Source organism: Notamacropus eugenii, chromosome 2, assembly GCF_028372415.1.
Source record: "Notamacropus eugenii isolate mMacEug1 chromosome 2, mMacEug1.pri_v2, whole genome shotgun sequence".
NCBI classification, from domain to species: Eukaryota; Metazoa; Chordata; class Mammalia; order Diprotodontia; family Macropodidae; genus Notamacropus; species Notamacropus eugenii.
In genome coordinates, this window is record NC_092873.1 from 498908751 (window position 1) to 499165305 (window position 256555).

At 38.2% G+C, this 256555-nt stretch overlaps 2 protein-coding genes and 1 pseudogene across 6 annotated transcripts; 1 reads left to right on the forward strand and 2 right to left on the reverse strand.

Moving 5' to 3' along the window:
• The first annotated feature begins 8027 nt into the window (after positions 1 to 8027).
• Positions 8028 to 174115, forward strand: PKN2 (protein kinase N2). Of its 4 annotated transcripts, none has more exons than XM_072648979.1 (23): positions 8028 to 8142; positions 82866 to 82922; positions 84840 to 85140; positions 97581 to 97735; positions 104310 to 104427; positions 104995 to 105140; positions 105232 to 105445; positions 116574 to 116759; positions 122453 to 122562; positions 133837 to 133980; positions 134305 to 134380; positions 134688 to 134862; positions 135109 to 135235; positions 136550 to 136680; positions 136780 to 136855; positions 137004 to 137095; positions 149906 to 150082; positions 151881 to 151943; positions 152905 to 152981; positions 158016 to 158158; positions 170572 to 170679; positions 171339 to 171419; positions 171512 to 174115. In XM_072648979.1, exons 4-23 carry the CDS (start codon positions 97646 to 97648, stop codon positions 171713 to 171715), a joined length of 2538 nt encoding a protein of 845 aa, XP_072505080.1. In that variant the 5' UTR covers positions 8028 to 8142; positions 82866 to 82922; positions 84840 to 85140; positions 97581 to 97645; the 3' UTR covers positions 171716 to 174115. The 4 variants fall into 4 exon arrangements, with proteins under 4 accessions (XP_072505080.1, XP_072505079.1, XP_072505081.1 ...); XM_072648978.1 differs by lacking the exon at positions 82866 to 82922 and adding an exon at positions 75096 to 75145 and having other exon boundaries at positions 8049 to 8142; XM_072648980.1 differs by lacking the exons at positions 8028 to 8142; positions 82866 to 82922 and adding an exon at positions 70046 to 70070.
• Positions 174116 to 183862: 9747 nt separating this feature from the next.
• LOC140529934 (large ribosomal subunit protein uL6-like) lies at positions 183863 to 200178 on the reverse strand (annotated as a pseudogene).
• Positions 200179 to 200274: 96 nt separating this feature from the next.
• On the reverse strand, positions 200275 to 235218 carry GTF2B (general transcription factor IIB). Of its 2 annotated transcripts, none has more exons than XM_072648986.1 (7): positions 234054 to 235218; positions 229998 to 230104; positions 208625 to 208758; positions 204487 to 204633; positions 204221 to 204350; positions 203056 to 203337; positions 200275 to 200792 (listed from the first exon to the last, which is right to left on the reverse strand). In XM_072648986.1, the coding sequence occupies exons 1-7, from the start codon at positions 234068 to 234070 to the stop codon at positions 200659 to 200661; spliced, it is 951 nt and encodes a 316-aa protein (XP_072505087.1). In that variant the 5' UTR covers positions 234071 to 235218; the 3' UTR covers positions 200275 to 200658. The 2 variants fall into 2 exon arrangements, with proteins under 2 accessions (XP_072505087.1, XP_072505088.1); XM_072648987.1 differs by lacking the exon at positions 234054 to 235218 and adding an exon at positions 230819 to 230997.
• Between the last annotated feature and the right edge of the window lie 21337 nt (positions 235219 to 256555).

Here is a 256555-nt window from a genome sequence, read left to right on the forward strand (position 1 = left end):
TTGTGTTGCTGGCCTTTCTCCCTATCCTTGCTGCCTTACCCGGATCTCATTGTTCCTATCTCAAGGCTGATGACTAGGCCTGGATTATGGATTATTTCCTTTGCTTGATGATTTTGTTTGGCGTTTTGAACCTTCCACTGAATGCAGGTTCTGACTAATTCTACCCTAGCAGCCCAGCAGGAAAAACCTGAGTCCTTTCTCCTGACAGCTGGCATGCAAATGATGTTGCTATTCATGAAAGTTATTATTACTGTCAATAATAATTTTTGATCATAATTATATTATGATGGCCAAACTTTGACCTCTTATTAAGCATTGAAAAAAATTTGACCTTTCATTAAGCTAAACCTTTCCTTTTGCACTTTTGTTTATGTTATTAATTTACTTAGCATTTTTTTCATCAAGAAATATTGCCAAAGCACGGCCCAAAGACTTATTATCATATATTCAATTAGTGGAGAGAAACATCACAAACATGGATAAGCACATAGAATACATATGAATAATAAAGACAGAGTAGTTTCTAGGAAGAAGATATCTTCCTGAGAATTTTAAAGTAGAAATGTCCCTGTTGCTTCATAGGTACAGTATATGTGATTTCATCAAAACTTCCTCACACTAGAGAAAAAAATGCCCTGAGCACTACATTTTCAATTATCTGAATGTGGATTAGTGTGGATTACCTACACAAATATTAATTGGAGGTGGTTTTCACCCTGCCCCCTAGGCAGCTCCTGGCTCACCTTCTCATGGAGTTGGGGGGAATACGTGGGTCTTGAATTTGCCAGCTCACTCTAATATTAATCTGCTGTCAAAAATTATGTTATGCATGTCAAAGACAAAAAGTGGTATTTGTACTATTTGCTTGTCTGGTCTCCTTCGTTATTTAAATAATTAAGAATGCAACTCCAAGTTAAGTTCTATTAATATTTACTTCCTGAAACTTTTAGTATTAGCAAGGGAAATAAAAATAAAAGCCTTTACTCATTACTGATTATAATCCAAGTAATTGCTCTAGTATTCATCTTTCCTGCCTCCTAAGAGTTTCCCCAATAATCAGGAAAACAAGCTGATGACTGAAACCTAAATTTTTGAAGGATAAATCAGTCAATAAAAATTTATTAATTATCTAATACACGGCAGGCACTGTGCTGAACACTAGAGATTCAAAAAAGGGCAAAAGACAGTCCCTGTCCTCAAACAACTAAAATTCTTTAACTTTTTGATGGCTCCTAGAAGAAACCTTTCTCTTACTTATAAATAGAAAAACTTGAAATGAACTTGGTTGTGGATTCATCAAAGAAGCTAGTCTAGGTGAACAGGATGTGGGTTTTCTTAGAAAGTTCTAAGGTGCCTTGGACTGATAAGCATGCCTCATGTCCTCCCTCTACTAATCCTGTTTTTCCCCTTAAACAGAGATGAGGAGGAGGGTGGTGGCTTTCACCTAAACCCAATGGATTGTATGTTCAACATACTCTGTTTTTACAATTACCGTGTAAGCCTCTATTTTACTTGGATGTTAATATGGCTTTTGGATAGTGCTTCCTTACTCAGCATAATTAGAATGATTTATCCATGATTATGTTTATAATTATAAAACCTGAAAAGTTCTTTACCATTTTTATATTCATGTATGATTTACATTCATATGTGATGGCATATAAGATAAAAATTATTACAAAGTTTGGTAGGATTTTGCGCTAGAAAGGACTACAGAGATAATGTAGCCTAGTCATTTAATTTTACAGAAGAAAAAACAGGCCCAGAAAGGCTAAATAACCTTTCCATGATATCATAGGAATTAGTGGCAAAGGTCAATTTCAAACTCAGGTCCTGTGAGTTCAAATCCAATAGCCTTCTGTATCTGCTATGTAGCCTTGTTCTATGGGAGGCAAAAATATATGGAGGGGCTATTGTGTTTGAAATGCAAATTAAATATGAATTGTTTTATAAATTAATATGAGGCAGTAGGGGAAAGTGAAGAGGGAATGCATCTTGGCACTCTCAATAATTAGCTGTGTCCTTGACCTCGGTTTAACCCCTCTGGTGACATTTTCCTCCTCTAAAATGAAAGGCTTGGACTGGATGATTTTTGTTTCCTTTCAATGGTGAAATTTCTGGCTATTCCCTCAGTCTGGAACTCTCTCCTCATTTCCATCTTCTGACTTCCCTGGCTTCCTTCAAGTTGCAGATAAAATCTTGGCTTCTGCAAGAAGCCTTTCCTAATCCCCCTTAATGGTAGTGCCTTCCCTTTGTTGATAATCTCTCATCACATATATATGTAGATAGATAGACAGATAGATAGATAGATAGAGAGAGAGAGAGAGAGAAAGAGAGAGAGAGAGAGAGAGAGAGAGAGAGAGAGAGAGAGAGAGAGAGAGAATGTGTGTATGTATATATATCTTGTTTGTCCATAGTTGTTTGCATATTATCTCTTCCCCCTTTCCACACCCCAAGCTATGAACTCCTTGAGAGCAGGAACTGTCTTTTGCTTCTTTTTGTATCCCCACAGCACAATGTCTGGTACAAAGTAAGTGCTTAATAAATGTTTATTGATTGACTAGCACATAGAAGGCACTTAAATGCTAATTGATTACAATTCTAGAATCTATATATTTCGCATTTTAAAATCTATTTTTAAAAGATATCATCTCACCAAATACCTTCCTTATGTAATGGACTGGGCCCAAAGAAGGCCTAGTGTTTGGAGAATACTTGGATTTCATGTTTTTGGTAGGTTTTACAGAGTATGCCCAGATCTTCCCTGATTTCAATCCACTGGAATTTTGGGAGCCAGTTCCCAGGCATAAGTGTCTGAGGGATTGGAATGGTGTGATGATGAAAAGTCTTTGGACAATTCCATCTCTGGAAATTCTTCTCTTTTCTGGTGATGAGATAAGAACTTTTGTGCACTGATGGGATGGGCTAAGGGCAGCTGACCTTGTTAACTTAGAAAGGTCCTGTGGGGAACCTGATTCTGTGGCAGAGCCCAATACTGGCTGAAATAGGAAAGCATCTGCAGACAGACTTTCAGCTGTCATTGTGACTTCTGATTTCTTAGATGGAATTCCAGGGTCTCCTAAACTTACAAGTTTGCTGCCTCATTTCAGGATGATCAGTCTCTTAAGATCAGGAATGAGTAAACAAAAGAGTAAACAAAATGTGCACTCAGGCACAAAGTGGATGGGTAGGAGATGGAGTAACCACCCTTTCCACCATCATTCAGTACACACCAGTTCTTGACGTACTCCAGGACAGGAAAAAGAAAAGACTAAGAGATCAACAGGTCATCCCTTTTGTAGGAGAACTCAATTCTAGTTAAGCACCAAATGAGTCAATAAGAAGACTTCCTTATCACACCCCAGAAACTCATCAATCAGTCATGGCTGGAAACCAGCTCTCAAAGTTCCACTTGTCAGATTTGATCCAGGCAGGGAATATCAAAGCATGCTCTGTATAACCTGTATAGCAAATTCATATGTACTCTATAGACTAGGCCCTCATTTGCCAGTTCCCCTTTGAACAAGAACACATTTGCATTTGTACCACATTAAAGTACTTTCACATAAATTATCTCATTTGATCACCATAAACCTTGTAATAAAGGCAGAATAAACTTTATTGTCCCTATTTCACTGATGAGAAAACTAAGACAGTTAAATAACTTGCCGAGGGTCACAGTTATTAACAATGCTTATAAATGACATTTATATAGCGTTGTAAGATTTGCAAAGTACTTTACATTTATAATCTAATTTGATAAGTAGCAAAGCCAGAACCTGAGTCTTCTACTTGCCAAGGCTAAACTCTTAAACTTCTTAGTTATCATGGCAAGTAAATTAGGTGTTGCATTTTTCTCAGTGAATCTCTACTCAAATAGCATTTACTACCACTGTGACAAGTACCTTAACAAATCAGATCCTAACACTGTGCTGAAACCTAATCATAAATGCCTGTATTTATCCTACAGTGAACTTGCTAGCTATGTGTTCCTGGGCAAGTCACTTAAATGCTTTGCCTTAATCCTCCAGAGAAGGAAATGGCAAACCACTCCAAAATCTTTGCCAAGAAAACCCCATGAGCAAGTATTGGCATGCTGTGGCTCACCAGGTCAGGAATAGTTAGACACAACTGAATAACAACAAAAGTTAACCACTGCCCAGCACCAACTTTCCATATAAACAGCCTAGTGTAGTAAAGAAAGACTTGTATTCAAATGTTGCCTCTAACATATACCTAATCAAGATGAATTTCTCAGTGTCCCAGGAAACTCTCTAGCATTGTAAATTACAGAGAAGTTGCTCTTTGTAGAGAGTATTTTTAAATTTGTTTTTATGATTTTTATTGCTTTTTTTCCTGTATCACTTTCCTTTTCCAATAAACACATTTTGTTCTGTAACCCAGACAGCCATCCCTTATAACAAAGAAGTTTAAAGAGAAGAGGAAGTGGGGGTGGAGAGGAAAGAGGAACAGTTTTTACAAAAAATAACGTTCCCATCCACAGTGCCCAACCTCTGCAAAGAAGGCAGGAATCACTATCCTTCTACCCCTTCTTTGGGACCAGGCTTCTTCATTACAATTACACATTGGTTCTGTTATCTTTCCCTTTATATTGTTGTATTCAATGAGTATAGTATTTCTGGTTCTGTTTATTTCATTTTGTATCAGTTCGTATCTTCCTATACTTTTCTATGTTCTTGTTTTAAACTAAATCCATTAAAAGCATATATACCATAGTTTCACCATTTCGTAATTGATGAATATCTTTGTTTCCAGTTCTTTGCTACTACAAGAATATTTCTACTTATAAAATAATTTACATCAGTGTATGTGTGTGTGTATAATCTTTGACCTCCTTAGGGGTATGTGACTAACAATAGAATTTCTAGGTCAAAGGGTATGCACATTTGTCACTTTCTTAGCATAATTCCAAATTCCTTCCTAGGGTGGTTGAACTAGCTCTCAGATCCATCAAAAACTCTTTTCTAGTGAAACAATAGGTTCTGACTGAGGGAGAAAAAGAGAAGGCAAGCACTTTGTGAGCAGTGACTATTTCTCTTTAGTCCATTCTTGGTGCTTAGCAAAGGGCTGGCCCATAGTAGAGACTTATTAAATTAATTTACATGCATATTGAACACACAAAATATAACTGAAACACAAGAACTAAAGACTGATCAACAATGTGTAGTGGATATAGCATCAAAGGATCTGGATTCCAATCCCTGTTTTGCCTGTTATTTCCTGGGGAATCAGGGGAAAGTTACTTTTCCTCTGTGGGCCTTAGTTTCCTTATATATGAAATGTTCTAGTAAATCAGGGGTCAGCAAACTGTCCAAGGGCCAAATAGGACCTGCCCTATTTGAGAAAAGAATGGTTTCTACATTTTAAAATAAATGTAAACTGACCCCTGTATTGAATGACCTCTAAGATCACCAAACTGAACATGGAACCAAAGTACCTGAGTTTGAATCCTGGGGGATTTGGGATTTATTCTCAATGTATTTTTGGGTAAGTCAGTTCATGCTTCTAAGATTTCAGTTTTCTCATCTGTAAAATGAAGGGACTTTGACTAGATAGCCTTAGTTGGAAATCTATGATCCTACGAAAGCAAATTATCACTTTTGAATGTAAGAACTCATCACATTTAATTTGCTTTTTAAAAAAAGTTCCCAAATAGAAAACTGTTTATAATACAAAGAAAAGGTGTTTCTCTGCTATTTGCCGTTTCTGACATCTTTTTCTTCTCATAATTCAAAAACCAAAGACAAGCAATTATTAAGGATTATATGCCAGCAAAGACAAAAATGAAAACATCCCTGCCCTCAAGGAGCTTACCTTCTATGATGGGGAGACACAACAAAAATAGCCATCATTTCTAGAGCATTTTAAGGTTTGCAAAGCATTCTACATGTTTATCTCATTTGAGCTTTCATCAACCCTGTGAGGCAGGTGCTATTATTCTCTCTACCTTAGAGAGGAGGCCAAGAGTGCTTATGGAACTTGCTCAGAATTTGAACTTAAGCCTTCCCAACTCCAAGTCCAGCACTGTGCAACTGACTGCCAAATACACACACACACACACACACACACACACACACACACACACACCATAGAGGTGTCTCCAAAGTGTTAATAGTTTTAAACTGCGTTAAGACTTTTGGAATACTATGTGTGTGTACCACATGTACTATGTTTACCAAATACATACACAAAATGAACACAAATACCACATATATGGATTCATGCATGTGTATATTAAATATATTTATAAAAATAATATAAAGGCCACATATATACATGCAGATATGTATATGCCATAGATATACAAAATAGACACAAATACCCTACATATGTGTATCAAATATGTATATGTAATAACAAATACAAACAACCTACATTATCACAATAGTGAACAAATATCCTATATAAACCACATATGTAAAATATATATGAGTACAAATACCTTGTTATAGGTGCCATATTTTATATAAAGTGTTATATATGTATATACATGTATAAAACACAAAATGAATAGACATTATATACACGTTGAACAAATATCCCATATTTACCATTTATATTCACCAAATACATAATGAATACAAATACCCTGTCATATATGCTGTTTTATATAAATACAATATCATGTATGCATATACATACATGTATATAGCTATGTATAAAAACACAAAATGAACACAAAGCAACGTAGTACCACATACATACTCAAACCAGTGTCAACAATACCCTGTATACCATATATAATGACTATAAATACCCTGCCATGTCATGTTCCACACACTTGTATGCAAGATAGACACATAATATATACATATATGTATGCATACATATACATAATGAATGCAAATACCCTGTCATATACAATGTTTCATATTTGTTAAGTCGTGTCTGACTCTTCAAGTTCCTATTTGGAGGTTTTCTTGGCAAAAATACTGGAGTGTTTTGCTGTTTCCCTTTATAGTTTATTTTACAGATGAGGAAACTGAGGCAAACAGGGTAATGTGACTTGCCCAGGCACACAACTGGGAAGTGTCTGAGTCTTCCAGACTCTCTCCCTGAGCTCTATCCTAAACACAATGTTACCTAGGTATGTAAGTTACCTACATGCTACTCATGTAACTATGTATACAAGCAAGAATGGATACAAAGTAACTTCCTGGGGGCAGTAGCAGCGTGGGGGAGGGGGAGGGGTGATTAGGTCAGGGCCTCTAGTAGGCGGTAGCCGTTGTCTTCTTTAGAACCAGGGCATCCAGAGGTGGAGGAGCTCCAGGGTCTGGGCGCGCTCACGGGGCCACGCCGGGCTGGTGGCAGGATTTCATCTGTAAAATGGGCCCAAGCGCAGGCCGTTCTAGAGAGGGCGACGTGGGAGAAGCCAGCGGCCGCCGCCGCGGGGTCTCCCGAAGGAGGCCGGGCCGGCCCCGCCCTCGACCCTCCAGCTCCCAGGCTCGCCACGCTACAGGCCGTTAGAGGCGGAGACGAGGGGGGCGTGTCGTCCCCCAGCCGTCTCTTCCTCCCCCCCCTCCGGAAGCCCCGCCTGTTCTGTCCCGCCTCACTCCGGGTACCACCCCAGCCGACCGGGAGGCGTCGGCCCCGGGGCCCCGTCACGTGCTTCGGCAGCCGCCAAGCGAGGGCGCTTTTGCGACGCGCTGACAGCCAAATGGTGCGACAGGAGGAGCGGCAGCCGCGGCCGCAGCGCCCCGCACCGAGGGACTTGAGGCGCCTCCTGCCTTGGCTCTGAGGAGGAGGAGGAGAAGGAGAAGGAGGAGGAGCGGCGGCAGCGGCAGCAGGAGCGGCGGCGGCGGCGGCGGCGGGGCCGAGCCGAGCCCAGCTTCGGCGGCGGCCGCCACCCCGACTGACCCCCCCCCCCCTCCAACCTTCGCAGCCGCAGTCGCCGCCGGGCCCTTCGCGGCCGGCCGGGGCTGCCCCTCCGATGCGGCGGGCGGAGTAAGTGCCTCGAGTCGGGGCCGTCTCTCCATGAAGCCTTCCTCGCCTTAGCCCGCCGGCCGCCTCTCCTCGCCCTCCTCCCTCCGCGAGCGGCGGCGGCGGCGGCGTCCGGGCCCCGAGCCGAGCGCCATGGCGTCCAACACGGAGCGGGGGGAGATCCTGCTCACCGAGCTGCAGGTAAGCGAGGCCGCGCCCGCCCGGGCCTCCGCTCGGCCCCGCTCCCCGCCCCCCCGCCGGGCACAAAGGGCGCCCCCAGCTCTCGCGGGGCCGGGGTGGGGGGGACCCGCTCGTCTCTGGCGCCAGGCCCTTAGAGGACGGCGATCCCAGCCCGCTGCCTACTCGGCCAGGAGACGTCTCCCGAGCTGGAGGACGAGGAGGAGCAGGAACGTCCCCCCCGGCCCGGTCCTGTCCTGTCCGATCCGGAAGCTCGGGTGCTGGTGCTGCCCCCACTTTCATTTTTCCTTGCGTTTGTCCGACCCCGGGAAGGGAGCTGGGCACGCAGGGGTTGTTTACTAATCGGGGAGGGGGAGCCACCTCTCGCTGCAAAGGGTGCGAGCAAAGCTGGAGCCTGACTCAGGAAGCCATGCCTGGATCCCCCAGTTTGTTCTCTCCATCGCTTGCCTGTTTGCTGGCTCGCACTGGGGACAGGGGGCTCCTCGAGGGCCGCAACTTTCTTTAGCCTTTCTTTGTGTGCCCTTCGCTTAGCACCTAGTAGGCGCTCCATAAATGCTTATGGACTGAAAAAAAGAGGTCCACAGACTGAAGTCCGTCCAACGCCTACCAAGTCGGTCAGTCAGCTAGCATGGATTAAGCACCCTGTGTGTCAGTCAACTGGCATTTATTAAGCACCTATTTTGTGTGTTAAGTGTGCTGGGAAAGCATGCCTGAGTAAGCCCCAGTGCTGTTGTTTCTCATTCGCCACAAACTAGTGGGTGATGTAGGTGACTTTTGTTTTTAGACCTTATTAACGGTTTTTAGGATCCAGGCCTTTTTAGTGTCCTGGGCCCCTTTAGCAATTTGGTGAAGCCAATGGGACTCCTTCTTTGGAAAATGAAATTAATTCATTTGTTTTAAATTGAGTTCCAGATTTTCTCAGTCTCTACGGTTCCTCCCCCACCCGTTGAGAAGAAGCAATATGATAGAATAATATTTTTAAATGCATATAATAAAGTACAGAAGATTATAAAGGAAACTAAACTCTCTGGCAGTCCGATAAAGCCAGTGGAACTCTTTCTCAAAATAATCTCTTTGAATTTGATTATTTATTTTTAATGTTCATTTTAAAAAAAATTAAGTCCCAAATTCTGTGCCCTACCAATTGACAAAGTAAGCAGTAACTTTTTAAATGCATAAAATAAAATGCAGAGGATTATAAAAGAAAGTAGACCCTTTGGCAGTCTAGTGAAGCCAATGGGACCTCCTCTTAGGGAAAAACCCACCACTTACTTACTTGCTTATTTATTTATTGCATTTTTTTTTTGCATTTTGAGTTCCAAATTCTCTCCCTCCCAGTCCCTCCCCCACCCATTGAGAAAGCAAGCAGTATGCTAGGATAACATTTTAAATTGCATAAAATAAAATACAAAGGACTATAAAAGAAACTGAAGGTTAATGAAAGTAAAGATACATTTTTTTTTCTCCATCCAGTTCATGAGCCTTTGATATTTCTCTCTGATGGTATACAGACCAAATTTCTAAGTTTATTTATACATCATTCCAGTGTCCTTAACTTGTTTGCATCTGGATTGAAAGTATGTTGCATTTTTGTTGTAAGGTGACTATTCATTTGAACCTCTCAGATTACTCAGAGGATTGGGGGTGGGAAGGTGGAGGAGAGAAGTTATGTACAACCTGTGTGTAACGTTAAATTTTTATGCCTAATCAGTCCTTGACTTAGGAAGAAAATAAGATATTAACTATCTTGATGCTATTAGGATCTTATGTTTTTAAAATTAAGAACTACAGAAGTGGGTATAAATTCTGACTAAGCTTAAACAAATGTAACATTTCCCATATAGTATGTACCAGGATGAAAACTTAAAAGACATTGATTTGCTACTTGGATTCTCCATTTTTTTTCGCTATAAGAGGAAATGCAACAAAATACTTTTAAGCAATATTGCTGTAGTTTAGATTTTGTAACATTGATAATGTTTCTGAGTGGTAAATATCGAGTTTTTAAAAGCCATCTCTAGCATACCTTGAGCTCATTTTGGATACACTAAACTGATAGACATTCTTCCATATAAAATTCAAGAAATGGCAATATGTAGTGAAATTTTGAAGGCAAAAATGGGTTAAAGAATAATAAACAGTGAGGAGCATAGGGAATAAATGAATTAATTTAGCATTAATGTTTAAAGTTTTGAAACTTTAAGAAAAGTTACACTTTTCAGTCCTGAGTGAGAAAGATATGAAAATATTACAAGAATATATAATTTATAAATAAGAGGACTAAAGTGTTCCTATCTTATTATTAGGAAAATGTAATGAATTTACATTCATATCCTACTGCTAATTAGAAAGTCTTTATAAATATAAAAACTTGAAAAGTGAAACCAGAGGGAAAATCCAGTACTTGAAGTTTATGTGTGTGAGTGTGAGTGTGTGTGTATGTGTAGACACACCCATTTCTCTTAACGTAATACTCTTCTTTCAAATTAAATGTTGTCTCCAAGAGACAATGGCATCATTATTTTTTCTTGGTTGTGTCGTGTTTCAGGTATGCTTTTTATTGAATGTTGTGCTTTAAAATGCAGTTAGTATACTACTCTTTATTAGAGTTAGAACGTGGGAACACTGATTTGGTGTTGTGTCTAAATTTAGTAGTAGTAGGAGGTCTTTTATTATTAGTAGCATTTATTCACAAATTGTGTTATAACCCAAAAGTTACTGGATTTTGTTCTATGTCAAATTATTTTAATTTATTGGATTCATTTTAATTGGAATTGGAAAAATTTTTATTTTTAAGGACCCTAGATACAAAATACTGAAGGAGAGTGATGTGGTAGGTACCATTGTGGTAATGTTAAGTTACGCTGAAAAGGAGATGGGATTGCACCTGTGGTTTCATTGCTGTAAGGAACTCTTAGATCAAGAAACTCACTTTAGAATGGCAAGTTAGCATCTTTTCTGCACCTCAGACTGGTAGATTGCTGCCTGGAGCACTGAGAAGTTCACACAGCCTGGGGAGGCAGATGCTGCACTTGAACTCAGCACTTCCTGGCTCCAAGGTCAGCTCCACTCTCCACTGTGCCATGATGCTTCTCATCATAGCAATAGTTAATGGTTATAATCGCACCTTAAAGTTTGAGAAATGTTTTACGCACATTCTTGGATTTGATACTCAAAGCAACTGTGATTTATGATACTACATTTTTAGTATTACTATCATTATTACGTTATTATTATTAGCCCCATTTTACTGATATGGAAACTAAGGCACATAGAGGTTGCAACTTCTCTACAGTCTGTAAATGTTAAAAGTCAAGATTAAATTCAGGTCCATCATTTTTTCTAATATGAGATGCTGCTATTGCTATTATTTCTTTGCCATTTGGTAGGTAAATGTTTAAATACTTAAGTTATATGTCCACTTTAAAAACACTTTGTAAAGACAAGTTTTTTGTTATATTAGGAAGTTTTATTTACTGTTTGACATATCCCATCTCAAGTATACTTGGATTCCTTTGTATGAAATATGAAGAAACAAATGTTACTGTTAACTCATTTCAAAGTTAACATGTTTTATATTTATATTTAGAAATGTTGCAAGTTTTTGTGGTTAATAGCCTTCAAGATCAGAATATAAGTTTTTAGCTATAGGAACCTAGTCATTCTTTAGTTTCTTAGTATGAATTGGTTTTGTTGGAAAACAGAAGAACATCTTGGCATTGGTTATGGAAAGAAAGACTTGAGAAAATCTGTGATGGTAGTATTTCCTGCATTACCAGTTGCACTCATAGACAGTATAAACCTATACATCTAACTTTGCTTGTAATACTGGATACCTACTCAGCTGACCAGGAAGCAGGAATAAAGAAAATTCATTGGTTAATGATTCAGACTTTTAGGCTTTGCTTCAGTATAAGGATCATAATCAACAATTTTAGTTTATAAGATTAATTTCTAATTCACTTTATATTGCTCTTGTTTATTTAAAGTATAGTCATGACACTTGTTTGTGAGATCAGTGACCCTAAGGGTCATTTCTAGGTACACTGGATTAGTAAAAGTTGATGAATCATTAAATCAAAGTATATGCTGTTCGTAGTTTTGTAGGCAAAGATAACTAAATATTGAGCAGCTTGCTAACAAAGTTGTAGGTTTTAGTCACTGTAACTTTATGTTTTCCATCCACATGCCTAGTAAAGCCTTTGCCTTGTTGTTTAGTCATTTACTTGTGTTTTGTTCTACATGACCCCATGGACTTTGTCCATGAGGTTTTCTTGGCAAAGAGATTGGAGTAGTTTGTCATTTCCTTCTTCACTGGGTCTCTATTTTATAGATGAACAACTAAGGCAAATGGGGGCTAAGTGGCTTGCTTAGCCCAGGGTCACACAGCTAGACACACAGTCTGAGGTTGGATTTGAACTCAGGTACTGCTAACTCCAAACTGGGTGAACTATCCACTGCACCTCCTAACTGCCTGCCCCCTTTACTCTATAAGTCCCAGTTTTAGTTTCCAGTCCAGTGTACTTTGGGCAAGACCTCATGCAAAATCAGAGGCTGAGACTGAGGTAATTACCTTGACAGTTCAGCAATTTGTTTCTTTTTTGAATTACAGAGATGATTCTTTAAGCTTCCCAAAATATGTGAACTGATAAATGGTTTTTCACTATAGCCTCAGTGTTTTGTAAAATTTGTAAGTATCTGTTAAAAAATTTAACCTTGAATCAAATATTAATATACATATTAAAACATATGTAATTCCTTGACAGAAATAAGTTTACAGAAGATTCTTGTCACAAGAAATATTTCTAATTCTAGATTGGTAGCAGTGTTAACAGTGATTTGTTGCTCTCATTATAGTGAACTTTTCTTAAGGAAATAGTCTAGTACATCTAATACAATCTAATTTTTCTTCAGTCTTGGTCCATATTGGAGTTATTCCCAAAAATGAAGGATGAAGAGTACCAGTTCTGACAGCACTGGCTAAATCATTTAGAACCACGACGTTTCTTTAACACAGTTTTGTAGACTAGTCTCCATTCAAAATAGAAAAATACTTATTAACACTCTTAAAGATATCTTGGGCTTGCTCAGTACTGAAGAGCTGCAATATTCTGTACTGTGTCTTTTCAGAAAATAGACTTATTATATCCTTCACATTGCAGGTTTGCTTGATATCTGGGGCATAATAACCACTTTTACTTTATTTTAAGCTTGTTTTAGGGTTGTAATTAAAATATGACAAATACCTTACGTTATTTTCCTTAGTCTACTTTATCTTTACTAGTTTTTCCCCTACACTCCCAAATCCCCAAAGTGTCTTTTTTTCATACTTCTCCAGAGTTTGCAATCATAAAATAATTAATTTAGGGTTTTGATCATTTGACTGGAAGTTGTTGGGGCGGCAAGTGGGAGTTGTGTAAAAAGGGTTTTTTGGAATGTGATGGTAGGAAAGGAGTTAGTTTTGGCAGTTTAGAATTATGTAAAGCTAGTCTCTCTCTCTCTCTCTCTCTCTCTCTCCCCCCCTTTCTTTCTCTCTCTCTCTCTCTCTCCACCCCCCTTCTCACCTCTCTCCCTTTTTCCCCACTACCTTTCCCTATCCATACGGTGATGATACTGGATCTTCAGGTAGTATTAGGTGAGTGGTCTCAAACTCAAGATAAAAAGTGATCCCTTTGGCCACTGTAGATTGACTTAAAAAAACACACGTTTATATCGTATATGCTGTATTATGTTATGTTTTTTGGTAAGCATTTCCCAGTTACTGGCTGCACTTGGGAGTTTTGCTGTGAGTTGCCACAGTGGTAGTGGATTAGTAATTTGACATCTCTATAATATTTGACTTTTCTGTATGGGATTTGTTTGTTTTTTTCTTTTTATTTCTTTGGTTTTGGAATGGTGGTCAGATGATCAGAAACAAAATGAGACTACAGTATATAAAATTGTTAACTCAGCAAGCTGTTTTCTGGCAGATAAGGCTTTTCTCAACCTGCCTTCTCCTTCCTTATCCATCCTTTCTCATTTTACGGCTCTCTGTAATTTACACCTCAGCCAAACTGGACAACTCTTTGCTCTCACATCTCCACGCCCATGATTGTTGTTGTGGTTGTTGTTCAGTTGTGTCTGACTCTTTGTAACCCCATGGACCATAACCCTTTTGTCCTTGATTAGGACGTTCTTTATTTCTTAAACTTTCTCCTTCCTCTTCTCTTTCAATAAATTCAATTCAGACCTTAAAAGTCTATCTTAAGTGCAATGTGCTGTCTTGGACATTGTGAATGCAAAGATAAAAGCAAAGCTTTCTACTTACTAGGAGCTTAAAATTCAATACTTGTTGCTCCAGAAGTGTTTCCCTGGTTCTGCCTGGTTGGGAAAGTCTCCTCCTTCTCCTCCTGAACTTTGTCTTTTAGTTTTCTAATACACAACATTACATGATATTTGTTTTGTTACCTTATCCTTATCATAACGTAAATGCTTTTGATGGCAGATCATCTTTTGTACCTTCTCTAGTACCTAAGAGTCCTCTGTGTGCAGTAGGCATTTAATATATGTTTGTGGATTGATTGATAGTGTTGCCAGTAGTGAGTCTTTGCTGTCCTTTTAACTTTGAGTATTTGATAGTGTTATTCTAAAATATGGTTGATTATTAAGATGGCTTATAAAATACATTTTGTAAAACAAAAGCACATCAATAATACCAAATATTTGAGTGTCTATTATGTATGCTTTAACCTAGGGGTTCTTAACCTTTTTTTGTATGGTGGATCCTTTTGACAGTCTAGTAATGTTTGTAGACCCCTTATCAGAATAATGTCTTTAAATGAATAAAATATATGAGTATAAAGGAAGCCAAAGGTTCATGGAAATAAAAATATAAATTTTCCCCCCATTCAAGGGTATAGACCCCCTGAAATCTATCCCTGGCCGTAGGTTCTGTAACTTAACTTTCCAAAAAGTTAAATAGAAAAGGGAGTAACTTTTTTTTTCTTGTAACACTTCAAATGTAAAACTATTTCTCATTTTTCTACCTTTCAATCATGGTAGCACAAGTCCAAGGAGTAGGGCAAGTAGGAACTCCTGAGAGGCTGCTTCAAGTCTTGGCATATGATGCCTCAAAGACCTGCCCTGCCCTCTTTTGTAATTTTCTTGTGATAATTTTTATGCAGTGAATGGTAGAAATTACTTAGGCGCAAAGATCATTGTAAAAATCAGTGTCACATATAGTACATTATTGCTGTAAGCATAAATGGCATTTGTTCATAGAAAATTAATGTTGCACAACTTCCTAGTAAAATGTACTCTCAAACAGTTGTTATATGTCTGGTCTTTTGCAAAAACATCTTTAATTCAACTACTGTATAACAGAACCATATGACACTTAATATAATTAACGTTCATTACACAACCAATTCCAAACCTGGCAGCAAAATTAGAAGGCAGTAAATACTAGTCAAGTCTGTTCTTTTAAAAAACAAAACAAAACTTAAAAGCTTTTTCAATTGAGAAAAGGTTATGCTTTTAAGAAAATCATGCTAATGTTTTGAAAGCAGAAATATGTATGTATCTTCATCTCACTGAAGTTGCAAACTAATGAAACAGTATTTGAAGTTAACTCAATTATTATATTGTTTTTATAGACCTCATAAAAATAAATTTGTACAGGAGTATACATTAAGCATTTCATAGGTTAGTATCCTTAAAGAGAGTAATAAACAAAGACTCGTGAGAATGTATTTGTTGAATATACATTTGAAATTAAATGTTGCTTTCTTTTCATTTTAACAATAAGAGTTACTGAATGGGAAATACTTAATAGACTCCCTGTTTGTAGTTTTAATAAAATAGCTTTAAATTTATCTGTCTAAAAAGCTCAGGATTTGGTCTCTTCAAAATCTTGTTTATTTCTAAAACAACTTAATGGACTCAAAAAGTATTTTCTTCAGATTTTGGCAACATCCTCTTGAGGGATACAGGATATCACTTGAATGGTACTTTCTTCAGGAGGCTTTTTGTGGTCTTTCTGACTGCTAGCTCTTTCCCTCTAAGGTTCTCTTCCTTTAAGTTTCTTGAGGGTGGGAACTATTTTTTCTTTTTCTTTGTATTCCCAGCACAGTGTCTGGTACATAATAGGTCCTTGTAAATGTTTGATAAAAAATTTTTTTTATCACCTTGTACATATTGCAGCCACTCTGCAATTTGAATAGTATTTTATTTTTTCCCCAACTATATATCCAGAAATTTTTTAGCATTCATTTTTACAAGATTTTGAGTTCTAAATTTTTCTCCCTCCTTCTTCTGAAAATGGTAGGCACTTTGATGTAGTTTAGAATGTGCTATCATGTAAAACTGCATATTTGTCACAGTTGTGAAAGAAGAAACAGTGCAAAAGGAAAAAAAAACATAAGAAAGAATATAGTGAATAAAAAAATATGCTTCTGTGTGCATTCAGAGGTCATTAGTTCTTTATCTGGATATGGATAGCATTTTCCTTCCTGAGTCCTTTGTGCTTGTCTTGGATCATTGTGTTGCTGAGAAGAGCTGAGTCATTCATAGCCACAGTGTGACTGATACTATGTACAGGGTTTTCGTGGTTCTGCTCTTTTCACTTTGCATCAGTTCATACAAGTCTTTCCAGGTAAATCTACCTTTCATTTCTCATTGAGCAGTGGTATTCCATTACTTTAATACACCACAGCTTGTTCAGCCGTTCCCCAATTACTGAACATCCCCTCAGTTTCCAATATTTTGCCACCACAAATAGGGCTGCTATATATATTTTTGTACATAGGTCTTTTTCCCTTTCTTATGATCTCTTTGGGGTAAAGACCTAGTAGTGGTATTGCTGGATCAGAGGATATGTGCAGTTTGGTTGCCCTTTGGGCATAGTTGCAAATTGCTCTCTAGAATGGTTGGATTATTTCACAACTCTACCAACAGTTCATTAGTATCCCAATTTTCCCATATCCTTTCCAACTTTTATCATTTTCCTTTTTTGTCATGTTCACCATTCTGGTTGGTGTGAAGTGGTATTTCAGCGTTGTTTTAATTTGCATTTCTCTAATGAAACCATTCTGCAATTTGAAAACAAAGTAAATCACATTCTTAAAATGTCACTCATTGGCCAGTTACCTGTGGAAAGAGGAAATTTCCTTCAGAGGTCACTTCTACAGTGGTCTAAACATTGATGATCCAGTTTCTTTATTAGTGTTTTTCTGGACCTATTGCAATATATGACACTACTTACTTACCTTTTAATTAGGATCATTGATTTAGAATTGGAAAGGAACATATAACAAATGGAAAAACAGATTTGAACCCAGCCCTTTAGCTCTAGTCTTTTTTTGCCCTTGACTTCTGTGGCACTGTACTAGGTTGAATTTCCAGAATAGTCTCCATTTGTTCTTTTTCAGTTTATTGCCTAAGAATAAACATCACTCAGACTTTTCCCCCCATAAACCTTTCTCTATATGTTCATAGTGTGACATTGATCTTATCTACTTTCACAGTTTCTGCTATTGTTTCTTTGTATATCACTCTCAAAATCCTTATTTCCAGTTCTAAATTTTATCGAGGTCCAGTCATATATTTTCAGATATCTAATAGATTTCTACACTTGAACATCTTGCTGTTACCGCTTTAAACTATTTCTGAAATCAAGTTTATTATGTTTACTTCCCAAAGGAAAGAAGATTCATTTTTTGCTGCTGAGTGGCCTATTTCAAGCAAAAATATCACATTGTCTTAGATACTCAGCCTCAAAATATCTCTTCCCCTCCCGTCCCCACCTCCAAACACAAGTATAATCAGTTGCCAGATTTTGTTGATTCTGCTACTACTTTTACTTCTCTGCCCCCTCTTTCTATTTAATACTACCTTAGTTTAGGTCCTCACTATCTCTTTTTTAAATTTTTTTTTGTTTTGTTAAAAAAATTTTTTTTGATGTCTTTATGTCAATTTTTATTACACACACACTGATCTAAATTCATTTATGATAAAGAAAAAGAATTAAAAACATCCAATACAGAAACTTGGACTGTGTATTTATATTATTAATCATATGACATACCATGTCATATTCTATCCTGGCAAACCTCTATCTCTCTGCTGGGAAAGAGTCCTGTTTCATTGTCATTTGTCCAGAATGTTTATTCATTAATTTTTCCATTAGAGTTCAACTTCATTAGTTATCTTTTTATTTATGTTGTTTTAAGAATTCCTTATGTTCTCTTGGCTTCTTATTTCTGCATACAGTTCATATAAACCCTCCTATGTTTCCTCATTTTTATTTCTTATTCAATATTTTATTATTTCCAATTCAGCAACAACATTCTGTTGTATTTATGTTTCATAGTTTTTTCGGCCATTCTTCATCAGTGGGTGTTGCTCCACAAAAAATACTGCTGTGAAAATTCGACTTTTGTTTCTGTATGTTAACTCCATTAAGTATGTGCCTAGTAGCTGGATTGCAAGATCAGTGGGTAGGTTTTTTTTAAAATTTTTCATAATTCCAAATTGAAATTCAGCAATTAGACTACTAATTACTACTAATAATTGCTGAATTACAATTAGACTACCTTGCATCTCCACCAACAGTACACCAGTATGCCTGTCTTCCCATATCTCTGCTCGTACTGATTGTTCTCATTTATTTTTCATCTTTGCCATTTTGCATGGAATGAGGTGAAAGCTGAATGAGGTTGGAGTTGTTTTAGTTTGCGGATTTGGAGCAGATAGTTATTCATAGTTAACATCTCATTTTAAAAGTGACTCTCTGCTTTGACCACTTAGCCATGAGAATGGCTTCTTGTTATATACTTTGTGCCAACTCCCTGTATGGTTTTGTGATGCTGTGCTGCAAATATTTTCCCCCATTTTACCATTTCTCCTTTAATTCCATTTTTGTTGATTTTATTCATGCAAAAGCTTTTTAATTTTATGTGTTTAAAATGTCTACTTTATCTTTGATAATTTCCTCTTTCCTTTGTAAGAATTCTCCCCTTAGCCATAATTATGAAAGATTCCTGATCTTGTTATCTCCTAATTTTTTAATGATGTTATTTGACTCACCCATTTTGATTCTCTTGTGGTGTTTGGTATATGAAATTGGTGTATCCTAATTTCTGCCAAAATTCTCAGCATTTTTCCTAGCAATTCTTGTCAGAAAAGGGAGTCTTTCCCCACTAATTTCTGTTTGTGGGTTTATCAGACAGTGGACTGTTGCTTCTTGTTTCTCTATTTTGTTCCACTGGTCTACTTTAATTTTTTTAATGCCTACTGCTTTATAATCTACTTTGAGGTCTGATAAAGCTTTCCATCCTTAATCATAGTTTTATCTCATTATTTTCTTTGACATTCTAGATATTTTGTTCTTGCAAATTGATTTTGTTACCTTGTCATTCTTTTAAAAAAAAATCCCTTAAGTAATTTGGTGTAGGTCTAATTCCATAGATTAAAATAGGTAGTAACATCATATTTATTATAATAGTATAGGCCATGAACAGTGGAGTATACAAATAGGAATATATGTGTGTATATATGTAAGTATTATTTAAGTATGTCTTTATTTCTATCAGGAGTGTTTTGTAGTCATATTTATATAAACCATGTCTGTATCTTACTTGGTTAACACATAGTTTTTGATGTTTTGAATGGATTTTAATAGATTTTTCCTCATTTATGTTTGTCTTATATGGAAATGCTGATAATTTTTTGTGGATTGGTTTTGAATCATGCAACCTTGTTATTTTAATGAGTTTTTCGCTGATTCTCTGTGATTTTCTTGTTCATCATTATGTTCTAAATGTGCTTCCCATGTAGATAAAGAGTTTTTTGTCTCTACTAATGTTTATACTTTTGATTTTTTTTTCTCATCTTTGGGCTACAGCTAACATTTCTAGAACTGTACTAAATAATAGAAGTGGTGCATTCTTGATTTACTTGTTTGTGCTAGGGTACAAAACTTCTAATCTTTCTGCATTACAAACAGTACTAGTTATTGATTTTAAATATGCCTTTGATTATATCTTAAAGGGGCTTTACATTCTCTGTAGTATCTTTAATTCTTCACAGTACTACAAAGGTACCTAACACATCACTCTCCTTCAGTATTTTGTATCTGGGGCCCTTAAAAATAAATTTTTTTTCCAATTTCAACTGAAATAAATCCAATAAATTAAAATAATTTGACATAGAACAAAATCCAGTAAATTTCTAGTTATAATACAATTTGTGAACAAATAATAATAAAATGTGAAAAGAGGAACATGGTAAAAATTAAGACATCCTTATGCTACTAAATTTAGACACAACACCAAATCAGTGTTCCCACATTCTAACTCTAATAAAGAGTAGTAAACTAATTCCATAAAAAAGCAAAATATTCAATAAATAGGATTCTAGCAGCTGGGGGTTGGAGAATCAAGGGAAATCCTCCTGTAGAAAATGGGACTTGAGCTCAAAGCCTTGAAAGAAGCCATGAAAACCAAAGATGAATTGTGGTTCCATATATGAAATCTTGATATGATATCTTAGATTCTTGCCTCCCACCTCTCAGCCAATTGGTTATCAAGTCCAGTTGGTTCCATCTTTGTAATATCTCACATAGAACTTCTCTGTTCTCTCCTTAGTATGGAACCTCACAGGCATCTACCTGACTACTCTACAAGCTTTCTAATAGCTGCTTCTTTTTCTGCTGTTTCCCTCTAGTCTGTCTTCACACCACTGTAAGAGTCATCTTATGTAGATGTCTTCCACTTCAGTAGCTACTTACTGCCTGATGCATAAAGATCAGTCACTTCTACCTGACATCCTGGGGACTCCACCATCTAACACCATGCACAAGCAGCAGCATTGTGTGGTATAATAAAAATATTTCTTGATTTGGACTAGGAAGATTTTGGTTTGGTTCCCGATTGAGATTTGTGATCTGTGTGATCTTGGACAATTCACTTGACTTCAGTCTCTGTTCTACCTCTATAAAATGGAAATGATGATTCATTTTGTGAGGAAAGTACTTAAAGAGTTTGTATGGTTGATAAGGAATAATGAGTAAAATCACTCAGGTTCACAGCCTTTTCTCTCTCACATCATGCCTTTACCTATTGTGAGTTCATTCTTTTTCTCTAATCACCAACCACCACCTGAGTTTAGTACTTCATCACTCTTCACCTAGCCACAGATTTCTGCTTGGCTTCTCTACTTCCATTCTAGTCTCTCCTACTCCGTGTAACCCCCACTCCTACCTCATCCAACTAGCTGCCAAATTGATATTTGTAAATGACAAATCTAATCATGTCATCTTCCTGCTCAAGAATTTTCATTATACATTAATAACACTAATGGCTTGTCCACTCATCTTTTTTCATTGTAGTTTTAAAAAATTCATAGTGTAGAGATTGCTCTTCTATTTCCTCTACTTTGTCTTTCCATATTTATATTTATTTACCATTTTTAATAGGGCAGCCTAGGTGGCACAGTAGATAGAGCAACTGAGCCTGGAGTTAGGAAGATGTGAGTTCAACCTGACCTCAGACACTTACTCGCTGTATGACCCTGGGCAGATCACTTAATCCTCTTTGCCTCAGTTTCCTTATCTGTAAAATGAGGTGGAGAAGGAAAAGGAAAATCACTTTAGCATCTTTGCCAAGAAAACTCCAAATGGGGTCATGAAGAGTTGGAAAAGACTGAACAACAAAAGTCTGTTTTTAATGATAAAGTTCTATTTATTATATTGATATCACAGTTGAACGTTTCATCAGCTGTTGGTTATATGATTTGTTTGTTGATATTACAATATGCTAGGGGAGAGAGACGGAGAGAGAGCTTGACTGAATTTAAGGAAAAATATCCTAGCTGCTTTCTAGAAGTAGAATGGGAAGATATTTAAGGAATTATAGCTGTCACTTGAGGTCATCAAGTAGGGACTTTTTTGTTATGATTGAAGAGATTTTTGTTCAGGTATGTTTTGGGCTAGTTGAGATTCTGTGAACTAAAGCATCTATGAATGGATTTTTCAAGTCTCTTCCAATCATTTCTGATTCTGATTTTTATATTTTTAATAACAGGTTACTTGGGTCAAAGAGTACGATTAATTTTCACTAATCATTCTTATTGCCAGATTACACATCAAAATGTTTTTTTCTAGTTTAAAGCTTCTTTAGGCTAGGGAATATGATTTTTTAAATCTTTATCCCCAGTGCCTACAACAGTCATTTCTGGTCTTTAAATTGAATTGCTTTTACTCTTCTGTCAGCCATGTAGTGGCATCCCTTTTTTCTGAAACTCTACCACTGCTGAGTTTTGTCACCATTTTTATTTTTGAGTGTGTTTGTTGTGCTGTGTTATTACTCCAGTCCTATAATTTGCATATCTGGTGGTTAGAAAAGATAAACAGTTTTTCAGTTAACTACAATTTGTGCTTATATATATATTTTTTACCATATATCCTCCTGAGAATGGGTTTTATTTTTATCAGTTGCTTATATTCTAGATGCCAGATTTACTATTTTCACCAGTCTTTTTTCCTTTTAAATTGTTTAATAAATTTTTGGTTTTCATTATACATTTTTTAATTGAATTGATTTTTCAGTAACTTCATTTGTTTGATAAATATTTATCCTTCCACCTTCACTTCAGTAAGTTCATACAAATTTGATCTCATCAGATGTCACCTCATCTGATCTTATTCTGTGACTTTTCTATAAAGGATCTACCCAGCATGTTTGAGGCCTTAACATGTTTCTTTTTAATACTGAGATAATTTGCTTTCACCATTGAGATAACTATATGTTTAACTTGTGTTTTCTTGTACTGTTTAATTCAGTGACTTTCCAGTTGACTTTCCATCTTCATGTGCTTTACTGGTACGCTTACAGTGTCAGAAAAAATCAAGAAGGCCCCCCACTCTGTTGGGGCAAACCCCTTTGGTGAACTTACAGAAGGATAGGAGCAGGCATGGATGGACTACAGTCTGTCTTTAGAGAGAACATTCACATCAGTCAGTCAGTAAAGATGTAGTAAGTGCTTACAATGTGCCAGGCAAGGCACTGTGGTAAGCTAACATCACTGAAATCACTGCCTTTGATGGTTCTGTACAATTTTTACCCATTTTATGATTGTATCAAGTTCTATGAAATGACCACAACTCTTAAATTGATGTATAGAAGTATTGGTGTTTATACTGTATTGGCTCATCCTAGTCATATGTAGGATCTATAGTCCTCCAGCTATTACATTCCTTCTTTGTTTTTGTATAATCTTTATAAAAGTTCTTGTGTGTGTTAGGATATGTTAATGATGGGTGACATTTCCATGACGTTCATAATTAAGAAGTGCAAATTTCACCTGTATAAATTTTTTAAAAGACATATTAGAGTTGTGAGGGTTTTCGTGTTGTGCTACCTGCAAAGTGTATATAATATAATAAAAATATGTGTATCATAATGGGGTTTTGATTTTTAATCACTGTCAGTGTTCAGTTTCATGTCACTTTTCACTTTCGCCTGAAGAACTTTGGGCTCCTTACTAAATGGGGTTAATGAATATGACTTGAAAAGACAAAATGAACAATGCATTTCTGTACTAGAGAAACAAATTTGTGGGAATGCACCTCTTGAGAATTAATAAGCTAGCACATTTATTAAGCACTTAATATATACCAGGCCCTATACTAAGTGTAGGGAATGCAGAAACAAAAATAAGATGGTCCCTATTCTGAAGGAACCTTATATTCTGATGGGTGAAGATAACTCAATACAGGTGCTGGGGTGGAGAAAGTAACGTAGGAAGTATCCAAACAAGTGATCTGCAGAGGTAGGTGGGTGATTAAAACATCACTGGCAAATTAGTTTACTCCTTTTTGATATAATAAGAATTACCTATTTTGTTGTGTTGGTAACTTTTTCTGTGAATTCTCCCAAAATCAGGACAAATAATCATTTTACTATTATATTGTATGTTACTTTGTATTTTGAATGTAGACTATTATTTTGTTGAAACTGTAGAAGTAGTTTTTATCTGTGCTTTATAAAAGTAAACTTGTACCTTGTAAATCTGCACCTAATAGAGTTGTGTGTATGTGTGTGTATATACACACAAAAGATAAGTTCAGTGATAAATTTTTCACTTTCCCAGAATGCCCTTAACTACTATGTTCTACATATAGTACAATATGTTGAATTATAACATGCCCCTAATCTGAGGTCTCTTTGAAAGGAAAAAAAAATAAGCCCTGATAAACCACATTCAAATTTATTCCAGCCAGGTTAAGGTAGGGCAGGAGGTGCAGTTTACTTTCTCTTTGGACTAATGTTACACACAATTTTTATCTATTTCTTTTATAGAGTGGCATATATCTGTACTTGCCACTTAACTCCATATAACAACATACCCTTAATGGAATTTAGACATTACACTAGAAAACTTCACCATCGAATGACTCCAACACTTCACAGAATGGTAGATAGCCTCTGTCACTACACCCTTCAGTAGGAATTTTGTGCATCATCATTGGCTGTGGAGTGATAGATAGGAGGTCTGCTTTTTGTTTTATATCTCAAGGGAAAATGCTAATGAAAAATGATAAATACAATGAAGTCTCATTTACCTATTTATGGATTATTACATTATTAAACGCCATTCTTGCTTGTCCCAGGATCTATCTGCTGCCATTAAAGAGGGAGCAACATTCCACCCATTTGTTCATAGGATTCGACAGAATTAACATCAGGGATAAGATTGACCTCAAGCACATCTGGTTCAGATATTAGTGTTTCTCTCCTGTAGTAGACGACAGAGATAATAGGATTTTATGTGTGTGCATATTTTGTCCCTTTCAGTAGAATATAAACTTCTTGAAGGCTGAAACTGATTGCTAGGTTCTTAGCTTTAAAGCTGGAAGGAACTTCAAAGGTCCTTATCCATCCAGCCTAACACTCATCATTTTACAGGTGAGTTTACAAGAAGTCCAGAGAGGTTAATTCACTGCCTAAGTGTCTATCACATAGGTAGCAAGAAGAACCAAAATGTCAACTCAGGTCCCTTCACTCTAAATCGAGCATCCATGATGTCTCCGTTTCATTTTTGTCTTTGTGACCTCAGCACATAGCAGATAGTAGGTTCTTAATGTTTATTGAATTGATTTATATGTGGAAGGGAATTTCAGGTAGAGCACTCCCCTCAGTCAATCAGCAAAGATTTATTGAATGCCTACTATCTGCTAATCTTGTGGTGCTAAGTGCTGAGAATGCGAAGAAAAAGCCAAGAGAAAAATCCCTATCCTCTAGGAGCTTATGTTCTGATTGTGACACCCTTAGACTTTGTTACTACTGGTCCAAAGTAATCCAAATACTAAGGAATTGACCTGGGATTTGAAATCAGTCAACAAGCATTCAACCACAACCACCTCTCCTTATATACAATTATATACTTACATACATAACAAATATTCAGAGGGGTGGAAGGATTAAAGGATGACAGAGATAGCTGTAGGGAGCTAACATTTTCCTAAAGTATTTTGTCTGGCTTTCCCCTTTACTCCTATTACACTTTACTTTGTATCGTTAGGATAGATGGTTAAAGAATTAAGCACATGTGTGCCAGTCTCTGTGCTAAGCCAAGGAAGCACACTTATCCTTTCTCTCAAGGAATTTGTAGCCTAACGGGTAAAGAAAACACTTGGGGAAGGGGACTTGGGACAAGTGCCTGGGCAGAGAGCATGGTGAGGAGATGGGAAATGGTTTGGAAGCCTAGGTCCAAGCAAAATAGGACAAAAGCTCAACTGTCTGAGCCAGAGGACCTAGGGTTGAAGTACACAGTCCCAGTCCACTGGGAAAGAGATGGGGGGAAGATGGCAAGAGATAACTATGTCAGGGCCAGGAGACAGACCTGAAGTGGCATGGAGGTCACCTAGGTAATAAGTGGCAGAACCAGGATGAAAAAACACATAGATCCCTATAATTTTTTCATTCTACCAAGAAACTCCATTTTTAAAGTCTACAGTATGAAGCATGTCATTGAATTTTAGAGCTGTAAGGAACTTTAAAAATCTGGCCTAGCTTCCTGATAAAGAATTAAAAGCCTGGAAAGAGGGGTTTGTGCAAGGTCACAAAACTAGTTAGTTTCAGAACGGAACTACTGTAATAGTCAGGTCTTTGCTGTTTTACCTCATTAGGGTAAATACAGTTTTCATTTTCTGGTGGAAAAATATTTTCTTGCATATCTGCATATTATGACTACTTGTAACTTTGGCATAAATATCACGCCTTATGAAAATACCACTATGAAACAGCTGTCAAAAGTTTGAAACTTTGGAGACATTTTACTTTCCTCCTTTTCCCTCAGTATCCATATCAAATCAGTTGCCAAGTTTTGTTGATTCTTCCTCCACAATATCCCAAATTCTTTGTCTTCTCTTTACTCATATATATTCTTCCTAGTTCAGGCCCTCATTGCCTTTTGTCTGGATTATGGCAGTAGCCACCTGCTAATAGTGACTCTCTGTATCCAGTCTTTTCTCTCTTCAATACATTCTTCACATAGCTGTCAAATTGATATTCCTGAAACATAGGCCTCACCAAAGAAGTAGCTCTCTTACTCACATCCCTTCAGTGGTTCCTGGTTGCCCCAGGATGAAACACAAATTCCTAAATGTGATGTTAAAACCCTCCACAATTTGCCTCCCACCTGTTTTTATAGTATTACTTTGTCTTACTCCCCTGTAGCCATGCATTCACCATTTGGGTGGGTTACACTGGCCTGCTAGCCATTCCCTGTACATGAAATTCTACTCCCTCCCTCCCACCTGTGAGAGTGCCATCTCTCACTTTGGTTCACTGCTGTTTAAAATTCACTCCTTCCTTATCTCCACAATGTTGAAGCTGGGCACAGCTCAAGTGCTACTTCCGGTGTGGAGGTCTTATCATTCCCTCATTTTCCCCAGTTAATAGCATTTTCTTCTTGAAATCCCTTGTGTTTATACAGTTGGTATTTGTGCTCACAATATATTTCTCTTCTAGTTGCTTCTACCCTCAATAGAATTTAAAATGTTGAGAGCAGGACATAGTAGGCCTTTATTCTTTGAATTGATGTTCAAATCAATTCAAAAATTCAGAAATTGATGTTGTTGAATTGAATTGTTGAAGTTGATGCTCAGATGTTCTTAATGGAATTCTCTTTGGAATGATGACTTTTCTTTGAAAGTAATTGATCCAGATTCAAGTCAAGAATTAGCTACATTTTTTTTATTTACTCAGTATATTCACTTGATGTCTCTTATGACTGCCCACACTTATAGGGTGTTTTGTTTTGAATTTCTGAAGATACGTAAAATTTATGAACTGTTTTATTGGTAATTAAGTTGTTGATTTAAGGTGATGCGTTTGAAGGAAAAAGTTAAGATGAACTCTAAGTAGAAAGCTTATCTTTTTCAGAGTGTAATCGTCATTGCTCAGTGAATGTTTAAAGAACATAGAGCTGTGTTATATAGAAAAATGCATTTTGTGTTATCTATGTGTGTGCATATAAATATGTATATATATGCCATATATACATAATGCATTTGACAGCAGTATATCATTGTACTTGGAATATTTCTTCCCTAATTCTCAGAATGCTTCAAGTTTGACCTAGAAAACATATTTTTGTGTTTTTCTAATAAGAAGTACCAAAAGAATGCTGAACTGGACCAAGTCTATGTAAAAGAAATCAGGAGGATGGCAAAACACATGTTGAAAGCATTGTAGGGTTTATTCTTTTTTTTTCTTTTTCTGAACTTAGTGAACAACAAATAAATGAATACAAAATGAAATGAATATTTAAATATACATTGTGAATCATAAGGAGAGGATTATATATAAATCTAATGAAACTACAAATCTAATGTAGAGTTTATTTGTCAAGTAAAATTCAAACAAAATTTTCAAAGCTGTCTTGCTTATTTGTGATTTCCATGTGGCCTTCTTTTCTCATGTTTTTGGGGAAGGGGGAAACCTTGTCCCTAACCCTCCCTTCTCCTGTTTCCATCTCCCATTAAGAAAAAAAAGGGAACCTTTGTAGCAATGCAGTTAAGCAAAACAAATTCCCATACTGACCATGTCCAAAACATGTGTGTCTCATTCTGTACCTTGATTCAATTGCTTCTGGAATCATGGTGGATCATTTCATCAATCAGAGTTGAAGAACTGATTCTTGAGATGTCCAAAAGAAGGTTAAGATAGTACCTGACTGTAAAAATCAGAATTTAACTGCTTCCTCTCTCCCCTCTGCCCCCAAGGAAATTGAGCCTATATCAATTAACTGTCAACCTATGTGCCTACTTTTTCATCTCAATAAAATCCTTATTAGAATGAACTTATTAGAATGAGCTTTATGATAACAATGAAAATCTGAGAAAAGTACATTTGTGAATTACTTTCTACAGTAGTGTGTATCTCATTTGCAAGGTTAATTGAAAGGTGTGTTTTCATCCTTTGCTGCTGAAGAAGACCATGCCATCAGAGAAATAATGACATGACTTGCACTTGACTTTGTTTTTTTGAGTGAGAGAGGGCTGTGCAGGTCACCAGCCTCACTTCTCCTCCAGAGCCATCTGAATCCAGTGACCAGATACTCATCAGGATGACTAGAGATGACCCAGGATGAGGCAGTTGAGGTTAGGTGACTTGCCCAATGTCACACAGCTAGTGAGTGTCAAGTGTCTGAGGTGAGATTTGATCTCAGGTCCTCCTGACTCCTGCACTGGTGCTGTATCCACTGCACCACTTAGCTGCCCCTCTCTCACTCAAAACAAAGTCAAGTGCAAGTCATGTCAATTGAAAGGTTAAAGGGCACAACATCCAACAGTTTTATTGTTGTAAATTTTTTTTAAGTGGGCATTTTCTATGTCTGTGGCAAACACTGTTAAATGAAGTGATTTCTTGTTGCTTTTATCAGTGGAAACTCGTGTTTTTAACAGATGTGTGTTGCTGGAGAACTGTTGTCTGCTGAAGTAAAACTGTTTTGATATTTGAAATAATATCCCTGGGCACCCATGGAAATTTATGGGGAAAATGTGGGTGAAGGGTTATGTGGGGTTGAATGTGGATGGGTTTCATTGTCTATTGGTAGATGAAGCAGCCTACACATTGATGAAATTGTGGACTGATTTCATTCTGGTTTGCTTTAGCAGAAAATGAATAGAGAGGCACATCTAATGTTGCATGAGTATTTTCTTTCAGTTTAGGGATATGGGAAAGATTTTTTTAAAGAAACTTGTAATTTGAATGATTTGCTTTTTAAAAAATATATAATAAATTTAACTTTGAAGGTTATCTTCCTTGTCTTGATTCCCTAACCGCTAACTCATTAAAATCTATCCTATCTTCGGATTTTCTTCCTCCTACTTTACTGTAATAATATGATTCCTTTATCATCTTTGTAACGGGGAAAGGTTTGATGATTATAGTAAAGTATGATAGTCTAAAGTTGGTTGATGCTTTGTAGACCTTGGACACATTCTTGCTTGCAGATCCATTATTATGAAAGACATTAGTACTATAGAAAAAGGAATTTAATCTTCAACCTCTTCTACTCTTAATTTCCAAATCCTCCAATTCCATAAACTGTCTCTGAAGTGGAGGATGTTTCAGAGGTCATTTATTTCAACCTAACCCTAACCCACGTGGTATCTCTTTAAAATATCAAATATCCCCTGCTTAAAGAACTGCAGTGGTAGAGAATCCACTACTTCTTGAGGCAGCACATTACACTTTTAGAAAATTTCAGCAAATATTTCAGGAACTTTTTCTTAAATTAAGCCTAATCTGCCCTCCTTTCCCCTCTTAAAACTTGGACAAATTACTCTGAATTTTGTCCTCCGGAGCCAAGTAGAACAAATCTAATATTATTTTCATAGACAATGTTGCAGCCACCATGCATCATTCTGTAGAATGGTTTCTCTCACATGGCTTCGTCTGTTTTATCCATCAAGGAGTAGTTGTTGGAATATGAAGCAGCTGTGATGGCAGTCGGTTTCACATTGAAGGACCTGGGGTTTTAATTTTAACTCCACTACCAATTAATTGTAAAAAAGTTGAAAATTCACCAAACCTTTAAGTCTTTGTCCTAGTCTAGAAAGAGAAGTGATACATATGCTGTCTATTTTGCAATGTTGTTGTGAGGATCATATGAAAAAGTATTTTGGGATACTTCTTACTGTTGTCTGTAAAAATGCAAGTTATTGCCATTCTGGATGAATAATCTCATTTGTTATGGAGCATGCTATTAGGATTTTCCAGTGCTTTTGGTAAAAGATGGCATGTTAAAAATATCACACTAATAAAGTTATTTCTGTAGGTAGTATTTCCTAATTTCACATCAAGTTTATAATGGCTTAAAATTAATATAATGTTTGAAATTGAAAAGTGAATGTCAATAGCTGATATTTCTGATGTTGGAGATGTTATAGTCCATTTAAGAATTTACATCCAATCGTTATATACCATACAAAAGTTGATTCTTATAGAAACTGTTTTACAATATTGTAGAATAGAAAACATCAAGGTCAACTTTCTAGGTTCTTCAGTTTGAAAAGGCTACAAGCCAAGATGAAAGTTGAGTGAGTATTGGTGCTTGATTTTCTGTTTGCAGATGATTGTGCACTCAATGCCACCTCTGAAGCTGAGATGCAGCAAAGTATGGATCAGATCTCTGCTATCTGTATTAATTTTGGCCTAATAATTAACACCAAGAAAACACATATGCTCCACCAGCCACCACCACACCATCCATATGTGGAACCATCGATTACAACAAATGGAGAAGTTTTGAATGCTATGGATAAGTTCACTTAACTTGGTAGTGTCCTTTACAGAGATGTACACATTGACAATGAGGTTGATGTACACATTGTCAGAGCTAGCTCAATGTTTGGGAGGCTCTGAAGACTGACTACCAAACATAAGGTCTACAGAGCCATTGTGCGGACCTCATTTTTGTATGCCTGTGAAACATGGACAGTCCACCAGCACCAGGCCAGGAAACTGAATCACTTCCATTTGAATTGTATTAGGAAGATTCTGAGGATCACCTGGCAGGATAAGGTACCAGATGCTGAAGTCCTTGCTTGAGCTTGAACTGCCAACCATTCAAACTATGTTTCAGAGAGCTCAACTCCAATGGGCTGTCCACGTTGTTCGAATGCAAAATATACGCTTGCCAAAAAGACTATTTTATGGAGAACTCACATGGGGCGGGCAGTCATGTGGTCAGAAAAAGCGATATAAGGACACTCTCAAGGTCTCTCTCAAGAACTTTGGATTTGACTATGCAACATGGGAGACACTGGCACAGGACCGCTCAGCATGGCGTGCCCACATTATAAAGGGTGCTGTGCTCTGTGAGCAAAGCTGAATTGAGACAGCACAAAGTAAATGTAGGATGCGCAAATTTGGAGTATCCACCCCAAATATTCATATGAACTATCTGTGCCCAACCTGTGGTAGAGCATTCTGAGCTCGTATTGGTCTGATCAGTTACAGTCACACACACTGAAACTTATCATGGTGATGTCACTTTGGTCCTCTTTGAAAATGAAGGACAACAACCAACCAAGAATAGAAAACATTGCTCTTGTAATAAATGTAAAAATATCATTCTAAACCTAGCTTTTTTTGTTTGTTTCCAATTTTCTCATTACCATAATGCTAGCTACCAGCTTAGATAAAGATATTTAACTGAGATGTGGAAGTGTTGTGATCTGTATCTGTTCAAAGGAGTTACCCCATGTCAGTTAATTGATTGGATCTTTTGAATTATTAAATTATTTTGACTGTTTGGGGGAGGGATAAATAACTTCTTTGCTTAATGATAATTTTATCCTTCCAAAAGTGGAGGAGACAAGGGAAAATTTTATTTTGAATATAATTCTGAGTAACAGGGAAGTACTGTAGGAAAGTGATGACCTTTTTCCTAGTATTTGTGATAATGAAGGAGAAGAGATCTAAACAGTATAACATGTACCCTAAATTTTGGGTAAATAGATATGAAAGGAGTGATAGGAAAGATCCCTTGGAGTAAGTTAGGGAGATGCTCAAAAGTGAAATTTTGAAGAAACAATTGGAGTGGGAAGGAAAAAATGGAATTGTCTCAGATGAAAGTGGATTCACAGCCAACTTAGATTTTTAAAAGATGTGTAGAAGATGAAGCAAGGGCAGGTAACAGAATGAACAGACTAGTATGGCATGATCCTGTGAAAATAGTGTAAGAAATGCTAAAACTCAGCATAAACTTGAGTCTAGCAAAGGAAAAGAAGGACAATAAACAGAACTCTATTAGTTTTATTGGTAGAAAAAGGAAGATCAAAGAAGAAATAGTACTTTTGCCTACATGGGACAATAATAACTGACAGCAGAGAGAAGTCAGAGCTGTTAAGTTCCCCCCCCCCCCTTTTTTTTTTCTGGAAAGGAAAGCAGCCTTTACACTGGAAGTGACAGAAGAAATAGTACTAATAAGGAGTTTGATATCCAAGATGTTTAAAGAAATAATAAGAAAACCTGGAGCTACCTCTGAATTCAAATCACCTGGATGAAAGACATGGCATCTTGTAGACTTGAAAGAAGCAGCAGATGGGATTGCTGTCAGAGATATTTGAGAGATCATGGAAAACAGAGAAGGTACCACAAAAATGAAAAAAGTGGAAATCTCCTGATTTTCAAACAAGGGCAGAGAACAGTTGCTTAACTCTAGACCAGTGAACCTGACTTTAATGAACTGTTATAGAATTTTCCCAGGAATTATATTGTTGCTAAATGTTTTGCTTGCCAAACTTAACCTCATTTATTTTTTGAGAGAATTAATTACTAAGCTAGTAGGTGAATGGAATGTTATGGATATAGTTTGTCTAGATTTTAGCAACTCTTTTGATAAAGTATCTCATGTTATTCTCGTGAAGACAATGGAGATAGATGGATCAGATTGTGTGCGTTCGTCCTTTGTTGCCGAAGAAGACCATGCCATCAGAGAAATAATGATATGACTTGCCTTTGACTTTGTTTTGAATGAGGGAGGGCTGTGCAGGTCACCAGCCTCTCTTCTCCTCCAGAGCCATCTGAATCCAGTGACCAGATATTCATAAGGATGACTGGAGATGACCCAGGATGAGGCAGTTGGGGTTAAGTGACTTGCCCAAGGTCACACAGCTAGTGAGTGTCAAGTGTCTGGGGTGAGATTTGAACTCAGGTCCTCCTGATTCCTGCACTGGTGCTCTATCCACTGCACCACCTGTCTGGCCCAGGTGGATCAGATTAGAATTTAGTCAGACAACTTCAGAATTCGTTGAATGGTGGCCTTAAAGCTATTTGCAGGAGGTTTCCAGTCTGACTGAATTCAGAAGTGCAGGAGAGGTAATAGTGACCACTGGGAATGGAAAGATAGATTGGGGCCAGGTTGTGAAAGGGCTTTAGAAGCTAAACAAAGAACTTTCCTGAGGAGCAAACTACAATGGTTTTTGTTTCTGGGTCCTTATCATGTGATAATCAGTTGAAGGAACTGGAGAGTTAGCTTGGAGACAAGAAGACATAACTGTCTTTAGTTATTTAAAGGCTCAGCAAATGGAGGAAGGATTAGATTGTTCTTTTCAGCTGCAGAGGACAGATCTGCGAAGTATGACTAGAAGTTGTAAAAAGGTTTTGTGTCAGGAGAAAATTCCAAATAATTAGAGCTGTTCAGAAGTGGAATGGGCTGACCCAAGAGATTGTGAGGTGGTTCTCTTTCTTTGGAAGTCTGTAAACAAAGGGTAGATTACTACTTTTCAGGGATGTTATAGTTGAAGAATTCTTTGTGTCTGAGTTGCACTATATGAATTCTGAGCTTCCTTCCAGTTCTGTGATAATAAAGTGATAGAACTTTAACCAAAATAGCATAATAAAATATATTTTAAATATTTTCCAACTCTAAAATTCAGTTTTTTCCAAGAAATGTTTACATTCCCAGAGAACATAACTGGAATGATGGCTTACCCTTTTATGTTTTTAAGTGTTGTCAATACATGCTGAATCTATAGTATTTTAACCTTTTTTAAAACAGTTCTGTATGTTAAAAAATCTAACGCTTTTCAAAGCAGTGTTTTGCTGAACTGTTATTGAGTATATTAAAGCTTTATGTATCTTATTTCAGATTTGTGAGGAAGAATCATTCTTTTGCATTACATCTGCAGACACTGTCTTTTTTATTGCAGGCATTGGTTTTAGTGTTCTTGTGCGCTCCTCCTTTTTGCATTGTTCCATAATTTAGCCACCTAAGAGCCACACTTTGATTCCATCCTCCCAGTAAACTGAACAGTTAGTTACCCTTTCCTTTTTCTTGTAACTAAATGCATTTGCTTCTTGTTTCACATTTCTCAATATGTAATATACTCAAGGCCAGCTGTGTTGCCATTTCCTTATGCAAGCTAGTTACCACAGTTTAGTGTTGTGGCTTTTAGGAAATTTGTAGTAATGTATATCTTCTTTTCTTAATATTGTGACATTTAGTAACAAAATTTCTATCACGCTGTAACAATATAGTAAAATTTGCCTTATTAAGAGATGCTTAAAATTACTTTTCTGGAAAATAATTATATTATTAAGAGCATTTAGTCTTTTGCTGTGATGCAATTTTATTGAAGATTGGATGTAATAATAATACTAATAGCAGCAGTCATATAGCCCTTAAAATTTTGCAAAATGCTTTACATATTTGCCTCATTTGATCCTCACAACAACCCTGTGAAATAGGTACTGTTATTATCCATATTTTACAAATGGGGAAACTGAGACCCAGAGAGGTTAAATGGTGAACACAGAATAATTATATGAGACAGGATTCAAATTCAGGTATTCCTGAATCTGAGGCCAGCACTGTAACCAAGGAGTCACCAAGTTGCCTCAGTAATCTAACATTCGGGTGAATAGTTATTTTTCTAGCTCAGTTTTCCCTCCCATGTTAGAAGTAGTTATTTAATCATGTAAGGATTTTCCCCTCTCCCTGTAAATTACCTGGGCAGCTAGTGGACAGAATGCCACTTTGGCCTCAAACACTAGCTGTGTGACCCTGGGCGAGTCACTTAACTCACTTTGTTTCAGTTTCGTCATCTGTAGAATAAACTGGAGAAGGGGGATGGCAAACTACTCCAGTATCTTTGCCAAGAAAACCCCAAAACCTGATGTAGAGTCAGACACTACTGAAAAAAGGATTGAACAATGTAAATTACTTGGTAGCTCCATGTGGGAATGCTGTGACCAGTTAAGAATATTAGAAGAATTGTGTGTCTTCCTGAAATCGAATATAGGCCTTTTAAAAATTATTGTAGCTTAGAAGAAGACTGGATCAAAGGATCTTTCTAGTCAGTCACTTATTTGGATTGTAAACCAGTTACACTGTAGTACTAAGTGATTTATTTAAGGAATGTACTTGGCAATTAGCACTGAGAATTTTGTTCCAACTTTCCTAACGCAATTGTTAATACCTATTTGTATTTTGAAACTTTTGATATTCAGATAGCTCAGGATAGATGTGATAGGTATTTAGTGGGAGTTTAATTTAGTAAAAGTATTACAGGCATACCTGGCTTTATTGTGCTTTACAGAGACTGCATTTTTTTTTAAACAAATTGAATGTTTGTGGCAACCCTACATATCAGCACCATGTTTCCAATAGCATCTGCTCCCATTGTGTCTCTGTGTCATATTTTGGTGATTCTCAACAATATTTCAAAATTTTTCATTATTCTTATGTGTATTATGATCTGTGATCAGTGATCTTTAATGTTATTAGTGTGGTTTTTTTTGGGGGGGATGCTACCAACTGAAGGCAAACTTAATTGATTAACGTATGTGTTCTAAATCTCCACCACATTCTCCCATCTCTTGACCTCTCTTCAGGGCTCCCTTTTCTCTGAGACCCAACAGTATTGAAATGAGCCCAATTAATCACCCTACAATAGCTTCTAAGTGTTCAAGTGAAAGGAAGAGTCAACTGATGGGGCAAACTTCATTCTTGTTTTATTTTAAGAGATAGCCACGACCACCCCAACCTTTAGCAACCACCACCCTAACCAGCATTGAGGCAAGACCTTTCCACCAACAAAAAGATTACAACTTGCTGAAGGTTCAGGTGATGGTTAACATTTCTTACAATAAAATATTTCTTAATTAAAACATGTACACTTTTTTTAGACATAATGTTCTGTACTAATAGACTACAGTATAGCATAAACATAACTTTTATGTGTACTGGAAAACCAAAATATTCATGTGACTCACTTTATTATTTACTTTATTGTGGCAGTCTGGACCAGAAACCACAGTATCTCCAAGGTAAACTTGTATATTCCCTACCTTAACCAGTTCTTATATCTCTTTCTCCTCTGTGTACTCTGTGACTTGGTAACACTGGCCTCCGAGGTGTTTCTCACATAGGACATTCCATCTCCTGACTCTGTGCTTTTTCACTGGCTTTTCCCCATTTGTGGAATGCTGTCCCTCCTCATCTTTGCCTCCTGGTTTCTCTGGCTTCTTTCAGGATTCAGATCAAATCCTGTCTTCTGCAAGAGACCTTTCCCAGTTCACTGGTAATACCTTCTTTCTGAGGTGTATGTAGTTGTATATAAGCATGTTGCCACCCTCATTAGAATATGAGCTCTTTGAGTACAGGGACAGTGTTCTTATCTTTCTTTGTATCCCCAGTGCTTTAGCCTGGCACCTAGTATTTAATAGATACTTGGTGGTGATCTGGATGAGGCACCTAAAGATTAAGTTCTTTGTCCAGATTCATACAACTGTTAAGTGTCAGATGAGATTTGAATCTGCCTTCCTAACACTACTCCCAGCACTCTTTGCATTATCAGTCTACCTCTTATCTATATAGTTCATGTCACTGAGATATTCAGGTGTACCAATCATCCCTAATTCAGTTTACTGGGAAAAGAAGGCAAGTGATTTTACTAGTCTCCCCTGATCCTTGTTTGCCTAAATCTATTAATGGATACATTATCTTAAGTATTTTAAGACATCTTAATAGCACCATTATCATCTCTAGATACTTTTTCAATTAGCAAAAATCTTCCCTCTTTTTTGCCTACTCCTCCTCTCAAATTGAGAAAGAAAAAAGGAGACAAACCTGCTGTTAAAAACACATAGTCAAACAAAAAAAATTTTCTGTACCCCCACCCCCCAAAAAAAACCCTTTTTACTTTGAGTCTTTCACCTTTCTGTCAGGAGGTGGGCAGCATATTTCATCATTAGTCTATTATCATAGTTGATAATTATGTGGGTTGGAGCTCGTAAGTCTTTCAAAGTTGTTTGTACAATTATTGCCTTTGTATAAATAGTTCTACTGGTTCTTCTCACTTCTTTCTGCTTCAGTTCATATAAGTTTTCAGGGTTTCTCTGAAACCACCACCTTCATCATTTCTTACAGCACAATAATATGCTATCACAGTTTTGTACCATTAACTTGTTCAGCCATTGCCTAGCTGATGGGCATCAGCTTGGTTTCAAATTTCCTGTTACCACAGAAACTATAAGTATTTTTGTACATTAGTTTGTTTTGTTTAGTGCTGATCCCTCCCTTAAAATGACCTCCATCTCAGTCAATCAGTAAACATTTATTAGATGCCTACTGTGTGTCACAGGCTGTGGACACAAAGGCTAAAAGATAATCCTTGCTCCCAAAGAGCTCGGAGTTTTATGAGGAGTCAACATGCAAACAACTATGTACAAATATAAACTGGGAGTCATCAGCAGAGAGAAGGCATTACAATTAAGAGTGATTATGAAAAGGTTCCTGCACATGGCAGAGTTTCAGGGGAGACTTGAAGAATTTCGTCAGAGAAACCAGAAGGTAGAGATGAGGAGGAAGAGTATTTCATGCCTGTGTGACAGCCAGTGCAAATACCTGCATTTGGGAGATGGGAGTGTCTTGTTTGAGGAATAGCAAGGAAATGAATGTTCCTGAATTGAAGAGTACGTGAGGGGTGAAAAGACTAGAAAGTGGAGGGAGGGAGGTTAGGTTACAAAGGGATTTGAAGCCAAATGAGGGAATTTTCTTTCTGGAGGTAATAGGAAGCCTCTGGAGTTCAAGTGTATGTGTGGGGAATAGGTGAGTAGCACACATGCACTTCAGAAAGATCAGTTTTGACAGCTGAGGATGTACTGGATTAGGGAGAAACTTGGCAGGGAGAGCAGTCACCAAGCCATTGGCATAATCCAGGTGTGAGGTAGGAGGATTTGTACCAGGGTCAGAGGGGAGAAGGGGCATGTGCTCCTGTAACATGTCAGGCACTATCTTAAGCATTGGAGATACAAATAAAAAAATTGTCTTTGCCCTCTTGGAGATGTTATGAAGGCAGAATCAGCAGTAGTTGGCTGTACTTCTTTGCTCTCCACTGTCTAAGCCTCTGCCTCTATTTCCACATACTCTTCTACCACTCTCATTGAGCCCTCCCAGAAAAACAGTATAGTAGGTCTGTCTTAGGAGGTATTTTATAATGACAGTGTTTTCTAGATTTTTATAATTTATTAAACATTTATCCTTATTCCTAAGAATTACTATGGATGCATCTTATTTTTTATTTATGAGGTTCTATGAATTCTTCCAGAACGTTTTTGTGTGATAGTTTTGTTATTGTTGTTAGTGTATATATTTCATTGCCTTTTACTAGATTGAGGTCCATTAGGGCAGGGACTAAAATTTCTGTTTCCTATATAGTACATGTATAAGTGCTTTATGAATGTTTGAGCAATTGTGGCAGGATTCTTTACTACAAGCTATGTAATTTATAGTTTAAGATGTATAGATTTATTTTATGTTTTTTCCCCTGGGGAAGAGGGCAGTGTACTTTCATCTATGCTTCTACTTGGACACTTGAATGGCCCTGTGATCTCATCATCTCCACTTTACTTTGCAGTCTTTTTCCACCATATATTTCATATTCATGAGATTATAGGGATGGGACCTTAGAACTCATCTAGTGCGGTCTCCTCATTTTAGAGATGAGATAACTGAGGCCCAGAGAAGTAACGAGACTAAACCTCAGCACAGGACCTCTCAATCAAAATGCAGTGTTTTTTGCACATTAGTATGCTGCCTCTCCAGCCTCCTTATTTTCCTGTTCAAGAACCTGAGACCCCATGGAAGAGAAGCAGCCTACCGAAGGTTATAGAGCAAATTAATCACAAAGTGGAGGCTAAATTGAGGCTTTGTCTCTTTATTACACCTGCTATTAGACATAGGAGGAGGAGGAGGTACAAAACAGAAAGGGTGATACGTATGTACGTACATAGGGAGAAGACCTTAGAGAGTTCACTGGAGTCCTTCCTTTGTACTCTTTAATATCTTAGAAATGCTACTTTACCGTTCCAGCCTTAAATCTATCTCTTGTTCTCATTTGGGAAGAATCTTAGTGAGTGCATTTTAATGTATTTAAATAAACACCTACCACACACAGGCATAATACATAACAATAAGGAAACTCTGGAGGGATGTAAGGAAACAGAGAATGTTAAACATAGGAAGTGGGCTTTGAGGGAAACTAAAGGAGAGACAAATCCCAGGTTGTTTCCTCTCACTTTATTTCCATTTCTCTACTTTCTTCTGTTTCTAAGGAGAATAGATTTAGACCTGGAAGAGGACTTTATAAACCATCTAGTCCAGCCAACTCCTCTGTTTGTAAGGAAGCGGAGTCTCAGAGAAGTTACTCTCCTTTGGCCACACAGTAGGCCAGGTAGTACTTAGGTTCTCTGACTCCAAATCTAACACTTTCTGTTGTAGCATATTGCATCTCAAAGGACAACTCTTCATCCATTCTTCACTTGTATATCCCTTGCCACAGACTGTTATGTTCAATGATACTGACTTTGAGGATCCTCTATGGACAAGCTGGGGAAAATATGACCTTTATTCAGATCATTACCATTCAGAAAGAGACTAAAGTTGAAGGTGAAGTTCTTCCAAGTATATGTTGATCCTAAAAAATTCCATAATGCTGAACAAATAATCTCATAAAAGTGACTAAGGAGGAAATTGTTCTGATAATTGCTTGATTAATGTAAATAACACAGTAAACAACACATTTAGTTTAAGGAAAGGTTACCAAACCAAAATTTTAGGGTTCATTTGTTGGTATCATCTGTGAGAACAAAATTTTTCTTTTCTGTGTAGCAGTGCAGTCAAACCTTAAAACATAGAGAACTTATCCAAAAGTCAGTGAACACTCATTTATTAAGCACCTAATATGCGTCAGACCCAAACCAGACTCTGAAGCTTGCCAAACTCAGACCAGGAGGGTGGCAATCAGGCTTTACCCTAAATCATACCATTTGGTCACATGCTACAGGTTTGCAGGTACTTGTCCTGAGGCATCAACTGAACCCAGATAGTGCAGATCAGGACCAAACAAGATTGATCCTTCCTCCAGAGGCTATAGAGCCTGTCATCAGCACAAAGTCCTAATTCAGGTTGCATTACTGGAAGAATGTATGAACAGACAAAAGACTTCATAAAGATTATAGAATCAGGAATACACAAGACACAAATCCACAAGTAGGGGAAACTCTTTCAGACATCTGTAAGAAAAGTCTCAAAGAAAAAGACTTTGACCGCAAATTCAACTAGAACTGGGGCGGGGGTGGGGTGGGGGGAGAAGGAACGGGGAATTAAGCAAGAATTTTTTAAAGGATATTTTTGAGAGCTAGGCATGGAGGTGTAAACCTGTGAGCCTTGCTAATTGAAAGGCTGAAATACAGAGACTCACAGAGTGGAAATAAGGCCTGAAACCACAGCTGAAAAAAGAGAGTAATAGTGTCCGACAGTGGAATGGCAGAAATGGACTGCACTTTGTTAGAGGGTAACAGACGCTGTCAGAGTTAACGTTAATCCACCAAATGGCACAGCGTTTAAACACTGAAAAGGAAAAGTTAAACAGATTGCAGAAGTACCTTAAAGTTGAGAACCTCAGCGAACCCTTTTAAACGCAGACAAATATAATGGAAAAAAAAGAACTAGAAAGGAGTTAAAGATTTGAATAAAATTTTTAATAAGTTATATGCAAGAGTAATATGGTGATTACTGTAAGTAATCTGGTGATTACAGGATGTTAATAAAAGAATTTCTAGCAACTGTATGGCACTTACAAAAAAATGACTAAAGCAGAAAATTAAATACATCCCTTTATTGATGATGATAATATAGTCTAAATTATATTCAGTAAAGAGTCATTAAAGAAAGGATAAAAAATTAACAGAAGTTGCTTAAGTAATCAATCAGTTTATCAGTCAATAAACATTAAGCTTCTACTCTGTGCCAAGCATTATTCTAAGCACTGGGGACAGGAAAAGGGACAAAAGAAGGTCCTCAGTGGAGCTTACAGTCTAAGGGGGATAGCATGCAAATATATGTATTTATATATATAAAGCAAGATGTATACAAAGTAAGTAGGAAGTAATTAACAGAGGGAAGGTACTAGAATTAAGAGGGATTGAAGATGTTGTGTTCATCCTTTGTTGCTGAAGAAGACCATGCCATCAGAGAAATGATGACATGACTTGCACTTGACTTCGTTTTGAGTGAGGGAGGGCTGTGCAGGTCACCAGCCTCACTTCTCCTCCAGAGCCATCTGAATCCAGTGACCAGATATTCATCAGGATGACTGGAGATGACCTAGGATGCAATGGAAAACCTTGGCCCCTTTAGGCCAAAATCTATTCAGGATTTCACTTAGGGTGAGGTAATGCCCATTCAGTGACTAGGCCTCTTTAAGAAGTAGCCAGGGGATGGCCCCTTTAATGAGGCATAGAAGAAAAAAAAAAAGACATCAGGCTGGAAGGGAAACAGTTACTATTGATAATCACTCTTAAGACAGGAGGGTCCAGAAGAGAGCCTTTATGGAAAATTTCCAATAAAAGAAGAGAGTTTAGTTGGGATTTAGAGGAAGCTAGGGAGTTCAGTAGTCAGAGAAGAGAAGGGAGAGAGTTCCAGGCATGGGAGACTCCAGAGAAAATGGAGTGGAGAGATAAGAATATCTTATTCATGGTACAACCAGGAGGCCAGTGTCACTGGATCAAAGAGAAGGTATCTGGGAGTAAGGTGTAAGAAGACTGGAAAACTAGGAGAGGGCTAGGTTATAAGGGGCTTTTAACGTCAAGAACATTTTGTATTTGCTCCTGGAGGCAATAAGTAGCTACTGGAGTTTATTGAGTGACCTATGCTTTAGGAAAATCACTTCAGTGGCTGGAGGATAGATTGGAGTAGGGAAAAGACTTGAAACAGGCAGGTCCACCAGCAGATAATGAGGGCCTTCACTATAGTTATGGCAGTGTCAGCATAGAGGAGGAAAAGTGTTCAAGAGAACTTGCAAAGAATTATCTCAGTGGAAATAATGGGGGGGGAAGTGCGAAGGAGGGGAGAGGGGGCTAACACTACTAGATATCAAACTGTACAACAAAGATATAGACAGAATGACTTGGTACTAGTTAAGAGGTTGGTGAATTAAACAGATTAAGTACACAGTGTACAATAGCACTTAAACCTATTAACGTAGTATTCAGCAATCCAGACCCTGCCTATGAGGTAAGGGTACAGAGACAGGGGCATAGAACAGATTGCTTTCCAGATCTGTGGATAGGGAAAGAGTTCATGACCAAATAATATAAAACGAATCACAGAAGATAAAATGGGCAATTTTGATTACATAAAATGAAAAAGGATTTTGGATGAACAAAATCAGTGTAACTAAGATTAGAATGGAAAGAGTTAACTGGGGAATATATTTGCAGCTTATTTCTCTGACAAGAGGTCTCATATTTAAGATATATAAAAAACTAATCCATATGTATGAGACCAAAAGCCATTTCTCTCCAATCAAATGGTCCAGGGACATAAACAGGCCCTTCTCAAAGGAAGAAATCCAAACTCTCCACAACCTTGTTAAAAAAAAAAGTTCCAAATTACTAATAGAGAAATGTAATTATTAAAGCAGTTCTGAGATTCTACCTCACACCCATCATATTTTGCTAAGTTGACAAAAAAAATGAAAAGAAGACATGAATTGGACCAAGGATTCTGGAAAGCAATTTGAACTATGCTCAGAATGTTATTAGACTATGCATTCCCATTGATGTAGCAATATTACTTCTAGGTCTGTACCCCAAAGACATTAATGAAAGAGGAAAAAGAGCCATATCAATCAATTAGTAAATATTTATTCAGCACCTATTATGTGCCAGGCACTGTGCCAAGTCATGAGGATGCAAAGATAGGCATGACATTCACTGGCCTCGAGAAATGACCCATCATCATTCTAGAGTACTGAAGATAAGGCATCCTACCTTTTACTCACACCCCACACCCCCACCCCAACAAAGAAATGGCAGACCTTTGATACAGAATGAAGCAGCCATTTTTGAACGTGGCTACGTGTCCAACATGTAGTTGGACAACATGGAGTTGTTGGGGTTTTTGTTGTTTGTTTTTTCTCCTTGACAGTGTATATTTGTTACAATTTTTTTTAAAATCATGGTTGATTATGAGGGGAGGGAAAATGGAACAAAAACAAGAGAGTAGAAGGTAGGCCAGAAGGACTCATAGGCAGGATAGCTTCTAAAATTATTTGTTAAAGTTACTATATACTTAACAATACAAGCAAGCTCTACATAAGAGAAATTTGGTTTCGTGTGTAATCCTCTCCTATTCTCTAGTGTATATAAAGTACTAATTTTGTTTGGTCTTTATTTCAAAATAAAAAAATACAATTAAAAAATAAAGTGGAGGGAAGAGGGGCCATGCCACATGTCTTCGAAATGGTGTTTGGGAAGTGATATGTAGAGACCTAGTTCCAGGAAATATCACCTGTCAGGGCTGTTCTAGGGTCAGTCCAAAATTCTGGTGGGGGTAGAGATGAAGATAATAGCCAGAGTATAGGTGGCATGATTTTAAAATGGTGGCTAGAAAGCTGATAATAAGATCTCATCATAGATCTCAAAGGTGCATGCAACAAGAGATGTCCTTAATACAGTAGTGCAGTTTTTGCTAAATGAACTGTATAATGAAGTAATAAAAGGTTTTTTTGGGCCGGACCTGTTGTTTATATCTGTGTACTGAACTCTGGGAGTGGGAACTCTCTTTTGATACAGCTGAGCAGCTCATCGGTGACTTACTATATAAGGCCCTGAGAGAAACTCAGAGTGTGATGTTTACGTTATCTCATCTGCTGCTTATCTTTTCCTACTAAGTTGATGATTTCTGTGCATTGCTGCATTTTCATAATTCTTAAGTCCTTCAAATCCAGAATTGTGATTGGTAATAGAGGGATAGATTTAAGTAGTGATGATTGTCCTAGTAGCTTGAGGCATGGGTAATACAAGGAGAGAATTGGCTGTTTAGCTTAGACTGAGGTAATTCTATTTTTCCCTTGAACTAGAGTAATGATTTCATCTGCAAGGAGCTCCACATGAGGAACTTAACTTCCTTCTACCATTACAGATCAGTAACTTCTCTTCAGTTGAGAATCTCAAAATCTTAGGACTCTTAGAAGCCAAGTGACTTGTCTGAGGTCACCCAGCCAGGATGCGGCTGAATCAAGACGGGAAACCAGGGCTTCCTGATGCTGTGGCTGCTCTTTCTGTCAGTCCTCTAAAACACATTGCTGTCTTCCTACTTATTGGAGTAAGGAAGACCTAGCTTCACATTCTACCTCTGGCTCTTGTTAGCACTGGGACCTAGGGCAACTCCCTAGGATTTAAATTAAGTTATAAAAGATTGAAATATAATACAGGCCCCCTAGTAGGCATTTCTCATGCTAATGACACAACTTTTTAACTATTCTATTAATTTCTCTGATTAGAATCGCTAATCAAAACATATCAGAAAAAGTATACATTTAAATGTACAATGTGGATTCCAGAGGAGCTTACAGTGACCGTATGACTGCTTAACACTGGCTAAATCAAAGAGGGGGGAGCTTTAATAACACCATAACAAACAAGTAATTCAGATTTTGTACAGTTAAGTTCACTTTTTGTTAGGTAACATTTTACTTTCTCTTCAGTTGGATTTTACCTATTTAAGGAAGTATATCTAGTCTGTCTTAGGCTTAGACAGACCTTAGTTTGTCTGATGTGGTAAGATTTTTAAAGTGTCTTCTGTACTGATAATTCTACTATGGTTTTCCAGTGAAAATGCCAATAATAGAGTCTCAAAACTCTTAGAACTGTTTTAAACTAATATTTAAGGTTTTGTGTATTATTATGAAGGTTGCTTTGGAGTATTTTATTCTTGCCCTCCCTGGTGCCCTGAATATAGTACATATTCCTGCTGAATGATAGAATCTCTTAGGTATTATGTAAAGAAACATGGTTGTTGATTGTTTTGCTTGCTTCAGTTTATTAAAGGTTTCTTTCTGAAACATTTTGTAGAGAGACCGGAAATGGTGTATGGAGGGCCTTACCCTTCTGGTTGTGGTTGTTTGTCCTTCACTCCTGAAGAGGGCCGTGACGTCAGGAAGGTGACGCCATGGCCATTCTCACGAACAGACATCAGAAACAGAGTGGGCAGGGGCAGACGATTTACTTACACGTCCTGGGACATGGGTGCTGCTCGCAAAGAACATGCATATCATACAGAAGCAAGAACAGGCCTAGACACTCTCAGGGTGGTCACCTCCTTTCAGAGGCAGGATTGGTCCAGACTCCTCGGGGTCACAGTCTTTCTGACTCTCCCATTATGTGCATGTTTCCTCTCCTAGATCATGGGACCCAGGTTCCGAAAATGGAGGGATAATCTTATGCAGCGTGTGTCAGTTAATATGCATGAAGGTTATTAGGCGTGCACATATGCAAAGGTTTTGAGAGGTTGTCACATCCCAGCCTCTAGCTCCTGTTTCAGACAGGATGTACCATATCCATAAATGGAGTAAGGGAAAGCCCAAGGCCCTGGTGTTTCCTCCCCATAGTGTTGTGGAAGCAGAACAATGAAATTCCTTTATCACAGATTTAAGTGAGGCAGGGCTGTACAGTCACCAGCCTCACTTTTTCCTCCAGAGCCATCTGGGTCCAGTGGTAATATATAGATCAGTGTGACTGGAGATGACCCCTAAGTTTCTGGTAAAGTTTTAGAGCATGGCATATTCTGTAGAGCAGTGGTGTCAAACTCAAATAGGAACAGGGCCACTAAAGCCATGCATAAGGATTCCTGAGGCCACATATTGACGTGGAAAACTGCATACTAATATTGTCTATATTCTGTTGTATTTTTATTTATTTTGTTAAATGTTTCCCAATTACATGTTATTCTGGTCAATTGTGTCCTGCATATTTGACACCTTTGCAGTTGAGAATATCGTATTGGTCACAGAATCTAATAGCCGTAAGGAAACTCAGAAGATGTCTCACCCCACAAATAACTGAAGTAGTGTACTTTGCACAACATCCCCAACAAGTTGGGCTAGAGTTGTCCAGTGTCTGGTTGAAGACCTGGGGATTGAGAGGAAATGGGGAAGAATTAAAAAGGTAGCCTAGCCTACATTTGTGTAACTATTGTTGGGAAGTTTTTCTTCACATTGACCCTAAGTCTGTCTTTCTTCATTCTACTCACTGTTTCTACATCTGGATTTATGGTGCCAAAGTAAATTTGATGATCCTCCAAGCTTTATTCTCAGTGGGCTCTCTTTTCTCTTAACTTTCCTCTTCTTGTGATCTTATCAACTCTCATGGACTTACTTATTTCTAAGCAAATGTCATCTGTCCCACATCATCAACTGCCTGCTGTTACAACTTTACCTGTGTAGGCATATATCTTAGGCATCTCAAAATCAGCATGTCTGAAAACAGAATTCAGTATCTTTACCATAATACTCACCCTTATTGCTAACTTATCTGTCAAAGGCACAAACAACTTTCTAGGAACCTAGGTGTACAACCAGAAGATCATCTTCTACTTTTTATCCTTCTTTAGCTGTCCCTTAGTTCCACCTACCCTCTCCAGTTAGTTACTAAGATTTTGTCCATTTTTTCTCCACAACACCTCTCCTATTTCTATTTTTCTCACCACACACTCTCTCCCCTAACTCAGGTCTTCATTGACTGTCTCCTGAATTTTTTGCAGTGGCAGCCTAATTTGTCAAGTCTCTCCTCTCTTCACTTTGTTCTCCACATGCACCCTTGATCAAGAAACTTCATTGATGCTCACAAACAATAATAAATGCTTGTTGTTGTTCCATATAAGAGCCTTTCACATACCTGAAAGCACCTATCACATAAGCCTTTCTCCCTCCCCTTTTCCAAGTCTTCCCTTCTCTAAATGAAGCATCTTTATATCCTTGTATCACATAGGCTCAGGAATTCTCACTTTCCTGGGTACTTTCATATCAACGTCTTCCAGCTTGTCCATATCTTTTCTGTGTTCAGAACTGAATACAGATGTAAAAATTACATGGTCTGCCTTGTCCTTGGTGGCATGGCCCAACTGAGAAAATTAAGCTGGTTATGGGCATTGAAGGATGAGAAGGTAATTTAATATCATTTAATATTTCCCGATAGCATTGCTTGGTTGGATAAGGAGCAGTTCCTTTCATAGTTTTGTATATAAACTGAGGAGACAGAAGATGAAGGCGACCTTTGTTAGATGATCCCTTTAAAAGCCTCTTTGAGCATCAGAAACGCAATCATCATGAAACATTATTTACTCAATATTCAGCACATACGTTCATTGAATATTAGAGCTGGTAGGAAGTGACATTTAAGGTCAATGTAGCTTAATGGTCAATGAAGTGACTGAATACTTGTGCTTATAATAAGGAAGATTTTAAGCAATTTAAACTGACATTATTTCAAACATCTCTAGACGTCTTTCTGTTATATTTCTTTGTTTTAAAGGGTTCTAGGCCACCCTGTTGTGGTGGACTAGTATATACAACAAATTGGTATACACTGATAATAGACTTTGGCTACAATTATATAAATGTTGACTCATTTCTTCAAGTTTTTCCTCATCTATAACCTAAATTTACCTCTGAAACTTGTGTTTTTTCCCCCCTAATTCTGCCTCTTAAGATCCAAGGAAAATGAATATTCCCTCTTCTCCAAGAAAATTTTCAAATGCTTAAAGACAGTTATTAATCCTAAAGATACTTATTAAAGACAATTATTAATCCTAAAGACACTTATTCTGTCTTTCTCCAGGTTAAAGGTTCCTAGTTCCTTCAGCCACATCCTCTTATAAATGTTAAGGCCTTTTACCACCCAAGTTCCCTTCCTCTGGACAATTTCAAGCTTATCGGAACTTTACTAAGATTTAACTGTTAGAACTGCTCATTAGATTTATGATATGGTGATGGGGATTGTCTCAGTCACCTAATTCTGTAAGACTAGAAGTTATACTGGGTTATTCCTTCACCAGTATTATCCTAATAATCTAATCAGTTGCCAAGTGCTCTTCAGCTCCACATCTTTGATCCATTCTTTTTCTGTCTTTGTCAGATTTAGGGTTATCTCTCATCACGTCCCCAAAATGCTCTAATAATAATTTGTTTGAATCTCCCTGCCTGTTCTTTCTTTAATCCATCCTCCATAGGTGCCTGAGTAATCCTTACAACAGAAATCAACCATATAGGGCATCTAGTTGGAGATCCTTGTTTTACTGATGAACAAACTGAGTCCCAGAGAGGTTAAGAAAGCTAGGATTCAAACTCAAAATTTGCACAAAAATCCACTTGTTTCTAATTGACACACTGCATCTAAGGGGGGCGGGGGTCAGAGGGAGCAACTCCTTAGCTTGACATTCAAGGTCTTCTGTAATCTGGTATTTAGCTACATTTCTAAATTTGTTTTGCATTATTTGTCTTTGTACATATACTGCCAGTAGTGGATTACATTTCCTGAAATTTTCATTCCGAATTGTCCCAGTGCATTCGCACATACTTATACCCTTGGCCTGTAATATACTTCTTCATCTTTATTTCTCATAATCTTTTATTTTACTCAAGTGTTCAGCTCTGGTGCCCCTTACAAAGACTTCCCAGATTCTAATGTTCCCTGCCTCCTCAGATTACTTCCTGTTAGTCTTGCTATATATGGACTGTATTCTCCAGTAGAATGTAAGCTATTTGAGGGCAAGAGACTTTCTTTTTCTTTTTAAACCTTTTTAGTCCTGTCTTTTGTTATGTTATTAACTGAGATATTTGTAAAATACTTAGTACAGTGCCTGGTACATTGTAGGCTCTTAATAAATGCTTGTTTCCTTCCTGTCTAGTGCCATGTATGTACATACCATAGGTGCTAACTCATTTGTTTTTCTTTTGTCTTTATTGGAATTGGAGAGTTTGAAGAGTGGGAAAAACTTTTATTGTTCACCTTGGTTATCTTCAGGCACTACTAAAAGCTATTCCATGAATTACTTAACCACTAGAGTTCTGCTGTAATTATTATTCTTGGCCTCTTTTATTTAACCCTGTAGGAGAGAAGGACAAACATTGTTTAATTCATCAGTTTCTTAGCATGTGAGGAAAGAGTTTGCTGTTTGGTTTTTTTTTTTACAGCAACACTTTACTTTTTAGGTCTTATTGATAATCTTTTGTTTTCTACCATTTGCTTCCTGATATAATCCTCTTTTCCCCACATAGAAGTCTTACTTGGAACCCACTATTTGCCTGAATGTGCAATATTCCATCCACTGAGTTGTCAATTTTGACTTAATAGCATGACTAATATTCCCCCCCCCCCCCCGAGAACTGCAGATAGCATTAAATTAAATTTTTTTTTTTATGAATTACCTCTCTCATAAAAGGTATCTCAGTGATACTTTATTGAACAGCTGCAAGACTCATGTTATCCTCTAACTAGTTTAATTGAACCAGAAGAACCAGTAGTTCCTGTTATGTAAATAGAACGAAGGTACCTAGTTATGGGCATTAACTGATTCTTTGTGGGATTTTCTTCTAACCCAGCCCTTCTTTTAGATATTTCATTTTATAAACTTCATTTTGCTTAGACTGTTTTATCTTATGTTTTTGAATGCATTATTAGTATTACTTCAGGATTTTTTTTTTACATTGGTTGAAGTTGGTTTATATAAACTGATAGGTTTCAGTAAAAAATGACCTTTTCTTAAATCCATATGCAAAGTTGGGGGTTTTTTACTTACTTTTTTTTAACATTGAATAGTTAGTGGTATTATAATATTTAATTCTTGGGGTAGAAGATGTTCCCCTTGTCCATGAATTATCCAAATAACTGATGGCTAGTCTACCCTTTTAATTACTAACAAAAAAAAAAAAAACCTTTTAAAAATTGAAGCCTATATATATATATATATATATATACATACATGTGTGTATATATGTATATGTATATATGTATATCTGTTTCACTGCTTACGTAATTCAACTTTTTTCCCTTGATGTATCAACATTATATTTAGATGTTTCAGTCTCTTTGTTCCTACACCAAATGACCCAGAGTAATACCAATAATAATAGCTCACACATAGTGCTTTAAGGTTTGCAAAGCACTTTACACATATATTCATTTGATCTGTTGTCCTTTATGGATATTATTATGTAATATGCTCAGTAGTTTATGCTTCTGACTTAACCTCTGATATGGTTCCTTCATTATTTAAAAATAGTGCTATTTGCTTATTTTAGAAATATAAATACTGGGATTTGTTGTACCGGTTTCTGAATGACTGAATTTTATATTCCACTAGCCCAGCCTAACTCCCAAAAGAACAATTAGATAGTATTGATCAAATGGAATGTAATCTGTCTTTTCCTTGACACAGGGATGTATTTGCATTTTCATACTTTTCTTTAATCAGTCATACATTTTGAGTACATTTTCAACTTATAGAAAAATAGTTTGTATATGTGAGTCTTTCATGCGAGTGAGGAGCTAGGATATGTGTAAATACTTACATGTAGAGAAATGAAGGTTGTTTGTTGTTTAAGTGCCTTTGAAGAAATCATTTCCTCCCTGGCTGCTTTCCTGGACTCCCTCTCCAGAAGCTGATCATTCTGCAAGATGATGTCAGCTCAGAAAACTCAGACTTCTCACGTCATCTTCCACTTGTGCCACATGACTTCATCATTCTCATTCCCCTAACATGGGTAAACTCCTTCACTCCACTCCCCTTGCTTTTTAGCTTCTTTTTATGTATTGTGTTATGAGCTTCTTGAGGGCAGGGAATATCTTATCCCCTTCTTTGCATGCAGTGCCTGGAACATAGATGCTTATGTTTAATAAATATATAATTAATAAATGTTTATTAACTCTGATTCTGACCCTCTTTGAAACTATCTTATTGCTAAAGTGGGCACCCCCATCTTTCTAGCCACCTAAGTTTACAACCTTGGTGCATCCTTGACTCTTTCTTCTTGGCCCATATGTCCAATCAATCCATTGTCAAAATTTTGTCATTTCTACCTCTACAGAATTGATTGCATTCTGAGGTGATTTGGAGAGAGGAGACTTGAGACAGAATGATCACTGAGTAGCTGTTGCACTAGTCTTCAGAGATGAGGTCCTAAACTGGGGTAGTGTCCTTCCTCTGTGGAATTGGAATCAAGAAGAGAGCAGCTCTGTTACCTAAACTTCATACTAGATACCCAGTGATCTATTTACAGGCACTTAATAAATGTATTGAATTTGCTTAGATTGTTGAATTTTTACCAGGGAATTTTTAAAGGTAATAGCAGATATCAAGATTATGTTAATATCACTGTGAAATTTTTATTTTATTATGATAATTTCAGTTCCTTTTTTGTTCATGGAATATTTTTAGTAAAATGTGATTTTATAAGATATTTACAAACATAGGTAGAATATTATGCTAGCTTATAATAAAAAAAGATGTAAAATTTGGAAGTTTTGATGAAGTGGAAAACAAGTTTGCAGGGGAAATTTTTTCATTTCTTTGCAAATTTGTAATACTTTTATGCCCCTTATAAGTTTACTCATAATTTTTGGTTTAGTTAAATACATATTTCAAGAAAACACTTTTTTGCCTCTTCCTACTACTACCTCCTTTTTTTCCCCTTTGGAAAACCAAAAAGTTCTTACATCCGCCTTCACATATGGTCTCTTCAAAAACCTAACAATACTGTTTTATGTTCCCTAGGCCTTCTAACATCTAGTGATTTGACTTTGTGCAGTAGCTTTTCAGTTTGAAATAATCAAAATTACCTATTTTATCTTTTGTAATTCCGTCTATCTTTTGTTTGGTTAAGAATACATCTACCCAGAGCTGTGAAACATATGTGACTTAACTTTTCTTCTGTTTTTTTTTTTTATAGTGTAATCTTTAATATTAAGGTTATATATCCATTTCAGTATATTGTAGAATGTTGTGTAAAGTTTAGTGTAGGCCTTATTTTTACCACATTACTTTCTAGTTTTCCCACTAGTTTTTATGAAATAAGTGGTGTTTTCTGCTTTATCAGACATTGGATTAAGTTCCATGGTTTCTGATTTCTGATTCTCCCTTGTCTAGTTTGTGCCATTGACCTATTTTTAAACCAGTTTTTGTCAGATTATTGCAGCCTGTCCTACAGTTAGATATATAATGTTTTCACTGTCCTTCAGCCTAAAGGTAGAGAGTAGGACTTTCTTATTCTTGAAATAGAGGTATATTTGCATTTTCATACTTTTCTTTAATCTATCATATTTTGAGGACATTTTCAAGTTATAGAAAAATAGTTTGTATATATGAGTGAGGAGCCAGGATATGTGTAAATACTTAATGTAGAGAAATGAAGGTTGTTTGTTCGTTAAGTATCTTCAGTCAACTATGCATCCTTGCTGTCTAGGGAATTGTTCTTCCCTGAATTAGTTGAGTTATACTTGTAGCAATGAAGAATATCTGCTTGCTGTATTTGGCATAATCTGTTGTGAGAAATGAGGCCGAACAGCAAGCCCCCAGCTGTGAGAAACAGACTCCCCTTAAACAAAGCACAGTACTTGTTGTGAAATCAGGAAAGCTTTGACTAATTTCTACGTTCATCCATGAACGGGTAAGCTCCCAAGTAAGGCTATAGGAAGACTAGAATTTGTTCAATCCAATGCAAGCCCTTTATACTGCTGAACTTCCCCGCCACACCATCCATTGGCCACGTGACTCACATTCTCCTCTCTGATAGGCTTCCCCTCAAACAACTCAAACCTGTGCACAAGTTTCTGATCTTTTATCTGACTACCATAGGTCACAATTCTGATTAACTGCTATCCGTTAAACCTGTGGAAACAGAACTCCTTCTTTTGTTTCCTACGTCTGCCATGTCAGTAGTATTAACTACAGTTTCTCTAGTGTTTTAGGGTTTATAAAGGACTTTTCTTCAATAGCTTTGTTAGGTAAGTAGTACAAGAGTTGCTAGTCCCATTTTATAGATGAAGAATGACCACACACAGCTACCACATATCAGAACTGGGACTTGCACAGTTTTTTTTATTTCTACTCCAGCCTTCTTTCCTCTTTCAGAATGCTTTTCCTATAGAGTATTAGACCATAGCACTTAGAAGACTGGAACAGAAAAGGATTCCAGAACTCATTTTAGTCTAACCTCCTTCCCTTGCCCCCTCATTTGACAGAAAAAAAGCTACTACTCACTGGAGTATTGCATCATAGTGTCCAGTAAAATCTTAAATTCTTTGCTGAAACATTCCCCAGCCATGTGGTGCCTCTCCATGACACATGAGTGTTCTGCTGATAAAAAAGCCCCTTGCTAATCAGCTTTTAATAAAGGTATTCGTAAGAACACTCACAAATGAGAAAACCAAGGCAGAGATGAAGTAATTACTTTGCCTTTTGCTACATAGCTCATATGTGTCAGAGGTGGAACTTGTTCTACAGAATCACAGAAATTTGAGTGTTGGAAGGGACTTGAGCAGCCCTAGAATTCAACCCTGAATAAAAGCGGCCATGACACTCAATAAGTGGTCACACAACATTCTTTGAAGACCCATTCCACTTTTGGACAGCTCCTTTTAGGAAGGTTTTTCCTGACATCAAGGCTGTCTTGGATTCTTTGCAACTTATACCCCCTACTTCTTTTTTGGCCCTCTGGGGCCAAACGGAACAAGTCTCATCTCTCCTTCATGTGACATTCCTTCACATACTTGATCATGGCTATCAAGTCCTCCTTCAGCCTTCTCTTCTCCAAGCTGAATCATGTTCCAGTTCTTTAGCTGATCCTCATAGTTCATAAACTCAAGTCCCTTCACCAGTCTGGTTCCATTCCTTTGGACACCCTTGTTTGTTAACGTACTTAAACCATGGTACTGAGAACTGAGCATAATATTCCAAATGAGACCTGACAAGGTCAGAATCCAGTGGGATTATCGCTTTTGCTCCTGGGAGCTATGCCTCCCCTAATACTGCCAAGATGGCATTAGTTCTTTTTGCTGCTACAGCACACATATTGCTGACTAGTATTGAGGATGCATTCCACTCAGACCCAAAAATGCTGTTCAGAACTGATGTCCATTCATGCTTCTTCCCTCTTATATTTAGGAGTTGATTTTTTATACCTAAGTGCAAGATTTTATATTTATCCTTATTTAATTTCATCCTATTAGATTCAACTTAATGCTCTAGCCTATCGAGAAACTTTTGTATTCTGACCATCACCCAATATGTTAACTTTCCCTCCCAACTTTGTGTCACCTGAAAATTTGATTAACAGTCATCCATGCCTATTATCCAAATCGTTAATAAAAATGTTACATAGCACAGGCCACTTAGCACCAAATCATTAGCCTCAGCTGGACCCAGACATTTCTGAACATGTCTGATTGTATTATCTGTATCAATTAGTTTTAGTATGAGATACTTGATTAAAAAATTTTTAAAATTGTTTTTTGCAGAAATTGAGGTAAATTAAATGCAGAGTATCCCCCTTATCTTTGTTTAGTAATCCTAGAAGTCACAACGAACTTGAGTTCAAGTTCAGCTTTAGCCACTTACTTCCTGTGTGACCTTGGGCAAATCACTTAACCTTTGTTTTCTTTAGGTTCTTCTTTTGTAAAATGGGGATGATAATAACACCTACCTTTTAGGGTTGTTGTGAGGATCAAATAAGATAATTTTAAAATACTTAGCACAGTAACTGGCACATAGTAAGGGCTATATAACTGTTGGCCGTAAAATGTAAACGAGGTTTGTCTGGCACGACCTGTGCTGGATGAAGCCGTGCTGGCTTTTGTGAATCGCTCCTTCCCTTTCTAGAAATTCTCTTTTATTGATCCTTTCAGGAATTTTCCCATGAAGCTGAATCGAGCTCACTGCCCAGTACTTTAAATAGACATTTCCCCTTCCCTAATCTTGTAGTACTTCTCACATTTAACTGGACCTTTTAAACGTCCATGTCTATTGTTCTGTAATCACCTGTGCAAATCTTTTTTTCTAGACTGGAGGATATAATTCATCTGAGCCTGACTTAAATTCTTTAAGGGTAACTAAGTATTCTCTTTCTACCTTAAGTCTCCTGTCTCCACATCTAGTTCTCTGCTATATCAGGCTGCCTCTTAAAAATTGTGGCTTTCTTGTGTTTCAACCATTTTACTGCTTTTGTCTCTCAGAAATGAAAACAGTGTAACTTGGGTGACGTAGGATTCAGTTTTGTTGGTTAAATAGTTACTCTACTGCAATAAAAGATTTAAGTTAACTTTATCCTCCTTGGCATTTATAGGATCTAGGGCAGAGATGTCAAATTTGGGGGCTGTAATACTCCCTAGTGCTGCCCATGCCAGATTAAAAAGTAATTTGAGAAATGTTTAACAGAATAAATAAAAATACAGTACACGATAGATAATGTTGATTTGAGTGTTTCTAAGTAGGTGGCCAGCAGAATTTGTTTTCTATTCAAGTTTGACATCACTGATTGATGGAATATTATGATAAATTCAGAGGGAGAAAACATTTAAGAATATATGTGGTTAAATCCCACTTTAGAGATAGGATTATAAATGAAGGCCAAGAAATAAGCCATCTCTATTATTAATATAGAATATACCAGTTGTGAAATACCACCTGTCTTTATTATAAAATTTTGAGCCCCAAAGATATTGTAAGTCACTTATTTGCTTCTATAAGATACTAGACAGGTAGGTGGCACAATGCATAGAACACTGGACCTGGAGTCAGGAAGATCTGAGTTCAAATGCAACCTTACATACGTACTAGCTATGTGACCCTGGGCAAGTCACTTCTGCCTGCCTCACTTTCTTTATCTCTAAAATGGAGATAATAATAGCACTTACTTCTCAGGGTCATTGTGAGGCTCAGATGAGACAGTTGTAAAGTGCTTATTAGCACAGTGCCTGGTATAAGTAATGCCTGGCATAAGGGCCTGGTATATGCATTTTAGCCTCTGTTATTATTGTTGTTATTTCTCTTACTTTTCAAGCTCACAAGATAGAATTCTTTTCTTACAAATTCTACCATTTTAGAGGCTTTTCTAGTTGTCTAAAGTGATGGAAGTTTCAGTTTGATAAAAGTAGCCAAAGTATAGAAAAACTGGGTCCAATTAATGGGGCCATCTGGGAATCAAAGTAAAGGGGACATTTCTAGGTAGGTGGGTTGTGCACCAGTGAAGTTTCTGCTCTTATGCCCTACTCTAATATTTCCTGTCATTTGTTAGAATAAACAGAAACATGTTGTCTTGTGTTTTAGAATGTAAGGGGTGGGGAGAGGAGGAGAAACTTCATTTTCTTCATTGCTCTGGGATTGTGGCCTGTTGGAGAATAAACATCTTTTTCTGTCCCTGTCTAAGTAAAGAATATGGGTTCTAGTAATAAGCTGTACTTAAAAAAAAATCTAGTATCAGTCATTTTACTTTTTCCTTTAACTTCTATGAATTTTTTTAGAAATATATTAGTACAGTGTGACTGTAGTCTCTTAGAAAATGTTAACAGTGGTTGTACTAGAAATTAGTTTTCACTTGGGAATTAGATGATTGCTTCATAAAATAGAAATGGTAGTTTTATCATATACATATTAACACATTGATATATTCAGAATATTTGACTGCCAAACATAATGGTTTAATTAGAGTGGAATGTGTATTCTCATATCTTGCAGTAGAATTTTGCTTGGCTAAAAATAGGTTGTTAAATAGCAAAAATGTTGTAGCCCACAGATGATGTCATTTTAAAACTTTTATATTTGCTAGAATTAAAATGGAGCTCTAATGTGCTTTTAATAATCATACATATTGCTTTTTCATCTTCGAAGTACAGAATTTAACAAATGCCTACAGCATACAAAGCATTATAGATTCAAAGGTAAAAGGAAGAATTTCTGCCCTTAAGGAGCTTAGAAAGTTATTCTAATTTTAAGTTGAGAAAATCAAGTGCTACCATGTTTTGCTGTTTTTATCAGATTTTTAACCCGCTGTTCACAGGTATGCTTGACATTAATGTGGCTTCAGTCTTTGGATATATTGTGACATCTACATTGCAAGAGCTCAGTCATTTGAAAGAATGATGAGATTTGGTGTACATAAGACTGGTAATTTTTCTATAATTTTTGCCTTGGAAGTGAATGGTTTTGGGATGTCACATGACCTATAATTTTTTAGAGCAGGGATTGTTATTCTTGGCCATTTTTGTGTGACATAAAACTATTTGGGAGTCTCATGAATGAATTCTATCAACCCTTTCCTGAATAATTTAAATACATAGAATAAAATACATAAGATTACAAAGGAAACCTAGGGGTAGTAAAAATAAAAATGTAATTTTTCCCTATAACAAGTTCACAGACCCCTGAAACCCAGGTTAGGAGGAACCCTTGCTTTTCGAGAAAATAGAGATCTGTACTCAATTTTTAAATATGAAAAAACCGGAAAATTTAAGGTCTCAGTACAGGTCCAGAAAACTAAACTTCCCATCTCAACTTCTTGTGGTTGTGCTTTTTTTTTAAAAAAAAGCTTTTTTTCTTTTTACCTTTTTTCTCTTATCCCATTGACTCCTCTTCCCCTTCCATACCAAAGAAAGTTCCTTTTAACAAATATATAATGTAGCAAAACCAATCAACATGTTGGTATTGAGCACTTCATTCCATACCCTACTTTACCATTTCTCTGCAGAATGGGGGAGGCATGCGTCGTTTTCCATCTTCTGAAGTCATAATTCCCCACCTAAACTTCCCTTCACTCTGGCTTAGTTATTTCTGCCAGTAGTATGCACCATATCTTCTTATTTTCCTTTTTTTATGACCTTAGGCTTCTTTCTTGACATTTTTTCCTCCCTACCTTCTCATATACAATCAATTCCTGTCCATTCTGCCTCTTTGACATTCTTCTCTCTTTGCTTCCAAAGCCTCATGATCCTAGCATAGGTGCTACTGAAATCTAATAATGATGCCTGACATTTGTATAGCTCTTTAAAGTATGCAATGCCCTTTACATTATCTCCTTTGAGCTTCTAACAGGTCCCTTCCCTTATATTCTTTATTTCTTCCAATTTGTTCTTCATACTGCTGCCAAAATAAGCTTCTTTTGTCTGTGATCTGGTAATGATCACTCCTCAGAATCTTCTGTAGCTTCCTGTTGACTACATTAAATAAAGTTCAAACTCCTTTGCCTGACATTCAAAACACTCCACAGTCTGTTGCTACCCTACCTTTTCTTATGTTACTTAACATGTCTTTTGTGCCCCAGCCAAACTGTATTGTTAGTGTGCATTGAAAACACAGCCAATCCTTTGTTTACACTTTTCTTGTTTGAACAGTTTCTCGAGAAACTCATCCTTCCTGTAAGATCCCATTAGCTCTGAAACCTCCCCCCCCCCTCCTGCTCATTGGACCCCTCCCTCCCTCTGAGCAGAGATGGTGGAGGGTGGACACTGGAAACTCCTCCTAGATTTTCTGTTTAAGAGGGGATGTAGGACAGTCACCTCTTCATTTCCCATCCAGCTTCAGGACTCTTTAACACCCCCCCCCCCCAAATTGGATACCCTTCCTTTCCCCTTCCCCTGTTCCTTATGTGAATCCATATCAAGAGGAAGTAGGTAAGCCCTTTTCCTTTTGTGCAGTGGGATACATGCCTAAGAAGGAAGCTGTTTTCCAATAAAAAGGACACAATGAGCCATGGAGAGCAGAGGCAGATGGGAACCAGAGTAAAGTGAAGATGCCAACTTAAGTGTAGACATGGAGAAAGGCCCCTAGAGGAAAGAAGCTTGTGCCATAGTGGGGCGGGACGGGGAGATGGAGAGTGGATCCCGAGAGACACATCAGAGAACCAAGGAACAAGTAGCACAAGTCCAGACATGGCCATTCCCTGACACTGTGAGCCATGAGAACTCTCATTGGTGCAGGACAGGGTTTGAAGGTGGAGTCTGTAAGTAACAGTGAGAAAGGGCAGTGCTCTTGGAACTTCAAACTGTAGGACGTATGAGAGGATTTTTTTTCCCTTCTTTCTTGACTGGCTGTAGACTTGACTGAATTCTTTCTGGATTTTTTGGGTAACTTAAATGTTTTATGTATTTAATGCTCATGTTAGCCTGAATGTCTGCAGGGTAACTGAAGGCATTTGGAAGGAAGCAAAATGAGCTTGATAGTGTTCGTAGGGTATCCTTAGTGGAGACATAATAGGTACCTAGAAAATAATTCTCATGTCAAGTGGAATAATCTGATATTAGAGTTATAACCTGAAATTTTTCCCACATTTTTTGAATTTCTGTCTAGTTCTCATGTTATCTCTTTCATAAAAATTTCCCTGATTGGTAATGATTTAAATCCTCAGGTTTAACAGTACTGTTGTACAGCTCTCTAATGAACTTATTGTATAGAATGCATATTGTAGTTACTTGTATTTGTCTGATTTCACTGCTAGATCATAGATCCTGAAAAGGGACTGTATATTAATTAAAATTTTTTACCTCCTCCTGCATCCGGGGTAAAGTGATACCAGCTTCCACACTGTTCTTCCTACATCACATTGCATCTCTTAACCTAGAAGATTTTAAAGTGACTTCGACTCTTCTTCCTCTTCACCCCCACCTTCTAGTTTACCTGGCTTCCTTCAAGTCTCAGCTAATGCCCCACCTTCAGCAAGAAACCTTTTCCAGCCCTCTGTACTCTTTAGTACCTTCCCTCAAAGACCACCTCCAGTTTATTCTTTTTGTGTCTTATTTGCACATAGTTGTTAGCATATTGTATCCTGCATTAGACAGTAATCTCCTTGAGGGAAGGGACTGTCTTTTCCCTTTCTTTGTATCCACAGTTCTTAACATAAAGCCTGGCACATAGTAGTACTTAGTAAATGTTAGTTGAATACCTTAATAAATGTTTGAGTGAGTGATATTGCCTAGGCTCTGGAAGGTTAGCTTTTCAAATCCTTTCTTGAATATGAGATATAATTCTACAAGTCAAGATCTTTTTGGGTCATCAACTGTTATCTCATGTGTCAAATATCCCTTCCACCTTTTTGTCATCTGCAAATTTTGATGAATATACTATCTATACTTTTATCTAGGTCATTGACAGAAAATTCGTGCAGATTGCCAGAGACACTCCACTAGAGACATTCTTTAGTAAGATGACCTTGAAGCAGTATAGCCTATATTCTTCCTGTCTTTTTTCCAGAAAGATAGAATGAGAGACATTTTTTTTTTTAATGTTTGTTAAAATCTAAGTAAACAATACCTACAACATTTTTCCTTAGTTACTAGTTGTGGGGAATGGAAGTGAGATTGATCTGGCAGAGCTGTGCTAGTTCTTCACAATTACTTCCTGTTCTAGATGTTCACTAGTGATATCTTTTTTTCAAAAATTATTTAATTTTAATATTCTTTTGAAATTTTTAGTTCCAAATTCTCTTTCCCTCTCTCCCTCTACCCACTGAGAAGGCAAACAGTATTATATCAGTTACACATATGAAATCATACAAAACATTTCCATATTAGCCATGTCACCAAAATTAAAAAAAGCCAGAAAATTATACTTCAGTTTGCCTCTGAGTTCACCATTTCTCTCTCAGGAGGTTTATGGCATTTTTTTCATGAGGAGTCCTTTAGAACTGTCTTGAATCATTGTATTGATCATGGTAGCCAAATCTTTCACAGTTGATCATCATCAAACTGTTACAGTGTGTGATGATTTCCTGATTCTTCTCACTTCATGTGGCATCAGTTTATATATGTCTTACCACATTTTTTTTTTTTGAAACCATCCCATTTGTCATTTCTTATAGCACAGTGGTACTCCTTTATACTCATAGGGCACAATTTATTCAACCATTCCTCAATTTCCAATTCTTTGCCATGATAAAGAGAGCTGCTATAGATATTTTTGTACAAATAGGTCCTTTTCCTTTTTCTCTGATTTCTTTGGAGTACAGACTCAGTAATGGTATTAGTAGTAGTGGGAAGAAAGGTATGCATAGTTTTATAGCCCTTTGGGCATAGTTCCAAATTGTTCTCCAGAATGGTTAGACCAGTCACAGCTCCACCAACAGTTTATTAGTATACCTGTTTTTCCCCATCTTCTTCATCATTTGTCATTTTTATGGGTGTGTGATGGTACCTGAGAGTTGATTTAATTTTCATTTCTTTAATCAATAGTGATTGAGAGCATTTTTTTCATATTTCTTTAGATAGCTTTGATTATTTCCTCTGAAAATTGCCTGTTCTTATCCTTTGACCATTAATCAATTGGGGAATGACTCTTATTTTTATAAACTTTACTAAGTTTTTTTTATGTTTAAGAAATGAAGCCTTTGATAGAGAAACTAGCTGTAAAATTTGTTGATATTACTTCATTGTCTGGTGTTTTTTTTTAAAGCAAAATGTAGATCCCCTGATTATCTCTTTTAATAAGGTCTGTTTTTTCTTTTTCTTAGTCAGAGATAATGATTGGTCCCCTTGTCTTTTTTACTTCAGCTGAAGTATATTACATTGTGCTCCAGCCATTTTGTGTGTGTGTGTGTGTGTGTGTGTGTGTGTGTGTGTGTTATCAACAGCACAGTGCTGGATTCTGTTATCTAGTCCGTGCTGCTGTCTGCTTCTGCTTTATGGGTGAGCTCATCCAATTCACATTCACGTTATGATTACTAGTTGTGTATTTCCCTGTGCTATTCTCTTCTCTTTGTCCTTCTCTGTCCTTATCCTGTCCCTCTTCAAAAGTGTTTTGCTTTTGATCACCCTCTCCCTTACTCCACCCTCCTTTTTATTCCCCACCACCCACCCTCCATATCCCTATACCTAACTGAGTGGGTATATACATATTCTTTCCCTTTTTGAACCATTTTCCATGACAATGAAGTTCAAGCATTGCCGGTCAGCCCCTACCCCATCATTTTCTCCTCCACTACACAAGCTCTTCCTTTTTGTCTCTTTTGGGTGAGAAATTTTCCCCATTCTGCCTCTCCCTTCTCCTTCTCCCAGTGGATCCCTCTTTTTTCACTGTTTTATTTTTTTTTGGAGATCATTCCTACATAATTCACACCCATCTTCTCTGTCTGTATACACTTCTTCTAATTGCCTTAATAATGAAAAAATTCTTAGACATTATCTGCATTATCTTCCCATAGTAGGAATGTAAATAGTTAACTTTATTGAGTCCCCTATGATTATTCTTCCATGTTTACCTTTTTATGCTTCTCTTGTGTCTTCTCTTTGAATGTCAGATTCTCTATTCAGATCTGGTCTTTTCATCAGGAATGCTTGGAAGTCTTCTGTTTGATTAAATGTCTATTTTCCCCTTCAAGGAACATAATCATTTTTGCTGAGTAGGTTATTTTTGCTCATAATCCTGACTCTTTTGCCTTCTTGAGTATTATATTTGAAGCCCTCTGCTTTTTTCATGGGAAGATGCTAACTATAGTATGATCCTCACTGTGGCTTCATGATATTTGAATTTTTTTCTTTCTGGATACTTTTATCTTTGACCTGGTAACTCTGGAATTTGACTGTAATATTCCTGGGAGTTTTCATTTTGAGGTCTTTTTTAGGAGTTGAACAATAGATTTTTAAAAATTTCCATTTTACCTTCTGAATCAAAGATGTCAGAGAAGTTTTCCTTGATAATTTCTTGAGCTATGATATCTAGGTTCCTTTTTTTGATCATGGCTTTCAGGTAGTTCAATAATTCTTAAATTACCTCTCCTTGATCTATTTTCCAAGTCAGTTTTTCCAATGAGACAACTCAATTTTATTCTATTTTTTTGTTCTTTTGACCTTGTTTTATTGTTTCTTAAAGTATCAAGGGGTCATTAGCTTTCACTTGCTTAATTCTTATTTTTAAGGAATTGTTTTCTTCAGTGAGCTTTTGTACCTCTTTTTCTATTTGGCCAATTTGGCATTTTAAGGAGTTCTTTTCTTCAGGGAATTTTTGTGCCTCTTTTACCATAAGGCTGATTCTGGTTTTTAAGATGCTGTTTTCATCAAGTATTTTTGGTACCTCTTTTAACAAGCTATTAATTCTTTTTTTCCTAATTTTGTTTCATTACTTTCATTTCTTTTCCTAATTTTTCCTCCATCATTCACGTCTTTCTTTAACTCTTCCAGAAATTCTTGTTGGCTTTGTGTCCAGTTAGCATTTTTATTTGAGTATTTGCTTGTGGTCATTTTCATATTGTTGTCTTTTATCTGAGTTTACGTCTTGGTCTTCCCTGCCACTAAAGTAGCTTTTTCTGGTCAAGGCCTTTTTTTGTGGTTTTCTCCTTTTTCCATCTGATTTCTTGACTTTGAACTTTTAGTTTAAGTTCGACTCCATTCACTTAGAGGGGGGAGGTACTGTCCCAAGCTTCTGACTTTTTTGTGCTGCTGTTTTCAGAGCATTTGGTGGTAGGGAGGGATGTCTGCAGACTTTTGGGGCTTCATGGTGGTGTCATTTAGGAAGAGTTGTGGTCACTGCTCTCCTGGTCTGGGCTCTGGTCTTTACCCATGAAAGATCCCTGCTCCCCTGCAGCCACAAGAGCTACCATTCATTTTGGCTTTGGAATTGTGACCAGCTCCCCTTCTCTCCTCTCCTCCAGGAATATGCAATCCAGGATCACACATGGGCAGTAGAGTTGCTAATCAGTGCCAGCCAGCAAAGGGTCCCTGTTCGTCTCTTTCTATCCAGTTGTCTAACCTTCTTACCGTCTCTGGGCTGAAAGCTTCCTGAAGCTGCTGCTGCCATACTTCAGGCTGACCCCTACCCCAGACCTTTCCTGATAACTTCCTAATTTGTCTTAGGCTAAAGTAGTGAAATTCCAGCCTAAGATTCCTCTGACCTTTTACTTGAGCCATTAAAGTTGTTTGAAGTGGCTTGTTGGGAGAGTTCAGCTGGGCTGCTGCCTGCACTCTGCCATTTTGGCTTTACCTACCCTAATGATGTCTTCAGGTTCAAGTTGAATATCTGGTTATTAATATGATCGGATTTCTGTTCTCTGCGTTATTTCAGATGTCACTGACATTAGCACAGCGTGGGCTGAATCTGATAAATGTAAACATCTGTATTGGTGTTTTGTGTTTGTGGTTTGTTTTTTGTTTTTTAAACTCAATTACTCTATGAGCAAGAAGTGACTAGAAACGTTGCCTTGTGAGATCAGGGCTGTTTACTGAACTGCCCACATAGTGAGAGTCAGTATTGTGACGTGGAAGTCAAAAAAGTTAATGCTGTCCTACGCAGCTTTAGCTGAAGTATGGTGTTTAGAATGAAGGCAGCGGAAGGTCTTTTCACGCCTGAGTGCCACACTTTAGAAAGGACACAGATAAACTGGAGCTTGTCCCAAAAGAGCAGATCTAGTGAGAAGACTGTAGACAATGCCATGGAAAGATTGTTCGAAGGAATTGGAGATGTTTATTAACTTATTCAGAAGAGGCCTAGACTTAAGGGAGTATGATAAATGCCTTCAAATATTGGACACACTTGTCATGTAGAAGAGGAATTGGGACTAACCCTTGCTTTCAGTAGTCCAACTTCATGAGCAGTGAGGAAGGGAGTTGCGGAGAGGCTTTTTCTTTGGAAAAACTTTCTAAAAATTAGAGATTTCCAAAAGTAGAATGCCTTGCTTCAGATAGTGGCAGGTTTCTATCACGGGAGGTCAAGCAGAGGTTAGATAATGTTATGTTAATGATATTGCAGAACTTAATTGGATTCTGGTTGGACTTGATCTCTCAGTGTCCTTTCCACCTCTCAGAGTCTTTGATTTTTCTGAAACATTTTAATTAAAGATTGCATGAAAGAGTAATTTATTAGGCACTAAATGGAACTTTCTGACTTAATAAAATGTTGAAGATATAATTTCTGGTGTTTCCTATGCCTAGAATTCTGCTTACATTCAAATGTTAACAAAGATCTTGAAGAAAACTGTAGTTTCCTGTTATATGATGTTGTAATATGACTTTTTAAAATTGTAAGGTTTGGAATAAATCTCTCCTAATGCATCTTAGTTTTAAACTGTTCTTCTACCATAAAGAAGTTTAGTTAAGGGAAATATGTAAGAGAATATGTGCAAGTTGACAAGTTCCTGTGGTCCATTTGTTTTGCAGAAACTTAGAAGCATTTTGAAGAAGGTTGACAAGTCAAAAGATACTAATAGTACCCTTTATTTTGTTGTTCAGTCGTTTCAGTAATGTCTGACTCTTCATGATACTGACCTCATTTTGGGGTTCTTGGCAAAGATACTGGAGTGGTTCACCATTGCCTTCTCCAGCTCGTTTTACAGATGAGACTGAGGCAAACAGGGTTAAGTGGCTTGGCCAGGGTCACACATACAAGAAGTCTGAGGCGAGGTTTGAACTCAGGTTTTCCTGGCCCCAGGCCCAGCACTCTATCCTCTGCACCACCTAGTTGCCCAGTCCCTTTTATTGATGTTACTTTCTTTAATGGAGGGTCAAAAAATTCATTTGGCCAAGAATGCCCCTTGAATCACAACAACAGTAATAACAGCATTTGTATAACTCTTCAGGGTTGGCATAATGCTTTACAAATATCTCATTAAATCTTACAACAATCCTGGGAAGTACTGTCTATTATTCCCATTTTACAAAGGAGAAAACTGAGGTAGACAAAGGTTAAAATGACTTCCTCAGGGTCACACAGATAGTAACAGTCTGAACTCAAGTCTTCTTGACTCTGTGTCCAGCACTCTGTCCAAAGGTACCCAGGCAATCATGCACCTTAACACACCACCTCTACTTTTATAAAAGAAAAAAATGATACCAAGTTAAGCTGATGTTACAGGCCTTTTCAAGAAATCAAAGTTTTGAGGGCATTGATGATATATATTGTTTCACATTATCCCACACTTTGTTGGTTTCAGTTACCACCTCCATACTGATGGACTTTCAAACCTGTCTTTAATTTTTCTTTAACTCCAGCCTTGAAATTTTTAGCTACCTAATGGGTACATGCATCTAAGTTTTCCATTAATCTCTCAGACTCAGCCCTAACTGCCCTTTCTCATTAAGAAGCTTTAAATGATGAGTCTTCCAGCACATTAAAAATGTTTTGTAGATTGTTCTTGAACTTTTACAGTAGGTGAATTAATTTATAGAAAGGGTTACATAGTATGTTTTGTGTCCTTTAGTTACCTCTCCCCCAAAGTTAATGACTGTAAACAATCAGTGGGGGAGCTCATGGAAATTGATTATTATTTAATTTCTTCTAAGTAAATGTATCCACATAAAATGTAGTGCATCATGATTTGCTGTAATGTGATCCGTTTTGTTTTATGACTGAATTTAATTTCTTAATTTACTATTTGTGGTTTCCATTTTTCTACCTGTCATCATGAGTAACTGTTTTTACTTAGCATTTGCTCTTTTTTTCTTTCTATTAGGAAGGAAATAGAGTAAATCAGAAATGATTTTAATTTCCTAAATGGCTTTGGGGGGACAGTTAATGGGAGCTCATCAGGTTAGGAAAGAGGAGCAGGCTAGAATTTAGAATGCCTTTGTTAATTGTTAAACACTAGTTTAACTTTTTTGCTTTGGACAAGGTAGAAAAGAGATCAGATTTTCAGCAGTTTCATTTCCTCCTATAGTTTCATAATCTATATAGGTAAGTGGTAAATTGGAAGAAGGGAAGGGAAAGAAATAAGCAATTTATGCAGTGCCTGTTCTGTGCTGGGCACTGTGCTCAGCGCTTTACTATTGTTTTCTCCTTTGATCCTCATAACAGCCCTGTGAAGTAGGTACAGCTATTGTTGCCATTTTACTGTTGAGAAAACTGTGACTTGCCCAGGGTCATACAGCTAATAAGAGTCTGTGGCCATATTTGCACTCAGTTTTAATTCCAGATTCAATTTTTTAACCCACTCTGCCACCTAACTGAAACGTGAGTGGAACACTACTGTACTGGACTCACCTAAGGAGATGTTAGCATCTAAGAGAACTTTACTTTCAGGGAGGAGATAGTTTTGTTAGCAGTATGATACACAGACATGCTCAAAATAATTCATTAAAAGCTGGAATTATATATTTTAGTTTATTCTTAGTTTAGATCTTATTTGACAACTGAAAAGCAACTACTTGTTTTGAAGAGTCTAAACTCAAGCCTTCTTGACTCCATGTCTAACACTGTCCAAAGGTACCCAGGAAATCATGCACTTAACCGCACCACCTCTACTTTTATGGTTTATTTTACCCCGTTCCATGAATTTACTGCATATGGGGCACTGAAAGATAAGAGATATGATTGCACTCTGGGGCTGGGTGTAGATAAATACCCAATTCTAGGGAATCTGTAGTGAGTACTCCAATAATACTTTCATTGTTAATTAACAGGCACTTATTAAGCATTATTATGTTCTAGGCACTAGGGATATAAAGGAAAAACTGCCAGCTTCCCAAGGGATTCTCCTCAGGGCTTCCCTGTTTCCTGAGACCCAACAATATTGAAATGAGGCCAGTTAATAACCCTAAGATGGCCTCTAAGTGTTTGAGTGAAAGGAAGAGTCAATTGATGGGGCCAACTTCATTGTTGTCTTATGTTAAGAAATTGCCATAGCCATCCCCAAACTTTAACAGGTCAGTAGCCATCAATATGGAGGCAAGACCCTCTGCCAGCAAAAAGATTACAGCTTGCTGAAAAGTCAGGTGATGATTAGCATTTTTAACAATAAAGTATATTTTAATTAAGGTATATACTTTTTTTTAGCTATAATACTATTATACACTTAATAGACTACAGTATAGCATAAACATAACTTATATACACTGGGAAACAAAAAAAATTATGTGACTTCTTTATTGCGATATTTGCTTTATTGTTATTGTCTGGAACTGAACCCAAAATATCTGAGGTTATGTTCACACATGCGTGTATGTGAGAGAGAGAGAGAGAGAGAGAGAGAGAGAGAGAGATATCGAAGATCATGAATTGGGATAATAGGGAATTAATAGCTATGAAAGGCCCATGTTGCATTTGAGCTGAACCTTGAAAGAAACTAATGATTGTAAGTGGCAGAGGTGAAGAGGGAGTGCATTTTTGGCGTGGAGTTATCCTATTCAAAAGGCATAGATGATGGTAATGATGGGGTTTTGAAAGGATCAGCAAGACATCTGTTTTGGTTGAGTGGTAGAGTGATTGAGGTAAATAATGTATAAGACTGGAAAGGTGAGTTGAAACCATCTTGTGAAGGGTTTTACATACCCAAGAGGAGTTTTACATTTTGTCTTAGAGGCAAGAAGAGTGTTCCTTTCATAGAGGAATAATATGTTTGGTCACACCTATATTTAGTAATATCAACTTGGCAAATTTTGAGGTAGTTGACTGAAGTACTGAATCTGGGTGACTAGAAGAATGGCGATGCCCTTACCCAAAATAGGGAAGGTAGATGGGAGGAGCTGAGGAAAAATAACATGTCTTCTGGATATGAATTTTTGATACTTGAAGAACATCCCATCTGAAATACCCAGTAAGCAGTTGATGAAATGAATTTGGATTTATTGATTATAGAATAGTATTTAAGTAAAGCAGAATGGGTTGGATTTTTTGTTTGTTTTTAAAGTCTTTTTCCAACAAGGTGTCTCTCATACATACATTAAAATAATACAGAATTCTTTGAGTGATGTTAACAGAATTTTGTTCAGCCTTTGGAGTACTAATATCAAGTAAAGCATAAAATGGGTAAACCTATGCTTGCCAAGATATTTGTCATCATTGTGAAGGGTGTGTAGCTCAGTCTAAATGAAAGAGAGGCATCTGTAGACTAGAGGTATCAAAGTTGGGGCCCACTAACCTCACATGACTGCAAAACATCCTAGTGCTGAAAATATCAGATTAAACGGAATTGGGAAATACTTAATAAATGAATAAAAAATACATCACAACATAGGTAATTCTTTTTTGGTGGTTTTCAAAGTCACTGCGTTTCTATTTGAGTTTGATCCCATTGCTAGATGATGAGGTCCTCTAAATGTTGCTATTTATCAGTGTCTTGCTGTTTTCAAGGCCTGAAGCATTGTAGAACCTGCTAAGAAGATCCTTAATCATTTAGAAATTCAGCCTAACCATCCATGTAGGAAAAAACAAATAGAAAAACAATATTTTCACTTGGATAGACATAAATTGATTTATTAGCGCATTTATCTTAGTGAAACGTTGGGCGTGGATCCTGAAATGGATTGAAGGAAAGAAGTAGGTTGCATTGCCTTGGCAAAATTGCTCATTGTTCCTAATAAGTTCAAACCTCTTTAATTAAAAGACCTAGCTTTTAACAACATATTTCTGATAATTCTCTGTAACTGAAAATCATGGAATTGTACAGTTTCTGATTGGATTATATAGTTCAGGATGTGGAGAAAATGCATGTTATGTGTGTTTATGTTGGTATATATGTTGATAGACATAGGTCTAAATGTAATAATATATTCTCAAGAGACTAGATTTGTAAATTCATTGCAATAGTAGTGTCCCATAGCTCACTGTTCTTGTTTCTAGCTCAACCCCTCAAAATATAATTGATCACTGTTGAGAATGGAACACCACCTGCTACAGATAAGGAGGTAAGTACAAAAGTCCTAAAAGTAGCAGGACCCCAAACTCCTGGTCTTGTTACCCCAGACCAGTGCTGGCAGTTATCATCAGAGGGATGCACTTAGATGAAGAAAGGACCAGTTATTCCAACCATATGCTGACTAGTTGGCCACCTCATGAGGCAGCAAGCCAACTCTTCCTGAAGGAGAGATAGGACTCTAGCCCTGATGCCATGAGGGAGGAACAGTCACTGTGGAGAAGGGGCTTACCTTCCTCCCTACCACAAAAACACATATTGTCACCCAAGGCATTATACCACCTCCTAAACTACACATCCTGCTTCCATCCCAGGCATCATCCAGGGAAACAACCCTGTTGTAGAGAAGCAGTGTGGCTACTGTTTCAGCAGCCACAACCACTGAAGACCTACAAAAAGAAGTTTTAGTCACTGAAGTCTTTGTCACTGTCAAATGGTTCAGCATCAGAAATAAATACTGTTTTGTGAATGGAAACAACATTAAAGAAGAGACATTACTTATGTGCTCAGCCACTGTGCCCTAAAGACCGTTATTACCGTTTCATCTGAAACTTTCTGTCTTTCTCATTAGAATACAATCAGGGATATCTTTTCTGTTTGTTATCTCTAGCACTTAGAACAGTGCTTTGTAAAAAGTATTTGATAAATGTTTTTTCATTCATTCATACTCGTTGTCAGTAGGAAAAAGCAAGTTCACAAAATGTAAACGAAAAACTAGGTTTAATGCTGTGGTGTGTTCGTCCTTTGTTGCTGAAGAAGACCATGCCATCAGAGAAATAATGACATGACTTGCACTTGACTTTGTTTTGAGTGAGGGAGGGCTGTGCAGGTCACCAGCCTCACTTCTCCTCCAGAACCATCTGAATCCAGTGACCTAATGTTCATCAGGATGACTGGAGATGACTCAGGATGAGGCATTTGGGGTTAAGTGACTTGCCCAAGGTCGCACAGCTAGTGAGCGTCGTGTCTGAGGGGAGATTTGAACTTAGGTCCTCCTGACTCCTACACTGGTCCTCTATCCACTGCACCACCTAGGTGCCCCTAATACTGTTGGTATGACTGTAACGAAATATTATTGTGTTATAAAAAATGACAAGCAGGATAATTTCAGAAAAATCTGTAAAGACTTACATAAACTGATATGTAGTGTCAGTGAAAAGAGCTGGGAGGACATTGTACACAGTAACAGCAATATTGTTCAAAGAAGAACTGTGAATAACGGAGCTGTTCTCAGTGATACAATGATCCAAGACAATTTCAAAGGACTAACGATGAATCATGCTATCCATCTTTGGAGAAAGAACTGATATTGGTTGAATACAGACTGAAATATTATTTTTTACTTTTTTCTTAAAATTTTTTCTTTTATTTGAGTCTTCTTGTGCAAAGTGACAAATGTGGAAATGTTTTACATAAAAATATTGGATTTTTTTACATGTAATTGGGAAATGTTTAACAAAATAAATAAAAATATATTTAAAAAGAAAAAAATTAGGTTGATTACTAGAGAAATGAACATGCATGTGGAACCCTAAGCAAGCGCAAAGAGTTCAGAATCCAAACACAAGCTTGCATATTTATGAAATTGCCACAAAGAGAGGAGGGGAAAAAGAAATAGTCACCTAAATGAGAGTGGCAGGGAAAACAACATTTGTAGATGACTTGGCTAGAAGTGGTGGTAAGCTTGATGACAATAGCAATTTTAAAATAAGTTTTTATTGATTTTTTTTCTGTTTCTCACATCATCATCATCTCACGTATATACCTCCCTTTACTGTTCCCATAAGAGCCATCCCATGACAGATTGCATTTTTTTAGAGGAAAAAAGTCAGCTGAAGTGATCAATACATTGAAAAAATCTGAATACATACTTTTTTATAGTAGTAGAAAAGTGCTACTTTACATATTTTGGAATACATGGGCACTTTTTTCCCTTATTGATGGCTTCCTTGGGGAATAAACTGAGTAAAGGAACCTTCTGATTTAAAGGATGAGGACATTTTAATCTAGTTGCATAATGTCAAATTGCTTTCCAAAATGGTTGCACCATTTCATAGTTCCACCAAGAATGTATTAACATACCTTTCCACAATCCCTCCAATATTTACTGTTGCCATATTTTGTCATTTTAGCCAATTTGCACGGTGTGAGGTGAAACTGCAAGCTTGTTTTGCTTTGAGTTTCTCTTATTGTAGATGATTTGGAGCATTTTTTTCATATGTTTGTGAAAACTTTGTAGTTCTTTGGATAGCAGTTCTTATCCTTTGCTCATTTATATGTTGAGGAATGGCTATTGGGGTGTGTGTGTGTGTGTGTGTGTGTGTGTGTGTGTGTGTGTGTGTGTGTGTGTGTGTGTGTGTGTGTGACAGAGAGAGCCCTTCCTTTCTTAGATGCATTGATGTCTGTGAAGCTTTTCAGTTTCAAGTAATCAAAGTTACCTGTTTTATCTTTGATAATTGCCTTTATCGACTATTTGGTTAAGAATACATTTCCTACCCATAACTCTCTGAGAGATATATGATCTTTTTTTTTTTTAATTTTTGTATTATGCTCCAAGATCACATATCTGTTTAGAATATATTGTGAGAAATGGTGTAAGGTGTTAGTCTAAGCTTACTTTCTTACATACTGCGTTCCAGTTTTCCCAGCTCTTTTTTATCATTTGGGGAGTTTTTCCCTAGGTAATTTATGTTTTCTACTTTATCAGACACTGAGTTACTGAGTTCTGTTATTTCTCAGTCTCCCTTGTATAGTCTATTCCATTTATCTATTTTTTTTTTAAACTAATATCAGATGGTTTTGATGTCTGCTTCTTTATAATATAGTTTGATGCCTGGAAGTGTTACTTCCCCTTCATCCTTACGTCTTTTCATCATTTCCATTGACATTCTAGATCTTTTGTTTCTTTTAAATGAATGTTATTATTTTATCCTCTTGGTATTTTGATTCGTATAAGATTAAAAATGTGAATTGATTTTTGTAGTATTATTTTTATTATATTGAGAACTAAATATTCCTCCAACCATTTTGTAATAGAAACTATACAAGTCTTTTCTGTGCTTTCAGAGTTTGATCTCCAGATATTTTGTGCACTTTTTAGTTGGTTGGTATGGGATTTCCCTTTCTATTATTGTTTCTTGTGTTTTATCCTTATGTAGAAATACTGTTGATTTTTGAGAATTTATTTTGTGATCTGCATCTTTGCTGAAGTTACTGTCTTAATTAGTATCTTTGCGGATTCCCCAAAGTTTACATTAAACCATCACATCATCAGTAGAGATGATTTTTTTCTCTTTTTTACCTATCTTTATTTCCTTAATTTCTTTCTCTTAGTTTATTGATATTGTTATTATTTCCAGAAGCATATTAAATAATACTAGGGAGACTGAGCTGTTGGGGGTGTAAGCTCAGTTCCTTGTGGACAGTCTCGGGCAGGTAAAGGTGAGGACTTCTAAACCTTAGAGTTCTCATGAGGCCCCCCAGGGAACAGCAGGGAATTGAGGTGTGAGACCAGGCTATCTCATGCATTTCCGCCTCTTCCCGTGGGAAACGTGCTGGGAGAGAGCATCCCCGCCCTCGAGATTGGCCCGGGTCTGAGCACACCTATTGTTGTCTAACAGGCACGGTATTCAGGTGCAAACTATGCGGTGGGAGAGCTTAAGTAGGGTCAGGAAAGCCTGAAGGCGCTGTTAGCACTGAGGGGCCCTTAGAGGACAGAAGGCCCCTCTTCCCTCTCCCCTCTCTTCTTTCTTCCCTCTCCTCTCTCTCCCTCTTCCACTTCCACTTCTGCTTCCAATCTCTTACTGTAAGACCTTTGCCTCCTTGGGAGATTTCTCTCTCCTAAGGAAGAATTCACCCTGCACATGTAACCAAGACCCTGAATAAAGCCTAACCCTTGTTCAACTCTGGAAAGTCTCTTCTCTCATACGTTTATCCTGTTTGGCCAGCCGAAGACCTGCGATAGGTAAGGTAAGACTCAGGTAGCCCTCAGGCCTCTAGGCCTGACACTGAGCATCCTTGTTTTGCTCATATTTATTGGAAAAGTTCTAGTGTATTCCCATTACATATGATGCTTGATCTTGATTTTTGACAGATGCATTTTATGTTATAGACCTTTTGCATTTGCACTTTCTGGAGTTTTTAGCATAAGAGAGTGGTTGTACTTTTCTGTATCTATCATGATGATCATGTGGCTTTAGATGTTTTGATTTTTAATGTCATTGATTATGTTTATTGTTTTCCTAATGTTGGACCATTCTTGCATCCCTGGTATGAATCCCATTTGATCATAATGAATGATTTCTTGGATAAATTGTGATAATCTGTGTGATATGATTTTGTTTAAAATTTTTTAATCTGTTCATTAATGATATTGGTCTTTAGTTTCTGTGTTTTATCTTCTCTGGATTGAGGTAGTATATTTGTCTCATAAAAAGATTCTGGTGAGGTGCTCTTTTTCTCAGTTTCTGAGAATAATTTGTGAAATAGAGGTACTAATTGTTCTTTAGAAGTTTGATAGAATTCTCCTGGGAATCCATCAGGACCAAGAGTTTTCTTTTTCCTTTGCTAATTCCTTTACAGTTAGATCCTAGTTACTTTTCTGAGACTGGGTTAGGATTCTGTTTAGTCTTCTGATAGTTTGGGTATTTTATGTTTTTGAAGGTATTCCTCTTTTTCTTTTGTTTTCTCAGCTTTTTTAGCAGATACCTGTGCATAATATGTTCTGATTATTCTGTTTATTTCTTCAGGTTTTGCTGTATTTTACTTTATTTGCTATTTTATTGATATGATTTTCTCCTCATTTTTTTCAGATTAGCTAGGGTTTTGTTTTTTTTAAAGAATCAGCTTTTGGTTTTGCTTAGTATTTTTATGGCTTTTTTGTTTCTGTTTTATCTATTTCCTCTAATTTTTTATGTTTCTTTTGTACTTATTTTAGGTTTATTTTTCTGAGTTTTAAAAATGCACATTGAGTTTATTAATCCTTTCTTTTTTTATTTTGTTAATGTATGTTTGTAAGGATATGATTTTCCCCCTGAGGACTCCTTTAGCTGCATCCCAGAAATTTGGGTATGTTGTTTCATCATTATCATTTTCTTTTACATAGTTACTGTGAAGTCTTTGATCCACTCATTATTTAAGATTTTATTAGTAAGTTTCCATTTCAACTATTTTTTGTTTGTGGTCCATGAACCATTTTTTTTATTTCATTGTGGTCTATAAAGGATATTAACTATTTAACTTTTTACATTTGTTTGCAATATCTTTGTGCTATAGCACATGGTCTTTTTTTTTCTGGTAAAAATTTCATGGATTGTAGAAAAATTTGTATATTCTTTTGCTGTCTCATTTAGAACACACTACGAGTCATTTTTCTCTAGTTTGTCCAGAAATTTGTTCAGTTCAGTATTTTTCATTTTGTTTATGTTCCTGTTAGACTTATCCAGAACTAATAGTGATATTGCAGTCTGTCCCTATTGTGTTCCTCTCTGTGTCTTTATGAAGTTCAGATAATGTTCCCTTCATGAATTTGGATGGTAAGGGAGTTTATTACTGATACTGGTTTGTTTTCTATGGTTCCTTTCAGCATAATATAGTTTCCTTGTTTGTCCCTCTTTATTTTTTGAGTGTTTTTGATTTGTCAGCACAATGGCACTCCTGCTTTTTTGGATTTCTTTGATGTGTCATACATTTTTCCATCCCTTCAGTTTTATTCTGTGTATGTCTTTTAAAATGTGTTTCTTCTGAGTAACAGATTGTAGGGTTTTGTTTTCTTATCCAGTCTATCACATTTTCATTTTATTTGATTGTTTAATTTATTCATATTTGGAGTAATAAAGAGTAGATTTATATTTCTTCGATCTGTCTCTGTTTCCATTGGCTTTCTTCTCTTCTTCACTAATGTATTCTCTCACTTCTTAACCTTTTCCCTTTTGAGTTTTGTTTGTTGGTTCCTTTTTTCTCCTGCTTTTATCTGGTTATATATTTCTTCTCCCTCTTTTTTTTCTGTTAACCAGATTCCCTCTTTTTCACCCCTTTTGCTAATCTTGTTCATCAGCTTAAAATTCCATTTTTTGTGTTTCTTTTCCAAAAAGAATTTCTCTTGTTTTCTTCCTTATTTATCCTGTCTACTCTATGCCCTCACTCTCTCAATCATGACTCTTTTCTCTGTATTCTCCATATAATCAAAACTTTTGAGGTATCTGCTTTAAATGGTTCTCTCCTCTCTAGGTGCTTTCTGCCTGCTTCGTAGTGGTTATCCCAGGGATTCTTTTTCCATTGTGCCTCACTCCCTGAGTAATGTCAATTTTCGCAGGTATCAAAAGAAGACCTGGCTCCATGGCAGAGCCATTCCACTACTGTGTCCCTGATTATTTGGCCCACCACTAATCTATCCCTTCCCCATTTACCGCAAAATTTCCCTACTTCCATGTTCTCTCAGTCTTTCACATGCCAGTTGCCCCCAGGGATTCCAGCTTCCCTTCCCCCCTGCCAAGTGTAGGCAAAATAAACTTTTCAAACACGTAAACTGCCATATTCCACCCAGTGTAAGGTCCTCATCTCTCTTCATCTGTAGAACCACCTCCCCTCTTCAAAGTAAGACCTTCTTCCCTTCCTTTTTTACAGAGTATTTTGTAGTTATATTCATGTAGTTCCTGCGTGTATGTCGGTCAGTCAGTCAAAAAACAGTTATTATGTGCCTCCTATGTGCTAAGCACTGGAGATGAAAAGAAAAGCAAAACTCACAGTCTAATAGAGGAAGACAACACATATAAAGAAACCCAAAAGCAAGGGAGGGAGCTGAGGGTGACCAGTGGGATGGGGGAGTGGCAGCAAGTTAGCACGTTGACATTGTGCCCATGGTGATATTGTTGACCCCCTCCTTTGCGGAGGACCTAGGAGGAAATCTCTGTCCACCCTCCATCCTCTCCAGTCAGAGGGAAGGACCTCCCCCAGGAGGAGGATTGATTCCCTTTTGCAGGAAGATGGCTTTGTAGGGATAATTATGGAGTCCAGGAGAGCTTGGGAATGATGGGGGAAATGATTATCTTGGTAGCTTCCCAGTATTTTATCTATACCCGTGGTATTGTAAATGATTTTCTCTCTTTTCATGCTGGTCTATATTGGGTATTTTAAAAAAGATGTTGAAGATTAATGTGGATTTATTTTCTAATCTGTAACTGGTGAATTTATTGTTTCAGTCATTTTTTAGTTGACTCTTTTGGGTTCTCTTGGTACATTTCCCACCCAGCTGCCCTTCTCTGGACTTTATTACACATACCAGGAACCTCCTTTTCATGCAAGATCCCATCAGCCTTGCAGCTCACACCTCACCATTACCCTTTGCCCCTGGGGCCCGATTTCCCTATGATTGGAGAGGGTGGAGAGTGGAGAACAGAAATCTCCTCCTAGCCCCTTCATGTAAGGAAAATACCCAGGTTAGCCACGTCTTCATTTCCCCCATTGGATTGTGAGCTCTTTGAGGACCAGCAAGTGCTGTCTTTTTTCTTTCTTTACATCCTGGCACATAGTAACCTCTTAGTAAATGTTTATTAACAGACTGATTATACCATCATATTATTTATAAAAAAGTGATACTTTTGTTTCTTCTTTGCCTATGTTTATTCCCTCAACTTTTTTCTTTTATTGCTTTAGCTTTACTAACAAGTAACTGTTACAAGTGGTTTATAAGTTACAACTATTCGCAACAGTCACAACTATTTATAAGTAACTGTTCCTCCTCTTCCAGCTTGATTTAGTTGTTTTTTCTTTTGCTCATTAAAGGGGCCATTTCCTGAGTAGTTCTTAAAAAGGCCTATTCACTGAATGGGTGTTACCTGACCCTAAGTGAGTTCCTGAATAGGTCTTGGCCTAAAGGGCCCAAGGTCTCCTGTTGCATCCTGGGTCATCTCCAGTCATCCTAATGAATATCTGGTCACTGGATTCAGATGGCCCAGGAGGAGAAAGTGAGGCTGGTGACCTGCACAGCCCTCCTTTGCTCAAAACAAAACCAAGAACAAGTCATGTCATCATTTCTCTGATGTCATGGTCTTCTTCGAAAATGAAGATGAACACAACAACAACCCTTCACCCTTTCCTAACCCTCCCGCCCCACCATGAACTCTCTTCCTTTGAGACCACAGAGGTCAACTGTCCTTTGTTATTAGCCCTTGATTTGACCCCAGTGCATCCCACATACCTCTTTTTCTCTGCTCCCTACCCTTTTTGTGTACCCTACCATATTATAATGTAGTTTCACAAAAAAACACCAAGCAGATTCACTTGTGGACAGGGTGTCTTCTGTGTCTGTCTCATCTGCCCCTTCATTTTTTTCTCTACTAGATTTCTACTTTTATACATCTCCTTGTATATATTTAGAAAGAAGGGTTTTATTGATCTTTGTCTTGTCATTCTGTTGCTCTTTGCCTGCTATATTTATTAATTCCTCCTATATTTCTTTTATTTAGAATGTTTAAGAAGCAAATAATCACTTCAGTTCTGACGTTCTTTCTAAAAATGTTTCAAATTCCATCTATATTATTGAATGTCCATCTTTTTTCCTGATGCATCTCAGAAATTATAGGGTAGTTCACCCTGAGTTCCATTGTTCTTTTAAACACATAATTAATTACATTCCTTCTTATGTTTTCTAGTGGGTGCAGAATAATCTCACATTATTCAAAAGTCCTTTTTGTTGTATTTGAAGATCTTTCTCCTGATGGCTTGTGTTGATTTGTTAAATTTAAGTACTGTGTGTCCTAGAGTTTGCAGCATCAGGTTTTTTTCCGGAGGTTATTTGTGAATTCTTTCAATTGGATTTTGATTTTTTACATTTAGAAGTTTAGGGGCATCCTCTACTATTATTTCTTTCATTGTGGTGTTAATGTTTTTTTGTTATTGTGTTCTCCTGGAGACTTACAGACTTACTTATTTACAGTCCTTAGGTTGGAGATTAGTGCGTCTTGCTTTTCATAGTTAGCATATTTTTTGGAATACTACTGTTTTTTGCTTTTCTTCCAGATTGTCCTTCACTTCTGTGTCTTTATTTGTTTCTGTTGTTCTTTTTTGTCTTGGCCAGGCTTGTCATTGGAGATTCCAGTTTTTCTACTTTGCTTATCATTTTTGCTGTACAAGACATAAATTCTATTCTTAATTCTCATTTCTCTTTTAAACCTCTCAGGAATAGTGTATTCTGGTTCCATGTTCTCCTAAAATTCCAAAGGGTCTTCTGTTTTATCAAGTATTGGATCATTTTCCTTTGTTTTGCAGTATTTCTTCAACTCATTTACTAGATCTGGAAGCCTTCCTTCCAGAAGGCTTTCCTTCTGTTGTTACTGCTTTTCCTGTTGATCTGATTATATTCAAAATCTTTGAAGAAAGTCTGATCTCTGCCTCCCCCTCCCCCATTTTCCCTATTATTCTTTTTCTGACTCCCTTCCAATTGTGCTTTCTTTGTGAGTGATGGGCAATTCACAATTCACCAACCTAGATCTCTTCCCCAGCTGATTTTTGTGTGGTCAGATCTGACCCCAGTTGGATTCTGTGCTCTTTTCCTCAGGTTTGGTGGGGTGCTACATTCCCTCCACCCCATATAACATGTTCTGTCCTTATGACCCATCCCAGTCCCTCTGTTCTTCAGTTCTCTGACTCAGTTCCAGTAGTTAAGATCTTTGCAGCACTGTTTACAAACACACACACACACACGCACGCGCACACGCACGCAGTTCAGGACTTTGCAGTGCTGGTGCTATGAAATTGCAGACACTGGCATGCTTTAGTGTCTGTGTGGCCAAACTGGTTGTTGTGGCCAGCATAAGACTTTCCCAAACTGAAACCAGGATCTCCTGAGCACTGAAAAGAGGGATGCAAAATGGAGTGTTGGAGTAGTTTTTGTTGTAAATCTGTATTGTCCTTTCTTAGTGTGGGAGGGGTGCTGAGTGAGCTCAATGTCAGTAAGCCTCAGGTCATGTGTGTGTGTGTTGGCTTTCTGTTTGTTTGTTAAACCTTCCTTTGAATTCTGGGCATCTTAGACGTTGGAGACAGCTGAGTTTACTTTATCTTTGGCACATCATGGGGATTAAAGAAAATGTCTAGTTCTCCATCTTGTTGCTCATGTGACCTGGAAGTTACCATCTTGACATGTTAAAGTATTGTGATGAATCTTAAGAAGATGAAATTTAATTGAAGATATAAAGTCTTCCATTTGAGTTTAAATTGATTAATTTTGTAATACATGATGGCAGGTGTTGTTAGAAAGCATTCTGAAAAAGGGGTGTGTGTGTGGGGGGGGTTTGTGTGTGTGTGTATGTTTACATGTACAGAAAGGCTCATATATTAAAGGTTGGAAGGGATCTAAGAGATCTTTTAGTATAACTCTGTTGTTTTATAGATAAGGAATTTGAGATCAAGAGAGTGAAAGGATTTACCATAAGTTGAATGAACACTGGGAATCAGAAAGTGGCAAAGCTGAGAATGGAATCTGTGTGTCCACATCCAGGGCTATTGAATCATACTGACTCCTAGGTCACAAAACTGAGCTGCTTAGGCACATTACAATATGTTATATACTCTCCATTGGTCTGTCTGCAGCTAGATCATCCTTTTATTCCTCCCTAAATGATTTCCTTTTGTTCCCCACAAAAGCTATTCTAAAAATGTCCTCCTTAAGCCTCTCACAACTTCCTTCTCCACCACTTGCTCAGCTGAGGACCTTGCCTCTTGTTTTACCAATGAAAATTAAAGCCACTAGTAGAGTTCCTCCTTTCTTCAACTTAAAACCCTTAGACAAAAATAACCCCCTCCTCTACTTCTCTGTTTCTCCAGTGTCAGATCAGGAGATGGCCAACTCCTGTCCCTGTGCCTTTGACTCCATTTCTTCCTTTTCTAGGCCTGTCCACTAAGTCAGGCAAAGATCAGTTGGAGGAACTCTATTTTCCTCCTAAAGAAGACTTGGGAGTGAGCATGATAGTTGTTTAAAGTATTTGTAGGAATAGTTTTGGGGAAATTTTAGATTTATTCTTCTTAGTCCCCTAAGAGCAAAAGTAGAAGTAGCTGTTGAATTTTAAGAGGAACACTTTAGATTTGAGGAATGGAAAACCTTCCTTAAAATTAAGTTGAGCAAAACCAGCTGGGTTTCCTGGAGTGATAGTTGGTTCCCCCTCACTGACATGTTCTTAAGCAGATAGTCCTTACCTAGTATGATCTAAATAGGATTCCTCTTTTTGATACAGGTTGTACTATGTAGCCTCAGACATCCCTTTCTACTCTGAAATCCTTTGAATTATGTTTCTGACACTTAATTAGATATATATGACTCTGATCAAGTCATTTATCACAGTTCTCTAAACTTGTTTTGTCATCTGTAAAATAAGAACAATACTTGTACTACCTGACTCACAGGGTTATTGGATTATAAACTTTATAAAGTTAGTGTGAATCATTGTTAACAATAATAATTAAAATTACCTTCAAAAAGAGATCCCTCTGACTAGTAAAGTGAATAACTGATTAATAATAATTCATAAATTTGCAATAATCAAAAGTGTTCTCTTGGAGTAAGTTATTTTTATGATCATTGTTTCTAAGGAGGTGTGGGATGTGAACCTGACAGTCAGGAATTGCAAGACACATTAAAGCTTTTGTAAGTAGAAAGGAGGCAGCATGACATATACATATACTGCTGAATTTGGTATCAGAAAAACCTGGGTTTGAATTTTGACCCTGCCACTTACTGTGAGGCAGCAATCATAAAAATTTGTTAGTTGTGAAGCAGCAAACAATAGATTAGCTTGACTAGGATAGAGGGAATAAATTCAAGATTAAGAAGACCTGAGGCTTGTGAACTGTTAGGTTTATATGTACATGATGGAGGATGGTGAATATTATGAGTTTTGGATTATAGAATCATATATTTAGAGCTATAAGGAACCTTAGAGATCATCTAGTCTAACCTTTTTTTATTTTACTGGCCTGTAAGTAAGGCCTGGAGAGGTGGCTTGTCCAACATCACACATTAAGGAGCGGAAAGGAGATCATCTGATTCCAAATGCATTATTCTCTTTAACTTGGGGAGTAATTCACTCTGGCGGTGGGAATTAGTCTGAGTGATATTTGGGCATGGGCGGGTAAGGAGAGTGTGTGTTTAGGTACTCTCATTTTAGCTGATGACTGTAATCATATAGTCTCTGTTTTGTTGTTAACTTAGTGTTTAGAAGTTGACTACAGGCTACACTTTTTTCCTTGGTCTAAGAGCCATAAAAAGCAACAGTAAATTAAAGTTTTAAACTTGCAACCTTATTACCAATATGACTTTTAGAACCTTACTCAAGATTAGGAAATCCTCACTGTCCATAATAAAACATTGAAACAAAAGCACTTACTAAGGATTATTATTGTTATTTTAATCGATGGTCTTTCTTAGGAGAAAAACATTATCCCCAATAATGTAATTCAGATATTTAAATGAGGTTTTCAGTAACTGTCAGATGTTTTAATTGTTTTTTTTATTTTTACATCATTTTTTGATATAGACCCTACCAATTCCCAGTGAGCATCCTTTTTAAAGAAAACCAGTGAACTGAAGCAATCAATACAGCAACCACATCTAATAATGTTTGTAACATTTCTAACCTACAGTACCTGCTTGTTTATTGACCAGAGGGAGGTGGGTTTCATAATAATAATAACAGCTAGCTTTTATAAGGTTTGCAAAATAATTTACAGATACATTATCTCTTGATTCTACAACCTCCCTGGAAGGTAGTTGCTATTATTATCCTCCTTTTTACAGATGAAAAAACTGAGTCTGAGAGAAGGAAAGTTGACTTAACCAAGACCACAGAGCTAAGTAAGTGTCTGAGGCAGAATTTGAACACATATCATATTGGTATCAGGTACAGCCTTAGCCATCCGGTGTGCTGTTCTTCAGGGCCAACACTGATGCATTACAGTCACTCAGAAGTTGTCTTTGTTTCAGTATTGTTTTCCTATGTGCTGTTGTAGTTATTGTGGCAATTGTGTGTTCTTCTAACTTTACCCTCCTTCAGTTCAAATGACTTTTTCTGCATTCCTCTGAATTTCTGTTTGGTAATTTATTTTTACAATGCAATGATATTCATATACCAGTTTGATTTTAATCATTCTGCATGATAGGCACCTATTTTATTTCCACTTTTTTTACTACCACAAAAAATTTCACTCTATTTATTCTGATGCATCTAGCACCTTTCTTTTTATCTTTAAACTCATTAGTGTACAGCAAGTAGTAAGATATGTGGATCAAAGATTCCCCCCCATTCAGTTTAATGATTTTGCTTGCTTATTTCTAAAGAACTTTCCAAAATAATTAGCTACCAGTAGTCTAGTAGTATGCCTGTCTTCCAACAGCACATCCAACATTGATTATTTTGCTCTTATATCATATTTGATGGGGGTTTTTTGGGAGTGGGGATAACGTAAAACTCAATAGCTATTCTGATAATCTTTTGTGTAGTTGTTGAAAATTTGCCATTCTCCTTTTGAAAACTTTTTTATATTTTCTGACCACGTGTCTTTTGGAGAAAGGCTCCCTGCTTAAGTGTTTCTATCAGTTACCTACATATCTTGAATACTCGACTTTTATTAGAGACAATTTCTGCACATATTTTTCCCTACTCAACTGTCCTTTAGTCTAGTTTTATCCATTTTGTTTGTGCAAAAGCTTTTAATATTTTATATCATCAAAATTCTATTTTCTCTTTGTGATTACGTCTTTCCCTTGCTTTGGGTAAAAATCCTCTCTCAAGTATAGTTTTAAGGGGTATATCTTAACACTGCTTCTTTTAAAAATAAATTATCTTTTATATATGCATTTGTAACTTGTGGTATATGAGATAGGATGCTGGCCTAAATCTGTAATTGTTGAATTAGAGTCCTTCCTCTTTTAACTTATTTTTAGATTTATCATACTGGACTACTGTGTTTGTTTGTAGTTCTTCCTGATCCTGCACCATTAATATGCTTTTTAAAATGATAGTAAATGAATGAAAAAGCATGAAGTGCATACTATATGCCATGAACTGTGCTAAGTATTGAGGATATGGCTAAAAATAAAAGCAAGCAAGTCAGTTCCTCTGGACTCAGATTCTTGTGAGGGAAGACAGCAGATAAAGGGGAGTTACTAGTGGGAGACTGAGACTGGGCCAGGAGGTGGTACAGGATCCTAGTTCTAGGTAACATCTATCAAAAGCTCCCTTTTCAGAGACCAGGGCTCTTGATACAGATTTTGAGTCCCAGAGAGAAGAGGAGGAGGAGGATGGCCAAGAGTCTCTGTAGGCCTTATTGTGAAATGTCCAGGAGGTGACCATTTAACCCACTGATAGTTTTGATGAATCACTGAACTCTTCTTGTGGGTATGTTTACCTGAAATATTTTTACTTTAAGTCTGTGAAAATTATGCATACACCTTAGCCCAAAGATTTATAATTGAAAGGCCTAAAATCCACTCCCTTCCCCCAAATACTACATTTAATTCACTTACCTAAAACATAAGAGTAGTGGTAAAAGAATGCCGCTAATTTTTAATACTTTGTTAAGCGTAGTCTTTTCTTTGATAAATGATAAGTTCTACGAATCTTGGTTTTTCTTCGGTATAGCATAGGCACATAAATGTCAATATTTTATTATTTTATATTTAATTTAGGACTAATCTGGTCAGAAAGCCGGGTATTACACGTGCTACATATTATGCTGGTAAAATTTGTGTTTTATTTTGTTTTTCCTGTAGGGGGATGCTCGAAACCTTCTACTTCCTGAGAATGTGAGCACTGGCCAAAAATTAGACTTTTCAGACACAGTGGTGCAACAGAAATTGGATGACATCAAGGATCGTATCAAAAGAGAAATAAGGAAAGAACTGAAAATAAAAGAAGGAGCTGAAAATCTCAGGAAGGTCACAACGGACAAAAAAAATTTGGCATATGTGGACAACATTTTGAAAAAATCAAATAAAAAATTAGAAGAATTACATCATAAACTACAGGAATTAAATGCCCATATTGTTGTAACAGATCCAGAAGATCTTACAGGTATTATACATAACTTGAAATATTTCCTAAATGTATATCAGATAAATTTTACTTAAGAAAGTTAGTGATCATTAATTTGTAGCTGCAGAGCTATGAAATTGTGGTAAATTTTGCTTTCAGATATTCAACAGGCAGTTAGATTACTATGTATTAGAGAGCTATGCTATGTCCTGAACGTACAAAAATTAAATAAGATACATTCTTGCTGTCAAGTGATTATAATTTAGTACTAATCTGATTGTTTAAATCTCTTTTTAAAAGTACAATGAGCTAAGATGTGACATGTTTTCTTTCTCATGTGTAACTGAGGTTAGAGTTTTTTAGTAAATATTTCTGTTCCATTAAAAGTGCTTCCTGCATCATTTGCACATTTGGAGGGGCCAGGGTTTTATGAAAGAGACTATAAGCTAAAAGAAATCTTTTTAATCTCTATGAAATAAAATTTGAGCCTTAGAACAAATGTAATATATTGCAAAGCCCAGTATTTTTTTTATTTCAAAGCTACTGAAAAGACTTTCAATATTCAGGTCCCTCTTAAAGTTCATTTTCAGCATGTTTTTGTGTTAAATTTTGAAAACTATAGGATTGCACGTTGTAAGAATAATGGAATTGTAGACCTCTATAGGACTTTTGAGATTCAGAGAAATTATGAACCTAAGATCACACTGCACATTAGTGGCCAACCTGGATCCAGAAGGAAAGTCTTTTGTTTCATAGGGCACTGTTTTCACTACATTTTCAGCAATTGACATTACAAATAAAAGTTTATATTGTGAAAATATTACTTTTAACTATAACATATAAACCTAGAAAATAGTCTAATCAACTTTTTGGCAAGAGAGGGGGGAGTTAAGGTAGGGCAATCACATTATTCAGGAGAGGCAGGATAGGAGCAGTAGATAGAAAGAGCCAGGGTGACCTGGGTTCAAGTCCCACTTTAGACAGGTCTTTTAACTTCTCAGTATTCCAAATAACTCTAGAACTTTTGGGGAATGGATTTACTCTGCCATGATTTGTCTCTGAAAGGCCAGTCCAGATGGTCATTATTACCAGTGGAGAGAAGAGGGACAGCACTAGGGTAGATGGTTAGAAGGGATGGAGAGAGTGTTTATGACATTAAAGCTTTGTCACATAAGACTTCACAAACGGCATATCTTCAGTTTCTTCTAACAAACAGTAGTCTATGCAGATTGTGAAGCGTTACTGTAATGTGCATGATATACTGTCTTTTCTTTAAATAATTCTTAATGTGCTCATAGAAAATAACGAATTTTAAATCTGCAAAGAACATTGGAGGATCAGAACTTAATCTCCCCTTTTACAGAAGAAAACACTGAGGTGCAGAATGGTGAAATGGTTTTGCCTTTATTTCATGGTAAAGCTGAGACCAGAACCCTCTGTCCTTAGGCCCTTCCCAGAGCATTTGAGTAATCCCACATGGCTGCAAAGATAGCTATGACTGTCCATACTTCCTATTTCTATCTTAGCCACCAATGACATTGAGAAATACTAATATTGTGAATTTTATTCCCAAAACACATCACCTCAGAAAATGAGATTGAGAATGCAGTTGACATGTTCTGTCAATGTTGCCCTCATAATAGAGATCAGTATTAATTTTTTTTCTATTTAATTTAGTTTTAATTTAATTAATTTAACTTTTAACATTCATTTTCACAAAATTTTGGGTTCCAAATTTTCTCCCCATTTGTCCCCTCCCCCCACCCCCAAACATTGAGCATTCTAATTGCCCCTATCACCAATCTGCCCTCTCTTCTATCATCCCTCCCTTCCCTTGTCCCCATCTTCTCTTTTGTCCTGTAGGGCCAGATAACTTTTCTATACCCCTTTACCTGTATTTTTTATTTCCTAGTAGCAAGAACAGTACTCGACAGTTGTTCCTAATACTTTGAGTTCCAACTTCTCTTCATCCCTCCCTCCCCACCCGTTCCCTTTGGAAGGCAAGCAATTCAATATAGGCCATATCTGTGTAGTTTTGCAAATGACTTCCATAATAGTCGTGTTGTGTAAGACTAACTATATTTCCCTCCATCCTATCCTGCCCCCCATTGCTTCTATTCTCTCATTTGATCTTGTCCCTCCCCAAGAGTGTTGACTTCAAATTGCTCCCTCCTCCCATTGCCCTGCCTTCCATCCTCCCTCCTACCCTGCTTATCCCCTTCTCCCTCAGTTTCCTGTATTGTAAGATAGGTTTTCATACCAAAATGAGTGTGCATTTTATTCCTTCCTTTAGTGGAATGTGATGAGAGTAAACTTCATGTTATTCTCTCACCTCCCTTCTTTTTCCCTCCACTAAAAAATCTTTTGCTTGCCTCTTTTATGGGAGATAATTTGCCCCATTCCATTTCTCCCTTTCTCCTCCCAATATATTTCTCTCTCACCGCTTAATTTCATTTTTTTAAGATATGATCCCATCCTTTTCAATTCACTCTGTGCTCTCTGTCTGTCTGTGTGTGTGCATGTGTGTGTGTGTGTAATCCCACCCACTACCCAGATACTGAAAAGTTTCAAGAGTTATAAATATTGTCTTTCCATGTAGGAATGTAAACAGTTGAACTTTAGTGAGTCCCTTATGACTTCTCTTTACTGTTTACCTTTTCATGCTTCTCTTCTTCTTGTGTTTGAAAGTCAGATTTTCTTTTCAGCTCTGGTCTTTTCATCAAGAATGCTTGAAAGTCCTCTATTTCATTGAAAGACCAATTTTTCCCCTGAAGTATTATACTCAGTTTTGCTGGGTAGGTGATTCTTGGTTTTAGTCCTAGTTCCTTTGACTTCTGGAATATCCTGTTCCACGCCCTTTGATCCCTTAATGTAGAAGCTGCTAGATCTTGTGTTATCCTGATTGTATTTCCACAATACTTGAATTGTTTCTTTCTAGCTGCTTGCAGTATTTTCTCCTTGACCTGGGAACTCTGGAATTTGGCCACAATGTTCCTAGGAGTTTCTCTTTTTGGATCTCTTTCAGACGGTGATCTGTGGATTCCTTGAATACTTATTTTGCCCTCTGGCTCTAGAATCTCAGGGCAGTTTTGCTTGATAATTTCATGAAAGATGATGTCTAGGCTCTTTTTTTGATGATGGGTTTCAGGTAGGCCTGTAATTTTTAAATTGTCTCTGCTGGATCTATTTTCCAGGTCAGTTGTTTTTCCAATGAGATATTTCACATTATGTTCCATTTTTTCATTCTTTTGGTTTTGTTTTGTGATTTCTTGGTTTCTCATAAAGTCATTAGCCTCCATCTGTTCCATTGTAATTTTGAAAGAACTATTTTTTTCAGTGAGCTTTTGAACCTCCTCTTCCATTTGGCTGATTCTGCTTTTGAAAGCATTCTTCTCCTCATTGGCTTTTTGAACCTCTTTTGCCAATAGAGTTAGCCTATTTTTCAAGGTGTTATTTTCTTCAGCATTTTTTTGGGTCTCCTTTAGCAGGGTGTTTACTTGTTTTTTATGCTTTACTTGCATGTCTCTCATTTCTCTTCCCAGTTTTTCCTCCACCTCTCTAACTTGATTTTCAAAATCCTTTTTGAGCTTTTCCATGGCCTGAGCCCATTGAGTGGGCTGGGATACAGAAGCCTTGACTTCTGTGTCTTTCCCTGATGGTAAGCATTGTTCTTCCTCATTAGAAAGGAAGGGAGGAAATACCTGTTCCCCAAGAAAGTAACCTTCTATAGTCTTATTTTTTTTCCCTTTTCTGGGCATTTTCCCAGCCAGTGACTTGACTACTGAGTCTTCTTTCCACTCCTACCTCGCCTCCAGTTCTGCCCAGCCAGCACTTGGGGTCAGAGATTCAAATGCTGCTTCCCAACCTCAGGGCTTTGGGTGGGGGCGGGGCTGCTATTCAGTGTGAGATTAAGGTCAGGTGCTCAGGTGGGAGCAGGGCCACCACACTCCCTGAGGGGGTTTATGTGGAGACCTTCAACAATGAATCCGGGCTCCTGCCTGCTTGGGGAGCCCCAGTCTGCTACTGTCTCTGCTGCTGCCTCCCGAGGGGGCCTGAGTTATGGGGGCACCCCACTCCCCTCTCGGCAAGCCAAGAAGACCCTCTCACCAACCTTTGGGGCCCGTGGGTGGAGGGACCCACGTGGCCGCTGGAGATTCTGTCCCTGAAGCCTGCTCGGATCCGCTTCTCTCGGTGCGGTGGGGCCAAGGCAGGGCTGGGCTCGGCTCCGTGTCCGTAGTGCAACGGACCTTTTACAAGAGGTTTTCAGGACTCTCTGGAACAGAAATCTCGTCTGTTCCCTTGTTCTGTGGCTTCTGCTGCTCCAGAATTTGTTGGGAGTTCTTTTTTACAGATATTTTATGGGCTGTGGGTTCGGAGCTAGCGTATGTGTGTCTTTGTACTCCACCATCTTGGCTCTGCGCCCCCCCACCCCCCACCCCCCACCCTGTGCTTTAAAAAGATCAGAAAAACTGGTTTCTTTTGCACGTTTTGCTCCCAGAGCTAACTACATGACATCTGGGGGGTGGAAATCTCCTTGATATTTCCATGGCATGACAACATTCTATAGGAACATGAGTTCCCTAGTTATTATACTTACTTTATACAGGAATGTAGAAATATTATCAAGCAAGTAAATGTTAAGGGTGAGCTTTATTCTTCTACTTTAAAGCCTGTTCCCAATGAAAACATGTTAGATATTGAAAGATCTATCCCTTCCAAAGAAATCACTCTTGGTACTTTCATTCTGATTCTTAAGATTACTGAAGCCAGTGGTGTGTGATATCTCTGGGTTTATTTGGATGAATATGCTTGTGGACCAAGACTGAGTTAAAGTGATGTTCCTTGGCATTGCTGAATATTCCTGGGAATAGATCTTACTGGGTTTTAGCGAATTTGGTACATTTGAGGGATGTGTACTGTTGTAAATAGCAAGAGTTAGCTTTACCAGCTTATTTTATTCTGTTTTATTATCTATAATGCTGTTGGCTGACCAGAATGAGCTAAATTGGCTAGATATGATTTGGTGGGGATCCTTGGGGCAGCCAGCAGGTACTGATGGGTGCTGTTCAGAAGGGTAACTGTGAGTTAGGAATCAAAGTATGCAGGTGTGGTAGCAAGAGCTGATATTTGCAGGGGAAGCATTTGGTCAGGCAGCTAGAAGAAGATGAGGGTTGGGGGAGATATGTCTGATCTGGTAATGTAACAAGTAAAGCAGAGCTTCTCACTGGGATGAACCAGGTTGTTGAATGAGAACAAATACAGGCTTAATTAGTCAAACAGGTTATGATCAGATACAGGAAGAATGACAGAGCAGGGTAGTACTAATATATACTGATATAATATATAACATATATATACTATCTGCTTAGGTGTGAAATGTCTAGAATAATCTTTCTTTGTAAAGGACAGCTAATTTAAGAGGATGGCCGTGTGCTTGTAAACTGAAATCGTCCCTGGAATGAATAATGTGGCCCATTAAGGGACTCAGTCTACTGAGGTAATTCAAGCATATCTAAGGTGGAATTTTAGCCTTCCTCTTCCTTAGATCTCCTGAGTTTTGTAGCAGGGATATATATAATATATATATATGTATATATATATATACAGAGAGAGAGAGAGAGAGAGAGAGAGCGCGAGCGCGCATGTGTGCTAGGTCGCAGTGTACACTGTCCTCCCCATCCTCAGGATTCCCATCATTCAGTTTGCTTGCATTAGGGATGCTGAGGGATAAGTTGACATTCTAGTAATTTTATATGAGATAATTCAATTAATGATCATGGTGATAACAACTCACAATTTTATAGCACTTTAAAACTTAGAAAGCAAACTACAGTATACTACTGAATGTATTATTATAAGAAATCTTATCTGGACAAATTTCACAGTCTATCCAAGGCCTGGGAAGCATCATTCAAGATCGTTCATGGAGCTGTTCACCTTCTAAAACATAGTGTTCACAGGCCAACATGTGGTGTCTGGAATAGTACTGAAGTTTTTTTAAAAACTACATATACTTGGGGGAAAGGAACACAAAATTTTTTTTTCCTCTAACATAGCTCTTTGACCTCTATTCTTTCCCCTGCAGATTCCAATCTCATCTTAGTCCCAGGTACAACTCTTCGAAGTCTCTATCCAGGTTTCTCATTCTCACTCATGCTAGCGTATCAAAAGATACTCGCATGTAACTTGAACCACCACTATGAGAGAAGAGATGCTCTGGCTAGAATCAAAGCCATGGCTATTAACTTGGCTAAGCTAAGGTGGGAAATTAAGAGATATTATAGTTACATCTCATCCTGCACATCCATCCACACGTCCATATTAATATTCAAGCCTACCAGTGCGCCTACCTTGTCATACCAAAGCCAGATTTTCCTTCTTATTATACAGGGTAAAAATAGGAAATTTATGACATCCATAATGCTCCAAGTATGTATGTTACTTGAAGATCTGTAGATCCTTTTAAAAGATTTTAAGGACCATATTTAGCAGTAAAATTGTTCAAACTCTTTACCCAGTTTCATCAATGGTGTCTCCCAAGTCCAGTTCAAATTATATGTTAAAATTATTAAGTGCTTAGGAGTTCAGAGCAGGGAAAGATCCTGTCAGATTAGGATGATAAGGAAAAGTTTCACACACAAAAAATTATACTTAAACTGGGTTGTAAATAGTAATTTGGATTTGGTCAGGTGAAATGAAGGGAGGGTATTCTAGGGGTATCTTAGATTAATGGAATGGTATGGACACAAGAATGCAGGTAGGAAAGTACAAAATAAATTTAGGTAGGAAATCACAAATGAACAGACTGGAGCACAGAGGCAGTGTCAGCAGCAGGTAGGTAGAGGTGAGCTTCCAAAGGGCCTTGAATGCCAGGCTAAGGAGATTGAGCTTTGTGTGTGTGCAGTGGGGAGCCATTGATATTTTTTAATCCATGGAATACAGTCAAGTTGATAATTCAGAAAAATTGATCTGTTTACAGAGGTTCTTAACTCTGGAGTCTGTGAACTTCTTATTTTATAACTATTTCACATTATAATTGGTTTCCTTTGTAGTCTTGTGTATTTTATTTTTTTAAAAAATCAATTTTAAGAAGGTCAGTAGGTCAAAGGTGGTAACTGGTTTAAGCACAGAAAAGCTTAAGAAAACTTATGCTAGTTTATGCTGGTTGAACCATAAAGAGAAGAGAATGGAAGCAGAGAGTCTCAAGTACAACCCTAATATAATAATTCAGATGTGTTATAAATAGATATTAAGGAACTGAATACAAGATCATACTGCAAAGGTGTGGTAATTGATTGGATGTCAGGAGTCAAGGAGAAGTAAAAAGTGACTCTTTAAAATTTAGAGCCACCATGATTAGAAATGATGGAGCCATTGACAGGAAGGAAAATCAACAAAAAGATTTTTTGGGGGAGGGAAAAATGTTTGGATTTAGACGTTTTTGAATTTGAAGTGCTGGTGGCACATTCAGGAGGAAATAGACATTGAGAAGTTGAAAATGTGACATTAGAAGTCAAATAAGAGGCTAGACTTAGATTAACTTTCTACACTGAGGTGATATTTGAGTAATAGAAGTAGAGCTCTCCAGTGGAAAGTAAATATATATAGAGAAAAGGAAGCAGGGATGAAAGGAATATTTGCTGTCACCAGCTTCCCAAGTTTCATTTCCATCCCTCACCTCATCCCTTTGCTAATGCAGTCATTTCTGCTGTAATGCTTATTTCAAAAATGTGAATTTATTTCAACATGATTACTATGTTAGAGAACACTTTGATCATAACTCCAGTTTTGGTTTGCACATGCACAATTTCCTCATTGAGAATACAGAAAACTATACCACTTCATAATAGTTGATGGACTCCAAACCTCCTGATGCTCCTTCCACAAGCAAACTTTAGGTCTTATTTTTTCTTTTAAGGTTAAGTGCCACATCTTCTGCTATAGTAGGCGCTGTGGACAGAGGAAGGCTAGCCCAGATTCCTCCCCATGAGCACCTTTCCCCATGGGGGCCATTTGTCAGGCCAGGGCATATCAGATTGCAAGTGAAGACCTCAAAGCCGCCACTATTTATTTTAGTATTTATGTATTTCTTAACAATTTAGCATGTATAAAACTGCACCATTTTTGTTGGGCTCCTATTTTTTTTATGTCATTGATGAAGTTTTGGAGTGTTGTGCCCCAACCCCATGTTCCCTGTAACCCCTGTGGCTTTTATTGTGTGATTTTGGAGTAGTAAGCTGCCTTTTGGGAATGGCCATGTTGAGTTACACTGCCCTTTAATACCAGCAGGCTGTAGACTTTAGCCTCTAGAAGCTTGGAATAGCACCCCAGAGTGGACATCAGCTAAATATGCCTGCTGTAAATAGTATTCCATTCCTCAGCTTTGCTCCTTTGTACAAGTGATGCCCCATGTCTGGAATTCCTTCCTTCCTCCTTTTCATCTCATAAAATCCCTAGCTTCCTTGAAGTACAGGTTGGGTTCCACCTTTTTCAGTCAGTCAACAAGCATTTATTAAGTGCTTACTATGGGCCAGGAATTAGGCTGAGAGCACTGGGGATACCGAACCTGCTTCCCATCCAACCCCCAAAAAAGGAAAAATAAAGTCCCTGTCTTCAAAGGGTTTACATTTTAATGAGGATTGCTACATACAAAACAGGTCTGTAAATACAAGCTAGACAAAAAAATAACTGAAAGGTACTCTCTGAGAACAGGAACTAGGGGATGGGGTCCAGGAAAGGATGTGGAAGGTAGTATTTGAGATGAATCTTGAAGCTAGTAGGGAGAGGGGAGAAAGAAGATTCCAGGCATCAGGGACAGCCATTGAAAGGCATAGAGTGGGGAGATGTGCAGGAAGGCCAGTGTCACTGAGCCATAGAGTGCTTAGAGGGGAGTAAAATGGAAGAAGACTCAAAAAGAAGGTAGCAAGGGGCCAGGTTTGGAAGGTGGAAAGGGAAATAAGTGTTTGTGATATCCTTAGTTAGAACTCAATATATTTTCCTTTTAGAAATACTCTTATAAAAGTTATTTATTCTTATGTTTATTTAGGAGTAAAGACCCTACAACATCTATCCTATCTTCCATCTTGTTATAGAAGTAGAATTATAGAAAAGTGGCATTTTCTACAATATTCCTGAGTCTCCCAGTGAAGACTTCCGGTGACAGGAAATTTACATTTTTTTAATGCAACCCTTTAAATTGTTGGGATAACAAAATTGTTGGGATAACAAAGGACAATTAAGAGTGCTTTTGTTGAACTGAAATATGCTTCACTATGTCTTCTGTCCTCTTGTCTATGTTTTGCCTATTATGGCAACATAAATTGAGTTAACAGCACTTCCAGTATTAATACTAGAGTCTAGTGTTGTTTAAATATGTGTGTTTTGCAGGATTAAATTTTATGGCTTTTGCAGACTGGTTTTGGTACCTCAGTTACTGTTACAGCATTATTTCCATGGGAAAATGTGTTCAAAATCTAAAGTGACTTAAAGATTTACTTTTGGAAAATTACCCCATTTCATAAGTTGAAGGTTGGCTGTATACATGCATCTTCAAAGCTTTCTGGTTTGGCATTCCTTTCTTGCAACACTGACTAATAAAACACCTGTAGGTATCATTACCCTGGCCTGCTAATGTGCAGATTTCTGCTGGTGATGTGAAATGTGTCCAAAAAGATGCCAACAATATACATTTAGTTTTCTGCTCCAGTACCTTACCTTACAATAGTAACATAGTCTGCTCTCAGTTGCGCTTTATAGGAATTCATTATGTTTAAACTGCACACCTGTCTTTTGAGAGAGAGAGAGAGAGAGAACAGTACAATATAAAAACACAAATGTGTACTTTAAGCTGTTATTGAATAACAGATAAAATACTAGAAATATAATTTAGATAATTAGAATGTCATATAATGTGAATGGTAATGGATTGGTTGTCAGAGGAGCTAGGTTCCAATCTTGATCTTGGCCTAGTTGTGCAACTTCCTTGGTTCTTTGTTTCTTCATCTTTAAAATGAGGGGCTTGGACTGAATTAAGCTGGGGTCTTTCTGCCTCCAAATCTGTGATTCTTTATGAATAGATGCATCATACATTTTAATTGAAAATTACAGACTTTTTTTCCTAAAAATAAAAAGTCTGCTTTGGTGTTTCCATATTTCATGCTGTGCGCTGCGCTATCTAAAATTAAATAAGATGTTTTGTTTCGCTATGTTTGAGAGAGAAAGTACTTGGGCCCTCTTTGAAGGCTTAGTGAATTATTGGTAGAAAAAAAGGAGAAAAGAAGACATGCTGTGGTCCTACTGTCTATTAGGAATGGTGGGGAATGAGCTAAATAGAAATAAGTCATTTAAAATAAGATCAAACTTTATTAAAGGATGCTTGCTGGTAATTGAATAAGAAGAGAGAGAGAGAGAGAAAGAGAGTGTGTGCGTGTGTGTGTATGTGTGTGTGTGTGTATGTGTGTGTGCAGATATACCACACTTTCAAAAGCAATTAAATCGTTTTTATGCTCATTTATTTTGGGGGGTGGGGAAGAAGACCTGTGTTTTCATTAATATAGAGGTTCTTGGTGACTTACTCACACTGTCAGTACAAATCTGTTCTGCCATTTATACTCTTACACGTTCTTGAAAGCATTGAGAGGTTAAATGACTTGCCCAGAGTCATACAGCCAGTGTGTGTAAGAGAGCCCAGGTATTCCTGCCTCTTGATACTCTTTCTGTTCACCGTTCTTTACCACCTCTTAGCTCCTCGGCCTCATGGGACATTAGACACATTTCTAAATATTACTTGTATAGTTGCTTTTGTTCTTTAAGCTAGATATCCCCACTGAAAAAGAAAGAAATTTTGGATCCCAACACGTAATGGAAATTATACGTAGGGAGTCCTAACATTCATTTTGATGATTGTTCTTTTTTTTTTAAGGGGGTTGTGCCATCCTATTAAAAAATCTCTTGTTTTATACTTATTTTTCTTATTGGGAATACTGATTTAATAAAATTTCTATATTTCTGATAAATGCAAGGTTCTGTTTTCCTTACCACGTTATACTGGGATAGTGTTGAACAGGTATTGAGATTTCAGAGAAACTTAGGACTGAAAAGAACCTTAGAAATCATTTAGACTTTATCATTTCTTATAGGAAAGCAAAGAGAGGTTATGACTTCCTATTAAGAGTGGCATAGCTAGTTAGTGGTAGAACCAGTATTTGAACTCAGTTCTCTTGATTCTCAGGTTTAGGCTAAATAATATAACTTAACAATAGCAATAATAGCTTTTACTTAGCATTTTAGTGTTTGCATAGCACTTTACAAATATTATCTCAATAAGGATAAGGAATCTCTTGTTGTAGTTCGACCTAGATTCTCAGAAAGGACCAGTAACATCATAAGGGTGATGTCTTGTCTTGCTCATAAATAAGATTGTGCAGACAGAAGGTAAGTGACTTGTTCAAGGTCACACAGCTAGTAAGTGTCTGAATCTGGATTAAATTCAGGTCTTCTTGACTACAGGTCCAGATCTCCATCCATTTACACCACCTAGATGCCTAATGGCATCTGCTGTAGAATAAACAAAATTGAATTTTAGCATTTGTTAAGGATTTGTTAGCTATAAGACTGAATCTGTCAAAAGTTTTTTCAATATTATAACAAGCTATCGGAAGATCTAAGAATCTTTTTTTAAAGTAAGGACGTTAAGTTGTATCTAAAAATACACCCCCACCCCACCTCCCGCAATCATTTTTTTCAATATTTGTACTGATCTACATAGCAGCACCATTTGCCCTGAAAGAAATTTTTGTAGTTAGACCCTTCTACCACAGGGAAAGCCTTGGAGCGCCTAAAACTTACCCCCCAAGTACTGTATTTACAGTTAGGTGACTTTGGGTCACATTGGTTTATCTAGCATTTAGTTGTGATCCATATGGGATCAGAGAAGAAGCATGATACTAGGCCAGTTATTGACAAAACACTTCCCAAATCTTTTTAGTTGAAAACTGGTAGTGAAGTTCAGAAGAGGTTGAAAGTGAGTATTTGGAGTATCAGAAAGATTTACAGAATCTCTTTTTTTTTCCTTTTTCGCATCCTTCCTCCACCCTTGACCTCCCAGTTTTTAGATACTTGCCAAGAATGATACAGCTTTATTTCATAAAATCTTAACATTAATCTTAGCATTAAAAGTACTCTAGTGGCTTTCTAGCTTTTTTATTTTTGATGTATTACAGAGCCTTGCCAACATTAGGTGCTTAATAAATGCTTACTGAATTGAATTTGAGGTTTCAGTGAGTACAAAAATCCTTTTTATAACATCCCTGATAAATAATCATTCAGGAGTTTCTCTGCTTCAGATTACAGTTACAGAACTGTTGAAAAGCATAGAGATACATCTAAATAACTATGACTCTGTATCATTTGGAAATGCTATATTACAGCCTAAGATCATTAGTTTCTCAGTAAATGTTTACATTTCATTTGATTTGCAGATTGCCCAAGGACCCCAGATACTCCAAATAGTGATCCTCGTAGTTCTACTAGCAGTAATAAATTGATGGCCTTAAAAAAACAATTGGACATAGAACTGAAGGTAAAGCAGGGAGCCGAGAATATGATACAGATGTATTCAAATGGCTCTTCAAAGGTAAGCTCATTAAATAGTGTATGAAGTACCCTCATGTAGAACTGTTGTTTTAGGATGTAGCCCTAACAGATTTTGCATTTTATTTGAATATCCTATATACAATTGAATAAATTGGTAAATAATATATTTATAAAATACCATTTTCTAATTGCTTAAAATAAATCAAGAGTATTCGCAAAACTTACTTTAGCTTTTCAGTTCCATGCTTAGGTGGTAAATCAATATTTTATAATCTGTGTATTTAAATCTAGAACATAAGTATCTTTGATCATACCTCATTCATTTTATGAACTGAACTATAGCATTCTTCAGTAGTAACTTTGCCAGGTCTGTCTGATGCCTTTATTTTGAGTACATGTAAATAGATGGACAATACTTTGTGTTAGGTTTCACAGAGAAAGGTTGGAATAGAATGGTAGAAAATGAGGCAAATCCTACATAGAAATGTCTAATACTAGTAGGGGAAAAGGCAGGGGAGGTAGAGGGGATGACACAGGGGTAGGGATACGCTTATATTCTCAAGAGTATTAGGGAACTTCACTGAATAAGCTTTAGAGAGGGCATTCCTATATCAGAAATGATGTGCTTGAAAATTGTTTTTATTTGTCATATCTAAGCATTGAATAAATGACTCTTTGCACTTTTGAAGAAAGGGAAATTCAGAAATATTTGAGTTATCTCAGACAAGTATATCCAGAAAGATTTAATTAGAATGGTAAAGTCTGTAGGAAATTACTATCATTGGTTTCATGCTCTTATAGAAACAATGTGCTCTATTGAATAGAGTAATAAATTGGAAATTGGGAAATGAATTCTTAACTTGCTGATTGGTTCATTTTGTGATCTGAGGCAGGTGGTGACCTAGGCTTCCTTTCATAAGTAAAATTTAATCTTCCACCTAAAATTATAGGGGAAATAATCATATGTTTATAATTTCTGAAGTTGGATTTCAAGAATTTCTGATAACTACCTAATAGGAATTCTGACAGAGTAGAATGTTGAAAGGCAATCTTTGTCCTTATAATTCTCAGGCCAATTCTAGATTCATGAGAACCTACCTAGCCCAGTATGGAAAGGCTCATCACCAGTAAGTTGGCCTCTTGGTGATGAATTTATTGAACATAGAAAGCCATGAATACAGAATAGCCCCTTCTGTACCACTTTTGAAGGCAGAAAAAAAGGTCTTATAATTACAGTTTTTAAACTTCTGATAAATTAGTTGTTGGTACTCTAACTGTAACTTGTCCAGCGGCCAGGAAGTGGACATATTACTTGAGGTGCAGAATCCTATCCATCTTATTTTTCCTGTAAATAAAACCAGAAGAAAGAAAGGAATGGAAGGATTGCTTACAGAGAATCCCGGTACTTAGCAATGAAAGGAGGTGGTGGAGTGGGTTTGATTGTATATCCAAAGGCAAAAAGAGACATCATTTAATGTGACATTTGGTCACCTCATAGCAGTACTCATAATAAGTATATTGTAAATATGTTACCATGGAAATAATTGTGGCTTTTGCACCAACATCAGTTGCAGATGATAAAGAGGTAGAGAAATTTTACAAAGAACTCAATTCTACAAAAAAACTTGGTAAGATGCTCCAAATTAAATCCATATGTACTTGAAAGAGGCAGGTAGATTCTCAAAAATGTATGGTTAGTTATGACTAGCAATATGCTAGAACAGGCATTGTACTTAGAAAAGCGTAACCACTGTTATGAACTCTGTTCTGAATTACTTCAAGTTCAAGAGGAATTCTCTCAGGACGACAGATCTTACTGACAATTTTCTTCAAATGACGTCATGCTTGTGGCATCAAGTTCAAGAAGATCACAGAGCCTCCAGAAGAGATCTCTCACCTGACCGTCCACATAGGGGAGACTTAAATGAAGGAAGAAAGTCAGTCGGGGAACAATCTGGATCACATGGCTTATCTTTTTGTTTATCTGGGATAGACACAGTCCAAATGAACAGTGAGTTGGGTCCAGAGTTAAGGAAAGGAGAGTGAGCTCAATTGCCTTCTGGAAATTAGAAAGCTCCTTGAAGGACCCCTAATTTCCTTCAGATGCAAAGACCTTTCTACTGGCAGTGTTGTATAATTGTGAGATATCAAACGCATCACTTTCCAAAGAATTTTAAAATAACAGTTACATAAAGGAAACATCAAATTGGTCAGATCACAGATCTATATTCTGAGTAATAATTACTGGAAGTTTTAGCCTCCCAAAACACACCCAATTACCTGTTTCACTTCTTCTGTTAATCCTTCTAATTCATTGGTTCTTATTTGGTTATTTTCAAGTATTCTTACGTTTCAGGTATTTCCCCAAACCTGTCAGTGTGCCGAGCTTCAGTGAAGTGTCTCTAACCTTTACTTACTACGTGTGTCATTTGTCCCTCAGGTTTTCAGTTTCTTCATAATAAAATAAAGGGTTGAATGGGACCATTCTGAACTGTTCCCCTTTTAAGTCCCTTTAAATCAAATGAAGATCTCTTTTCCTTCATCTCCTGCTTCATTAGCCTCTTTCTGAAAATGCTTAATGATTTTATCTCATAAGACTTAGACATGGGAGATACTTAATAGTGGCTTGCTAATTGAGAAGTACATATGAAATATATGCAGACTAAATAAAAAGCAGGGGGCTAGGATGAGGAAGGACACTAAAAACTGTACCTTGTAGAAAGCAGTGCCCAAACTGTGTCTGGAAGGAAATGGGATTCTCTGAAGGTGTTAGTGAGAATGACAGCATTCCAGGCATAGGGGCTAGTTTGTGTCAAACTTACCAGTGCAGTGACACAGAGATGGCAGATAATGGAATGCTGCTTTTGAGGAAAAGCAAGTAAATCTGTGCTGCACTACATATTGTGTGAGAATCATTATGGACAAGTAGATTGGAGCCATATTGTGAAAGGCTTTAAATACCAAACAAACAGAGCAGAGCATGCATTTTATTCTAGAGATAATAAGGAAGCCTCTGACTTCTTGTGGAGGAAAGTTTTAGATTTAGGGATTTGAATTGTGCATCTGTATGGAGAGTAGATTGGAGAAGGAAACTGGAGACTGAGTGTGCAAATTAAAACTGTTCAGTAATCATAGCAGGAGGGTAGTGAGGGAGTGAATTGGAATCATTTTTATGTTAATGAAGTGGTAGGGTATAGTAAGTGATATAAATAAACACCTACCACATTTGCTTTTGATATGAGGTATGAGAGAAAGGCTGACTCCCAAGACTGAGAACCAAAATGATCAGAAGGATGGTGGTGCCTTTCACAGAAATGAGGAAAGGGCTGGATTCTGAAGGAGGAAGAAAGATTGAGTTCTGTTTTTAGAAATGTGGAGTTAGTTACCTTTGGGATATCTTGGTGGAGATATCTAGTGGTCTGATGTTATTGTTCATTCATTTCAGTTGTGTCCATCTTTTCATGACCCCATTCATGACCCCCATTTCTTGGTGGAAAAACTCGGGTTTTAAAATGAGAAACTGAGGCAAACAGAGGTTAAGTGACTTGCCCAGGGCCACATAGCTGGTAAGTGTCTGAAGCTGGATTTAATGCAGGTCATCCTGACTCCAAGTCTATTCAGAATTGCTATTCAGAAAACAAATGGATAGATATGTAGAATCAGGACTCATCTCCAGAGGTCATTATTTTTAAATGTTGAATTCTGTGTTTTTCTTTGAAAATCCACCTTCTTTCCCTGTGTGCTTCCCCTCCCTGCCAACTTGAAAAAGAAAATCAAAACCCTTATTGTAAAAAGGTATAATCAAGCAAGATAAATTTCCAGAAAAATCTGTCCTTCTGCACTCTGAGTCTTTCACCTCTCTGTCAGGAAGTGTCAGGGTTGTTTCTGTTCATCAGAGTTCGAAAGTTCTTCACAATGGTTTGTCTTTACAGTATTGGTGTTCTATAACATTGTATTGTATTATATTGTTATTGTATAAATTATTCTCCTCCTTTGCATCAGTTCATATAACTTTTCCTAGGTTTCTTCAACAGTGTCCCCTTTATCATACTTACTGTATTTCTTACAGTATTCTATTACATTTTCAACCATTCATCAATCAGTGTACACCTCTTCAGTTTCCAATTTTTTGACACCGTAAAAAGAAATGCTATAAATATTTTTGGACATAGCGGGCCTTTTCCTCATTCTTTGATTTCTTAGTGGAATAGATCCGATGACATTGTCACTTTGTGAGAGCGTATGCAAAGTTTACTAGCTCTAGGGGAGTAGTCCCAAATTCTTTTCCAGAATTGCTGAATGAGTTCATAACTCCACCAACAGTGCTTTAATATACCTGTTTTCCCCAGCCCCTCCTGCATTCATCGTACTCCATTTTTGTCAGCTTTGCCAATCTGATAAATGTAGTATCCTTATTTATTTTAATTTACATCTTTCTCATTATTAGTGATTTATAGCATCTTTTTGTATACCTGTTGATAGCTTAAATTTTTAACTCTTGAGAACTATTTGTGATCTTTGACTGTTTGTCAATTGGAGAATGGTTCTCATTTTTAAACATTTAAATCAGTTTCCTGTAGATCTTAAAAAGGAAATCTTACTCAGAGAATCTTGCTGCAGGATTTTCCCCCATTTACCTACTTCAGTAGAGATGATAATTAAGCCTGTAGGAGTTTGAGATTCCCAGGAAAGACTACGAATAAAAGTACAGCTCATGAATACAGTTGGCATTAACCTAAGTTTGGTATTTAGTTATTACACTTTTGATCACTTTTTTCTTATTGTAATAATGGGATTGTACTACTAAAAATTGGTTGTCACTTTGATGTAGGCTGAATTTGTTGAAGATGATACAGCGATATTATCTAATACCATTTCTAATTAAACAGGCATTGGTTAAATTTTCTAGTCTCATTTTGAAAACTAGATTTATTAGATGCTGTTATTTTCAAGGTGGCATCAGCTACTTTGGGAAATAATAGAGATGCCTGGAGAATAGACTCGTCTTTTTGAGTTTCAAATATAATCTCAGACACTTATTAGTTGTGTGATCCTAGGCAAGTCACTTAACCCTGCTTTACCTCAGTTTCCTCATCTGTAAAATGATCTGGAGAAGGCAGTGACAAACCATTCAGGTATCTTTGCCAAGAAAATCCCTGAAGGAGTCAGACACAACTAAACAGCAAATTAATTTTGCCTTCAAATTTTTTCTTAGCTCCCTGCAATTTCAAATGCCATATCTTATGGTTATCTTCCCTAGATTTAATAATATGAAAGGAAACAAGTAGAAATGTTTAGATACTTGCAGTCTCATTCTGAATTACTCTTCAAAAGTACCTCTTCATTACAATTTGACTTCAAAACAGTGTTGGAGGGACTTTGGAAAGACAAGCATACTAATGGTTGGTGAAGTTATGAATTGGTCCCACCATCTTGGAATGTGGTTTGGAACTGTGCAAAGTATTTAAAATGTTAATGCCATTTAACCAAGAAATTCCACTGCTAAGCTTAAACCTCAGGGACAATGACAAAAAGAAGGGCCCTTTATACACCAAAGTTTTCATAATAGCACTTTTTGTGGTAACAAAGACTTGTCCATCAATTGAATGTAAATGAAAAGAACACCAATACAGTTAACACTGGATACTGTGAACTTTGAATGAACAAGTTTGGCATCAAAGAAAAGATATGAGAAAACGCCTCCCCTGATTCTTTGCAGAGATGGGGAACCAAGGGTATGGAATATTTCATATAATAACACATTTTTAAAATAATTTGGTTTTGTAGAACTTTTCCCCCTCTTTTATTCTTCATTATAAGAGAAATCCAGTGGAAAATATAGATTACATTTTTAGAAGGATGTTAATAAAAATTAATTTTTAAAATGGAGCTAAAGGTGATAGGGAAAAAAAACTTTTCTTAATGTCAGCACTTTGGCATATGTTACTTTATATGATTGTATTTGTCTTTTAAATTTCTGATCCCTCTTGATTATGGAAAAGAAAAAATGCAGTAGATTTTATACAAATTAGACAGGAGAACTAGCAGTAACTTTACCTGTGGGTTTTTGCGATGAGATGTATGTGGTATTGAAAAGAACACACTTGGGATTGGGACTGATTAGTCCTTATTAGCTGAGTAACTCTCAACAGGTAACCCAGCCTATTTGAATCTAAAGTTTCTCATTTGTAAAATGGAAATTAAATAGTACTTGTACTTCCTGTGTCATATGATTCTTGTGAATGAGGTAGTTTGTAAAACTTGGTGTTATAGAGGTGATAATTACTGTGCTTGAGCTTTTTAACAGTAAGAGTCATTTGGTTTGCCTTAAATTTTCTTCATTATTCATTTTCAATAAATTAAAAATCTTTCCCCCACCTACAATTTTGTTACTTTTGTAACTAGATCTATAGCATTGTAAAATTAGGATTCTCATGATTTCATTCTTCTGTTTCTGCTGCTGCAGTTTGAATTTATTTAGAAGAATTACATTTCTTTTTGCCTTTTTTTGTGTTCCCAGTGCTTCCCATAGTGCCTGGCACATAGTGAATGCTTATTGATGATGGTGATGATGCTCATTGATTGGCTTACATTTTGAAACTCCTTTTTAATAGGATCGAAAGCTCCTTGCCACGGCTCAGCAGCTGCTTCAGGACAGCAAGACGAAGATAGAAGTCATAAGGATGCAGATTCTTCAGGCAGTCCAGACCAATGAACTGGCTTTTGATAATGGTGATGGAGTAGAGATGAACTATTAATCCTCTTACTAACGTCAGAGCCTTAGCTAGGGATATGCCAGTGTGGACATGGGGTGATCTTTTGTTTTAAATTGAAGTGCTATTTGGCTTTTTTAAACTTTTCATTTAAAAGTGATTTGGGAATTATATGTTTGTAATATGTATATTTCATTTTTCCAAGATAAAGACTCATCCGAGTCTGAGAGTGAATGTATTGTTTCCCATTTTTCTTGCCCAAGGAAATATTTCAACCACGTGGTAAAAGCATAGGTGGGAACTGTTGTGGTCCAGGAGTGTCATGCAGCGTACGGACATACTGGCTTGTCCTTAGTTCTAAACAATTTTCAGACTTCTAGTTTAAGTTAAATGTACAGTGCAGCTCAAGTATAAAGACCTACATTTCACGTTTGTATCTATTAAGTGTAACTATTTCTTACCACTTAGCTACTTTCTGACTTAATCTCATCAGAATTCATTTGCTTTTTAAAATTCCTTTAACCTCTCTTAGATAATCCAAATAGTTGGTTCTATTAAGTTTACTTAAATTTGTTTTTTCTTCTAGCAAAACCTGTGATAAGTCCTCTTGAACTTCGGATGGAAGAATTACGGCATCACTTTAGGATAGAGTTTGCAGTAGCAGAAGGTGCAAAGAATGTGATGAAATTACTTGGATCAGGAAAAGTAACAGACAGAAAAGCACTTTCAGAAGTAATTTTTCAAATTAAATATTTTAACTTAATACAGTAATTTAAACAATGTCATTATTAAAATGAAAGCACCCTCTTCTTTTCTGTTCAAGGCCCAAGCGAGATTTAATGAATCCAGTCAAAAGTTGGATCTTTTAAAGTATTCATTAGAACAAAGATTGAATGAACTTCCAAAGAATCATCCCAAAAGCAGTATTATTATTGAGGAGCTATCTCTTGTTGCATCACCAACACTAAGTCCACGGCAGAGTGTAATATCTACACAAAATCAATATAGTACACTATCCAAACCAGCAGCACTAACAGGTATGTGACGCGTTAGCCATACTTTGAGAATGTTGCGCTTTTTTAAAAAATCCATTTTTATACTATTTTAGTAATTGATATATTACGTATTTAGATTGCTGAAGTTGTCTGTGACAAGCCATTTTCAAATATGCAAATTCAGAGTCTTGGAAGTAACTACTGCCCCTTTCTTCATCTGAAAATGATGCAACAAAAAATAGAAGTTGTTTTTTAGGAACTTACTAAAGTACTTATTTAAAATATTATACGGGCTATTAAAGTTCTCAAAATAAAAAGATGTTCATAATGTACTGTTACCACCAGGATTATTAGAGCTGCTGTTTTTCCATTTTATTGTATGCCAGGTTTTCTGATTAAAAACTTGAAGAACCCAACATCCTGATTTTTAATTAGAGTAAGGGCAGCTATGTTGATGCAGCGGATCTAGCAGTGGCCCTGGAGTCAGGATGACCTGAGTTCAAATCTGGCCTCAGATACTCACTACGTGACTCTGGGCAGATCACTTCACTCTCTGTTTGCCTTAGTTTCTGCATCTGTAAAATGAACTGAAGAAGGAAATGGCAATCTATTCCAATATCTTTGCCAAGAAAACCCTAATTGGGATCACAAAGAATTGGACATGACTGAAAAATGACTGAAATCAGAGTAAATGTTAGGAGGCAGATTTTATTGTACCAAGAAATTAAACTTTAGGAAGTTTAGGAAAATATCTTGTGTTTCCCACATGCCATGTTTTAGATCCTCTTTCCCCATTCTAAAAGGCTTTCTATTCAATTTTATGACTATCCCAAATATACTAAAGGAGGTGGGGTTATGCGTAAGTTCGTAGAGCACTAGATTTGGAGTGAGAGGACCTGAGCTCTGTCATGGCTCTGCCTTTTACTGTTTATGAGACCTTGGACAAACCAACTTTGGACTTCACTTTGCTTCTGTCTAAAGTGAGTTGTAGTTATATTGTTTGCAAATGTTATAATCATTCTGTCTGTAACTTCACTTACACAGCTAAAATGTTGAGAAAATCAGGACCAAGGACAGATAGGTTCTGGGCTGTCCTTGAGAGGCTGATTTTCAGGATGATTCTGGTCCCAGTTATTCAACCAGATCTGAAGATAACTAGGTATTTTCTTACCATCTCCTAACTTACCCTGTTTGCAGCTCCCTATAAGCCATGTTTGTTCTTCCAGTCCAGTAATTGTGCCTGTTAATAGATTAAGCTGAAGCAAAAATAAGAGCTTAGCAGTTGAGCCATCTCCTAATTTTATCCTCTTATCTACCCCGAACCTTTGGCCTTAATCTCTCTTAAATCTTCCTTTACAGTATAGCTATAAAAACCACTTACTGTCCCTACCATTTATTTTCCGATCTCAATTTCCACTGAACTTTGGTGCTCCCTGACACTTGTTTTAAATGACCATAGAACTCTCAATCTTTCATTTTTCAGCTGATTTGTTCTTTCATCTCTCTCTAGTACCTGTCTTTTGTTGATTGTTTTTCTCTCATTTCTTTTATCTTTAAAATGACTTGTTTTCTGTCACTACAAATCCGTGCCTTCTTTCTCTCTAACCCTCTCCACTCTACCCTCATTTGAGAAGGAACAACAGAAACCTTGCTACAGATGTGTGGTCAAAACCCATTTCCCCATTGGCTCTATACAAAAACAAATACAGTAGAGAGCAGGTTTCTTCATTAGTCTTCTGGAATCCAGGTTGGTCACTGTTTTGATCAGAGTTCTAAAGTCTTTCAGAGTAGTTTGTCTTCATAGTATTATTGTTCTTGTTGTGGTGTAAGTTGTTCTCCTGCTTCTGCTTACTTCATTCGGCATCAGTTCAAGTATTCCCAGATTTCTCTGACACCATCTCTTTCATCATTAATTACATCATGATAGTATTCCGTTCTATTCATATGCATGATTTATGCAGTCATTATGCCTCCTCAGGTTCCAGTTCTGTACCACCACCGTAAAAAGCTGCTAAAATTATTTTTACATATGTGGGACCTTTCCCTCCTTTTTTGAGTATGACAGTGTTTTGAATAGAAAGGAAGTCTGGAAGAGGGATAGATTTTGGGATGAAGTATAATGAGTTCTGTTTTAGGCATTTTGATCATTTGCACAAAAATAATTGGACTCATGTTATTGGGTGGGATCCCCAAGAAAGAGCAGATCACACAGCACCCCAGCACCTGGTTCTCCTAACTTCATTCTGTATTAGTTCATGCAAGTCTTCTCAAGTTTCTTTGAAACGATCCCCTTTTGTCATTTATTATAGCACAGTAGTATTCCATCATATTCATGCACTGTAACTTATTCAGCCATTTCTCTTCCCAGTTTCCAGTTCTTTGACACCATAAAAAAGAGATGCTATAAATATTTTTTAACATATTAGTCTTTTTCTTCTTTCTTTGATTTCTTAGGAGAATAGACCTGGTAACAGTTTCACTATGTCAAAGAGTATGCATAGTTTACTAAATTTGGGGGCATGGTTTCAAATTGCTTTCCAGAATGACTGTCTCTAGTTAAACCAGGTCACAGCTCCCTCATGAGTGCATTAATGTACCTGTTTTCCCCAGGCCTCCAGCATTCATTTTCCACTTTTTGTTTTGTTTTTGCCAGCTTTGCCATTCCAATGGGCTTGAAATGTTCCTTAGAGTTGTTTTAATTTAAATACCATTCATTACCAATGCTTTAGAGTTCCTTTCCATATGACTATTGATGGGTTTCTTAGAAGAACTGTCTTTTTGTGGCCTTTGACCTTTAATCAATTGGAGGATGGTTCTTGCTCTAATAAATTTGAATCAGCTCCCTGTGTGTCTTAGAAATGAGACCTTAATCAGAGAGACTTGCTGCAAAGATTCCCCCCCCCCCCATTTATCTGCTTTCCTTCTACGTTTAGATGAATTGAGGTTTTTTTGTGCAGTCAGAATTGTTTTACCACCTGTATTCCTTGCTATATCTTGTGCAGTTATGAATGCTTTCCTTTTCCATAGGCCTAATAGTTAATTTCTTCCTTGCTCCTTTAGTTTGTTTATGATGTTACCATTTATGTTAAGTCATGTATTCATTTGGAACTTATCTTAGTAGATGGTATGGCAGTACATGTCTTCTAAGTCTAAGTTGGTCAGTGAGTCTTTTTAGGTACCCAGATCAGTGTGTTTATTGTTTTGCCTCTTTTCTTCCATACTTTAATTTTGGTTTGTGTCTTCCAGATGTTATTCTCAAGAGCATCCGCCTTCTGTAAAGTATTAGGCCTTGCTGTCGTACCAATCTTTTCTTAGGAGTCTTTGAAGTATATGTATTTGCTGTGCTCAAGTCTGTGCCCAGCTTTCCAACTAATGTAGCCTTTGGCTCTGTGAGGCAAAGCTCATAGCTATGAGGTATATGTATAGAATCTAGAATAATGTATTCTTTCCCTATTGAACCATTCCTTTGCCACTATCCTTCTGTCCTTTCTTTTGAGCTCTGCATAATCTGTTCCCTGTTGTTATTTCTATTATCTACCAATCCCCAGTTCATTCTCTTTGCTTTTTCAGTGACTTTAGTACCTAGTTCATGGTCTTCCTCTGTACCTCATATCCTCCCCTTATTTTTGAATGTTCTGATACCCATTTCACAAAACATCTTACTATATAGTACTTCAATTTTTTCAACCCTTAGGTACTTCCTTCTCCACCATACTTCAATCTTATGTTGGAATGCTTAGGCCTCACTACTTCTTGAATTTGCGTTACCTCTATAATAGTGAAATTTGGCATTCTGTGATCTAGCCATGCCTTCTTTGCCATGCATCTTTTCTCCTTTTCTGTATTAGACTTAATTTTTTCCTGCTCATTGTAACCTTCTCCCTCTTGATCTATCCCTTTCATCCTATTCTATATTACCTTTAGTTTTTCAGACCTAGTTTGAACCCAGTGGTTTGATGCTTCAATACTTCCTTCATTAGCTATGCCACCATGGAATCTCTTATAATCCTGGACAATTGAATTCCTGCATGACTTAATGTTTAGTTCATTCCTGCTCCAATATTACTGATTATTGGTAGAGAAAAGTCATAAACAGTAAGTTTATTTCATACTTGAAAAGGTGGCTAGACCCTCATTGCTACTCAGTAAAATCCTATCCTGATTGATTCCTCATTTTCCACAGTGGTTCTTACAAGCTTTTTCTTTTTACCCCTCACCATCAGTAGTGCCCCACACTTATAGCAGATGACCTAGCTTTCTAGTTGACTCTGAACATTTAAGTCATACAAAGAGAATTCCCTTAACTACCCTTCTTCATTCCTCATAACTTAGCAGCAACATTACCCTTTCCCCCTTCATTCTGGTCTCAAAAGAATTAGTAATTCTTCTCTTTGTGTTGTCACTTCCATTTTCTCCCACCTCCAGGACCTTCCTTGCATAGTTAGTTCTTTTTTCCTACATTTTTAATCTCCTTCCACTTACTCCTTCCTAGTCCAAAAAAATTTTTCTGTGATGCATTAGACAGACCATTAGACCCCCAGCCTGTTCCTCTTCTGTACTATTAAACTTGAAAAGTTGCATTACTTTGAAGCGCTTTTTCAGTGGTCTATCTCGCTCTTCTCGTCTCTTTGTAAGCCACCTTCTTGTCTTCTAGTGAAATAGCCCTCTCTGGGAGCTTATTTGTAAACTTAGTCATCAGATCTCGTTGATTTCCCTGGAGCTTTTAATACTATTAACCACCTTTTATGGATTATCCCCCTTTTCTTACCTTATCCCAGTTCTCTTAATTCTCTAACCATTCTTTGTCTGGTTTCTCATCCTCCTCTAAAACCCTTCATGTGTTTCTTTCCTGGAATCTGCTTTCATCTTTCTTTTCTTTATCTGTCTTCTCCATCTGTAATCCTGTCTACTCCTGTGCACCCCTATGTGGTTGTTGGTCAGATCTTTATTTCTCTTCTGAGCTTCAGACTTATGTCCCCACCTGCCTCTTGGACATCGTGTAATTGTTTCACTGTCACTTCAAACTCAGCATGTGTGAAACCAAGTTCATTATCTTCCATGATAAACTTACATGTTCCTCCTCCTGACTTCATTATTGACATCTGTGACACCACCATTCACCTGATCTCCTGGGTTCATCAGGGTCTTTTTCTTATCCCTTGTCCTTTCAGTTCTTGTGGACTCTATTCCTACATCATCTTTCATACCATTTGCCCCATGTCTTTTTACATTGCACCCACACTTGTATAGGTTCCCATTACCTAATGCATTGTTAGAGTCGCTTTCTCCTCTGTGTACGCTCCCTCCCTCGTTCATTCCGTCCTTCTTAATGCTGTTAGATGAATTTTTCTGCTTTAGGCCTATTCAAGTCACTCCTCTGGTAAAACATATTCATTGTTTCTCCTTAGTTTCTGATGTAAACTTCAGGCTTTTTTACCAGACATTGAAAGCCCTCTACAGTATGACATGACCCTCCTTGTCTAACTTCATTACCATCTGCATACTCTATATTCAGTGCCAAGTGGACATTATGTATTGTCTTCTGACACTGTCCTGCCTCTGTTTGAACTGTTCTCAATTCCTTCCCCATTTTCAGCTGTTAAATTCCTACCTGTTTCAAAGCTTCCTCCAAATTACCATTCCTGATTCTCCCCCCACCTTCATCTAAATCAATGAATCTTCCTTAATGAGATCAGACAAAGCTTTTTGCATTGGACTCTCTAGTGAGTATAATATAGTAGCGTTTTAGTTATTTTTGTATCTTATCCCCCTGACCTTGATTATTGGTTCCAAGACAGTAGCTAACTGTCTTTTTTGGTGCTTAATGAAATATTCTGCACAGAGTAAATGCTTAATAATTGTGTCTATAAGGGATATAGTCCCACAGTACTCAAACTATACTTCAAAATACTATTGATTTAAATGTAATAAATATTTTTGAGCCACTTTTATACACAATACACCATTATATACTAAAGATACAAAAACGAAATGAGGTACAGATCCTCCTGTCAGAGAGTTTATAATTTTAACAGGGCAGGGGGATAAGGAATGTAGCATATTACTGAATAAAGACAAGACAGAATGTGATCAATGTAAGAAAGAGCTTGAAAGTACTATGAGAAATTTGAGGAGACAGCTTTCGTACAGAGTTGAGAAAGTGAAATAAATGTGGGACATAAACAAAGACTTTATGTACTTTATCAGAGACTGACAAACTGAAGCTCAACTGTTATATGGTAACCAGATGATGAGGCATCTTAGAACCATCACTTGTGGGAATAAACTCATGAGTTGAATAAACTCATGGTATTTAACCGAGAAAAGAAAAGACCCAAGGAGAGGAAGGGGAACAAGATGATAGCAGTGTTGTGGAATAAATCATACTTGTTTTGAGTGACTTTAGAGATTAGGTCTCAGACCACCTCTTGAAAAGTATAGACTTGGTTTTTGCCACTAATTATTTGACCTTGGGCAAGTTACATTTTCTAGCCCTCAATTTGTTCTTCTTTAAAACAGTGGTGTCAGAATAAATCTGAGTTTCCATCTAGCACTAAAATTCTTTGAATCTATTGTAGAAAGCAAAGTTTCATCTTGCTGTAAAGGGAGCAGGGGAGGGAATGAGCATTATATAATACTTACTATGTGCCAGGCATGGTGCTAAGGTTCACCCCCTCCCCTCCCTTTTAAACAAATATTAATTCATCTTATTCTCACAACCACTCTGGAGGGTAGGTGCTATTATTATATCCATTTTAGAGTTGAGGAAATGGACACAAACACATTCAGTGACTTGCCTAGGGTGACAGTTAAGTGTCTGAGGCTGAATTTGAATTCAGGAGTTCCTGACTCCAAGAGCAGCTTGGACACTTGTTACTGTTGTAACACCTGCTGCCTCTAGAAAAGGATTTATTATTCATGAATATAATGGGCTCTCTTGTAAGTATTCACTGTTAGAAAGTCTTTCTTTTTATGTCTGTCTGAATTCTGCCTCACTGTAATGTCCACCCTCTGGTGAAAAACTTCCATCCATTAGTATCTTCACATTTTCAAACAAACACTCAAGAATTACTGTGCGAGGTATTTTAGGAGGGTAGGGTATGGGATGGAAAGGTGGACTATGTGACCTTCCAATTCTGTACCTTTTCAACAGATATTCATTAAGTGCTTGCCGTATATACAGTCCTATTTGCTCTTCTCCCTAACTTCCCACATCCAGTTAATTTCTAAGTCTTGTCAATGCTGTCTACGAACCATTTATCAGCAGAGCCCGTTTTCATACTCCCACTCTAGTCTACGCTCTTATTACCAGTCTGTTGCAATAGCTTCCTGATAGTCTCTCATCTCTTCCAGTGCATCTTTTCTATCACTTCTGTAATAGCGCTTTAACATTTGCAAAGCACTTTTATAAATATTAACTCATGTTATCCCCACATTAATCCTTGAAGGTATTATCCCCATTTTATAGATAAGGAAACTGAGATAAATAGAAGTCTTGACCATTTGAACTTGAATCCAGCCATTGAGGATGGATTTGAATTCAGATCTTCCTGACTCTAGGTCTGGCATTTATCCACTGTGCCACCTTCCCTTGATAAACTGTGAGCCCAAAGAAAACAAAGATCATGTCTTGTGCAAACTTCATATTACCTGTAAGGCCTTAGCTCATGCTGTGCATTCTGAAGGTACAAATATATGAATATGTTAAGTGTGTTTATATTCCTTCACAAACACATGTATGGTTGATGTGAAAAAGAGAAGGTGCTTATAATCCAGTAGGACAGGCATAAATATAAATAACTGTAAAAAAAAAATATTTGTATATAATAATTACATAGGAATCATCCAACAGAAAGGAATGAGAAATTGAAGAGGGATCATTTTTTTTCTGAGGGTATCCGGAATGGCATTGTGAAGGAAGTGGCTCAGTCTGCAGACAGGGAAAAAGCTTTGGCTTTCCAATCAGTCAAATCCCTCCTGGTTACTTCCTCTGTGAGGTTGGCCAAGTCTGTTGACTTCCTTCGCCTGTTTACTCATCTGTAAAAGAAGGGTTTGGGGCAAGAAGGCTTCTAAGGTCCTCCCAACTCTAGGTCCATTATCTTGTGAGTCCATTCCAGGGGTGGAGGTAGGAAAAGACAGAACAGAGTCTGCAAATGTCTCCTCTGTCAGTTTGATTGGGAAGCAGCCTGCATGTAGGGGTGGGTGTTGTGAAGAGACCCAGGGAAGGATGGGAAGACTGACATGTGCAGGGAGGCTACATTTGTTCTGCTTGACTGTACAAAGCCAAACCAGACAGATTTGGGCTTGTTCAAAGTAGAATCTGCCTATAATTAAGAGCCGTCAGAGCAGATGAATCTGTCTCCAGTGGGTGACCCTTGTTGTTGGGCAACACAATAAGCAGTCTTAGAAACTGAAAATGCTGTTACTCAACCATACCAAGATATTAAAAAAAAAAGGATACAATACCCACCAGACCCAATAAAGGATAAATAGCACAACCATTTCCTCATACTGGTAGCTTTTCTAATAGCTATTTGTGAACGGTAACTTTTATTGTTAAGATTTTGTTGTTTCTAAAAAGTGATATTGTAGGTTGTAAACATTAGGTGTAAAGTAGGGCTACTCTTCCACTGGAAAACTCTCACTTTATAAAAGAAGTTTCAGAAACTCTGGAATGTTTAATGAAGACCTTAAAGCCCCTTAAATATTTTTTCTGAATAAAAGCAGGTGTTGAACATTATCATGTTCTGATAACATTGAAATTACTAAAATATTTAATAATCTACCAGACTTGAAGTAGTCACCAGATGTTTTTTGTTTCCCTAGGATGGCTATATGATCAGCTGAGCTTTCACAGTAGAAATGATTTGTTTGCCAGTCTCATCTCTCCTCCCCCCCAAAAAAACACACACAAGATGTTCAGTTTCTTTTAAATTAAACTAGTTTTATATTTTCAGTAAAAATGCATCAGAATTTTACTTAGGACTTGTCATTTCCTTATAATCCTTTTCCTGTACAGTGAAGTGAAGGAATTGGACTGAATGCCTTCTGAAGTCCCTTCCAACTCTAAGTCTATGATCCCTCAACCAAAATGAAGTATGAAGCTAAGCAATTCTTTGGGATAATTAGGCTCTCAAAAACCACTCTTTGCATTTCCTAGATAGCTTCAAGAAACATACTTCCTAAAAACTTCCACCTCCCCACAAATTCAGCTCTGTCCACTGCGCCACCTAGCTGTCTCTCTGGTCTCTGCAGCTCATTATTCCCAAATCTGTGTCTCTAGCTTTGGTCTGTCTCCTAAGTTCCAGGCCCTCTCGTCAGCTGCCTTTTGAATATGCACTCGGTGTGCCCTAAAGTGCCTTAGACTCACTTGTGTGAAACTCACCTTTTGCCCCATTGCTCTTCTCAGGTTGCCTTATCTCTCTCAGGGACACTCTTGTACGTTCACTCATGAGGTTTGCACCCTCTGATCTCATCAGTAGACAGATGTTGTGTATTCTCTCCCCCATACAACCACAGTCTTCGTTTGGGCTCCCGTTGCCTCTTGCCTGGGTTCTATAACAGCCTCTCATTCAGTCTCCTTGTTTCTTCCACACTGCCCAAATAATGTGACCATGTTACTTTCCTGCTCAGCAAACCCTGGTGATTTCTCCTTCGTTCTGGGATCAAGTAGAAACTCTTCTGTTTGTCATTTAAAAGCCTTTAACAAATTAGGCCCAACCTACTTTTCCATCTGTCTTATATGTTACACCTCCTCATATATTCCACAGTCCTTCCTCACGAATAGTCTCCTATCTCCATTCCTTTGCACAGGCTGCCCCTCATGCCTGGAATGGTGTATATCTTCCTTCCTCATTTCTGCCTCTTAAGAATCCTTAGTTTCTACATTAAGCCCTTCATCATTTCCCCTCAACTCCTAGTACCTTCCTAAAAATATTATTTTGTATTTATTTTGTCTGTACTAATGAGATCTCTTCTCCAACTAATGTAAGCTTTTTGAGAGAAGGGAGTTGTTTGTTTTTTGTATTTCTGTCCCTATTACCTGGCACCTGGCCCTCTTACTAAATAAATGCCTTTGATCGATTTGTAATATACTGTTCAGGCAAATGCTGACATTTGTCTCCTGATGTTTCTTATTTTAACTTGGTTTATTCCAAAGTATTAAGTACTTTCTGTTTCCAAATTTCTCTTTTGGGTCCTGTGAATACAGAGAAAAAGACCCTACCCTGTAGGAGCTTACAGGCTAAAGGGAAATGAGTTCAGATCAACATGCACTAAGTACAAAGCAGAATATCCCAACAAAATGCTGGAAGAACAAGTGGAGAAGGATAGAGAAAGAGAATGGGAAGGTGCCTCCTTCATGGAGGTAGTAGTGAAGGTGAATATTTTTAAAAGGCAAAGTTTTTTAACAAGGATTCTATAACATTTTGGGGGAGATAAGATGAGGTATAGGGAAACGCAGAATAAAATATGTGAGGGGGGTGCCTAGAGTAAGGTGGGAAATATAAATTTAAGATAATTAATAGGCTTTGAATGCCGGAATAAAGTTTTAAAGTTTATTCAGTATGACATAAAAATTTTTGAATGAAGGAATCACATGTAATTGGAAGATTATGCAGTCGGTGATATGGAGAATGCTGAGAATAAAGACAGAGAGCCTAGTTAAGAGGTTATTACAGTAGTCTAGGCCAAGAGATAAAAGCCTTAAATGGAGTAGTGACAAAGTAAGTTACTGACTTGAGATACCAGAGCAAAGAGGTAATGCATCATGGCAGCTGATTAAATGGCGGGGGGAAAGAAAGTCAAGACAAGATCAGAGTTTTAGGTTTCAAGCCTTACTGAGTAGGAGTTTTGGTGATGACAATAGAAACAAAGTTAGCAGGGGGGAAAAGATAATTTGTACGTAGTCGGAGTTTAATAAAAGATAGCTTACTTGAATGGATGTCTCTGAGGTATGTTGGGATATCCAGGTAAAGATATAAATCCCACATCTCTGCTTCCTTCATTTCATTGACTATCAGTGGCCTCTATTTTAATAAGTCATTAAGAAGGAAAGATGACAATTGATTCATAAGACTCCTTGTTTTAAATGCTCATAGTTTTATCATAACTTTTTTTGTATTTCCGTGGCAGATTGAAGTTCTTATCTAACATGTGTTCATGTCAATAGGTACGTTGGAAGTTCGGCTCATGGGCTGCCAAGATATACTGGAGAATGTCCCTGGTCGTTCAAAAGCAACGTCAGTTACACTGCCTGGCTGGAGTCCAAGTGAAACGAGATCATCCTTCATGAGCAGAACAAGCAAAAGTAAAAGTGGGAGCAGTCGAAACTTGCTGAAGACAGACGACTTGTCCAGTTCAGTAACTCGTTTTCTTAATTTCCTAAAAAGCCGACAGGCACGAGCAAGGGACTTAAGTGAGGGAGCAGGAAGAAGGTGGCAGATTGGAAAAAAAAATTTAAAGTATAAAAGTAATTTGCATGCTGATTATAAAAAAATATAAACCATATTAAAACCTGCCTGTTCAGAATCTGGCAGCCTGATCTCAAACATTCATTTCCTGCTCTGTTACTCTCTTACTAATATCAGAAGAACAGCACAGAGAGCTTAAGGTTTCCTGGTCAGCAGTGGCAGAGATGACTGCTGCTGCACGGGGACGGAGGAATTGGTGAAGTTGTCTTGATTTCTCAGTATACAAAACAACACAATTTGATGCAGATTTTTAATTTTAAAAGTTGATTTTATGTGTATAACATGTTCTAGTAAAACTTTTTTTCAAAACTACTTCAGAGGCAAGAATCAAGAAGTATGATATGCTTGTAAGACAATGTGTTCAGTACCTTTTCCATATTCTTCCTGGTGTACCCTGAGCATTATGATCCTAAATAGGATATTCAGTCACTTAAGGCTGTTAAACAGTCCCCTTGTCTCTTCATGTCTTTTCAACCACATCATCTTTTAGTTAGCTTGTATAGGACTTCATGAATTACTCTGTTTTAAGTAAGTGCTTGAGAGTGTGCGTGCGTGTGCGCACGTTTCTGTCTGTGCATGTGTGTCTTTGTGTGTGCATGTCTGTGTGTGTGTCTGTGTGCGTGCGTGTCTGTGTGTGTGTCTGTGTGTGGATTTATAGTAAGCCAGTTTGGAATGCATGACAGGAGTGATGTCAAGATGGTAATTGTAGTCTTATAGTATTGAACTCAAAATACAGAACTGCTTTCAGTAAAATTTGTTTAGTGGATGGAGGACATTTAAAGGCAATTGTTAAATTCACTTTCATTTAAAAAAAGGAAGAAGTAGGCAGCCCATTGGAGCAAGGAATAAGATGGCAGAGTCAAAGTGATGAGACTAAGGAGAACATAAGTAGGAAAATATCAAATGTTTTAAAGTGAAGAAAGGTTGGAATGTAGGAGACAAAAAGGTTTCCAAGCATAATATTCTCAGAACTCAGACTGAAGCTTTGGCAGTGGGCATTCAGTAGAATAAGCAGTTTCAGTTGATATTTTCAGTGGAATTTAGGAAAGACCATGAAAAGGGAAGGGATTAAATAACTAAATCAAAAGTGTTCGTTTTTCTCTTGGAAAATAAATACTGAATGTGTTTTTAGAGCTGAGATTATTAACTTTATGTGTCAAGGATTCCTTTGGCAGTCTGGTAAAGCCTATAGATCCCTTCTTAGAATGATATTTTATAAAATAAAATATATAGGACTACTAAGGAAATCACTTATATGGAAATGCAGTTTTCAGTTTTTTAAAAAACAAATTCACAGGCCTCAATTTAAGAACACCTGCTTTAATGTGTCAGACTCTGTGCCAGATTGAATTTGTATAGTCATGTAAGCTACTGTGAATTTATGTGAATGTGGCTCTTTAATAGTTTCCTGTAACCTATAAGCTGTTCTTAATTTAGAATCAAAAGATAGGATCACTCATAAGGTCCTTCTACATAATATCATCAGAGACTGGTTAGCACCCATTATGTTGGAAGAGTAGACAGGGACAAGCACTGTGAGCTCCTAAAGGCAACGAAAGTCATAAGATGGGCCAAAGAAGTTGTCTAAGGACTTACTAAAACACAGCCTTAGCCATTTGGACTTAAGAAAAATGAGAGATTTCCTATCACAGGCAATAGCATTTAGTGAAGGGTTGTTTGTGGTAAATTTCTTGAGTTTGGGGGAGAGGAGGGAGTCTTTAAGCAGATTCTCTTTTGGCAAATGTGACAGTTTCTCACACTAGTAGCTACAGATATAAACCAAAAATGGTTTTTATATGCACATTTTTAAGAAAAATCCTACTGGCACATATTTTATGTTACATGAAAACATTTGTGGTTAGTGGATACAAAGGATACATTTATATTTTTGTGTCTCAGTGCATCCTCCACTACTTCTCCTGAACTGAAACATCTCTTTCTTCAATGATTCTTCTTCCTTCACCACTTTCTCCTTCTTCTAGCTGATGTTCATATAATGTTTCAATGTGAGCAAAACACTTTACATTCTTATTCATTCCTCACAGCAGCCCCATGAGGGGCAGGTGCAAGATTAGCCACATTTTGCAGATGAGGAAATTGACTCAAAGAGCTTATGCAACTTACCCGCTAGTGAATGTCAGAGGCAAGGTTCAAATCCAGGTTCCCCCCAAATAGAATGTAAGTGGGTACTTAATGACTGCGTATTGAATTTGTCTCTATGTCTACAACTTTTCCTGGATTTTCTTGTTTCCTAATTGTTGTCATTCACCAACATTTGTACGTCTGCCCTCTTTTCTCTGTATATATTTATGTTCTCTTGTCAGTCTCAGCCACTTCTAAGGCTCCAATCAATAAGTAAGTTTATTCACTGTCTCTAGCACCAGTTTCTCTACTAAGCTCTAGGACCCATTTTCTAATTCTGTATAAGATTATGCGCTTCTCACATATATCTGAAAACCAAAATGTCCCAAATTAAGCTCAGTGACATTCTTCTAAAACCCACTTAGTCACTTACTTAAACTATTTCTCATATTGGCATTACTGTTTTCTGTCAACTCTGCTAAATATCTCTGGGCTGTCCTTTGTACATTGCACATGTAGGCTGTCAATAATGTTTTATATATATGTGTGTGTATATATTATATATGCATATATAACATATATATGTGTTATTTTTATCTCTTCCCTCCCGTGTCCAGTCAGTCACAAAGTCCTGTCATTTCTGTTTCTTCAGTCTCCCCTTCTTTCTGTTATCACCCTTCTGTTTCAGGTACTAATTTCCTCTTCTGTGAACTCTTATAATAACTAGCCTTCTTGCCTCTAGTGTCATCTCTCCATGTACATACATATGTACATACATACATGTATACATGTACACAGATCCCTCACTCTCTGTGTTCACCCCACACACAGTTGCCAGATTAATCTTTCCCCTCAAAAATCAAAACTATGATTATACAATCTTTTTTCTAAAAAAAAAATTATATTCTAGCCAAACTGAAATAATTCTTTTTCACTAACATATGGGGCATGCTTTCCCACCTCAGTACCTTTGATCCTTCTCCCAAAAGCTGCTTGTACAATTCCTGCTTTACCAAGGGCCAGTTCAAATGCCATGGCTTGTTGGAAGCCTGCCCTAACACCACCATGACCACCACCAGCTTGCCTCCTGTAAATCTCCATAATCTTTTCTGTATCTCTTCATTGCTCTTTTGTGGTATATCTAATACTGTAATTAATTCTCTACACTTATAATTAAAATTACTATAGGATTTTAAGGTTTACGAAATTAATTATTCACAGTAATCCTGTGACTGGGGTGGTACAAGTATTTTCCCCATTTTTAAAAGCTGGAAACTAAGACTCAGAAGGGTACAGTGACTTCCTCATGGTTCCACAGTTAGTAAATGTTCTTACATTTCCCTCATTTATCTCCATGAAGGCAGAGACCCTGTTCTCGTATCTACATAGTATCTACCATCTAGTACTTATGGGAGTCTGAATATCCATTTTTAACTTTCACTCATTGCTTCTGGTTCTGTTCTTGGGGCCCTAACAGAACAAGGGAATCTTTCATCTAAATACTTGGAAGAAAAAAATCACATCCCCACATAGTCTTTTCTTCTCCAGGCTTAACATCTCAAATTCTTTCATCTGGTCCTCATGTAACCTGTTCTCAAGGCCTTTCACCATCCTAGATGTTCTTTGGCTTATCAGGATCCTCTTCAACTCTTAGACCTGGAAAGGAATCTAGCTTTCCAGAGGACGTTTGGCCAGGGTAGAGTTCAATGGCAGTGTCACCTCCCATTTCCTAGAAGCCATGCCTCTCTGAATTTGATTCCCTCTTCGTATCTCTTACTCAGTCTGAGTTCTCAGTCCACCAGAAGCCCCCAGAGTGAAAGGCAGCATGACCTAGGAGGAAGAGCACTGACTGGAGCCCAAAGGTGTGGATAAAGTCCTGCCTTGGATGTAGAGATCTTCATGACCTTGGGGAAGTCTCTGAATCTCCCAGGGCCCTGGTTTTCTTATCTGTAAAATGACCCAGTAGGTCCCTTCCCACTCTAGTTCTATGTTCTTAGGATCTTTTTCAGAATCATTATTATCTGAGCATGCCTTCCTCACAATATACTTTGGAAATCAATTTTTTTCTAACCCTAGTATAGGCTAAGTGTAAACATAGGCATCTGTCCCTTTTGAATTCCTTCTTAGTAGGTTCAGCCTAATGCTTCAGTCTGTGAAGATCCTTTTGGATCCTGACACTGTCATGCAGTATGCTAGCTGCCCCTCCAAGCTCTGCATTATCTTTAGATTTCATGAGTTTACTGTCTATACCTTTATTTAAGTTATTGATGAAACATGAACTAGCATATGACTGAGCACAGATTCCTGGAGCACTCCCCTAGAGGTCTCCTGCCACATGAACATTGAACCATTAATAACCACACTTTGAAGGCAGCCATCTAGCGAGTTCAGAATCAGTATAATTGTAGTTTTTTCTAAGCTGTAGCCCCATCTTTAGAAAAGTATCATGAGATACTTTGCCAAAAGCTTGGCTGAAATCTAGGTAAACCATATCTACAACATATTCCTTATCTGTTGAGTAATACTGTGAAAAATGGATATGAGTTTAGTCAGGCATGTTCTATGGTTGGCTATGCTGGCTCTGTATAATCATCACTTTCCTTTCTATATGTTCACCAGTCATTGCTTTAATGATCTGCTCTAGAATTTTCCCAGGAATTAAGAGTCAAACTTACTAGCCTATAATTTGTAGGTTCTATTCTTATCCCTTTTTTCGAACTTGAGACAGTATTTGTCTTTCCCCAGTCCATTGGGACTTGTCCTGTTTTCCATCATTTTTCAAATAACACTGAAATAACAGTGATAACAATCACCCAAGATCTGGGTTTGACTCCTAGCTATATACTGCCTGCCTATTTGAGCTCAGAAAAGCTCACTTCATGACCTCTCTCTGTGAACCATGGTATTCTGATCTGACAAATGAAATGGAGAGACTAGGGCCTCTGAATGTCTTCCAGTTCTAAATATTGTGATCCCACAGTGCAATTCACCAAACACTCAAGTACCTACTATATGGAAAACACTGCTAGAACCTGAAGAGAAAAAGATGAAAAACAGCATGGCCTACAGTCTTGAAGGTAAACAAACAGACTGGTGAAACATATGTACAGATAATTATCATCAAAGTTGTAAATTCAGTGCGTCAAAGTTTAATATGACGATGAAAAGCTTGAGGAAGGGAAGATTAATTCCAACTGGACATCCAAGATAACATACCAGAGGAGGTGGTGATGTCTAAACTAGACTTGAAGGAACAAGAATTCCAGAATATGGACATGTTTTCATGTTTATTATTTGGAAAGAGTGAATGTTTTAAAATGTTTTAAGTGGTTTTTAAAAATCTTTAAGATTTGAAGTTCCCAATACCTCAGCCTTGCTTGTGAAAATAGCATTTTTAAAGAGGTGTAATAGTTTTGTATCTACAAAATAGTGCTGCTTTACTGCTAGATTCAGTCATTTTATCTTTTTAAACTAAGTTTTTGAAATTTATTTCCAGATGACATCTGTGCAGTTTTGAAGCTGGACAATACCGTGGTTGGTCAAACTAGCTGGAAACCCATTTCTAATCAGTCTTGGGACCAGAAGTTTACACTGGAACTAGATAGGGTAAGGTGATAGGATTTTTACTGTTTATCTGTTAACTTTGTCTTTATATTCTTTTTATATATAGGTTCTATTGCTAAGTCTTATACTTATTAAACTTTGAGAAATTTGGTTTTCAGTCTCCTCCCTGAAAGTTCATATTTGATAAATTAGGTATAAATCTACCTTAAAATATAAGAGATTACCAATTTAGTTGCTGCTTTAGCATCAACTAATTGGTTAACATTTTGCAGTAATGTAATTTGTATTAATTTGAGTGAGTGCCAACTGGCATCAGGTAGTTAAATGAATAATTTGCTATCCATTTACAAAGATGAAGCTACTGATCATCTGTAGGATGTATACTTTGAGTTCTTCCAGGTTGGGGGATTCTTAAGCTTTGAAATGTTTACCATTGCTGTCAGCAGAGGTTTCTTCAAGCAGAACCATTTTGCCCCTACCAGGAGAGATGAAATTAAATTTAAAAGTAGCTAGCTTCTTGCCACTGGCTGATGGAGAAGAAGAGAGCTAGTAGTCTGCACTAGGTGTCCTCTGACAGTTAAGATTTCCCCGTCTCTGACAAATTCATGTGTACCTGGACTGAGAATGTAGATCTGTTTGCACCCTGCAGTGTGCATCCATACTTGAGTTTAGGGATTCAGTAACTGCCTGTTATCTGAACCTTTTCTGAAGTCTGCCCTCAGAACCACAGATGTTGAAGACCTAACTCTGTAATTTGGAAGCTATTTGCCAATGCTCACTTTGCTGCTTTTCTGTCATAATAGAGCCAGCGTTGCTTAAAGTATTTTCTCTTAAGCCTGAGGGATTTCTGGCAGACAGAAGAGATGTTAGGAGAGAAAAAATTCCAATTAACTTTGCCTCTTAGCTTTGATTACTCTGTAATTCTGGGTGAGTCACCAATATTTAGTAAATAGGGATGAGAATCCCAAAGATTAATGAAGTTCTGAAAAATGGATCTCAGAGCCAATTGCTCAACTAATTCTGTTCTATAATTATACTTTCTCCACCTCTTCCCTACCCCACAACCCCTGAAAACATTGGAAGAAATGCAATGAAGAAAGTTACCTAAGTAAATGTAGCCCTGCTTTTTCATTGAATATAATCCTACTTCACAACCCTCAGTCTGTGAAGGCTGCGCCAGCAGATCACAAGCTCTGGCAGGTTCTCCCAAGTCTGGAAATCTTTTGAGAAAGGACAGTCTCAGCAGCACACTGTGACAGCTCTCCAAGAGTCAGCCTTACTCAGCACGGAAACAGTGGACTGAACCCTTGGTGATGATCTCTCTGGCTGTGGCAGCCCATAAGAGAAAGGAAAATATAAATAACCGTTAGTCCTGTGTACCCCCTCCTGCTGTTCAGTAAGTTACAGGAACAGGATGGACAAAGCGTGTTAGAAATGACATCGTTTTAAAATAGTTTTATTAGGTTGATTGTTGGCACTCATAATGTAAGTTCCTTGTCTAATGGACATAGTACTGGAGCAACTGACAAATACAAATGTTGACATTCTCACTGTGTACTTAAACTAGAAAACAGAAGGGAATTGCTGCTAAGTTGAACTATGTACAGGCTAATTTTTGCAGAGGCAAAGAAGTTTGTTTTTATTGTGCTTCCAAGGGCAACAAGAAACATCATTTCATGAAGCATTAGATCATAGTGTTCATGATGATTGCTTATAAAGGGACTACCTGGTTAATAATGCAGCTTATGTGTCAACATTTGCTGCAGGGGATGACAAAGTAGAGGAATTCAACAAAGAACTTGATAAGATTCTCCAAAGCAAATTATACATTTTTTGAAAATGTGGCCTCAGAAGCAAGGAATGAGAGAGGTCAAAGACTTATGGATAAAATACACATACTTCACATCTCTACATCATGAATACTTTCTTCAAGAAAAAAGAATTAAAAAGTACTTGAGATCCTGAGTACTAAGTACAGCACAAAAAACTTGAATTTGATAATATTCCAGGAAAGGAAATGGTTTGCTACTAGTGTGAGAGTCACTACTAAACCAGCTCTTTATGTGTGATTGGACCACTAACTTGTTAAATCAGAGATCAAAATTAATATGAAGCTAGAAATAAGAATAAAAGATGAAAAAAAGAGATGATACATGTAATCTAACTGCAGTCTAATATATTTAAACAAGTTATTGTAACTAAAACATGGGAAATATGGACAGAAGAAACATTGACACAGTATGCAGTTTCATGTGGAAGTTCAACCAAGTTGACAAGGGCCTGAAAACATCAGGCTGCAGTTAGTGGTCCAACCACACTTAAAGAGCCGATTCAGTAATGACTCTCATCTACCTCATGTGGTTGTTATGAGGATCAACTGAAATAACATTTTGCAAAGCACTTAGCATAGTCCCTGACATATATTAAGTGCTGTATTGTTGTTATTGTTGATGTTCTTCTAAGAGAAGACTATTATTTCTTCTTCCCTCTACTCAACCCCCCTTTCCCAAAAAGTAGCCAAGAGAATTGTGATACTGATAATGCATGTGTTGTTTTCCATCCATGTGATGGAAACAGGTTATCCTTAGTTAAATAATATTCCACCCCATATTTTTTACCATTTTATACAATTTCCTGAAAAATATAGGGAATACAAGATCTCACTCTGTTTATTGTTTATTGACTGTAAAGAAACACTTGATTTGGTAAAGTGAAACATGACCTTAAAAGTTCTTTTTCAGCAAGTTATTTTCCACAGATATGTCCAATGCATATGCAAAATTCTCTGAAACATAAAAACATCACCCTTCTTCAACCCTCTAATGCTTAATATCAAATATGGCATAAAACATTAATATAGCATACAGATCAAATTGAATGGGGATTTCCTAGAGATAGTGAGGTCCTCTAGATCAACTCTTCTTAAACTGTAGGTGGTAACCCCATATGGGATCACAAAAAATTTGGCAGCAGTAAAAGGTTTCTGATTGTGCAGTGACCAAAAATTAATTAAAAATTAAATGTGTGATGAATCCAACATGTTTTGGTAATGCTTGCCAAGCTTGTGTGGCACAACTTCACTGTAGCCTTGGTTCTGACACTACATATACACTTTGCACTGTGCATGCTGGCACGCCCATACAGTGCCAATGGACACTGCTGGAATGTGAAAAGGGGTTGCAAATAAAAACAGTTTAAGAAACCCTGCTCTCGATGCTTCTGTTTATCACTGATATTGTGTTAATTGCATGGTATCACACCCTGGAATATTAGAATCTCTTAAATGAAATGTATAATTACTCAGAATTTGGATCAGTAATCAAAATAGGAAAAACCAAAATAGAAGAAAAATGCCCATTGTTTAGACTATGTTAAACGGTTAGATATCTACCTATCAGTCAGTGAATGTATATTTCTTGGACAGGTATTGCTAGAGAACATTAAGTTGGATCTATAATTGAACAGGAGAGAAGTGATCAGGATTACCTTTGACAAATTGCAAAATACTTTCAATAAACTCCAAGCTTCTCATTGAACAGAAACCCATTAAGGGTATTTATCACTGTGTTTTGTTGATATTCTGTTTTCTTTTCATCCAGACCTGTGATTTCATCAGTTTAGAAAGCTCCCCACATAGAAATTCCCTGTATGTCTGTAGATCAACACTTCTTTTCTAGTCCTGGAGTGTTGCTCTAGTACCAAGTGGCTAAGCTACACATGGTAGCATGTGCCTGAGTAAGGACTTGAATCCAGGTCTGCCTGACTTCAGGGCCAGCTCTGTTGCTACTAAGCCATGGCTTTCCAGTAGCACATTTTGTTATTCAGTTGTTTTCAGATGTGTGTGACTCTTCATGACCACATTTGGGGTTTTCTTGGCAAAGATACTGGAGTGGTTTGCCATTTCTTTCTCCAGTTCATTTTACAGATGAGGAAGTTGAAGCAGATAGGGTTAAATTAGCTATTAAGTGTCTGAGGACAGATTTGAACTCAGGTCTTCCTGACATCAGGACCAGCCCTCTATCTACCATAACCCCTCTCTGCCCAGGTATGGAAGAGAAGAGATGTCAGATTCAAATAGCAGGTTCTTAGGGACTGCATATTGACTTAAAATAATCAAATTGATATCTGTGTTGTGTTTCATTTTTACTTATTTTACTCATTTTGTAATGACTTATTTCTCAAGTCATATTTTAATCTGGCTTAGGCTGCAACAGGTTTGATACCTCTGAAAAGAATGTCATCAAAGAAATGTATAATCAGAAAAGAGTGTAGACTGCTCACATACCAAAAAAAAAGGAATAAGGATTGGATAGCCCATGCGCTCTGTTGGTCTCTTCACAATGTCAGGAGATACTGGGAATAGCCCTTAGCATATTGGGTAGACCCTCTGTTGAAGCCTTTTTGTAAAGAAATGGATGGGAGTCCCAAAGAATATACAGGCATTTATGTATTGCAGTCTGCATCATTGAAGAGGTTATTTACATGGATCCATTAGAATATATGGAATTTAAATAAATGTCTCAAGTTTTGCCTTTCTTCCAATAATTCCGTAACAAGCAAGAAGTTAAGAGGATGCTATGTGTAAGGCACTGTGTCAGATAGTGGAAATATAATGCCTACCCTTATATTTTAATTGGGTTGGAAAAGATATGCTATGTGCACAAATAAGCGTAATACGAAGTAAGGACAAAGTAAGGAGTGATAAGGTCCTAGGAGAGAGGGGAAAAAGTGTTCTAGAAAGATAAGATTTGGGAGATAATACCTTTAACTTGAGTGGCATCAGGGGTAGGGGTGGTGGAAGGGAATCAAGAAAAACCCTTCTTCTAAGCCTAAAACCTGAAAATTATCTTGGAGTCATTTTCCTTCTCAATTTTTATCCAACTTTTTTCCAGGTTCTATATCTTTGAGAGGTCTTTCACATATGACCCTTTCTGCTTTCACTATCACTATCCTTATCCGAGCCATTTTCTCATTCTGGACTACAGTAACCTCCTCTGATGTTTCCTTATGTACAATTTCTCCTTCATTATCTATCACCCCTATCAGGCTAATCTTCAAAAATGCTCCTATCATGCCATCAAGAATGTCCAGTAGTCAATCAGATTTAAGTCTAGTGGGCTCTTCCTCATGATTCAGATCCTCATAATAGTTTCTCTGCCTCAGTTTCCTCTACTATAAAATGGGAATAACAATAGCACCTACTTCTCAGAGTAGATAATTATCCTCCATTCCAACCAGTTCTGATATTCTCCCCAAAGAATATGTACATATGCATGTACATACATAAGTATATCAAAATAAATAGCAAGGTAATTTACAGAATTAGAGAGATGAGACTGGAGACAATAGCCAATCCATGTTTATTCAGTGCCTATATGTGCCAGGTGCCAAGTGTTGGGAATCCAGAGAAAGTAATAAGACAGTCTCTGCCTTCATGGAGCTCACAATCTAATGGGAGAGACAACACACCAAAAAGTGGGGACAGGGGAACACTGTTGGAGAGAATAAAAGGGGCCATGATGAAGTCTGCAGGCAAGGGTGGGAAATGATTAGGAGGTGTTGAGTTTCAGAGTTGATTTTCATCTTGTAGAATTGTGAGTTTCTGGAGATGATGAAGTCTGGGAAAGTAACCAGGTAGGAGAGGATCATGTGAATTCTCTAAGTGCTCTCTTTAAATGCTGGAGAGTCAGGAAAGGAATTAACTGGAGCTATTCTAGCAATTCATACAAGGCAGTGAAGGCCTCAGCCTGGGTGAGAGTGGTGGATTTGTGAATGGAGAAAAGTGGGAAGAGGTGAATGTGAAAAATATTTTGGAGGAAGAATCAATAAGATTTGGCAACCAATAGGAATGGAGAGTTGAGGGTGAAACCAAGTTTGCAAACCTGAGTTAATTGGAAGAATACCTGTGCTCTTGACAGAAAGAAGGGGAGTTCAGGAGAGATGGAATGGAAAATAAGATATTCTGCTTTGGATATGTTGAATTTCAGATGCTTTTGGAACATCAGGTTCAGAATGTTCCGGTTGTTGACACAGGACTGGAGCTCAGGAGAGGGTTTGGAGTTAGATTTGTAGATTTGAGGGAATCATCAGCACAGAAATGATTATTGAACTTATGAGTAAAAACAGAAGAGAAAAGGAGCCAGGAGAGGGGCTTAGGGTCCTCGGGTCCTAGATGAGAAGTGTGTCATGGAGGGCAGGTTGGCTGAGGAGACTTGGGAAATGGTAAGACTAAGAGAGAAGAGAATGTCAAAACCCAGAGAGGGGAAAGGATCCAGGAGGAAAGGGTGGCCAAGAGTGTGAAACTCTTCAGAGAGGTCAAGACAGGGGAGTAGTGGCAAAAGCCTATTTGATTGGAACATTTAGAGATCACTGATTACTTTGAAGAGAGCAGTTTCAGCAGAAGATTAAGGTAGGAAATCAGAATACAGAGAGTTAAGAGAGAGAAAGGTAAGTGGAGGCAATAATTTCTAGGAGTTTGACTATAAAAGGAGAGGAGAGTTATCAGACAGTTTATTGAGTGTATGGCAGTGTTAAGAGATTTGTCTGTTTACTTCTTTAGGATGGGAAACCCTGGCCATGTTTGCAGAAAGCAGTGAAACAATAAGTAGATAGGAATGAATTAAAAGATTGGGAGAAGGAAGTTGAGGTAATTGTAAGATTAGTCTTCAAGTTAACAAGACCCATTCTCTAATAATCACAGATAACACTTATTTAACACTTTTGGGTTAATAATGCCCTTTCCACATATTATCGGACCTGACCCTCACAACAGCCCTGTGAAGTAGGTACTATAATTATTATTGTCCCCATTTAACATATGAGGAATTTGAGCCTCATAGAAAGAGTAGTCCCTTATCACAAACCTAGTAAGTGATCAGTTCAATTCTCATTCATGATTTTCTGTACTCAGATCCATAGCTCTTTCTACTCCATCATGCTGCCAATCAGAATATTGGTAAACAACATGTGTTGGGGATTTGAATTGGCCAATTCAGGATAGAAGGTTCATGTAGGCAAAAGTAGTGAGAGATGAGTGATAAAATAGATGGATTCATAAGCATGACGACAGGTTTCCCATTTACTTTTCAAACTACCTTAGATAATATGCTCTGTGCGTATATCTTGCTCTGTCGTCTTCTACTATAACTTTTTTGTTCTGTTATGACTCCTAATATGTAGAATTTGACAGGTAATATGTGATTAATGCACAACAGACATGTGACAGTCTACCTCCTTATCCTGTGTTCCTATCCATGCAGAAAATGTTTTCATAATACTTCAGCCTAAAGAAGCAACCTTAACCGAAGGGAAACGTCCCTCTTCGTCTTTGTCTTTACACCCTGGAAAATCGTTCTGGTTGCTACAGTAGATAGAAGATTTGGAACAATCAGAGCACTAGGGTTTAATACCCTGATTATTCTCTTGCTTATCAATAGTTAATCAGCTTTGACTAAGTACTCTATGTATGCAGCACAACTGGACTGAGTCCTGTTTGAAATTTAAATGCTTGTAGAGCTCTCTATGAATGTACAGTGCTATTGTTATGAAGCAAAAGATTGAGGGTATGATCCTCTCCCAATGAGAAATTTGTAATATAGTTGCTAGAAGAAAATAACCCATGTGCATTATGTATAATATGGTTGGTTTTGTTTTTGATCTCTTGAAGTCTTTCTCCGGTGCCTTGTTATGGTGTGGAGGTGGCTCTAGATTGACAAGGCAGTTGCAAATAAAGTACTAACTCGTACAGGTTGTGTCACACTGAAAGGTTTCAAGTATAGGCATGGTAACAAAATGTGTCTGGTTTCTGATGACTAGCTTAGCTAAATTTGGGGAAAGGTCTGTTACCAAGTTGATGAATTTTTTGGCCTAGGGAACTGTCAAAGATTGTCCTCCAAGTTGTGAACAGGATATTATCAGTCAGGGAAATAGCTGCATCAGTGAAATCGTAGCTCCTTGAAATACTTAAATGAATACACATTGGAGCATGAATGTACATTTTATGTGTGTTTGCAGTTACATGTCTGTACGTAATATGCAGTTATACCAGGGTGAAGTACTGTTAAAGCATTCCTAGGAGTGACAAAAAGGTCCTGGTGGCTGCTGTTGGATCCAAGGCCCTCTATAAGAATAGTTAAGTGACTTCTAAAAATTGTCTTGTGGTAATACTTAGTCTTTATTCTTTGAAATAAGAATATTATCGTCAGCAAAACTTACTTCCCAAGTGTAGAGCACTGTGAAAAACCATGGGAATTACAAAAGAAAGAGATAATATTGGATATTTATTCAAAAAAGGATAAATATTAGTAATAACTCATGTCATTTGATCTTATCTTTAGGGCAAAAGGGGGCTTTAGAATTCATCTAATCCAACCTCCATCATTTTGTACTAAAGGAGTGGGGGCCAGTGAGTAATTAACTTGCCCAAGGTCATGCAGTTAGTAAGTTGCATAGTCTTCACTCCTGGCCTGGTATTTGAATATGGTGCAAAGATCAGATGCTACGGGAATGCAAGTGTAGTGGTCACGGAAGGCTGGGACATGTACCAGTTGGGATGCTCAGAGCATTTTGGGGAGAATAAAGGATAAAAGTCTGGCTAAATTAGAAGGTCCTAGAAAAAGTGGGACATGTGTAACACTTTGACTGGAGAGGACTTTGAAAAAGTTAAGTAAAGGGATTTGGAATTATCCCAGCATCTAGCACAGTGCTTTATCTCCAGTGTAGATAGTAGTATATAGTTAATGTTTGTTATAAGAAAAAATAAACATTTGGGAAGTCACTAAACTTTATTCGTTTGGGGCGGGGGGTGGGGTTGGGAGGAGAATTGGACATAGCAGCCCTTTGGGAATACTGATCTAGCAGTGTTGTGGAGAATGGATTTGAAATAGGAGAAGATTAACAGTAGAGAAGCAAATCGGCAGACTTGCAAATAATATCTGTGTGAAATGATTAAGACCCTAGACTGTTACTCCCTAGGAGAGGGAATGAAAAAAAAGGAATGTTTCTAAATAATCTGGTAATGGAAGAAGTAAATAGAACTGCAAGAAAGCGGCATAATTCAGCATATGTTAATTGGCTTCTAGGTGCAAAACATTGTTTTAGAGGGCAGATCAGAAAGCCTTTGGCTGTGCCATCCTTGCCTTCATGAAGCTTAGAGTCTAGCAAGGGGATATGATAGATACAAATAACTGTAGTACAAAGTACAAACAGATTGTTAATATGGGGTCCAAGTAAGGGATCACTACCCCCTGGGAAGATCCCGAGAATTCTAGGAATAAAGAAAAGCATGACAGCAAAGGATGAAGCCCAAAAAAGTGCAGGGTATTGTAAAGTAGCAACTTCAGCTAAAATACAGAGTCTGTAAGAGGAAGTAATATAAAAATAGCTTGAAATGGGGGGGTCAGGGGAGGCAGCTGCCAAATTGTGGAAGGTCTTAGGATGACAGGCTAAGGCATTGAACTTTACTTGTTCCATTGAATGGCTTTGAGCAGAGAAGTGGCCAGGATCATTGCATAAGGAAGATAAAAATGGTTATAATAGCTAGTATTTACATTGTGTTATAAAATTTGCACAGAGCTTTACATCCATTTCATTTGACCTTCGGAACAAGCCTGTGAGGTAGGTTCTATTATTCCCATCTTACAGATGAGAAAATTAAGGAAGAAGATAAATGACTTACCCAGGGTCACCTACTAAGTATCTTAGGGAAGATTTCAACTTAGTTCTCATTTATTTCAAGTCCAAGGCACTACCACTATAGCGAGCTGCCTGATAAGTTCAGCAGTAATGTGCAAGATGAAATATGTAGGAAAATGTGTGGGGTGGAGAGGAGGATCTTGAGCAGAAAGGGTTTGGTGGCTTGACAGCATTTATGTGGGGCAAGGGACAAAGAAAGGGAGGGGTAAAAGACAACTTCTAAGATTTCAAGCCTTGGTGACTAGAAGATGTATTATGGCCAGTTTTAGGGTGCTGGTTTAGGGAGAAAAATGAGTTTGTTTTTTAGATCTGTTGAGTTGTTGGGGTGGGTTTGGTTTTAGTAGGAAAATCCTGAACCAGAAATCCAAAGGCTTGATGAAGTCTTCAGGTGAGTTCTTTAATCTCTGTGAGTACATAAAGAAAAGACGCCAAACACCTTGATCTTCAGAGTTCTCCATTTCTAAGAGGTTCATAAATCCATCGCTCTGGTTTATAAGTATACATTCATCCTGATGAAGGTACAGTTTTCCATTAATGTTGGAGAGATTTTTAATCTTCAGTTTGGATTTTTCTTTTCAAAATGCTTTTACAGCTGAATAGAATAGTTGAAATGTCTTTCTCCATCTGTTCTGCTGAGTAATAATTGAAAGGACTGATACCTCTTATAATGTCTAAGTTGTTGTTTAGCATTACCTTTTTCTTACAATGTGTTTCTGAAAACTTGTTTCTAAGATACTCCATTCACTTGCTACATTCTGTAGCTGACTATTGGTAAAGTATCCAGATCTGCCCCTTTCAGCATGACCTTGAGAACTCCTTCATCCCCCACTTTTCATGCTTGTAATGATGGTTATGTTTATTAATGAAGACTGGTGACCATGCACCTACTACTGTCTATTCAACTCCATTTCCACTTTGGAATAACCATTAAGCCCTTGTTGACACATGGTGATATAAAAATGCCTCCCTATGGTGGTTTTGAGCGCCAAATGAAAAACATGCAAAGAGCCTTGTAAAATCTTAAAGAATGATATAAATACTGATTATTTTAATGGAGCTAGATGTTCTTTTCTTTTTCTGTTTTAGCTAAGTGTCCTTTTCTTTTTCTCTTTTGAGGTCTTTCCATATTTGTGTGTATATGTGTGTGTACATTCCTGATCCAGTTGTATTGAACATTTCCCTTATTTTTTCTGGTTACAATAGATTTTATGTAGTAAAAGATAGATTTCTAAATTAGGGGTTGAGAATTATGGACTTATGTAAGATATATAGCTTCATAAATTGAAAATTGCTATAACTTATTACTTAAACATTTATCTGTTTTTGTAGATATTTTGAAAATTTTTATAAAGCAAAATAATTAGAAAGAGCCTGAAATTTACAATGATTTGTACATATAGTACATTATATAGTTGGATCCAGTATAAACTAAATTCTCCTTTTGGGTTAAGTATTAAAGAGGTACATAGTTTTGTTCATTGGCACATTTTCGAAAGCTCTTTTGTTGTAAACTTTGGCCTTTTGAATAGAAGTATTTAATTTTATGGTGTTTTATTCAAGTGTGTACCAATGATGTATGTATGTTTTGTTTTTTGTTTTTTGTTTTGTTTTTTGCTGTCCTAGTCACGTGAACTGGAAATTTCAGTTTATTGGCGTGATTGGCGATCTCTCTGTGCAGTCAAATTTCTAAGGTTAGAAGATTTTTTAGACAACCAGCGACATGGCATGTGTCTCTATCTGGAACCCCAGGGTACTTTATTTGCAGAGGTAATAAACTTGATTGTTTCTTTTAAAAAACATAACATAACCATAGATTTAAACCACATAAATAAAACATTTAAGAATAAAGATATGGTAGCATAGAAGAAAGAATCTGGACACCAACACTGGCTCAGGGATCGAGAGACCTGTGGTCTGGTCCCATGTGGCTCTCCCACTGACTTTGGCCTGATCTTCCTGTGCTTCCCTCGTCTCTAAAATGAGCACACTCGACCAAGCGATCTCTAGGGCCCCATCCAGGTCTCAAAAAAAGGATGCCAGTTGATTTCATAGAATGGACTCCCTAAATTTCCTACACTTCCTTTATTACAGGTTACCTTTTTTAATCCAGTTATTGAAAGAAGACCAAAGCTTCAAAGACAAAAGAAAATTTTTTCAAAACAACAAGGTAATTATTTTACTAAAAAAAATATAAATGTTTCTGTATGATGAGATTCTGAAGTGTGCTTCACAATAAAATCTCAATGGGGTAGAAAAAAGTGAGAGCAGAGCTTTCTGTATTCATTTTGAAAGAACAGTTGATACGATGCAGCTGCATCTAGTAATGGATAGTTTAGAACTGCTAAAAAGGGGGCAAATTCAGTATGTTCTTCATCAGTTATAAACACATGAATATGATAGTTTTAATTATGGCTTTTGGAAATATGTAAAAAAAATTACTTGCATTCTTGTCTTTTTATTCATAATATCCACAGGCAAAACATTTCTCAGAGCTCCTCAAATGAACATTAATATTGCCACTTGGGGAAGGCTGGTGAGAAGAGCAATCCCTACGGTAAATCACTCTGGCACCTTTAGCCCTCAGGCCCCTGGGCCTGTGGCAGTGCCCGTGGTTGATGTGCATATTCCGGAACTAACACCTCCAGCAAGGTATATGTCTGAGATTTTAAATAAAGCAGGGTTTATATAAAATAGTAATTAGGGATTTTTACATGTGTTAATCACAGTGAATTAGTTAAAAGTCTTATTCTTCCTTTTAAGTAGGAATGTGATGTTAGTATTTCTATATTCTTTAAAAGTATCTCAAGCTGACATTTAAAAAGAAAATCTAAAGACATTTTAAAATATGTGCCTTTAGTTTTACTAATTTTGATAAATGATTTTCTCTTCTACCAGTGACCCTACAGTAACCAAATTAGACTTTGAACTTGAACCAGAAGCACCTCCAGCTCCACCACATGCTTCTTCCTTTGGAGAAATACATGAACTTTCAGAATTAAGAGTTTTGGATGTACCAGGACAGGCAAGACTTTTTTTTTTTTTTAAATAAAAAACATATCATTTATTTTTGCCAAACAAAATTATAAATATACAAAGAGAAATTTAGTGATATATTTCTAAACTAATTTAAATAGTATTATTTAAATATTATATCTACAAATAGATTATATATGTTTGTATGAAATTGGCCCAACTAAATCAGATATATAGTAAATAAGAACCAGCATCTTAAACTTTAATAGTTATTGAAGTTAACAGTTTGATATTCTGGTGACCAATTTCAGATGAAATTTCCTCTGAGCCAGGAAGATATTCATTTCTGTTATGTCACCTTGTCTGAAACACACAAATCATTTTGCCATCTGGCTGTGCATTGTTTTTCATTTTAACCTACATTATAGTTATCTATTTTATTTCATCCCTCTTCCCCATTTGATGGCCAGAAGCCACCCAGTTAACTTGGGATTTACTTCACTTCCCTCCCTCCCTCCTTCCTCTCTTCTCTTCTTCCTTCCTCCCTTTTCTTCCTTCCCTCCCTCCCAGTTTGCCCCAGAGTTCTTAGATTGGACCATAATAGGTCCTTGCCCAAACTTCACTTAATGACTGTATTTTGGGCCCTCCTGGCTTAGACTGAATGTCAGTGGTGACTGTTTCTCTTTGAAAAAGCAACCTGGAAGGTCTTTCCGTCCCAGCTTGATTTTTTTCTTTTTTCTAATTAAAGGGTCATCCCTTGACTCACATGTTAAAGAAGCCTATTCACTGAATGGGTGTTAACTTACTCCAAGCAGAAACTGAAAAGGCCTTAGCCTAAAAGGGCCAGGGTTTTCCATTACATCCTGGGCTATCTGCAGTCATCCTGATGAATATCTGGTCATTGGATCCAGATGGCCCTGGCACCGCCCTCCCTCACTCAAATCAAAGTCAACTGCAAGTCATGTCATCATTTCCCTGATGTCATGGTCCTCTTCGAAATGAAGGACAAACAAAACCTCCCATTAGACTATAAACCCCATGAGTTCATTTACACTGTCTCTTATACAAATTTTATGTCTGTCTCAGAGAATAGCATATTATTCAGCACACAATTGGTGCCTAATAAATGTTTAGGGGAATTGAAATATTCCATGAGCTACCAGGAGACCTTCCTGTATGAGAACAAAGTGTTAAACCTAGTTAGAGCATATGTACTTGGTTGATAATTCAACCTCATTAGACTCCGTTCACATTTTGTTTAGAAGACTATATTGCCTCTCAAATTATTTCATTTCACCCTTACCTTTCATTGTGTTCTTATATTTTTTGAAGGTTAAATTGTTTTTTTCTTAATATTTCATAGGGTTCAGAAACAGTTTTTAATTTTGAAAATGATAGAAATAGTATTGCTTCAAAAAAACAAGCTGAATGTGAGCCTCCTGTCCCTCAGTCAGGCCTGGAGTACGGTGGCATTCAAGAACCGGAGGATAGAAGGTAATGTAAATTTATGACAAATATGAAACTTACTGAATAGATTCTCGTTTTAAATTTGTAATCATTCTAACATTTCTATTGATGATTACTCTTTTTCAGATCTCCACAGAGGTTTCAGTTTAATCTTCAAGACTTCAGGTGTTGTGCCGTATTGGGTAGAGGGCATTTTGGAAAGGTAAATGTTAAAAAAATTTTTTCTTGACTAATTCTAAAAGTAAATTATACTGTTTTAATTTAGAAGAAGCAGTCTCATCCCTTTTGAAAAAGGATGAAATACAAAGTTTAAGTAAAACCCATAAAATAAATTTTCTTTGTCATTGCAGGTGCTTTTGGCAGAATACAAAAATACAAATGAGATGTTTGCCATAAAAGCCTTAAAGAAAGGAGATATCGTTGCTCGGGATGAAGTAGACAGGTTAGTTTAAAGAAAGCAAACTAAAACTGTTTGATGTTCATTTTCCTGGGTTAAGAGATATTTTAAGGAGTGAGTTATTTTATGTACTGAAGTGTGAGTCTTTCTCCATACCGTGTGTAGTCTTTTCTTTCTTCAGTTCTTTCTCTTTTTGGAAGAATTTAACTGGTTAATTAATTCAAATGCAGCATAATGAAATTCAGAAATTAATAATAGCTACATTTTTGCTCTTGACATTCAAAATGATGTTATAAAGAGTAGGACTGTTCTCTAATTGTTTAAAAGACATACCTGATTTTATGATATTGCTTTCTCACCACGTTTCCTAAATGTCACTTAATTGATGGTCACACGTTAATATGTCAGATAAGAACTAGCATCCATAAAAAAAAACAACAACAAAAAAACCCTCCAGTCATCATTTATCTCTCTTCCCCTTCAAAGCCAAAACTCTTGAGAAAGTCATCCAAACTCAGTGCTTTCATTTTCCTTTCCTCTCACTCATTCCTAAACCATTTATAATCTGACTTCCAATCTCATCATTTAAGTGAAGATATTCTCTCCAGAATAAAAGTGATGTATTGTCAAACCTAGTGTCTAAATTCTCAGTGTTCATCCTTTTGGATATTTTCTATAACACTACTCTCTGTTGGTCTTTCTTCCACCTACTCTTTTCATTCTCTTTCTCTTTTGCTGAATCTTCACTGAGGCTGGACCTGTAAAGCGTACATTTTTCCCAAGGACCTGTCCTAACACTCTTTTCCCCTTCCTGCTTCCCCGCCTCCAAAATTCTGTTTTGCTCAGTGATCTCCTCAGGGTTCAGTTACTTCTGTACAAATGATCCCTAAAGTTCTATATCTGTACATAGTTTCTTGAACTCCAATCTTAACATTACTATCTCTTGGACATCTTGAACTAGATGTCCCACAGATGTCTCACAATTACTTTGCCCAAAGCAGAGCTGATTATCTTTCTTCCCAGAGTGTCCTTTTTTCCAAATGTCCCTATTTTTTTTTCCCTCATAGAGTCATTAGCTTCTTTTTGATCAATTCTGAATTTCAGAGAACGTTTTTTTCCTGTGTATTGTTTTAAATCATTTCTCCATAGCTCCATTTCTTTATTCCATTTTTTCCTCTTATGCTTTCATTTGGATCTTTAAAATTGTTTTTGGCTTTTATTCTAATTTATTTTTTGGTTGTTAAACCTCTTCCTGGAATACTGGTTGAACTTGTGTCCAAGCTGTGTTTTTCTTTGAGATTTTGCTTGTAGCTGTTTTTGAGTCATTCTTTTTTTCCCTAGGTTTGTGCCTTGAACATTCCTGTAACCATAATAGCTATTTGTGGTGGATTCTTTTTTTCCTTTGTTCATCCCTGGTTTTGGGCTTATATTATGGCCAGTCTTTGTTCTTTACTCACTTCACTGTGGAATGAATGTCCCAGTTAAATTTTGTTCCCTTGGATCTGTCTGCTGCTTTTTTGAGTATTGTGTTATTCTAGAATCTCAACAGCTTACAAGTTTTCGGTGCTCCCAAAAAGCTTGACATGTTCCTTATCTGAATTTAGGTCTACACAACCATTCTTTGAAAGTTCCAGTAGACTTTTGCAGGACTCAGCTCCTTTGAACCAGCCAGGAAGCTGCACTGGAGAGGGATAGAATTGCTGGCTCCCTTTGGTCTGGGACTCCTGCCCTGGCTGACTAGAACCCCGCCCTTAGCTCCTGGGGTCAGCAACAGAGTTAGCTGCTTTTTTCTGAACTTGTTCCTAGCTCAGTTCACAGTCTTGAGCTTGCAACCACAATCACCCTTCACTTTGGACAACCATTCCAGTATCAGATCTTGGATCTGTCACCCAGAACTGGGTAGAGAATGATAATGTTGCCATTTGGAAACCCATTCTCATACCTTGCATTTGGGGACCTCTCCTTGCCCTGGTGCACAGCCTCAGTCCTCTTTCAGTTCCTGTGCACTCATGATTCACACGATGACCCTTGGCCAGACCTGATCCCAAAGTCCATAGACTGCTTTTTTTTCTGCCTGTCTCCCTATGCCAACCTGGACTATAAAAATGACATACTGTGATGTTTTTCCTACATTTCCCAATCAGGACTTCATCTGGTCTGTTTTGTAGATCTTGGTGGAAGAGCTGGGCTCTTTCACTTCCTGCTGCTCCCTTATCTTGCCTCTGCATCACCACATCTCTGACTTTGAAGGTCACCACCATCCTCCCACATATTGAGGTTCACTGCTGTGATGTCTTTCTCACTTTCACAATCTGTCTCTTAAGTCGGTCAGTCAGTAAACATTTGTATGTATATTATATAAACACCTACTCAGTGTGAAGCATGGGGGACACAAGAAGAGGTCAGAGTCCCTACCCTCAGGAAGCTTACAGTCTAATAAGGAAGACAACAAGCAAACACACATGTGCATACAAAGCAAGCTGTGTGCAGAGTAGATAGGAAGTAATTTGTAGAGGGGAGACATTAGGATTAGGAAGGTCTGGGGAGGCTTCCTGTAGAAGAATGTTAGTTGAGATTTGAGGAAGCCAGAGAGGTCAGTAGTTGGAGTGAAGGAGGGCATTGGGGGACAGTCAGAGAAAGGCCCAAAGCCAAAAGATGAAGGGATTTGTTTGTGGAACAGCCCAGAGGCCAGTGTCACTGGATCAGGGAATCAAGTGTAAGAAGACAGGAAAGGTAGGAGGGGACTAGGTTATAGCACTTGGGAGGCCAAGCAGAGCATCTTGTATCTGATTCTGGAGACATTAGGGAGCAACTGGAGTGTGTTGGGTAAGTGGGGCTGATATGATTTTTACCGTATAGGAAAATCACGTTAGTGGCTGAATTGAGGGAGAGCTTAGAGTGGGGAGAGACTTGAGGCAGGCGGATTCTCAAGCAGGTATTGCAACAGTCAAGGTGTGAGGTGCAGAGGGTCTGGACCAGGATGGGGCAGAGTCAGAGGAGAGAAGGGGACATATTCGAGAGATGTTGCAAAGGTGAAATTTGTAGCAGCAGTGTGGATATGGAAGGTGACAAAGAGGGAGAAATCCAGGATGTGAGCCTGAGAGACTGGGAAGATGGTGTTGCCCTTTGCTGTAATACCAATAAAATTACAGATCCAGACCAAAAAAAAAGGAAAAAATATACTAAAGAGTTAAACGGCAACGCGGAGTGGCTTGGTTCATTCATTGTGTAACAAGGATCAGTATCATTTACTGTAAGAAATGTGAAGTCATGAGATCACAGTTCAGTATTTGGAAGGAATATGTATCTCATTAATTAGAATAATATCTATTAATTAGAATAATATCTATTGATGTTCATGGGAAGCTTGAAGTCACTTTAGCTTGTTATGGAGAACACAAAGAAGAAAGACAAAGTAGGTTGGTAGGTATTCATCTCGTTAGGTAACAAGCTAGCAGAAAAGGGGGAGGGAAGGGGAGAGGAGGCTAAAGTTAGATGCCACAAAGGCTAAAGGAAAACAATGCAACAGGCAATGGCTCACGTGGATAGTGCTGCTATGAAGTTGTATTTACATGTACTCCTGGGGTTAGAAAAGTCCCAGAAGAAAGATCTAGTTCTTTGGGATATAAAGTAGCAGGACTTAAATGCCTGGCTAATTCAGAGCCCCACTGGGTTTCAGTGTCCATTCTGTTCTAGAGGAGCCAGACTTTGAACACATGGAATGATGCAGATATGTAGAGAGGTCATTCCTAGAAGAGAGAACGCACTCTCAATTCCTTCCATAGGACACTTACCTGCTTTGGCAGCTCTGTTGAAAATACCTTTGGTAGGGTAAGGGAGAGTGCCAGGGGTCAGGTAAAATTCATGAATAAGGGAAGTCATGTAGAATAAGACAAAATACAAAATAAGACTAGTTAATTCAGTGTAAGTCAGTAGCAGCAAAATAAGTGGTACACATAATGAGAATGTGGAATAAAACTACTTCAGGATTTGAAGGATTTAGAGAAGAACTTGTAAAGAAAGTGATTTGAGCTGCACCTCAAAAGACAAGAAAGATAACAGAAGAAAAACCACATGAGAATGTACTTGAGAATTAGCATGACTTTTGAGGGTAAGGTTCTTGCTAAAGCAGAATGTTGAGAACTGATGGAAAATGAGGGACAAATCATGGTAATTAATCTTACTCTGCATTTTGTTGAATATTTAAAAGTTATTGATTAGAAAAAAATATTAATGATTATAAAATAAACCTGTGAGTATTTCCTTCACTGGTACCTGTATACCAAAGCTTCCTAGGTTAATAGTCACCTCTGAGCAAAGCATAGACAGAGGGGTGGTAGGAAAGAGCCAAGTTGGAAAGACCTTCCTTTAAATTCCAGAAGATTTCTCACATTGGATTCTGGAGATACTAGGGAGCCACTGGAGCCAGTGACCTTTTGTTGAGCAGCAAAGATGCCTCTTTTTTTTTTTTATTAATTAATTTTATTTATTTTCAGTGTTCTACAATCATTACCATGTAACTTAGATTATTATATTCTCCTCCTTCCCCACTCCCTCCTTTAGATGGCATACAATTTTATATAGGTTCTACATATACATTCCTATTAAATACATTTTCACCGTAGTCATGTTGCATAGAAGAATTAAAATGAAGGGGAGAAATCATAAAACAAACCGAAACATAATACAAAAGAAAATGGTCTGCTTCATTCTGCGATCCAACTCCATAGTTCTTTCTCAGGATGTGGAAGGCATTTTGCCTCAAGAGTCCATTGGGAATTTTTTAAGTCCTTGCATTGCAATGAAGTTCTAAGTCTGCCAGAAAAATTCCTCACACAGTGGTTGTTGCTGTGTACAAAGTTCTCCTGGTTCTGCTCCTTTCCCTCAGCATCAGGTCATATAAGTCTTTCCAGGCCTCTCTGAAGTCTTCTTGTTCATCATTTCTCACAGCACAACAGTACTCCATTACATTCATATACCACAATTTATTCAGCCATTCCCCAATGGATGGGCATCCCCTTGATTTCCAGGTTTTGGCCACCACAAAGAGAGCTGCTGTAAATATTTTTGTACATGTGGGACCCTTTCCCATTTTTATGATCTCTTGGGGATACAGTCCCAGTAGCAATATTGCTGGGTCAACAAAGATGCCTCTCTAATCTTGAACAAAATACACTAACATCATTTAATAGTAGGCTTTTGTTTCAAGTCATGTGAAAAACAACAGAAAAATCAGTTTTTAGGTGATTATAGACAGCCTTAAATATAGAATATAGCCATTATTTGAAATCAAAACATCTTGTCCAAATCAGTCACGTTTCCTCAGGATGCTTTACCTATATCTCCCCATAAACCAGATTTGCTAAATTTTAAAAAATGATTTGACTAAATGTTTCAATATTCATGTAGAAATTCCTTAGGATCATAGATTTGGAGCTAGAAAGAAACCTTAGGGTCATTTAGTCTAACACCTTCATAAGATTTAAATGCTAGTTTCACTTCCTTTGATCTTGATGGGGCTATGAATCTCATTTTAATGTTTTCTTTATCATTTCCTAGTATTAGGTGTCTGTTGAAATTTTAAAATGAATGCACACAGAAGCCTAAAGCTTTAAAAAAAAAATGGCTTTTGGATTTTGTATTCATAATTAAAAACAGATTGTAATATATTGGGGATAGGAATTCATCTGCAATATGAAGCTATTAAGTAGATTCTAGACAATGGTTCATAATAGCTACGTTTACTGTCACTATTTAAAACTGAACAGGTGTGTTATATAATCTAGATGACAACTGTATTAATATAACATTTAAAATATCATGCTGCTTTTTACACAGCAGGTAGACTTTAAAACATTGTTATAATTATATTGAATTTTTAAAAACCTGTTAGCCATGAGATCCATGTCCTTGTATAAATACTTGTCTTTACAATTAATTTCATTTTTCAAAATGAGTTCATTCAAAATACTTTAGATTCAAAGCACTTTAGAGTGAAATTAAGGTTGATGGGTCTACATCTTACCACATTGTGATTCACAGTTTCAAGTTCTGGAGCACTTTGAAAAAGCGAATTAAAAGCTTTTTCGATGTAAAGCATTGCTTTTTTTTTTTCTTTTAAGGGAAGTATTCTTACCTGAATGTTAATAAGAGCAGATATGTTATATTCTGGTTGTTGAGAACATAGTTATAAAATAGACCATTACTATAGAATTCTAAAAGGCATGTTTTGATCAGGGAGTCAGGTAAGTAAAGTGTCAGTGTTAAATGAGATTCTGAAAATATTCTGAACTGATTTTGACTTGGTTTAATAGAATTGGAAAATGTATAGATTCAGTTATATATTTACTGTGTCACCACTCCAGTGTTTTATGTAAAAATAAAATTTTATTTAGTTAAAAAAATTAACTTTGGGATTCTCTTCAAATTCAACAAATTCCTCTCGTTTGTTTCAGTTTTTAGTTCAAGCTTCTTGGTTTTGCTATCTCTGTTTCTTGATTTTATTATCTTTTTACTTAAAACAAAGTTTTACATAGGTCTATCCCAGGTAGCTTTGCTTCTCAATACGAACCATCTTAGATAAGTCTGTTGGTGACCAAAAATATGAGTGTGGATAAATCAAAACCATTCTTTCCTGACTGCTGGAAAAAACATAACATATATTACTACCTAGAGAGAAATCTGTGCTATCATTGTAATTTAAACATAACATTAAGTTAATAGGCATGAGGTTATCAAATATTGCTTTATTTCTAAATTCTTATTTAGAGTTAATCTTATAAACTAATTGTTTTCAATATGTATATCTTGCATATTTAATACTTGTTTGCTCTCTGGAAAGAAAGTGTTAACACTACTGGTAATCAAGCATGTGTAAATTATGATTTCATATCTATGTAAAAACACGCACTAAGTGTGAACATCCTCAGTGTTTGTTGTACTCAGATGTTTAGTGCCCTTTTCTAGGCTTTCCATTCTCAGAAGCAGATGGTCATCATTTTCAGTTGGGAAAAGTTTTGCCACTGTGCAGTCTCCTGCAACATTATGAAAAGAGTGTCACTCTTTTAGATAGAGCACAGGATCATCTATTTAGAGCTCCAGAACAACTCAGAGGTCATTCAGTTCAGCTTCGTTTATGGTGAGGAAACTGAGGCCTAAACGGGTCCTAAGGTCCCATAGTCACACAAGTAGTTAAGTATTAGAGGCAGAATTTGAATCTAGTACTCATTCTGTTGTACCGCCCAGTAGCATCCTTCAGGATTGGCGTTCTTTTGAGGGCCAAGCTTCTTAATTAGGATTTTTATGAAAGACCATTTGTGGCTGATACGTTATCAGTGCATACAATGACTTTGTTATGAACTATGTTTCAGCCATTTCTTTTCACTTCCTGGTACTAATCAGTAATCAGCTCCTGCCCTAATGTGTTTTTTTAATTATTATCTGTAATCAGAAGTAGTAGTTGTAGAGAAATTCTTGAAGAATTTGCCCAGATTCTCTAAAGCAGGTCAGTATTCTTCCCTGGATGCTCAGTGGCTTAAATGCAGAGGTGAGCACTAAAGAGGACAGCAGAAAACCAAAGATGCCTCTGTTACTCAGGTACTTCCCATCTTTATAGCATGTTATTGTCTTCAGTAGGTAGATATTGAGCATGGCAGGTTATGAACAACGGTACCAGAAATGAAGCAGACGTTTAACAGACAGGAAAGGATTTCCCTGGGAGTCCTTTCCCGTCTGCCAGTGATATGGAAGTCACTAACTGGGGGATCATGTGTAGTCTAACAAGGTAGAACAGAGAAAGGATAAAGAGCAGAATGTATAACATGCAGTTACAACAGTGTAACACAACCCATTTAAAATAGCTTTGACTGAGAAAATCCTTAAAAATAAGGACACTGACTATCACCGTTTCATGGAGACGTCTCACCAATAGAATCTCCACAAAGGCCAAAAAAGCCCAGAAGTTGCTTCAGCCAGCAAAGACATCACCCCCTGTGCCCCATGAAAACCCCATAGCAGCCAGAGACAACCCCAGCTTAGGACATGGCCTTTCTGTGTGCAGAACAGCAAAAGAGAGCAAACAGAATCTCAGGATTGGAATGAGGCTCGCTCTGATCATCTTCAAGAACATTTGTAAATGACATAGGTAATGGAACCACCACATTCATACTCATAGTATCATTATTTTATATCCTATACAAAGTCACGGAAATGGCACGTAAGACTAAGACATTTGTAGCTAGATGTAGACACACCGAGGAAGTTTGTGCTGGAATTGATGTGAGTGAATGAATGAAATAATGAATGAATAAAGTTTTTACTAAGGGTTAATTTTGTGCAAAGCACTGTGCTAAGTGCTGGGAATATAAATAGAAAATTTAGATAGTCCCATCTCACACTCTAATGGGAGAAACAACCCACAGGGAATGTCATTGGTTTTTTAATTCTCTTGGGCATTAATTACCAAAATAGCTCAAAAAAGGGAGACGTAAAAAGAATGGAAAAAATCAAGGACACTGTTATAAGAAAAGGAAAATAAGAAGACATTAATAGCAGTCTGTTTGACCTTGCACCATACGCCACTTTGGTATTCTGTCATATTCATATGCCACAACCTGTTTAGCTATTTTGCTAATTAATGAGTATCCTTCAGTTTCCAATTCTTTGCCACCAAAAAAAAACCAGCTGCTATTAATATTTGTGCCTATGAGTCTTTACAACAACCCTGTTAAGTAGGCACTTACAATATTATCCCAGTTTATATAGTTAAGAATACTGAGGTTTAGAAAAGCTAATTGATTTAAATTTAGTCACATAAGTGGTCAGATTTGAACAAAGGCTTCACCTGATTCCAGGTCCAATATTGTTTGCTTGAGTTTTTTCTCAGTCATCTGATCTGTTCCCATGATTTCAATTATCTTTGTGCATAAGACTCACAAATCCATATGTCCAGCCCTGATATCTACTCTTAACTATATTCCTTTATTGCCTGCTGTTGGGGAGGATATCATATCCCATAGGCATTTCAAAGTCAGCATGCCTCAAACAGAACTCGTTAATCCCAGACCCACCCCTCTTTTAAACATTTTTCTTCGGAAGGTAATGTCATCCTCAAAGAAGGAGGAATAAGACCCATAGATACAATAGCAGCTTTTTTGTGATGGCAAAGAACTAGAAAATGAAGGATGCCTATCAGATGGGAAATGACTGAAGAGGTTGTGGCATCTGAATGTGATGAAATACTAAAGTGCTGTAAGAAATAATAAAGGCAAAGAGAAACGTGTCAGAGGAACCTGGGAATATTTTTATGAACTGATGCAGAGTGAAGTGAACAGAATCAGGAGAACAGTGTATACAATAACAACGGTGTTATAAAGACTTAAGAACTCAGGTCAGTGTAACAGTCAGCTGTGATGAAAGGTCCTGCCCACCTCCTAACAGAGAGGTGATAAACTCAGGGTGCAGAAAGTAGGGTGTGTGAGTGTATTTGTACATGTTTTTATGTATACAACATGCACACACACACACACACACACACATATATATATATACACACACACATATATTTTGCTTGACTATTCATACTATTAAAAGGAAAAAAAGCTGTCATCCTTCTAGTTGTCAAGTTTGTAATCTTAGTTTTCTCTCCCCCAACGCCCCCCCAAAATGTAATCAATTGCGCAGTCACATCAGATCTACCTCCATATCTCATACCAATTCATAATCTGTACTCATACAGCCTCTTACCCAATTTATTATAATAGCCTCATTATTGGTCCCCTTCAAATTTCCCTCTGTAATACATCTACCTGTTGCCAAATTAGTATTAAGTCACAGATCTGATCATATTACTTCTTTACTCAAAAATTTTAAATGTTTCTTTGTTACCTCTAGGATAAATTATAAATTCCTTAGCCTAGAATTTAAAGCCCACCACAGTCTGACTGCACTTAGCTTTCTAGGCTTATTTTACATTACTTTATGACTTGCTACCTCCTCTTCCCATTCCTAGGATGCCACTATAGCTCTACCTCTTAGAATTCCTAGATTCCTTCAAGGTTCAGCTCAGGTGCTCCTTCCTACAAGATACCTTTTCTGATCTCCCTAGTAGTTAATAATGTTCACCCTCTACTGAAAGAAATTCTTTATATTTACTTACCTGGATATATATCCTATTATTCCTTTAGGGCAGGAATTTTTTTGATTTTTGTCTTGGTATCGTCAGCACCAGGGCCTTATAGGTAGTAGGCACTTGAACATGTGTTTGAATATATTAAACATTTTCTACAACAAACCAGGCAGGGTTGTAGGTTTAGCACTGGAAGCAAGTTTAGAAGCCATTTATCCAACACCATCAACCTAGAAATATGGTCACTAAGTTACAGAGAGGGGAACTAACCTGCCTGAGACCACATCATCACAAGGAGAAGAACCAGAATTTGAATCCTCTAAGGTTGTCTCCACTTTATCCAGCATGTATTTTATCTGCACATATACCTATGGTCTCCTCATTGAACTGTGAGCTCTTTGAGGGCAGGAACTAGGCTTCTGACTTTCTTTTCATCCCCAGCGTTTAGTGTAAAGCCTAGCATATAGTAGGAACGTATTAAATGTTTGTTGACTTGATCTAGGTCTTCTGCCTCCAGATCTAGCACTCTTCCCACTATGCCACAGTCACATGAGCAACTACAAGGTAAAAAAATATGATTCCCATTGGATTTACTACTTCATGATTACAAAAGGCATTTGACTTAAGAACCTTATCTTCCACCTTCCATTGTGGTGCCATTGGGGCTAGCAGAACATCATCCATTAGACTTTGCACTACCCCATAACTGGTTCTCAGCAAGGGTCACAGCACATCCAAGAAAACATGCTGAGGTCATGGCACTATCATCATGGTGGGCAGTGCACTAAATATACCAATTTTGTGAGAGACATATCTGATAGATATGTTGGTTGGGCCCCTTATACAATGCAAGGCATGGAATTGTTCAAGATCTTTAAGGATGAAGAGGCTTCAGAATTTTTTTTTTAATTCACTTGGTTCAAGAATGAGAATGAAGAACTTGGCAATGTCTTAGCCACCATGGGGAAGGTTGCTGCCAAAAATGACTTAATCCCCACCTAGGTCCCTAATAAACAATTGGCACATACAAAAAAATCTATCCTCCAAGTTGTCTCCCATACAAATGCTAAACATCTTGAGGTTTGATAAATGCAACAGTAGAAGGAACTTTGTTGAAAAATCCTCCGATAAATGAACTGTATAGCAATGATATACAGGGTGTTATTAAGACCTTTGGGACACTGTAGGTGTGTATTCACCATTGAAGATGTCTTGTACTAATTTTGAATGGAAAAGAGGAATTGGATTCACTGGAGAGCTGTGCTTCTTAACCTTTTCTGTGGCATGGACTCCTGTGACAGTGGTAAAGCCTGTGGACCTGTTTTCTTTCAAAATTCTTAGTTGTAGGAAGTACTAGATTTCAGTCACTGGTTAGTGAAAGTAGAATTTTTTCCCATCCCAAATTAACAAACATCCTGAAATTGGGCCAGGATCCCAGGTTATGAATCCCTGCCATAGATGTCAAGGAGTACTAGGTTCTCCTTTTTGATCATGACATATTTCTGGTTGCTTCAGGATCCAGAATCCTGCAAGTCATCCTCAGTGAGATCCAGAGCTACTCAAAAGTAATCTGCCTAGCATCCCACAGAAGAAAAACTAAAAATAAGCTAAAACCAAATGGATAAAGAATAGATATTTCCTAGATGATGGCATCCCACTAGATGGAAGGCCCATTCATTTAGTCTGTTAGTATGTGTATTTGGGATTAGCATAGCAAATGTATAATAATCCAGAGAAAGAAAAGGGATCACCAACATTCTTCCCGACAATTGTGCATCTTAACACCACTTCCTGTCCTCCAGTTTCTGATAATAAGGTCGCCCTTACCAGGGTTGCCTGCTCTATCTTCTTCTCCAGCAGACTGCCCACACAATTATCCCTTCTCTCTCTCTAATATTTAGCCTTTCCATACTTACTGGTTCCTTCCCTGCTGCTGCTGCCAGCCATGCCCAGAGGCTCCTCTTTCCTTAGCCTTCACTGTCCCCTGCCATCTCCTCACTATATTGTTCGTCATTCAGCCAGGCTTACTTAGCCTCCTAATTCCCATGGATTTAATTGCCATCTTTATGCAGATGATGCACATCTGTACATTCATCTCCAGTCTCTTTCCTGATCTTTAGTTCCATATCAGCATTGAGTGAGGCCTCCCCAGGCCCCTCAGATTCATCTTGTCTAAAGCAGAACTTGGCGTCGCTGTTGTCACATCCGCCCTCTTCCAGACTCCATCCTTTCCCATCTCCCAGTTTGTGGCTTTGGTGTTACCCTCTCCTCACCCCATGTCCAGTCGGCTGCCACACCTTGTTGTTTATACCTTTGTACCATCTGTTGCACTTTAACCCTTCTTTCTGTTCACACAGTCTTTCAGGATTTTATCACCTAAATTATTGTAATAGCCTCCCTATGTCACTTGTTTCCCCACTCTGAAGCTCTGTTGGCTTCTCCTTTCTTTAAAATAAATTATAAATACTTTTGTTTGGCCTTTAAAGGCCTTCACCATTTGCCCCAACCTATCCTTTGTTCCTGCAGATAGCTTGTTTACATAATTGTTTGCACGCGTCCCTTATCAGACTGAGCTGCTTGTGGGTAGGGACTTCTATGCTTTTCTTTGTATCCCCAGCACTTTGTATAGTGCCAGAAACAGTAAGTGCTAGTTTGCTGACAGACTGCTGTTTATCAATTGTCATTTAAATGCCGGATGACTGAATTGCCATTTTCATGCTCTTTTTCAGCCTCATGTGTGAAAAACGAATTTTTGAAACTGTGAATAGTGTAAGGCATCCCTTTTTGGTGAACCTTTTTGCTTGTTTCCAAACCAAAGAGCATGTTTGCTTTGTAATGGAATATGCTGCCGGCGGGGACCTAATGATGCACATTCATACTGATGTATTTTCTGAACCAAGAGCTGTGTAAGTATGCTTATAGACTTTCTCTGCTTTTTATAAGTATTATTCTTCCAAAAACATGAACATTAAACGATGTTTTCTTCCTGAAGGATAGATCTATGTAGTAAATAATAAAGCTCTCCAGATATTCTCTATATACTTTACTTAAGCTAATATCCTCACTGTTCATATACTCTCTATTCTGTTATTGATAGTAATAAGAAAGTTCTAGCATGAATTACCCCAAATAACAAATGACATTTTTGCCTGACCTTGCTTATTGCTTTAAGTGACTGAAGCAAATGAGCTTTACAGGGTTTCATTTCCTGCCTGCCCAGTGGGAAAACATGCTGGTTCGTACTTGTAAGATCTATGTTTGAATCCTGGATCCGATATCCTTGGTGACCTTAGACAAATCACTTGCTTGATGTACACCACCTACCTCTGATCATTTGTTTTTTCTCCCATCTTCTATCACCATGAAAGGTTACTTCTTCCTCTAAGTTTTTACCATGATTAGTCATATATAATCCTGTTTTCCAGTGGAAGTGCTCATTGCAATGAGAAAACTACCTCCTGAGATGGGTTAAAAGTACCAGTCCTTTGTTTAGCAGAGTCCCTATTATATGATTGGTACCTGGCTAGGTACTGTGGGCTATAGAAAGAAACTGCAGGCCCTGTGTCCCCAAGGAGTAAATTACCTTGTTAGGAAGATGGATGAGTGACCGCTGAAATTGAGAAAAACATAAGTAAATGATGAAGTGTGAAACTGATTAGACCTAAAGTGTTGAAGCTGCATGTTATGGTTTATAGAGTAGCAGACTTAGAAGTCAGAATGAAATGGTTCAGATCCCACTTCAGACTCAGTAATAGTTATAATGCTTTAAGGTTGGCAAAGTGCTTCCCATATGTTACTTCCTTTGATCCTCACAGCAATCCTGGGAGGTAGGTGCTATTATTACTTGCATTTTGTGGATGAGGAATAAAGGTTAAATGATATACCCACGGTCACATAGCTAGTAAGTGTCTGAGAGGAGATTTGAACTCAGGACTGCCTGAATCCAGGTCTAGTCCTAGGAGCAAGTCAGGTAACTTTCAGCCTCCAGCAGCTCTACAAATAAATTATAGAATGGTTTTTATTTCTCTGCCTGGAGTTACTACACCAGTAAAATCATTGGTCCTTGACCCTGGTGTTGTTCTTCACTCACTTTTCAGTCTGATGATCTGAGGCTGGATTTGAATTCAGGTCTTCCTGACTCCAGGCCCAACACTCTATGCACTGTACCCCCAGTTTTCATTATATATGACACTGATGTAACTAAGCTATAAACCCCATGAGGACAGGATCTTGATATGCATTTCCCCTAACTTCTAGCCCAGTGTTGTGCACACAGACACTTAGTATTTAGTCACTGAATTAAATGTAATTTGGTTACATAGAGCTGGAGGGAAAAAACATCAAGAGATTTTAAAAATCATATTAGGAAAAGTGTTTTTAAACCCTCAAAATGTCAAAGCAATATAGAGATGATGGAGAGTTAAAACGTCTTCAAACCCTACAGTTTCATCTGTCTTCTGGAGTTTCCTCTGTTTTCTTGAACTACTGCCAATTCATTTAAAGCTTTGCCAAGTACCTATATAAAATTTAGTCTGAATATAAAGTATATATAAATACATTTTAAAAACCCTCCAGTCTGTCTACCACTTGTCTGCTCTTGACTGAAAGTTAAAAGATTTACTGTTTTCAAAGCAGAATGTAATAAATTAAAACCAAAAATCAATGAAATGTATTAAATCTGTTTTGCTTTAATTCTTTAAACAGATTTTATGCTGCATGTGTAGTTCTTGGATTGCAATATTTACATGAGCACAAAATTGTTTATAGGTAAGTAAATCATACACTCCCATGATGGGTTTGAACAAGAAATTAAAGCTAGTGAGACTTTTCATATTTCTGATGTTGTTTAGTATGCGACTTACCAAAAGAGATATGTATGTTAGCCCTTCCAAGCAGCTAATTCGGCACTTCAAAATGAGGACATCAGGTTGTCCTTGGAAATAACATTTTTTTTGTCTGGATCTTTTTCTTTCTCCCTAATTAAAAGAGCTCAAGATAGTTCAACCCAGAACTGTCACAAATAAGATTTTTCACATAAGGTATGAAAGTAAACTTGCCTAGACCAAGGAATAGAAAGACCAATAAAACTTATGGAGTAGCTTATATACATCCAAAATCTTACTATTTTCAAATGAATCCGTAATTCAAACTAAGTACCAAGAACGTGTTCCTAAGTAGAGAGTCTGGACATAGATAGATAAGGATCAATTTATGATTAGCATCAGTAAATGACTGGTAATATCCTTGTAAAACATTTATTCTTTCAAGTAGGTTAAAGGTGCTCTTTACACCTTAAAATACTTAGCAGATCCTTCCTGCATAATGCAAAGTTAAACTATTCTCAGGTTGAAGTCACAAATTTTAAATGAGTGAAGGCAGAATTTGATGAGGTTTTATGGTATTGGGGTTCCTTCTTTTAACTGTGTTTTCTAAGTGATAAAATATTCCTTTTTTGAGTATGCTTCTTTTTTCCTACCATAATAGGAAAAACTGAATTCTCATTTATCATTATTTGTAAGCAAAGTAAGTATTGCCAAAAGGAGATAAAAAAATCAGAATCTCCAGTAGAGGATTTAAATCCTAAATCAGAACTTGGAAAACCTGTACTTGATAAAGAGGATATTTGGCCATTTATTTACTGAAGGAATTTATTTTTTGAACCAGATTATATATTCATTTCATTACATTAATTTTAATTTTTTTTCCATTTCTTTTTTTCCCCACATAGAGATTTGAAGTTAGATAACTTGTTGCTAGATACAGAGGGCTTTGTGAAAATTGCTGATTTTGGTCTTTGCAAAGAAGGTAATTTACTTTTATTGAAGTTATTTTTCAAAGCCTCATTGTTCCTTTGTATTTTGGTAGTTACGAATATTGCCTGTGGACGGGAAGGTATGTTTCAAGTACTTTTTTTTTCCTCTATTAAAAATCCTCTGGGTTGTCCACATTTAATTATCATATTATTATGAATTTCACAAGAGTTCAGAGATGAAAGAGACTTGCAGGGTAATCCACCACTCCACATTTGAATACTGGAAGATTTGGAAAGATGGCTTGCTCAGTGTCATAGGGGCCAAAGCCTTGTTTGGAATACAGGTTTCTTACTCCCGTTTCAGTATTCCTTCAGTGCCATGATGAGTCCTTAATGTCTAACACTGACATGATTGAACACCTGAATTTCCTGGATATCATCATGGGAAATGAACATTCTCTTCATACAATAATTGTTTTTATAGAAAAGCACCAGTAGGCTTCTAGTTGATCCTGTCCCTGTTAAGCATTGTACAAAAAGAATTATGAAGACTCAGTATCTTACTTTGAGATATATAAAAATCAATTTCTTACTAATTCAGTGAATCTCTAATTTTATCAATGTGGGTATTTGCTTCCATTGGTATAATTTGCAATCTCTTCATGCTTTCTCATTTTTTCTATTTGATCTTTGCATTTTCCACAGATTTTCTCCAGTGTCCACGTAACATACTAGAATCTTTCCTTTAAATCTTTTTACAGTTTATGGATACAAGTAGAAAACTATTACTGTTCATCTGCTCTCTCTTGTTTTTGCCACACGACTAGCCTACTTCCTTTTCCTGTCAACCATTTTCTCCATGTTACCTCTTAGGAACTTCTTTGGTCACCTTTGGAAACACCATATTCTATTTATTTGTCCCCATTATGCATCTCTCCATGGTACTTTGCTTTACACAAAGTTTGATTCTTCCATGGTTGGGTATTCCTAAATTCACAAACACATGACATTGTCAGAAAAGCGCTTCTGTAGGGAGGGAAATGGGCCTTTGTGCTAGGAAGTAGCCTGATACTGTTAAAACTAGGAGATTGATAGATACCTAGTTCGAGAAATCAGTTATTAAATGATTCCTGTTTGCTAGGTACTAAGCAAACCCAACAGTCTCTGCCCTCAAGAAACTTCTAATTGAGAAAAGTATTACATAAACAGGATTTGAAAAGTAGGGGTTTAGGGATGGAGGAATGTTGTGGAGATGGCCAGGAAGTGGTGTGTAGAGGCCTGGTTCTAGGTGCAAGAATCAGTTCTTGCAAGGTGAAAGTTCACTTTACAGAGCCTAGTATCAAAGGAGATAACTTTGTAAACTTTAAAGCTCTCCATATAAATGTTAGCAGTTGTTTCAGATGTTATTCAGTCATTTACTTCCTCCTTTTTCAATTCTGGGCACTGCTTATTAGTCACCTGAAGTGTCTCTCCCAGAAATATGTATTAATGTGTTCCCTCAGGGGAATGGTCCTCCAGCTATATATAATAGTATATACAATAGTTATTTTTCATCCATTTAGTTTTCCCTGTGTGGATTGTTAAAGCAGCCTCTTGAGGGTAGCTTTCTTAATACTCTGGGTCTTGATATAATCAGTTCAGTATCCAATCTCACCAGCATTAGGTAATGATCCCTTGTCCATATGGACCTTCCTCCTCTCAGGTCAGCTGTGACTGTGAAGATGTGGCCTGCAGTAAAGAATCATTTGTGACAGTCTTTCTATTTCCATTATTTTCACCAGTGCAATCATTGATGTTTAAATTATTCTCATAAAGGTGAGCAGGTATCTTTCTGTAGAATGGTAGGTAGTACAAGTCTTTCATTTGCCTTTTTTTTTTTCAGTAGTAACATGGTCTGTGGCCTTTTGTATCCTTCTGGATTCTTCACCTCCCTGAGGTAGCATGTGACGTGAGCCTTGAGTGCTTTCAAGGTTGTTACTGCCCAGCATGGTTCTCCTCACTCTGAGGGTATTCCGGTCTTTATTAAAGATACTGACAGTCTGCCATTCTGGTTGGAGGACGCTTGGATCTCACTCCAAACCTTCTATCTTCTTCCTTTGAAATGTTTTCACTTGAGTTTGCTTCCTAAGCTGTTGTCACTGCCTTTCTCTGCCGTATCCCTCTGGTTGGCTCCTAGATTTGGAACTAGAAGATACCTTTGAGGCCATTGTGCTCCGGCTCTTCATTCTACAGATGAAGAAACTGAGGCCAGAGAAGTGAAGTGTATTGCCCAGAGCCGCACAGACAGAGTGACAGAGATGGGATTCACACCCAGTTCTGAAGCTGAATCCAGTTCTCTTTCTGCTGCATCATGCTCTTTGCTAGCTAAGGCATCTTTTGGTTCTGTCTTCCTTTTTGACATCAGTAGCTTATTTTATAGGTCAAGTTGAGGCTACTGCATTTAATGTCTTCTCATCATTCACCTTCTAAATTGATAATGATTTTTATCTTTCCTCTAATTAATGATCCAAATGCAGGGTTGAATCTAGCAACTCCCACAACCAGTTTATTTGTTTCTGTTGATATACTATGAATTTAATCTTTCTGCACTTCTCAGTGCTTGTCATGTACAGCTTTAATTGACTCTCTTCTGCCTATGTGAGAATGGGACAAGCTAGTTAGCCTTTCAGTACCTGGAGCAATGCTGAAGGATTATGAATTGCAGAACAGGTCTGAGATTTATAAGCAGTCTGTAGTCTTTTAACCTCTTCAGTTTCTCAGATATGAACCACAATTTCCATTATACTTGTCACCATCTTCCCCTGTGCCCACCTTCATAGTTAAGGTGCCAACTGTCAAAGCTATTGACTTTTTGGGAAGAGCTTGTCAAATTTCTTCATGTAGAATTTTTCTACCTTTTTATACTCTCCAAAGGATGTTGTAAAGTGAGCTGCAGTTGTCTTGAGGATGGTCTTATTGCTTATTAACACTGTAAGAGACAGTGATCAGAAAATATATTCAACGGCATCTCTTCCTGCCTTTGACTGTTTGAGGAAAACAGTTCTGCCTACTCTTGGATTGCCTCTTAATTGTGAACATACCTCCTTTTTGCTTCATATCCCTTTTTTCTTCTGGGTGTTCTTTTTAATTGCAAGAAGTTATATCTTGATTTGATTTTGTTGTTCCAATAATATTTTGGCCATCTTGCCAGAGAGCTCCCATTTAGATAAAGTGCTCAGGTTTGCATTAATATTGATAGACTTTTCCAGAGCTCTTTGTTAATTAATTTAGTCCTTTTTTTTTTTTCTGCCACACCATCACAGTCCCCTTCCAAGTCCATTTTTTTCTGTTTCTTACTTCAATTTTTTTTAATTTCTTTGAGCTAGATGTAGGATGTCACTGGTACGTATAAGGGAGGTCGCTCTATGAGTGCAGGTTGGTAACTTCTTGGCAACTTACAGCCTTAGAGAGCTGCTTGAGGCCCTGAGAGGCCCAAGTGACTTGCCCAGGATCTCAGAGCCGGGGTATGTCAGAGGCTGCCCTGGAACTCAGATCCTCTGGATTCTCCTGTACCCCTCTACCTCTGAATGGTTTTTATATAATGGTGATAGCCAGCATTTACATAGTATTTTAACGTTTGCAAAGCATTTTGCAGATAGCATCTCTGTGGTTAAAGTAGTCTTCACCTACTGGCCCCTCCACTCCTTGTAAAGGAAAACATCAAGGGGGAGCTTTTTCTTTTAACGCAATTGGGGTCAGAGATGCAGTTTAAATGCAATTAATGGAAATAATGCCTACTGGGTATGGATACTCTTGCCTGTGGCTCTAACAAGGGACATAGCAAATAAGACTTAAAATACTTCTAAGTTAAGTGAACTGGCTCTCAGCTTCCTTTGGATGAATGAGCTACAATAACTGTGCTCTGACAGAATATCCATGGACCACATATAAAAGGAAAGTCAGCGGAATGGCTTCAGAGCCAACGGTTCATGGCCTGCCTCTGATGCATGGTGTCTCTGGGACCCTCAGCAAATCCCCTTCTAGACACCATGAATCAGGAGCTGCTGAGTCAGGCGCTCCTCTGCCCTGACTGAGAATATTTCCTCCCTGAGAGCACATCGTTCTGATGGAATTGCAGACTCATGTTCTGTCTCCCTTCTTGCCCCCAAAACTATATAAAAATATAGGTAGAGATGTTGTGGGTGATGGAAGTAGTGAAGTCAGAAGAGGGCTTCAGTTATGCCTTGAAAGTAATATGTATAAATATGTTGTAGTAGTGAACAGGGGACATCGGAATAAGTAGGAGACCTCATTTTTTTTCCTGTTCTATTAAATGACTTCCTGATTTGGGGCAGGTTACTTGAAGCATCAGATGCTTATGGAGAGTTTATTTGTAAAGTGTAGATATTCATCTTGCCCTATTTAACGGATTCATAAAGTTTTACTTCTTTTTTAAAAGTAATAATATAAAAGGTATTCAGCCTTTTGGAATATCCATTCTGTAATAAATGCTCATTCAGTAATAGCGCCAGTGTGTACAACATAAATTTGATGACTTCATGTGTAAATTGTAGGAATAGGCACAGTGGAAATGAGTGAACTATATTCTTGTATTGCATGATGAATTTGTATTTATAGCCTTAGTCAACACATGATTATCCAGAAACTCACTATCTAGATGTTGGTTTAAAAGCTTATTAACTTCTTTGGAATTTTTTCCATCTGGTTTTTTAGTCACATTATATATTTTATCATCCTCCCTAGAAGAAAAAATAAGTCCATTATAAAATTAGTATAAAAGAATATTGAGAGTAAAAAATAATTTTAACAGCTAAAATATTTTGAATTGAATTTTTTAAATTTAATTTATTTTGAATTGAGTCGGCTGTTATATATTTAGCCAAATTACCTGTGTACTTTTACTACTCATCAGAAAATGATGAGACCAGGTGTGTTCTGAGAGAAGGGCCAAAGTGATATGTGACTTCTGCATCTCCCTGTGTATTTTTTATTTAGGAAGATGCCAACTAATTTTTATGTTAGCTCTAGAGGGGGAAGAAAAGAACATATGAGGTACCTAAAGAATCATTTGGTTTTCTGCTTTTCAGGAATGGGCTTTGGAGACAGAACAAGCACATTTTGTGGCACTCCAGAATTTCTAGCTCCAGAAGTCTTGACTGAAACATCTTATACAAGAGCCGTGGACTGGTGGGGGCTCGGCGTGCTTATATATGAGATGCTGGTTGGAGAGGTAAGCAGTCCTGGGTAGAAAAAGAGAGTGCAACCAAAAGCTTAGGTGCTTCAGGAAGAACGGAGAACTTAGCTGCCATATCTATTCATATCTCACCATATCTGCCTCTGAAGCTGTTGATGTCTGCCATAGTCTTTGTATAGGATGCTGAGGATAGAGCAAGGAAGACATGGCAGCAGAACTAACGGAAAAGCCTTCATCAGAAATGAACACTAGCTGGCCTTCAAATTAGAAAGTCAGCTTTAAACAAAAAAACTCACAAAGTAATTCTTTTCGGTCTTTTGTAGATTACATTTCTTAGAATTTCAAGTAAAATTTCTGGAGAAAAAAATGTGCACATAGAAACTCTTACTATTTCTAGATGTCCTAAATATGTAAAACTGTAGAATCCCAATACCCTATCGTGTCATAAATTTTTATTTTAAAGTTGGCTAGGTGAACGTTTCTATAATGGTTCTTTAGTTCCTGTCAGTGGGGGTTGGAGCAGTTTTAAAAAATTGCTCAGTTCCTGAAATGCAGTCTAGTCCTCTTTCCTCCTAATCAATTCTGGGTTTAATTCATTGTCCATTCTTATGTACTAACAGACCAGCTCTATGGCGGTACAGCCTACTGCTTATCATAGTTCAAGTAACAGTCATTATTTATTCACTTAGTATCAAGTATGATTAGTCAATCAGTAAGCATTTATTAAGTGTCTACTATGTGGCAGGTACTGTGCTTAACCTCTGAGGACACAAAGGAACTCATAACCATTGAATGGAGGAGACAACAAATATATGCAAACAAGCTAGGTGCAAGATAATAGGAAATAATTAAGAGAGAGAAGGCACTGGAATTGAGGGGAGTTGGAAAAGGTTTCTTATAGATTTATAGGATTATAGGTGGAATTTATAAGAAGCTGTGGAAGGCAGTAGTAGGAAGAGAGGAGGGAGAATATTCTGGGCCTGGGGGACAGTCAAGAGAAAATTGCCTGGAAACGAGATGGAAGGTCTTGTGTCACTGGATTGAAAGGGACTCCTCGCCTTGGGAGTAAGATATCAGACTGGACAGGTAGGAGGGGCCAGGTGGTAAAGGGCTTTGAATCCTAAACAGAGCATATGTTCCTGGGAACCCAGTGGAGTTTATTGGAGGAGGGGGTGCAGGGTGAGCATAGTCGGACCTTCACTTTTAGTAAAATCACTTTAGTGGCCAAATCTCCAGAGGATGGGTTGGAGTGGGGAAGAGACTGGAAGCAGGCAGACCCATCAGCAGACTGTTGTAGTAATCCAGACATGAGGAGATGAGGGTCTGTACCTGCACCAGGAGGGTAGCTGTGTCAGAGAAGAAAAGGATTTGTATTCAAGAGATGTTGCAGAGTTGAAATCGACAGGCCTTGGCAAGAGCTTGGACTTGTGCCGTAAGAGGTAGTGAGGAGGTGGGCATAACTCCCAGCTTGTAAAGCCGAGGACTGGAAGGATGGTGATGCTGCAGTAATAGGAAATGTTGGAGGTGGAGGAAAATTTTAAGGGGGTCTCTATTCGGCATCCAGTCCACAGTATCTGAAAAGCAGTTGAAGATGTGAGATTAGAGAATTATCAGTATAGAATTCTTTAGGGATCACATATCTCATTTAGGAGGCTCTATTCATGTTTCAGGGCTTACTTACTTACATGAAGAATATTAGATGTATTACTATAATTATTAATATAATATTAATTATATATTTGTATGTAATTTTTATATAATTATTGATATAATATAAATATTAATATAAGTATATTGAGCATAAATATAAGAATGGTTGGTTTGTTGTCCTTCATCTTTGAAGAGGACCAAAGTGACATCACCATGATAAAGTGAAGTTTCAGTGTGTCCTACTGTGGCTGATCAAACCAATATGAACTTGGAATGCTTTACCACAGGTTGGGCACAGATAGTCCGTGTGACTATTTGGGGTGGATATCACAAATTTGCGTGTTCTGCATTTACTTTGTGCTGTCTCAGTTCTGCTTTGCTCAAAGAGCACAGCACCTTTTCTTATGTGGGCACGCCATGCTGAGCAGTTCTGTGCCAGTGTCTCCCATGTTGCACAGTCAAATCCAAAGTTCTTGAGAGAGACCTTGAGAGTGTGCTTGTATTGTTTCTTCTGGCCACCATGTGATTGCCTGCCCCATGTAAGTTCTCCATAAAATAGTCTTTTTGGCAAGTGTACATTTTGCATTAAAACAACGTGGCTAGCCCATCAGAGTTGCGCTCTCTGAAGCATAGTTGAATACTTGGCAGTTCAGCTTGAGCAAGGACTTCAGTGTCTGGTACCTTATCTTGCCCAGATAATCCTCAGAATCTTCCTAAGACGGTTCAAATGGAAGTGATTCAGTTTCCTGGCATGGCGCTGGTAGACTGTCCATATTTCACAACCATATAACAATGAGGTCAGCACAACGGCTCTGTAGACCTTCAGTTCGGTAGTCAGTCTAATACCTCTTCTCTCCCAAACCTTTCTTCGGAGCCTCCCAAACACTGAGCCAGCTCTGGCAATGCATGCATCAACCTCATTGTCAATGTGTACATCCCTGGAAAGTACACTGCCAAGGTAAGTGAACTTATCCACTGCATTCAAAACTTTCCAAGCTAAATATTTGCATTCATCAAAAGCACCACCCCCAAAGCAAAATGACTACCAGGAGAATTAATGTCGACAAATTAGAGCTCTTCTCTAAGCGTGAACAGTTGGCTGTTGACTTGGAGGGAAAGTTGAGTCAACACACAGTTGGCAACAGTGGAGCAGAAGGGGAGTGGGCAGTTCTCAGAGATTTGGTGTACATCACTGCATTTGCTCTTCTGCGTCAAGAGTACTTGCAAACACCAAGACTGGTTTGATGAAAATGATGGAGAAATTCAGAAGCTGCTAAATGAAAAACATGAACTCCACAGGATTTACCAGCAGGATAGTTCATCCACCTCTAAGAAGGCAGCATTTAATTCCATCCAAAGCAAAGTACAAGCAAAGCTTAGAGAGATGGAGGATTCGTGGCTCAGTAAGAACGCAGATGAAATTCAGTTTTATGCTGATAGTAACAATGCAAAGTGGTTTTATGATTCCGTGAAAGCTATTTATGGACCAAAAACCTATGGTGCATCACAACTAGTCAGTGCTGATGGAGTCACATTGATTAGTGAAATATAAGAATATTTATTTATCCTATGTACAAGGTCTAAAAATCTAAACTTCCTACATTCTACTGGGGAGATACATTTTCCTAAGTAAACACAGTACAATTATTTTCAAAAGTAAACACGATTCAAATCATATAGAAGATAATTTTAAAAGGGAAAGACTGCTAATTACTACAAGAAAGGGGAACTGGAAGGAGTAAGGGAAGGCCTTTTGTAGGAGGTGTCACTTCCTCTGTAGGAGTTGCTTAGAAAGAAGCCTAGGGGCTATGGGAGGGAGAATTGAAAAGTGAGTGCACTTGAGACTTGAAAAGGCTTTGTATGCAGCATGAGAAACACAGTTTGGAGATCACAGGACTTCCCAGGCAAGGTCAGGGAGTGAGCCCTGGATGAGCTGCCACTGGCCATTGCTTCCCTTCCCAGGTACCCTCTGGAAGACCCGTGTGATAGACAGTAGGTGGAGGGAGACATTTATTATTATTATGCTTCCCTGGAGGAAGTGGGTGTGGTGCTCATTAGGAACACCCACACTGATGCTGAAGCTGGAGTGAGGTTACACTGTTCTGGCCTTCCTGTGAGAGTTAGGGTTAGTTCAGATTCCTCAGATTCCTCACTTTACTTCCCTACATTCCCTCTTTATGCAGATTATGTAGGTGTGGTAGTGAGGATGCTTGTGTAGGGGCCAAGACCTCTAGGCTTTGTTTGTCATGGCCCCACCTTTCTAGTTTTCCCCCTGTAGCCAAGATGTGCTAGACCATCATCCTTGCAAAACAGGTTATGCATGATTATCCTATCACAAGCTCCCATCAGTTTAGGAGTTTTACTATTTTTCAAGAACATTTGTGGAAGCAAAACAAGATACCATACTATTCCCTTCTTACAGAGATGGGAGAATAGCTAGAGTGGTGGGCCAATTCAAATAGAATGGAAAGTATATAAAAGGAAGTCATAAGAAGTAATGACAGGAAGATAAATGGGATTGAGATGTAGAGAGCTTTAATTTACCAGGCTGATAATTTTGTTTCATCCTAAAGTCCATTTGGGGGTGAGTAACACGATCAGAACAGTATTTTAGCAATATCCACTACGAATTTTAATACAGGTTAGATTCAAGGGGGGTAGGGCAACTGGGGATATAAGGGGAGCAATTAGAAGACTATGGCAGTAATTCAGACAAGAAGTAATAAGGGCCTAAACTTAAAGGAAATGGAAGAGTGCAGAAGATGTCCTGGCGGTTCAGCATGCTTTGGCAGCTGTTTAAGATGTGAGAGTTAATGGAGAGGGAAGCGTCCCAGGGTGGTTCCAAAGTTTCAGCCTTGATAACTAGAAGCATGCTGGCTGGTATGATCAACAAAATTTGGAAGAGTGATCTTGTACCTCATGTTCCCTTGACTTGAGGAGCTTTGGAAGAAAACATGTTTTAGACATGTAGAGTTTGTGAGCTGTCTGTGTGGCATTCATGTAGAGGTAGCCAACAGATGATATGGGGCTAGAATCCTAGAGAGAGTTCAGAGTGATGTGCATAGGAATAGCTGTAAGAGCTAATGAGCTCACCAAAAACAAAAGAAGGATGAGCCAGTAAAGAGAATGAGACTCTGGAGAGAGCCCAGTGTCATGGTAGCTGAGAGGAAATTTTGCAAGAGGAATGAATAATCAGCTGTGTCAGCCTCAGGTAAAATGAGGCCTAACCAAAGGCCATTGGGTCCAGCAGTTGAGATTGTTGATTACCTTGGGGGGAGAAATTTACTTCAAAGGGTAGGGCCAGAAGCCAGATTTAAATGAAATGAGAAGTGAGTGGGAAGTGAGGAAACCTTTGGGCAGCAAAGGAGGGCAAGAGTAATAACTTGGCATAATGGCAAGGGCAAATGAGAGATTTTTAGGCTCCAGGAAGAGCTAGCATAGGCCTAAAGCTTTTGGAAAGGCACCTCAAATGTCATCTTGTCTAGACATTCCACGAGTACATATTAAGTTCTTACTATTTTCTAGGCATTGTACTAAGTGAAGAGAGGTCAAGAAAGATTCAGATTGAGAAGAGACAGTTTAGACAGTTGAAATTGTTTTTAACTCTGGAGACAATGGTTAATGTTGAGTGAGGTTGGGATACTAGAGGGTTTGGATGAGAGCAGATGGAGACTGAGTGTAGATGGCATCAAGGAACTTGAATAAGAAAGAGAGGATGAGAGTCTTACGAGCTAACGAACTTTTAAGGATAGAGGAGAATTCGGCATGCTTCTAGGTAAGGAGGAAAGAACTAATAGATAAGGAGAGACTGAAGGTTAAAGAGAGGTGAGATGATATTGAAGACAGTATGTCAGAAAGGATGGAATAAAGGGTACATGTCCATCTCTTCCCCAGAAACTGGAGTTAAGATAGGAAAAGAGGAGTAGCTAGGGAGGAGGAGGAAAGAGGAAGCCCATAGCAATGACTTTTCTAATCAAAGTTAAGGTCTTCAGCTGAGAGATTGCTGTGGAGACTTGAGATGAGACAGTTTGAGTAGATAGTATGGTGAGTGGGATAGAGAGTCAATTGGGGAGGAGGTGGAAGGGTTGTCTTGTTGCAGTGAGGACCTACTTGAGATTAGAGAACATGAATGTGTAACGGACCCAGTCAGCACAATTGTGTGATTTCTTATGTCTTTGTTCAGCAGCATATGATTTGAAGCAGAAAACATGGTTGATGAGAGTATGGGTTGATGAAGCATGACCAGTGATAGGACAAAAAAGCAAGAGATTTGAGAGGCGAAGGTAGATGTTGGGAGATAAACTACGCTAAGTGGTGGAGATTGGGAAGGAAAGAAGGTATAGCCAGAGCAGGGACATTAGCCTGGCAAATGACTGAGGAGTAAAAGGAATGGAGGTCATATTTTAGTGCACTCTTGGTGGAATATGAATTAGTCCAACCATTCTAGAAATTATTTTAGAACTGTACTCAGAAAGCTTTTAAACTGTACTCTGTGTGATACAGCGATATTACTAAGCCTGTTCCCCCAAAGAGATTAAAGTAAGAGGAACAGGACCCACGTATACAAAATTATTTATAGAGTTCTTTTCTTGGTGGCAAAGAATTGGAAACTGAGAGGAGGCCCACCAGTTGGGGAGTAGGCTGAGCGCATTTAGGGTTAGGGCTAGAATCTAGGGTTAGGGTATGTGTTGGGATGCAGTTGTTTTATAAGAAATGATGAAGGGGGTAGCTTTAGAAAAACCTGGGAAAAATTTGTATTAATTAATGCAGAGTGAAATGAGCAGACTCTGGAAAACAGTTTAATAATAATTTATACAGTTTAATAACTGTAAAGTAAATATAACTGTAAAGATGAGAAACTTGAAAGACTTAGGAACTCTGATCAACATAAACCAACAGTTCAGAGACCTCATGATGAATATACCATCTACCTCCAGATAAAGAGCTAATGGACTCAGTATAAATTGAACCTTTTTTTTTGGACATGGCTAATGAGGAAATTTTGTTTTGCTTGACTACGTATTTGTAACAGGCTTGTTTAGTGAAACTTATTAAGTGCCTACTATGTGCCAAGTACTTTATAAATATTATCACATTTAATAAACATCAACATCCTTGGAAGGTATGTGCTAATATTATCCCCATTTTACAGTTGAGGAAACTGAGACAGAGGATAAGTGACTTGCCCAGATGTCTAAGGCCAGGTTTGACTCACGTCTTCCTCACTTCCAGGCCCAGCACTCTATCCACTGCCAACCTTGTTTCCATAGGTGGGAAGGAGAGGATTTGGAACTCAAAGTAAAATTGAATTTTTTTCAAAGGGTACACATGAGAAGATTACCTTAGAAAGGATAAAGCTTTTTCATTGAGAAAGGAATAAAAACAGGAACAAATAGAGAATGAAGAAGAATTCTGAGGTGGAGAAGGGAAGGACAAATAGAGAATGAAGAAGAATTCTGAGGTGGAGAAGGAAAGGAGGAAGAGGCAATTCTGTTTTCTCAATTAAAGAGTCAAGAAGCATTTGTTAAGTAGTGAGGATCATAAGAAAGGTCACTCACATGTTGTTGGGAGACATGTAAGTGACTGGATGGAAGCTGTGTGGAGTAGAGAGGGCCATTATCTGAAGATCAGCACAGTCAAGAGTTTAAAATAGCTTCTGCTGAGGATGTGATAGAAAACTGATCCAGGAAGAATAAAGGGTCACTGCTGCAGCGAGGGCTCAGCACAATTGGATGAAAGAGTTTTGTATTGAACCCAGTGGACATCGTTGTGTGACTCTCTGGAGGGCCTAGGCTCAAGAAAACCTGAGTCCAAATTCAGCCTTTATGAAAGTGTTTCACTCTCCTCGCTCAGTGGGGTTTTTTTAATAGCATGCAATAAATACAGTAAGTTCTTGTATTTTCTTACACTTCTCAGTCAGTTTTGTAACTGTAAAGATATAATCTGCTTTATAACATGGTTTGTACAAGCCTCTGTTCTTAAACCTTCTTCAAAGACGCCCTGAATATGTTTATTCTAAAGATTTTATAGAAATAAAAGAGTAGATATGTGGCTCATTAGTTACATTTTCTTGCCTGCTTTTTCTTTAACAATGAAATACATGAATTTTTAAAATAAATTTTATTTTGATCAACAAAAATCTACCATTTTTCCATCCATCTCTCCCCACCCCCATTGAGAAGGAAAGAAACAGAAAACTCCTGTTACAAATACATGTGTATATAGGTGTGTGTGTGTGTGTGTTTCAATCTACATTCTGAGTTCATCGCCTCTTAATCAGGACATGGTGGGTAAGATTCTTTCATCATGGGTCCTGGAATCCCATTGCAGTGATCAGAGTTCCTAAGTCTTTCAAAAGTTGTTTGTCTTTGCAATATTGTTGTCATTGTGTAAGTTCTTATTCTGATGTCAGATATTATAGACTTCTCTGAAACTGTCCCCTGCGTTTCTTTTTCTTAGCTTATATTTTAATTAAATTTTTTATAACGTATTTTTAGTTTTCAACATTCACTCCTTAAGATTTTGAGTTTTAAATTTTCACGCTTCCTTCTCCTCCATCCTCCCCAAGATAGTATGCACTCTGACATAGGTTCTGCTTACACATTCACATTAAACATATTTTCACATTAATTATGACGTAAAGAGTTAGAACTAATGGGAGGAACCATGAGAAACAAGAAATGAAAAGGAGAGCAAATAGTCTGCTTCCATCTGCATTCAGACTCCAAAATTCTTTCTCTGGATGTGGAGAGGGAGTTGTTTTAGATCCTTGCATTTTTGAGAAGAGTTTAAGTCTGTCAAAGTCAGTCATCACACAATGTGGCAGTTAACTGTGTATGATGTTCCGGTTCTGCTCATTTCACTCAGCATCAGTTCTTATAAGTCTTTCCAAGTTTTTCTGAAGTCCACCTACTCATCATTTCATATACCACAATAGTATCATTCATATAAACCACACAACTTCTTCAGGTACTACCCAGTTGATGGATATTCCCTCAGTTTCCAATTCTTTGCCACCACAAAAAGAGCTGCTATAAATGTTTTTGTAGATGTGGATCCTTTTCCCATTTTTATGATCTCTTTTAGACCCAGACCTAGAATTAGTATTGCTGAGTCAAAAAGTATGCAGTTTTGTCGCTCTTTGGGCATAGTTCCAAATTGCTCTCCAGAAGAGTTGGATCAGCTCACAGCTCCACCAGCAGTGAGTTAGTGTTCCCGATTCTCCCACATATTCTCCAATATTTTTCATTTTCCTGTCTTGTCATGTTAGCCAATCTGGTAAGTGTGATGTGGCACATCAGAGTTATTTTGCATTTCTCTACTCTCTAGTTATTTACAGCATTTTTTCATATGACTATAGACAGGTTTAATTTCTTCCTCTGAAAATGCCTGTTCATACCCTTTGACCACTTATCAATTGGAGAATAACGTGTATTCTTATAAATTCAACTCAGTTCTTTATATTTATATTTATCTAGGTGGTGCAGTGGATAGAGCACCAGGGCAGGAGTCAGGAGGACCTGAGTTCAAATCTCACCTCAGACACTTGACACTCACTAGCTGGGTGACCTTGGGCAAGTCACTTAACCCCAACTGCCTCATCCTGGGCCATCTCCAGTCATCCTGATGCATATCTGGTCACTGGATTCAGATGGCTCTGGAGGAGAAGTGAGGCTGGTGACCTGCACAGCCCTCCCTCACTCAAAACAAAGTCAAATGCAAGTCATGTCATCATTTCTCTGATGGCATGGTCTTCTTTGGCAGCGAAGGATGAACACACACACAGTTATGTTTTAGAAATGAGTCTCTTTTCAGAGACACAATATCAGTCTTTATATCTAAATCATGTACCCATTTTTGACTTTATCTTGGTACAGGGTGTAAGATGTTGCTCTGTGTATAGTTTCTGCCATACTGTTTTCCAGTTTTCCCAGCAGTTTTTGTTAAATAGTGAGTTCTTATTGCAGAAGTTGGAGTCTTTGGATTTATCAAATAGTAAATTACTACAGTCATTGACTATTGTGTCTTGCACATCGTTAACATATTCCACTGGTCTACCCTTCTGTTTCTTAGCCAGTACCAAGTAGTTTGGATGATTGCTGCTTTATCAGATCTGGTACAGCTAGGTCACTTTCTCTTGCATTTTTTTTTTCATTAATTTCCATGATATTCTTTTGTTCTTCCAGATGAATTTTGATACTGTTTTTTCTAGCTCTGTGAAATAACTTTTGGTCCTTTGATTAGTATGGTACTGAATAAGTAAATTAATTTAGGTAGAATTGTCATTTTTATTATATTAGCTCAGCCTACCCATGAGCAGCTGATATTTTCCCAGTTACTTAGATATGACTTTATTTGTGTGAAAAATGTTTTGTAATTGTGTTCATATAATTCCTGGGTTTGTTTTGGCAGGTAACCTCTAAATATTTTATAATGTCTATAGCAATTTAAAATGGAGTTTCTTTCTATAGCTTGCTGTTGGACTTTGTTAGTAATATATGGAAATGCTTATGATTTGTGTGGGTTTATTTTACATCCTGCAACTTTGCTAAATTTATTATTTCAAGTAATTTTTTACTTGTTTCTCTAGGATTCTCTAAATATACCATCATATCATCTGGAAAGAGTGACAGCTTTGTTTCTTCTTTGCCTATTCTAATTCCTTCAGTTTCTTTTTCTTAGTGCTAAAGCTAACATTTCTAGTATAATATTGAATAACAGTGGTGATAACGGATATTCTTGTTTCACCCCTTATCTTATTAGAAACACTTCTAGCTTATCCCCATTACATATAATGCTTGCTGATGATTTTAGATAGGTGGTAGCAGTCATTTTAAGGGAGACTCCATTTATTCCTATACTCTCTAGTGTTTTTTAATAGGAATGAGTGTTGTATTTTGTCAAATGCTTTTTCTGCATCTATTGAGATAATCATATGAGATGTTAGTTTTGTTGTTGATGTGATCAATTATACTGAGTTTTCCTAATATTGAGCCAGTCCTGCGTTCCTAGTACAAGTTCTACCTGGTGATAGTGTATTATCCTCATGATGATGTATTTATTCTCTTTGCTAATATTTTATTTAAAATTTTTACATCTATATCCATTAGGGAAACTCATTTATAATTTTCTTTCTCTGTTTTGGCTCTTCCTGGTTTAAGTATCAGCGTCATGTTTGTATCATACAAAGATTTTGGCAGGACTCCTTTGCCTATTTTCCCAAATAGTTTATATAGTATTAGAATTAACTGTTCTTCAGATGTTTGATAGATTTCACTTGTAAATCCATCTGGCTCTGGAGATTTTTTCTTAGGGAGTTCATTGATGGTTTGTTTGTTCAATTTCTTTCTGTGAAATGGGGTTAAGTATTTTATTTCCTCTTCCATTAATCTGGGTAGTTTATATTTTTGTAAATATTTATCCATTTCATTAAGATTGTCATTGGCATAAAGTTGGGCAAAATAGCTCCTAATTATTGTTTTGATTTCCTTTTCATTGGTGGTGAATTCATCATTTTCATTTTTGATATTAGTAATTTGGTTATCTTCTTTCTTTTTTTGAATCAAATGTTTTTTTCATAAATCTAGCTCTTAGTTTTATAAATTCAGTAGTTTTCTTAATTTCAACTTTATTATTCTCTCCTTTGGTTTTTAGAATTTCTGATTTGGTATTTAGTTGGGGATTTTTAATTTGGTTTTTTTTTTTTTTTGGTGGCTTTTTTCATTGCTTAACCAATTTATTGATCTCTTCTTTTTCTGTTTTATTCATGTAAGCATTCAGAGATATAAAACTTCCCCTAAGAACTGCTTTCACTGCATCCCATAAGTTTTGATATGTTGTCTCATTATTGTCATTCTCTTGGATGAAGTTATTGTTTCTATGATTTTTTTGTTTGACCCACTCATTCTTTAGGATTAAATTGTTTCCCATTAGTTTTTTGTATTTTTCCATGGCCCTTTATTATGTGTAATTTTTATTGCATCATGGTCTGAAAAGGATGCATTTACTATTTCTGCCTTTCTGCATTGGAATTGTGAGGTGTTTATGCCTTAACACATAATCAGTTTTTGTACAGGTGCCATGTGCCACTGAAAAAAAGGAGGATTCCTTTCTATCCTCAGTTTTCTCCTGAGGTCAGCCATGTCTAACTTCTCTAAAATTCTGTCCATCTCTTCACCTTCTTTCCCCTTCATTTCTGAAAAGCTGTCATTTCCTCACCCTTATATACAGTTGCCTTCCGCTCTTCCGGCTTACAGTCTGAGAGTGTTTCCTGAGGGCGCTGGGAAATTAAGCCCAGTGACTAGTACATGTCAGAGACAGGACTGTTTCACTGCCCATCATACCACTGTGTCTGTCTCTCTGCAGTCTTAAAAAGAATGTATGGAACAAACCTAATCTTTCTGAAGGTGTGAAAATCTGTTCTTGTGACTCTCCCTAATACAGTAGATCACCAGCAGTGACTGGGACTTGTGTTTTCAGGCGTGCTTTCCCTAGTTTTTCCTGTCATCTGTAACTTGTGTGACTAGAGCAGCTTCCCTCTAATTTGCTATTTTGAATCTGCCTAAACTTAGAAACAAGTTAACCAAGCTTATTAGAATTGTGTATAAAGTAAGATGAATTGGCTTTGAATGTGAAAACATTGGTGGATCTCTGTCATTGCCTTTTTTCTTACCTCCTGGTTATGTCCCTCTTAGGTTTGGCTGCAAAGAAGCCAAGTTCTCCGTAATGGCAGAATTTGTAGTCCTTGATATGTCATTTTAACTTAAGAAAAGTTTTTTTTCTTTTTTTTTTTTTTTTAGTCTCCCTTTCCTGGTGATGATGAAGAAGAGGTTTTTGACAGTATTGTAAATGATGAAGTAAGGTATCCACGATTCTTGTCTACAGAAGCCATTTCCATAATGAGAAGGGTAAGAGCCAAATGGTATTCATTAAGTCTCTTAAAACTGATTTCTTTTGAAGAAAACTACTGCAGCCTTTATTTATACTATTCTTATCCCCTATACACATACATACATCATTACAAATAATTAGTATCAGACCAAATTTAGCATAAGCATATTTTATACATACTTCCACCAGTTCTTGGGATTAGCAGAACTCCCACCAGTGGATAAAAAGTTACCAGACCAAGAATTTTGTCCAGATTAAACTAAGCAATTTGCCCTAAATCATAGAATTTGAGACTTTGAAGGGACCTTGACAACCATCTAATCCAACCCAGAGCATTCAGTAGTTGAAGCAGGCACAAACATACCTTACCAGATATGATAGTCTTCTTACTAAAATGAAGTGAAAAATATATTTATGCATTTCTAACTTAATAGAGAGTGATAATGCTATCATCTTTCCTGGTTACCTACACATAGACTTAACATCCACAGCCCTGTACATGGCTAGAATTTAGCATTGTCTTAAAGAAAGGTTATTTAGTAAAGATGCTTCTTAATGATGTCTGCTGTCAGACTAGACCCTTGAGAATAGAAGGAGAGCTAAAGACAGTCTCTGGGAATTTTATCAGTGAAAGTAGTTAAGTTTTAATTTGACCACTTCATGTTTATCCTGTTAGCTACTGAGAAGAAATCCAGAACGACGCCTGGGAGCTGGTGAGAAAGATGCAGAGGATGTCAAAAAGCATCCATTTTTTCGGGTAAGTAGCAAATTAAAGGGGGCTGTTAATCCCATTTAACAAATCACAATAGGGAGCTCAAGGTATCTGTTGTTCTTTGTTCTGTGAAACAGCTAATTGATTGGAATGCTTTGCTGGCCAAGAAAGTAAAGCCACCATTTGTTCCTACCATCAGAGGACGAGAGGATGTGAGTAATTTTGATGATGAATTTACCTCAGAAGCACCTATTCTGACCCCACCTCGGGAACCAAGGATACTTTCAGAAGAGGAGCAAGAATTGTTTCGAGATTTTGACTACATTGCTGATTGGTGTTAAGTTCCAAGACACTGTGAAACTAGCAGAATGACTGGAGAAGACAGACCTCTTTAGCCCAGTAGCAACCTTCCACTTGCTCTCTGTGCCACCAGTAGCTTCTGATATTTTGAAATCACATGAAGATTTGTTTTAAAGTACTAGTCTAATATCTTTCTTGAAGAGTGGCCTCTTGCAATGTATTTCCATTTTTAATGTGTGCACTGGAAACAGTTTTATGGGGTTTAAGCTGAATACAGGCCATATAAACATCCTTCACAGGTGGACACACTTGGATCAATGTTGTCTTTTTTTCCTTCCTCTTCTACAGTGGATACCTTTGTCATATACTTGCCTTAAGTGGAAGGAAGACCAGCTTGGGATCTAGGAAGGATAACCAGTTTACTTCATTCCACTGTGTTTTAAGAATAAAAGCTTGGGATGCTAATGATCCTCAACCTTAACAAGATTCTATCTGAATAAGGCAAATGCTGTTATTTTTTAAAGGAATTACTGTAATATTATCCAGAAGTGTCGTTTGCAGCTTGTGCACATTTTGGTGTTGAGTTTGAAAATTACGGAATGAATTGATGCCTTCTTTTGTAAATTTTCTATATTTATTAGGAGAAAATGTTTTTAATGCCTTATCTTTACCAACCATGTAAGTGCTTCCATAATAATATGGACAAGTTCTCAAAGCTACTTGCCAAACAATTTTTTGTTTGTTAAGCATTGCTGAAACAAACAGAACATCAGCATTTATTAAGAAAGTAAAAAAAGGAATGCTTCTGGTCAGTCTGTATTGAGATACTGTATTTACTGTATGCATTCCCAAAGCCTAGATGCTCATGGATTTTCACTCATGACTTTCCAAAACTCAATGAACAGACCTTTTTAAAAACGACCCACCCTTGATTTAGCATCCTAGTTCTCTTGTATCTGCTGTATTAAGGTAAACGTTATCATTTTTACACCATGGGGATTGTCAGTGTATACATGCTATGAACATGTATATGTGCAAGTTGTAATCTATTCAATATCCTAGGCTTGTTATTTAATTGTACCACTTTGTTACTTTGGCACAGTGGCCACATAGACGCCTCCGACTCCAGCATTTACGTGAAGTACATTTGTATACATTTTAGGCCACTGAATCCAGATTTTATATTGGCAGTTACTGAGGGTAAAAAGCAATATGTTGTAACAGAATGTATAAATATTTTTGATAAAACAGTGTATGTATATTTTATAAACCTATTATAACACTAAAAAACTGTACCTCAAAAGTCTCAAAGAGTAATTTGACCAAATATTTTTATAACACTTGAGATGAGAGGGCCTGTTTTGGATTATCTTAGTGTTGCTGTAGAAAAGTCACTTTGCCAACTAAGAGTTTCCACCTGCCTAGAGCCTTTTTCTTTGTCTGTGACTCTTGATATTTTTTCCCCCCATTTAGGATACAGAATATAGAGCTATCGATCCTGGCTCAGCTACATAGCGTCATCATACCTCATCAGTCAGCTGATCTGGACTGAATTAACCATGTAATTCCAATAAGGAAGCTCCCCTTGAAAAGATAATTCATGTTTAAATCCTATAGGGAAAAGTGAAAGCACACTGAGTTACAAAGAACTGAGCTAAAGATATCTATGCATGTTTCAAGAACCTTACAGTGATCCACCATCACTTCTGATTCATCCTCTTCAGAACAGTGCAATCCCCAACATCAGGGACATTCCCTTTCATGCCTAACACTAACAGTGATGATACCATACAAAGAGGAGGGTCAGCAAGGGCATGTTGGGTTTATTCTGCAGAATTCCAAATGCTTTCTCATTAGAGAGAGAAGCACACTTTCTGAAGTTGCCATCATTGGCAGGGGACAGAGGAGGAGCTTAGCTCAGGGCTCTGGGTTTCCTTGAAACTGTTCTCCAATATAAGACGTGAAGTACTTTTGAGGTACAGTCTGCTTCCCTTTCTGGTTCTCAGATACGCTCAGAGAGCCGTGTCTGAAAAGGCTTTTAGCATTAAACACTGAAGTAGCCTTTTGTAACTACATATTGTACAGAAATCTTTTTTTTTTAATTGAAGTAAATCACTAAAAAAAAATTAGAGGGCAGGGTATGTTCACACAATTAAGCTGAAGAAAGCACTAATTTTCTCTGTAGGTTTTTAAAGTTTATTTTTAGTCAGATTTAAAATTTTAAACTCTAGATTGTAAATATATTTTGCTATACTGTATCTGTAAGTGGCTGCTCAGAGCACTTTGTAAGGAAATTAGGATATTTTAGAATGGTACACTATGCATTCATTAAAATGAGACGTGCCTTTTAACAATGTCATTCAAAAAAAAACTTGAGTGTTTTGCAGTCATTAATTATCACAAATGCACAAATTAAAGTTTAAATAGATTGTACTTTGTAACTTTGGTTTTAAGTATGATTTTCTTTTAAAGACTTTCTATGACTTAGAACATGACACTGAGGCCATGTTGCAAGTTTAGTTCATTTTGGGGCCACCTAATGTCTCAAGGCTGTGGATGAACTCCAACCCCTAACCCGCCGTATTGCAAATGCACACTCTTGGTCACAAGGGGTGGAGGGGGGAGCACAGCTTATGTGATGCAGATCACCCTCAGTATTGAAGAGTAAAAAGTAACATCACCAAATCAAAGCTGATGAAACCCTGATGATAAATCGGTTACCCTGTCACAAGTGAGGGATAGGGCAGTATCATGATTAATAATGTAGGCATAGTTATTATATATGATACTTTACTTTGGAGGTCAAAGTGTTTCATTATAACAGTAAGTTTGAGCCTCAGTGAAGAGGCAGGTGAGTAGAAAAGGTTCTTAAGGTTTCCATAATCATCTCCAAAAATGTAAACCAAATTTTTATATGTCTGTTCATAATTAGTACTCGGGGATGAAATATTACCAGTTCTTCGTGGTTCCGAAGCTAGTCTCTGGAACACCATGATACCACTGACTGACTACTAATTTTTGGGGACAAAAATGAAACTAATGTTGCAGAGCCAAAATTCAGTTAAAATGGATTCTAGAAATGGAAACATCTTGGATCTTCTCAAAGAAAGAATCAGGTGATCATAAACCCAGGTGATTCTCAGAATACGTAGCTGCATCTCTATTTCAGACAAGTTCTAATAAACTCAAAAGAATAAAGAAGTCGGGATAGAAGGTTACCAGGTGAGGTTTTGTTCTCTAGGCTTGCAGGCCAGGTAGATGGCATATTAACGAACAGGAACTAATGGATTCTGGCTTATACACACACGCACGCACGCACACACACACAATTACATGTGTGTGCTGTTTTTTGGTCAAACTGTTCTGCTTCTCTCAAGCTGCCTTCAGCCAAGTGAAGATCTAAATTGCTAGCATTTATACAGCGCATTAGGGTTTGCAAAGCACTTCACAAATATCTCATTTTAGCCTCACAACAACTGTGGGAGGTAAGTGCTATTATCTGCGGATGGGGAAGTTGAAGGTGATTCTGCTCAGTCACCCAGATAAGTATCTGTGGCTAACTCTTTCTGACTCCAGGGTCACTGCTCCGTGTACTACAGCGCCACCTAGCTGTCCACATCAAAGCCACAGTGATTATTTCTAAAGTGATTTTAGGGTTTTTGTATGGTACTAAATTTGAAATGCAACCAATTTGTGATGATTTTGTACTTGATTTTCTAATTTAAGGATTTTTCAGGCACCTTGCGTCTCCAATCTGCTGATTCTGTTTTAATCATTCTACTAATATTTCCACCAAAGGTGATTAGGACACCAAAAAGTTTTATGATAAACAGATACAAGTTGACTGGAATGAGATTTTTGGATTATCTTTAATTACCCATATTATATAGGTCACCTCCTTCCCACCTGCCAACTCTCTACTTGAGGATGTTTGCTATAAATGCAGTTTTGGAGTAAAATATATAACCCACGGGACTAGGATCCAAGAGTTGTGGGTTCTAGAACTGTCTATGCCCTCAAGGTACATAATCTTGATTGAGATTTCCTGGTCTGAGTTACCTCATTTGTAAAATTAACGTATTGGACTAGATGCCTTCTTCTATCCCAGCTGTAAAACTATTGGTTTTTGATGGATGGATGGATTCTCAGCCACAAGTAAATTCTTACCTTATTTAGGGATGTAAAGGGGATCTGTTGATTTTACTATTAATCTTCTCAGATCTAAAACAACATTCAAACGTCTTAAGTGTGGTTCACATTTATAAAGGGAAAAATTGCCTACTTAGAGAAATAGAGCAGAGAGAGTGATTTGAGAATTAAAATAATTGAAAGATTTCTTATGAAAGTTTTTAACTACATCTAAACTGTCTGACCTGCTTTCTCATAGCTGCAGTAAGAATCCCAGACTCTTGGTGACAAAAGCAAAAGAGCTGTGGTCTGAGTTTTGAATATTAAAATGACTCTTGGCTTTATTGGCCCGAGAGAAAGTTTCACAATCTGGTCATCTTTGGTAGTAATTGGAAGCTACTTTTAAGAGTGATTTATATTTTCACTGTGGCCTCTCAAGCTATATTGAGAAATAGTGTCAGAAAAATTTCCACAAACCTCCCAGTTACCTCATCAGATTTTGCTGTGGCTACATAAAGACTTTGCCTGACAAGTGAGGAAGACTTCCTGATTGTTGAAAAAAGGTTTCTTTCCCTTCTCTCAGTGGCTAGCCTTGCTATTTAAAAAAAGGATAAATCCCTCTAATACCTCAAGGACTGCTTTAGAGGCATTCCAGGGGATTGGCTTTTTGAATACAGCTTTATAGTTATACTGTAGTTCACCATACACTAAGAAAAACAGGATTTTTAACCAGGACACAAGTAACCCCTCCATTGTTCTTCCATATAAAGAATCATCTGGGTGGGATGGGGGTGATAGTGGTGGGGATTTGGACAGTATCAGAAGCGATTCACCAAGAGCTGCCTCTTCTCCATCTCACATCATTCAAATCCTTTTCTCCACTGTATCTACCACCCATTCATTGCACATGAAGTTGTGGCTCTTCTTACCAAGGCAAACCCCTCTACATAGTCAAGTGAACCCTTTCCATCCCATCTTCTCCAGCAAGTTGTTCCCTCTATCTTCCATACGGTCTCTCTTCGGTCTCTCTACTAGCTACCTCTCTGATCTCTAAAAACTATACCCATGTCTCCCCCATCCTCAAAAACCTCCAATTCAGCCACTCATCCTGTTAGCTTTCAACTTATATCCACTCTTTTGTGGCCAGACTCCTTGAGAAGGCCATCTACAATTGGTGTCTCCATTTTCCGTCCTGTCTCTTAATTCATTGCAGGCTGGCTTCCAACCTCATGATTCAACTGAAATTTTTCCAGAATTACTAGTGGTCTCTTAATCGTGAAATCTAATGGCCTTTTCTTCATCCTTCTAGAATTCTCTGTACTCATGTCTTTGCAATACTGTTTGCTTTTTTCCTGGCTCCCCTACCTGTATGATGGCACTTTCTCAGGTCATGCCCACTAACTCTGGGTGTCCTCCAAAGTTCTGACCTAAGCCCTCCTCTTCTCCCTCTACACCAGGGATCAACTATGCACATGATTACCAGGTCTACTTAACCAACCCTAATTTCCATTCTCACTTGTCCAGCTTCCTAATGAGTATGTCAGACTGAATGGCCTATAAATATCTTAAATTCATCCTGTCCAAAACTGAACTCATCTTTCTGCTGTAGTGGGAAAATTTTTTTATTTTGTTCCACATTTCCCAGTGTTGCTAAACATTCTATTCTTGGCTTGCTAGTTGGACTCTTCTGCTCTAGCTCACTGCATTCACTTCCTCACTGCTTCTCCTTAATCACTTGCAATCTGATTTCTGACCCCACTCTACCAAAGGTCTCTTGGCACATAGTAGGTGGGCCTATTAACATACCTTTCTTCTTTTCTAATTTTCCTGTTACTGTAGAAAATACCAATGTCTTAATCACACAGCCTCCCAACCTAGATATCATCCTCATTCTACCCAGGCCAAATGCAATCCACTGTCAATTCTAACTATAACACCTCTTATATCTCTCTGCCACTGCCGTGGTGCAGGCCCTCATCACCTCACACCTGGACTATTACAGTAGTTTACTGGTTAGTCTCCTTGCCTCAGGTCTCTAGTGGCTCCAGACTTACCACTGTACTGTCAAAGTGATCTTCCTAAAGCCAAGTCAGACCACGTGACTCCCCATTGCCTCCAGAATGTTTGATTCTTTGTGTTTCTTCTTGATTTTAAGGCCAACTCTTTATCCATTCACTGTGCCCTGCCTCTCTCCTGCAAGTAGTGTATGCTTCACATTGAGAGCAGGCATTGTTTTGTGCCTTTATTTTCCCAGTGCTTAGCATGATAGCTGGCACATAGTAATCACTTAATAAATACTTGTTGATTGACTAACAAGTTGGTGCCCAGATTTCGAGGTTGGGGATGAGAAAAATAAACCAATGAAGGAGCCCAAGATTAATCATTCAGCTCAGAAAATCAAGTGAGAGCAGTCATTAAAGCCAAGAGAGGAGAGATGATGGAGACCATGGTCAACACTGTCAAGTACTATAGAGCAGTCACTGGAGGTGAAAACTGGGGAGAACGCCACTGAATTTGACAAGTGGCTATTAACAGTCAGTCAGCATTTAGTAAGCACCTACTATGTACCAAGAGACCTTGGAGAAAGCAGTTACATCTACTGTAGAGTAGTGGAGTGAGGAAGTGAATGCAATGAGCCAGAGCAGAGGAGTCTGAATAACAAGCCAAGGACAAAGACATAATTGGGAAATTTTTAACAAAATAAAAATGTGATACAACATGCTCATTTGCAGTTTTCTACCTCAATATTTGGCCTCTAGGGATCCATTTCTATTTGAGTTTGACACCACTCAGCTAGAGTACTTCATGGATGTCTAGCAATGAAAAGGAGGAAAAGCACAGGAATACAGATTCTTAGGGAATGGCATGGAACAAGGAAAGCTTTGATTAGGGTTGGATGTGTTTGTAAGCAGTAGGGAAGGGCCCAACAGGAAGGGGGAGGCTGGAGGCAGGAGGTCAGGCATGGCAATCAAGTAAATAAATTTCTGGAGAAGGAAAAGTGAGGGAAATAAATATTGCAAAGCACCTACTATATGCCAGGTACTATGCTAAGAATATCTTAATAATTAATGTCTTAAAAATATCTCTTGATTCTCACAACCACCTTGGAAGGTAATAATAATAATGATGGCCAACATTTATATCAGCCTTACTATGTGCCAGGCACTGTGCTCAGCACTTTATCATTATCTCACTTGATCTTCACGATCTTCACAACAGTCCTGGGAAATAGGTGTTGTTTTTTATCCCCTTTTTACAGATGAGGAAACAGGCAAACACAGGTTAAGTGATTTGAACCCAGCTACTCCTGATTCCAGCCTCGGTGCCGTATTCACTTACACATCTGGAAAGTGGGAATGCATGGAACAGAGAAAGAAAATGTCAAGCAAGTGTTTCTTAGCCTTGGCAAAAAGTACTGCCCCATCTTCTGAAATTGAAATCAAGGAGGAAGAGGTTGGAAGCATGGAAGAATAGACATGAAGAGGGCCTACAATCTTTTCCTTAATTACTAAAAGTCCAAGGATTCAGAGGGTTTTTGATCCTGGAGGTCATAAGGAATTTACGGAATAGAGGGGTGATTTATACTCTAAGAAGATCAATTTGGCAGCTGAGTAGAACATAACCAAGGTAGTGGCAGCATCAGAGGACAGAAATGGGCACATATAAGAGATGTTATGAACTGGATATGAGGAAGTGAAGAGTTCAGGGTGACATCTCAGTTTTGGTAATGAGGCAGTTTAAAAATTTGGAGGTCTCGAGAAAAGATCATAAATTTTGGACACGTTGAGATTAAAATGTATATGGAATATCCAGGTCTCAATGTCCAATAGGCAGCTGGAGAGGTGAGACTGGAGATCGGCAGAGAGATTAGGGCTGGAGGTGAAAATCAGCAACATAGAAAGTAACTAAATTATGAGATTACCAAATATAATAGACTAGAGGGAGGAGAGGGCCCATGACAGAACTTCGGGGAACAACCACAGTTAGGTGTGACCTGGACAAAGCTAAAGAGACTGTGAAAGGGCTGGTTAGAGAGGTAGGAGAACCAGGAGAGAGTATAGTCATGAAAACATTTAGATAAGAGAATGTCAAGGTGAAGAGGGTGACTGACAGTGTCAGAGGCTGCAGAGATGTCAAGAAGGATGAAGACTGAGAAAAGGCCACTGGATTTGGAAATTAAGAGATTGTTGGTAACTTTAGAGAGAGCAGTTTCAAAGGAATGATAAAGACTGAAAGCCAGAGTTAAGAAGAGAGTGAAAAAAAAGGAATGAAGGAATCAATTATAGATAACCTCAAGGTGTTAAAGGGGAGATAAGGGATGATGTGGGGCATAGATGGCTCAAGTAAGGGGTTTTTTTGAGAACAGGGAGACATGGGTATGTTTGCAGGCAGTAGGGAAGCAGCCAATAGACAAGGAGAGATTGAAGACTGGTGAGAAAATGGGGTAATAGAGGGGCAATCTGAAGAGATAAAATAGAATGTGATCATCTACACATGTAGAGGGATTTACCTTGGCAAAGAGAGGGGCCACCTTTTATGGGAGACAAGGGTAAAGCGGACAGTCACAGAAAGCATTTGGGTGATGAGTTAAGGAGAGGAAATATTCAGCAAACATCCTCAATTTGTTTTCAGTGAAATAAGAGGCAAGATTCTCAACTTAAGAGGAAGGGAGAAGTCAAGAGAAGCTTGAAGAAGAATGCAAAGGTTTGGAAATGAGTAGGACATAGTGAGTGGAGAAGAATAGTGAGTCAATGAGGATTCACTTGTTGCAGTGAGGGCCCAGCTGAAGTTATATAAAATACATTTACAGCACATCCAATCAGCATAGTTTCATGAGTTTGTGAAATTTTAGATGGTGGATGCAATCTGGGGCTGGGGTTTGGTAAGGCAGGATCAATGACAGATTAAGGGCTAAGAGATTCAAGAGAATAGGGTGGGGTAGAGTTGAACTGGCTCACTAAGTGGTCAAGATGAGGAAGGTAGAAGAGTGGAGTTAGTGCAGGGCTGATGGCCTGAGAAACAATTAGGTCAAGGGACTGAAAGTCATGGTGAGAATGAAGAGCAGGGTTTGAAGTTGCAAGGCAAAGGGAGAACAACAGGTGATCCGCTGATTGAGAGTGGAAAGGGCAGCCAGGGAGACGTGGCCTTGCCCACCCTGCAGGTCTTTGCACGGGGAGGAGGAGTACTCAGGGGGTATGTTATGATGGAGATTTGAATTGGAGTAGATGGTGACCTCAGCCCTCTCCAACTTTGTCCAAATGTAGCTGCCCTGCTTATCTCCAATCCTAGTCACCACTGCACTAATCACTGATGGGGAATGCCATGAAAATGATTCCAATTAGGTCTACGATGAGAAGCCATCTAGGATAGTGAGAATGACACTGGTTTGGGGAGTCAAGATACTTGGATTTCCATCCCAGCTCTGATGTTTCTTAGTTCTGTGACTTTGGGTTAAGTCAATTAACATCTCTCAGCCTCAGTTTCCTCCCCTTGAGGAATAATGTCTACACCACTTCACAGGGTTGTTGCATCAGGTTAGATAGTGTCTATAAAATGTTTTGTCAACTTTAAAGTACTAAGCAATATCAGTCATTCTTAGTGCCTGGTGCCTGGTGTTGTCAAAAGCCTCTGACAATACCACCTGCCGTTTGTCTAATATTTTACAATTTATGAAGTAAATTTACACAAAGTATGTTGCTTGATCCTCACAACCACCCTATGAGAGAGGTTGGGATGGTATTATTATCCCCATTTTATAGAGGTGGAAACTGAGGCTCAAAGAGGTTCAGTTACACAGTTATTAGGTATAAGAGTTAGGAACCCAATGGTCTTTTGACCATTAATTAATCCCTGCTTCTTCAAAACCACCCAGGGAAATTGGCAGGGCCCATTTAAAGAAGACATTAAGGCTGAGACCATTGAATGCATTGCCTGAGGTCATTCAGCTAGTTCAGTGTTGGAGGTGGGATCTGAACTCGCTATGTCCAAGTCCAATTTTCTTTGTGACATAGTGTATATGTACCATGTTTGGTATCCTGTTCCTTTTCTTACCTGGTCAGTTTCCACATCTATAAAATGGGGATGATGGGAATGATATCTGTAGCACATCACAAGATGCTCCAATGAGAAAGGTATGTGACAGTTTGCAAACTTTAGAGTTACATAAATTTCAGGTCTTATTTCCAATGTAATTGGAAAGACTGAGAGAAGGCTCCGAGGAGAAAGTTAGTGACATAACTGGAGTCCCATATCCACTCCCACCACCACACCTCAAAAACTGAAGACTCTAAAACATTGAAGTGCTTGGGGCCACAGGATTGATTGCCAACAGATCTATGATGAAAAGGATGACAATATCTAACATGCCATATTGGCTCCTGCAGGCTTTAAATGTTCGGAGACCAACAAGCCAGGGCACAGCTATGTACTGACAAGAAAGAAAAGGGTGTGCATGTGTCTGTCTGTCTGTCTATCTGACCTTCTGTCCATCTGGCTGTCTGTGGTTGCCAAGGGGCCTGAGGGTATTAGCATTTCAATGATCCCACAATTAAAAATAAAATTAAAACTCCGAAAGCAGGAAAAGCCAGACAATTCAGGATATTGGCACAGGGTAGAGCAGCCTTTTCACCGGATTAGGGCCAGATGGGTAGTCGGATGGGCCCTCTCAGCTATTGGTTGGGATAATTAAAGTAAATCTTGCACCTGTGATACAAGATGAGCTCAGAAATCAGGAAGACTGTGGACAAAGAGTGCTGGTCAAGTAGAACACAAAGGTTTTCTGTCAAGAGGCATTCAATTAGAGAAGCAGTTTAGTATGATGGAGAGGCAAGAGTCTGACTTCTGGTTTTTAACTCATTGTTACCTTGGCAGATTAAAAATGAGATATGACTTAAGAAAATCCAGGGAAAGTACTGAACTAAGTCTCCTCAGGTACAGTGAACAGATTGGTTATTTTAATCATTAGAAACAAGTTTTGATTGTGACCGCTAAGTCTAGCCAAAGGTAAGAAGTCTGTTTGAATGGTGCTGCCAACAGCAGTGTGTCAAATGCAAAGGCTTGAGAAGAGCTATGAGACACACCTCCCCTGCCCCTTGCAGAGCTGGGAGGTCCTCGGGCGTGGGATGCTCTATACATTTTCAGATATTTTTTATCTTTTAAAAAAAAATTTTCCCCTCAAATCATTCCCTTTTTTTTCTTTAAATAGTATTCTTTGTTATATGGGATGGCTGTCTGGTAAGCAGAGGAATATGTGGGAAATTTAGGTAGAGCAAAACATACTGATATTTTTTAAAGTAAGGATTTGGATTCCAAATCTCACTCTGCCATGAACTGGTTTTGTGACTTTGGGTGAGACATCTTCATCATTCTAGGCATCAGTAAAATGTAAAGGTGGAAACAGATAGAGCTCAGCACTCAAAAGTCCAAAGTCATTTTTTAAATGTTGGCATGTGAATCATGGAAGAGCCATATTATCCCCAGACAGCTTTCTAAGACTATAAGTTGTAGATTAGTTGCCAATCTAAACTGGTAGAGGAGCCCTTCACAGTGGGAATCATCTGCAGGAAGGAAAGAAGGAAACAGGCATTCATGAAGCACCTACTGTGTGCTAAGCACTGTGCTAAGCTTTTCAAATACTACTTCATTTACTTGTCACGAACCGTGGAAGATAAGTGCTGTTATTAGTCCCCATTTTAGAGTTAAGGAAACTATATATACATGTGTGTGTGTTTGGAACTATATTTTATATATATACCCACACATATACATATATATGTTTGGAAATTATAGTTCAGGAAACTGAGTTAAGGAAAGAGGTGTGAAGTGCCTTGCCCAGGTACACCCAGTTAGTAAGTCTCTGAGGCTGGATTTTGAACTTAGGAATTATGAATCCAGGCCCAGCATTCCATCCACTGCATCATCTGGCTGCTTCTGCCTACCATGCCCACCTGCATGGGATTATAGGTCCAGATTGCTCCTCATACCCATATACCTGGCATCAATCATCTACGTGTACACACACACACACACACACACATACATAGATTGATGCCATAAAGATATTTGAGCCATCACTATACATTTATTATTTAACTTAAGTGATTTAAAGGCAACGTGGAATAACAGAAAAAACCTTGGACTTGAGAGTAGATTTGGGTCTGAATCCCACTTTGGCTACTAACTAGCTGGGTGACCTTGGGTAAATCATCTTGCCTTTCTTGGTCTCTTTCTTCATCTGTAAAAATGTGGAGTGGGAAGCACCTGGGTGGTGGACTGGACTTGGAGTCAGGAAGATGAGAATGTGAGTCCTACCTCAGACGCATCTCTAAGCAGTGGGAGTCTAGGGAAGTCACTTCAATTCTCACCTTCAGTTTCCTCCTTCGCAAGAGAAGCACCTTCCTCTGAGGGCTATTGGAGGGATCAAATGAGGTAACACAACATTAAGTGCTTTGCACACCTTTACATACTACAGAAATGCCACCTATAGTTAACCCAAAATAATGGGGTGGACCAGATGACCATATAATTATACAACTGGAAGAGATGTCAGTAGCCATTTGGTCCGATTCATGGCCAGACAAGAATTCCCCTACGATACACCCAAAGTGGTCCCTCAGCCTTTGTTCAAATGATTCCAATAAGGGGTAACTTTCTGCCTCCCAAGGCAGACCATTCCGCTTTAAGGCAACTGAATTAGTAAGTTTTTCCTTACATATATCCAGGCTAAATTTGCTTCTTTGTAACTTTTAAGCACAGCATCTTGATTCTGCCATCTGGGGCTCAACAGAAAAAATCTACGCCCTCTTCCATGTGATATTCCTTAACATGGAGATGACTGTCACCCTTCCCTGCCCTTCCTCACCTTGCCTTCCCTTCATCATCCTGACTGCTTCAATGCTCTGTCTCTGAACCAGCAGCCTTGGCTTTTTATGACCTTGTGCTGGTTGTTTTGGTCTTGGCTAGTGCTGGTCTATGTTGTCTCTTCCCCTGTTAGAATATAAGCTCCTTGAGAGCAGGGACCATTTTATTTTGTTTTCTTATTTTACCTATGTTGCCCTCCTTTGGCTATTCTCCTATTCATTAATGTCCTTCCTAAAATGAGGTCCCTAGAATGGAAGAAATCTTCCCAGTATCAGCTATCGGCTCTCTGTCTTAGACATGATGCCCCTGTCAGTGAAGCCTACGACTGATCCCTCTGGCTGTTTTTGGCTGTCATATCACTCTGTTGACTCACACTAAGTTTTATAGGCCTCCAAAACATGCAGGTTTGATTCAGAACCAAATGCCTTAATGAAAGTTGATTTTTTAAAACAACCCATGTAACACACATATATTCCCACAAAAATTTGTCTTCTTAGATTTAGCATAACGTTCATATATGTTGAAATCTTTTTAGATCATGTCATTCAACGTAGGAAGTAGTAGAGGGTAATGTGGAGGGTAATAAGTTCAAATTCAGCTCTACTACCTACGAGCCAGTGACTAAATTTCTCTGAGTTCTCAGTATCTTCATCTGTAAAAGGAAAGAGTTTGTATTAGAGTTTGACCTTTAAGGTTCATTCTAGTCCTACATCTATGACCTTATGAGTCAATATGTTATTCATCCCTTCCAGCTTTGTGCCACCAGCAAATCTGAGAAATTCTCTATTTATCCAAGTCACTGATGGTAGGTAATGAGTCTTTAGAAAGGAAGGCTGGAAACAAGCACAGTGAGGCAAAGGACTAGGCTTGCCCCAATCAGGACCTGAGACAAACAAAATCCCCAAAGGCCCAAGGCCTCCCCAGAGCAGAGGGTATATACTCCATACGGGCTTTATCTTCTGGGTGTCTCTCATCAACTGCACCAATATGGATTGAAACTAAGGAGCTGGTGCTTGTTCATGGGAGCCCAGATGCTCAGGAGAATCCTTGATATCCTCTTCCTTGTTGCCTCCCACAGCAGACTGTGAGTTCTTGGAGAGCATCTTGTTTTTCCTTGTCTTCCCATCACTTAGCATGGTGGTTGGCACATAACAGGCAATTCATATATGCTAGATAACTATGACTATGCCTCCATCATCACATGGCCCTAAATAAAATCCCCAGAGAATTACTACTTCTCTAGGCCTGTGGTCTTCCATTCCCCTAATTCCAGAGTTTCAGCACTGCCCTCTCTTGGGATGAAAATCTTCCTCCCTATTTTATTTCTCCCCGTACTCTCATCTTCATCTAATTCATTCCTACAACACCTTCTCTAGACCCTCTACAACCTTTAGTCCTAGAGCGCCTCTGTCTTGTATTTATAAGCTGTTAAAGGCTGTGGGAGAAGTCACACCACTGCCAATGAGGCAGGTTACACAATCATGCGATTTAATCTCATCTGGGGTCCTTACTACTGCATGGCAAAACTTTTATTTATTTAATAATCTTGTCTCTCTTCAAGCTCTCAGTGCCTTCCCAGTCACGTTCCTCTAGCAGACGTCCTTTATTCCTACTTTAGTGAGAAAACTGAGACAATCCATTATGGCCTCCTTCTCTTCCACACATATGAAAACCCTGTAACCTTTGCACCCATCCTCTTCTCCTGTCTCTGATAAATGTCCTTTCCAAGACCAACCTTCTCTTCAAATGGCCTTGATTTCTTCTCCTCCAAAAATGTGCTCCATCAATCATTCTCTTTCTCATTCATTGGCTTTTCCCAAAGCTATCCCACAAGATGGTCCATTCCATCCTTCAAAAACCTTCACTTCATGCAGCTGCCCTTTGTATAATGTCTTCTCTGCCAAAGGACTAGAGTTGTCTCTGCTTGGCTTCTAAGTCCTCACCACTCGCTTCCTAATCACCTCTAACCCTACCATTCACTTAAAACTACTCTTTCCAAGGGTGCCAACAATCATAACCATGAAATCTAATGATTATTTCTCAATCCTCATATTCCTTGACTTTGAGAAGAAAAGTAAATTCCATTTTGGACACGTTTAATTTGAATTGCTTTTTAAGACATTGAAGTAGAGATGTCCTGTAGACTTAGAGTTCAAAAGAGGAATCAAGACTTGGGAGACTCTTGACACATTCAGAGTCAAAGAGCTCCAGAGATGTCTGTGGCTTTTGATTTTGACCACCTTTTGCCCTCTTGTCCTACCTCAACTTCCATGCCATTGCTGTGTCCTGATTCTCCACCTAATTATTCCTCAGTTATCTTTGCTGAAGAATCCATCTCTTGCCTCTTTAATGAGGATGGTCCTGTGCCCCTTTCTCCTCTCTATCTCTATATTCTCCCTTGGTGATCACCTACACTCTGAAGGAGCTCATACTATATATAAATGTCAAGCTACATATTTCCAGTTCCTTATATGACATGTTTAGGGCTTGTCAAACAGACTATTTGCTCAATTTTGGCTACTCTCCAATTTATAAAAGTCGTTCTTAAGCTCTGGAACCCAGAACTGAACACAATGCTCCAGATATAGTCTGTAAAGGCAGAACAGAGTCACCTCCTAATTCATGGAAGAAATGCTTATTAATGCAACCCAAACTCACATTTTTTTTTTGGCTGCCATAACACACTGTTGACTCATCACATTGAGCTTGCAGTACATTAAATACTTCCAAATCATCTTCAGTCCAACTGCTTCCTAACTATACCTCTCCTATCTTGTATTTGTGACATGAGTTGGGGGGGAAGGCTTTTCATTTCTTGTATTACTTATAATAAACTTATATTTGTCAATTTTTATCTTATTAAATTTAGCCTAATGATTCAATCTATAAAGATCGAGACTCCCTACAACTCTAAAAATCCCGTGATTCTGTTCCATAGGATCAAAAAAGCACAAATGTCATACCAAAGCTATAGAATCTGCAAACTGTACAGCAGTGAGATTGATTTTGATTCCTGGGAAGATTCTAGAATGTATCCAAGAGATGGTTAAATGAATATGGAAGTGAAAGTGATCAAGATCCAACATGGTTTCAACAAGAAAAGGTAACCTTCTTTCCTCCAGTTACTAAATTGACTGATCAGGGGAATGTTGTAGATTTAGTTTACCTAGATTTTAGTCAAGTGCTCAGTAAGAGCTCTCATGTAGAAAACAGACACATAGATTGAATATAATAAGAGTAGTTGAATTCAAAGAATAAACCTTAAGTACCTCAAGGGAATCTGTGCTTGAGCCTACTTTTTTTTTCTTAAGCAATAATATTCTTATCAAATTTAAAGATGACACAAAGCTGTGAGATGTAATTAGTGCACTGGATTGAGTCAGGAACCAAATAAATCTTAATAGGCAAGAAAATGAGGCTGAATCTGATAAGATGAAACTAAAGGAATGGGGATGCAGAGCCAAGATGGCAGAGAAAATGCAGGAACTCACCCAACTTCTCCCAAATTCCTCTCCAAATAACTTTAAAATAAGACATCAAAATGAATTCTGGAATGGCAAAATTCGCAAAATGATGGGGTGAAACAGGTTCCTGAACTAAGATAACTTAGAAGGATAGCAGAAAAGGGTATGTTGCATCAGTATGAGAGTACACCAGGGTGGGAGTTGAGTGCAGTTCAACACCAACAGTGCCAGCAACGCTCTGGAAGTCAACAGCAGACCTTTGGGACAATTGAAACAACAGTACTGGCTTCCAGAGCTGAGTTCACAGAAAGTAAGAGGGGGTCAGACAAATGGTCAAAAGGAGATTACAGGGGTCCCTTTGCTGGCATTGGGGGCAGGATTCAGCTGCATTGTGTAAACATGGATCTAGGTCACTAGCTTGGATCACAATCCCAGTGTGAGGAGGAGCACTAGCACACCAGAGCCAGAAGCTAAAGGGGAGCAGTGACTCTGGTCACAATTCAGGAAAGAAAAGAATGCTTGTGGCTGCTCACAGACTGGAGCACAGGCCAGGAGAGTAATAAATGCACCTCTGCTTAGATCATACTATCTTGGAAGAACTCAAACTTTATAGACCCCCCAGAAATAGCTCCAAAAATAGCTGCACAAAACCCGAAGCTTGGGACAGTGATCTCTCCATGTGCAGAGCCCAACTTTAACATAAAGTTAAAAGTCAAGTGAATAAATAGCAAAAATAGAATATGCTCATTCGAAGGATATGTTACCATATCATATGGTAACAGGGAAGATGAAAACACAAACTCAGAAGACAACAATAAAGTCAAACTACTATATCCAAAGCCTCAAATGAAAATGTGAAGTAGTCTTGGGCCCCAAAACAAATTCCTGAAAGAACTCAAAAAGGATTTTTAAAAAATCAAATAAGACAGGTAGAAGAAAAATGGGGAAAAGAAATGAGAGCAATGTAAGAAACTCCTGAAAAAATAGTTGTTTGCAAAGGAGGCACAAAAAAATATTGAAGAAAATAATGCCTTAGAAACAGAACAAGCCAAATGGTAAAGGAGGTACAAAAATCCACTAAAGAGAATTCCTTAAAAAACAGAATTGGCCAAATGGAAAAAAATGTCCAAAAATTAACTGAAGAAAAGAACTTCTTAAAAAGTAGAATTGGCCAAATGGAAAAGAAGGTACAAAAGGTCACTGAAGAAAATAATTCCTTAAGAATTAGAATTGGGCAAGTAAAAGCTAATGACTCCATGAAACATCAAGAAATAATAAAATAATCAAAAGAATCAGGGGAAAAACCAGAAGAAAATGTGAAATATATCATTAGAAAAACAACTGACCTAGAAAACAGGTCAAGATGATTTAAGAATTATTGGGCTACCTGAAAGTCATAATCAAAAAGGGAGCCTAGATATCATTTTTCAAGAAATTATCAGGAAAAACTGCTCTAATCTTCTATAACTAGAGGGTAAAATAGAAATTGAAAGAATTTACTAATCACCTCCTGAAAGAGATCACAAAATGAAAACTCCCAGGAATATTATAACCAAATTCCAGAGCTCTCAGTTTAAGGAGAAAATACAGGCAGCAGCCAGAAAGAAACAAATCAAATATCATGGAGCCATAATCAAGAAAACATAAGATTTAGCAGCTTCTACATTAAAGGATTGGAGAACTTGGAATGCAATACTCCAGAGGGCAAAGGGGCTAGGATTATGATCAACAATCACCTATCTAGCAAGACTGAGTATGATCTATCAGGGGACCAAGCCTCAAACCCAATTCACCCTGGAGCTCGTAGATTGGACAACAGTAGGTGCCTGCCCTCCTCTTTTGGCCAGCAACTTTGAAGGTACTCTCCTACCAGTTTGATTTTTTTTTTTTTGTATTTAAGGAGTCATCCCTTGACTCACTTTTTTTTTTTTTTTTTGACATCTGAATAAGTGTTGACCCCTCAGGCCACAGCCTTTGGCATCTTTTTCAACTTATTCATCAGCTTGTTGGACAGTGCCTTTCTCAGAAACATAGATGCCATCCAAAAATTTTCTGATATCCTTGTTTTTGACTGTGGTAGCCTGTTGGATCAGAGAAGCTGAGTTTGAAACAAGTTCAGTATCATTTCCTTCAAGAATTAACTCATCTTTTTGGGCTTGAGAAATAGCACAAGCAACACCTGGTCTCGTGCACTCTTCGGATATATTTTTCACCCAATAAATTTCTGATTTCAACAAGTGAGCCATTCTCTTGAATAACAACATTGATGGGGAAGTGAGCATACACAGACCTCATCTTGTAACAAAAACCCAGAGTAATGCCTTTGATCATGTTTTGTACATGACTACAGATTGGGCGCATGGTTGCAAGTTCTTTTCGATTTCCCCACCACTTGTCCACCTGGAGCCTTTTTTTCTTCTTTCCAAAGAGGCTGAGCTCAACATTGATATGGTTGAAATCCCTATGGAGGATTCCTCTGGGCCCCTTCACAATAACTGTCTGGCCCTTAAGAGAGATGTCAACATTTTCTGGGATGTCCATGGTCTGGTTGCTGAGAATGGTCTTCATTATGGTGCTGGATGGGCCAAAGAGAGCCCTTGACTCACTTCTTAAAGAGGCCTATTGACCTTACCTCACTCAAAGTGAGGATCTGAAAAGACCTTAGCCTAAAAGGGTGAGGGGTCTTCCATTGCATCCTGGGCCATCTTCAATTGTCCTGATGAATATCTGGCCGCTGGACCCAGATGGTTCTGGAGGAGAACATGAGGCTCATAACTTTGCACAGCCCTCCCTCACTCAAATCAAAGCCAACTGCAAGTCATGTATGTCATCATCTTCCTGATGTCATGATCTCCCTGATGATGTCATGGTCCTCTTCCAGAACAAAGGACAAACACACAACAATCTATCAGGGGAAAGTGGATATTTAGTGAAATAGAGGACTTTAAAGCATTTCTGATGAAAAGAGCAGAACCAGAGAGAAAATCTGACTTTCAACTATGAGAAACATAAAAAGGTAAAAGATAAATCACAAGGCATTCAATAAGGTTAAACTTTACATTCCTACAGAAGATTATACTTGTAATTCCTAAGAACTTTATCATTATTAGAGCAGTTAAAAGAGAAGAGAGAAGACATGGGTGTGAGCTGAATATGATGGCATATCTAAATAAAACAAAATTAAGAGATGAGAAAGAAGAATGCACTGGGAGAAAGAGGAAAGGAGAGGTAGAATAGGGTAAATTATCTCACATAAAAGAGATATAGAAAAGTTTTTATAGTAAAGGGAAAGATGGGGAAGGGGGAGTGTATTTGAACCTTACTCTCAAAGGAACTGGCTCAAAGAGGGAATAACATACACACTCAGTTGGATATAGAACTCTATCTTGCCCTACAGGAAAGTAAGAAGGAAAGGGAAAAAGAGAAGGGATGGAACTAATACAAGGGAGGCAAATTGGGGCTGGCAGTAGTCAGAAGCAAAACATTTTTGAGAACAGACAGGGTGAAAGGAGAGTAGGATAAATAGGGGTGAGGGGAAGGGTTATGATGGAGAGAAATACACAGTAATTGTAACTGTAGGAAAAAATTTTATAGCAAGTTTCTCTCATAAAGGTCTCATTTCTTAAATATATAGAAAACAGAATCAAATTTATAAGAATGCAAGTTATTCCCCAATGGATAAATGGCCAAAAGATATGAACAGGCAGTTTTCAGATGAAGTTATCAAAACTATTTATAGTAATACAAAAAATGCTCTAAGTAACAATTGATTAGAGAAATGCAAATTAAAACAACTCTGAGGTACTACTCTATACCTATGAGATTGGTTAATGTGACAGAAAAGGAAAATGGCAAACATTGGAGGGGATATGGAAAAATTGGAAAACTAATGCCCAAGGACTATAAAACCATGCCTACCCTATGACCCAGTAATGCTAATACTAGGTCTGCAGCCCAACGACATAAAAAACAAAAAGGAAAAGGGCTTATATGTACAAAACTATTTATAGCAGCTCTTTTTGTGGTGGCAAAGAACTGGACATTGAAGGGATGCCCATCAATTGGGGAATGGCTGAACAAGATGGGGTATATGATTGTGATGTAATACTATACTGTGCTATAAGAAGATTTAGGCTTCTAAAGGAAAAAGGAAAAGGAAAAAGATTTAGGCTTCTAAAGGAAGGAAAAACTTCTTAACAATCAGAGCTAGTCCAAACTTGGAAGGGGCTCCCATGAAATATTTCTCTCTCATTGGAAGTCTTTAAGAAAAAAATGGATCACCACTTGTCAGTTATGTTGTAATATAGAATACTACATATAGTATAGTGGATGGAAGCTTTTTCTTTTTTTCCCTTTTATCTATTTTTAGCATTTTTTTATTTCTAAATTCTCCTGTCCCTCCTCTACCCACTGAGAAGGCAAGAAATATATCAATTATACATGTGAAGTCATGCAAATACATTTCCATATTAGCCATGTTGCAAGAAAAACCAAGAAACAAAGAAAGTGAAAAAATATGCTTCAGTGTGTATTCAGAATTCATCAGCTCTCTGGAGGTGGATAGCAAGGACACTATGAGTCCTTTGGAACTGTCATAGATCATTGTATTGATCTGAGCAGCTGAGTCTTTGACAGTTGATTGCTGTACAATATTGCTGCTTACAATTTTTTTCCTGGTTCTGCTCACTTCACTTTGTATTAATTCATATAAGTCTTCACAGATTTATCTGAAACAATCCTGCATTTCTTATAGCACAATAGGATAATCTTTTTCTTGCAGTGTGGATTAGACTAAATGATGGCTGAGAAGCATTCTAAAAGTCTCTGACACTTGTTGAATGGAATAGTTAAAAATATTCAATAACTCAGGGCGAAGCACAGAACCCGAGGGCACTTCACCAGTGACCTAATGCCAAGCTGATATTGCCCACATCTACATCACTGCGTAAAAATTCAGACAGATGTGAATTCACCTAGTTGCATTTGTGACTGCCTCACATTTTCCCACCTTGTTCACAAAAAGAACATGAGAGACTGCCTCTATTTCAGTAAAACAAATGACAATTTCGCTGTTCTATTAATCTAACAACCCTGTCAAAAAGGAAATGAAGTTACTCTTGGTATGATATATTCTTGCTGAGGCCCTGCTGACTCTTTGTAATCACTATTTTCCTTTCGGGATTGTTCATTAGCCATCTCTTTAATAATAAAGTCCAGCATTTTCCCAGGAGTCAAAATCAAGCTTGCTGCTCTAGTTTGCAAAATCCCTGTAGTATTTGATTCTAACTGTCCTTCCCCTCCTGGGTACCTTAGCCTTTCTTAGAGATATAGTTCCTCCTTTTTCCTGCTTTTTAAAGTGAGTGTTTTCCAAGGTTCTTCTATCCCGACAATTCCTCTCTGGGCTCCAACTACCACATCTCTGCAGATGGCTCCCAAATCTCATCTTGACTCCTCTCTCCCTTTTGAGCTCTAGACCCACAGAACATCTCTACTTGGATGCCTTAACAGCAATTTAAACCAAACACATCCAAAGTGGAATTTACCTTTTCCCCTAAAAACTTCTTCACTTCCTAGAACACCATTGTACCCCCAGTGGGATGACCTATTTTCATGTTTGAAATTATTTTTCTATTATATTAATAACCAATTATTAAATTAGGATCCAAATTTTTTCTCTTCTGCTTCTTCATTGAGGCTCAGCTCCTGTGAGGTCAGCCTCTGAGGGACATGGCTGACTAAGCTTACTCCTAATCCTTGGAGAACACGCTCTTCAATCTGGCGCCGGACACCACCCTACTAAGAGATCTTACTTACTGTTCCGAGTGTAAACAGCATCCAGTCTGGATTAATTCTTACCAGGAGGAAAAGAAGCCTTATCCTTGTACCCCTCCATTAGAGCTTAGGGTAACCGAGCTCATGAAGGAGAAAACCAACCAAAGTGATGGATTCCTCTGCCCAGATTGCAGGAGACAGCTGAGTTTCATGATGAAGCCACATTCTCAGCAGGAGGAGCTGAAGACTTCTACCCTACCTCCTCATTAAATGTCCACCAATCAGGGTTGAGTTTCAGTTGTCAAGGGAATCCCTTTTCAAGGATTATTTAAAGCTTTCAGGCTCTCCATATCTTTTGTTTTTGGTTCTGGAAAAAAATCACTGACCACCAGTTTATTATTAACTAGCTTAATTAATAAATTGTTAATTACCCAGAAACTCTTGTCTCTTGGGTTTCTTCTTCCACATACGTTCAACATAATAGCTTACATTCATATAGTGCTTTAAGCTTTGTAAACTGCTTGACAAAAACATCATTTCATCACAATCACTACCATGGATAAGTGCTATTATTATCTCCATTTTACAGCTGAGGAAATGGAGGCGGAATTAAATGACTTGCCCAGAATCACAGACCTAGTAGGTGTCTGAGGACTGAGACGCAGGTCTTCCTGATTCCAATAGCCACTGTGCCCCATGGCAGCCTCTAAAATGCTGTTGTTATTTCCTTACTCTTTTTTCCTCCCTCTACATATCATTTTCTACCTCTCACCTCTCTATGGATTCCAAAGTCCAGGCCCACTGGGGCCTTCTTACTTTTCCTTACACATGATATTCCATCTCGGATCTTCATGCCCTGACTTTCTCCTATGCCTGGAATAGGTGTGTTATTTCACCTTTGCCTCTTTCTGGTTTCCTAACTCAACCTCAAGATCTACCTTTATGAAGCCTTTCCTGATGCTCCCAAGTTATGAGCGCTTTTCTCCACCCAATATTACTTTGTAACTCCTTTATACCTATTTATGTGCATGTTGTTATCCATCCTCCACCCCAACCTTCATTACAGCACAAGCTTAAGGCTTAGGCATTTACTGACTTGGCACCCAGTAAACAAATCCAGTCTCCACCCAACAAACCCCAATTCCAACCACCTGGTCTATATAACAGCCTCCTACCTTGCCTCCCCCTCCTCACTTATCACCTCATAACTTTCAAACCATCCTCTGCACTGTTTTGGTGGTTTCCTTTAGCCTAAGAAAATTTGAATTTTTTTGTCTGAAATTCAAGTCTCTCCCCGATCTGGCTCTACCTGACATCAGCCTATCATCTATGCCAAACTGCAATATTTGTAAAAGGCTATTCTCGCTCTTGTATATGACTAAATGCTTTCAATTCTATCCCTTCTAGGCTGTTGCTTCCTCAGTTTTTGAATTTGTCACTTGCTTACAATTTGCTTATGTCTCCTTAGCCTAAAATCTTGTCCTTATTATCCTACCAATCTCTCTCCTTACAATTACCTGTACGTTTCCTTCCTTGTCGTTTCATAAATCCTCACAATCTGGTTTCTGGCCTTACATGCTACTGAAATCCCTCCCCTGACAGTAAATGATTGAACAGTCCCATCTTCTTCCTCAGTGATCTCCCACCCAACCCCAATCTTGACCTGAGAGACTGAATTGCCACCTCCTCCATGCCAGCCCCACATGACACTGCTTTTTATACTTCACATACTTCCATCTCCTTTTCATTTTCTCTCCTAAATGGAGCTATCTCCTTGGTTCTCTTTTAGTGATCTCACGGCATCAATTACTGCCTCTTATGAAGATGCTATGCAACTCTTTATCTCTATCTCTTCTAAGTTGCTTTTCTTACCATGGACTCTGATTTAATATATTCCAGATAAAGATGTAGCTTTTCTTCTAAAAGCAGGGTTGGATGAGATATCCCCAAAGGCTCTCTGCTGCTCCCCACTTCCACCGAGTGCTCCCGGAACAAGCATCCTAATGGTGCCTGCAAATCGGGCTCATTCTCCAAATGCACCCTTTCTTCCTACACTTCCAACCAGGATAATCCACTCCACTGATCAAAATCCTATGGATTTTTTAAAAAATCTTATTTAATATTTTATTTTCCCCAATTACATGTAAAAACAATTTCCACACTCTTTCAAATTTTGAGTTCCAAAATTTCTCCCCCTTCCTTTGAGAAGGCAAGCAATTTGACACAGATTATACATGTGTAGTCTTGCAAAATACATTTCCATGTAAGTCACTCTGAGAAAGAAAACAGACCAAAAAAACCCCCAAGAAGAAGAAAGTAAAGAAAAAGTATCTTTGATCCACTCTCAGGACCTACCAGTTCTTTCTCTGGACATGGACAGCACATTTCATCATAAGTCCTACAGAACTGTCTTGGATCATCGTATTGCTGAGGATAGCTAAGATATAGTTAACTGCTATAGATATAGTGAATTGCTATAATAGCTAAGTGTTGAGAATATTCATACTAAGTCATCAGAGTATTGCTGTTACTGTGCACAATGTTCTCCTGATTTCACTTTGCATGAATTCATGTAAGTCTTTCCATGTTTTTCTGAGAGCATCCTGCACATCACTTCTTAAAACACAACAATATTTCATCACAATCATATACAACTCGTTCAGCCATCTCCCAGTTGATGGACATCCCTTCAATTTCCAACTCTTTGTCACCACTAAAAGAACTGCTATAAATATTTTTGTACACATAGGTCCTTTTCCTTTTTATCTCTTTGGGACACAGACTTAGCAGTAGTACTGCTGGGTCAAAAGGTACGCATGGTTTTATAGCTCTTTGGGTATAATTCCAAATTGTTCTCCAGAATGGTTCATCAGTAGACAACTTCACCAATAGGACATAAATGCTTTAATTTTTCCACATCCCCTCCAACATTTATCATTTTCCTTCTCTGCTGTATTAGTCAATCTGACAGGTGTGAGATAGTAGCTGTTTTTAGTTTGTATTTCTTTCATCAATAGTGATTTAGAGCATTTTTTTTCATATAAATAGCTTTGATTGCTCTGTCTGAAAGGTGCCTGTTCATATCCTTTGACTACATATCAACAGGGGAATGGTTCTTATTTCTATAAATTTGACTTTTCTGTTTGAGAAATAAAGTATCAGAGAAACACAATATAAAACTTTTCTTCAGAGTAATGATTACCAACTATATATTTCTCCCCATCCCATTTTCCCCATTTATTCTACTTTCTCCTTTTACCCTGATCATTCTGAAGTATTTTGCTTCTGGATTCTACCTCCTCCTCATTCCCCCTTCTCGGATGCTTACTTTCCTGTATGGTAAGATAGATTTCTACACCCGATTGTGTATATTATTCCCTCTTTGAGTCAATTCCTCTGAGAATAAGGCTCATGTGTCCCCTCTCTGCTTCCCCCTATTTTCCTGTCCACTGTAAAATCTTTCTGGTCATGGCAGAAAATTTATCCCATTCTACCTCTCCCTTTCCCCAGTGCATTCTTCTTTCTCATCCCTTAATTTTATTTTTTTAGGTAATCATACCATACATTCAACTCACACTTCTGCTTTCTATGTATACTCCTTCTAAATGCCCTAATAAAGAGAAAAGTTTTTAAGAGTTATAAATATCATTTTTCATGTATCAAATCCCTTATGATTTCTCCTTCCTGTTTATCTTTTTATGCTTCTTTTTCATCTTATATTTAGAAGTCAAATTTTCTATTCAGCTCTGGTCTTTTCATCAGGAATGCTTGAAAGTCCTCCTTTCCATTTTCCCCTGTAGGATTAGACTCAGTTTTGCCAGACAGGCAATTCTTGTTTGTAATCTTAGCTCTTTTGCCTTTCAGAATATCATATTCCAAATCGTCCAATCCTTCAATGTAGAAGCTGATAAATCTTGTTTATCCCAACTGTGGCTCCATGATATTTGAATTCTTTCTTTCTGGCTGCTTGCAGTATTTCCCCCTCAATCTGGAAAGTCTGAAATTCAGCTATAATATTCCTGGGGATTTTCATTTTGGGATATCTTTTAGGAGGTGATCAGATGTTTTCAATTTCTATTTTACCCTCAGGTTCTGATATAGGACAGGTTTCCTGGATAATTTCTTAAAAGATGTCTAGGCTCTTTTTTGATCATGACTTTCAGGTAGTCCAATAATTCTTAAGTTACCCCTCCTGCGTATTTTCCAGGTCAGTTGTTTTTCCAATGAGATATTTCACATTTTCTGTTTTTTTATTCTTTTGATTTTGTTTCCTGATGTCTCAGAGTTATTACCTTCTACTTGCCCAATTCTAACTTTTAAGGAATTATTTTCTTCAGTGAATTTTTGTACCTCCTTTTCCATTTGGTCACTTCTTTCTAAGGAGTTCTCTTCAGTGAATTTTTGTACATATTTTTCTATTTGGCCAATTCTGCTTTTCCATTCTTTTACGTCATTGGATTTTTGTGCCTCTTTTTACCATTTGGCCTAGTCTGGTTTTTTAAGGTGTTATTTTCTTGAGTACTTTTTGTCTCCTTTACCAAACTCATCTTTTTTCATGATTTTCTTCTGTCACTCTCAATTTTCTTCCCAATTTTTACTCTGATTTTTAAAATCCTTTTTGAGTTCTTCCATAGCTTCAGAACAATTCATATTTCTTTGAGGCCTTGTTGGATGCATGAATTTTGACTTTGTGGTCTTCTTCAGAGTGTGTAGTTTGATCATCGTTACCATAGTAAGTTTCAATGGTCAGAATTTTTTTGTTTGCTCATTTTCCAGCCTATTTCTTGACTTTTAACTCTATACTAAAGTTGGGCTCTGCTTCCGAAGTGTAGGAGACAGTGTTCCAAACTTCACGTTTTTTGTGCAGGTGTTTCTAGAGGCAATTCTGGTGACCTGTAAGTTTTTGGCTATTCCAAGGTGGTATAATCTAGAGAGAAGTGTGTTTACTACTCTCCTCTATTGTGCACTGATTTGTGAGCACTTTTCAACTTTGAAACTGTGACCAGGTTCCCTGTTCCCCTGTGGCTCCAAACTGTGCTGTGCTAATGCTCCTTCTTGCACTGGGACAAAGACCCAGGACTGTTACCCACATCCAGGTATATGCCCCTGGTGCTAGCAAAGGGATGCCTGTAAATCTTCTTCTGATCTATTATCTGATCCTCTCACCATCTGTGAGCTGAGAGGCCTGGAAACTGTCATTGCTGCCACTGATTCAGTTGCTTGAAATTTGTTCCTGGTTTGCCAAGGGCTTGGTATGGGTGGCTTATGCTAGACGTCACATCTTCTGGTACAACAGACTTTTCCCGACGACCATCTAAGTTGTCTTGGGCTGGAAAAGTTTCACTCTTTTTGTGGGGTTCTGCTGCTCTAGAATTTGTTTAGGAGGGGTTTGTGGGACAGCTCATGTGAATCCTTGCCTTTATTCCACAATCTTGCTTCTGTCTCCCTCAATTCTACGCATTTCTGAAGACCTTGGCTGTGTTAACTACTTCATGTATCATTTTTAGAACATCGCAGCTAGTTAATACCACTCCTATACTCCAATAGTATTTGGACCACTCATAGCCTGTCTTCATTAGACACTCTTTTGTGTACTTGTCACCTATCGTACATGGTATAAACTCTAAGAAGGACAGCTGCATACATTTTGGTAATCCCCCAATACAAGTACTCAAAAATTTCCAATTCACACACAAGGACAAATGGCACAGAATAGCTGGCCTTCTTTTTCATTTAAAACTTATTGCTGTAGTGCTGTGATAGTAATTAATACAACATTGAGATCCTAAAAAATCATAGCGCTATTAAGTACAGTTGAATTGTTTCCCTGACAGTTGAGTATTTGGTGGCTACTTTGTACATTTCTCAACACTTTTTATCTTCATGCATTATTCTTTGCAAATCAACCCGTAACAAGAAAGTAGTGTCAAAAGTCAGAGTTGGAACTTCATGCAGAATTTTAACTGACCAAGAGAAGAGCTGGAAAAAAGCCCCCCATTTACACAAAAGTGATAAGAGAACATCAATGACTCTGTGCTGGCAGATTCGCTGAACGGCTCCACTCTTTCATTTTCTGCTTATGGTGGGGAAAAGGGGGAGATATTTGAAAATGAAGGTCACATAAGAACAAAAGATATCCATAAAATTAAATGAGAAAAAAACAAAAACCTGAATGACAGCACTGTCACTTTCTCTTCTAAGTAACGAGATAAAATGTTCAGGACAACTTTGGCTTTTATTCCAGGAATAGATTATCTAGTACATTTAGGATCTCCTCCTCCTATTGTGTATCTTCATTAATTGGCCATAAATAAAGTCTTTGGCCTCATCTGTGTTCCATGCTAGAGAGGAAATCAACTGTCAAGATTATGAAATGATCCTTTTTCAGACTCACTTTATTATTCACAATGAAATACATAATTTGTAGAACAAGAAGTTATTTTTGGAAAACAATTTATTCAGGAATTACATAATTTCCAATATCTTCCAAAATACACTTTACTAGAATGCTACAAAAGAAATGAAATACAATAAGAAATTAATCTTAACTGCCATTAAATATTTACTTTCACTAATATATACATACAAAATGTCACACAATTATTTTGCTTAGCCTTGGAATGTGCATTATGTTCCATACTGCTGCATCTTCACGCCTGTTTCTCCAATCTTGTGTTAGGAAGGCTCAATCTCAGCACTTGATATAGTTCTTACAATGGGCAAGTTCAATGTTCATGAAAGCTTAAAATACATGTGGCAATTTACAGTTGGGGTAGTTTGTCCACAGGGGTGTCGAATTTGAAGTCTGCAGGAAACAGATCTGGGGCTCGAGGATAGATGAGTCTGTAAGACTGCCGGATTGTAACATCAGCAACTCCAGCAATATCTCCAATTTCTAAGAGGTCCAAAACAAACAAACAAGTTACAGACTCTATGGTTTTTCTTTTCCCACATTTATGTTACAATGCGTTCATATGAGAAAGAAATAGAAAGGCAATTTTTCAAGAGGCTGATAAGAGTTGAGCTCCTCCTTTAGGCAGTGTTTACAGCATGACAGAGCACCACTTAAAAACCCAGTCTGATAAGACACAAGTGTACCTCTTTATGGCACAATGAGTGTCTAAAAAGCTGTGTCCTGGGGAAATCACATTTTTATAAACCATATTTTCTAAGTTCTCTGAAATCACTAGTCACTCAAACTGCATTGCCAGTCTATCACCTACCCACTCTGGCCTCGTTTTCTTTCCTTTTAAAAATACTGACACTTAACCAGTTCCACTTTATACTCTCCTCCACACATCAAAATCACATGCTGATAACCCTGGACTGGCTTCACCCTCTGCTACTGGGAAGGAGCTGCATGCTGGTGGGCAAAGTCCCATACACCAAATGTGTGCTCTTGCTGCTGCTCAGTCTTCTTCCTCTTCCTCAATGGAGTCATCATCACACTCCTCACAGCACCTCTTTCAAACCTTCAGAGTCTCTTTTCATTCTCTGAGATGAGAAGGGAAGCCACTGAGCTCCCTCCTCTTCTTAACCATATGCCTCCTCCTGAGCATCTTGCATTCTCTTAACCTCATTTTCCTCCAGCGTGCCCCCATGAGTATGCCTTTCATCATTCTCTCCCTTTTCTAATTCTCAATGCCTCAATCATTTAAACACGGATTCCTCCTTCCTTGTTGCCTACAAACAGGATCACCATTTACTCTAACATTAAAATTCGTTCAGCTGATCCTACTATCATCTTATCTTTTATAGTTAAAGTCCTAGAAAAAAATGCAATAACCTTCCTCCATGTTCTCATTGCCCATTCATTTTTTGATCTCCTGAGGCTCAAATGAGATTGAAGTACCATGTGAACAAGTAGACATTACAATGCAGCAAATAAGTCATTTGCTTTGTGAACATATGGGGCTTGGTACATATTGAGTTTTCTTGAAGGAATTCCAAACCATTAAGAAGGTGCCTTTTTATACCAACAAAAAATTAAGTTCCCAGTATTGACGAAACTTGAAAAAATTTCTAATGACATTTTTATACTACAACAATATCTCAGATACCATCAATTAAAAACTTAATGAAAATGTAGGTGGGATTTACATGTTAGGTATTAAAAAGTGCTAAGTAAATTAAAAAAGGAAAAAGAATATCTCATACTACAAAGTTCATTATCAGCTTCACTATTAAGTCTAAAGCTGTGAGGATATGGTGGTACAGGAAAAAGGGGACAGAGACAAGCACTTGGATTTTTGGAAACTGTTCCCTATTCTTTCCAACCACTGCTTTATAATGCTGTTAATTTTATCAGCATGGGTGGGAATAAAGTAGACATTTAAGCTGATAAAACTAAGACATACAGGGAGACCTTGATTTCACAACAGCAAGTTTAAGCTCTGTACCAAGAAACATAAGCTTAGCCACACAAACAAAAACCTACCTACTCTTTTCAATAACTGACCACCCTTCAAAGTACATCAGTCCAAATTTCCCCTGAGAACAAAATGCCAAGTGCTGAACTGCTTACACCTAATTATGTTACAGGATGATCACTTCAGTTCATATTGGCATATGAAAGAAAGTATAACTGGAGGTCACATAAAGAGTCCTTACATAAATACTCCCTTTTCTGGAAAGGGGCTGGCAGCTTCCCTTTTCTGGAAAGGGGCTGGCAGCTTCTCAACAGCCAGTGACAGTACAGGGAAAGAGGTCTTCCTGACTCTCAGGTCAGCCTCCTCTGAACCCAAACAATCCACTGCTCCTTTACGAGACATACAGAAAAAAACAAGTAATGGCCTTTTCCTTTTATACACTATAAGTGATAATCATCAGAGCTGTCAGGATAAGCCATAAATATTTCATGCCATCCTAACCAAGTTTATAGTATAAATAAGAATAACTGAACTCTGACTAAACCATACCACCCCTGGTGGTAAAATCTGTAGTGTTAGCTTTTTAAAATGGGAAAAATCAATGCCAAGGAAGAAGTCAGAAAACAAGAGTTTAAAGAGGAAAAGGACTTCAATTCAACATTGACAGTGGTTTCAACAGTTTCCTACCAGAAGAAAAGTAGTACTTGGTTTTAGAGACTGGTACCCACCATCACACACAGAACCTACACTGACTCCTTTTGCTGCCACTGGCCCTAATGAAATGCTTACCTTTCTGGGTCCTTTTCTCTGCAGAGGCTTGGGAGGCCATGTAAATTGCTGCAGCAGCCACAGAAATGGGGCTTCTACCGGGCACCAGGTCCAGCTCCACTGCCTTCCGGGCAATATGTGTAGCTGCCATCTGTACTTGCTTAGGAAGACCAAGGTTTGAACAAAACCTTGACATGAAATCCCCTGTTGTGATCAAATCCACACTGGTTTCTAAAGCCTTCAAAATTAGCTTAAAACACCGGCCTATTTCTTTCTTGGAAATCCGTGATACTGCACATATTTCTGAAGACAGAAACAAGACACACAAGAAGCTTTAGCCCTAGCATAATTTACATCATATTATTTAAGATCTCTTAATAAATAAAAATAGTACTTTTTCCCTTAAAGAGGGAAGCATGTAATAAAGAGAATATATTCAAATACTGTCTGACACTTAAGCTTCCTCATTTATAAAACAGGGATGATAATTTTCACATCATCTAACTCAGTGTTATTTTGAAGAAAAGCTTTTTGCAAACCTTGAACATTATTAAAACAAGAATTCTTGTTCTATCTTCATGGATTGATTAATGTGAGTCTCTGATAAAACTTAAGTTAATTCAGAAATTCAACAAATGAGCAATTAAAAATATCAAGTTCTCTTGAAGAACTGAACATCAAAAGGGAATCCTCAACTCCCTCCATCTTGGGGGCAAGAGTGGGACAGAGGTCCACCAGCACTCCCAGAGGAGTGTTGAGGCTCTCCAGTTGAAGCTGAAGTTGCCTCAGTTGTTATTTCACAAGGCCTACCCTGGGTCACCAGGCTTTCAACTATGAGATAATACAGTCAACGGGTACATTAAAACATTCTGTTTTGAGAAGCAAGCTTAGTATGAAAAAAATTAAGCTAACAAAATATCTAATTGAACAAAGGATAAAATAAAATGGTTAAAAAAAAAATCAAGGCAAAGGCAGAAATTGTACATAATCAAAGTAACAAAGAGAAACTCAAAGACGACAGCCAAGTAGGTCAAAGAGCAATGTGAAAAAAACTACCAAACAAAGATGTCTGTACAGATACTATTTAAGCTATGCTGAAAAGAGATAATTTACTCAGAACCTGTTTTTAACGAGCATGTATGAAATTAACATTTTCTGGATAATAAATTTGATGTCGGTAACATACCTTTAAATGTTCTCGGAACACCCTCCTGTCTACAGGCAATATAGAGACAAGCAGAAGCTATGGCGTCATTAGCTCTCCCCTTCAGGCTCTTCTGTTCATACACTTGCTTGAATAAATTATTTGTTCGATCCTTCAAAGCAAAGAAACTAAGTTTAATTAACTCTAGGCCATTTAATTAGCCACAATATCAAAAATTCATATGCTTATTATATTATGCTAACTAACTCAATGCCAGCACAGTTTAAGAAAGGTAGACAAGAACTTACAACTATATTTCGAGGGAGGTTGATTCTGTCTGCCATAGTAGTAATCTCTTTGAAAGCATTCATCATTGCCCGATCAGAACTGCTCATAGTTCTGCGATTTTGATACTTTGAATTTCCAAATTCATCAAAGCTTGCTGCTCCTGTACCCTAAAAAATGAGAGTTTGTTTAGATCATAATTTAAATTTAAGAATTTAAAATTTCTCCAATAAGTTTTGGACACAAATTAAAGTAAAACAAAAACAGACTACTTGAAGATCTATTTCTAGGTAGATCTAGGTACTCTGCTGATTCTTTTAAAATTGCATATTTGGAAAATAAGGTTCTTTTAAATGAGAACTGTGATTTTAACTAAAGGATATGAACAGTTAAATAATTACAGAATTTCTCTTGAAACAATTTTAAAAAGTGTACTTACTTAAGTCATGTATTCACTCAATGTCATGCTAATTGCCAAAGTATCATTTTTATAGTTACAAAAAATAGTAATGAAACTCATCTGGAGAAACAAGAGGTCAAGAATATCAAGGGAAATAACAAGGAAAAAAGTGGTAAAGAAGGGGACAATTTTACCACTACTCCATCTCAAACTATTCTACAAACCAGTAACCATCAAAGCTGTTTTGGTGATGACTAAAAACTTGAGAGATCAGTGGAACAGATTAGGTATACAACAAACAAAACCAAATGAATACTAGTAGCATAGTACTGAAGAAACCCTCAAATCCCAATAATTTGGGTAAGAGCTAACAAAAACTGACGGAAAAAGAAAGAAGCAATTGGGCAGATATGAGGAATACCGTACACCATATACCAAGACAAGCTCCAAATAGATACATGATTTAGATATAAAAGATCACATCATAAATCAGAAGAACAAAGAAGAGAATTGCAACTCAGGATAGGGAAAGACTGCATGCCCAAACAAGGGACAAAGAGGATTATAGAAAGTAAAGCACAAGATTTTTATTACATAAAATAATTATTTTTACACAAACTCAATAAAGTTAAAACTGGGAAAAGAAAAAAAAAATCTTTCCATTCAGTTTCTGTTAAACATCCAAAAGTCAAGCTATACTAAGTAACTGAGCCAAATTTATAAGATGAAGAACTGTTTCTCAAATAAATGGATGTGAGAAGGCAGTTTTTAAAGGACTAATTCCAAACTATTAACAGCCATATTAAAAAAATTCTTCAAATCACTAGTAATTAGAGAAATACAACTTAATATCTATTATCGAAAGTAAACTTGCCCTAGGCAAACAGAAAAACAGATCAATGGAAGAGAACAGATATTCCAGACATTCAATAATGTACATACAAAAGATTAGGGTCTTTTTTTTTTTTTTTAACTTTTAGAAAATAAAAACTAGGAAAAGGATCCACTTTCCAAGCATACTTGGGAAAATTCATTTGCAATCTGGTGGAAAAGGGATTTGGATTCATATTATTCAATGAGATCCTTCTTAAGATACACAAAAAAACCTGTAGAAAAGACTGAAGAAAACAGTAATTGAGTATTATTTTGCCACTGCGGAGGGAGGGTTAGGGTAGTTTTAACTGAAAAATTAGAAGGAATTATTGAAGACAAAACAGATATTTTTGCCTACATAAGAATAATTTCTATACAACAAAAAAGAATGAATTTGAAAAAATATTTACAGCAAAAATAAATGACAAGGTGATAAAAAGTTAGCAGAAACTCCCAGACCACAAAATGGCTAAAGCATATGAAGAGGATTTTCAAAAGAGAAAATTGCTCATTACTAACAACAAAATACAAATAAAAATAACTCTGAAGTAATAAAGCCTCCCACCCAAAATTGACAAAATTATGGAAGCAATATGAAGAAGGCTGTAGAAAGAAACAAACATACAAATCCACCTTCTAGCTGCACACCAACACCTGGACATTACACCACACACACACTCACTCTCCATATGATATATAGCCCTTCGACCAATCAATCTAACATTGGTGCGTACACTCAAAGTGTTCGCAAACACAAAACCGAAAGCAATTCAGATTTCTGCAAAAGCATCATAGGTAACTGCAAACAAAAAACTAACACCAAAAACTTTCCCTCAAAACTAGAAGCAATCCAAATGTCCAACAATCAGGGAATTGGTCAAATGTGGTATGTTAATATAACGTAATACAAGACAAAATTAAGATGGATAACTATGAGGGAAACAAAGAAATGTTACTTTCAATACTGAAATTAATTTAGACAGTTACCAAACTAGTTTAACTATCTGCATTGATATTAAAAGTCTCTACTAATTAAAAAAGAAAACTGAGTTTCCCCACTGTTAGCTAGAAGTTATATTTAAGGAATGAAAGGATAGACAGAAAAACAAGAAAAACAGGGCAACCACCAATACCCTTCTCCTCCCTCTCCCCTAGACTTGACTTAAATGGAAAACATTCCCAAGTCCCTATGCTACACCAGCATAAGTTGCATAGACTATTTCTAGAACGATTTCCACAACTTGCTTCTATGACAAAGCAGGGTGCTTGCCTATATACATTTTATTAAGAATATAATGAAGTTTTAAAAATTAATTTTCACACATACAAATGATGTACACAACTTTGAGGGAGGAAAGAATATTACAAAATTAAGCCAATGAAGGTTGGTCACTGTTGTGGGAACAGAACATACTATCAATCAATCAATCCTTGTTTAAGTGTCACCTAGAATACTATGAATTCAAATACCAAACATGGGATTTACGAATTTGCACAATATTCAAAATCTGTACAGTTTGCTTAATGTAAACATAACTATTAAGAAAGGACTGAATTTTTATAGTATTGCCTTTTTAAAAACCACAATTTCTAAAATCTCAAGTGTCCTTCAAAATAAAAAAATAGTTTTTGCCTAATCCTAGCTTTGCCCAATCCCTAGCAGTGGATGCTGTGGGGACCTTCCCAACTTCTTTAGGCTCTTGGCTGAGCTTTCCTTCCACTCTAAAAACGAGGGACAAGTCACCATGTAACAGAGACATCTTTTGCCCTGGGCTGTCTGTGTTTGGTCCTTCGTTTTTGAAAAAGACCATGACATCAGAGTAATGATGACATGACTTGCACTTGACTTTGTTTTGAGTGAGCGAGGGCTGTGCTGGTCACCAGTTTCACTTTCTTCTCCAGAGCCATCTGAATCCAGTGACCAGATATTCAACAGGATGACTGGAGATGACCCAGGATGCAGTGGGAGACCTTGGCTTATTCAGGTACTCACTTAGAGTGAGGTAAGGCCATTCAGGGAATAAGCCTCTCTAAGAAATAATCAGGGAATGGTCCCTTTAATGAGCAAAAGAAAAAAATAAGTAAATCAAACTGGGAGGGAAAGAGCAACAGTTCCTATTGATTATCATTCTGAGGCGAGAAGGGTCTAGAACAGAGCCATTAAATAGAGTCTGGACAGGGACCTACTGGTGTGCAATCTATGGACTTCAGAGTGCACTGGGTTTATAAGGTTTGGGGAAAGAGAAGGAAGGAAGAAAAGAAGGGAGGGAGGGAGAGACAGAAAGAAATCTAGCCAGTAAACCCCAAGTTAACTGGGCATCCTCTGGCCATCCAAATTTACCTTCCTTTGGAGAGGAGAAAGGGGAGGGAGGGAACAGAAGGCAGTAGATGAGCTGGGTCCCCATTCAGGCAGCTCGGTCTACTCACAGGTCTGTGTTCAGCCTTCAATTTCGTAGCCACAGAACAACAAACAGATCCAACTGTCTGACCATTACATACACAGTTACCAGAGAAAGAAGCACCAACACCTGAGTTTTCAAAGAGGGGAGTTGAGGGACAGCTACCTGGAGTCTCACCTGGCACATAAACTTTCTTCCAACTCCCCCGGGGCTGTACTCAATGTAAACATATTATGCAAAAGTCATTAAGCCCTTCCCTAGAGCTTATGTATGTCTTCCAACTTATATTCCATTTCTCCTCTTTTCCATCACACTTCCATTTTTTAAGAGAGATAACCAGATCTACATGGAAAAACCCTGTGATGTTAAGAATGTCTGATTTAATTCATATTTCTTCTCATGGATGAAAATGAAATGTTATAATGTAGTTCTTCCACCAATGGCAGGTGGAGCACAAAAGAGAACAGTTTTCCAAAGGACAGAACATACCTTGCCAATCATTGTGGTCAAGTCTCCATCACTCAAGAGAGGATTTTGAGAGTCTCCAACCCGAGATGGGTCTTTGGTTGCTTTGTCATTGCTGAATGTTCTCCATTCAGATCCCACGTCTATAACACGATCACCTGAAGAAGCAGTATACACAATTCTATATTTAATCATTAAGTTTCTGTTTTCTGAACACCATATACAAATCTAAGTCGGTTTATAATTCTTCACTTTTCTCTATGAATGCAGGCATTTAGATTAAATAAATATCAATCCTTCCCCAGGTGTGTGTTTTGAAATAGGAAATATTATACCACCTTGAAGAAGACTGTATGTGAATTTGTACATATGCACACACACACACCAATTAGTACAAACAACAAATTCCCCTGAAGTGTTTAGCATGTATTAAAATTCTCATTATTCAAAATTTTTATTAGTATTCTTTTTTAAAAAGTAAAAATTAAAAGTGGGGCATAAAATGGGGAGGAAAAAGATCTAGAAGTTTAGCTGTGAGATTCTGATTGCTTGTCTGGGCCTAAGCTTCATCTGTTAAACAAGAGAGCTGGACTAAATGAGCCCTTTCAGCTCTAAATCCTGTGATAAATTATAATGAAAGATAAAACATGGGTGACTCAGAACCAATTAAAGTACTACTGTTTAGAGGGACAGAGGAAAAGAGGAAGCAAAATACATACTGGTGTTTAAGGGACAAGACAAATCCAGAGAACATATTCTCAGAACTAAGGCTGTGAAGCTGAAGCTCTAACTTGTAAGTAATCTTTCTTCTATCACTGTCAGTTAAGCTTTAACAGGAATTTTGTGTTTGGAATGGGATCACTTAAGCAAAATCTTAACATTCTAAATTTGTTGAACGAATGTTCTCTTGACTTAATTACATGTGTACGCACATGCACACCAACCACAATTCTTTCTGTACCTTAGACTGACTTTCACTCTACCTTATGTTATTATCATTATTATTCATCTTGCCTAATGCCATTAATCAGTTCTGCAAAAACACAACATTCTGTGCAGCGTTAGGGGGAGCTCATGCCACAAGAATGATTCAATATAACCATTTATTAAGTGACTGATCTGTGCAATAGAGCAGGTGATAGAGATGAGAAAGAACAGCCCCTGAAGGAGACAGAAGGTGCCAATAACTTACATGAGACAAAGTAGCTTGCAAAGGGCTTTGGGGGAATGGGGGTGTCAGGGAAAACTCCAAGGAGGAGTTCTGGGGCAGGGTATTTAAACAGATGGAGGATGAGGGAGACATGTCAGTAATGAGGGGATAGCCTCTATGAATATGCAGAGGCAGCAGAGTCCTGGATCAGGCTGGGAAATGACCAGGAGCCCAGGCTGCTTTTCAATATATGGTATTGACAATAGCTTGTAAACTGTTATTGAGTGCTTCCCAAGGGTCAGACCGATGACACAAAGCTCAGTCTAATGGGGAGATACAACACATAAACAACTATGTACATACGAACGGGTAACATACAGAAAAAAACAGTAAATCACCCCAGAGAACAGGCACTAGAATGAAGACGGGTTGGAGGTGGAGATGAGAAGAAATCATTCCGGACACAGGATAGCCAAGGAAATAGATGGTGTCAGGAGATGGAAGTGTCTTGTGTGGGGACCAGCAAGGTGGCCGGTATTACTGGATCACAGAGGATCCAATGAGGTGGAGGAGTGTGTGGTACAAGAAGAGTGGAAATGGAGAGAAGGGCCTAGGTATTAAGGCTTTGGATGCCAAACAGAGGATTTTCTATTTGATCCTGAAATGTAATTGGTGGTGTGTGTGGAATTAACACAGACCTGCACTTTAGGAAGATCAATCTGACAACCCAGATGTGAGGTGATGAGGGCCTCTGAGTGAGGGGGCAGGGAAGAGGGAGGGGGAGTGTCAGAGAAGGCTATGTATAGGAAACGTAGGCAGCTAGGTGGTACAGTCATTATTAGAGCTCTGGGCCTGGAGTCAGGAAGATATGAGTTCAAAATCTTGCCTCAGATACTTAATAGCTGTGACTGGGCAAGTCGCTCAACCTGTTTGCCTCAGTTTCCTTAATCTGTAAAATAGAGAAAATAATTACAAAGCGTTTAGCAGTGTCTAGTACACAGTAGGCCCTCGCTCCTCAAGAAGTCAAAATCAACAGGCGTTGGCAGCAGACTGGAACGATACCCAGGTGTCAAGCCCAAGGGGATAGAAGATGGCAGTGTACTTGACAGTAACAGAGGTTTGGAAATGGGGAGAGTTCTGGGGGGGACATATAACAAGTTTGGTTTTAGATAAATTGAGTTTAACATGTCTATGGGACATTTACTTCCAGTGTCCAATGGGCAACTGGAGATATGACACTTGGAGGTCAGCAGAGAGTTTAGGGATGCCTAAGTAGATGTGAAAATTATCAGCACAGAGGTAACGAGTCCATGGGAGCTGATGAGATTTCCAAGTGAAAAGGTTTAGAGGGAGAAGAGGGGCCAAGACAAGGCCTTGTGGGATACCCACTGATGTGACCTGGTTACAGATACCACAAATGAAACTGAGAAGGTCAGACAGGTAGGAGAACCACCATGAGAAAAGAATACCACAAAAATCTAGAGTATCAAGAAGAGGGTGACTGATAGCACCAAGGTTGCAGAGAAGTCAAGAAGGATGAGGATTAAGAAAAGGCCATTAGATTTGGCAATCAGAGTAACTTCAGAGAGAGTGCTTTTGGTTGAATGATGAGGTCAAAAGTCAGATTGTAAAGAATTAAGAAGAGAATGAGAGGAAGAGAAGAAGGCACCAATTGTTGATGCCAGCAAGGGAGATATGAGAGAATAGTGGGCAAGGCTGGATCTAGTGAGGGTTTTTTTGAGGGCGAGGAAGACACTGGCATACTTAGAGGCTGTAGAGAAGCCAGTAGACAGGAAGAAACTGAAGACTAGGAACAGAATGAGAATGACAGAGAGAGGGCAGTCTGCTGGAGGAAATGGGAAGGAATGGGAACCCTTATACATGCAGAAGGGTTGACCTTGGTCAGGAGAAGAGTAACCTCTTCATGCAAGACAAACAAGAAGGAGATAGTAGCACAGAAGAGGGAGTGAATGAATTTCATTTGGCGTTCACACCACAGTTGCGAATGTTGATGGAAAAGGAATTAGAAAGGAAGGGATGATCAAACACAAGAAAGGTGAAAAAAGGACGTCGCCTGGACCTGAAAAGGATCACGGTGATCTTGGTAAGAACACTGACGATGGGAGTACAGATGGAAGGCAAACTGCTGGACCTTCAGGAAGCAGTTGTTAGGTGGACAGCAAATAGAAGCAGTCAGCATATAATATTTTTCCAACAAATTTAGCAATAAAGAAGGACTAAAAGAAAGGTTTTTAGGATATGGAAAACCTGAATAGGCTTGTAGGCAGAAGAAAGTGGAGATAGTGAGAGATGGAATCATAGATGGGGCAGACAGACTGGAAGGCACAAATGGTGGAGAGCCTGGGCCATCTCAGCTTTGGAGCCCGCACAGGTGGAGAGATGTTACATGTTAGAATTTTATAAAGGAGTATCCTGTTGAATATTATAATGGGGATTAATTATAATGATTCTATTAATGTCACTGGCAAAAACTTCATTGGTTGAGACTTTGTGCAACACACACCTATATGCATCTTTTATCACTTCCTATGAAATAATGTTAGTATTCCACTCAGACCTTAGAACAATGTCGTGCATTTACAGGGACTCAATATTTGTTGAACCTGACAGAATGAACTGCCACGTCCTACCCTAAATCCTTAAGAATCCTCAATCAACCAGAGGACAACAGAAAAACACTTGTTGGGTGTAAGGAGGCTGGCACATTACCAACAATGACATTCACAAAAATGATATAAAATTTTTCATCCAGAAAATGTCTGATTGGAAAGGGAAACAAGCCAGTCAGGTAGTGAGAAAAGGAATAGAGGAAGACCTCCACTGCACTGCTGGAGGAGGCAGACAAAAGTCATGGCAAAAGAAATTATGGCTATTTCTAAGTATTCAAAAATTGAAAAAAAAAAAAAAAAGACTGAATAAAAAAACCAAGCTGTCACTGTTCACCTCTCAAATCTCTCCTCACTCCAGTTAATCCACACCCTCCTACCACAGTGATTTTCCATAAGTGTAGATCTGACGGGGTCACTCCCTTACTCCATCAACTACATTGGGCTCCCTGGTGCCTTTAGGACAAACTATAAAACCTTCAGTTTTGCAGCCTGGCTAAAAGCTCTCCTTACAGCCTCTCTCCCTCCCTCTGCGATCCAGCCCAAAGGAGGGGTGGGTGGGTGGGGAAGGGCTGCTCTTAGTGTTGGCCTCTCCAAGCCGTGGCACTGGCAGCCTCACAGGCATGATCGTGTTCTCCATCCTTACCTTTGTCTCACAGTCCTGCCCCTTCCTTCACGATGCAGCTCATAAACAAAACTGAAACAGTCCCTGCCCTGAGAAAGTAGTTTACACTTCGTGAACAGAGACAACACACACAGAGATACACATGAATTTGCACATATTCAAAAGTACAAGTTAATTGGGGGCATATCAGGAAAAGCCTCATTTAGACAGCAATGCTTTAGCTAAGATTCGAAGGAAACTCAGGGATTCTGAGAGGCAAAGATGAGGCATCAAGCTGTCACATCATGTGTCAGGGACAGTAAGCTTGACTGCACCATATGGTACATAAAGGGAATAATGTATAAAGACCAGAAAGGTATTAACAGTTAACTAGGTGTTGGAATGGCATCCACTGACTATCAAAGTAAGTACTGTTATAGCACTGTTTCAATCAGGACCATAGGAGTTACAAACATTTGCAAAAGGCCCATGTGACTGTGGAGTGAACTAAAGGGTAAGGAAATTAATATTGTGTGAACGTTTAGGAAATTAGAAGATACGATTAAAGGCAGATATGTTCACATTTCCATATATGTGTGCTTGTATACTTTATATTCTCCAAACACATAAGTTACCTACACTTTCCTCACTATGTATACAAATGTCTGAATATACATTGTTCCTCTTCTGGCCCAAGAATAACTTCTGATATATGACAAGCCCTTTTTACTGCTCCTTGTACCTTGAAGAAAGCAAAATGGACTTTTAAAGAAAATCTGGCATGGCATAAATAGAACACTCAGTACTAGGTGATGTCATTTTTCCACACAGGGGCAATGACCTAAATGACTCATTCAAGTATCTGTGATTTGAGTTACAAACCAGTCCCTTGTTAATGATTTTTAAACATACATATAGTCGTTCAGGATTAACAGTAATTCAACTAAATTTCCAATACCTAAATCGCTAAAAGCATTGTGAAGAACCACCAAACCAAGAAAGTAAGGTTATGAGTAAGGGAAACAGAAAAAAAATCATACGAAAGGTGAGAGTATACAAGTCATTTAAAGAATACTTGAGGAAAGCAAACTTTTATGTGTTCCTTCAGAAAAATACTACATATGGGTCACAGGATCTTCTCAGCATTTAACTGACTATAACAAAATCCTATCTACCCATGGGTGTGATACCTTTTGATGAAGAACAAATCTGTCAATCTACCAACAAGTACATCACGTACACTTTAAAATTCTAAAAACAGAAAACAAAGGGCCAAGTTTTATCAGTTCACCTTCTCAACCACACCTTGGTCTCCGGACATTAACATCTCGTTTTCCACAAAGCAAAGGCCTCATTTTAAAAAGTACCAGTCTTTCATCTACTCACAGACAACAGTGCTGACACAGATTTTTCTATGGAGTAGTGGGGAAAAAGACTGGATTTGGAGTCAGTTACTTTGGGTTACAGTCTGGTTCCGCCACTTACTAGTTGTGTAACCCTGGACAAATTTCTTAATTCTCCTAAAACTATATTAGTTCTTCCATCTGTAAAATGGGAATGATACTTTATAAATATAAAGTGTTGTATACAAGAAACCTGAAATAGGCCAATTTGGAGGGTGGGATGTGTGACACTGACTCAGCATCACTTCTGCTGCAGGTTGCAGAGACCGTCAGCCTTAAAAAGGGTCCTGCCCCCTTTCCCTGTCCCTGCTCCATGCTGACTAGAGGCCATGCAGGGGCAGCTTAAATCCAAGAGTCCCAGCCCTTGACCTCTGTTTCTAGGGCCCCACTTGAGTCATCATCCAGGGAAGCAGCTCCTGTGAAGAGGTTGACTATATCCACTGCCATCAATGGACAGAGAGCTCCAGGCAGAGTAGCCCTCCATAGTCATGATGCATGGAAGAAATCCTTTCCTAGCTGTGACCTGGCAACTGTCTCTGAAGGTGTCTCAGGACTCTTCTCCTCTACAGGATACTAATGTCCCTGACAAAGTCAAAGACTTCTTCAATATCAAAAACTCAAATGATTTGTTAATGGAAATGACAATAAATGAGATTCATTATAATCTGTCTTGGGGGTCCTCAGAAGGGCAACTGACATAGCTACAAGTGTTGTCTTTCCCTATCAGCAAGTCACTGCCCAGACCCTAGAGAAAGTCTTCTTTTTCTACTTGTATCCCAAGTGCTTTGCACATGCTAAGAGCTTGATTAAACGCTCTTCCTTTCCCTTAGAAGAGAAGCCTGCCACAGAATCAGAACCTGTGAGCTGAAAGGGACCTTAGTGACCATGATTTCAACTGCACAAAAGCAGTCCTCTGGCACCATGAGGTCCCCAATAAGAAGGGGAAGTCTGCTTGAAAAGAGGCCCTCCCCTCCCCTAGCCAGGGAACTCACAGTATCTTTAGGTAGTCTGTTCCTCTTCTGGATGGCTCTCATTGGCAGCAATTTTGCCTGGAACCAGTTTAAATTTGCCTCTTTGCCATGTGCCATGTCCACCCAATGCTCCTCATGATAACCCTTCAAATAATCCTTGAAAGCCTATGTCATGGTCCCCTGAATCATCTCTGAGCTAAACATGCCCAGTGCTTCCCCAAAGATCCTCAGTCTGCTCTCAAGGCCCTTCACCCCTCTTCTGAACACGCTCACTGCCACCCTTTCTAAGCAGTGCTCAGTGGGACTATCACATCACTTTTTGGGAGTCTGTGATTGTCTCAAGACCGCACAAGATCACAAGAGCTTCTCTGGTTGCCAAAGGCCACTCTGGTAAATCATATTGAGTTTGAAGTCCACTAAAACCTCTGCCTTTTCCCGGAACAACTGCTGTCTATCCGTGCCTCCCCAATATTGTATTTGTAAAGATTTTTTTTTTTGTCCCCCAAGTGTAACACTTTACATTTATCCCTAATGAATCTGATTTTATTAGATCTAACCCAGTGAGTTAGCTATCCCTCACAGCAGTGTCATCCCCAAATCTGATGAGCATATTTATCCAAGTCATCAACAGCAATGTTCAATAGCACAGATTCCTGGGATACTCCACATTGACACTGAACTGTTCACAACCACCCAAGCACTTTTGAATCTATTTGACTCGTCAGATCTAATCTGTATGCCTCTACTCTCCTCACAAGGATAGTCTCCAATACTTCATCACAAGTTTGGCTAAAATCTAGGTTAACTATATCTACAGCATGCTTTCCTCATTTACTAGGTTAGCAATTCTGTCAAAAAAAAGGAAATAAGGAAAGATTCTACTATCCAGAACTTTGTTTCACAGCCCATTTAGTTCACAAGTCACAGTGACAACTGACTCCTAGTCTACAAGTACCTAAAATCACACTAGCATTAAGCCAACTGCTTTTAATTCAGACCATCACTTGGGGCCAGCCAGATAAGGAATGTATTTACACAAGTCTGTGACCTTGGCAAAGTTTTCTAATTGGCTCTTAAGAGGTACACAGACCATATATGTACATTATTGATATCTTCTGAAAGAAAAGAACCACATAAAATGAGGTCCAGTTATTGGATAGCAAAGAAAACTTTTGAATGAAAAGTGATAAAGTAAGCTTAACTTAAAATAACTACATATCAATCTTAACTTTTTCAATAAACAGAAAATTAAATGAAGAACATAAAGTTCTTGATTTCAATTAAGTTTTATTTTAACAAGCTGGGAAGAAAATGTGAGATTTACTGAAGACTTTCTTTTAAAATTCCTTTTAGGCATATTAAACTTTTCCTTACAAGTCTTTACAAGACAATATACAGTAGCATAGAGGTGGGGAACCTGTGACCTTAAGGTCACATAAGGCCTTCTAAATCCTTAAGTTCAGCCTTTTGACTAAATTTTTTGGATTCAGTTAAAAGGCCAAACTTAAGGATTTTAAAAGGTAATGTGTGGCCTTAATGCCGAAGGTTGTCTACCTGTGCAGTAGCCCCTCATCTCTCTACCTTTTAGTGATCTCACTTCTGTCCAAGACTGGAGATTCACACTGAGGAAGGAAATGAGAAGTTACCCAGTCAGGATTTTTCATGGGGATAAAGAAATTCTCAGAGCTCCCTAGGGTTGTATAAATTTCAGATAAAATTCTAACTACTATAAAGAAAGACAACAGGCTAATCATAAACAAATTAACTTTGGATTTTTTCTTTTTTAGCAACCAAGAGAGATACTAACAAATACCAAATTTACACAGTCACAACTCAAATAACTTATTTTATTCAGCATTTCATTTGCATTCTCACAATGGTCAAATAAGACAGTTACCATTAAGTATCATTACTTCCATTTGATAGATGAGGGAAGCAAAGCTCAGATATTTGCAATTATGAAGCACTGCCTCCTTAGTTTGCTCAGGACCATCAGGAAGCACTAAGTAAGTGAGAGGTGTGTGAATGGACTTTCAGATCTGTGATCTTGCCTTCACTGGGGACAAGCAGCATGAACAGGATAAAGGAAAAAGCACTGAATCCGAGATAAGGAAACCTGACATAAAGGCTTGCTCTGCTTTTCCTAGCAGTGACCTTGGGCAAGTCAAAACCTCTGAGCTGGAATTTCCTCATTTGTAAAATGGAGAGAAATGAGATGTTGTGAGAAAAACTATTTTATAAACCTCCAAGTTCTCTAAGTGTCAACTCTCTTCATATGAAAGCACTGTTACATGTAAGTTACTACTAACAGTGGTAATAAAAGAGCAAGTAAAAAGTATTAGCCAATAGAAAGAAATGTTGCTTTTTCATTTCCAACATTGACTGAACATCTAAATCAACAAATGATTGCATTTTTCCCTATATGTAGGATACTATAAAGTTAATTTGCTTTAGGGAATAAAATATAAGAGTATGCCTGCTCTCAGGCAGCTTATATAATCTCTATGGGGAGGCAAGGCAAATACAGGAAAAGAAGAATAAATAATGAAAGAGAAGCCAAGCACTTACATACTGAATAGTGGAAACAAACATGCTACAATTTCAGAAGTCATCTGATCAGAAGTTTATAAACTTTATGGACACAAATTGCAAAATATGCCAGTTAAAAGTATGAATGTGCTGCCATCTAGTGACCAATTTGTAACACGTACCACATTTTAAACAAAAACCAAGTACCAATTCTAACGAGTATGTAGTCAACTGATTATAAATGCAAAGTCTTGCTTCATAAATAAGCTCTTTAAAAATTAACACACACACACACACACACACACACACACCCTTCCCCCCAAACTAAGTCAGTCAATTTTAGTTTAAAATCTCCAAATTATGCAGTTAAAAAAGCCTCAAAATGTCCAATTCTTAAAAAATAAAAAAACCTCAAGCTGGCCAGATACTGTACACTGGATTCTGACTAGTTTTTAAAAGAAGTATTAATGCCAGATTTTGAGTACAAATAAAAGCGAACAAGGAAAGCCACAAATATGATCAAGGCTCAGAGGATATAACCATGAGAAAAGGATAAAGGACCAGATCATTTTCTTTAGGAGCATTTAGAGAAAGCAAGGGAAAACTCCATGATGTACTTCAAGAGCTATTTTTACAGACTAAGAAAATACCTGAGGTCAGAATAAGAGAAAAGGTTTAATCTAGAACAGAAGAAATTTAGGTCAGAAATGAAAAACTTCCTTGACAATAAGGAATTTATACACTGTTTATTTAGAGTTGCAAAAGAAAATTATGCAGAATCCTTTACTTCAGCTTTAAGTGGTTTAAATCTGTGTCTGCTTTGGCAAGTCTGAGAGCGGTTTTAACTAAATGCACTTAAGAAATGATATTCTAAATCTTCACTGAAGAGAATATTAGAATCTCCTCATGTGCCTAACAGTGCTCTGAACTTAGGTCTCTGGTATTATAGTATTGTTGTACTACACTGAAATGAAGCAGGAGGAAAGGAAAAAGCCTTTATTAAGCATTTACTACATACCAGGTATTATGCTGCGCCTTAGGAAATTGGCTTCCCATTTATTAAGCATCTAACTGCATGCATGCTGTCATTCACTGTGTATTTAAGGACACTGTTAAGGTCTCTCTCAAGAACTCTGCATCTGACTGTGCAACTGGCACAGCACTGCTCAAGCATGGCGTGCCCACATCAGAAGGGGTGCTTTGCTCTTTGAGCAAAGCAGAATTGAGACAGCACAAAGTAAACATAGGATGCACAAACTTGAAGTGTACACCCCAAAAATTCATACAGACTATCTGTGCCCAATTTGTGGCAGAGCATTCCAAGCTCGTAATGGCCTGATCAGACAGTCAGACACACTGAAACTTCACTTTATCATGGTGATGTCATTTTGGTCCTCTTCAAAAACGCAGGACAACAACCAATCAAAACATTAAGGAGGCACATAGACTTTTTCCCTCTATGGGCCAAAAGGGAATGAATTTTTCTAATCCTTAACTCTTAAATTTTCATCAGTGAAGTGCCTACAATGTGCCAGGCACTGCACCAAGAAGCATTCTACAAATATGATCTCATTTGATCCTCACAACAATCCTCGGAGGGAGGTACTATTTATTATCCCCTTCCAAGGGAGGAAACTGAAGCAGATAGAGGTGAAGTGACTCACCAAGGGTCACACCACTTGGAAGCGTCTAAAGCTGGATTGGAACTCAGGTCTTCCTGACTCCATAGCCAGACTGTGTTAAGTCTTACACTTTTAATATATCCTTTTAATAAAAGGATTTGTTCTGTAAAATTTGAATTCAGTCAAAAGGCCACACTTAAGGCTTTAGAAGGCCACAGGTTCCTCATCTCTGGGTAAGGATTTAAATGTCAAACAGATGACTTTATATTTTATCCCGAAGACTAAAGGGAGCCAAAGAACTGCAGGCACTGACAGGGTCAGGCATCTGTAGGGATGTAGACTGGGGAGGAGGGAAAGTTGGAGACACGTAGACCAACCAGGAAGTTAATGCAAAACAGTTTTGGTACAAGGTGAAGATCAGTGATTGTGGGGGACAGGAAGATTCTGTTCATCTGCTCCCCTAGTCTTCTCATGAGGGACCTTCCAAAACTGTCCCTTGAATCTAACCTGGCCTTGTTCTCTATGGGTCCCTGTGATAGCTGCACTTTGTTTTTCTGCCACCTACAATTTAAGGAACAAACATAATCCACAACAGAGAATAATGAGGAAGGAGGGAAGACAAGATTCTTGAATCAACAAGTTCCATCTCATAAACGGGGACAGCGATGGTGCAGTACTATTCCTTAAAAGCATTCAAGGCTGTCATGGTTCTGTAGAAGTAGCACCAAAAGGGGAGACACAATTTCAGGGAGGCAGATTTCTATTTAATAAGAAGAGCCTCCTAACAGTGAGAAGTGCCCAGCAATGGCCCATGTTTCCTGGATATGTCAGGAATGGAGGGATTCAAGCAGAGATTGCAACATGGAGCAGGGAGCTGGACTGGATGTCAACTCATGTCCCTCTGCCTCAGCTTTCACAATCATCTTCCTTTACCTTCATCCTCTCTATCCAATCAGTCCCTGAATAATTCTGGCCTTTCCCCCAAGTTCAGCAATCACTGTCAGTAGCGGACATACCATGGCTATGAGGTTTGCACAGCACTTTACAAATGTCATCAAATTGGATTCACCTAAGCCATTCATCTCACTAGATGTTCATCCACTAAAACTCCAACACACGTCATGGTGCTAGGTGTGACTCAGAAAAAAGACCTAAGACAAAATATCCTCCAGGACCTTAAAATCTAGTACAGACAAGACCTGCATCCAAATAGCTTTAATATATAAATTCATGAGACAACTACAACTGGATTTAGTTTGATCCAATGATTAGTCTCCTGGCTCATCTTCCTCTTTGTAGCCTCTTCCCCTCTAGTCAGGATCACAGAACAAGAAAGAAACTCAGAAGTCACCTAACCCCAAATTGTCACTTGACAGCTAAGGAACATAGTTCATGGATGTTAAGGGATGGTGTCCAAAGGTGCATGGCAAACGGCAGAGCTCTCAACTGAACTCCAGCTCAGGGATAAGTGTAGTTGCTTTGTGCCATGATACCGCACAATTTTAGCCAACTCCAAAATCTATGATGATGGCTAGTATACAACGATCCCTTCTGCCCAGATTTAAGGGTCTCCATATTGGTTTCATGAGCGACTTTCTTTCCACACCAAGTGGAATTCCAAACATTAACTTCCAAGATCACTTTCCTCTGTTCCCCATAAGCACGATTCTTGTGAAGTCCAATTTTTGTTCATGCTATTGTCCTTAAGAAGAAAGCCCACCTAGTGAGACTGGTGACTTTGCACAGACCTCCGTCACTTAAGTTCAATTCACTGGCATGTCATGGCATCACCTCCCTGATGTCACGGTTCTCTTTGAGAACGAAGGACAAACAACACCCACCACCTGTTGGGCAACTATTATACTGTGTTGCAGGGCACCAAGGTATATACAAATATGAACAAAAGCTTCTACCCCTAAGGTACTTTCAACAAATTCACCAAAAACGACAAGAAAAGATAAAACCAATGGCATGCAAGAAATGATAAGTACAAAGTATCATGATAGTCCAGAAGAAGAAATCTTGTTCTGCAAGGGAGAAGTCAGGAGAGCAAGGATGCAATGTTTGAGCATGGTCTTTAAACATAAAGAAGACTTCACGTGAAGCATTTTGGGCTGGGGAAACAAAATAAGGAAGGCAGCAAACTCAGGAGGCCTGACCAGAGGCAAGCAAGTACTAAGACTGGCGTGTGGGATACCTAAAGAGAGAAATAAAGTTATGATGTAAAGAAAGACTGGGGTCAGGAAAGGGGAAAGGAGCTTTGTGGACTGAGGTGAGAATTTTCAATGTTTCTGAGGAATCATGAAATATTTAAAGACTAAGAATTTTAACTGGGTATCCTTTCCTCCATGTCCATTTAACACCTTAAACACAGGCAAAACTGAATCCAGCCACAAAAGCAGCTCTTTGCTTCTGTTGGCAGCACCATCATTCTACTACTGGAAAAAAAATATCAGACTTAGAGAGTTTGGAGAGACCGTAGAGACTCTCTAGTCCAAATCCTTCATTTTACAAATAAAGAAACGAAGGCTAAGGTTACAAAGGTTAAGTGACTTGCCAATGGACACACAGATATACAGCAAAAGTAAAATTTGCCTGCAGGTCCTGCACCTAAAATGAGCTCTTTCCACCCCACCACCTCCCCACTCATCCCATTTCTTTGCCCCCAGGATGAAGACTGTAAGGTCTGGGGACATGTTAAAGAATATTAAAACATGGACTATTTATACTACTTGGTTTGATGGAAAGTACATTAAGACTGCTTGGACAGAAACCTGGGATATTATTAAATAGCCAGCCACTTTGGGCAAACAATTCACACCTCCTGGTAAAAGTTATGCTCTTTCCTTCCTTCCCTTTCAGGGAGGAGAGAAGAAGTAACTGAGATTTCACACTCCCAGGATATTAATCTATTAAGTACCTGTCACATGCCAGGCATTACGGGTAAGAAACATAAGGGAGAGAGACCTTATCTCAAGGATCTTATTATCTTCTAACTAAATCCAAGACTTTTCATTCCTGGTAGGTTTGCGTCTAATTTCTAGGTTTTTGAGGGGCAGAGATTTAAATTCATGTATCATCTTAAAGTAAATGGATCTTATGGGGCTCACACCAGGGGAACCGTAGTTTGCTTGGCACTTATACTTTCTTTATTGGCTTGGGTTTTAACCCAGGGTCCATGGATAGATTTCAGGAGGTTCTGTAAATTTGGATGGGGAAAAATTATGTCTTTATTTCAATATAAATGGTTTCCTTTGTTATTCTATATCTTTTATTTTTGTGTATTTAAAAATATTCTAAGATGGGTCCATTGGCTTCACCAGAATACCAAAGTGGGACCAGGACACACACAAAAGATTATAAATTCTAGGTAACTTTATTTGAACTCCTCAAGAAAATTCAAGGCTACCCTTGACTTTCTTCTCCTTTATCCTTCCTCCCCCACATTCAACCATTTACTGAATTGTCTCTTCTGCCTTGCTTAGAACTCTTCATCTGTCCTCACTTATGTCCATGCCTTTGCTCATTCCTTCCTTTATGCTCCTCAGCCCCTTCCAACCTCTGTTTTCTACTGTATCAAGTCAAGTCAGTCAAGGGCTAAGAATGCAAAGAAAGGCAAAAACACAATCATCGCGCTCAGGGAGAATCCACAAAGGGGAAATCTTCATCATGCTAATAAGTGAGTTTATAGCATATATTTACAGAGTAGATGCAAGGTAATGGGAGGAGGGGAGGGAAAGATATCTAAAAGACAAGTTGGTGATACAGAATGTAGTGCAAAAGAGAGACCAGGGCTGGATAATGAGATCTTAGAATTGTCTGCATAGGGTAAACTGGACTCATGGGAGTTATGTGATCACAAAATCCACCAATGTAATGCAAAAAGAGAAGATCTAGGACAAAGCTTTGAGGGACACCCTTTGTTACAAAAACTAGAGGACCCTAAATGTGGGAGAGGAGAAAATATCCAGGAAATCTCACAGACACACACAGACACACACTTTTAATGCAATTTAAAATTCAATTTCATTGTATTTTAAATTTAGAACTCGCTCCCCTCCACCACCCACTGAGAAGGTAATAAAACCAAAATCTGTTACAAATCTGTATAGCAAAATATAATAAAACTCTGCATCAATCATGTTACACCCTGCTCCCCTCCCCCCCAAAGAAGAAAACATTTCTCAGTCTGCACTGAGTCAGTCAGCTCTCTATCTGGGGGTAGGGAAGCATGTTTCATCATGTATTTTTTGGAACTGTGGTTGATCGCTGAGTTGATCAGTTAAGTCTTTCAAATTTGATTATCTTTACAAGACTGTTGTTATTGTACAAATTGTTTTCCTGGTTCTGCTCACTTCACTGCATCAGTTCACACAGGTTCTCCTGGGGTTTTTCTGAAGCACTCACCATTCTTACAGCACAATACCCACACCTCCCCATTCATATACCATAACCTGTCCAGTCACTCCCCAATTGATTCTCTGTTTTCAATTCTTTGTCACCATTAAAAGAGTTTCTGTAAGTATTTCTGTACAGAGATGGACCTCTCCTTTCTATTTCAGTTCAACAAACATTAAGCAGATGCTACATTTAGGGCACCATGCTTAGCTCTGGAGACACACAGACAAAAATTAAATAACAATGTTCTCAACCAAAAACATTCTTTATAATATCAGTTATTTCTTATTAGATTTTCCAAACATCTCTAGGATATGGACTGTATCATATCTATCATTACATCCCCCAGTATAGAGCACATAGCAACAAATACAATGAATATATGTTGAACTGAACTGAATGGTCACAGACACCAAAAAAATCCAGAAACCAAGAAAATTATTTAAATATGAAAAACCACAAATAGGTGTTCCTATACTTCAGGAAAATAGTCTACTTCATCCCAAATGCCACCATAAGAAAAGAGAAGGAGATTAAACTGAGCAGACCAGTTAGGAAGCTACAATATTGCAAGAGGGCAAGGGTAAGGCCCTCTAAAATTAAATAAAATCAAAAGATGTGCTGCATATAAAACTGAAAATAAGTCAGCTGAAGAATTCAGGAAGATAAATAAGAATTGATGACAGAAAAAAATCTCAATAAAGCACAATGATACAAAGGATGAAAAAAAATGCCACTATGAAAGAAAAGTAGAACAAAATTTTAAACCGTCAAAATGCCAAAGCTAGAAAATTATTTTAGTTCTTTATAAACCAAAGCAAAAGAACTACAAGGCAGAGCTCAGGAAGATAGTTCAAGTTAAGATAGTTTTTACTGGTCTATTAGAAAAATATGAAGAAAGTCTAACTATCCCATGTAAGAAATTGTTCAGTTGCTCAGAAGTACTGGGGAGAATGAATGCACATGTACCAACTCCAAAAGAACCTGATACAGAGGAATTCTAAATCTTACAACTCCCAAATGAAGTCAAGTCAAAGTTTAAACAAAAGAGAATCTGGCAAACAAGAAGAAGCAATTCACGTGCTAAAAAGGAGTAATTCAAATTATGTAAGAATATTCAAAGAAAATGAGAAATGAAAGAGGCCAAAACTCAATACACAGAAACAGGCAATATGCCTGCACCCCACACCCCCCAATTACCTGCAGCTAATAACTTGATATTGGCGGGACAAGCCCTTCTTCGTTGTCAGCTTCCACTCCTCAGCAAGCCTTTGTTAAGCATTTCCTGTGTGTCAGGCACTATGGTCAGTGCTAGACATACAAAGAAAGTCAACAAAAATACCTGATACCTGCCATCAGGCGGCTGTCATTCTAATTGTGCTGTATGTAGAAAATACATAGATTGTAAACAGCAGTTCATCTCATACTACCACCTCAACTGATCTCTGAAATAAGATCCTCTCATATCATAAATCATGTTAATTTAAGTTGAAAAATTCTGATACAAAACAGTAAGCTTAACACAAGCAGTCTACTGAATTTGGGACATCTGGAATGAAACGGTGGTAAAAAGAATGGAGAATTTGCAAGGTGGGCAGAAAACTGAGTCATAAAAAAGCTGTACGTGTAAGTTCTCAACCTCTTGGTTTAAGTTAGCAACATTATGGTCTTGAATATTTAATAATAATAATATTTAATAGTTCATGACTTTCCCTATCCCAGTTTTGATAGATCATGGGTCAGCCAAAGAAATTAAATGAGATCTTTGGGGGTGTTTTGCAGAAACCACAGATGATATGCAAAAGGCCAGGAGACACAGAAAGTTCAGAAACTCAGAAATGCATAAAATACATGTACAATATTATATAATATCAAAAAAAGAGAGAAGGAAACCCGCAAAACCAGATGAATTCCTCTTTGGTACAAAGGGAGGGTCAATAAATTTTCGTAGATTTTCCAGATTGCAGGGATGCTGTGCCCTCAGCCCCCGATGGTGTGGAAGGAATAACAAGCAGTAGGTGGATTTATATCAATAGTTCATCCTGACCAATTATGAAAATTTAGTTAACTGAGTATTGTTATTACACTAGAGGTTATTCAAGACAAATGGAAGAAGGGGAGAAAATAGGGTCCTTATTACAAAACATACAAACTACCTTAGTTGGTCTGGCAGGGTATATTTTTTCCTGTGCTGATGGGAACCCTAAGTCTCTTTAAGCCTAGAAGTTTTCCACCAAACTAACAAGTACCAAGATAAGAGATAAATTCTCTATTGGAATACAAAGGAAATAATAACAATGGTGAGTACATATTGATCACTTTAAGATTTGCAATTATGATCTCATTTGGGCCTCACAATGTCCCATGAGGGAGAGATTCAGTGACTTGCTCACAGTTCTCCATTTGTAGGGTGCAGGGCAAAGAAGGAACAGGTGTATTAGCTCACAGTTTGGACTAGAACTAGTCTTTTACTTTTACCCGCAGGGGAATGGCATAGCACCCAACATCAGATTTCTACATACTCTGTGAGGGCTTTCATACTATTTAGTACTGACATAGACTTAGGCTAGAATTCTGCAAATCCCACACGAAGGGCTGGGTGAGCCGACTCTGAGTGATTCATACTGGCTTATTTGCTGACAAATTTACTCAAGGAACAAAGGCAGGTCTAGAGAGCCTGATTCACCCTCACACTTCAAGTATGTCCAAAGAGTTGCCAGTATTCCATGGCTCTAGAAGAGAGATAGCACATAATTTCAGGACTGAAACATAGGAGAGCTGGAGACAATATTGCAATCAAACTTCAGGTTCTGAACTTAACCTTGAATTTCAGAGAATGACTTTAACAAAAACTGAATATTAGTAACAAACAATCTGAATTGATGATTTCGGGCATGTTTATTTATATAAACAAGCACACTACTGAACTCCTGCAGAAACAATCTGCACTAATTTCAAAGTGTTTGAATACCCCCAAAATGTCCAAACCACATTCTCTGAACTGATTTAGCACTCACATTCACAGTTTAAAACCAGAATATTCTAAGCTTGTAAGCGATTTTAAAAAATGGTAAGCAGTATCAGCCCATGGTCTGAGTAATTTTTCTTCAAGTTGTTCAGGGAAGATACGTGATGTTCAGAGAGACTGAATCCAGACATCAGAATAAACAGAATTAACAACTCAAATGTAAAAGAACTGTAAATGTTATCTCCTCAGTGGATTACAGAGTATTGGCCCAGTCAGAGTTCTTCCTTACAGGTGGATGGGTGGGTGGATGGATGGGCGGATGGATGGATGGATGGATGGAGCTAGTTACAGACAGCACATGGCAGGAACCAAGTAACAAAAGGCTAAATTTGACAAGTGGGTGTTAGTGAGACCCTTCATTACTGTCAAAGACACTACCCAAGGTTTGTTTTGTGGCTTCTTAAAAGAAACACCTAAGAGAAATTTACCTAAAAACAAAATCTGTCTTACTTAGACTCCAGGAAAAGAATCTAAATTTTAGACTCTGACTCTTAAGAGTCTCTCCAAGGATTCTTAGAATTTCCCTAGCAAGATACTATTCATCAAAAATATCCACAGGTTTTTTATCCTTGTCTGGCTAAAGAAAAGGAATTTTGCTGTGCAAGTGACAGCAACCTAATTCAACATCACTGGATAACTCTGCAATATTTTAAAATTAAAGTTACATTTTATACTCTCGTCATAAGGAACATTCTAGAAAGACAACTATAGGTTGGCAAAAATCAAACCCTCAAGAGGAACAATGAGAGAGCCCTTATTGTATTTTGTAAGTGTTAGATCTTAAAAATATGTATTCAAAGAAGTATAGGTGGATAGCAGGTTGTAAAAGTCAGTCACCAAGTACTGATTAAGCACTTACTATGTGTCAGGCACTGTCTTCCTAAGTGCCGTGCATCCAAAGAAAGGAAAACACAGCCCCAGCCCCAGGAGGAGTCAACATTCTGATGGGGAAGATAATATGTACTTAATAGATAGGTATACATCTTGTAAGAGATATGTATATACAGAGTTCTGTGTATCTTATATATCTACGGTTATTTGCATTATTATCTCCCCCAACATGTCAGCTCCTAGAAGGCTGGGCCTTGATTTGCCTTTCTTTGTATCTCCAACACTTAGCACAACACTCTGTACACACTGTACACACACACGCGCATATATACACACATGTATATGTGAAAATGGACACATGTAATGTATATATAGTGTAAACAGAAGGTAATCTTAGAGGGAACTGACTTGAGGTGGAAGGAGAAGGAAAGGATGAGAAAGGTCTTCTGCAGAAGGGACTTAAGTCTTGCAGCCAGGAAAGCCAGGAAGTGGAGGTGAGCAGGGAGGGCAATTCTAGGCATGGGGAAAAACCAGTGAAAATGCACTGAGCGGGGTGATGGAGAGTCTTCAGCCTTCTTGAGACTCACAAGGTAGGAAGAGAACATGTTATGAAGGGTTTTAAGAGCCAGAGGATTTTATATTTGATCTTGGAGGTGAAAGGGAGCCACTGGAGTTTTAAGAGTAAAGAGAGAAGAGGACAACTGGAAAACTATTAATTGCAATAGTCCAGGCAAGAAGTGATGGAGGTGTACTATGGAGATGTTTTATGTGCACGTGTACAAGAAGTTGTGAAGACAAAAGGCAAAAAGATTTAACATTAGATATATAACGTGAATATAAAGGAGCAGAGGACGACAGGGAGCTTGGGCGACTGAGTGCGCTTGACAAAGATGGAAGCAGGGGAGAATTCACGGACAAGAGATAATGAGTTTTGTTTTGGATGTACGGCATTTGAGATGTTGAAGAAACCCAAGATGTGAGGAGAGAGAGAAGGGTTGGATTTATAGACCTGGGAATCAACAGCACAGAGATGAAAACTGAGCCCCTGGCACTTCACCAAGTAAGACAGCATACAAAGAAAAGAGAAGAGGGTCCAGGACAGTCTTGGGGAACACCCAGGTCAGGAAAAACAATATGGCTAATGAAGAATCACTGAGGAGTATACCTGACAAGGGAACCAGAAAAGACCAGTGTTACCAAAACCTAAAGAGAAGATGGTATCAAGAAGTGAGTGCCTGACAGCCCGAAAAGTTACAGAGACCTCAGGAAGGATGAGGACAGAGACAAGAAGTCAGACTGCAGAGGGTTTTGAAATGCGTGAGAGAAGCAGTGGTGGTAGTGAGTGGAGAAGGCTTTCTCAATAGCCGAAATGAGAAGGGGGAAAGAAATGAACATGGGACAATAACATGGATGGTTGAATCAAATGATGAGGTTTTTTATTTTAATCCTTTTAACCGGAGCAAAGGTCAGAACTGAAAATAGCAAAACTACCTTTCTTTTTGAGTTGATATAAAAGGGAAAATGCAAGAAAAACAGGCCAGAACTTTAGAATTTGATTGTCCAGCTTACGGCTTGATCTCTGCATACACCAGGGAGCGTGTGGTTGCCATAAAAAGCAGCTAATGTCAGAACACAGAGTCATTATGAAGTACAACAAAGCAAATTCATAATACATCAAGCTCCTCTGCACAGCACTGATCTTACCCCACAAAGACTCTTCATGGTGTCAGACAAGATGGAGCTCCAAAGTCACTCCATTTCACATCCCTAACAAGTTTTGTTTTTTTTTTAAATCACTTGAGTCTCAATTCTAGGAAACTCTACAGAACCTGTAATTGGTTACAAATCTCTTCACTTCGAGCTTTTGGTGTGAATTCCAGGGCTGAATCAGTTACATTGTTCTCCATATGACTGATAAGAGACAATACATTTGCACCATACTGCTTCAGGTATCCTTACTGGACAAAATGAAATGCTGACATGAAAATAATGTTCATTCTTTTTCTCATTTATCTCAGTGGTGTCAAGCTCAGATAGAAAGGTATCTCACTGGCTGCTCTGATTTAGAAAAGCACCAATGCACATCACATTGCACCATATTTTTATTTAGTTTGTTAAACATTTCCCAATTGCATTTTAATCTGATCTGGGCTCCTCTTTGATACCTCTACCATACATCACAGGAATAACTATTTTTAAGAACTCTCTTAATGAGAACCTCAGGAAACACTCACCAACAACCAGGCCACATTCAGGACAGATCATGTCCCCAGCTCTGTAGTCTTCCACCAAAATAGCATCTGGATGGTTTGGACACGTAACTCTTGGAAGTACATCCAATCTAAATTAAAAAAAAAAAAAAGTTTTATGTTTATCTTCAGCCAATCAATCACACTTGTTTTGCAAGAAAGGATAACGTATTTATTTAAATGGAAAGCTTCTGTAACTTAAATTTACCTTCTAACTTATTACTAACAAAACCACATTTCTCTACATTCTTTTGTACTTAAAAGTAGAATCCAAAGCTTATTTTCTACTAGAGCCATCTTGGTCTGTTGACACTGAAGATTTAGAACAATAATCTTAAATTCTTAGAATACTTTTAAAAAATCACATCAAAAAGGAAGATTATTTATTTTTAAAAGTTAGACCAGAAGTCTCAAAGGTACAGTGCACCCAACCAGATTAAAATGTAATCGGGAAATATAAAAATACAGTAAAACATAAGACCATACTATAGATATGCAGTCAGCAAGGATGCTTATGTATGGTTCAGTGACCCTTATTTCTATTTGAAACCCCTGGTCTGGACCACTGGTCTTCCAAGTAGGGGACATAGGAAGTCAGAACAGACCCTGAGCGGCATATCATGAACTAATAGTATGGTCATATGGTGGTGGTGTCACAGTCCCATCCTCCCTGATAGATAATCACACACCTACCCTTAATACATCATCCCCCCACCACTCCTCCAATTCATTCCATCCTTGCGGCCACCTTCCCCCAGCATACTTAGTCCTCCCCACTCCAGATTACCAGTTGGGCAAAGGCTTACTGATTGGACTTCCGTCCTCAAGTCTATTATCTCCACTCTAATTCATCTTCCACACACTGGCTACGGTGATTTTCCCGAAATGCAGGTCTGACCATTATCAACACTGCAAGGGGGGCTTCCCTCCCCACACCAAACTCAACAGTCAGATGATGTAATGGATATAGAGCTGGGTCTGGAGTCTTATCTGTAAAAGGGGATAATAACAGCATCTACACCTCACAGATCTGTTGTGAGAATCAAATGAGATAATATTTACAAAGCCCTCAGCACAGTTCCTAGTACATCACAGGTGCTTTATAACTGCTTAATTCCTTCTTTCCTTCCTCTAGTAGCTTGTTCACTGCAAGATCAAATACAAGCCAGTCTCCCTTTCAATTAAGGTCCTTCACAACCCTGCACCAACTTATCTTTCCACCCTTCCCTACATTCTACTGTTAAGCCAAACAGGCTTTTTTCCTGCTCCTCACACTCATAAAAATCCAACTCAAATACATGAACATGAACAAAGAGGAAGTCATGATGTGATACCATGCATTAAACAAAAAGCACAAATAAAGAATACACATAAATAACATTCTATTGAGCTGAAATCGGACCTTTTATTAGATTTTTGCATGTACCTAGTAAACATCAATGGAAAAAATTACTCCTGCTGAAACATTAACTTCATTGTTAGGACACATAGAGAAATTTACATTGCTTTCGTTAAAAAATACTGATTAGTAATAGAAACAGAGTTTTATATCATTAAAATGTAAAATACTATTTATTCCATCATAATTTGTATTTTCTGTGATTTATAATGTACAAAGCATACTAAAACAATAATACACACATAAAAATACAAATATTGAGGGTACATGTTCAAAACTTTTTGCTAATAGGAGTGATCAAAAAAGTTTGGAGACCAATGGTCTAGAGAACAAATACTGCTCTACTTCAACAGGAGTTCCTGAAGATTGTGAAGATTAACAACCATAACTACAAAAAGAAACTGCATCTTGTGTAAAAGTTATATTTAGGCAACTGAACTGAATTAATTCAGGGGTTAATTATCCAGTATGTGGGTTTTCCAAGTAATCTGGTTTCACCTTCTGCCAAATGGTCGATTCTCTTGTTGCCAAAAAAGAAAGAAAGAAAAAGAAAAAGATAAGTAAAGCTGAAGTCGGTTAATTTTGGCACCTGTGACGCTAGTAGTGCTGCTCATGTGTAATCAAATATTTGTGTGCATACTAGTTCATGGTTAAAGTTGAACCTTTTAGTCTTAAGATTTCTTAAAGACAGAATACGAATCAGTTTAATCAGAAAGGTTCAAGCACTCATCATGTTTTAAAAGCTGCCTTCCCCATTCCCTTAAGATCCAAATAATAATTGCCTCACCACTTCTATTCCATTCATAAAACCACTTTAGGACAAATATAAAAAATATTTTCTCAACAGTCAGTATCACACTGAATAAAAAACTTCCATAATCCAATTCTTAGGGCGAACGTTCTGGTTACCGAAAGCATGTTACTTGAGGTAACTAAAGACTTTCACAGGCCACAGCATCAAGTATTTTGATTATCATAGGGCCGGTTTCAGAATTTATATTCCCAAAGAATGGACATACCAACTCAGGTTGAAGCTTAACAGAGAAACGGTTCAATTTTCAAAGTTTTACAGACTTTTCAACTGTAAGGAACACTAGAAATCATTTCGTCAGACACCTTCACTTACAGATGAGGAAACTGAGGTCTGGTGAGGATTAGTGACCTCAGATCTCCTGACTCGTGGGTCACTATATTACATCCCAATTTTGCATCAATGTAACATAAAAAGATGATTCTGATTATTTCTGCAAAACTTAAATTTCCTTCAGTCATACTATTAAGCTTTGTACTCCCTTCTCTTCCCTCTCCACCAGTAAAACATGAAAATGCTTTCCTGACCTATAAATACCTAAAATGAACATAAAAGCATAAAAAATAACAATTATACCACCATAAAAGGATAATGGGGAAGGGAGAAGGGAAAGGGAAAAAGAGACTCTGAAACAGACGATTCTCCGGCAAAAGGAGAAGTCAGAGCTGATTCCGAACCTTGTTTTGGGTTCCAGGCTGCATCCAACCCAAGGAAGGCAGGGCCTAGGTCTCAAAGAAACTCTTCCCCAGTGCCCAGCACAGGCTTCTGCCGCACCAAAGCTGAACGCAAAACATAACTCTTCTGCTTTTTGGAGAACACAGCTCTTACAAAAACTGAACAGCTCCAAGAAGTAACAAGAACAGATCCTGGTTTCCCCCCATCTTCCTTCCTTTCTTGGGTGAAGGTGCTAATTCAGGGGAAACGGATGTCCTTAATCCACAAAGAGTAAACAGTGACTTAACACCATAGTACGTCCTTTGATTGGCAGGGCAGTCCCTAGTGTATTCCAATGTATTTTCAATTAAATTCTGCCCTAAATGTTACAGAAGATGACGAAACGTACCTAAGCATCTATGGTAAAGAAGCGCTTTCTTTCTCCCTTCCGTCCGAGGGCCCTCGCAACACCTGACGTCTCCATCCCGCGGCCCCCCACACCCTCACCTGACGGCCACACCCACTGCGAGGGTGACCCAACTGGAGGCTGTAAACAAGGGTGCCGGGCCGGCCCGCAGCCGGCGGGAGTCCCCAGTGGCCTACGAGTGCTCGGGAGAAGACGGCAGGCGCCCGCCGGGCTCGGAGGATGGGCGGCGGGGCACGACGAGGGGGGGAACCAGGCGGCCCCGGGGCAGGGTCTCCCCGTGGGAAAGGCAACAGCCGCAGGACTCAGTTTGGGCCCGAAGACCAGAGGCTGGGCTGGGGACTGAACCCGCCCGGGGCAAAGGGCAGCCCGTCCGGAGGAGGGTCGACGCGACATCGGAGCGAGGGCCGCGCTCCCCCCGACCCCACCGAGGGACTCCCCCAGAAGGCCCGAAGGGATTTGGGGTAGGAAGGTTTGCTTTCGGAGACGGCGCGCCGTCGGCCTAGGCTGAGCCTGAGACCCGAGGAGGGGGCGGCCGGCGGAGAAGCCGCGACCAAGGCCAGGAGAGAAAAAGAGGAAGCGTCCGAGGAAAGCCCCAGGGCGGGCGAAGAGAACCCCCCGCGTCCCCCCGGACGCGCCCGGGCCCGGCCCCGCCTCCTCGGCCTCGCCTCCCCCGCGACGCCGCCGCGGAGCCCCGCGGAAGCCGCCCCACCGAGGATTCGCTCCCGGCGAGTCGGAGCAGGACTTACTGACCGGCTAGTGGACGCCATCTTGACGGCGGCCGCGGTGGAGGTTTCGATGAGACCCCCAGGCGGAACGAAAAACAGCACAGCGGAACAGAGAGAAGCGCAAGGACAACTCCGGGAAGCCGCAGGCGGCGCCGCTTTTATAGGCAGACAGCGCGCAGCCGTAGTAAGACGCGCGGACTACGGAACGGGAGAGGAGCCAAGAAGCTCCACTGCTCACGGGCTTCGCCTTTTCTTCCGCCGGCGCCCCTCGGGTGTAATTAACTCAGCCTCCCCTGGGAGTCAGCTGACTCGACTTGAGTGAGGCTCGTCCTGAATGAAAGCCGGAAACGACCGGACGAGAAAAGCTTTCGCTGAAGTGCGTAGAGCCGGGTTACGTCCTCCGGGGCTGCCCCGCACCGTCATGCCTGAAATTGACGCGGTAAGTGCAGCTTTTGTGCTCAGGAGCCTTTATCATCGAGGACCTCCCCAAACCTTTGTTTATGTGGCTTATATCCGTCAGTAGAAATTTAAACTGATAAAATTTTAAAATATTTACAAGTTTATTAATAAAATAAAAACAAACCCATTCCATGTGAGCATCAATCACTCAACCCTATATAATTATATATTTATAAATAACATTAATTCTGTGTGTCTGTCTGTAGTTAGGTGGTGCAGTGGATAGGTAGAGGGCCAAGCCTGGAGTCAGGAAGATCCGAGTTCAAATCCAGCCTCATGTACTTCCTAGCTGCGTGACCCTGGGCAAGTCACTTAACCCGTCTTTGCCTCATGTGTATGAAAGGACACACTGGAAAAGGAAATGGCAAACCACCCCAATGTCTTCGCCAAGAAAACCTCATCGACATTGACTGAACAATAAATATAATATTGTGATGTGTATTATTATATTATCATTAAACATTTAATAAGCACCAAGTATGCGGTAGGCACTGCGCTAAACACTGAGGTCAGAAAAAGTGGCAAAAGACAGTCCCTGCCTTCAAAGATCTTACAAACTAATGGGAAAACAGCGTATCAATAGTTATCTAAAAAGCAAACTGTGCAAGATAAAAAAATAATTATTTAAGAATATATATATATACATAAATATATATATATGCATATATATGGAAGACCCCAGAATTAAGAGGAGTTGGTAAAGATTTCCTGTAAAAGCATAATTTTATGAAAAAAAACACGATTTTCCAAAACAAAAATTAGGGAGACAAGTGGCAGTTTATCATATTTTTACATAACTCTTTAATATCTAGCTTAAATAGAAGACAGCGAGATTCTCTTACCTGCTTCTGCAGTCTGTGAGCACCTTAGAAGCCATAAGAAGAAAGTTTGTGCCCTGGTACAAAGGAAAGAAGGATACCTTCCAGAAGTTTGCATATTTATAACAGCAGGACAAAGGAAGGAGGAGATACCAGATATCTCCACTTAAAGGGGTATGGCAAGGGAGGGGGAAAGGTGCAGGAAAATTGGGAAAAGGAGAAAACCGCTCTTGAAGGGGAGGAGCAAAAGCCCCATTCTTTTCTAGGCTATGAAAATGGAATGGTCTTCTTATCTACAGGGTCCCAGCGACATAAGCAGTTTCTCAGCCTAGTGAAGACTGACTGGCCCCTTGTCTTGACTCCCAAGGGCACACAGAGAGTCCAATTGATGCACTTTAAGGGGCTCAGGGATCCCCAAAGACCTGAGTACTGGACAGGGTCATATGGAATGAATTCATGGACTCAAGTATTCTGTAAGTCAAGGTGACAAAGGTTTATTGTAATGCCAATATGCTAGGCAGTGTTCCCTAAGGAACTTGCCACTTAACAGGAATGATGCTAAAGCTAATATAGGAAAACTAGTGAATTATCCAGCAGATATGCTAATTAAATGATAACTTATAACCTTGTTCACAGGCATCATTCACTATTGGAAACCGGGGGAAGGGGTTTCTCAGGGGTGTATTTTTGATCTGTTATGTCTGTAGTGTTGACCTGAATACTTTGTTAAAGAAAAGTCAACAGGCTAAATGCATACATTTTATGATTTAATTAATTAATTAATCAATTCCCTATTAAAGACAACGGTAACATAATGCATTATGGAGCCAGAAATGTTCTGGCTACCCAGTGCAGAAATCTTCTGGCTTATATACATTTTGCTGTGAGAAAGGAACTCTCCTAGTTGAACAAATCATAAATTTAGTAAGACAAGACAATTAACAAAGTAATGTTGGTCAGGCCTTGCAATTCCAGCTGGGTAAACATATGTCTCGGTGATAAGGAAGGAAATCCCACCACTAGTGAGTGGCAGGCTTCCTGCCCTAAACAGATAACTGACAGGAAAGGGTAAACAAAGTTCAATAGAAATTACGACCTAAGATGTCTATATTTTCTTTACCATTAATATGCCATGACATAGTATGTGTCTATCCCATTATTCAAGATAGTATCTTAGGTTAAAGGTCTCCTAAGGAATGTAGAGTCAACCTTGGCTGGCTTTGTTGACATAGGAAGAGGCATTCTCTGAGTTTGCTTCAGAGAGAACAAAGAGATTATTCCAAAATTTTATATTAAACATTATCAGTAGCAAGGTAGCTTTGAGAGTTGATGTCTATAACTTGACCTCTGGATTGAATATGATAACTTTGTGAATCAATACATGGCAATTCGGTGGTTACAAGATAGTCCTGTTTTTACAAGAGAACTTCTTCAGAGGTCAGCTTGTTCTTGTGATGGGGCCCACTCCTGAGTAATTGTGGGGAAAGGTAGTTTGTTTTACTGGGGCGCACTCATGAGTTATTGCTAGGCATAGTGTCCTAGGGCTGGGGTGAAAATTGTCAGGGATAGTGTTTTTTGAAACTAAGGAGAAATGGTATCTTGAAATTGGGATAAAAGCACAAGCACCCAAGCACCCCATCACAGTTTGGGATGAAAACAGCAAATTACATCAGCTGGGGAAGATGTGGAGGCAGGGAGCTTTGTCCTTCACGCATTCAGGGCCTCTTGGATATTCTAGGTTCAGTGTTTCTGGAAAAATATGGCAACTCAAAATGGCAAATTCAGGAGACCCCTTCACTGTCCTTAACATGTTCCACCAAGCTGTATCGTGTATTTAGAACTGAAAGGACTCTCAGAGACCAGCTAGTCTAAACTCCACATTTTACAGATGAAGAAACTGAGACCCTGGGAAGGTGTAGAGATTTCTAAGAGTTCACATGGGTAGTAAAGAGCTGAGCTGAATTCAAACCCAGGACCTCTGACTCCAAATACAACAGTCTTTTCATTGTGCCATGTTTTCATAGCCCCAGTTACAATGGAGAGCAACATGGTACAATCTTAGTTCAGTCCTATATTTATTATGGGTATGCTCTGTGTGTAAAGACTAATGAAAAATAGGTTGGGCCTACACAGAGCTTGTTGCCCACCATATAATTCTGTTCATTAGTGTCAATAAAATATGCCCATTTTATTATTTAATAATAGGTATTATCAAATTTATTAAAATCTTGCTTCCCCTGAATAAGAACTGTCTTGGGCAATAGAGGAAAGCATGAATAAGGTAGTAGAAATTACCTTGGATGAAAAATCAGAAAGCTCAGATTCCTTCCTTTTCCAAGAGAAAGACAACCTTTAAGGCAGGAGTCTGCTTCTTCAAATCAAATGCTTTTTTTTTAATAGACAGAAAACAATAGGCAGTGAGGGGTCTTTAGGATTTTCCACCTCTTCTAGTCAACTGTGTGACTGTAAAAAAATGGGAAAGCTACCAGTCAGACCACCAAGGTGTGCCTTATACAGCAAGACAAAACAATAAAATTCATTGGAAGGAACCAAAGGCCTCGACCTAGGATTTCAAGGGAAATCATAAAAAAAAAGTAGGAATTCAGGGAGAATAACTTCCAGACCTCAAATTATATGACAAATGAATCATCATCAAAACTGTTTTGGCATTGGTCCTGGAATCAGGAGGATCTGAGTTCAAATATGGCATCAAACACTAGGCAAGTCACTCAACCCCAGTTGTCTCCAAAACAAACAAACCAAACACACACACACACACACAAAAACTATTCTGATACTGGTTGAAAAATAGAAAAGATCTATAGAACAGCTAGCATAAGGAATCCCTGGAAACAATTCTACTCGATTTTTGTTTTTCTATTGTTGTCATTTTATTCACATCTGACTCATTGTGGCCCAGTTTGGGGTTTTCTTGACAAAGATACTTGAGTGATTTGCCATTTCCTTCTCCAGCTCATTTGACAGGTGAAGAAACTGAGGCAAACAGGGTTGAGTGACTTGCCCAGGGTCATGCAGCTAGTAAGAATCTGAGCCCAGATTTGAGATCAGGAAGATGAGTCTTCCTTACTCCATGCCCAGCATTCTGTGTGTACACACACACACACACACACACACACACACACACACACACACATATACACACACACATACACACACATACATTGAATAAATGCAGATATATACAAAATAGTTAAATATAGGGTCGTTTGAGAAGGACACTAGCAGTTGGGGGGGGATTACATGAAGATGGTACTAGGGGTATGTCTTTTTTCTTTTTTTTTGGAAGCAGTCAGGGTTTAGTGACTTGCCCAGAGTTACACAGCTAGTAGATGTTCTTCATTCCAGGCCCACCACTCTATTCACCGATCCACCTAGCTGCCCTGATAATTAATGGGAAATTTGGTCATCTTGTAATATAATACTCATAGTAAACAGTGCCTCCCAAAAAATCACCATGAAAATCATGGCAATTTTTGCATCGATATGTATGTAGAGAATGAGAGGAACAAAAATTCTATGAAGACCTTGATGAAACCCCTCTATATTAAATCAACATGTACAGTAATACTTGGTGATTTAGAGATATATACAAATATATCTATACATATATAGATCTCTCTATGCATGTATGCATATATGTATAGTTTTAAAAATTCATTTCTTACACCTAAGCCGGGGTGGGCAACCTATGACCTCGAGGTCACAGGTTCCCCACTCCTGACTTGAGCGTTATTTCAAAGAGAGAAAGAAGAGAAGGGAAAGAACACAGATCAGGAGTAAGAAATGAAAGTAAGCAAGAAGTAAGAAATGAAAAGAAAACTCCAAGGCTTCCAGTGTATGTTGAATTCTCATGTCTCCATATAATGGATACAGGCTTCAAGAAAAGTCAGGAAGGATACTCCAAATGATGTCACCAACAATGAATGTGATTATATTTTAATAGAAAAAGTGACTGGGCACCAATGTGGGAGTCATTTCTGAATCAGCTATTCTTACGCAACTAGCACATGAAGTTCTTAGAAGATTCAAATTCGTATGAAATTAAAAGTAAAAATAACATGGGTGCAATTAAGATAACTCCAACCTGACTTGTTTCAACAAGTTATTGATGTCCAAAATGAGAGATGGTTTAAAGACAGACATAGACACAAGAGGTCCCCATTACTAAGGAAATTTAAGCAATGTAAATTGATTACCATAACAAATTGTCCAAAAGACCGAGGAAGTACCTCAACCAGAAAATGTTTGATTTCCTTGCCAGGTAGAAACATATGAAATAAAAACAATGCCTTTAATACTTATTGAAACTCTCAAATTCTTAGTCACTGACTTAGAATATAAACTTTTTGGCTAAGCACTATATGTGAGATTGTAAGCAATTATCATCTCCCAGAGTCCTGAGAAGCAGTGGAGTGAAAAACTATTTTGCAGAAGAGACAGAAGAAACCCAAGGAAACCAGATCATCTTAAAGACTTTACAAAGCTGGAAGGACAATGAACAGAAGAAAAATAAGAAACCCTTAAGAATTTCTCTAACACTGTCTTCTCCGTCAGCGTCATTTAGATTTTAACGTCACTGCCTTCTATGTTAAATGAGAAAATAAAAATGGCAGTAAAGAAGCCAAAAACAACAACAGCTGGACTAGATCAAGATTTTGAGGTTGCTGAGGGATCAGTTCTAAATTCTTGGGAAAATCATGTATTTTATTGCCAAAAAATGGGAAAGAAAGCAAGATGTCAGTAACTGTTGACAAATATGGTTAGTTTCTCATTGCTACAAAATCTTCATATGGTAATCTACACACACCAAGAATATAATTGATGGAAACTTACAAAGGAAACTTACAAAAAGCTTAAAAAGGAATCTTACAGAAATCCAGGAAAGCCAGGAGCCAGACTGAATGATCGTTGGCCATGGATTTCATATTTAAAGCACTACCCATTACATTAATTTTTATAGGTGTCTGAAAAACTGTGATTTTTAGCCTTCTCTGCCTCCTCCTTTTCAAACACCTTGATAATGTCACTGCAGAATAGAGCCATAACTAGGGTATGGCCATAGAGCCCCAGGATGGGAGTGGGCACATTTTTCCCTCTTTCCACTGGGCCAGCTTTCTCCTAGATCCTGTCCCTCCCCTGTCTAGCTCATGCCAGGACTCTTGTCCTTCCCTTCGTTGTTGGAGAAGCATTGTGGTCTCTGAGGGTGCACTTTTCCTTTGAAGCTTCAGCTGTGGTTGTAGGTGTAATCTGATAATGTTTAATATAAAATTTTGGAATAATCTCTTTGTTCTCTCTGAAGCAAACTCAGAAGGTGCCTCTTCCTGTGTCAACAAAGCCAGCCAAGGCTGACTCTACATTCCTTAGGAGACCTTTAACCTAAGACACTATCTTGAATAATGGGATAGACACATACTATGTCATGGCATATTAATGGTAAAGAAAATATAGACATCTTAGGTCGTAATTTCTATTGAACATTGTTTACCCTTTCCTATGTCAGTTATCTGTTTAGGGCAGGAAGCCTGCCACTCACTAGTGGTGGGATTTCCTTCCTTATCACCCAGACATATGTTTACCCAGCCTGGAATCTCAAGGCCTAACCAACATTACTTTGTTAATTGTCTTGTCTTACTAAATTTATGATTTGTTCAACTAGGAGAGTTCCGTCCTCACAGCAAAATGTATATAAGCCAGAAGATTTCTGCACTGGGTAGCCAGAACATTTCTGGCTCCATAATGCATTATGTTACCATTGTCTTTAATAGGGAATTGATCAATTAATTAATTAAATCATAAAATGTATGCATTTAGCCTGGTGACTTTTCTTTAACCAAGTTTTCAGGTCAACAAATCCTAGTACCCCCTCTCCTGTATCCCCATCCCAGCTACTTCTATACTTCATGGTATCCCAGTGTGGGCAGCTAGGTGCAGAGTGGGTGTTGAGGGCTAGGATGGAGTGCAATGGCAAGTTCAGGCTAGAACTTCGGAAAAACCTGTTCTTTGAGACTGTGCTCATTATCATCCAGAATTGCTCTCCAGGCCCCCCTGGATGTTGCTGTCTCTGTGAGATAAACAAGAGAACTACTGAATACAAGGGATATGTAAAATAGATAGATGCCCTGTAGGATAACATTCTTTTAAGACAATAAGACTGGCCAAATTACTAGGGCGGGAGAGGAGTAAATTGTTACCTAGACTTGCAGTTTCTGTCTTTAAAAACCCAGACCCTCGGATCTGTAAATGGAGTTGCCCTATCGTCTTTCACCTGCCTGTGTCTTTCTTCTTCACCGCTTTCACCCAGCCATGTGGGGACGCTGGCCATCCGCCACAAGTGGGTAGACAACCAGGACTGGAGTCTGGGAGATCTGATTTCAAATCTAGCCTTAATCACTTACTACCTCTGTAAGCCTGGGCAAGTCACTTAACCTCTGTCTGCCTCTGTTTCCTCAACTATAAAATGGAGTTTATTATAATACCTACCTGTCAGGATTGTTGTAAGGATTAAATGAATATTTGTAAAGCACTTTGCAAATAGTGCCTGGCACACAGTAGGCACTTTAAAAATACTTGTTCAACCCCTATACCCAAAGAGCAATAAAAATGTGCATACTCTTTGACCCAGCAATATCACTTCTAGGTCTATATCCCAAAGAGATCATGAGAATGTATGATCTTGTACACATGTACAAAAATATTTATAGCAGCTCTTTTTGTGGTAGCAAAAAATTGGAAACTGAGGGGATGCCCCAGCAATTGGGGAGTGACTGAACAAGTTGTGGTAGATGAGTGTTATGGAATACTATTGTGCTATAAGAAATGATGACTAGGTGGATTTCAGAAAAACCTGGAAAGACAAGAACTGATACTGAGTGAAGTGAAAAGAATCAGAACGTTGTACATGGTAACAGCCACATTGTGCAATGACTATTTCTTCTTAGCTATATAAGGATCCAAGACAACCCCAAAGGAGTCATGATGGAAAATGCTGTCCACATCCAGAAAAAGAGCTGTGGGGTCTGAATAAAAATTAAAGCATATTATTTTCTCTCTCTCTCTTTTCTTTTTATATTTGTTGCTTCCTTCTCTTGGTGTCTCCCATTGGTTCTAATTTTTCTTTACGGAATGACCAATGCAAAAATAGGTTCAGTATGAAAGTATAAGTAGAGCCTATGTCAGATTGCATGCCATCTTGAGGGAGGATATAGATGGGGAGAAAATTTGGAACTCAAAATCTTATGGAAGTGAATGTTAAAACTAAAATTAAATAAATAAATAAAGCGTTTGTTCCCATCCCATCCCTTCCTCTTCTCCTTCTGGGCTACAAAGCAGGTAATCCTACCTTGGCTCATACCCTGGTCTTTTAATGTTCACACCTTGTGATGTCAAGGTGACCTTCCTGTCCCTGAGGCTCCAAGCTAGGAAAGCCCCTATTTTCTCATAGCAGTGATCCAGGAAAGGCTTTCTACTGTTCTAGATGTAGCAATTATTAGTTATGAATACCCTGAAGCCCCTCAGGATTGAGGCCTGCTTTACATTTTTTTTTTTTTAGTGCAAAACAATAAATTTTTATTTGTTCACAGACACAAGCAACTGCCTTGACATTTATAGAACATTCTAATAAGGACAGCAAAACCTTTTGATTCCAATTCTCATTCACTAAGATTGTACCATTTTTCTTTGCAGTTCATATTTATGGAATTTATTGTGGATTGTTTTTGACATGCTTACAAGTGTGAGGCAGGGAACGAATTGAACCTTTTTGACAAAAGATGACATTTTTAGATTTGAACTAAAAGCAGTTAAAAAAGAAGTGTTGCCACTTTGCCAAAGGATACATTTTTTCTTTATTTCATAGATTACCATGCCAAAGAATCCAGCACCAAATGGCCAGCCTGTGGTGCTTAGCATAAGGGAGGGTGGTTTTCACAAAGCAGTTTATTGCTGAAGCTCTCCATGAGGGTAGAGTTAGCCAGAAGTTCAGTAGCCATAAATAATCAAGGGCCACCTTCACACCATGTTGAGGCACCAGAGAAGGACTTTGTAGAGTCAAATTAGTCATTTAAAGGTAGAGTTTCTTAACCTTTCTTCTGTCATGGACCCCTTTGGGAGTCTGCAGAAACCTATGCGTCCCTTGTCCAAAGGACTGTGACTAAGCCAAACTATGCTAATCTAGCTTGTGTTGCTAAAAAGTTACTTAAAAGTTACTACTTCGCATTTCTTGAAAAATAGTTCATAATTCAAGGACCTCCTCAGTATCCATGAACTTGGTTTTATTCCAAAAGGCTTTGCCCATTAGCTTTTATGACTACCTTTCCACGATTCTTTTGCTTACCTTCACCACACTTGGTCCCTTCCTAACTGGGTTTCTGACCTTTTACCTTAGAGGTAACTTAGCTCTTTTCAGAGAGACAAAATGTTGGAATGGAAGGGATGTGGAACCCTCATGGGCTTCTTGTCTCTAACTTCTTGGCATTGTTTTATAGAGACTGGACTTGTGGTTCTCCTGTGATCGGGAACTCCCTGGGGCAGAAACTCCCTCTGGCAATGAAAGCTGGCACCTGCTCTGCAATTTATAGTCTGCAGGAGCTCATTTTGTTAGTTCAGTCAGACCTAGTTTTCTTGGCAAAGATACTGCAGAGGTTTGAGATTTCCTTCACCAGCTCATTTTAAAGATGAGGAGCTAAGGCAAAAAGTGACTTGCCCAGGGTCACCCAGCCAAAGTGTCTGAGGCCAAATTTGAACTCCGGAAGATGAGCCTTCCTGACTCCAGGCCTGGTACTCTGTCCCACTGTGGCACCTAGCTGCTCAACTCAGGGAGTGACCTAGAGTTAAATATGTTCTTATTTTTTTTAATTAATCACGTAAAAGAAGTAGCTCCTTCTCTGTCTGCTTCACTGTCCTACTGTAATTACTGTATCTCTTTAGTTTCTTATGTTCATGCACTCCACCATAATCATTATCATTATAAGCTGATTGAAAATGTAAGCCAATTGAGGACAAAGTCTGTTCTTCTTTCTCTCCCTTCTTCCTTCATTTTCTGCTTCCCCCTTCTTCTCCTCCCTTCCTCCCCCATCTCTCCTATCTTCCCTGTTTTCTTTCCTCCTTCTCTCCTCCTTCTCTACCTTGTTCCCTCCCTCCCCTCCCCTATCCTTTCTTTTCCTTTCCTTTCCCCGACACACAGTAGTAGGCTTTTAACAAACACTTGCTTAATTGAATTAAATTGAAGCAAGAAAGATAATCTCTTTGCTTAAAGTTTAAAGCAATCTTGAGACAAACAGTTCCAAAAACAGCCATTATTAGAACAGTCACAATTCAGTTATCCAAAGTTACTTTGGTTTTGGAGGTAGACTTTTGGGGCAAGGGGCAGCGAAATGAAACAAATGTACTATTAAATTTCAGCTTTTAAAAAATTACATCTACAAGGGGACTCAGCGTGTCAGAAATCCTCCACTGATTTTAATGTCAGTCTTCCCTGGCATCCTGTCTCAAAATTCAGAATAAAATCTGCATTGGAATCAGTGAAGCTTTTCTCGTGCATCTGTCTTGACCCAGGTCTCTGTTAGAAACACTGCAGCTAACTCAGTGGTACATTAGCATCACATCCCCACTGTTAGAGTATCTATGGGTCATCATTTTTATTCTTTTCAATACTACTGAAGTCTGGCTGTGGTCGCACCTTATTATCTACTCTGGGCGAGAAGTGTTAGTTATTGCTTTCTGAAGCTTAGTTATTCAGATCTCTGCAAACCAGAGAGATTTTTTGGGGACTATTTTTTAAAAATCCTCAAGGCTTAGGTCTTCCTTTCAGTATATACCATGGGTCCTGGGAATCACCCCCCCCCCCCCCCCCCAAGCAACAAATGTTCTCCTAAGTCCAGGGAAATCAATCACAAATCTCTATACTCAAAGTGGCTGAAATTTTTTTGGTCCTTTCAAGTCTCTATAAATGATTTCCTACCTGAGTAGGCTATTATGAGCTACATTTCAGCCTAATGAGGATTTTGCTTCTCTTTCAGACAGTCAGAAGGCTCTACGGGACACTGACATTTTGGACTACTTTGACTTGTGGGTATCAAAGGAGTTTAGATCCATTAATGTGCTTGCTCCTCTTGAAGCAAATCAGTACTGTCTTCCCATAGAGCTGATTAGGAAGCAAAGGAAGGAGCTTAAATAGCTTGTATGAGGTCATGCTGGGCGCCAGTCAAGAGCTCCTGACAACTATTTTTAGTAGCTCTGTCCCCAGCCTCTTTTGTGCCCTCATTAGCTCTTGGCTAGGCAATTGTTATAACCTCCTAACATCTCCATCTTCTCTAATCCATCCTTCACACTACTGTTATGGTATCAATTGTGCCTGACTCTTTGTAATCCTGTTTGAAAGGTTTTCTTGACAAAGATACTGGAGTGTTTTGCTATTTCCTTCTCCAACTCATTTTACAGATGAGGAAACTGAGGCAAACAGAGTTAAATGACCTGCATAGAGTCCTACAGCTTATAGATATCTGAGGCCGAATTTGGCTCTGTTGCGCTATCCACTGTGCCACCTAGCTGCCTGTATCTTTTTGCTGTTTATGAATTGGGTAATGGCTAATTTCTCTATAAATTTGTATCAGTTCCTTATATAGAAACTTGCTTCGAGGACCTTTTCCCCAGTTAGCTGTTTTCTTTTTACTCTTAGCTGTATTAGACTTGATGGTGCAAAAACTTTTGTATGCAGTCAAAGTTGTCCATTCTATTTTCTGTGGTCCTCTCTGTCCCTTATTTTGTCGTGGATGCTTCTCCTTTGTAGACATAACATTAACTTCTTCTTTATTCCTCTAATTTGTTTATGATTTGTCTTTTTGCGTGTAGGTCATGTAACTTTGGAGCTTTTCTTGGCATATGGTGTGAAATGTTAATCAGACAGCTGTCCAGTTCACCTAGCAGTTTTTGTTAAAGTGGCTCCTTATTTCAGAGGCTGGAGTTTTTTTGTTTGCTGAACTTTAGTATTCTGATTGGAATGTCATTAAGTAAATTAATTTAGGTAATATTGTCATGTTTATTCTCTTGGCTCAGTTTATTCACGAGGAATGAATACTTCTTCAATTATTTAGGTCTGTCTTTATTTTCATAAAGTATTTTGTAGTTATATTCATGTAATTCCTGTGTGTATGTTGGCCACTCAGTCAAAAACCAGTTATTATGTGCCTACTGTGTGAAGATACAAAGAAAAGCAAAACATGGTCCCTGTCTTCAGGGAACTCACAGTCTAATAGAGGAGGACAACACCTATAAGGAAACCCAAAGCAGGGAGGGAGCAGAGGGTGACCAGTGGGATGGGGGACTGGCAGCATGTTACCATGCTGACATTGTGCTCCTGGGTGGTACCCTAAGCCCTGTCCTTTAGTGGAGGACCCAAGAGGAAATCCTGCCCAGTCACAGGGAGGGATGTCCCCCAGGAGGAGGGGTTTCAGAGTTGATCCGTCTTGCAGGAAGATGTCTTTGCAGGGATAATTATGGAGTCCAGGAGAGCTGCCAGGTGGGAAATCATGATCTTGGTATCTTCCCAATATTTTGTCTATGCCCTAGGTGTTGTAAATGATTTTCTCTCTTTTCATGCTGGTCTATATTGGGTATTTTAAAAAAGATGTTAAAGATTAATGTGGATTTATTTTCTTACCTGCAACTTTGGTGAATTTATTGTTTCAGTTATTTTTTTAGCTGATCCTTTTGGGCTCTGTAAGTATATTCCCCACCCAGCTGCCCTTCTCTGGACTTTATTACACACACCATGAACCTCTTTTTCCTGCAAGATCCCATCAGCCTTGCAGCTCACACCTTGTACCTTGTGCCCCTGGGGTCCGTTTTCCTTATGATAGGAGAGGGTGGAGAGTGGAGAACAGAAATCTCCTCCTAGCCCCTTCATGTAAGGGAAATACCCAGGTTAGCCACCTCTTCATTTCCCCCACTGGATTGTGAGCTCTTTGAGGACCAGCAAGTGCTGTCTTTTTTCTTCCTTTACATCCTGGCACATAGTAACCTCTTAGTAAATGTTTATTAACAGACTGATTATACCATCATATTATTTAGAAAAAAGTGATAATTTTGTTTCTTCTTTGCCTATGTTTATTCCCTCAATTTTTTTTTTCTTGTCTTATTGCTTTAGCTTTACTAGAGGTCACAATGCACATGCCTGCTTCACTCCTGGACTTACTGGAAAGGACTCTAGGTTATTTCCTTTATATGTAATGCTGGCTACAGCCATCATGTATAAGCTTGGTGACATTCTGTTGTAGTCTCTTTGTTAATATGTTATTTAAAAATTTTAAATCAGTGATCATTCCTCGAGTCAACAAGCATTTATTTCACTTTCTGTGTGCATATTTTATTCTCTAAGAGTCCGAAGTGGGGCCAGGAGAAGAATGAAGGATGCTGTCAGAAGCAAGTTTGTTTGACTCTCCCTGATTCGGATATCGAGATCATATTTATACCATAAAAGGAATTATATGGGGCCTTTGCTCTTGCTATTTTGACAAATACTTTAGTGTAATATTGGAATGAATTGTTTTTTGAATGTTTGATAGAATTTGCTGCTACGTTCATCTAGTCCTGAGAGGCTTATTTTCTCTTTGCCAATTCATTTGTGGCTTGCTTAATTTCTTCCTCTGAAATTGGGCTGCTTCATGTTCTGTTAATGAATGTTTTGTGTTTTGTAAATATCCATCCATTTCTATGATGTCATCATAGAGGATGATGTGAGGATGTTTCTTCCCTGAAACTTATAATGTTATAGTTGTCTGAGGTTCAGAGAGTCAGAGACATTAGCTAGAAACTTTGGGATCTGGGGCAGCTCGTATGGAAAGATAAGTACCCTAGTACGGAGGACCAGTTGTTGTTGGGAAGTAGGATTAGGTAGGTAGCTGGTACAGGAAACATGCCCTATAACAGTGCTATGTGTGCCTTCAAAATTTCAGTGCCCTGGAACAAAGTTCCAGGAGGAGGACAGGAAGGGAATAAGCATTTATTAAGCCCTTAATTTTTAATTAATAATGCTTAATAGTAGACTGAGCAATTGATATAAGAAGATTATTTCCTCTTGCAATATTAAATTTAGGAGAAGGGGGCAGGGATTATGAGAACCATTTGATTCCATTAATTCATTAAATACTGTGTGCAAAGCCAGATGAATATCTGAAGAGCTGGGTTGGGGGAAAGTTAGCAGGTAAAGTGCACGTATCTGGCTGTGTTTAGTTAAACAAGAAAATACAGGGGAAAGATGAGATCAATGTAGGATTGTGTGAGGCTATAGAGTGTGTGTGTGTGTGTGTGTGTGTGTGTATGTAAATGAGATGAATGATGCTTTACGGCATAATGAATAGAGTTGAGTCCTACACCAGCAAGACCAGAGTTCAAATTCTGTCTTGACATTAGCTTTATGACCTTGGCCAAGTCAACTTTGGTTTCCTCTTCTGTAAAATGAGAATAAGTAGTAGCATCTACCACACAGGGTGGTTGTACAGATTAATTAAATAAGACAATGTTCGTAAAGCTCTTTGCAAACTTTAAAGACTGTATACATTTCAGTTATTATTGGCTTCTGTAGAGCTATAACTGAGAGTATTACAGAGGCAGCTAGGTGACACTGTAGTGCACAGGGGTGCCAAGTTGGGGGTCAGCAAGATCTGAGTTCAAATCCAACCTCAGATGCTTACTAGCTGTGCGACCCTGGGCAAGTCATTTAACCACTATCTGCTTCAGTTTTCTCATTAGTAAAATGGGAATAATAATAGCACCTATGTCCCAGGGTTGTTGTGAGGATCAACATAAAATTTTTAAATAAAAAATAAAGGACGAATAAATAAAGGATAAAATTTGTAAAGTACTTAGCATAGTGCCTGGAACATAGTAGGTACCATATAAATGTTAGCAATGATGATGATGATGATGATGATGTCAGGCAATAAGGTGGGTACTGAGCCTACAGAGACAAAAATAAAACAGTCCCTGCCCTCAAGAAACTTGTATATTATCTGAGACCAGACCAAAAAGGGTATGGTTGAAAGAAATAAAGAAAAGGGGAAGGTCTGGCACCAAGGGGTCCTCTCTTTCTGGGAGGGAGAACTTAGGACAGAGAACAGAGCTCACCAAGGAACTTAGGAACACTTAGGAACTGAGATGAAATGTGGTCAGAGCAATAGAATAACCAGCAGGCCTAACTGAAGAAAACAGCTGAAGGCCAGAACCTGGTATGGGAGCAGCTCAGGGGCAACCTTAAACCCTGAATTGGAAGGAAGGTGGAGTGGTATAGTGTGGACCTAAGGAATTGGAAGTCTGAGGGCCTGGTTTCAAACCCCAGCACTGCTACTGGCCATGTGACCTTGGTCAAATTACTAACCTCTTTAGTTCAAGCTCACTTTGCTCACCTCTAAATTGAGGAGGTTGGTAAGACCCCTTTCAGCTCAAAATCTACCAACTCTCATTGTTTAGAGGTCCCTCAGCTAGAAGAAAACTAGTAATCCCAAGGTGGTGATTCCAAGGCTTTCATTTGAGGATGATGTGTATTTGGGGCACACAGTAAACCATTTGTCCTTTATTTCATAGGCCTTTTGTAATGGTGTGGGTAGTATATTTGCAAGAGGGACATTGACCTGGTCAGTACAGAGGTATTTTTTCTCAAGATTCTGGGTGGGGGCACTGAACTATTAAGTAGAGAAATAGCTCTCCAAGGTGGTGCATTGTTAATGTATTTTTAATGGAATAAGAAGATCTTTCTCTTCCATTAATATGCCTATGTGACCTGCTTAAGTCACATGAAGCCTGCAGTAGGAGGAATTTGCTGAAGGTTGGAACAGGAAGAGGCAGAGCTGGGAAGAAGTTGGTCAGATTAGTCAGAGCTGGGAGTGAGAGAGGAAGCAGGCAGCTAGCTGCCTGTGAGTGAGAGGAGGCCATTTTGCTTGAGGGTGTTTGTTTGTGGGAAGGCCTGATAATGTGTATAGACTTCTTGGTTACTCTTAGAAATGCACCTGACACTGAACTTTAGCATCAAGATAATTTTTATTGAGAGAGAGAGAGAGACAGAGAGAGAGAGAAAGAGTCCAGAGGATGGACCCTCCTGGCCACAAGCGGGCTCTGCTCCTCTTCAGATGGAGCAAGCACTGAGGACAGAAGCAAGAAGGCTCTTAAGCAGTGAGCTGGTGAGGGTCCTCCCTTCAGTCACCAGATTGGTCCAGTTTCTTCTGGGCTATAAACTTCCTTAAACTCCTCTCCTATGTTCCCTCCTTGGTATGTGTAAGCATATAGCCCCTACCTCATCATACATCGCATGTTCAAAAATGGCGGCAGTCTCCTCCCTTAAGGTATGTCAGTTATTATTAATGAAGCTCAAAGCATGTGTAGTTGCAGTTTGAACTAGTTACCAAGTTATCCCTGACTAGTTTGAGCCAAATCAGTCTATATCTTGATTTTGAGGTTGAAGTAAACCCACTAATTCTATTTTGATTGGCTATAAGCACTTGCAGGGATATGGTTTCTCTGTGCCAAAAAACACCTGTGGGTGTTGAACCTGCATTTGTGGAGACTTAACCCTTTCCTAACTGTCACAATTCCCGCCTCTTTCTCTTTTATAGTAATTAAGTCTCCACATTTTTGATTCTCATTGTCTTTTTTCAAGCCGTTTTAACATCATTTCATAGTCCTCCTCAGAAGGAGAGGTCTGGTCATAGTCATTGATTCTCTCCATCAGCATCCTCACTCCTTATTCCATGGGAAGATGGTTAGTGATGGCTGTTTCTATTAGTCTCTGCACTCACCCTCTGATATAAGTGATGATACAACACCCTACCATGGTCAGGACTCCAGCCACCACAATGAGGGAAGTTACGATGGAGATGGCCATTCCCTTCCACTTCCCAAACCAGCTTTCTAACCATTCAGTAATGGGATCAATATTTTGGAATTTTGGGCTAGCTCCTCAGAAAGGGCAGTTAAACCTTGCAGTGCCCAAGTGATAGAATCATCAGGAACAGTGTAATTAGGGATGAAAGTGCAGCATGTTCCAGTGCCTATCATTTTGCACACTCCCCATTTCTTAACTGGCATCATGTCAAGGGTAATCCTGTTTCCCCATGCCATCCTACTAGTAGTGTCTAATTGTCCCACTATGCCTTGTATAGCCTCTCAGGTGTAGTTTGGAAAGTTTTGTTGATTATAATAGATATAGTTTATCCAATCCACATTTTTGTTAATGGTCACCCACCAAAATGGGAAGGACTTGAATCCTGAGGCTATCAGATTGCTGGCTTTAAACCCATCAGGTACTCCCCTGGGGACTCCTATGCTATGCAGGTAAATTTTGTCATCAAATGATCCATATGGCTTGACCAGTTCCCTTTTTGCTCTGTGCCCTGACTCTGATTCTGGGGATGGCTTTAAAGATGCCAGAGTGAATGGTATGGCCAATTGCACCAAAGCACAGGTTCCTGCCCATAGCTCAGGTAGTATGAGTCTTAGAGTCTTTTCTCCAGAGAACCACCAGAGGCTGCTCAGGGAATAATCATCTGAGAGAAATTGCCAGTGACATCACTGTGTCGTTCCAAAACCTGGTACATGTAACATTACCTCTGACCTGAGATTCACTTGTTTCCTGTGAGAGGCAGGAAGAATAATTCCCAGGCCTTATGGTAGTAGTTAAAGGAATCCCTTTGGTATTCCCCATTTTTGACCTGAGGGAACAAACAAGACCAGGCACTGCACTTTTCTCTCGGTGTTCTATTTTGATATAGGCATACAAGGCATTTGAATTCCCTCTTATCCCCATCCATACCCAGTGGAAAGGGTGCCACCTGAGCAGAGGGTCTACCTGATGCACATGCATAGCAGTTACATTTGTTTAAATTTTTGTCTGTATATCTTACCTACTCTATCCAGACATTTGTATCTTCATACCTAGTCTCTATCTCTGTTTGTTTTAAGTCATTAATCTCAATTGTCTTAATCACCATATCTGGAGTCTTATATGGGCTTTCATTTCCTCCTTTGGGGGTTATAGTAGAGGAGAGCATGGTTGGGCTAGTATTTTTCTTCTTAGTCTCCTCAACCTAGAAGCTGATGTTTATCCTCCCCAAGGGGTCTAGCCCACCTCCTTGAGACTAGTACCCAAACCCATATATTCCCGCTATGCTATCATCTGGGTTCACAAAAGTTAATATATTAGGTGAACATTTGTCCTTTGGGCACCCTGGCCCAGGATCTTGTCCTTTGGAGAAAACTATTTTACTAGTGGTTCCCTTAGTATCATAATTCTGGGCAGTGCTAGATCACCAACCAGAGGTCATGAACCAAACATCACTCCAGTAGGGACATGGCTTTTTCTTTTTGTCTCTGTCATGTTGGTAGTTTGGTTCTGGGCACAAATACTGGTCACAGTTTCTTTGCCATCCCTGAACACTTACATTTGTGGAGCAGCCACTATCTGACAGGTGTCAATTGGGCTACTTGTGCTCTTAAATCTTTCTTAAGTATGATCTGATGTATTGGATACCTGGCCCATCTGCTACAAGTCTACTATAAGCCTGGGTACTCACTGTAAAACTCATAATCAGGAGCATAATGAGGTGGGTAACTGCCACCCCAGGGGCTATGTCAGGGCTTTCTGATCAATGATTATACCCCCCTCCACCCCTTTTCCTGGCTGCTGTCTGAAAATTTTTCAGAACCAAGAGTGGTCTTGTAACTTTATACCAATCAATCTAAATAAAGGATAATTATGATGATACCCAGCAGCAAGGTGAATATCGCACAACACAACTCACCCTCCCCCATTAGGTTCAAGTCTTCTTTTTCAAGATAATCTTCAGTGTGGGTGGGTCTCCTTCCACAGTCCAGCCTTGTGACTTTTCCACTGGCCCCTTTACCTTAGTATAATGAGTCCATCCTCTTTCAGCAGTCCTCACAGCGGTCTCAGTGGTCACAGGACCTGAAATGGTCCATCCCATTTAGGATGCAGCTTCTCCCCTTTCGAAGCCTTTCTCAATACCCACTGTCCAGGTTTGAATGGATGGACTATGAATTTAAGTGGTGGTGACTGGGCCAGGAGCCCTTTGGCTTGAAACTCTGAAAGGGAGGAAAACCCTGCCAGTATATAGTCTCTCAAAAATCTGTCCTTGGTTTGGAAGGATGGAATCTCCCCTCTTCCTCCTGGAAATGATATGACATAATAGTTCAAAAGGTGACACTTCCAGGTCTCTTCTGGGGGCTACCCTAGTCCTTAGCAGAGCCAGAGTAAACATTTAGGCTATGGTAGTCTAGTTTCCATCCCTAACCTAGTAATCTGTTGTTTCAGAGTTTGATTCATTCTTTCCACCCTTCCTGAGGAGGGTGGGTGCCAAGGGGTATGAAACTCCCACTTTTTCTCTAAACATATCATAACATCTTGTAGAATCTTGGCTGTAAAGTGCATCCCATTGTCTGACTTTATTCTTTCTACCAGTCCAAACCGTGGGATAATCTGCCCTAGGAGTATCTTACTGACTTATGATGCAGTGGCAGAGACTAGGGGATATGTTTCTGCCGATCCAGTCAAACGATCAACAATCACCAATAGGTACCCAAGTTTCTATATAGTGGACATCTCTGTATAATCCACTTAAATACTTTGGAAGGGTTGTAATGCAACCTCTCTTCCTCCCTTTACTGGTTTTCTTAGAGCTTTATGATTCACTTTCTGACAGATTACACACCTTTCAGTAATTTGTTTAGCAATCATGTAAATTCCCATGCATCCAAAATATTTCAAAACCATGTCACTTGATGCCTGGGTTCCCCAATGACTTCCCCTGTGCAAAACTCCCATTATCTTTTGGGTAATAGATTTATTTATCATCTTTCTGCCATCTGGGAGGATCCACCATCCCTCCTCGCTCCTTATCGCTCCTAATTCATTCAACTCTTTATCAGAGAATGAAGGGACAGTTTATGGATTTTCAATATGGAGAAATCAAAGTTAACATGGAGTCTCCCATTCTTCCTGTCCAGCCCTCTTTGCTTCCTCATCTGCTAGATGATTTCTCCTTATTTCAAGTGAATTTCCCTTCTGGTGCCCCTTCACATGAACAACCGAGATTTTTGTGAGCAGTAACAGATTTTCCAGTGCTTGCTTAATTAGTTCCCCATGTGCTAAATCCATCTCTTTACTATTAATCAGGCCTCTCTCCTCCCTGATTTTTCCAAGAGTGTGTACTATTGCTTTCACATGTCTAGAATAAGTGTAGATAGTTCCTTCTCTCCTCTCTAACTCCTTCAGTGCCTGACTTAGGGCATGAAGTTCCTAAGTCTGTGCAGACCATCCAGTTTCCCCCATCTATGATTGCGTATCCATTCCTCCTTTTTCCTTCTATTATTCTAGAGGATCCATCAATGAGTAGTTGTTCCCCTGTTTCAAGAGGGGTGTCCTTGAGATCCTGCCTAACTTTAGTCTGATAATCTATGGTATCTAGGCAGCAGTGTTCTATTTCCTCTCTACATGCTTCCCCTTTCTGGATGGAAGTGGCTGGATTTACACAGTTTTCAGCACTGAGGACCAAATCATCCTTCTCTAGTAGAATTGACTCATATTTAAGGACCCTTGAATCCATGAGTCAATGACCAGCCCTGTGGTTCAAAATAGTCCTGACTGGGTGGGGGGTATTTGCTACCAGAACTCCTCCAAAGGTCAGCTTCCTACTTTTTTCTTGGTTGCAGTGACTGCCTGAACACACTCTGGCCACCCTCTGGAAACAGGGTCCAGTATGTGTGATAGGAAGGCCACTGGCTGCTTCTGTCTGGCCCAGTGCTGGTTTAAGACTCCAGCATCTATCTCATGGTCAACAGTGGCGAACAGATAAAATGGCTTGTCTAATGTTGGTCAAGTTAACACCAGGGCTGAGATCAAGGCCTGCTTAATTTGCTTCACCCTCTCCTTTTCCTCCTCTGTCCAGATCAGCTATTTGGGCTCGTCTTAATATAGTAATTTCTTATATAGTTCTTTGGTCTTTTCAGCGTATGAGTCAATCCATAGCCTACAATATCCCACCAACCCTAGGAACTTTCTTAGATACTTCTTGGTCCTTGGGAGGGGTAAGTTGACAATGCCCTTTATTTGGTCAGGGTTAATTCTCCTGATTCCTTTACTGTTCAAGTGTCCTAAGCTTCCTTCTCTGTGAATTGTAACTTCTTTTGTGATGGCCTTATAGCCCATTGCTTCCTAGAAAGTTTAGAAGTTTTACCAAGATCTGTGTGATTTCATGCTCCCTTTTCCCTGACAGGAGTAAATCATCCACATACTGCAACAATTTAATCCCCAGTGGAAGCTCAAAAGTTTCTAATAATTTTTCTAGTACCCGCCCGAATAGGTTGGGGGCTTCAGTAAATCCTTGGGGCAAAACTGTCCACCTATACTGCTGTTTCCTCCCAATTTCCACATTTTTCCCACCTAAAGGCAAAATGGTCTCTACTTTCCTTATGTAATGGGCTTGCCCAAAATGCATCCTTCAAGTCAATAAGTGCAAACCATCAATGATTTGAGGGAATCTGACTCAGCAGTGTATAAGGGTTGGGGACCATAGGGGGACGTGTGTGCACTAACTGATTAACCTTCCTTAGTTCTTGGACTAATCTATACATGCCGTCTGGCTTGTGGACAGGGAGGATATGAGTGTTGGAAGGGGATATACAGGGCTCCAATAACCCATCGATGAGTAACTGGTCAATTAGCGATTCTAGTTCTTTTCTTTCCTCTGTTGGGATGGGATACTGTCTTACACATGCCACAGCTTGTGGATCCTTTAATCTGACTTTTATAGGTCTTATCCTTATTCCCCCCCTCTATTTCCTTCTCTCGTCCACACTTCTGCACTTATTTCATCATAGGTTTCAGGTTTTTTTTTAATGTATTTTGCTCACAGTAATTTGTTCTTCCTCAACTTTTATTTCTAGCCTTAATCTTACTATTAGATTGCATCCCAAAAACTTAATTCCTGCCTCAGAGACATACAGAAACTTAACTGTTGTTTGAAATTCTTGTCCTCCCACTAATACTCCCTCAAAAATATTGGTACTTGAAAGTTTTCTCCTTTACCCCAGAGATTTTAAGTTTATCTTCAGATAATTTCATTCCTTCCGGCATAATGCTCAATGATGATCTTTCTGCTCCCATATCCACTAGGAAGGTGATATTTTCTCTGGAGTCCCTGACCTTTAAATTAACCAGGGGTTTTTG

Excerpts from the sequence above, each read along its gene's own strand:
- PKN2 (XM_072648979.1), top strand. The coding sequence starts at position 97,646 with ATGGCCTTAAAAAAACAATTGGACATAGAACTGAAGGTAAAGCAGGGA. Across the intron at positions 97,736-104,309 it reads ATTCAAATGGCTCTTCAAAG|GATCGAAAGCTCCTTGCCAC; the intron begins GTAAGCTCATTA and ends CCTTTTTAATAG. Across the intron at positions 158,159-170,571 it reads ATGAGATGCTGGTTGGAGAG|TCTCCCTTTCCTGGTGATGA; the intron begins GTAAGCAGTCCT and ends TTTTTTTTTTAG.
- GTF2B (XM_072648986.1), bottom strand. Across the intron at positions 208,759-229,997 it reads TGAATGTGGCCTGGTTGTTG|GTGATCGTGTTATAGACGTG; the intron begins GTGAGTGTTTCC and ends CTGCTTCTTCAG. Across the intron at positions 200,793-203,055 it reads AGAGAAAAGGACCCAGAAAG|AAATTGGAGATATTGCTGGA; the intron begins GTAAGCATTTCA and ends TGGACCTCTTAG.